The sequence below is a fragment of the Archocentrus centrarchus genome, chromosome 7, assembly GCF_007364275.1.
Source record: "Archocentrus centrarchus isolate MPI-CPG fArcCen1 chromosome 7, fArcCen1, whole genome shotgun sequence".
Taxonomy (NCBI): Eukaryota; Metazoa; Chordata; class Actinopteri; order Cichliformes; family Cichlidae; genus Archocentrus; species Archocentrus centrarchus.
The window spans coordinates 18,704,961-18,993,318 of NC_044352.1; the positions used below are offsets into that span (position 1 = coordinate 18,704,961).

General features: G+C 41.6%; 12 protein-coding genes and 3 non-coding genes across 22 annotated transcripts in view; 9 read left to right on the forward strand and 6 right to left on the reverse strand.

The window, feature by feature from the left end:
• The first annotated feature begins 8,475 nt into the window (after nt 1-8,475).
• On the forward strand, nt 8,476-115,735 carry LOC115782799 (neuron navigator 1). Its single transcript, XM_075074383.1, is given in 34 exon segments — nt 8,476-8,602; nt 12,982-13,117; nt 13,120-13,864; nt 14,519-14,610; nt 30,826-31,650; nt 42,275-42,377; nt 44,081-44,407; nt 79,227-79,365; nt 96,344-96,647; nt 99,757-100,576; nt 100,674-101,195; nt 103,208-103,249; nt 103,546-103,694; nt 104,103-104,285; nt 104,395-104,471; nt 104,651-104,674; nt 104,864-104,941; nt 106,600-106,683; nt 107,642-107,750; nt 107,839-107,960; nt 108,106-108,114; nt 108,943-109,127; nt 109,225-109,387; nt 109,512-109,710; nt 109,793-109,881; nt 109,983-110,081; nt 110,175-110,346; nt 111,074-111,339; nt 111,438-111,589; nt 111,687-111,758; nt 111,874-112,079; nt 112,197-112,315; nt 112,419-112,607; nt 113,151-115,735. Coding segments are annotated over 33 exon segments (6,891 nt in total). The 5' UTR covers nt 8,476-8,602; nt 12,982-12,987; the 3' UTR covers nt 113,247-115,735.
• A 318-nt stretch (nt 115,736-116,053) lies between these two features.
• On the forward strand, nt 116,054-133,560 carry mybpha (myosin binding protein Ha). Of its 3 annotated transcripts, XM_030733254.1 has the most exons (14): nt 116,054-116,269; nt 119,207-119,266; nt 119,554-119,610; nt 119,983-120,117; nt 120,551-120,718; nt 124,463-124,551; nt 124,674-124,869; nt 125,243-125,382; nt 125,894-126,053; nt 126,753-126,889; nt 130,142-130,328; nt 130,488-130,544; nt 133,206-133,237; nt 133,403-133,560. In XM_030733254.1, the coding sequence occupies exons 1-12, from the start codon at nt 116,068-116,070 to the stop codon at nt 130,520-130,522; spliced, it is 1,566 nt and encodes a 521-aa protein (XP_030589114.1). In that variant the 5' UTR covers nt 116,054-116,067; the 3' UTR covers nt 130,523-130,544; nt 133,206-133,237; nt 133,403-133,560. The 3 variants fall into 3 exon arrangements, with proteins under 3 accessions (XP_030589114.1, XP_030589111.1, XP_030589112.1); XM_030733251.1 differs by lacking the exon at nt 119,207-119,266 and having other exon boundaries at nt 119,545-119,610; XM_030733252.1 differs by lacking the exons at nt 119,207-119,266; nt 130,488-130,544 and having other exon boundaries at nt 119,545-119,610; nt 130,142-130,213; nt 133,214-133,237.
• A 6,920-nt stretch (nt 133,561-140,480) lies between these two features.
• LOC115782805 (hemicentin-1) lies at nt 140,481-148,272 on the forward strand. Its single transcript, XM_030733244.1, has 18 exons — nt 140,481-140,513; nt 141,440-141,477; nt 141,605-141,733; nt 141,819-142,085; nt 143,073-143,366; nt 143,519-143,791; nt 144,082-144,354; nt 144,648-144,920; nt 145,063-145,329; nt 145,466-145,747; nt 145,879-146,151; nt 146,235-146,349; nt 146,437-146,594; nt 146,685-146,786; nt 147,248-147,313; nt 147,486-147,545; nt 147,917-147,985; nt 148,130-148,272. Exons 4-18 carry the CDS (start codon nt 141,866-141,868, stop codon nt 148,192-148,194), a joined length of 2,790 nt encoding a protein of 929 aa, XP_030589104.1. The 5' UTR covers nt 140,481-140,513; nt 141,440-141,477; nt 141,605-141,733; nt 141,819-141,865; the 3' UTR covers nt 148,195-148,272.
• A 470-nt stretch (nt 148,273-148,742) lies between these two features.
• On the reverse strand, nt 148,743-150,727 carry apobec2b (apolipoprotein B mRNA editing enzyme, catalytic polypeptide-like 2b). Of its 2 annotated transcripts, none has more exons than XM_030733276.1 (4): nt 150,411-150,727; nt 149,466-149,646; nt 149,040-149,383; nt 148,743-148,913 (listed from the first exon to the last, which is right to left on the reverse strand). In XM_030733276.1, exons 1-3 carry the CDS (start codon nt 150,692-150,694, stop codon nt 149,042-149,044), a joined length of 807 nt encoding a protein of 268 aa, XP_030589136.1. In that variant the 5' UTR covers nt 150,695-150,727; the 3' UTR covers nt 148,743-148,913; nt 149,040-149,041. The 2 variants fall into 2 exon arrangements, with proteins under 2 accessions (XP_030589136.1, XP_030589134.1); XM_030733274.1 differs by having other exon boundaries at nt 149,014-149,383.
• A 2,179-nt stretch (nt 150,728-152,906) lies between these two features.
• Nucleotides 152,907-156,507, reverse strand: LOC115782807 (uncharacterized). Its single transcript, XM_030733247.1, has 5 exons — nt 156,010-156,507; nt 155,464-155,721; nt 155,087-155,346; nt 154,393-154,993; nt 152,907-154,242 (listed from the first exon to the last, which is right to left on the reverse strand). Exons 1-5 carry the CDS (start codon nt 156,157-156,159, stop codon nt 153,400-153,402), a joined length of 2,112 nt encoding a protein of 703 aa, XP_030589107.1. The 5' UTR covers nt 156,160-156,507; the 3' UTR covers nt 152,907-153,399.
• Nucleotides 156,508-157,643: 1,136 nt separating this feature from the next.
• vma22 (vacuolar ATPase assembly factor VMA22) lies at nt 157,644-159,568 on the reverse strand. The gene is made up of 5 exons (XM_030733278.1): nt 159,328-159,568; nt 158,934-159,037; nt 158,729-158,841; nt 158,468-158,647; nt 157,644-158,091 (listed from the first exon to the last, which is right to left on the reverse strand). Exons 1-5 carry the CDS (start codon nt 159,445-159,447, stop codon nt 157,889-157,891), a joined length of 720 nt encoding a protein of 239 aa, XP_030589138.1. The 5' UTR covers nt 159,448-159,568; the 3' UTR covers nt 157,644-157,888.
• Nucleotides 159,569-159,893: 325 nt separating this feature from the next.
• Nucleotides 159,894-159,965, reverse strand: trnae-uuc (transfer RNA glutamic acid (anticodon UUC)). Its single transcript has one exon. It is a non-coding gene; the product is annotated as a tRNA-Glu (tRNA).
• Nucleotides 159,966-160,482: 517 nt separating this feature from the next.
• Nucleotides 160,483-160,554, forward strand: trnah-gug (transfer RNA histidin (anticodon GUG)). The gene has a single exon. It is a non-coding gene; the product is annotated as a tRNA-His (tRNA).
• Nucleotides 160,555-161,148: 594 nt separating this feature from the next.
• Nucleotides 161,149-163,005, forward strand: ebp (EBP cholestenol delta-isomerase). 3 transcript variants are annotated; one of them, XM_030733279.1, is made up of 6 exons: nt 161,149-161,275; nt 161,438-161,749; nt 161,841-161,877; nt 161,951-162,081; nt 162,172-162,471; nt 162,870-163,005. In XM_030733279.1, exons 2-5 carry the CDS (start codon nt 161,446-161,448, stop codon nt 162,390-162,392), a joined length of 693 nt encoding a protein of 230 aa, XP_030589139.1. In that variant the 5' UTR covers nt 161,149-161,275; nt 161,438-161,445; the 3' UTR covers nt 162,393-162,471; nt 162,870-163,005. The 3 variants fall into 3 exon arrangements, with proteins under 3 accessions (XP_030589139.1, XP_030589140.1, XP_030589141.1); XM_030733281.1 differs by having other exon boundaries at nt 161,179-161,275; nt 161,443-161,749; XM_030733280.1 differs by lacking the exon at nt 162,870-163,005 and having other exon boundaries at nt 162,172-162,558.
• Nucleotides 163,006-163,628: 623 nt separating this feature from the next.
• On the forward strand, nt 163,629-163,701 carry trnaf-gaa (transfer RNA phenylalanine (anticodon GAA)). Its single transcript has one exon. It is a non-coding gene; the product is annotated as a tRNA-Phe (tRNA).
• A 1,845-nt stretch (nt 163,702-165,546) lies between these two features.
• On the reverse strand, nt 165,547-169,279 carry fkbpl (FKBP prolyl isomerase like). The gene is made up of 4 exons (XM_030733265.1): nt 169,115-169,279; nt 167,823-167,978; nt 167,397-167,695; nt 165,547-166,363 (listed from the first exon to the last, which is right to left on the reverse strand). The coding sequence occupies exons 2-4, from the start codon at nt 167,974-167,976 to the stop codon at nt 165,701-165,703; spliced, it is 1,116 nt and encodes a 371-aa protein (XP_030589125.1). The 5' UTR covers nt 167,977-167,978; nt 169,115-169,279; the 3' UTR covers nt 165,547-165,700.
• Nucleotides 169,280-194,367: 25,088 nt separating this feature from the next.
• Nucleotides 194,368-204,415, forward strand: LOC115782818 (protein Wnt-2b-A). Of its 2 annotated transcripts, XM_030733264.1 has the most exons (6): nt 194,368-194,619; nt 194,737-194,930; nt 197,464-197,684; nt 200,272-200,549; nt 201,255-201,519; nt 203,713-204,415. In XM_030733264.1, the coding sequence occupies exons 2-6, from the start codon at nt 194,749-194,751 to the stop codon at nt 203,940-203,942; spliced, it is 1,176 nt and encodes a 391-aa protein (XP_030589124.1). In that variant the 5' UTR covers nt 194,368-194,619; nt 194,737-194,748; the 3' UTR covers nt 203,943-204,415. The 2 variants fall into 2 exon arrangements, with proteins under 2 accessions (XP_030589124.1, XP_030589123.1); XM_030733263.1 differs by having other exon boundaries at nt 194,368-194,930.
• A 31,325-nt stretch (nt 204,416-235,740) lies between these two features.
• Nucleotides 235,741-247,596, forward strand: LOC115782802 (putative helicase mov-10-B.1). 2 transcript variants are annotated; one of them, XM_030733240.1, is made up of 23 exons: nt 235,741-236,059; nt 236,130-236,232; nt 238,563-238,744; nt 239,240-239,336; nt 239,418-239,559; nt 239,677-239,923; nt 240,020-240,130; nt 240,699-240,873; nt 241,431-241,573; nt 241,684-241,860; nt 242,295-242,407; nt 242,520-242,716; nt 242,969-243,066; nt 243,156-243,253; nt 243,356-243,454; nt 245,295-245,397; nt 245,493-245,610; nt 245,740-245,931; nt 246,077-246,148; nt 246,234-246,359; nt 246,440-246,528; nt 246,652-246,764; nt 246,868-247,596. In XM_030733240.1, exons 1-23 carry the CDS (start codon nt 235,926-235,928, stop codon nt 246,927-246,929), a joined length of 2,991 nt encoding a protein of 996 aa, XP_030589100.1. In that variant the 5' UTR covers nt 235,741-235,925; the 3' UTR covers nt 246,930-247,596. The 2 variants fall into 2 exon arrangements, with proteins under 2 accessions (XP_030589100.1, XP_030589101.1); XM_030733241.1 differs by lacking the exon at nt 236,130-236,232 and having other exon boundaries at nt 235,960-236,059.
• A 1,691-nt stretch (nt 247,597-249,287) lies between these two features.
• LOC115782832 (rho-related GTP-binding protein RhoA-D) lies at nt 249,288-264,572 on the reverse strand. Its single transcript, XM_030733287.1, has 5 exons — nt 264,415-264,572; nt 253,257-253,412; nt 251,254-251,374; nt 249,944-250,074; nt 249,288-249,554 (listed from the first exon to the last, which is right to left on the reverse strand). The coding sequence occupies exons 2-5, from the start codon at nt 253,410-253,412 to the stop codon at nt 249,381-249,383; spliced, it is 582 nt and encodes a 193-aa protein (XP_030589147.1). The 5' UTR covers nt 264,415-264,572; the 3' UTR covers nt 249,288-249,380.
• A 13,701-nt stretch (nt 264,573-278,273) lies between these two features.
• LOC115783097 (chemokine-like protein TAFA-2) overlaps nt 278,274-288,358 on the forward strand; it is a 91,345-nt gene continuing 81,260 nt past the window's right edge. The window contains exon 1 of the mRNA XM_030733747.1: nt 278,274-278,746. The gene's annotated coding sequence lies outside the window, so the exon portion shown is untranslated. The remainder of the gene's footprint in view (nt 278,747-288,358) is intronic.

The following is a 288,358-nucleotide window of genomic DNA, read 5'->3' on the forward strand; positions in this document are numbered from 1 at the left end:
TGCATGAGGAGCCTTTTAATGAGCCATTTCCTGTTGGTGGCATTTGGTATTGGCATATTCCATGACAGGCAGTGTTAATGAATGGAGTCAAATTCTTTCAGTTCCCCTTCTCCATCAATCTGAAGGAAAATGGAATTTGTTCACGCAGCATGGATAGAATAAATTAGATTGATAAAAGTCCAGAGCATCAAGTGACAGATTAATTAATGTCTTGTGTGTTGACCTCAGTTATACTCAGTACTCACGTTTTCACAGTGCCACCGATGTCGAGTTCAGGGCAGCCTTGTATTGTCACATGAGTAGTATTCAGCAGTCTTCTATATGTTATTAGTTATTGATTTAATCATTTGGTCATTAACATCTAATAAAAATATGGACCACGGTAATCCATTATTGTCCTTGATGTTAAGGTTATTATAACACAAGTAATGGATAAACATCTAATGCCCTCAATATGAGACTGACAATATTTGTACTTGACAAAAAGCTTAAATTGATCAGTTATCAAACTGGTGGTATTTATATTCAGACTTATGACTTTTGAAAATGCACTGCTCAAAAACATTAAAGGAACAGTTTGAAAACACATCAGGCTAGTCAGTTATACTGAAATTTCATTGCAGCAACTCAAAATGGTACTCAGCAGTTTGTATGGTCCCCATGTTCTTGTATGCGTGCTGATGTCGGGACATCTCCTCCCAGATCTGGACCAGGGTATCACTGAGCTTCTGGACAGTCTGAGGTGCAACCTGGTGATGTTGGATGGACTGAAACATAATGTCCCAGAGGTGTTCTGTTGGATTTAGGTCAGACGAGTGTGGGGGCCAGTCAATGGTATCAGGTCCTGAGGTTGGGCATTGTTGTGCACCAGGAGGAACCCAGGAACAACTGCACCAGCGTAGGGTCTGAAAATGGGTCCAGGGATTTCACATCTGTCACATGTGCTCAGGGTGACCCTACTCTCATCTGTGAAGAGCACAGGGTGCCAGTGGTGGATCTGGGAAAATGTCCCAATGGCAAATGCCAATGGAGCTCCATGGTCCCAGGCAGTGAGCACAGGGCTCACTAGAGGACATCGGGCCCTCAGGCCACCCTCATGAAGTCTGTTTCTGATTGTGTGGTCAGAGACACAAGTGGCCCATTAGAGGTCATTTTGTAGGACTCTGGCAGTGCTCATCCTGTTCCTTCTGGCTCAAAGGAGGAAATATTGGTGCTGCTGGTGGGTTAAGGACCTTCTGTCTCCCGTCTGTCTCCCGGAATCTCCTCTATGCTCATGAGACTGTGCTAGGTGACACGGTAAACCCTCTGGCAATGGCATGTATGGATGTGCCATCCTGGAGGAGTGGGACCACCTGTGCAACCTCTGCAGGGTCCAGGTATCACATCAAACAGTCAGAAAAGATGAGGAGGGAAAAAATTGTCAGTGGCCTCCACCTGTAAAACCATTCCTGTTTTGGGTGTTTTTCCATTGTTGCCCCTCTAGTGCACCTGTTGGTTTCTTTGACACCAGAGCAGCTGAAACTGATTAAAAATCCCATCTGCTACTTAACTGATGAGATGAATATCCCAGAAGTTTAATTGACTTGATGCTATACTGTGATTAAAAAGTGGTCCTGTCACTTTTTTTTTTTTTAGCAGTGTAGTTTTAGTCAACCAGAATAGTGTGTATGTTATTGTATCTAAGTTTATATGAGCTTGAAAATTACCCCCCCCCCGTCCTGTTACCATATCATCTGTGGAGATACAATCACCTTTAAATCCTTTATTACAACCTGAACCAGTTAAGTAGTACTGGGTAATTTACTAGTATTCGCTTTGAAGTTTGCAGTAAAATTGTGACATCCACTGATTGTTGTCATTCATATAGTGTGTGATTAAAGAACGGTCTTGAAATTTCACTAAGAATCCACAGTAACATGCACACTAACTATGGTATTTTCTTCAGTTCCTCCATTTATATATATATACTAACCTGATCATAACATCCTGTTATCAATTTTAATTACCTGACTCATTTAATTAAGATTCACCTGGAACAAGAGCATTTCTATGTTACTTTTATCATTATATTTTAATCTTCTGTTAGAGCAAGAGAGAATCCAGCCAGTGAGGAACATGCAGGGCCTGGAAAAAAGTAATGTTCAGGCGATAGTTCCAGCTGTGCTATGTTTCCTTCCTGTCTGTCACTGCTGTCATTTGTTCTGTTTCAGTTATGCTAAATCACATTATCCACCAGATGTATGATAATCAGTGATGTCAGCAACGCGTTACTCTAATCTTTTTTTCGGTAACAAGTAATCTAACGCGTTACTATCTGCAGTCCAGTAATCAGATTAAAGTTACTTATCCAAGTCACTGTGCTTTACTATTTTTGTCATTGTCCTTAGTAAAAAATTATATTTTTGCTTTCTTCTTGTGTCTCCGGGAGTGACGTCTGGCCGATGCGACAATTAAGTCCTGTTTTCAGCACGAGGACAATAACAGCACACAGCGACACAACGTAAACAATGGAGGGATGAGAAAAGATGCGCGTTTTCTAGATGGAAATACAGGTACTAACTAAGAGTTTGTGTCAGCTAAAAATGACAATATCAAGGTTTGTTGCAACAAAGTGCCATCTAGCTTCGCTGCAAAACCCGTAAGTGGGGGAGAGCTGAAGAAGTTGGTCGGACAGTATGTAGCAGAGGAAATGCTGCCCTTAAACACGGTTGACTCGCCCTCGTTTCGTGGTTGTCATTTTTATGTCGAGGCAGCGGGGGTGGGGTGATCGTCTGCCAAAAAGCGACTTTTGGTATTTGCCAAAAATATGTATTTAAATGGCTGTAAATGACTTGTTGACCTATAATCAGTGAAATGTGTCAAACATATCTCTCATGAATGATATCAAGTCATTTGGAGCGAGAAACAGCATTTCTATCACAAGGTAGAAGCTGCAATCAGTTTTTGTCTTTTTTTTTTTTTAAAGGTAAACTGTCATTGACATTAAAAATGTCTTCTTAAGCAGAAATCTGGCTAAGAAGACTGCAAATCACAACAAATATAACATCACAGTGAAAATACCAAAATACCAGCCAAAATAAAAGTGCTGTTTTTATTATCCAGCAGAACAACACATTTGAAAAAAAAAAAAAAAGTCCAGCCCACTTCTTGATCACACTAAAATCAATTTCTGTGAACTTATCAAAAATGCTTGTTTAGGTTATTCATGCAAAGAAAGTAAATACTGGGTAGCGTTACTTAACCCTGTGGCTAGTGAAGTCTCAGTTCCAGCTTGTTGTTCTGAAACTGGACGTGACAATTGAGGGGTGAGCAAACTCAAGATAGATCAAGTGATCAGTAGAGACTTTTTAGCATTGATTTCTATACAATTAAAATTATTTTTGCAACCAGAGAAGTTGCCCCACGCTGGATATAGTCTCTGCTCACTGTGTAATTGCAGTGAGCCTCAAAGCTCATGTATTGATTTAGCTTTAGTTTTTTAAAGCATTCTTTTTATCATATAAATGTTGTAGTGGGTACTAGAAATTGGCAAATGTCTTAATAAATTAAGACTGTCATTGAGTAATTATGTAATTAAATGTAGTTAATACAACATCATATTTAACAGTAATAATACATACCGTAAGTACAAATAACTTAAATATCAGGATATATTGTTATTTACAGATTTTCTGTGACATTTGTTTTAACTTTGCTCATCTCAAACTAGTGTACTGCAGTATAATGATGAGAGTCTCTGCCACCATCTAGTGGCAACTGTACATTCACACAAGCTAGAGTCATATGTGCACTTTTTAATCAGAATATAGTGTGAGGTCAGTTAAACCTCTGGGATATTGATCTGGTCAATTAAGTAGCAGCAGTTGTTAATCAGTTTCAGCTGCTTTGGTTTCATGAAATTAGCAACAGGGGTACTTGAACAGCAGCAATGAGGCAACCCCCCAAAACAGGAATGGTTTTACAGGAGAGGGCCCCTGAAGTTTCTTCTCTCCTCATTTCTGACTGTTTTTTCACTAGTTTTGCATTTGGCTAGGGTCAGTGTCACTACTGGTAGCACAAAGCCATACCTGAACCCTGCAGAGGTTGCACATATAGTCCGACTCCTCCAGGATGGCACATCAATACGTGCCATTGCCAGAAGGTTATCAGCCAGAGTCTCACAAAACGACCTCCAGAAGGCCACTGGTGTGAATGTCTCTGACCCTCTAGTGAGCCCCGTGCTCACTGCCTGGCACAGTGGAGCCCAATTTACATTTGCCATATAGTACCACAATTGGCACCACTGGTGCCTGTGCTTTTCACATATGAGAGCGGGTTCACCCTGAGCATGTGTGACAGATGTGAAAGGGTCTGGAGAAGCCATGGATAACGTTATGCTGCCTATAAAGTCATTCAACACGACCAGTTTGGTGGTGGGTCAGTGGTCTGGGGAAGCATATCCATGGAGAGGTGTACAGACCTGAAATCTTGCTCTGATGTTGGGAGGCACGTGGGGGCCACACAAACTACTGAGTACTACTTTAAGTTGCTGCAGTGAAATTTCAGCAAAATGGACTAGTGTTTTAGGGTGCCTTTGAATTCAGCACTCTGTAGATTGATCATTTTAATTTCCATCAAACGATGTGGCTTCATCTCATTCCTAACACATTGCACAGTCCATATCAATATAGATATCCAGCATGATTTTTTTTCTCCAAATTGAGATCAGATGTGTTTTTAAACTGTTCCTTTAATTTTTATGTACAGTGTAACCTGACGTACACATTTTCACAGAGAACTACGAACTTCCTCTCAGCTGCAATAGCCCTGTTCTTCTGTTTACTTTTGACCAGCGCCTCCTTCCTTCCATCTTTTGTGTTTCTTAATTTTATTTGTCTCAGTCAAGCTGCTCATATGAGGCTCCATGTTCCACATAGTCAACATGTTAGAGCAGCCCCCCCCCCCTTCTACCACTCCATATGGCCCTCAGGGTGACAGTGACACAAGTGTCTCATTGTCATAACAGCGTCTGTCAGTGTCTGTCTCTCAGGGGGGGAATACATGCCTTGGGGCGCATCAGAAGATTAGCTGTGACATTAACCGCCACCCAAATACCCATCTCACTCACGCACACACACACGCACACACACACACACACACACACACACACACACACACACACACACACACACACACACACACGCATCAATGCAGATGGCTTCACACTCCTACCCATAATCCTCAGCCACAAGTCACTTCCCGTTTGATGATGAGACAAAGCCACAGATCATGTGTGTGTTATTTTTTTCTTCTGCTTGTGGCTGACTTTGTTGGAGAAGTTTCACACACTTCAGTGTTCTCTCTGTGAAGCTGGAAAGCAAAGGAGCCAGCCTGGCATTAAAGTGAGTATTTGGAGGTGAGCAGTAAAGTGATTGTGGTCTACAGCGCAAACTGTATGCTGTAGTATGTGCCTGTAATATGGGAAAAGAGGGAGGGGGAAATGTGTACAGTATACATGTGTTGTGTGTGTGTGTTTGGGAAGGTGCTGTGCATTCATTTGACAACATACTGTGTTCTCATAGCATATATTGACTCATATATTGATTTCATTATTTATTCAGCTCTCTAGCAGACCAAGTTAACTCTTGATCAATATGTGATCAGTCAGAGAAGGCTCAGGTTGTACTTTACTGTTTAAACAACCTAACAGACCCCAGAGTCTATTGATGACTCAACACACACATATAATTAGAAATGCATAAGAAATGGCCAACAGCTGGAGCTGTAAAATAGGAGAAACACACAGATATTTTAAGTTTCTGATTTTGTTGTGTATCACATTCTTCATTAAATATGCAGCATTAGCCCTTATAATAGTGTGTTGAGCCGTTAGCCAGCACAGCAGAAATATGAGAGGAGAGAAAATACAGCTGCATGCAGAGAAAGACAGAAATGTGGCCGGGTGGAGAGAACAATGATTAAAAAGAAAACAAACATAACATTATCAAAATAAGCAGGTTCCTTTTCTGTTAAATTCATAAGGCAAACAAACATTGACTACAACCAGAGAGTGATGAAATGACATAAACCAGCAGTGAGGCAGCCTGGCGTTTCATTGTGTGTCATTGTAGTTACAGTTGACCGCATTTGTCTCTCTGTTGAAGTGATCTTTTAATTCAAGTAGACCTCCTATATAGGATGAGATTTTCATAATCCTCGTAGTTTATGAGGATTGGATAGCAAGTTTGGAAGCCAAGCTCAAGGTCAGATATGGGATGAATGTGTAATGTTAGAATTTGTCAGCTGGGAAAGTAGAAGGTTCACTCTGCACATGCTTGTTCCTCCATCGCTCCTGTTCCTCCTCTTTCTTTGCAGCATCTCTCCTCTTTTGCATCCCTTATTTCTCATTCTGTCTCCCCATCTTTTTTCATTAGAAGTGTGGGACAAACTAGAGGAGTGATGGATGAGCTGCCCTCCCTCATGATGCAAGTTCATTGCATACTGATATACAAACAGATACAGACAGCAGATGTGTGTGCGTGTATGTGTCTGTGTGTGTGTGTGTGTGTGTGTGTTTGTGTGCGCGTGTGCATATGTGTGATTATGTGTGTTTATGCAAGTGGCGTGCACATTCTCATTTGTCGTCAAAAGATCTATCATTAACGTAGTACTTTTTTTTTTCTGTCATCCTGCTTTCCATGACCACCAATTAGGTCTAGAAAGCCAGATGATGGGTTTAGGCTTTTCACATTTGTGGCTACATCTGCTTAATTACCATGTATTACTCACACTATAGAGGCAGCCGTGATTGCGCTCACACAGACACACAAACCGCACTCATCCACCTAATGGACCAGCCCGGTCTTTGCTAGCTCGGCTTATATTTCACCCAGTGAGAGGGAGGGAACACAGCCAACAGGTCCATTATTGAGAGAGAGCATCATAGACAGACAGACAGAGAGAGAGAGAGAGAGAGAGGGGGATTGTGATGAGGGAAGAAAAAAGAAGGAGGTGGGGATATGGCTGCAGGCGTACTGCGGCAGCGGCAGAGCGGCATGACGTGATAGGGGAGTAGAATGACGGACACACACACACACACACACACAAATACACATGCTTGCGTCTCAGAGGCCAGCCAGAAAAGTAGAAAGAAGCTAAGGCAGGGATTGAGCCAGCCACACTCAGCAGCATACAGATTGGACTCAAGCTGGAGACTGGAGCGGGTGAGTGACGCTTTGTGTTTACTTTAACTAGTTAATATTTGAGATTCTTTAATTTTTAAGTTTTTTTTTTTCTTGTTTCCTGATGAATCTGTGTTTATATACGTCCTGCTGATTCTAAGAGCACACATTTACTACACTCTCTAATAGGAGGAATGTGTTCATGGTGGTCTCACAATTAGAAAAATGATGTGAGATGATGGGAGTTTAAGTTTGATGAAAAGAGCGGGAGTATCTGGGGGGGGGGGGGGGGGGGGGGGGGGGGTGACATGACTGGGAATTGACCTGAGTCACTACTGGGGCTGTATGACTCAGTACAGCATGTGTAGTATGCATACTGTAGTGTGTGGTACATCTGAGAGAGATGTCATGTTGGATAATGTGGAGAAGAATGGAGGCAAACTGCTTCTCCCACGGTGATATTTATGTTGTTATATTTTGTTGTTTACTTTGTGGGTGCATGTGTTTGTACCACCATCTTAGCTTCTATAATAAGAGCATGTGGAGATGACGTGTGTGTTAGACCAAGAGCCTTTTTTTGTGTGTGTGTGAGTTGTTCAGTAGCCCTCCTCTGTAGAGCCCACTGTATCACACCAGAAATACTTTGTGAAGTTCACAGCAGCGCTCATTTTCTATGTTCCAGTGCAATTTGGAGGTACAAGGTTTGTAGATGGCTTAAACGCTGTGTTGTGGCATTTCTGATGGTGACACATTATGTGTCATTTTGGGGTCACTTCATACCAGATACATTTCCATTTGAGTCAAATGAGTCATGATAACATAAACACTTTCAGCTCATTGTTCCAAGACGTTTGTGTGTATGTGTGTGTGGTCCAGGTGTTACTCACATTGTGTGAGCCTAAATCTCTTTACATGGATAAATAATGGTGATGTGTCTTTTTTTATGGTAACAAAAGCTGTTCCACAGAGTGTAAAATGTTATATTTTAAGGTGAAGGTATGTCTTAAGGACAGGGTAAGGTTTAGAGTACGCAGCATTAGTTATGGTCACGGTTAGAGTAAGTCTCCAAGACATTAATGTAAGTTAGAGTAATGCCCTCTGAGGTCATGGATACATGACTGCGATCTTTGATTGTGCATGACAAAATGACATGGCAAAAGGCTAGAACTGATTTCATCAAAGAAAGTGACTTTGAAAATGAGTCACCTCAGAAGAGGGGTCCCTGATTGGCTGAATGTGTAATTCCTGTTTGCTCCAGCTTCCTGTCTTGGTGAATGGTGAGGAGCTGCGAACCAATGGGAGAGCAGTGGTGAGGATGCAACCGTGATCCAGGAAAAAACAGCCCATTGTTCCTGGGACGTCAGAGAAGTGTGACCTGCTTCTGGCCAGCTCCGGCTGCTTAGCCCAGCGGCACACTGAAGGACTGGGTGACTTACTGACAGGTAAGACACTCGTGTGAGACAGCAGATGCTCCAAGTTTAACCATATGTTCTTTATGAGGTAAAGATATTGTTATGTTTATTCTGTGATGGCTTTCTTCTAGGAAAACTGCCTTTCCAGGAATCTTTTGTACCACTGGGTGTCACTAGTTTACTCTGATCTATTTCAGTACTTTATTACTGTTTTTCTGGCTGCTGTCATAGTGGAGGTGATTAATTTAATTTACTATAGTTTCCAGACTGTGTGACACAGAGGCACTGCTGATGTCCTTCACAGACAGAGAGGCCTGTGTTACCAACTCATGTATTGATTTTGTGATGAGTCAGAGGGTGTTCATCACAAGGGTGAGCGTGCATGACTGTGAGAGAGGGTATACATGTTTTTCTCATAAGATATACAGTAACTGAGTTCAGCCACTGGCTGCCATGTGACAGATGCACTAAAACAGTGTAACATTATTAAATTACACTGTTAGTTAAAAGCTAACATATAGTCTAATGCTGGCTGCCATGCTAGCCTTGTTTTCTGTCCTTCAGGAGAGTACGAGCCTGATATGGCTGACATTTGTGATAGAAGTAAAACATGCTTTTAATCAGCTTGCATAATTTACCTCGTGGCTATGTGGGGAAAAACATAATTATTAAAGGACTGTAATGAATGAGTAGTAGTGTTTCTGCAGTTACACACAGTATCCAGCAGATGTCAGCAACATCCAGGCAGAGTGAGGAAGGGCCAAAATAACAAGAATAAAATAAAATAATCGACAAACTAATCAATAGTGATTAAAAACATCCTTAACTGCTGACCTCACATTTTTACCTTGCACATGGCTCAAATAGTTAAAAAAAAAAAAAAACATTCTTAAACCAAAGCTTAAGCTAAATCCTTTAGACACAGCAGTCACAGTTAGACATACAGTGAAAGGATCAACAAACCAACTACTGTAAAGTTGCTTATATAACGGGGTGATACAGAACAATCTTTGAAGCATATCTGAACACATGAAAAAAGAACGTACCAAAGACATATGAGACGTTTGTGCTTTAATAGATCTTAAAACAACATATCTGTGAACAGAGATAAAGTAGATTAAACATTTTTTTCACTATCTTACAGCTGTTGGTTTCAGTCAGCAGAAATTCACTCTTTTTTTTCTCTTTTCTTTCTTACACACACACAAACATCACCATCAGCAGCTGAGCCCCTTTATGTTCTTATGTAGCCTTAGGAAGTGCTGGTATGACCCTGGTATATCCACAGGGAAAATCCAATTTCCATACAGATAGACATGGAGTCAGTCCACACCTGTGCTCCTGGAAATCTTTGCAGGACCTATAGCAGACAGAGAGAAATTCTAATGCTCGTTTTATGCCTGGACCTCCCAAGAGAAGGAGTATGAGAGAAAGACACATACAGAAACAGAGAATGAGGAGGGGGAGGAACTTTTAGGGAGGAAAAGGAGGATGGATGATCACATCTGTCTCTGTTTACCCACTGCTGCATCACTGCAGCTGTATGCTGCTGTGCGGCCCGATATTAGCATCAATCAAAATATCACACATTTCTCAGTTTCTTGTGTTAGTATGTCTGATTTTATAAGTAGGTGGAAGGAAGGTCTCCTACAGAAATCTGTCCTTTTTCTTTACAAGATTTTTTTTAAGCTGAAGCAGTCACCCTTTCTCCTGCTTTTCTCAGACTGCTGGAAATGTGTGTCTGAGTGATCCACATGACACTGTGTGCAATGCTGTGATTAGATGCACTGTCAAATAATCCAGCACTTTATCCTTGTGACTTTGACAGCTTAATTTGATACATCGCTGCTTCACTAAAGACAGCTTCCCACAAAGTCTTCTGGCAGAAAAAGTTTTGCTATTTAAGATGGGGCAAGTAGGGTAAGCATTAAATCTGTAGTATATTTCTAAGAGTGTGTGTGTGTGTGTGTATTACACTTTTTCAAAGTTTAACTAGAAAGAGAATTTACATCAAATTTGTACCTGTATGAAATTGTCAATATATGCACTCACTGGACATTTTATTAGGTAAACCATGCTAGTATTGAGTTGGACCCCTTCTGGCCTTCAGAACCATCTTAATTCTAACTGGCACAGATTCAACAAGGTGCTGGAAACATTCCTCAGAGATTTTGGTCCATGTTGACATGATAGCATCACACAGTTACTGTAGATTTGTGGGCTTTATTGGCCTATTGATTGTAGAAGCCATTTGAGTTCAGTGAACTCGTGTTCAGTCATATTCAAGAAATCAGTTTGAGATGATCTGAGCTTTATGACATGGCACGCTATGCAGCTGGAAGAGGTCAGAAAGTGGGTACACTGTGGTCACAAAGGGATTGACGTGGTCAGTAGCAATACTCGAGTAGGCTGTGGTATGTTAGTATTAAGGGGTCCAAAGTATGCCAAGAAATTATCCCCACACCGTTACACTGCCATCAATCTGAACAGTTGATACAAAGCAGGATGGAGCCATGCTTACATGTTCTTTATGCCAACTTCTGACAATCTTTTATTGTCCAATCTTGGAGCACCTGTGTGAATTGCAGTCTCAGTTTCCTGTTTTTAACTGACAGGAGTTGGTCTCCTGGTGCTGTTTGACTTGTTGCACATTTAGAGATGCTTTTTTGCATACCTTGGTTGAGTGGTTATTTGAGCTACTTTTGCCTTCCTACCAACTCAAAACACTCTGGCCATTCTCCTCTGACTTCTGGCATCAACAAGGCATTTTTGCCCCGAGAGTTGCTGCTCACTGGATATTTTCTCTTTTTTGGACCAGTCTCTGTGAACCCTAGAGATGGTAGTGTGGGAAAATCCCAGTAAATTAGCAGTTTCTAAAATACTTAGACCAGCCCATATGGTCATATCAACAATTGTGCCACATTCGAAGTCACTTAAATCACATTTCTTCTTCATTCAGTTTGAACTTCAGGTCATCTTGACCATGTCTACATGCTTAAATGAACAAAGTTGCTGCCATGTGATTGGCTAATTAGATATTTGCATTAACGAGCAGTTGATTGGGTGTACCTAAATAAGTAGCTGGCGATTATGTTTACAGAACTGTGAAAATGTTGTACACACTAAAATACATCTTGGATGCTTTCAAAGGTGTTGCCATATATTATCCACTAACATCATGATAAATAACAGTGAACAATAAACAGCATTAATTGTCTTAGATACACTTGTATACAATTATCAAGGTACTAAATTTTTTAAAACTTTTTAAAGATTTTCTTTGTTATCCCAAACTAAGTCCATGAGGTTGAGTTCACAGCTCTCTGGGAGTGGGGGGGGGGGGGGTACCATCTGTTGCATGGCTGAATGTCTTTATGACTGTCTGTATGTTTGGGATCATTGTGATGCTGCAGAATGAACCTTGACAGCATTATTGAATATAAATCCCATCTCAACTTTTGCACAGTATTGTATATGTACAGATTTGATACTTAAAAAGTGTTGATGAGTTATTGAAATTATACTTTAATGCACTCGGTCACAAAAATTCCTAAGTGTAAAAAGCAGGAATAAATGCCCTAAATTAAAAAAAAAAAAAGAAAAATGTTATTCTTCACATTGTATGTGTATTTGTTTTCCCTCTTTTTTTTGCCCTCCCTCCCCGCCCTACTCCCAAACTCACCACCTCTCTTTCCCCTCCCAGCAGAGCAGCACGAAGCAGTAAAATCATATGAAATGTTTCACTTGATCAGCACTTGCTGTGCTTTGCATAAGAGAGCACAAAGGTTCTGAAGCAGACTTTCATAGTTCTTGGAAGGTTTCTGTCATTCTGAGTGACACAGAAGAGGGTAACAAAACCTATGACTATCTCAAGTCAAAGCAGATCAGGTGAGGATTATACTTGACCACCTCTGAAGCTGTTATATGTATGCATTGTGCTGGGGGTAAGTGCGATCTTGTATTTGAGTTAATTTGGTGGACAGTATTTGTTTTGTTTTTTTAACATAATGGTCTATAAGCATATAAAAAGCTGGTAATTATTGCTGTGTGTGCGTGCGTGCGTGCGTGCGTGTGTGTGTGTGTGCGTGCATGTGTAAATAACTGTTTTTGTGTTTTTTAACTCCCAGCAGGCAAACTTGATTTCTTAGAAACTCCGTGCTTTGCTGAAAATAAGTTCACCTCGTGGTTTACCATGACTCATTTTGTCATATGTACTTGATTCACATTACATAACTCTGTGTAAGGAAAAGCAAAGTCTCAACCTGATTAGATTAGTAGAAATTTAACTTCAAGTCTAAAAGCCCTCCCAAAAGGTTTGGTTATACATTATGGTTAATGATCTCATACTATTGCGGATATGCACTCAACTAACCTTTCAACTTTTTGTTGTCTCTCTCTCTTTCGTTTAGGTCAGTATGAGTGGGGGAGTCAATGTGAAGTCAGTTCCCCGTGGGCCTCCCTCGTCAGGAATCCCCCTCCCCCGCAGTCTGCTGCCCTCATCTCCTAAAACAGAACCCCGCCGCCGGGCTAGTGCCCTGCCTAGGCCCTCAAACAGACCCCTAAACACACGCCTACGCACACACCTGCACACTCGCCGTCACTTTGCCTGCGAAACTCCAGCATCCCTGGGCCTTCCTCCACAGACCTCCTGAGAGATGCCTGCCTGAAAAGTCAGTTTTTTCAGCGGACAGGAGCTCTTCCTGTTCCTCAGGTGTCACGCTCTGCCTACAGCAGCCCACTGACACCGCGACGAGTACCTCTCCCACACTCAAAAGACACGCTGGATCTGAGGAGATCCACCCCTGCTCAAATCCCCTTACAACTTCCCCAGGATGGCAACCGCAACAGAAGCACCTTTACAAATAAGAACCAAGCGTATGGAGCCAGCAACCTGCGTCCACCGCTCAATTTTAGCAGAGGGGACAACTCAAACACTCTAACCCAAGCAATGAGTGATGCAATACCAGGGAGGGAAGAGGAGCCTCCAAAAAACCGCACACCCCAGTCCATCATAATGAGCAACTGTAACATTCAGCCCACACTTATTCAGTCAAGCAACAAACATGCCATCAGAGATCCCAGTGACTCTGCCAGCCAATCAGATGAGGAGATGGGGACTCCTGAGGATAGCAGTCCAGCTTCCTCTCCTCTTCCCTTGCCATTGCCATCTATCACATTTACCATGCCACTGACATCCAAGGAGGGTGTTGATATGCAGGATCAGGAGGCTACATCTACAGACACACACACACCCAGAGTCAACATGGTTGCTGTGGCTCCCTTCAGCCATAGGTAAGGGATCTGTCATCACACACAAACACAACTGAAACAGCAGTTTATAAAGCCTTCCATTATGAGCCCCTAATCACTGACCTCCCCTTGTAATTATCATATAATCATTTTCTTGACTTGCCACAGAGGCCTGTTGTGGCCATTTTGGTCTAATTTCTGTACCTGCGGCAGAAACACTCATCCACACACACACACACACACACACACACACACACACACACACACACACACACACACACACACACACACACACCACACACAGATTTTCTGGAGCAGAGCTGATTGTTATAGTGTCTTCTTGTTAGCCCCTGGGCTGACACAGTATACAGTTTTTTTTCTTATGCACACAGTTTTTCACGATTTTGAAATCACATTGTACAGCATCTAATATAAGAAATTAAACATCTAATAAAAATTTGTAAATTTCCTTTTTTTTTCTTTAATAATATAGGATTGTGCACAGTGTTTTGCACCGTGTCTTCATTTTTCTGTTAATATGATTTGCTTTTATGGAAATGATTGAGATAGTCATCTCCCCTTTTCTTCTGCTGTCGTACACGGCAGCTTGTGTATTTGATTGTAATCAATGATATGGGTGTGATTTGCATGTTCAGTAACAGATGTGTGATGACTGTGTTTGTAATGTGTTGACAGGCTGCAGATACAACAGAGTGATTTATCTGTGGATGAACTGAGTGACTGCTCATCTGGATCCATAGAAGTCTGCTGTGATGACCTGACACCAGGTTAGACTCAGTAACACAGGAGTAACACATACCTCCTCTCCTTTCTGCCTTTCCTCAGCTGAACAAAACTTAATCTAGTTTTGTCAGCCGAGTTAAAATCAGGGCGCCAAGATGCCAAGAGCACTTCTGGCAGGTACGAATGATGCGTACTTTCTGGCAGCCAGACGTATTTACTGCCACAGAGTCATAAATGGCGTCAGACAGAACATGCCAGTGGCTGACCTTTGGGTCTCATTGTGGAACCTGAATAGACTCAGTGAATACTAAGGGACAACCATTCTTTGTCCAAATGTATGTCTGTCATGCTGCAAGTCATCAGTCCTCAGGAGCCATGTCTGAATTTAGGTGGTGTAATTTTCTGTGCGTGTCTCAGCCTGGGGCTCTGCTGAGTACCGTGGTTCCTGGATGAAGAGATGGAAAAGAGGGATGGGCTCAGGATGTTAGGATGAAGGACGATGACAGTGGTGATGTGGGTCAGTAATGGGATGAAATGGGGCACTCCTTAACTTGCTGCCAGGCAGCATTATATGCACACTGATTTCATTTTCATCCAAGAGCTGTTGTGGAGTTTCAACCCATTCTTCCCTCTCACAGTTCCTCTTTTCAAACTTCATTGACCTAAAAAGCCACAGTCCCAGCATGACCCCATCCCTGTCCTGATCCTGTGGATTTTGAGTAATGGTTTGCTCTGTACCCACAGCTATAGTCATGCATTGTCGTGGTCAGTCTGAGTCTAAGAATGTGGATGTGCTTCAGAGATATGACTTCTTCAGTGGCTTAGTGAATCATTCTTTTTCATGTGGTGTCAGTCGAATAGAAAGAAAATTGACTGCTTTTTCAGTTATTATATGTAAGTTAAAATATGTGCAGTGTAGTCAGAAATAGCTGTAAGTATTGAAACAGTATTACTGGGTTTAGATATACACACAGTGGGAATTATAACCCTTTCTATATGCAATGTTCAAGTTTAGGGACAATGTAGAAAAATGTAATTTAATTAAGAACTTAAACCTTTAAAGTAAGGCAGCTAAGAGCCTTACGTTTCTTGTTATTTGTGCAAATGGTGATAAAACAATTAGAAACACTGACAATCTATTTTTCCTTTTTCATACTCTAAAATCATATATGCTAGACCACAGACGCCTTAGTTTTAAAGGACTTTGCAGCCAGACTAACAAAATAAAGCTCCTGTTGTTGACTTCTTACTCAAATAATTATGTCACCCAAAGCTCACAGATTGCATTTTAATATAATTTTATAGATGCTGAACTTATTACAGTTCACTGTGATGCATTTAGCTCAGCCTTATTATTTGCTTTATTAAAGTATCTGAAAGACAATTTTGCTCTCTGATCGATGACTTGGAGAAAATAAGTGTCATGGCCGGGGAGGAAATGGACGAGGAATGGCTGACACGAAGGACTCCAGAAGTCAGCGTAACATAAAAGGGATTTATTTCAACGGGGGAAACACAAATACAAAAACCTTGGAAGGGAGGCACAGGGAGACGAAGGGCAGGCACAGGGAACACAGGAACATGCGGGCACAAAACATCAACGACGCGACAAGGAACACATGGAAACTGAGGGCTTAAATACACACTGGGTAATCAGGGCAAGAGGAAACAGCAGGGAACAACAGGTGAGGCAAATGAAACTAATTACACAGGGGAAGCAAAGCTGAACACAAAGCACAGGAAAACCAGACTGTCAAAATAAACAGGAAGTGACAAACCAAGGAACATACTGACTAAACACGGGGAACAGGCACAGACTCAGGACAGAGACGCAGACATATCACAACACTAGGAAATAAACTAACACAAAACGCTGGGCCAACGGCCCAGGACATGACAGTACCCCCCCCCTCAAAGGCCGGCTCCCGACGGCCAAAACCACAAAACAAACCAGACAAGGGCGGGCGGCGGGGGACCAGGAGGGAGGGCCCGAAACAAAAACAAAGACAGGGAGCAAAACAGAAATCACAGGGCGTGAACAAAACAAATCAACCCGTACCGGAAGAAAACAAAAACACAGGACCAGAACAAAAGGCGACGGCACAAGGCCGGAGACAGTCCAAAACAGGGGGTCGAAACAAGGAACAGTCCAGGAGCTATGAAAAAACAAAAAACAGCAGGGGAAAAAACAGTCCACAGTTCAGGGGAGTCAGTGGGAAATCCAAAAACAAAAAACACACAGTTCAGGAGGCCGCAGAGGCCAAGGGGCCACAAAGCAAAATCCCAACGAGGGAGGCCAACCGCGCTCCCAGCGGCGGCGGCGACGAGGACGAGAAGGAATCACTGGAGGCCGACCGCGCTCCCAGCGGCGGCGGCGACGACGAGGGGGAGTCACTGGAGGCCGACCGCGCTCCCAGCGGCGGCGGCGACGACGAGGGGGAGTCACTGGAGGCCGACCGCGCTCCCAGCGGCGGCGGCGACGACGAGGGGGAGTCACTGGAGGCCGACCGCGCTCCCAGCGGCGGCGGCGACGACGAGGAGGAGTCACTGGAGGCCGACCGCGCACCCAGCGGCGGCGGGCGACGACGAGGAGGAGTCACTGGAGGCCGACCACGCGGCATGCGGCGGCGACGAGGAGGGGTCACTGGAGGCCGACCGCGAGGCGTGCGGCGGCGGCGACGGGGAGCAGACACTGGAGGCCGACCGCGGGGCATGCGGCGGCGGAGAAGGGCGACCCCGGGCTCTGGTGGGGAACCCTCGGGTGACGTGGAGCGCTCGGACTGAGCAGAGACCCCCACCGGCTCGGACTGAGCGGGACCCCCTGGCTCGGAGCGCTCGGACTGAGCGGAGACCCCCATCGGCTCGGACTGAGCGGAGACCCCCATCGGCTCGGACTGAGCGGGACCCTCTGGCGCGGAGCGCTCGGACTGAGCGGAGACCCCCATCGGCTCGGACTGAGCGGGACCCTCTGGCGCGGAGCGCTCGGACTGAGCGGAGCCCCCCATCGGCTCGGACTGAGCGGGACCCTCTGGCGCGGAGCGCTCGGCCTGAGCGGGACCCCCTGGCTCGGACTGAGCGGAGACCCCCATCGGCTCGGACTGAGCGGAGACCCCCATCGGCTCGGACTGAGCGGAGACCCCCATCGGCTCGGACTGAGCGGAGACCCCCATCGGCTCGGACTGAGCGGGACCCCCTGGCTCGGACTGAGCGGAGACCCCCATCGGCTCGGACTGAGCGGGGCCCTCTGGCACGGAGCGCTCGGACTGAGCGGAGACCCCCATCGGCTCGGACTGAGCTGAGCCCTTGGGCTGAACGGGGCCTACATGGTGAGGCTCCGGATGCGCAGGCTGGGACTGCGGAACAGGGCACACTGCTGCTTTATTGAGCAGCAGGGGCCGCTCGGGGAATAGCCAAGGTGCAGGGGACTGCATGGGAGCTGACGCTATGGGCTGCGTGGAAGCAGGCCGGGAGACGACTGGCTGCGTGGAAGCAGGCCGGGAGACGACTGGCTGCGTGGAAGCAGGCCGGGAGACGACTGGCTGCGTGGAAGCAGGCCGGGAGACGACTGGCTGCGTGGAAGCAGGCCGGGAGACGACTGGCTGCGTGGAAGCAGGCCGGGAGACGACTGGCTGCGTGGAAGCAGGCCGGGAGACGACTGGCTGCGTGGAAGCAGACTGCGAGCTAGGGAGAGCAGACTGCGAGCTAGGGAGAGCAGACTGCGTGGAGGCAGACTGCGAGCTAGAGCATGCCGACTGCGTGGAACCCGACTGAGAGCTAGGGAGAGCAGACTGCGAGCTAGGGAGAGCAGACTGCAAGCTAGGGAGAGCAGACTGCAAGCTAGGGAGAGCAGACTGCGAGCTAGGGAGAGCAGACTGCGTGGAGGCAGACTGCGAGCTAGAGCATGCCGACTGCGTGGAAACTGACCGAGAGCTAGGGAGATCTGGCTGCGTGGAAACTGACCGAGAGCTAGGGAGATCTGGCTGCGTGGAAACTGACCGAGAGCTAGGGAGATCTGGCTGCGTGGAAACTGACCGAGAGCTAGGGAGATCTGGCTGCGTGGAAACTGACCGAGAGCTAGGGAGATCTGGCTGCGTGGAAGCTGACCGAGAGCTAGGGAGATCTGGCTGCGTGGAAGCTGACTGAACGCTACGGGGAGCAGTCTGCGTGGAGACTGACTGAGAGCTAGGAAGAGCTGACACTGGGCAAGCTGTCATTACTGGAGCTACCGAGGGAGCCGGAGCTGAGGGAACTGCGACTAAAGATGGAAAAACTGCAGATGAAGAGACCAAAACCGAACTGACTGAAGGGTCCAAGGGGATTACGGAGCTAACTGACGTTAAAGCGGAGGGAGCAGACTGAGAGGGCACAGAAACAGCTGACACCGGGGACCGAGGAAGAGCTACTGGGGCTGACTGAGACTGGAGTGGACAGGGAGCGACAGGAGCTGGGGCTGACTGAAGGCGAGGGGAAGCGACTGGAGCTGGGGCTGACTGAAGGCGAGGGGGAGCGACTGGAGCTAGAGCTGACTGAAGGCGAGGGGGAGCGACTGGAGCTAGAGCTGACTGAAGGCGAGAGGGAGCGACTGGAGCTAGAGCTGACTGAAGGCGAGGGGGAGCGACTGGAGCTAGAGCTGACTGAGACCCTGCTGCTGCAGCTAACACAGAAAACCGATGCGAAGGCTTGGACCTGGTTGCCCCCACCCGCGGAACAGGAACGGGTGCAGAGGTCAGCCCGTCCGTGGCTGCCCCCACCCGCGGAACAGGTACGGGTGCAGAGGTCAGCCCGTCCGTGGCTGCCCCCACCCGCGGAACAGGTACGGGTGCAGAGGTCAGCCCGTCCGTGGCTGCCCCCACCCGCGGAACAGGTACGGGTGCAGAGGTCAGCCCGTCCGTGGCTGCCCCCACCCGCGGAACAGGTACGGGTGCAGAGGTCAGCCCGTCCGTGGCTGCCCCCACCCGCGGAACAGGTACGGGTGCAGAGGTCAGCCCGTCCGTGGCTGCCCCCACCCGCGGAACAGGTACGGGTGCAGAGGTCAGCCCGTCCGTGGCTGCCCCCACCCGCGGAACAGGTACGGGTGCAGGGGGAGCTGGAGCCAAGGGAGCGGGAGCAGGGTGAGCAGAGGGAGCTGGAGCTACAGCTGACTGGGAACACTGCGACTGAGGAGGAGCTGGAGCTACAGCTGACTGGGAACACTGCGACTGAGGAGGAGCTGGAGCTACAGCTGACTGGGAACACTGCGACTGAGAGCTAGGGAGAGCTGCGGCTGACTGGGAAGGCTGAGACTGAGCTGGCACGACAGCTGTCTGGGGAAACTGAGAATGAGCTGGCGCTACGGCTAACTGGGGAAACGGAGAATGAGCTGGCGCTACAGCTGACTGAGGCGAGAGTGACCGTCTCCGCGGCGTTATAACCGCTCTGCTCCCGCGGCGATTCTCTCTGATGCTGCCGGGAGCTTGGTCTTCCTCCGTCAGCAGCAGGCAGTGGTGACGCGGAAGTGGTGGGAGGCCAGGGACCCCTGTGACCCAGGAATCGGAAAAATGACTCCTCTGGAGTCATTCCGGGCGCTGGCTCCAGGAAAACGTCTCTCCGCTTCCTCCGGTATCTCGTCCTCCGTGGCTGCGGCGACTGCTGAGGACAGGAGGGGCCAGCGAGCGGAGTGACAGGTGAGGGAGCGGCCGGCGCCAAAAACAGTCCGCCCACGCGGCAGACCTGCGGTTTAGGCGGGGGCGGTGAGCGGCGTCGCCGGGGACCGTTCAAAAAAGCTGGTCCCCCCAGCGCCAGGCGAGTGCCATTGTAGCGGCCGGAGCTTGCAGGGTCTTTAGTATGGTCGCGTCGTTCTGTCATGGCCGGGGAGGAAATGGACGAGGAATGGCTGACACGAAGGACTCCAGAAGTCAGCGTAACATAAAAGGGATTTATTTCAACGGGGGAAACACAAATACAAAAACCTTGGAAGGGAGGCACAGGGAGACGAAGGGCAGGCACAGGGAACACAGGAACATGCGGGCACAAAACATCAACGACGCGACAAGGAACACATGGAAACTGAGGGCTTAAATACACACTGGGTAATCAGGGCAAGAGGAAACAGCAGGGAACAACAGGTGAGGCAAATGAAACTAATTACACAGGGGAAGCAAAGCTGAACACAAAGCACAGGAAAACCAGACTGTCAAAATAAACAGGAAGTGACAAACCAAGGAACATACTGACTAAACACGGGGAACAGGCACAGACTCAGGACAGAGACGCAGACATATCACAACACTCGGAAATAAACTAACACAAACCGCTGGGCCAACGGCCCAGGACATGACAATAAGAGGAGATGAAGACAGAAAAGAGTGAAACTGCCGCCTTTTACTGTAAAAAACTGTAACATTTTCTCTCCTGATCTTCGAAACGCACCAGTGTCCATTGTTATAATTCTAACAAAACTTCCTGCACATAGAAATATTATATCATAATCAGTCGTCTGTTCTTATCATCATTAATGTTAATGTCTCATTTCCAGACACAGCTGTGTGTTGTCTGTCCATAGATGTCTCCATCCTATTCTTGAATCCCTTAAGATAATTATAAAGTGAGCAAACATTGACTTTATAATTTCACTCAAAGATAAAATTATTAGAGGTTGTTGAATTTGATATTATAATGCAAAAAAAAAGCACTTTTACAGTCATTATTCAGCTTTATAACTCAGGGAAGATTATAGTCATATTTCACAGCTAGTCAGATACTGAATTGGTGATCTTTCATTAATTGTCTTCATTACTTGCAGTGTATGAGTCTGGACAGATGGATGTAAAGTACAGCTTGGCTGTTTGGCTGAGAGAGAACTATAAGCTCAAGGCAGCAGTCTCAGTTTGAACATACATCGGATCAGAATAGAGTTGTTTGCAAATGAAACCTTTATAGAACCTTTAACCATCTGGTTTAAGGGGGATGGGAACTGGTGGTGGACCAGCCCTGGTCTTTAAAGGCTTCTGGCTGTCTTGGGGCTAGTTCTGGCCTTTTAATTGGTGCCTAGCAGGCGTTAGCAACAGGACAAAATTATCTTAGTTGCCTCTGAAGCTGCATTTACATGGATGGTGGGCTGGCACTGTAATAACTGTAATTTAGGAAGCGGAGGAAGGGAGGGAAACAGGGTGGAAGGCAAAATTTGTAGGGAAGGAAGAGAGAATGAGGGAGAGGGGTGAGAGATGCAAGGAGAAGACCAATGAGGTCAGTGGGTTAATGAATTTCATTTTATGTAAGGAGGACAGGGAGTAAACAATAAGTGTGTGCACTGAGATGAAAAGACAGATTATTAAATGTTGGTTAAATTTTTACAATCTGTCGGTGGTGAGCGATCATGATAAAGCCCAGTTACTCTCTGGGGTAGTAGTGGATTTCCTTAAATGTAATATTCTCCATATGCATTAGATTGTATCAGGGTAACACGATCAGCTCTTACATCTTTTATCTGAGACCCTAATGAAGACTTGAGCGTTTAATGTGATTGTAGAACCATGTGGTCTTTCAATTAGACCCCAGACCTCCTGACCTTATCACTCTCTAGAGAGGTGTATCTGGGCATGCGTTTTGTTATGTTTGTGTGTGTGCGCGCTGATGTATGGATGCGTGACAGTACACAGATGGCTTTTGAAAGATAAATGTGATGTGGGCTGCGTGTCATTTGTCATCTCCCAGCAAGGCCTGAAATTCCCAACGGACAAAATGTTTCTGTCTTGTGCGTATGCACACACACCGACTCATACTGTACAGACAATTACAAACATCGTGGAGGTAATGAAGGATATGAAACATCACAACATCCCACACATAGACCTCAGTTTATTCCTATACCCTGTATTTTATTATTTTCACCGGGCTGGACAGCCATGACAATAACAGAAACAAGCCACACGTCCTTTCCAATTGTCAAGGCAGGCAGGCAGGCAGAGTTAGGACCCGAATGCAGGACTCGACAGACAGGCATAAACTAAACGTGGCTTTATTGCTGAGTTCACAGACTAAATACAAAATCCTCCATGGAACAGAGTTTAGCAGATAATCTAGAAATCATAAATCTTATGCAAACCAAGGAACAGAGAGAAGCACCACTAAGAGGAGACGATGTGACAAAGAGCAGAGGGAAACTGAGGCGATATATATACACAGGGTAACTAGAGAAGAGTGGAAACAGCTGAGGAAAACAGGTGGACAAAATAACACTAACAAGACAAGAGGAAGCTAAATTGAACACAATTCACATGAAACCAGACACTATTAAAATAAGGAGGAAGTGTGTAAACAGGGAAACAGAAACTCAGACACGGGGCGACAAGCCTGCTGAGGAAAACTCACAAGACACTAACAGAACCTAAAGACACACAAACTGAAACACAAAGTAAAAATACAAAACTGCAACACCTACAATAAGCTCAAAACACTGGATGAAAGGCCCAGGACCAGGACACCAAAAGCATGAACAGAGATGTGTTATATTTTTATTTCACCCTCCTGCAGGTCAGTGTTGTCCATACCTCAGTTTGGGATTATCTCATTTACAGAAGCAGATTTTGCAAACCCCTCAGTGCTTTTCATTTGAGGCTAGCAAAAGGCAGGGAACTCTTTAGTAATGAAGGTATGAAATCAGCTTGCAGTTTATAGATGTCATGCTTGCCATGCCTTTAATGCCCCTGGACAGTCAAGCGAATAGCATTTTGGTAACCCCGACTGCATCTACTAGACAGTGTGTAATCCTCTTTGGCCAATCTAATCAGGGAGGCATATGCCGAGTTGGCGTTGGATAGTGATGAGTGGTTTAGTAGCTTTAGGAAGATGAGCAGACATAAGAATGGACTAGATTATATCCACGCTCATCACCCAGAGTGAGGCAGTAAATCACTATTTATGGTTTAATGTCATGCCTTACTCTATATTTGACCCAAACTTTGACTGGTCAAGATGTGTGTTGTCCAGTGTTGGAGTATAATGACAAAGGCCTTCAATTTAAAAATATTTCCTTAAAATCTCTTGGAATGGTGTTGAATGTTGTCATGCAGCACTCCATAGACCACAAGATATTTGGTTTAAAAAGCTGTGCTGCATGACTAAATGCCACTTCTCCTTGTTTTGATTTTGCTCTAAGCACCACTACCATCCACTTCCCATTGATCTAAGAGGTCTTAAAGGGTTATATTGCTTTAGTATAGCACTAATATATTTAGGGCAAGCTCAGTGTATGGGTTTGTGAGTAAGTAATAAAAAGCTTAAAATCAATTTTGTGGATTATGGTGAACCAATGTAGAGACTTAGGAACTTTGAGATCAAGCAACAAAATTTTAGTATTAAGTATTAAGTGTCCAAAAATAAATCTTTTCAGGAAGTCATCCATTGAATTATTCCATTTTACTAAAGATAAACCTTTTTGTCAAAGTTAAGTCTTGCAGTGATTCTAAGAGGATAAAATGCTGATTTTCCTTTTTTTTTTTTTTTTTTTTTTTTTTGTGCATTTGCATGACTGTAAAATTGTAAGAGTCAGTTAAAACATGATGCAGTGCTGTTTAAAGTGCTTTGACTTTTATGTGATCAACAGCCCAAATGTTTTAAATTTTCTGCCAAAATAAAACTAATTCTGTTTTTTATTTGATTCATTGCAAGAAATCCTGTGACATTGTTATTTACCGTACAGGTCAAGAGTCTTGAGTCACCCCCCAAGTTCTTCATATTTGGCTTCCAAGGAGCCAGACTTTCAAAGTGGTGTTGAGCAATAGTTCTCCAGGCTTTTAGAAGGTCAAAGTGTTTTTCTTTGGACATTGGCTGCTTTTTCGCTCATTTTCAGTCCAGTCTTTGTAACTGACCACTTTAAGAAAAATTTTTTTGTTTGTTTAGCCACTTAACACTCAACTAGGGACAACTCACAAAGGCTTGAGATGAACCAATGTTGTGTCTACACATATCAAACAACTTAGCAAAGAACCAATCTTAAATGGTGCTTTTATGCACTTTGTTACTAGCAGCCAGTCACAAAAGCACATGATTTGTTCCCATTTCTTTAGTTGAATTGTTAAAAAATCTCAAGATAAACTTACAGGTGAACAGGATCTAAAAATCATGTCCTTAAGAAAAAAACAGGGCCTAAGAGATGCACTACTGTTCACTGAAGCCTCATCAGAAAAGGTATGATGGATGCCAAATTACACAAGTACTGGACTGAAAATCAGTGGCAACAAGTCTTATGGAGTGATGAATTCATCTGTAGACTCTGTCAGGATTTGAAGCAGCATTTCAGCTGGTAGTGTTGGGAAAAATACCGTCAAATTTTCATCCACCGTGGAATACCATCTGGAAAGCATCTGATTGGCAATAGCTTCAGCATGAAGATGATCGCAAACACACTGCCAGTGCAATAAAAGCATACCTGAATAGAAAAACAGATAATGGAACACTATTAGTCATAGATTGGCCTCCCCGGAGCCCGGACCTTAACATTATTGAAGCAGTGTGGGATCATCTTGACAGAGAACAGAACAAAAGTCAGCCAACATCCAAAGATGAGCTTTGGGATGTCTTTCAAGAAGCCTGGAGAATTATTCCCGAAGATGACCTAAAGAAAGCTTGCCTGAGAGAGTTCATGCTGTGCTGAAGAATAATGGTGGTCATGACAAATGTTGACTTTCAAGCTTGTTAGAATTGCACAAACTCTCTTTTTACCTTATACACTGTATTCCCGTGTATGTCTGCACACGTTTCAGTAAACCAATGCACTTATTTTATATTTTCCCAGCAAAATATAAAGAAAGGGTGTCTCAAGACTTTTGGCACAGTACTGTATTTGCTTAGTGCGTTTCCATAGGAACACAGGGGAGACTGTAGGCAACAGAGCTGGGTCCATTTGTGTGGTAGGGTCAAAGTTTTTGAATGATAAAAACCAAGCGGACGCATGTACAGGTCAGCATGTAGGGGGCCAAGGACTGAGCCTTGAGGGTCACCGCAGGTGAAGGGCATTTGTTGTGATTTATGCCAATAGCAACATACATTCAGCAAGTAAGATTTCAAATATTTCTGAAGTGCAGAAAAACAACCCAGTTTTAAGTTTATGTCCAAGTAGTCGCCTCCTGCTGTCTGCTTCTTCTTTTGCCCCCCCCCCCCCGGGTCATTTCCTCACAATGCAGGGGAGCACACAGTAAGGGAGGGAGAAGAGGGAATTGAGTAATGGGTGAATGAACGCATACACAAGATGCTTCTTGACCTGTGGGGTGACTCCCAACCCAGGGAGTCAAGTTAAGTCATTCATGTGTGTAACCTCTCTGTGTTGGAGCACACGCCCACGGACACAGGAATGAAGTCACAAGAACATCTAATTAATAACCCATGAGAAATCAAAAGCACACTTACATACCAGCATATAAACACATACTGTAGCTTTTTTTTAATGCAAATAGTACTGTTCATGTTACTTCAGCAACATTACCGATGATCCATAACTGCTGTATGCACGCCACGCTGTAGCCAGGCAACCACTCTCAGCAGAAGAGCATTATGGGATACCCCTGGGAAATGTGCTGAGAATGTCAACATTGAGGCATCTACGAGGGAGTGTCTACAAAGAGTGATACCTTTTAAAACACACAATTTCTCACTTTTCACACACTGCAAATATTCTCTGCAATTCAGGGGATGTTTTTCATATCTCAACTGCCGTGGGAGTCATGACGAATGTCTGGCATTCGCTCTGGGAGAGAACAGTGTTTTTGCTGGATTAACTGACTGATGCACTCAAATTATTGTCACCAGTAGCCAGATTTCCCAAATGTTTAGGCCAGTGACTCATGCTGTGCATCATCAGCGCTCCAGAAGACCACTATAGAGGTGTCATTGTGAAAAGCTCACTCCCTCATTCACACAATTCAGATAGGAAGCCGCACACTGTGTGCATCAGTCAGATTGCGGTCTCACTGTTTTGTGTGTAAACAGGACATTAATAGCCGTGTCATTGTGTTTGTGCGGTATGTGAGTATGAGCTGTCCCTTGTGTAAGAGTGTGTCATGGTCTGGTATTCTTCTTCGTGTCCTGTGGACCCCATGCATTAGCGTGTTAGCGGACATAAGCAAACGTAGCAGGAGTGGCGAGGCAGCGACGCAGGATATCCCCTCTCTGTCTTACAGGCTTCCTTTGCTCCTCTGGCAAACACACAGAGATCCTTCCTCACCCATCCTCTTCCTCCTCTTCTCACTTTCTTCATTGCCTTGCTTTCTGAGTTATAATTTGACTTTTGTTTTTATTATTTTTCCCCACTAATACCATCTACTAGGCTTCTTTCATGTTGTCAGGCCTCTCCTGTTTTGACTTGCTCCTTATATCTGCATCTTCTATTCTCAGTCATGCTCACTCGTCATTTTCTTGTCACTTCTCCCCTCCATTCTTGCGTGCTTCATTTTTCTAGCAACTTTTATTTTTACTCGTACACAGAAACTCAAAACAAGAGGAACCAAAAGGGAGTGCGTGACAACAGGGAGTGGGTGAGAAGTGAGAACACATGCCATCTGTTTAGCCTGAATGGGAACTAGTCCTCTACAAGTTTAAGGATCTGTGTTACATGCAGTTACGTCCAGATTTGCAGAGCTTTCCTCTTTGCTCGCAGTATTTTTCCTTTCAAAGGTGGTGATCTTGTGTAAGCTTGTAAACATGCATATAATGTGGCACACAGTGTCTCTGAGTGTGTGTCCTACTGGCTGCTTCACATGACTCGTCCGTCGGAGTATAGTGGTGGATCTGTTCTAAACTGTTTAGAGATGCTAGGGCAAATATACTCATGCAAAGTACTAAGTTTCCCTCTGTCTGTGTGTCTATCTGTCTCTCTCTGCTTCTGTTTCCCCCTGCTTTCAATCCTTCCTTTCACATGTTGCATCGTACCTGACTCTCTTGCCTTTACTTAGCTTTGCTTAAAAGTCTCTTTATATTGGAGTTGAACTGTTTGCCTGTTATCGTAGGAAATTTCCCAAGGGTTTAGGCACTGTGGTCAGCACCCGCCTGCCCGCGTGCGCACACACACACATGCAAAAGCTGTGAGTCTGCTCCATGCTGAATGTGTAGCCTAGTGCAGAACATTGGCGCTCATCACACTCTGAAACTGCCAGTGTCTTTGATCTTAGGCCAGATAGCTCAGGTCAGTTTGTCAGGCTGCACAGACACAATCCTGTGTGTGTGTGTGTGTGTGTGTGTGTGTGTGTGTGTGTGTGTGTGTGTGTGTGCGGCGTTAGAGAGAGACTAAGTGCATATAAAAGGAGAGAATATACAGTATGTTTACGTCAGCCATAAATTAAGATGATTAGACTTTGGAGCCAGAGAAACCAGTACTGGAACAAACAAGTGGCTGTGTGGTGCCAACACTTTACCTGTGCATATATACGCTTTCAAGAGCAGCGACGCGTATCTCTACCCCACGCACAACAGACCGGCCTTGTATGTGGTCACTCACTTTTGACTATCCTTAATCCCTCATCAGGGAGGTATAAGGGCTGACGTACAGCACCTATTAGCCTTAAATTACATTCCTCAATCCTGCTGCTGCCCTGCTAGCTGCCCCCAGAGCCCCCATAACTGTCACCAGGCACCTCTGGCTTCAGTGTGGAATAACCACCTCAACATTAGCCCTTTATTAAAGCTAGCTGCTTCTAATTAATGGCTTTGGCCTTTTCACAATAAAACACGCATTGCATGTCTGTATTTTTGTATGTTCTCAGCTCCTGTGTTACACAAACTCATTTAAGGCCAAATAATTGTTGGGTTTGGGGCAAGCATACACACTAAGAGCCTGTCATCATCAGTTTTAGGTTCAGTTGGCGCCAGTTTGGTTACTGATGAAAAATGAGCCTTTATTTAAAGCACCGCTCTAATATTGAGCTTGGAAAGTTTGCAAACAGGACGTTGCTTGTTTTCACTCGGGTTTAGTCTCAACTGATTTATGCAAATATAACACAACACGGCCCGCTTGTTTGAATACTACTTCCAGCACTTTGAGGCCTGATAACATCATAGCTGCAGGCACTACTGCCTACATATTACAGAAAATCGAAGTACAGTAATGGTAATACAGCCAGACCCTAAACACTGCACCAGCTACAAAACCAGTTTTCAGACAGGATGCATTACTACGCGAAAACAAATTATGCTTCAAACAGCTATATTGATTGATAATGGGTCGTGATGGACTTGAAGTTCATTTTATAACCTGTTGTCATTATTACCTGTAATGGGAATTAAAACAGATTACATCATCACATTATTTCTCTGGCTCTATTTATGTTCCTGTCTTATCAGAAATCCAGGGAGCCCTCTATGTTACGAGAAATCACAAGAATAGATTCAGTAGGTGTTTGACATGAACAATTGGACATGGCGATGATGCCCGTTAAACAAGAAACTGATAAGGTGGATGAGGAAGAAGAAGCTCTTTTTCCTTCTTTGATTGAGATGCAGTGTCTACTGCGATCAGATGATATAGCTAAACATGCAAGAGCAACCCAGGTCCCAGGACTGGAGCTTTGGCTTCTCTGGGCCTGTCTCATCAATGTGACACGCTCATAGAGAGAGACCCACACACACACACACACACATACACACGCGCACACATACACACGCGCACACATACATACACACGCGCACACATACATACACACGCGCAGGAAGACAGACAAAAACAAAGACACGGACATTCATTCACATCAGCCACACATGCACACGTGTGCTCGCTTTAAACCACTGAGGTATCGTAATTGTTGTGCTGAGGGACGGATTTAGAATGTGATGAATGTATACCCTTAAAACTTGATTGCCTGTGCATCTGATTTAACTGTGTCTGTGTGTGTGTTGGGGGGGGGGTCATACTGGAAAGAAGTAAATGAATAAAGGGAAATGAAAAAAGAGCAGTGGAGTGGTGTGGTAATATGAGGCAGGTTGGGGGTTTACATATGTGATGAGGTCTGTTAGCTGCTAATTGAAGCATGTTTAGTGGCCTGGGTTGTTGCGTATTAGGGACTGACTAATGTGTATTCTCTTATCCTTGACTGATCCTGCAGTCAGCTTTTTTTTTCCCAGAGAATTTAAATCAGCTTAATCACGGGTGGGCCCCTGGTGATGAGGGCACATAAGAAAATCTAAATATGAATGGATGAATAAAACAGTTAATGTGATTATGAATAATGGCTGAGGGTTTGGAGAAGTGTGTGTGTGTGTGTGTGTGTGGGAGGTATTTAATTACCTTGATAATGTTGAGTCGTATGTAGCTTAATACAAATATAAAAACACTGTCTTGCTTTCCATTCTTTCTTTTCAAAAAGAAATAAAAGAATGAGAACAAATGGCTTAAAAAGAAATAGCAAGTGGAAGGGGACAGTAAACGGGAAGAGTGCTTTACAGGGGACATCCCCTCCACACAGAGAAGAGCGTGATTATAAAAAAGAAACCTTTTATTGCAACACAGGGACAGGGACGAGCTGAGTTTATAGGAAATGCTGGTAATTTGCCGTCAAGCCCTTATGTTTGCACTCACTGGTGAGCAGCATAACACAGCGTATGCGGCATGTGTTAGAGAGAGAGAGAGAGAGAGAGAGAGAGAGGCAGTGAATCAGCGAGTGGGAGGAGAGAGAGACAACAAGAAGGAAAGAAGGATGGAAAGAGAAGGAAGAAAGAGAGGGAGGGTGAATGAGCCAGCGGGGGTAGAGTGAGCAAGGCAGTGAGTGAGGGCGAGTTAGAGAGAGGAAAGAAAAAAGGAGGTGGGGGGGGGACGTTGCTGCTGCTGCGACTGTTTCTCTTGTCAGTTGGCTGCTGCTTGCCTGGCGAATAGGAGGGAGCACAGAGCGAGAGCGAGAGAAGCACAGGGGGACACGGAGAATGAGACTGGTCAGTGCTGTGTTTTATTCTGGCAGCACTATTGTCACCAGTGTGGCTCTGGGAGCTGCAGACACACTGTGAGGGAGTGGATTTAGGCGCTGGACACAGATCTGCATATCCATGGATTATCAGCAGTGAGTAAGGCTGGTACACTACTAACCCACTCATCATTTTCAACAGAGGGGTGAAGCCACAGTCTCTCACTGCAGGGAGTCTGGCTGTCTTGACCCTGGAGTGAAGAGGGAAATTTGACCAGACAGTCTTTGTCTGTTTACACCTTTTTTTTTCTTCCCCTTTCTTCCTCCATGTCTTTCAGGGTTTTTTGCTTGTGTCTGTTTCAGAGTGTATCACTGATGCTGTTGCTTGGCTCTCTGCAGGAGGGATGCTGGAGGCTAATGTGGCTAACATTAGCATGACGGCTAAGCCCAAAGAGCTGGACCTCAGGTCTGCTGCTGTCTCCTGCCAGGATACTTCAGCCCAGGCCATGTCGTCTAGGAAACAGCCAGCCAAGCCCTCTGCTCTGCCCCAGGGGCCTCCGCGTCCCTCTGGGTCAGAGCTCAAGGTCTACCGGCCCACCTCCGGATCTATCCCCATTCCAATCCCCAATCCATCTGGGCTTCGCAAGCAGCGTTCACTCAACAACTTGTCTGTGCTCACTGATGCTGAGAAAAAGCTGCACCTGTACCAGTCTACCAAGTGGAATGATGATACAAGCCGGGCTGGGTCTGGGACCAACAAAGCGGGCCAGAGTAAGACAGGTCAAGCTGGTGGTGGGAGACCACCTCTGTCCCGGACACTTTCAAAATCAGAACAGTATCTCTTTCAAGGGAAACCCAAATCATACTGCTCCCCTTCTGTGACTTCTAATATAGGCAAGCCAAGTCGAATCCCTGCACCTGGTAAACCACGGGGACCTTATGCTGAGGTCAAGCCAATTAGCAAAACCTCTGAGGCAGGCCAAACAGCAGATACCAACCCTGCTGATCACCCAACTAAAGCTAACTCCAATGGAGCTGGGACTACTGGAACTAATGGCAAGAAACCAGGGGAGAATGCAAAACCTGCAGCTCTGTCCGTGGAGGAAAAGAAAGAGAGGAAGGGGATACAGGGAGAGGATGACAAGAGCTTTCTAAAGGTGGATCCAGAGTTAGTGGTGACAGTCTTGGGAGACCTGGAGCAACTGCTCTTCAGCCAAATGCTGGGTGAGTCTGTTAGTTCTATCCCAGTTTTTCTATTATTCATGTTATTTGTTCTCACTTACAGTTGGCTGCAATGATGTGAAGGTAATTACTGACTCGGTGGAAACTGAAATACATAAACAAACAGTCAAGCATGTGACCCTACATGCTAAATATCTCTGCTCTTCTCTCCCTTCCACACCCAAACCTTTTCTTCCAGCGCTGGCTCTAGCACCAGCATCAACAGTGAATTTTAAATGAGTTCCGTCTCTATTGCAGCACACCATACTGTGTGTATGTGTGAGTGGGTTTTTTTTTTGTGCTTTTTACTATATAATTGTGACAGCCCTTGGTCCGAAGGTGGTGAATTTCCCCCGTTGACAACACTGTAAAAGGTTACACATGCTTGGTTCGAATGTGCCAAACTGATTTCTGCTGTATGTATTTGTGTATGCATGTGTGTGTGTGTGTATAAGCAGTGTGTGCTCCTCCAAAGCAGCTGAAGTAAGCATTTCCATAGGGCTGACATTGTTGTGTTGTTGATTCATTAGTCAACATGCACTGTAGTGTTTCCTCCTACTCTCATTTGACCCACTGCCACAGTGTGCTAGATTTACATGAACATATCATTATACCCTGAGCTCTGTGTGTTTACGTTTCTACCACAACAACCCTGTTAGCATGGGAACTTCTTCTAAAATTAGCAGCATATTTCAATGCCAGTAAGCACATGTATCACCTACTGCATCACTGTGTGCAGCAGTCTAAACTGCTTCTATCTGCAGGCCTGCCAAAATCAGCCATTCGTTAATAAAGGCCGTGTGAGTGGGACTGGTGGGGAGTGTGTTTTCCAGTCTGTAAATAAAACGGCTGCTTATTGAGCCACGCTCCGGTCACAGTGGGCCACATATTTAGCCTCACACCAACCCCCTCACCCCTTCCCTCCCCCTCTAGTTTCATTGATCTCCGGGCCACTGACAGATGGTCACTATCCACCTCCACCCCCACCCCCCACCTCATCCCCCTGTTACCGGGGGCAACGTGCAGGAGGAGAAAGTGAGTGGGTGGTGGCATGGGCAGGTAGTGTTCACGCGTCCACACAATCACACGTGCATTCAGATTATCCGAGCAATTGTCCTGGGACACACTGTATATACCAAGTTTTAGCTACTGTGGGTGTGCTGTGAGAACGATGACTGAGTTTGGGATTATTAGGTCAACTCAGAGTTTGAATCTGCACCTACCATCCATTATTCATTCATACACGCACACACATAGAGTCTCCAAGAGTGTGTTTCTCTATTGCTCATTCTCTTTCCATCCCTCCCTCTCAGTAGGAGTACCAGATAGCATCAGAGAATGAGTGAGATGAGGAAAGAGGAGTGCAGTAGGTCGTCGTATCTCACTCGATGCACGGAAGTCATTTTCTGCTCATCATCAAACCTTTATTTTTGCTCCACTCTCTTTCACTCCACACTAGCCTGCTTCCTGCAGCACACAGCATGGATGACCTTGCCCCAGCAGCCCTGCGTGTGTACTGCCCATTTTGTGTGTGTGTGTGTGTGTGTGTGTGTGTGTGTGTGTGTGTGTGTGTGTGTGTGTGTGTGTGTGTGTGTGTGTGTGTGTGTGTGTGTGTTATATCATCTGTTTGTGACCTTGTTCCTTGTTGTGATGATGCTGACCACACCTACAGTGAGGCAGCCAGGTAGGGAGGAGGGAGATAAGGATGGAAAGGAAAAAAAAAAGAAGAAAGGAAGCTGATGGGAGAACCTGGTAATGATAGAGATTAGGGACAAAAAAAGAGGAAAGGGTAGAACTTCATTCATAGAGTGAGATAAATGAAAGAAAGAGACACACTGAAGAAAAATAATAGTAATAGGCAATGACCTCTATTTCTATCTGAGATCTAAACGACCAAATACCGTATAGCTTTGGGTCATTACAGTCTCCTACTACCTGCCAGAGGTTTATCACTGAAACTACAGTAAGTATGTAGGGTAGCTGTGTGTGCATACTCATGTAAATTTGTGAGTGTGTTTGTATGTGTGTTAGGGAGAGGTTAATTGTAACTTGCCCTGTAGCTTGCAGCTGTGGGCTCATCCTTTATCGCATCTACTTCTCCATTTCCGATGGGACGCTCGGCTAATTGGTTTCTGCTCCTTGTGCTCTGTCATAGGAAGATAGATTATGGATGTTCAATGGATCATTTCAATCCTCTCCCTATATACAGTCCCACCTCCTGCTTTTCTCCTTCCTAGAGACATGAATGTAATGCGTCCCTGTGGTGTGCTATATTGCAAATTGATAAATTAACCTTAATGTGGTCAAAGGCCTTGTTTTTGTGGAAGCTAGATGCCAGCTTTAAGCTACTGGGAGTGAAATATGTGCTTGTGTCTTATGCATGTTATTTTGTATGACATCTAGCCACACGCACTGAGACACTGTCCTTTTGAGATCAGCCTACAGTAATGGGCAAAGATAATGAAGAATGCCATTGTAGTATAATCAGGATGTGTAACCCAAGACCATCAGCTGTGTGCTTAAAAGGGATAAACCTCGTCCCATACACCAAAATAAACAGGAAAAAAACAATCCTGGATTTTTCAAGGTTTGGCCTTTATGTTTATCTTGTGAGGTGATTTAGGATTAGTGTTTGTATTATCTGTTTTTTTTCTGTAATCGGACGTACATGTTTAACCACTGAGTGATGAAGAGCTTTTCGCTAATTGGATTTAGAGAATTACTTGACTTGCGTGTCCATGGGCAGCAGCTCTGGACTTGAAAAGTTAATTCCCCCCAAATGCAGCTTGTATTATACGATATCTCGTTAACAGCATTAAAATTAAAGTTAGATATGCGAGTTGAGAATTATGAACCTTAGTATTAAAATTTTGCCAGTGAAATATATTGACATAGGTTGTCAGAGTAATCCAGAGCGCTGAACCTCAGATGTCTGCCACTAATGACACCTCCCATCCAGCACCCATAATGAGGTGAGTGTGAGAGGGTAAGCCCCCTAAAGCAGTGGCCTTTACCAGCATGGGGCAGGCACAGTCACAGAGAATCCAGTCTAAGACACCAACCAAGCATCCGGATTAAACCTCACATAAAGATAATGAGAAGTTTCAAGCCCCTTTCCACTAATCACGGATCTATCACCCTGGAAAAGACCAGCCATAAAGACTAAAATGAATTAAAGATTAAAGCCCTCAGAGCATCTGTTTGGTTAGAGATTTGGGCATTTGCGGGAGTTTTGCTTTTCAAAGGATCAGATAAGGGAATATAGATTTAGGTTAGAAGATTGAAAATGCTGTGTGGTCTTGATTTTGGCCGAGCATGAAGACTCAGCAGAAGGGAACTTACTGTGACTCAGTGACACATGGATGCTCATTAATGCAGCCTTAACAACCAGTGTGATTGTAATTTTAGTTTGGCATTGTCTTGTGTGTGTGGGCAAGTTTGTGTGGTTGATGGTTCCTCTTTGTGTCATCATCAGCTGTCTGAGGAACAATAACCCCACAGAGGAGTCGACAAAGCCTGAAATGGAAGACACAAATATGCACAAGCACGCAAATGCACAAACACACACGCACACACAAGCCTTCAAGAGAACTTAAAAGCGCTGCAGGAAATAATGTCAAAGCGAAGCTCACTCATGCTCACACATGCACATTCACTGATACACGCTTCTGTCTAAACGCCGCTGTATTCACCCATTTGGCTGTGGCAGGGTATTTTTCATAATCGGTTCCTCAATTGTGATGGCATTTCTGAGTCTTTAATGTGACGCGGGCGCGGTTGGAGCGGCTGGTTACACCCCGGGCTTTGCTGACTGAAGGATTCAGGGCAGTAGTCCTCCCATTGAGAAGGTGGTGACGAGCCAAATAAACACAAATGCCCAAGGAAAGTGAGGAATAAAGCATCTCTCCAAATCTCTCTCTTCCTCTTCCTCTCTTGCAACTCTGATATGAGTTGACGGGCAGCAGTGTTCTGTCACAAGTCAGACAGCAGAGAGGATATTTCTGGTACCAGTGTTTCAGGAGGAGGACAGAGGACATCTTTTTAGTGTGACAGAGAGTATTCATAGATGAAAGGCCTGTTTCTGCATATAGGTTCTCGTATGATTATGCATTTGCACTCATTTGATTTGTGTTTGTGTATTTGTGTGTGTTTACAGTGCTCTGTGGTCAGTGTCTAAGGACTTAATGCAGGAGCCATTGCATTAGCGCTGTCTGCTTCCTGCCATCCTCTTCCTAAATCATATTAGTACTCTCTTTGGTTTTGTCTCACTTGCTGTTGCACAGTAACACACAGGCACACTGCCTATCACTTAAAAACAAGTAAGTTATTGTACTGATACGATTATATCATTTGTAATCTGCCATGTTGACAGTGGCAGGGCTGTATTTTATTTTATTTGCATTGTGTTTTAAAGATTTAAGTGCTTATTGATGAAACTGGAGCACTCATACTCACCTTTAATTTACCTAATATGAGTGTCATGGAAAATTGTCAAAAATACTGGCTAAAACATCCAAACATAGTCATTTTAACTGATCTTACTTGGTATTATGCAATATAGAATGCTTACATTTGTGTGTGTGAGTGTGTGTGTAAAAGAGAGCAGAAGATGAAGACAGAGGAAGAGTTATGCAGGTCACCTTGTGATGAGGAATACTTAGTACTCATCTATTTTTATTCTGTTTATGTTTTCCTCTTGTCTCACATAAAAGTGCCCATTGTTCCTGTTGCAGCTCCTGGCATGTTCTAGCTGCTTTAAGGATGTAGTCAGTTGCACACATACATCTGAGAGAGAGTTGCAGCAGTGTTGTGCTTTGCTTGCCCCAGTGAGGATGTTAGTGCAGGGTCAGTAGTCCCGGCTGAAGCAAAACTAACGAGGTGCAAACTGAGACGTTAGCTAGGAACAGCGCCACTATATTTGTTAAGCTGACTATATTGAAAGTCTATATCACAAATCAGTAGTTGGTTAGTTTGGCAATAACATTTCTGTCAGCTAGCTACGCTAAAATTCTATAAATCACAGATCTGGATTTATAGAAGGCTGATTCCTCAGAGAGCTTGAAATTGACAGGCTTGAACTGGAAACTGAATTTCATACAGTCTTGGCACAAACCAGCTGTAGTGCTGGGAATACAAAAGAAAAACTGGGTGGGAGAGTGAAGAGAAAAAGCTCGAAGCCCCAAATGTCCTGTAAATAAATGCAGTTAGTGCTGAGGAATACGAAGTTTGTCAGCTGTTGGATATTTTGCAGTATTACACATACTGAGGTCGCTGTCCTGTATCTCTGGATTTATTTGGCCTTCATTTGCTTCACGACACCATTTGATTGATGTCCATGTACTTCATGACCTGCAGACTGGAACATTTTAGCGGAGATACTTACTTACATGTCATCAGTTCTACTGTTTTAGCCATCACCTCATTAACAGTGCGAGGACTGCACACAGAGTGCTGACTGTCTGTGTGACATGTGCTGCAGCTGGCTTTAAGCACACTGTAAAAATACAGTTCCACAGGAAACAACTCTGTCAAACAGAAATCCACCCAAACACTGCCACGCATTATGATCTGCCTTGGCACGCTGCCTAGATTATTTAGCATGCGCATAAATATGTGGATGTATGCTCGCTTGAATATTCGTGACACAAAAGCTAAAAGTGTACACAGGAAACATGAGAGATGCTGCTGAGATTAGTTCTAAATCTGACTTTTTATGCTGCTACACCCACAAATGCACAAGTGCACACATGCATCCATCAAACTAGAGGATTGTACTCATCCTCCAGGTGCAAAATTTTTGACAGTCTCATCTGCATATCGTGTGTTTATATGTGAGGTGCTTGTTTCTACTTTTCTTCACGCTGACAGCATCTCACACACTCAGAGCAACTCAGACACGTTTGCTCCCATCCGGCGCAGCTCAGCACAGAGGAATACACACGTTTACCTCACTCTTTGTGCTTTGAACTTTAATCAGTGGTGAGATGTTCTCTCAGTGCTACCTCGGCCTTCATTTCTGAGAAAGAAAACTTCTCTGAAGTTGCTTAGAATTTTCCTCATCTTCCCCTCTAAGCGGATAGGGTGTTGACTTTTAAGCAGATAGTGCAGTGTTAAGAAGATATGCCAACTGTGTTTATGTGTTTGGGGGTCAACATTTAGAGAGCCAGGTTTTGGTGGAGAGGATAGAAGACAGAAGCTTGTAGACTTTAACTGTGTACTGCTTGCTGAGGCACATAAAATCTGTGGAAGTAATGTTTTCATCCGTCGTGTCCACACTTTTTGCTGTTGCAGTCAGTATTTTAATCGTCCTCTCTGCCCCTCTTATGGACGTATCACCTGCTTGTGGATGTCCAGTTTTTAAATGGATTTCACAGTCAGCTTATTGAACTACTCCTGACTGACTCTCAGGATTTTCCACCGTCTCTTTCCACAAATGCGTATTGACACACTTGTTCTATTGTGGTGCATCATTTACTGCATTTGAGCCAGAAGCTGCATGAATTCGGTACACACAGATACAATATTGAGATCTGATAAGCTCATTAACCATTCATGTCACATATCGGATGCGATCTTCAAGGACTGTAATATCCTGTTGCGACTTCCTGGTGAAGCAGATGAACGCCTGCATGTGTTTATGCGTGTGTGAAAGCATGAAAGCACATTTGCGTGATTTAGCATGTGTTTGTCCGTCCTGTCCAGATGTGCAGGAATGGCTGAATGTTGGAATGCTTCCTGTTTTGCAAACCGTCTAGGGTCAGCCGAGGGCTGTGACGTTAGGCTGAATGGAAATGGGGCTCACAAAAAATATAAGGTGGGAAACTAAACGCAAAATAAATGGTCATCTTACTAGCTCAGAAAGATTTTACCCACCAGTTTCACACATTTTGCAAGCATGCCCTAAATCTTAAAAAAAATAAGAAAAACTTCACAGGTTTTTTAGCATCCTGTTTGTTCGATTCTTGCGTGTCACTTGTCAGGAATGCTGTAATTGCTGATTGTCTTTGCAGCACACAAAGAGACATAAAACAGCCACTGCAAGTACACACATTGCCGGAAATGCAGATATTTTACAGTGTAAAACTGGTGATGCTCAACCACACCAATCTATCATGGGATAAGCGTTCTGTAGCCTGAGGAAGGTTATAGTGGCCATAACATATGTGCACACATGTGGACAGGACAGAGACAGATGAACTCCGGAGGGAAGGAGGAAAGAATAGAAATGGTAGTCATTACTCAAACCTTCATTCCTGTTCCGCAAAAGTGAATCCCCTCACCGCTGAAGACGCGCACTCGTGTACCTGCAGATGCACGCACCCGCATTTTACAGCCTCTACTCAGAACCTTTCAAAGAAGGATGCGATGTTGCCACACAAGCTTATCCACAAACACGCGCGCATATGCAGAAAATGGCAGAGCACTCCTGCAAGGACAGAGCCATTAGTGTATCTTTGGGGAGTTTGTTTGTTTCTAATGGAGAGGGGAGTCAAGTCACTCAAGTGAGAAAACCAAGTGGACAGAGGTTTTTCTCACTCTTCTCGTTCACTGTCTGCTAACCATCAGATGTTTACGTGACGCAGCGTTCTTACCTCCTCCTCGTCATTTCAAACTAGCAATATTTATTTTATATTTCTAATTTTCACAAAATATAATCAAAAAGACCACAGCCTGAAATGGATTTACCATACATAATGCTTATCCCTCATCCTCCACTGTTGATATAAATTTGTGAAAAACATAAATGAGTCACTGTTGAACTGGGTGTCAGTCTCCATCATTATAACTAAAGATAGGCACTGTAATTAATTTGGAGTCAATCCTACACACACTGCTCTGCAGACTCACCGTATATTTGCTTGCAGCTGAAAGCAGTCCCCATCCAAACCACTTGAAGCCTATATAACCATGTAAGCGTCTGGCTTTGCTGTCTTTGAGAGTCAGGAACCTGCTCCTGAACAAATCTGCCAATTCAAAGGGCAGCGATTCATTTTAACAAGCTTGTGACCTGACCACACTCAACAAGACAGAAAAGGGCAGTGTATATTTTGTGTATCCCTTTGTGCTGTCTTGCCATCTGTCCTCTTGTTGTGGTGCAGTAGGCAGAGTATGACTTCCAAAAATAAAATGCCTGCTCACTTTCCTCCTTCATATGCACGCTGCTTTGAAGTCTTTCTGTCAGTTTGTTTTGTCTGCTTTGACTGAGAGCAGAGTCACATTAGGATGCAGATATTGCCCTGTGCATGCACTTACAATAACACTCTCGCTCAAACTTGCTGACTCTCATTTCAAGAGTCTGAGTGGGCCGTTATGAAAGGTGCCTCGGCTGGCTTCGCTGCCTCTTCAGAGGAGGAGCATGTTCACGAGTGTGTCCAGAAGAGGCAGGTGGATCCACGCACACTCCGTTTAAACCAAATCAGTGTAACTCATCTGCACCCCCGGGGAGCAGCCAGCCCTGACAGGGATATTTGCATCCCTAATTCCCTCAACACCATCGCCGCTACTCCCCACCCCCCACACCACATGCCATCTGGGACCACCGGGGCCAGGGCAGAGGCGGGACAGGAAGTCTTTCACAGATACACACACACACACACACACACACACACACACACACACACACACACACGATAGTATCCAGACCGTATCCAATCAATTTGACGCCAGTGTTAAACAAAGCTCCCATTTAGGGTAATTAAAATCACCCAATTAGAGCCTGCAATTGTGTGTATGTGTGTGTGCACACGTGAGCGTACCAGATTTCTGTGTTTGCATGTATTAGGGGTTCTTTGTTCTTGCTAAAACCGCTTTGCCAAAAATGAACATTTTAAAGCTGAAGAGTGTCTCTTTACGGCTTGATTTTCCACACACCTTTCACGAGTGCCTCCCACAGAACAAAGCAGTTCTATTTTTGTGTGTATTCTTTTTTGTTATCAAAAAAATTCTCAGTACACCTGTGCATGTATGTCAGTGTGAGCCGCAAAGGTTTGCATCTCAATGACTTTGTCAACTCCACATTGAGCTGCCTGTCCCCAGGGCTGCCCAATCAATTGCCTATGTGGCCATCTTCTTTAGGGGGAAAAAAAAATCAATCCAGCTTCATAAATCTGGTCTGGGATGAAGTTTTTCTCACTGTGTCTCAGTGTATTTGCACGTAAGGAGACGCACCATGCAAATGTGTGTGTTCATTCTGCAGCTGTTGTTGAGAATGGCAACTTGCCCTCCTCACTCATTAGAATGACCTCTTCCCCCCTTCATGTTCTCACTAGCCAGCTGGACTGATTCCTTGGAGTGTCTGCTGTCTGTCTTTGTATATGTGTGTGGCTATTTTTGACAGCTAGAACCTGTTTACTGTAAATTATTTTGACAAATTTTAATCCAAAAGTCTGGTTGAAAATAAATTACTAATATAAACCAGAACAACTCTGCAACAGTCATGGATGTACTGATGCTGTGCGTGTTTAAGAGCCAGCTGGCCAGTTCTAATTGTCTATTGAATTGACCCTAAGGGGTGAACAGAATGTCCCATATCTTGCCATCATTACACTTTTATTACCATCACCTCATCAAACACAAAAACACATCAAGGAGTTGCAGAGAGCAGGCGTCAAAGCCAATAATGCAGCTTAGGTGTCTTCATTCACATTCTGACTAATTGTGATAGTGTATATAATGTATGTGTGTAGAGTTTTCTTGTTTTTCTGTGTGAAATCAAAGCTATAGCCCTAATGTTTATGTAGGTATGAACTCATAGCTTGGAAGATTGTGTGCTAGTATCAATAAAAGCAGAAGCAATTTGACACGTTTTGAGAAAAATTAGACCAATTAATTAGTAGTGAATTTCTGCACATCACACACACACACACACACACACACACACACACACACACACACACACACACACACACACACACACACACACACACACACACACACACAATACATTTACACACGTATAAAACAGCAGTGTGGTTGCATCTCTCAGCGTGAAGCCACGTAGCCTAATCTGAGCAGATTACAACATATTAGGAAAGGGTGAGACAAATGTCAGCATGGCCCTTGATGGGTTGAAGTGTGAAAAAGCCTTTTGATTTCTCCTGGCAGTGAGGAAGCAGGGGGCAAAATGAGCGCTGTGAAAAAAGCACGCACCAGGGCATTGTGTCAGATCTGTATGGATTTAAAGGCCTCCTTCTGTTGATTTGTCTGTCTGCATCATATTTAATTTATTTTGCTCCACTGCCATCTGGAAAAAAACAGCTGTGTACACTGCCTGTATTACCACTGCAGTGCCTTATTTGTGAGTCTTTCTAGTTTCACCATTTACTTCCATTGTATTAAGTTGTTTTTTTTTCAGTTTTTTTTTATTGTTAATTGCAATCCTAGGTATTGGCTACTGGGTGAATGAATTGAACAGTAAATGATTATTAACCAGTGTGGTCCACTGCCAGCATGGCTAGCATGTAAAACCTCACTGATTGTAATTTAATAATTAATATTTTATCATGCATATTCTTTCATTAAGCCCCTGTTGACCTGCACAGGGACATTTTTTTTTTCTCCATTAAGCTTGTAGCTTGACAATTTTTGTGTGCTTAATGCCAATCAAATGTGTATGTATCCCCTGCAGACCCAGAATCCCAGAGGAAAAGGACTGTGCAGAATGTTCTTGACCTTCGACATAACCTGGAGGAAACAATGACCAGCCTGAGAGGGGTGCAGCTCAGCCACAGGTCAGTGTTAGGGTTGTTTCTCCTCATTTCACGTGAACTGTAAATAGCTGATAGTAGCACCAAAGGAAAAGGCTCATTGTGCAGGTAATTAAAGAAATTGTGTAATGCAAGTAAAAGCATCATGTTTCAGTTAGTGTCTGTGATCTGATTACCAAAGTTACTACAGTAATGTGTTTGGTACTGCATTACAGAAACATGTAACGTGTTACTTTGGAACACATTAAACCCCACACTGCATGTCATGGATCACACACACACACACACACACACACACACACACACACACACACACACACACACACACACACACACACACACACACACACACACACACACACACACACACACACAGGACTCCATCGTTAGAAAGGAAAACAGTGGAAAATAAAATTTAAAAAGCTGATCAGAAACCGTTAGCAAAAACAGCAACAGGCGGATTATTATTGACGTTGTGTTTCGGGGTGTGGTGGTTGCATGAAGCCTCTAAGATCAGTACTGTGAGTAGTTAATGTGTAATTTTCCACCTGCTCTGCTCTCTGTTTGAGTTGGTTAATATGGGACAGAAGCAGGATTAGCTCAAAGCTCAAAGCAAACCCTTCCAATACACGCTCACGACTTACATTTACACACACACACAAAGACAAGCAGTGATGCTCTGATTAATTGCAAGGGAGCTTCCTCTGCTTCCTGGGCTGGGTTTTGGTTGTGTTTGCCATGTCCTCACACTTTGTCCTTGAGAGCTTCCCCGACTGGCTGTCCACGAATCTCCTGCAATGTGTCCTATCGCTGTCCCTCAGTGGGAGTCCCCTACATAAAGAGTAAATCAGCAGATGGTTCCCTGCTGGAATACATTTCCTTTGCCATTCATACTTTTATTTCGCTGTAATAACCTTGAATCACTCCCTGTTATCCCAGAAATGGAAGTTTCGCGGGTGAGCGTGATGTCACATATCCGCTGAATAATGAGTAGTTAGAAGGGAAGATTTGCATGAATTAAACAAATGGATTAGTGAGCAAGCAAATTGTTTTGTTTACACATATTTTACTTGATATACAGTATGAAACATAAAAAAACAGAAAGCCTGCAAAAATCTGTCGCAACCCTCTGTCAGTCTCTCTCCGCTTCCTTTCTGCCTGTTTTACATTAGCGTTTTTATTCAACGCTGTCTTTATTATTGGCTGATTCTGTATCACGCAGAGAAGATTAATTTTAATGTAGCAGGCGAATGCATGTTCTGTCACACAGTTTGAGAGCTAGCAACTTTTAATATGCTAATTCTCATCACTGTCAGTGCAAGCGCTAAGCGGTTATGTGCTGCAATGCTTCGGCACAGGAAATGCACGCATTTGTGATTTTAGTGATGTTGACATTTATACACTTAAACAAATATGTGCCTGCTTAAAGTGATAGTGTTGTGAGGTTTTAAGCTCAATGTGGAGCACAGAGCAGCATAAAGGAACATGAGAACACTTGCACTCACATATTGCATATTGTATGTGTACAAATGTGGAGCACAGATACACAGAGAATAAAGTGTGGGGGGGAGAAAGACGAATTCTTCTGATGGGGGGGGGCGCAAAGGAAATGAAAGACAGACACTCATTTCCTGTTAAAGAGTTTTAGCCTTAAGAGGCATGGAGCTGTGAATAATTATTATTTTCATTACCTGAAAACGCTAAACTGCCTTTTTCTCTTTCCACAGCTGTGCGGAGGGGACCATGTGCTACGACAGCGATGAAGCCGCTGCCTTCTCAGTTTCCAGTCTGTCAAATCGCTCCTCTCCGCTGTCGTGGCGTCAGGGTCAAGCTAGCCCCCGTCTCCAGGCTGGGGATGCCCCGTCCACAGGTAACGCCCACTCAGACATGCCCCTGCGGATCAGCCACACATCTCGTATCCACCTCATCGAATCCCTGGAAGACTCAGACCCAACCCTCCTGAAGGGAGATTACCTCAGTGACAGCGACCTCGTCGGGAAAAGCCCAGTTGAAGATGATGAAGAAGATGATGATATTGATGATCTGGGCAATGGGTGAGTTATTTTTTCCTTTTATTTGGAAAACACAAGCGGGGCGGCTGTGGCTCAGGAGGCAGAGTGGGCCGTCTACTAATTGAAAGGTCGGTGGCTTGATACCAGGCTTCTCCAGCCTGCTGGGCAAGATATTGAACCACAAATTGCCCTTGATGTAACCATCAGAGTGTGAGTGTGCGAACGTTAGGTTAAAAGTGCTCAAGCAAAGAAAAAAAAAGCACTTGTATGAATGTGTGTGAATGAATGAGCCTTGTAGTAAGAAAGCGCTTTGAGCGCTCAAACTGAAGAGAAAAGCACTATTTAAGTACCGGTCTGCAAGGTATCACCCACACTTCATTGGCCTGACTAAGAAAACAGGACACATTAATGATCTCAGCATTTCTTGTGAGGTGAATCCTGCCACCTGCCAACTGTTAGAACCCTAGAGCCACAGACAAGTCAGGACTGCAGTCAGTATTAGTTTGCCAGCACAACAAAGTCTTGATTAGCCCATCTGTAATGAATCACAAGCCCCCTTCATAGTATCTGCCATGACATTGTCAGCTGTAGCCCCCATCGTGCAGTTGGCTCTGCTATAGTCAGAAAGCAGCCCTAAGGCACAATCTGAGAATGATGTCACCATTATGGAGCTCCCCCCCCAGAGATCATCCTGTCTTTCAGCTGCAAGCCCACTGGCTTCACCAGCAGGTTTCCATGTGGAGGACCCTTAACAACGCTGGCTCACCACAACATACTGGCAAAGCTAAAATGCAAATGTGTTTGGAAAACTGGTCACTAAAACTGCCTAGCCAATGAGAAAACAGCCAGAGCTGTCATGGTCAGAATAGTTTTTGTTTTGAAGTAGTCATGGATTTCTTGGAACAAATGATTTAATTTTGTGGTGAGATCACATAGAACAAAACATCAGCTTCAGAACTGTTCATCGGGATGTTTGCTGTGTCGTGTAGCAGTTTCATTACAGGGGGTTGTGCATTTGAAACTTTGTTTCTCTTCTCTAATTGAACTGAACAGAAAACAGTGTTTGTGATGTGAGAAACAGTCCCTGAGAGGATGCGCCAGAGACCACAGCTGGCTTTTCTCCATGTTTCTGTGGCAGCAAAAACTGAGTATTTTACAAGGGGAGGGTTGCTATCTTCATTTGTTATCTGCCAAATAATGGACCAGAGTGAAATAATCCCAGTCAAACTGAGGTTAACAAAAATACATTTGGGATTTTTCACTGATATAATTAATAACGACAGTATTCTGACCTGACTTTGTGACTTGTGTGTTGTGCCTCCATGAAGGGAAGTAGTTTTTCTTTGACAGGTGAATTAGAGGGAACGGCCATTGGCGAGAACATGTTGGCAGCTGTTGTTCATGTCCAAACTTTTGTTGATCATTACCTTACCAGTTGTGCAGAATTACAAGACTCCCCACAATACACCAACAGAAGAAATTAAGTTTAGACGATCTGCTAAAGAATGACCTAAGTTGTGTTCCTTGGACTTTCTTGGTTAGTTTTGGAGCGACTTGCAGCTCTTGCCCCAGTGTGAGGAGATATGACACAATTTTAACTCAGCTGTAGACACAGCGCCGTGTTTCACTGGCCAACTCTAAGCACCGTGAACAAAAACACATTATCTTATTGTAAACCGTGATTCTGGCAGTGTGGGTGTGACCTGTAGAGCTTTAAAAAAAAAAAATTAAAAAAAAGCTTGTCCTGGCCACAGTTTGACATCTCTATAGTAACCACAAAAATGCACCCTCAGTCACCAGAAAATCAGTTGCAACACAGTTCACATCCCTTTTATTGCATTACTGTGGATCTGGTCATGGCTGATTAGTGGTTGTACAGGTTAATGTTATGCTTTGTGTGAAGAGGCTAAAAGGGAAGCAACAATTGTTGGCAGACTAAAAGAAAAAAAGATTGAGAAACAGAGGTGACAGTGATGGCAGAATAGGCTTACAAACACCAAAGGGAAAACAGCCTTTTTGTTTGTGCTTTCTGTTTAACATAGAACTGTGACAGAGTGAAATACGATAGTGATGACTCAGTGTTGTATCAGTTGGCTTCTAACCTCTAAAGCTGTACAAAGGGTGGAAATGTAGTGTTAACACATACAATCTGACTAACTGCTAGTCTAAATGTAGGTTAAGATTATTTTAAAGAGGTTTTGGTTTGAGAGCTGAAACGAATTATTATTTTTTATAACTGACTAATCTGTATAATCCTGAATTGAAATCCTTGGGAGAATTCTGTAACAGCAAAGATGTTGGCAGGAGTGTAACTTTAAGGAGGGAAAAAGCTTCTTAAAACCTTTTTTGTGGCAAAGTTAGTCAGCTTTTTAAGCTGTTTTTAGCTGATTTGACTGCTGATTCTGTACATGCAGTTGTGTCCTGGTGACCATGTTTAAATACAGGCTTTTATCACCACCTAAATAGGTGCCCAGTGGCATCACCAAGAAGCCTTCAGAGTGGTGAAACTTTCTTCTAGATGGACATTGCTGTTTTTATACTGTAACCTAATATGTCTTTACCACTAGAGGGCAGAGCAGCATTACCGTTCCCTCAGTCTGTGCTGTTACCTCCACCCTTCCTACATTAAGTGCCCCAGTGCTCCATTTCTCCATCTTAGCTCATAATTTATTACACATACTTATTCATTATACATGAAGACACTACCCCTGCCATATAGAGGTCACACTACATTGCCATATCTCCTCTTGGCTCATATAATACACAGGATTTTCCCTTATATATTATGCATTGTAAACACATACTTTGTTTGGACTGTGTCTCTCATCTCTTCTTTATAATGAAAGTGAAATAGAAGGAAACTATGTCACAAAATTCTCATTTTGGCTCTAAACATATGACCATGTGACTCATTGCCGGACTCATTATGAATCACTTTAGTTACAGGCATGAGTCATATTCACATACAAAGGTAAGTTTACCGTGACTATACCGTGACCTGGCTGAGCCCAGACCCCATGTACTCAAAAATACACCCTGACTCATGATCCCTTGTCAGTTATCTATTTCCTGTGATTTTCTAGCCTGGGCCTCCACTTACATCTGGAGCCAAACCCCCTCCCCAAATAACCCCCACACACTCACTCACATTCTGACAAGGAAACAGTGAGAGGGCTGACGATGGTGGGGATCATTCTTCATTCTATGTGTGTGTTTGTGTGCTTAGAGAGAATAAAAGTGTAGTCCTATGTAAGTTGTAGAGCTGTACCGTGTATATGTGATAATTTTAATGGCTAGAACTGCAGTTTTCGTTGTTATGTCTATTAATTTCATTATATCCAAAGTCTTTCGGATTTGTCTAACTGTTGCGGTGATTTATTTTACTACAAATTTGCATAACGTGTCCAATTTCCTCATAAAAAATATGAAGGAATTGCTTGTGCTAATGATTGAGAGCCACAGTATGTTTGCATATATGCAGCACATAGAAGAAATGAGCATCAATTCTTTGATTTTAATTCATTTTAGCAAAGGGTGTAGGTATTGCCATTGGGCAATAATATAAGTTTGGAGTTTGTGTAATTTTTTTAATTAAAAAAATAATGATTACAGGTAGTAAATCTAACCATAGATTTTCACTTTTTTCTCCCATATATTCCCTATTCAACGATGGGTTGCTGTATAAAGGCACGCCAAATATCATTGCATATCCAAAACAGTGTGTAGAGAACCACCAACACCATAAAGGGCAATGGGGTAAATTCTATGCTAATTATTTGAAAATATACAAGCTGGAGCAAAGATATTGTGGTCAGAAACTAGTAATAGCTCTTTGTCTGTGCATGTGATTGTGTACAGTGTGAATGAAACAACGAGTGTGAATACAGCCTATGTCTGAACATCATCTTGTTGTGATGGACAGCATTAATTGTGGCGGTAATTGGCTCTACATGCACATACTCCCGTGTTAACAACTGGTTGAGTGTGTGCTGTTTTCTGCCCTGCTGGGTGCAGACACTTTAGCTTCTGGGTGAAAGCGACCTTCCATTAGTAAATGCATAGTCTCTATGGTTACACTGAGAGACAAGCTGGTTCGCTGCACTAAACGCCTGAATTATGAAAACATTTGTCGTGGAGCAGGACAGACGAAAACACACACACACACACACACACACACACACACACACACACACACACACACACACACACACACACACACACACACACACACACACACACACACACACACACAAAGCTCCCTGAAGCGTTTCTGTCTGAGTGTGCTGCTATAGGTGCTTTGATTTAGTGCCGTGTGCTTTCTAGAGCAACAGCAGCAAGCTGGTTTCTCTTACTGTCACTTTAGAACAGTACATGGAAGTGAAACACAAACAAGAATGTTTTAATAGAGAAGTAATGTGTTTTGAAAGCCAATGACGCCTGGAATAGGCTTTGATATCATCAGTGGTTACTTTAGCCTTGTGACAGCAACTAAATGTTTGGCCTTACTCAAGCTTTAGGGGTCAGTATTTGGCCCTGAAACATTTCTAATTAGGTGTAACTCAATAGACCTTGTCATTGCCTCTAAACCTTATCTCCTGTGGTGCTGGGGTGTACAAGGGTAGTTAAGGAAGGCCATACTCTTATACATATGTGTACTTTGAGTGGGTGTGTGTGTTAGTTCAGTATTTATTTATTTTTTTGTTCACTAGGTCAAGCTCAGTTTTGTTGATCACTGACTCCATCTACTGGCCAAAAACAGGAATCTGTCACCTACACACGTGCTTGCCCAAAGATGCACACAGATGCAACCTGAACATTTTGATGAGTTCTTCTTCCTGCATTTGGTCCTCACTTGGGTTACAAGTTACTAATTCACTCTCAACCACACGATATTCATCAGAATCATCCAGATCTTCCCTTTTGCAGAGACCCAGAACTTTTACACTGTGACTCACACCGAGGTCCTGTTACAGACCCCTCCAAAAAAAAATAAAAAATCCGCATAGCATTCTCCCCCCACTCTAAATGTTGTTATGACTTCAGCGTTTTCTGGGCACAAGCAAACTTATGTTCACATCTTTACCGTGTGTTGAAGATGAGATTTATGTATGGGTAGAAAAAAGGAAAGAAAAATGGACTTGAGTAGCTTTTAAGGCATCTTTGGGGTGTTTGGTGTGCTCTCTGGAGTTTTAAAGATGACGTTTGTGCCTCATGAGTTAGATAGTTGTCTCCAGTGTGTGATAAGGTAGAGGGTACAGATGTATATGCATGTATTTGTACTTCTGTAGTTTTTAGTATTCTGCTTTTCATCATGTGGGTTTGGTATTGTAGAGACAGGTTCCCATGAAAAGTTGATGAGAGGCAGATTGAGGTGTGGTTGAGGAGGTTGACGGGGCGTGTGCTGTTCTGAATGACTCTACCCGCTTTTCTCTGGGCCTCTCTGCCCCTGTGCCATGCTCCTTTGGTTCTGTTTGCTCAGTGTGGCGTGTAATCAATTACTTTTTCTGTCATTATGGCAGGGACTTGACCCCGTGGAGTGCGCTCTTTCTTTGTTCCAGCACGTGTGGCCAAAACGCTAGTGAGAACACACACAGAGAGGCACAAAAGCACCATTTATGAATCAATTTATGAGCCATTTTGCCATTATTGCTTGAGTCATATGGAGATTTCTAACCACAAAAGTCACACTTTACTCTACAGGATAATTATAGTTAACTCATATCTAGTAGCTGAATTTGCATTTAGCTGTATTGTGCATCTCCTGGACTGTTTTTCTCTGGGGTGATGTAACCACCTCCAGCTGTAACAGCAGGACATTGCTGACAAACAATAATGACATTAATCTTTTTTGTCTGTTAATATGACACAAATACACATCCACCCGCACATCTAATTATATGCATGCTTAGAAAGAGACAGACACACAAACCCACAAACACATTAAAAGAATTAACAGAGAGTAGCATATGGGGCTTCATGAGGGATTTGCAGGCCTAGACCCCCCCAACACACACACACACACACACACACACACACACACACACACACACACACACACACACACCTCCTATTTCAGTGAGAACAATGCCCTTAACTTTTTTTATTCTCCTGTGTTTGCTGTGGCAGTTTGAGCTTCATGGTTTTATGATTAACCTTTTTATTGCCCTACACTACACCACACTGTTTCCTTTAAGACTAAACAAACAAAGTGCAAACTGAGTAAATGAGACTTTCTCATAGCTGTTGGTTCATCTGCCTGACTTTCACCGGTGCTCAACAAAGTATTTGCTTTGACCTATTTTTCTTTCCGCCGCTCTCCTTTTCTGTTCTCACACATTTACTCGTATCCGACTAAGGTCAATTACACACTCATGCCGGTATTAATGTCCAATAGGCTGCTGTCAGTTGCTGCACAAATGCTGGACTTGGACTCCTGTTGGTCTCTGTGGATGTGTTTAGTTTGACTACTTGCCATTTCATTATTGTGAAACATACTGTTGAGCAACAAACACATGTTCTGGACTGGATCTTGGGAACTACACTTGCATCGCTCAGACAGATTATTCCCACATTCTCCCTGGAAGGAAAGAAAACTTTGGGAAAGTCAATGACTAAAAGAAAAGCAAGGTGTCTCTAGATATTTTTCAGCCATGCTGTGTAACTTCCCTTTTTTCCACCCTCCACCAAAGCAAACTCCAGAACCACTGTCAGGGCTACTGTTGCCTGGACCCCCCACCCCATGCAGACGCCTGGTAAACCCCCTATGTTGATGCGATGGTATAATCCCTCCTAATCCTTGGCTTCCTCTTATGGCAGGTTTCAGGAAAGCATAAGAGAACTGAAGGACTTGGTCAGCAGTCTGCAAGGACAAGGGGGCGTGGAGAAGGGGGTTATGATGGCCCGTGCATGTGTGTGTGTGTGCGTGCTCGTGTGTGTGTGTGTGTGTGTGTGTGTGGGACCCCCACATAGTTCAGAGGGATGTGTTACCATGTCAACAGTACAAGAAAATGATGAGAACAGAGTTTGTGCGTGAGTCATTCAGCTTCTTAACTTACAGAGGTCAAAGTGTCACAGTTTCACCCATTGACCAATTCCAGTTCATTTCCTTTAAGGAAAGAGATGAATCCCGCTCTTCCTGAAGGTGTTTTAAATTCACTTAATTTTTTTTTCTTATGATATAGTTGCACTCGACCTACAGAAGAGATGAATAGGGCCAAGTGACCTGAAAACAGTGACTGATGGTGAACATAATACTAAAACAACAAGCACGGATTTTAAACCACATAATATGGTTCAGCCGGCGAATCATTGCTTTTCAGACTTTTTGGGAACAGTTTTAATAGATTTGTGGAATATGCAAAAAACTTCACTTATTGCTGAGATTTCACTCTCAACTCCAACACAATGGAAATTAATGGTATTATGCTTGTGGTGCTCACAGCATTCAAGTATTGCATTAAATCAGCAGCAGAGATTATTCAGAATCAGTTATTCCATTATTAGAATTATAATAATAACTAGCAGATGTTATTGGAAAGGATTTTCTTGAGTGCCTTTTTGTAGCTCTCTATATGAAGTCTAATCATAGATGCAACAGTAACATGTAAACTGATTTTTAGGATCAGCAGCATGAATTTATGGCCGTGCCAGTTAGTCTGCCACTCTTGTCAGCACTGGAAAATCTTGACAGCTAAGTTTAGACAGAAAGCTTAGAGTTTGTATAGATGTTCATGGTCTTGTAAACTTCCCTGTTTTGTCTGCTGCTGTTTCCATTTTTCCCTCAGCTATTGGTGGTATATTCTGTGGAATATCAAGAGTAAGAGGGACGCTGTTTATGGAAACAGATATAAATGTTGAATTTTGTTTTTGTTTAAAACTCGTTGGTTTTTTATGCTGTGAGCAGCACATGAAAAAAAAAGTCCCTTCACTTCCATTAAATTTGGGATGACAGTAGAAACATGAGACATTTGGAAACCCTGAACATTTGTTATGAAATGTTGGTTTCCTTCATAACTTAAAAGTGAGTGTTTTTTTTATTTAAATAAAAAAAAAAAATAGTTTGAGGAAACTGTCAGATTCATTCCTGAGAAGATTGGTTCCCACAGTAACCCCCCAATCCCCTCCTCCATCCACACACACACACACACACACACACACACACACACACACACACACACACACACACACACACACACACACACACACACACACACACACACACACACACACACTCATGCATGCACACCCTCTTGCTAACCTTTATCTAACTCATTCATACCCTCCCTTTACATTCACAGAGCCTGTAAAGAACATGCTGAGTTAATCTATTGGGGGTAAATGAAAATGCACGGTTAAGCTTATTGAGAGCTTTGCCGTTTCAGACCTACACTACAAGTGCAGTCACACATTCACACACATACATGTGATATACACACCGGGTCTTGGAAGTTAAACAGCAGGGTGTGACGGGGGTTGGTAATGCGCATAAGAATTAGCCTTGCTTCCCTCCTATTGACTCCCACTGTGTTATTTTCTGGGGTTGTTTCGACATTAGTCACACACTTTTATTTTTGCCCTCCTGCCATCATTCTCCCTTCCTGTTCACTACATTAGGCCGTATCTTAATCTCTTTCAAATAAGCACCATTTCTCCCAATACTGAACATACCCTCATTAGCAGACTCAGCCTGAACTGGTTGCAGAAATGTCTTGAGCTGCATTTGAATTCTTTAGGATGTTTTTTTTTTCCTCCCTCGTTCTTTTCTGCCTCTTAAGAGGCATAGCGTCTTTGAAGTCAGTTCCACTTCACATTGTTCCTAGCCAGCCAAAACTCAGGAACAGAGTCCTCTCCAAGCAGGTGCCTAATGAGGTTCTTTTGGTGGCCTTGACATGGAAGGTCCCACAATTAACCACAAGAGTGCCTTTCAGATTGGGAAATGCACTTTGTTGGTTAACCATGAGTGTGTCACAATAAGGTTTTAACCAATTAATGGCTTTTTAAAATAAACTAAACTGACATTGCAGGCTGGTATACAAAGTATTGGTCAGTAATTTGTCAAATATACCTAAATGTGAACAGTTCATAACACACGCTCTGTCACCATGTTGGAAAACAAATGTATTTGTAGCCATTCCACTTTACTGGAAGACAGAGTGAAAAGTCCGCCGAGAGGTGAAGCAGTGTCGATACGCAACAAATTTTCTTATGACTGCAGCACTCTCAACCTACATCCACACACAGTAGCATGCAATCTCACTCCAAACTGAGTGCTTCAGAGAAAAAGTCATTTTTACATATCTCACAGTCAACAGAGTTGTTATATTGTTGTATTGTTGTATAAAAGTGCTATACTTCTGAAATTCTGACCTCTGTATGGTCAAAAGCTCCTGATCTGCATGGACCTTGTGGTGAGATTGTTTTTCAAACTGGAGGTCGTGCACTTCAAACCTTTCAGTCTAACGTCAGTTAAGCGTGTCTCGTCACGTCCCAGTGAACATCCTGGTTACTTTCCAGGAAGAGTTGCGACAGTAGTCTTGCTGGGTCAGACCTTGAAGCATTTCTACATTACTTTTGTCGGAGTAGCAGTTTGCATTACCTTAGCAGCTAGGCATGTACAAGATCACGACTGTACATGTCTGTCTTCAGTCTTTATTTAAACTCTTAACTCTTTCTAATCTGCTATACAATGCATTTTCAGGATATGTGAGCTTATATACAAAGGGTGGTGGCAATTTTCCTATTGCCTTCTATAACCCTGGTCTTAGTAAAAATGGTAAGAGAAAACTAAACCTTCAAATTTGTGGTTAACCTTCTGTAAAGGTAATATTGCCTGTGGCCACACGTGCAGCCAGTGTCTTGTGCACATGCCAAAAATCATGAAGATGTGATGGGCCTCTCCATCACTGTAGTAGGTATGGCTGAGTGACGCCTTAAAAAAACTTTAATGTACAAGTGTCCTACTTCAGAACACTGTCACTTTACAAGACTGATGAAGCCAGGTATGTTATCTGCTGTATGTCATACTTGAAAGGGACTTTAGGCTTCTTAGTTCATTGTAAGAAGCTCATTGAGAAAGCTTCAGTGCTTAGAAATTCCTCAAACCCATGCCAGAGACTATGCTAAGGTACTTAAAATGACACTCATTTGAAAGGCATTGGCATAGTAAAGAAATGTCATTACTAAAGAAAACTGGCCAGACAATAATTATATGTGAGTGTGTGTTTGAGCGTGGACAGGAAGAGGAAAGCAAAGGCAGGTGGGAGCGAGAAAGCTGAAATAAAATAACGGAGAAAACTGTGCAGTACAAGAAAGAAGAGTTCTTCAGTTTGATCAGAGTGTGTGAGGGATTTTTTATGTTTGTTTATATTCACTACTTTGCCTAGCAAGATTTGTATGTTTCCTCTGTGTGTGTCCGTGTGTGTTCCTGGGCTGATAAGGGGGATGAGTTTTCCCAGGTCCGCTGTCTCTTTCATCAGCAGAGGAGTGACCAGTTCCCAGGGTCATATGGATGACCCTGCCTGTATACTGTCATTACATAGTTGCATCACTACCTAATTATGCTGCCCTACTGCACCAACACACACAGGGATCTTGAAAACAAGCGCTGTGTTGTTAGATGGTGGGTGAAAGGGGGGTAGCAGTAAAAAAAAAAAGGGGTAGAAAAAGAGAGACAGTGTTTGATGAGTAAAGGCAAATAAACAGAGGGGGAGACAGAGGGCATGTCTGGACATGAGTCAGTGGCTGAAGTAAAAAACTGGCCAGACGGACACCGAATTCTGTCCAAGTAACCTTTCCAGAAACTCGGATGAGAGTTGACATAAATAAAAGCAAAGGCTGAATGTGGGAGTAGTGTTGTGTTGGGGGGGGGGGGGGGGCGCGTTTATGTTTGGGTGTGCACGCACATAGCAACTGTTTTCCTTTTCTTTAATAGTAACGCTAGGCAACGACGATGGCAGTGACTTCACACACCTGCAGTTCAGCGTGCCAATGTGCCAGTCAGATTCTGCAGCACACATAAGCGCTGTGCGCCCACCTGGCCCTGCGTGGTACGGGTGAGCGGGACCCTGAAGAATCCCGTCATTGTCCCTGCTGCACTTAAAAAGAGCGTGTTAATGATCTCTCTCTCGCGCTCTCTTTTTATCCCTGTGTGTCTGTTTCTAACTCGTGCCTTTCTTTCTCTACCACTCACACATGTTCTGTCTCCTGACTTTACTGAAAAGATACTGTTAATTGTCTCTATTTTCCCTCTCCTCTAACTGTCTCTCTCCTTCTAGCCCTTCATTCACTTATTGAACAGCAGACAGACAGATCTATTCACTGGGGTCCACTCAGTACTTAAAGTGTTTAAACACCACTGGATGTTGTCAGGGGGCAAGGCTCCATGGGGAGTGGATACATGATTCACACTATTCCTCTGAAAGTCTCCAATAGCTGATACACACTGTACTACAATAGAAAGACTAAGGTCATTTACACTCTCTGCTTCATTACATCTTGACTGAAGAATATCTGTGCCACTATTTCTTCTAGACAAGGACCGACTGTTGGGAGATGCTAATCAAAAATGCCTGTTTTTGTTTACATTTCTAAAAATCACCAAGGCCTATAAATATTTGGTGTAATCTCCTGATTATAGATCTTTTGAGTGCTGCTGCAGTGTTTCTCTAACCATTTACTACAGCACTGTGCTGAAGTTTAAGGCAGTACTGCCGTAGATATTCTGCATGTGCAACATAATACTGCTGCTCCACTACATTTCCTAGGAAGTCCTGTACTTTTAAGGATCAAGGATATCTTTATTATACCCAAAGGGGATAATAAAGATATCCAACAGCAGTGGTTGCTGCTTTTAGTGCAGAGTAACAGTTAACAGAAAAAATACACTTTGCCAATGGTTTGGTTGTTTTACAATAAACCATCAGGTCTGTGGTTATAAAAAAAAAAAAAAGTGGATGTAGACACTATCATACTATTGTTGACTATAGCTCTTTCAGTTGTGCACTTTGTTGAAACGAATGTCTTTTGGATTAGGCAAATGTCAGTGCAAATTCTGCTGTTAAAGACATTCATATGCCAGGTAACTGATTATCTCTAAAGCATTAATAAATCGTGTTATAGCCAAGTGGGGAACATGAGATAGTAAGTCAGCTGTACATTCATGCATCAGATATTAAGATACAATATTGAGGTTTACACTGGTGATAGCCTACAAAATCATATCCCAAAAGATAAGACTTCGTCCAATCAGTTGGGCAGAAAACTGCCAAATACATGTAAAGAGTTCAGCAGCCCAGTGCAGTTTAGTGGAAATTTTTATTTTGTGGTACTGAAAGTAAAGACTTTTTCCACTGACATTAGTTATTAAAACGTGAAAATAAATTAAGTGTTCATTGTTGCAGAGACTTGCTGTTAAGACTGGAATCAGGGATTTGAGTATTGTGCGCTAATTAGAGTTTTAAGAGTGTGAAACCGTCTTCAACGTGTCGCTAGAGGGAATTTGATGACTCCGTGCTTATCCTGCGGCTCAATGCGTGTTTAAACCTCTGCTTTTGGAAAAGGCGCAGCTGGTCGCGATCAGCGAAACGGGGGCCGGAGGAGGAGGAATTGGGGTGTTGCCTTGCTATCCGTGCCTTCCTCCCTTGCTCATCGCCTCCCTCGCTCCGAGAGGGGAGGGCGCGTGTGTGTGTGTGTCTGTCTGAGTGGAAGCACTGCGGGAGTGGGTCAGTCAGTCAATGCTGCTGACTCTTACAGGCGGTTCCCCGGTTATCAGCGGCGGAAAGCACCGGGTGGATTCTCGTTCTCTTTTACCTCAGAGCATTGGCAGCGGGATATGTTTATCGGGAACAAAGCGGCGTGAAAGCTGGACGGTAGTAGAATGAGCGGACGCGTGCTAAACGGGAAAATGCTGCAGCTCCCGGCTCCGCAGCGCGCAGGGAGGACAATGCACTTTCTGTCAAGGTAATAAATGAGAGTAGAACCCCAGTAGTGACTGGGGATGCCGGATGAGAAGCTAATTGGCACACACGTGTCTGTGTATGTGTTTATTCGTTAGTGACACAAACTCGTGCTGTTTGATCGTTGTTAACGTATTGCAGAGGCTCCGGCAGAGCCTGTGCGTAAAAATCAGCAGCATGTCTCATTGATAAAACTCCAACAGCTGCATGGTGGCACGTTTCAGTGTGGTGGACAGCGTGCGCTGGTGCTGTTCTGGGATAGTATGTATCAGTCTAGAAGCCATGTAAAGAATGAGCATTCATCATCGTGTAGATGGAACTGCCACTTTACCGGACGGTCTATAGGCATACCTCAATGCGCCAAGCCATATGTTGAATCAGCACTGCCTTTTATCGTAGACCCACAGATTACCAGCGGCAGAATCTAAACTCTGGTTGCTGCTGCAACCTAAATGAAATCCATATCTGTCGAAACTTGCTGCAAATCGTCTAATTATAGTGCTGGAGAGTGGATGTGTATGCAGCATTGTTGTGTTCGCGCGTGAAGTGCGTGTTGGCCTTAAATGTGTATTTTACGGTCTGTTGTTTTATTATGCACGCGATGACACTTGGTTTTTGGTGTTCTGTGGCTCACTCAGCAGTGGCAGGTATACATGTATGTGAGTGGGTGGGTGTGTTCGTATTGATCCGCTGCGGGACTGGACTGGACCGCATTCTACAGAACAGCTGACCTACATTCTGCGCCGACGCTTTCCCAGTATATCTGCTGTGATTGGGTGAAAATCAACAAGCCTCCTCCAAATCATCTTTATGCCCACACCATGTGAGAATTAGCTTTAGAGTATGTCTGAATGTGTGGGCTAATATAGGCCACTTGATATCTGCAGGCTGTTGATGGTGAATAAAGAGATGTAGAGAGACCTGCTTTTATTGAAAAGAAATCATGCAGGTGTGACATATTTAGAAATTATTATTATAATCCTGAAGTTGACTTATGTCACAGACACATTAGGCAAGATGCTCTTTTGGTATTGATTCTATTGGTGTGTGGCTGTGTGTGAAGGTGGGGGGTAATGGAGGTCGACTTTGCTCTTTTTGGTCAGTTGACCCCTAGAGCTTCTATTGAACCTTTATGTAAACCCATTAGAGCATTAGAGTGGCATTATATCAGGGCTTTAGTTGCACACATACACACATAACAGACACAAATACTTTCATCATTCTCACACACACACACACACACACACACACACACACACACACACACACACACACACACACACAGTCCCACCGGACCATCTAGCAGGTTTTTATCTGTGCGTTTGACTTGGGCATGTGTGCTTAAGCAGACTGGTTGTCAAAAGAATGATAAACCTACAAAATACATAGAAACTGACAGGCACACACTTAAAGCTTTCAGGCAGTCACCAAACTATATGATCGAAGCCAGAGGCGGTATTAGTGAGAGTGTGAGTCTATGTATGTATATGCCAGGGTGTGGGTGTCAGCATGTGTGGGTGTGTGTGTGGGTGTGTGTGGACAAACATTAAACATGCACCATTAGCTGATCACTTCCAGCCAACACAAAGATTTGCTCAGCTCTGTTATTCATATTGAAGTCAATCCAACATCAACTTACTGTCACTTTGTGTGTTTTTTGAGTGTGGTGTCATCTGAAAACTATACAAATGGCTTTCTCAGCGTGTCCCACCCCCTGGTTCCCAAACTCAACCAAACAACTTACATTCATTAGTGTGTATCACACTCAAATCCTCCCAGTTTAGTTTAATCAAATAAAAATGGAACATATGTCACTGTGTTACAGGTCAGACTCTTGTCATAGCTGATGTCAGCTAGCTGTAGTGGGGTGGTTTAGTCTCTGGAGAAGCAGTATGCATGATTGGTGAAATGCTTTAAGAGTTTGGTGGCAATTGCTTCATCGAGCCAACGTTACACTTTCCACATCTGCAAGTGCGCAGGGGTCTGAATGACAAAGTTGATCATCAGAGGGTGTACGTTAAGCTATGTGACATAATTGTGAAGACTTGTCATATAGCAACCACATAACAAGGGAACCAATTGCACTTTCTTCCTCAATTTGTAGTCAAAGTAGGCTAAAAAGTAGTGCACTAAGAACAACCATGCATCACTGCTGTCAGCATCTGACTCTTGTGTAATTCAAGTATAATCTACACTTTAGAGGTGCATCATAATAATTAAAAATGAAATCTGTAAGGTTTTCAATTACAGCCACCTGCATGATATAAACTGCAAAGTTACCATACTTATGGGAAATGCTGAATTTGATATTGATAAACTGATATCGATATTTGATGATTTAAGAATCTGATATCACTATATGTTAGCTGATATATATATATATATATATATATATATATATATATATATATATATATATATATATATATATATATATATATATATATTTGTTTCAGCCACATGAAACATAAACAGATTTCCATAACATTTTTTTCTGTGTGTAGTTATTTACTTACATGCTTATGCTCTGCTTGAATTGCGTGGATCAGCTGGTTGCTGTGTTTGTGGTGTTCCAAGTACCTGTTGTCAGCAGGGACATTACATTACATCATTACACCTTTCATGGCTGAAAGATGTTTCTCCCAGCTCTTCTTTACTTTTTCAGTTTTCATTCATCAGCTGTTATAAATGCCAGTAGCGATAGATCTGCAGCTAGCCAATGTCAGCTGATAATATCGGCATGCTGATTTATAAAATATTTTTTCCCACTTATGGAACATGCCAACATCGATGTGTAAAGTTTTAGATTTTTGCTGTCAAACGACTCTGTTTTCATTACATTCACAAACAAATTTTTGTGATTGTGCTGAACTTAAGGACTCTATTATGCAAGTTGGATTAAGTTGTTTTGGAAACACACTTTGCTGACTCAAACACGGGAAAAAGTTAGAAGCAACAGCCTTACACCCTCATGAATCATAACGTATGAACAGAAGTTAATACTCTTAAACTCACAAACAGGTCCATCCATGTAACACTCATTGTTTTTTTTTAGGGTGTTACCATTTGCAGAGAAACTTAAAATATTTCATTCTCTTCTACTGGACACACACAGACCTTCTGATTCAACCGGACAAACCAGTGGCACTTTATACATCTGTAATCTTCAAGAAACCTTAGTTTCTTCACATTCATGGATTTCAACTGTATTCATAAATGGTCTAATTTGCAGTGGTCTAAATTCCTGGGGAATGGATGAAAGAAACACACACACACAGCCTGAGTCTTTACATGCAGCCACTGACTCGTGATGTGTGTTACTTTCCCTGCCTAAGAGGTCATTAGGAAGACCTGTGAGCGAAACAACAGATGCTTATAACCTGTGTTTGTAAGACATCCACATACACTTTTTTTTTTTTTTTTTATTGTACACACAGGAGCCAGTGTTCACAAACAGAGCTTGTATTTTCATGAGGTGGGCCCTCCTGTGGTTTAGTGAGTTTCTCTGTTACTTCAAAGCCAAAGAAGAACCTATTGCCAGACAACATGTGCACCTTAGAGACAAGCTGTATAACCAGCATGGAGAGCATTAACTTTAAGATGTCACTTCTGCTTGATAATGAAGAGTAAAAAAAAAAAATTCAGTGTCTTGTTTTGAAACTGTCGGTTTTTTCTGACTTGAGCGGAAAGTTAGACACTTCCTGTGGTTTGCATTGGGGCTCTGAACATCAGGCTGCAGATTATAGTTTTAATGAAACCTCTGGACCTGTCATTTTATGCCTGCATATGTCTGCGCAATCGTGCAGTGGTATGCATATGGGCGTCTGCATATGGTGGAGGATTAGGGAGTGGGACCTCAGAATACACTCGCTGGAATGTGAAATGTGTGTTTTGAGTGGCCCGTGGGGCAAGGAATGCCTCCCGAGTTCACTGTAACAACTTTAAGTGGCATGACCAGAGTGCATGTGTGTTATAAGTTGACAGCAGGTGATGGGTGCGGGTTCTTGCAGGGTGCGCCCTGAGGCCCATTGGTCACTACCACATGTGTTCGCGTATGCGTGTACACACACACACACACACACAAGATTTCCACGAATACACACATGAGCTAATTCCTAAAGAAGTTGTGACACTTAAAAAAAAAATCTAAGTACAACAAAATGCAGCAATTTGCAGATCATTTAAACACTATATGAAAGTGAAGTTTGTACAGAGACATTAGTTGAAAAGCATGTGTTCACCGCAACCCTGACTTAGGTAAAAGATGGATGGATAATTAATGGAATTTGGAATCCGATGGCAGCAACATTATTCAAATTATTCAGACAGGGAAACAAAAATCTAGAAAATTTGTTTAATGCTTAAAAAAAACATGCACCAAGAAGTTGAACATCTCAACCAATTAGGTTAAAGAGCTGCCTTATCTGGGCCCAAACTCATTTAAGATTAGAGTTGGACACTATCCAAGTGGAATATAGTCCTGTTGCCTAACAAATCCACCCAGAAAACATGCAAACTCCACAGAGAGGCCCCAGCCAGCCGATGGATTCGACCCTGTGACCTTCCTGCTGTGAGGCCACAGTGCTAACCACCGTACCACCATGTCACCCCTAACAAGTCAAAATCTGAAATTGTTTTGTGGGATCACATTTAGCACAGTCCATGACTTACAGAGAACACAGGTCTTCCTTATTTCAGCAAGACCATGCTGAACCACAGTTTCACATATTATAACAGCATGACTTTGGAGTACAAAGGTCCTGGTGCTAAACTGGCCTGCCTGCAATCCAGACCTCTCACCCACTGAAAAAAACATTGTCCCATTATGACATGAACCATAAGACAAAGGAAGACCCCAGCTGTTGAGCGGCTAAAATCTTGTGTCAAGCAATGATGAGAGAGCTCGTTGTTATCCGTATTATAGCATTTATTACTGAAAGAAGAAACATTTCAGCATATTGGTAAACATACTCCTGTCTCAACCTTTTTTTAAAAATTGTTGCTGGTATCAAATTCAAAATGAGCATATATTCTTTAGAAATAATAAAATATTTGGTTTCAATACTAGACATGTAGAATCGGTACTATTTTCAGTAAGCACAGGGTTTGCTAATCATAGTGTTTTGTTTTTATTTACATTTCACACAACATCCCAACTTTTTTTGGAAACAGGCTTGTACAATGACAGGTCTGTCCCCTCAACAGCATGGGAGTAAAGTGTGTGTATATGTGTGTGCGTGCGTGTGTGCGTATGTGTGTGTTTTAATAGCTGTCTGCTTTATCTCAGCCAGCAGAAGTGAAAGAGTATCTCCCCTAGAGTCAATGGGCCTTTCATTCTTTTCTGTTCGGGTAGTGTTTGTACAACCTTTAGCAGGTGCTCTGTGGTGTTCTTGGTTAAGTTGTACTTTCTTTGTGTATCTTGATTTGATTTAAACATAAATTATGTAACCATATTTGATTTACTCTTTGTTCTCTTTCTTTCTCTTTATCTGTTTACCTGTTTTCTGTTAATATTTCAGTTTAAATATATATATATATATATATATATATTTTTTTTTTTTTTTTTTTTTTTTCCTTACTCCAAAACTGAGAAAAGAGATGCTATTCTCTCAAGTACCATGAGCCCATGATCCACTGATCCATAATCAAAAATATGCATTTTATGGAATTAATTGATAGCTTGAAGAGAGCTTCATCCTTTATGTGATAACACAGAACTGGTTGTGACAATGTTGGCAGAGGAGGAAGGATATACTTTAAATATGATAATTTCTTGTGAAGGGGCACTCTGAAATTTTACTTAGGAAGCTATATGAGTTGTTCTGGCTGAGGCAATGGGTAACCATGTTGAGCCACAGCCTGTTTTCACTTGAACACCGACTCATATGACGCTGACATCGTAGTTCCTCCATCTGCTGTATGTGCGTGACTGTGCAAACATCTTGAACCCACTATCATTTCTTTATATTTTTCTTCAAAAAAGCCAGACTTTCTTAGCCTTTTTTTTTTTTTTAAGTAGTCTTGAGCTATAGTTCTTCAGGCTTTTTGCAGTTTTTTCCTTTGGACATTGGCTGCTTTTTCACTCATTTTCAATCCTGACCATTTTCAGAGGAATGTTTTTTTTGTTTGCTAAGCCACTTAAGACTGACCTATGAATTTTTCAAGCATAAAAAATGCACCTAACTCAAGGGATGAACCAGTGTTGTCTCTACACATTACAGACAGCTTAGTAAAGAGCCAATTTTAAATTTATATACATATTTGGGCACTTTGTTACTAGCAGCCTGTAACAAAAACACATAATTTGTTTACATTTCTTTCATTTAATCTACAATAAATACCAAAAATCTTGGCATATCTCGAAATGCTGTGCAGTCTGTCTTTAAAAACTAGACATGTGGAGGACAAAAGAAGAAGTTACAGGTCTAAAAAAACAACCTACAGCAGATAAATAGTATCTCAAAGTCATGTCCTTAAAACAGAGGAAGAAATCCAGCAAAGACCTGACACAGGACCTGATTAATGCATCTGGCCCTTCAGTTGATCGTTAAAGCCTCATCAGAAATGGTCTCAGTAGAAGGGTGTCCATTCTTAAGGAAGGGAGAAAAGGCTGAGGTATGCCAAATAACACAAGAGCTGGACTGAAAATCAGTGACAACAGGTCCTATGGAGCAATGAATCCAAATTTCATGTTTTTAGTTCAGATGCTTTTCAATATGTACAGAGAACAGGAGAGAGGCACAACACAGAGTGTCTATAGCCATCTGTAAAACGTGATGGAGGCTCTGTCACGGTCTGGGGCTGCATTTCAGCCAGTGGTGTTGGGGGTCTTGTCAAAATTGATGGAACTATGAATGCAGAAAAGTATAGTCAGATTTTGATGTGGCATGCAGTACCATCTGGAAAGAGTCTTGATTGGCAACGGCTTCATTTTTCAGCATGACAATGATCCCCAACACGCTGCCAATGCAGTAAAAATATAGCTGGATAGAAAACACTCAGTGGAGCACTATCAGTCATGAATTGGCCTCTCCAGACCTCAACATTATTGAAGCAGTGTGGGATCATCTTGATAGAGAATGGAACAAAAGGCAGTCAACATCCAAAGAAGAGCTTTGAATGTCCTTCAAGAAGGCCGGAGAGTTATTCCTGAGGACTGCTTATAGAAATGACAAGAAAGCTGCCTGAGAGAGTCCAGGTTTTATTGCGGAATAAAAGTGATCGTGCCAAATATTGACTTTAAAGCTTGTTAGAAATGTACAAACTCTGTTTGCATATACTGTATATAAGTTTGCATGTTTCAGTAAATCATTGCAACTTTTTCCTATTTTCCGAGCAAAATATGAAGAAATGAGGGGTGACTCAAGACTTCCCTGCAGTACTGTATATGCACAGTGTTTGTTGTAGCAAGATAGTTTTAACACGTTAGGTAGTGCTTGTCGACATTTGATCTTTTCACCCTTTCTGTAATTGAATATCAATCGTTCATTATGTGGTTTCTCAACCGATGTCAGTGGTTGTTTGTGCAGTGTTGTCCCTTTCCAAGAGCCAACGATTAGCAGTTAACTGTATCATATTTCACTATTTTGTTGTCAATGTTGTCTTTGTTTTGGCAGGTTTGAACTGACTGTATGTTTTCTGCTCAGCCCTCCTCGCTGTCTGTTGCCTGGTTTAAGTTGCTCCATGCTGTGTTACTTGACTATATTCTGTTGATCAGAAGACAGTTGCCAGTGGACATGCTTTTGTATGCGTATGGCACCATCTTTAGCACAGCTGCTTCAAGTTAAGAGTAACCTGTAAGAAGTGTGCTTCATTCAAATGTAGTACCTCCCTCTCCTTCTCTTCCTCCGTTGCCTTCCCTTCCGTCCTCTCACTCGTCTCCCTCTTTCAAACCAAAACATCCTCCGTGCGCGTTATTTCACACAGCCGTTAAGTCAGCTGACATGTCTGGAGGGAGGCCAGAGGTAATTCTACCCCAGGATCCAACCCCTGTCCTGGGCCTCTGCGTGCCGGGGTTCCCCTTGTGAACTCCTCCCTGGTTCTCAGCCATTGAGTCGGGGCTGGGAAGTGCTCCACACTGCACCCCAGACTGAACTACTTATGAAGGTGATTTAAAAGGCCATTCCACCTTATCCCAGGAGTGCTGTCCCTCTTCTGCTTCCTGTTCTCTTGTGAAGAAGAGATGGATTTTGGAGGTCAGAGGTTATTGGGTCATAGGAGAGCTCTGCTGTTCACCTTCAATATTCTTTTATTAAATAGTCTTTGACTCAGTTTGCTCTGCTCTCTACATGAGGAACATAAGAACACTTTGGAGAGAATTTGTTTAAACTTCTCCCATTCTTGCTGAGCAGTTATATAAAACATGTTTCACTTAAGTCAATGCACTGCATTCAAATCCCTAAAGCTGCTTTTTTCTTACACAGGGCCAGCAATGTTAATTTTTTTAACCCTGTGTAGGCAGTCTAAGGAGATGATAAATGGAACAGAGCTGACAAAAAAAGAACATTTTTTGCCTTTCAAGGAATCATCTTCACACTTCTCCTGGCTCCTACTCTTTTCCTTTTTGGGGCTGACAGCACGAGGAGCTCAAGATGACCCTGTCGGTTTCAACATGATCAGCAGTCACACCATTTATTTATTTATTTTTCTTATTTCTGGAGAAATTCTTCACTCAACTTGCCGTATGTGAAGGTTGAAGCCTTCCACTGTCCTGTTTTATTTCACCGGATTGAAATAGTGCAGAGCCAACTCAACTCTCAAATGCAATGTGTTGAACTCTGAGCAAACTTTATCCATTCTGGGGAGGTAATGAGGAGAGAAGAGATACAGAGATAAATTTGCTGTCTGACGAGAATTTTGCTGAAGCAATTCCCCCCTTTTTAAATTGTGTCTGTCCATCTATCTCCACGTCCCCCACACTCAGAAAAAAGAAGGGAAAAAAAATCATGGGCCAGGATTTCTGATGCATCCAATTGCCTTTTCTGAGCCTTTTCCATCCGCAAAGTCCAAGCATTTGTAGAATGTGTCCCTCGTTTTTGCAAGGAAAAACAATAGCAGTCTGAGACTGCCTACCCTCGCCAAGGCTCAAAAATCTCTCCAAATCATTCATGAATTGAGTGTCTGGGGCCAGAAGGATGTCTGGATTTGGATTCATTTGAAAACTGGATTAATTTGCTTTATATCACAATGATAGAGAATCTTTCCAAAAAAAAAAAAAAATGATATATCAAGATTCAGATTCAGAGTTGGATCAAGTCCAAAGGTTACTTTCAAATTGATTCACACCCCATAACTTTCCAGGTCCATAACTTTCTAATCCTTCTAACAAATGACAAAGAAGCATAAACTGAATGAATAACATCCTTGCTGACTGTAAAATATTGATGTACCTCAATAATCTTTTATACACAGACACACCTTGGAGCCAGTAACACACACCCTGGCTGGCTTAGTCCAACCCTCAGAGGATCAGTGACTTTACTAGCTACCACCATGCACATCTGAAAGCTAATTCAAACTCTTTCAGGCAACAGTGCCTGCTTACTGCATCTGATCTGTGTGTGTGTGTGTGTGTGTGTGTGTGTGTGTGTGTGTGTGTGTGTGTGTGTGTGTGTGTGTGTCGGTCTTAACCCCTCAGGCCATTGCTGTCAGCTTTATGCCTGTCAAAGGCATAAAAGGGTTTCTCTTCTGTAATGGCCATTTAGGGATATGACCTCCTATTCCCCTCCATAGTCTCTCACACACCAGTACACACACACACACATATATAGCACCTTTAACTCAGACCTCTGGCCTGCTCTGATCCTGGTGGCACATGGAATTAGCAGTAATTATGAGCTCATTAACTCCAGCCTGTTCTGTAATCCCCTTTAATGCCCAAATACTGCAGTTTCTGCGTCTAATGTGGATGTGTGTGTCCAAGCAGCTATCACACGCTGTTTCACTCCACATCATAAAAAAGAGGAAATAATAAATAATGCCGAAGGGCAGTTCATTTCTCTATTCAGTATTTACACAGAGGCAGCCTGCTTACACGATCTAGTTTTTAATTGGGTCTTGTCAGTGATTTACTGTTAGTGTTTAACAATACAACACAACAGAGAATCTGTACTGGGTCGCTAATTAAAAGCCACTTTTAATGACAGATTTATCGTTAATTACTTTACGAGTGCCTCAAGTACCCAGGCAGCAACATGACATCGTTAAAAAAAAAAGGTAGACTCACTTATTTATAGGTAGGATTTGATGTCAGGACACTGTGTAGTACAGTACGGCTTCTTTTATGAAAACGTATTTTGACTCCAAAATACAGCAGATGGCTTATTATTTCTAAAGGTAACTAGTTCAAAAATCAGACTGCATCTTAAGTCGAATTATAGTTAATGTGTTCCAAAGCTACTGTATGTCTTCAATGAATGGATATTCACACTACGTTAAGTCTGTGTGGCTTTACGTGTCAAAGTATCTTGAAGCTCTCAAGGTATAACAAGAGCCTTGCCTGCAGAGCGAATTCTTTCATGGCCCTATATGGTGCTGCACTGATGGATTATCCAATGGCAAACAGAGCATTTTAAGAACTTTTGTGGCACATAGTGTTTTAATATGTTTAGAATATTCTCCAGCCAAGAATAATATTCTTCTATACACTCAATCTGTCCTTTTTTCAACTCTTTTAACTGGAAAATAATTATTTTACTGCATTGTTATGGCATGCTCCAACAAGGTACTTCACAGATCGGTGTGTATGAGTGTGTGTGTGTGTGTGCACGCATTTGTTTCCTGGTGATAAGCTGCTGAAGTGGTCCAGGGACACATATTGTAGGCCATCTGTGCACAGCAACCACATTCTCCCTTTCTTTTGCTTTTATCAGGTAGATTCCCAACCACACATATTTGATGACAGGTCACACATGCAGGTAGCCTGATTTTTATTTTTATTAGATTCAGAAAATTTCCCACACTTGAACCTGCTATACATCATTTTAGATTCTTTCCCACAGGATCAGAGCTACCATGACTAAACTGGAGATATGAACTGCTGATACACACTGACACTGGGTGTGGCCAGTCATGCTGGTTTTGCTGCAAGTGAGTCATTTTGTCTTGTGGTGTGTGCGCGTGTGTGTTTACACTAGTTTGATTGTGGGTATTTGTGAGAAAACAGTCAGTTGGATTTAAGATGTATTTTTTAACATGTACAGACAAAAACCTGTACAGGATGTTACAGCAGACAGTGAGCTGCTGATGAATATCTTTGTTTCTTTTTGTGGTTGACCTTTTGGATTAATCCTTTTCTTTTTCTCATCAGCCTTTGTTTGTCTAACTTTATGAACATCCACCTGCTGCTCCTGCTGTTCACTTACTCTTCAGGCTGATCTGACGTGTATCTTCCAACTCTGAACTGTACAGACAGACGCAAAAGCAATGCATCGCACCCAACTGCCATCTCTCATCAGTCGTAACCTCACATATTTAGACTTCAGAGGATTTAATGCCTTCAGCAGACCTTTCATGCATGCCCCCTCTGGTTTCTTAGCCGACTGTCCAGTGCCAGTCTGGCACTGCCCCACTTTCCATTTGCCTGAAAATGCATCAGTTTGACCGAGGACAGTTCTGATTTAGCCATTTTGGGTTCTGCCATGTGACTCTGTTCATTTTAATAGGAATGGAAAGTTCCTGTCCACCGTAGGACTGCAGAAACATTTTCCATGCATTCACACAAGTGGTAGAGACTGTGTCCAAATGTCACCCTGGATAAGATGTGTTTAACCCCATGAGGGAACAAGAAGTTGAACTGTTATATTCAAACCGCATCTGTGTTATATTAGTCATAAAACCTGGAGGCCTTTTTGTGTTCTTTTCCCAAACTAACACCTTCCCAACTGACTTCTGTATCCTTATCTTATCTGCTAAAATGTGGTCTGGCAGGTTTGTTAGTCACTTCCCTCCAGTTCCTGAGGGGCCTCGTTGCTTTATGGTTGTTTATAGGTTACATTGACAGTACGAAGCGTTCACAATAATTCCGTATTGCCACGCCGGTGTAGTGTATGCTTTTGCTGCAGTGTAATTAGATAACAAGATTGCTAATGGCATATTGATCTGTTGCTGATCTGCTGATCTGCTGTAGGGCAGTCTCTCTCCTCACCATAACAACTCATCTGCAGACAAGGCAGCAAAGTCAAAAATTACTTGTTTGGTTTCAAGTTTTACTGCTCCCAAGACAGTTTCAACAAATATTTATCTAGATGAAAAGCTTATCAGCCAATAACATTACTGTCTGGGTCTGGTAGGACTTTAACTCCCAGCAAGCACTGCTCCTACAAACAGGCGAAGCTGCTTTGTCTCTACAGGGCATTTTTTCTTCATTGTGGACTTACTGTACTTTTCTCACTGTCTTTTTCCTTTCACTCAACCTCAGAGAGGACAGGTCAGCAGGATAGGAGAGGAGACAGGGGAAAGAGAGGCATAATGAGCAGCAAAAAAAAGACCATTCACATTGAGATGAGAGCAATTAGCTCCATAGTCTGAATAGAGGGGGGGGGTGGGGGGATACAGAAGCCTCTTAATAAAAGCCGGCTATTTAACTCAGCAGCAGCTATTCAGCTATTCTGTTGATAGCTTGTGAGGCTTAGTGCTCGTGTGGGTGTGCCGGTCATCTATGCAGACTATGAGGAACAAAGAAATCATGTTTCTGTGAAAGGAGGATGTTGTTTGTAATGACCACCTCGACCTTTATTTATGCAGTGCATGACAGAGAGATATCGAAACCATTTAAATTACTTCATAAATGCTTGAACAATTTTCACTTTTATGGGAGATGATGAAGTTTCTCTGGACAGACCACAGCCTGTCTCACTGTGGCTTCTCCTGTCAGGCTGCAGTATAGCAGGAAACCACTGTTGGCTTGAGATGACAGTGTGCAGTGCGTCTGCGTGACATATTCTTTACTTAGTGCGATGCTGCGGTTTGCACATGGTGCAAATTGTCAGGTGGAGGTGAAGAATGAGCTTAATCAAGCACATCTCAACTTAATGGACGTTTATTGCAGCCTAAATTGAATCAGCATTGATATTCTTTTTGCTTAGAGAATTACTGTCATGAGATTCCATTTTTCAGTGTCCTAACCACTGTGCTTCCTTCCAGCTGTGTTCTCGAAGCTTGAGATCAGTTTGAAAGTAAAATAAATAATAAATAAATAAATTCAGCAGGGCATAGGCGTGTATGCATTCATTTGATTTTATAAACGCATACTTAGAGTTAGGATTTGTTTCATATTGGTGCCATATTTTTACATTACTGGTCTTACCTTGCTTGTGATAGAGATGTGGCAAGGAAGTAGCTCAACTAAAGGAGGGTTTCCTGTGAGTCACTAATCTGTAAAAGCGTTGATGTAAATGAATGGGGTGCTAATATTATCCCTCAGTCCCTGCAGCTGCCGATGTGAAATGAAAATGATAAGGCGGAGTGAGGAGAGATTATAAGAGTGAGAGATGATCCTCTTCACTGAGTGCATCAATGTCCTGAGAAGCTGAGGAAGTTTTAAGCATTACCATTAACAGCACTTCTCTTTCCGCTATAGCCCTGTCTTTTTTTTACGCTTGTCCTTTCAGTTCATTTTTCTCTCTGCGCACACCACTTTATCCACTTATCTTTGAGTGTCTTTGTATTTCATTGCCTTCTTTTCAAGCCCGGGTTTCATTTTATCTCATCCATTATATTGAACTTTAAAAAAGAGACAGACTCTTACTAGTTGTGGCTTGGAAATTTAAAAATAAATAAATAAATAAAAATGTCTCAACCAAAAACCTGAGTTGGACAGACAAAAATGAACTTCAGTCGGTGAGGTTAAATAAGGTTAGATGCTGGGCGAAGTTTCCTGCTCACAGATCTGAGATTTGTGGGTCATTTAAGACTGAATCAACATGTTTTCTGTGGATCAAGCTGCTGGCACTTCAAATTCTTACCCAAAAGTCACTCACAGACCTGTTTACTGTGCATTAGATTTGTTTCACTTTGAGTCTCATTTTTTTTTTTTTTTCATCTCAAAGAGAAGCTCTATTAATATAACATAGATTTGGGACTTCCATCACATCGAGCTTTTTTCAGAAGAGTCAAACTTTGCAGTTCACAGTTTGTAACCTCTTTCCACTATCAAGATAAAACTTCATTTTTTAAATAAAATCCTCAGATTCAAATTTTATTTCTTGCTACATTGCACACAGTCCATTTAATGGATACTTTTGGTGATGTTTGACCTCTGACCTTATCTCGCTCTTGTGTGGATTCCTATTTTCATATCTGTCAGCTGAGTGACACCAAACCCAGCAGTGGCTGTGTTTGTTCTGTTTTCTATCACATCTGAATTATTCACCACAGGGGTGTGTTATCTTTCAGTGACACACTGGTGGACAGGCAGATAGCTCAGAAGCAAAGAGCAGGATATGAAGAAAAGGATAACCTTTCCAAGAAGTGCTTATGGTAAACCACAGCTGTCTCTCCAAAAAGGAGGTTTGTGTCCCAGCAGTTGTTTTCACAACTCCGATTCCAGAACAGTTGGGGCACAGTACAAAATGTAAAAAAAAACCAGAAATACAATGACTCACAAATCTCATAAACCCATATTGTATCCACAGTAGAATATAGAAAACATATCAAATGTTTAAACTGAGACAGGTTAATGTCAAATATTAGCTCAGTTTAAATTTGATGGGCGCAACACGTCTCAAAGTTGGGACGGCTGTAACAAAAGGTTGGAAAAGTAAGTGGTACTAAAAAGAAACAGCTGGGGGAACATTTTGCAGCTAATTAGGTTAACTGGCAACAGGTCAGCAACATGACTGGGTATAAAAAGAGCATCTTAGAGAGGCAGGGTTTCTCTGATGAGCAGAGGCTCACCAGACTGCAGAAAACTGTGTCTACTGTGGAACAATCTCAGAATAGTCTGCAGTCCAGACCTTTCACCATCTGAAAACATTTGCCACAAATAGAAAAATCAGTCAGGAGAGAGCAATAGTCTGGGGGTTTTGGGGGATTGTCTTGTTGCAGCCTCTTCATTGCACCTGTTACTTCCATTTGCACCAAAGCAGGTGAAATGGATCCACAATGGCTCATGCTTTCTAACTGGATGGTTTGATGTCCCAGAATAACTGACTTTGTGTGACGCTTTGATGATTGTTTCCTCTTTTTTTTGGGGGGGGGGGGGGGGGGGGGGGGGGGGGGTCAGTGCACATCTTACTCATTAAGTTCTCTTATTGGGTGTTGGCTTTTTTAAAATCTAAAACAAAAATTTTCCAGATTGAAAAGATAATATTTTAGGTTTTTAGTGCAAATATTTAATGGTTTGATGGTCCAATGAGTTTAGACTGTTAGTTGAGACTGTATATAGTCTCTGTACAGATTCATCTGAAATGAAATATGAATCAAAATCAGACTTATTGGATGGTACAGTGGTAAAATGGTCGCCTCACAGCAAGAAGATTCTCAAGCCGGCTTTCTGCCTGCGTGGATTTCCTCTGGCTTCCTCCTACGTTCCAAGTTGTTAGGTTATCTGATGATTCTGAACTGTCTGCGGAGGTGGATAAAATATAGATAAAGCACTTAAGTGCATTGAATAAAGTGCTGTATGAATATGTGTGAACAGGTGAAGTAGAATGCTTTGAATAGTCACTAAAATTAGAAATGTGCTGGAAAAGTTCCAGTTCATTCCAGGAATAATTAAAATTAAAACCGCAAGCGGTGATATCGGGCCCTCGCACTCCGCGCGCGTCGACCTGTGGCGCTCCTCGACCCGTGCCGCACTCGGAGGTTTTGTGATCGTGATGGGTCTCTAGAAAGTTGAATTCTTTTATAGGAAAAGGTATCTTTTGCTCTCGGCATAGACGCAATGGAATATTTGGGGGTGTGGTCACGGCTCCAGCATGCAAAATAGGGCATGGGTCTGATTGACTTTTTTGATGGGCTGTTTGTCTAGATGATGTGGAGCCAATTTGGTCTCACTGGGTGAAATGCCCTAGGAGGAGTTCATTCAAATAGCAGGCCTGAAAATGGCAAAAATTGACACTTTCAATTGAAGATGCTGGACTTCCTGTAGGGTTTGGAGTATGGCTCCAAGAGACTTTTTTGTATGTCTTAGGATGTTACATGAGTGTGCAAAATTTCAGAGCTGTAGATAAAATGTAACTCAGGGGCTAGCTAAAAAACATGGTATATTATGATATTTAAAGCTGCCAGTAGGGGGCGCTCTAACGTTTATGGACTTTATGCATATCAATGTGTTCAGGGCAGGAGGCTTATCAAATAGATGAGGATTTTGTAAGGAATGGTGAAAGATATTTCATGTATTTCAGAGCAAAACTAATTCTGTGGACGGTCATACAAATTTTCATTTGCTTCTGTAGGGGGCGCTATTGCGCCTACAGTCTTGAATCTGTAGTTATGGATTCAGCCTGGGTGTGTACATGAGTGATTAAATTTTCAGCCTGATCAGACAAAGCATGTGCGAACAAGTGCACAAACAATTTTGGTGGTGAGGGAGAAAAACGAAGGCCAACTTCAATGGCCTGGTGTGATAAGGCCATTTAATATTTTGTAAAGATTTCCACAATATTTGATGGGCTCCTTGTCTAGATGATGTGGAGCAAATTTGGTCTCACTGGGTCAAATGCCCTAGGACAAGTTCGTTCAAATAGCAGGCGTGGAAATCGCAAAAATTGACACCTTCAATTGAAGATGGCCGACTTCCTGTAGGGTTTGGGGTATGGGTCCAAGAGACTTTTTTGTACGTCTTAGGATGTTACATGAGCCTGTACATTTTCATACATGTAGATAAAACGTAGCTCCGGGGCTACTCAAAAAACTTGCTATTTTAAGATATTCGGAGCTGCCACTAGGCGGCGCTCTACCGTTTATGGACTTTATGCATATGAGTGTGTTCAGGGCAGCATGCTTATCACACCACAGAAGTTTGAGCCAGATTGGGCAAGTTGGCTTGGAGTTACAGCCATTTTTGTGTTCATGGCGAATCATCGAACTTTGCCGTCCCATAAGGGTCACACCCTTTTGTCAAAAAGTCACAGTTTTGAAAACACAGTAAGTCGAACTTCTTAAGGCTTTCCAGGTGAAATTTGAGATGGTTCTGCTAAACCACCTTGGAGCTGGACCTCCAAGTGTAAAATATGACATTTCCTGTTCCCACTAGGTGGCGCTGCGACTGATATTAAATATTGTCATATGTATGTGTTCAGGGGGGCACCCTCATCCTACTGGAGAAGTTTGATGCACATTGGATCATGTAGGTATGAATGAGAGGCAATCAAAATTTCATGGCGAATGATCAAAGTTCAAAGGGGCATAAGGACCCCTCCCCCTTGGCAAAAACTCACCATTTTCGAGATTTAGATTCCCCTGGGGGTGTAGGTTAGACAAACCAAATATGAAGATGATAACGTCTAAAACCTCTGAGTTATTAGAAAAAGTGTGAGGGCTGCAAATCGCCAAATTTGCATAATTAATTCAAAATGGCGGACTTCCTGTTGGGTTTAGGGCATGGCTCCAAGAGGATTTTTTGTGCGCCTGGACATGATATACATGTGTATGAAGTTTCATTCATGTACGTGAAACACAGCGGTGGGGCTCCAGTTTAGGGGGCGCTAGCGAGCCATTTGGGCGCGCCCTTGCCCGAGCCCATTAAAATACTTAAATTTTCAGCAGGTGTGACGCATGTGCAAAGTTTCATGAGTTTTTGAATATGATAAAGCCCCCAAAAAGCCAATTCATTTGCCTGAATAATAAAAAAAAAAAAAATAATAATAATTAAAACCGCAAGCGGTGATATCGGGCCCTCGCACTCCGCGCGCGTCGACCTGTGGCGCTCGTCGACCCGTGCTGCACTCGGAGGTTTTGTGATCGTGATGGGTCTCTAGAAAGTTGAATTCTTTTATAGGAAAAGGTATCTTTTGCTCTCGGCATAGACGCAATGGAATATTTGGGGGTGTGGTCACGGCTCCAGCATGCAAAATAGGGCATGGGTCTGATTGACTTTTTTGATGGGCTGTTTGTCTAGATGATGTGGAGCCAATTTGGTCTCACTGGGTGAAATGCCCTAGGAGGAGTTCATTCAAATAGCAGGCCTGAAAATGGCAAAAATTGACACTTTCAATTGAAGATGCTGGACTTCCTGTAGGGTTTGGAGTATGGCTCCAAGAGACTTTTTTGTATGTCTTAGGATGTTACATGAGTGTGCAAAATTTCAGAGCTGTAGATAAAATGTAACTCAGGGGCTAGCTAAAAAACATGGTATATTATGATATTTAAAGCTGCCAGTAGGGGGCGCTCTAACGTTTATGGACTTTATGCATGTCAATGTGTTCAGGGCAGGAGGCTTATCAAATAGATGAGGATTTTGTAAGGAATGGTGAAAGATATTTCATGTATTTCAGAGCAAAACTAATTCTGTGGACGGTCATACAAATTTTCATTTGCTTCTGTAGGGGGCGCTATTGCGCCTACAGTCTTGAATCTGTAGTTATGGATTCAGCCTGGGTGTGTACATGAGTGATTAAATTTTCAGCCTGATCAGACAAAGCATGTGCGAACAAGTGCACAAAAAATTTTGGTGGTGAGGGAGAAAAACAAAGGCCAAATTTAATGGGCTGGTGTGACAAGGCCGTTTAATATTTTTTAAAGATTTCCACAATAATTGATGGGCTACTTGTGTAGATGATCTGGAGCCAATTTGGTGTCAGTGGGTGAAATGCCCTAGGACGAGTTCGTTCAAATAGCAGGCGTGGAAATCGCAAAAATTGACACCTTCAATTGAAGATGGCCGACTTCCTGTAGGGTTTGGGGTATGGGTCCAAGAGACTTTTTTGTACGTCTTAGGATGTTACATGAGCCTGTACATTTTCATACATGTAGATAAAACGTAGCTCCGGGGCTACTCAAAAAACATGCTATTTTAAGATATTCCGAGCTGCCACTAGGCGGCGCTCTAACGTTTATGGACTTTATGCATATGAATGTGTTCAGGGCAGCATGCTTATCACACCACTGAAGTTTGAGCCAGATTGGGCAAGTTGGCTTTGAGTTACAGCCATTTTTGTGTTCATGGCGAATCATCGAACTTTGCCGTCCCATAAGGGTCACGCCCTTTTGTCAAAAGTCACAGTTTTAAAAACACAGTAAGTCCAAGTTCTTAAGGCTTTCCAGGTGAAATTTGAGATGGTTCTGCTAAACCACCTTGGAGCTGGACCTCCAAGTGTAAAATATGACATTTCCTGTTCCCACTAGGTGGCGCTGCGACTGATATTAAATATTGTCATATGTATGTGTTCAGGGGGGCACCCTCATCCTACTGGAGAAGTTTGATGCACATTGGATCATGTAGGTATGAATGAGAGGCAATCAAATTTTCATGGCGAATGATCAAAGTTCAAAGGGGCATAAGGACCCCTCCCCCTTGGCAAAAACTCACCATTTTCGAGATTTAGATTCCCCTGGGGGTGTAGGTTAGACAAACCAAATATGAAGATGATAACGTCTAAAACCTCTGAGTTATTAGAAAAAGTGTGAGGGCTGCAAATCGCCAAATTTGCATAATTAATTCAAAATGGCGGACTTCCTGTTGGGTTTAGGGCATGGCTCCAAGAGGATTTTTTGTGCGCCTGGACATGATATACATGTGTATGAAGTTTCATTCATGTACGTGAAACACAGCGGTGGGGCTCCAGTTTAGGGGGCGCTAGCGAGCCATTTGGGCGCGCCCTTGCCCGAGCCCATTAAAATACTTAAATTTTCACCAGGTGTGACGCATGTGCAAAGTTTCATGAGTTTTTGAATATGATAAAGCCCCCAAAAAGCCAATTCATTTGCCTGAATAATAATAATAATAATAAAAAAAAAAAAAAAAAAAATAATAATAAACGAAGCAATTACAATAGGGCCTTCGCACAGTTCGTGCTCGGGCCCTAATAAACGAAGCAATTACAATAGGGCCTTCGCACAGTTCGTGCTCGGGCCCTAAAAAAAAAAATGCTGGTGAAAATGCACCAAAATCCACAGAAATTCTTACATCTGACTACATGGTTATTTATTCTTTCCTTTTATTTTTTCTACCAAGAATGACTTTATCGCTGCTGTGTTTCCTATTGAGGCATAAAGTGTAGGTCAGCTCTCTGGACATGTCTGATCCAATCTTAAATTTGCCCTTAATCTTACTTTGGCATATAGACAGAGCAGCATGACAGCCACTCCAAATGTAAAATCTGATCGGCTTTTCTTTGTGTCCAAGATATCCACAGGCTAGATGGGGAGGGCTTTCCCTTTCGCCCCTCTCCCTCTCATCCCCGCCGCCATGTCCCCCAGGGTACACTGTGACCCACACAGGCACCCAACTGGAAGAATCATACAGCTTCCTTTGCCTACACCATCCCCTGTACCCCATTGTATCTGTTTTCATTAGCCCAGCCCTGCCATCTTAGCTTGTTTTACATCATTATATGACATCAATCTAACCTATTGACCGTAATAAGAGAAAAATCCAACAGACTCACTTCCTAAACATGACCTACTTAATGTATACAAGCACATATGAATGGCACTCACAGTGTCAGCATTCTCTAAAGTTGAAATTACTTCAGGATGGATGTTTTTGGATATTATTATTAGACCTAAATAAAGCTAGAAGTGTGCGCAACGTGTCTATGTCACGCATGATTCTCAGAATATTTTTCTCCTGGGACAAAGAGACAGCTAAACAAATTTCTCAGGCGAACAGACTTCATATTTCTGACGTAGGCCTGTATGCACCTGTGGGCGCATGTATGTCCTTCGCTACTATTTCTGCGTGTGTGGGTTGAGATGATGTTGAGAGTGCTCCAGATTTCAATTTGCCAAGTGTTTCAGTGCATGCAGTGTGAAAGTTGGGTATTTAGAGCAGACAGTGTTCTAAACGAGGTCTCCGTCTGTCTGAATATTTAATCAAATGGCAAACTATGAGATGTGGAGCCAAATGAGCCGACCGCAGGTGGTAACCGAGCTGGTGGAGCTTTGATAGTTTATGAAGTGAATGGACTCAAGGAGATATCCAGTGAACTGACGCAGATTGCTTTGTGTTCTGTTGAATTAGATACATGATTGACCTCTGCAGGGGCAGAGAGTAAGCCACTGTACACGCTTGGAGTTAGAATGGGTTTGCTATCTTGATCAAGGACACTTTGATAAAAATGGATGCTTGATGCCGTTGGGACTTAAACTCTGGCTGACCAGTTGAAGGAGACCAGCCCACATTTGTGAACCAAAAATAGCAGTAACACAGCCGCAGTCCTGCACTTAACAAAGAAACACTTTTTTAATGTAGCTCTTCACTGTCACAGCTTTCAGATGTGCTCATTTGGAGGAAAAAATCACCTGAGAATGTCAGTATAACTAGTGGTAAAAGCTGACATCTCAGTCCTATATCATATTTCTCTTTGTTCCAAAAATATTAGGGCTTTAATGTGTTTTGTTTACACACTCTGCATTTGGATATTATAAATCTTTAACAAAAACAAAGCAAGTAAAAGAAAAGCAATGCATATTTAAAATTGTGACTGTGATAATAAACTCAGACTGTTTCGTGTATTTAGAACACGTAGGGTTTATTAATGCTATTACATTTTTACATATTTCATTTATGTTTGGCAAGAAAAAAAAAGCATCACATTAAGTTTGTTTCACTTGAAAACAATCTAATCCCGTAAGTTGAGCTATTACAAAGTATAAATTTTATCTTTGAATAGCTCTGCAACCCTTTATCTGTTACTTACTTTTATGTTTACTATTGCTTCATACTAGAATTTTTTTAATTTAATCATTCATAAATTTTAACCATTTATCGATATACATATTTCCCTTGTCATGATCTTTTTTAGTTGGGATGAGAGCAGTTCCATCAGCAGTGGACTGAGTGACGGTTCAGACAACCTGAGCTCCGAAGAGTTCAACACAAGTCCCACTCTCAACTCCCTCCCTACCACTCCCATTGGCTCCCGCAGAAACTCAGGCATTGTGGTAAGTCACATACATGGACATACAACACATACACAAACACACACACTCTCTCTCTCCCTCTCTCTCTCCCTCTCTCTCTCCCTCTCTCTCTCTCACTTCGGAATGTTCTTTTATTCTTTGATGATGTCACAAGAGAGTTCTTAAGTAGCTGCCACTTTGGTACTTTCTTTCAGTGCATATCAGACCTTCACCTGAGCGCTTCACGACATTTTTGGAAACAATTTTGAAATGGTTCTCCATAATTTTCCAAGATTTACTGTAAGATTTAAAAAAAGTTTCTCAACAATTTCCTGATCAAACACCAGGTGGCATGTCAGGCAACAAACCATCCTTCCTCCCCAATGATCTTGCCATTGGTGAAGGAACCATACTGGGAAAATGCTACAAAGTGGAGGCTTTCCTTGGACAGGGTACCTTTGGTTTTGTAACCAAATGCCTCAATACCCAAACCAACAAAACCATGGCTGTAAAAGTCAACAAGAACCGACCTGAAATTCTGAAACAGGCAAAATTGGAAATCTTCATCCTAGACAAGCTGCGATGCTTGGATCCAGACAGCTGCAACATTGTGAGATGGAATGGATTTTTCCTTGACAGGGAACGGATATGCCTAAATTTTGAACTCCTCGATCAAAGCCTGTTTGATTACATGAAGGACCGCAACTACCAAGGTCTTCCCATTAGTGAGCTCAGGCCAGTTTTACATCAGCTAACCAATGCCCTGTCCCACCTGAGTTCCATGGGAATAATACACGCTGACCTCAAGCCAGGTAATGTGATGGTTGTGGACCGCCATCAGTGTCCCATCAAAGTCAAAGTTATTGATTTTGGTTTGGCGTGTCCCGTGTCTGCAGTGGTTCCAGGTGACTGTGTGCAGAGCCTTTGGTACAGGGCACCAGAGGTAATGCTCCACATACCATTTAATCAGGCCATTGATATGTGGTCCCTTGGCCTCATAGCTGTGGAGCTGGCCACTGGGCTGCCACTCTACCCTGGTAAAACGGAGTTTGATGTTCTCAGATTTATCATAGACGCTCAGGGCCAGCCACCAGACTGTGTCCTGGACTGTGGATTTGTTACTGATTATTACTTTGTACAAGAAAACTGTGGCAATCACCACTGGAGATTTAAGTCTGTAGAACAATTTAAATATGAGACAGGATTCAAACCTCAAGAAACAAGATATATAGAGTTTAATGATCTTGATGATCTTAAACAAGTAATGAAAATGAGAACGGGACACCAGAGTGGTCAGGATTTATTGGTGAGCCTAATTAAACAGATGCTACACTTAGATTCCAACCAGCGCATCACACCCTTGGAGGTTCTCCGGCATCCCTTCTTTGACCCCGGCCTCTCACAGAATTCCAACAGACACATTTGTATTGACATGGAGAACACAGAAGACCAAAGTCTCGTTCTCTCTCAGCAGCCTTCCCATTGCCACTCAAAAAGCCTACACAGCATTGACTGCACTGTCCAAAACCCAGGTGAATTGCCTAAACAAATACCACTCAACATGTCAGGCAACAAACCATCCTTCCTCCCCAATGATCTTGCCATTGGTGAAGGAACCATACTGGGAAAATGCTACAAAGTGGAGACTTTCCTTGGACAGGGTACCTTTGGTTTTGTAACCAAATGTCTCAATACCCAAACCAACAAATCTGTGGCCGTGAAAGTCAACAAGAACGACCCGAAAATTCTGGAACAGGCAAAATTGGAAATCTTCATCCTAGACAAGCTGCGATGCTTGGATCCAGACAGCTGCAACATTGTGAGATGGAATGGATTTTTCATCGACAGGGAACGGATATGCCTAAATTTTGAACTCCTCGATCAAAACCTGTTTGATTACATGAAGGACCGCAACTACCAAGGTCTTCCCATTAGTGAGCTCAGGCCAGTTTTACATCAGCTAACCAATGCCCTGTCCCACCTGAGTTCCATGGGAATAATACACGCTGACCTCAAGCCAGGTAACGTGATGGTTGTGGACCGCCATCAGTGTCCCATCAAAGTCAAAGTTATCGATTTTGGATTGGCGTGTCCCGTGTCTGCAGTGGTTCCAGGTGACTGTTTGCAGAGCCTTTGGTACAGGGCACCAGAGGTAATGCTCCACATTCCATTTAATCAGGCCATTGATATGTGGTCCCTTGGCCTCATAGCTGTGGAGCTGGCCACAGGGCTGCCACTCTACCCTGGTAAAACGGAGTTTGATGTTCTCAGATTTATAATAGACGCTCAGGGCCAGCCACCAGACTGTGTCCTGGACTGTGGATTTGTTACTGATTATTACTTTGTACAAGAAAACTGTGGCAATCACCACTGGAGATTTAAGTCTGTAGAACAATTTCAATATGAGACAGGATTCAAACCTCAAGAAACAAGATATATAGAGTTTAATGATCTTGATGATCTTAAACAAGTAATGAAAATGAGAACGGGACACCAGAGTGGTCAGGATTTATTGGTGAGCCTGATTAAACAGATGCTACACTTAGATTCCAACCAGCGCACCACACCCTTGGAGGTTCTCCGGCATCCCTTCTTTGACCCCGGCCTCTCACAGAATTCCAACAAACACATTTGTATTGACATGGAGAACACAGAAGACCAAAGTCTCATTCTCTCTCAGCAGCTTTCCCATTGCCGATCAAAAAGCCTACACAGCATTGACTGCATTGTCCAAATCCCAGGTGAATTGCCTGAACAAATACCACTCAACATGTCAGGCAACAAACCATCCTTCCTCCCCAATGATCTTAACATTGTTGAAGGAACCATACTGGGAAACTGCTACAAAGTGGAGGCTTTCCTTGGACAGGGCAGCTTTGGTTTTGTAACTAAATGTCTCAATACCCAAACCAACAAAGCCGTAGCTGTCAAAATCAACAAGAACGACCCGAAAATTCTGGAACAGGCAAAATTGGAAATTTTCATCCTCAAGCAGCTGCGATGCTTGGATCCAGACAGCTGCAACATTGTGAGATGGAATGGATTTTTCATCGACAGGGAACGGATATGCCTAAATTTTGAACTCCTCGATCAAAGCCTATTTGATTACATGAAGGACAACAACTTCCAAGGTCTTCCCATTAGTGAGCTCAGGCCAGTTTTATATCAGCTGGCCAATGCCCTGTCCCACCTGAGTTCCATGGGAATAGTGCACACTGACCTCAAAACGGATAACCTGATGGTTGTGGACCGCCATCAGTGTCCCATCAAAGTCAAAATCATTGATTTTGGACTGGCATGTCTTGTGTCTTCATTGGTTCCAGGTGACTGTGTGCAGAGCCTTTGGTACAGGGCACCAGAGGTAATGCTCCGTGCTCCATTTAATCAGGCCATTGATATATGGTCCCTTGGCCTGATAGCTGCGGAGCTGGCCACTGGGCTGCCACTCTACCCTGGTAAAGCGGAGTTTGAGGTTCTCAGATTTATAATAGACGCTCAGGGCCAGCCACCAGACTGTGTCCTGGACTGTGGACTTGGTACAGATTATTACTTTGTACAAGAAAACTGTGGCGATCAAAGATGGAGATTTAAGTCTGTAGAACAATTTCAATATGAGACGGGATATCAAGTGCAAGAAACACGATATTTTAAGCTCAATAGCCTGGATAATCTTGAGGAATTACTGAAAATGAGAAAAGAACACCATAGTGGTCAGGATTTATTGGTGAACCTGATTAAACAGATGCTGCACTTAGATTCCAACCAGCGCATCACACCCTTGGAGGTTCTCCGGCATCCCTTCTTTGACCCCGGCCTCTCACAGAATTCCAACAAATACATTTGTATTGACATGGAGAACACAGAAGACCAAAGTCTCATTCTCTCTCAGCAGCTTTCCCATTGCCGATCAAAAAGCCTACACAGCATTGACTGCATTGTCCAAATCCCAGGTGAATTGCCTGAACAAATACCACTCAACATGTCAGGCAACAAACCATCCTTCCTCCCCAATGATCTTAACATTGTTGAAGGAACCATACTGGGAAACTGCTACAAAGTGGAGGCTTTCCTTGGACAGGGCAGCTTTGGTTTTGTAACTAAATGTCTCAATACCCAAACCAACAAAGCCGTAGCTGTCAAAATCAACAAGAATGACCCGAAAATTCTGGAACAGGCAAAATTGGAAATTTTCATCCTCAAGCAGCTGCGATGCTTGGATCCAGACAGCTGCAACATTGTGAGATGGAATGGATTTTTCATCGACAGGGAACGGATATGCCTAAATTTTGAACTCCTCGATCAAAGCCTATTTGATTACATGAAGGACAACAACTTCCAAGGTCTTCCCATTAGTGAGCTCAGGCCAGTTTTATATCAGCTGGCCAATGCCCTGTCCCACCTGAGTTCCATGGGAATAGTGCACACTGACCTCAAAACGGATAACCTGATGGTTGTGGACCGCCATCAGTGTCCCATCAAAGTCAAAATCAATGATTTTGGACTGGCATGTCTTGTGTCTTCATTGGTTCCAGGTGACTGTGTGCAGAGCCTTTGGTACAGGGCACCAGAGGTAATGCTCCGTGCTCCATTTAATCAGGCCATTGATATATGGTCCCTTGGCCTGATAGCTGCAGAGCTGGCCACTGGGCTGCCACTCTACCCTGGTAAAGCGGAGTTTGAGGTTCTCAGATTTATAATAGACGCTCAGGGCCAGCCACCAGACTGTGTCCTGGACTGTGGACTTGGTACAGATTATTACTTTGTACAAGAAAACTGTGGCGATCAAAGATGGAGATTTAAGTCTGTAGAACAATTTCAATATGAGACGGGATATCAAGTGCAAGAAACACGATATTTTAAGCTCAATAGCCTGGATAATCTTGAGGAATTACTGAAAATGAGAAAAGAACACCATAGTGGTCAGGATTTATTGGTGAACCTGATTAAACAGATGCTGCACTTAGATTCCAACCAGCGCATCACACCCTTGGAGGTTCTTCGACATCCCTTCTTTGACCCTGGCCTCTCACAGAATTCCAACAGATACATTTGTATTGACATGGAGAACATAGAAGTGGAAAACCCAATACTCATTTAGTTATGATACACCAACCCATTATTAAGTTGCTCCAAAAAAATATCATTTTGGCTTTTTTTTTTCTCCTCTCTTTCATTTTCACTTTCCCCTCACCCAACAAGCGGTCGCGGCAGATGGCCGTCCTTGCCTGAGCCCGGTTCTGCCAGAGGTTTCTTCCTGCCAACAGGGAGTTTTTCCTCCCCACTGTTGCCAAGTGCTTGCTCACAGGGAATCATCTGATTCTTGGGGTGGGGGTTCTGGTGGAAATTGAAAGAAGAAAAAAAAAAGCCTATTAAACAACACATATAATCTTGACCTTGAACAAGTAACCATCATATTCAAGTGTCACTGAGGAGCAACAATTCTTTGAAAAAGGAAAATGGGTGAAACTAAAAATTTGACCTTAAATATGGATTTTTCTATCTGGGTGGTCAATACTTAAAATGCTGTTACTGTTTTAACATACTGTTATAACTGTGTTAAGTCAAATTAAATAAATAAAAGCTAAAGATCACCTAACATCAAGTGTTGTTTTGTAATTCTTGTATTATATTGTATAATTACCTTGACAACTGGCCTCAGGAAACTCAGCTGTCACTTCTACAATTAGACAATATTTAGTACACAAAACATCATCCCTACCTATGGGTTTGCATTTGGGTTCCTCATTCACCAGCAAACCTGACACAAGAAGAAACCTGGGGTTCAGTCTGCATGCCCAAGGACACTTGGGCATGTAGACTGGAGGAGCCGGAAATCAATCCACTTCCTGAGCCACAGCCATCCCTAGGAAAAACTTCCCTTAAGAAGCTTATGCTCCCTGCTGTTACTTGCTGTCAGGGTCTGGGGCTGTTGTATAGTATTCATGAGTATGTGTGTGTAAGAATGAGGCAGACAGGAGCAGCTTTAAACTGTGAAACTGCCTACGTACTTGAAATGGTGAGGATTTGCCTTGCAGTGTAATCTCAGATAGAGTTCGATAACTTACTCAAGAATATATCGATTTGTGTTTCCCACACTTGTTCCCTTCGCTCATGTATAAAAACACAGACATGTATGTTGTCATGTTATTCTGCATTATTCTGCACTGTATATAGTGAGATGGCAAAAATGGCTGTTCATAACAACCAAATGAATGATAAAAAAAAAAAATTCTTCTTTGCAAACTGCATACTCCTTGTATAAGACAAAGCAATCAATTGCAGGCACTATTAGCATCACTCTTTGAAGAAAATTAAACATATACACATATTCCTTCTTTAGCACCACACTTTTATAGAATAGATACTTCAAATACTGAAAACAACCTTTGCCGTTTATAGTCTGTACAATACAAGCAAACCAAAGGATATTTTGGGAGAAATCCTGATAACTACAACACATTCCAACCTATCTCCATTAATATCAGTTTATTTGAATGCTTTCTTTAGTGCAGATCATAACCCTGCCTCCCATTTCATGTTCTCCATCAACTCTAAATGCTACAGACTTGCATAGTAAAGGTTTGGTGGAGTTTTCAGAGTAAACAATGTTTTAGAGAGGCACAAACAGATAAGAGTTTAAAAATTCCTCAGATTGTTCAGTCTTTGATTCATCCCTCCTCATTTTTACATTTCAACAAGGGTTCTTCTTTGGCTGTAGTTTTGCGTCCTAGAGTACTGTTCTCTCATTAAACTCAAAGTGCAGACTCGCAGAATGAAGTTCAGAGCATTTATTTACAGCGATGAAACAACAAAAATCTTCTCAATGGAATTATGCAAAGCAGTTACGGAGGTTTGAGGCCTCCAGTGAATAGTATAGACATCCTGTACTTAAGTAGAAATACAGATATTTGTGTTAAAAATTACTCTGGTAAAAGCTTAAGTACTGATTCAACTTCTTTACTCAAGTAAGAGGGAAAAAGTACTCCAAAATGTACTTAAAGTAAGAAAGTAAAAGTAGCTCTTTGAAGGATGTTCATACCAGCTATTTCTGGTACCTTATGCTATATTAATGTAATAATAAAACAATATTATTACATGAGAATACAAAATTTATTTCAATCCATATTCTAATTTTAATTAATGCACTCAGCTTGAACAGTGTCATGTAAGACATGAGCAGAGAAAAAAGAAAAATAATTTAAAATTTTATTTGCTGTTACCTTCACCTAAATGCTTGGATTGGTCCTCCCCTAACATTGTTTGCAGTGGCTCAGTGTGGGGGAAAAGAATCACAACTCACATTAACTTCTACTGTGAGCTTCAGTAGACTTTCTTTGTGTGCAGGCTGTGATCAGCTGCTGCTGCTCTGAGGTTCACTCAGCTTTGTGGATTTACACAAGAAAATTCAGCAAGAACAAGATGTAACCCAGTATTTCACGAGCTATCTTGGCTGATTTCCATCCCCTTCACTGACAGTATACTGTTTATACTGTCTTTACACCAGCCAGTATACAGTTGGTATACTGACTAGTATACCAACTAAGGGGGATTTGAGTGAATGACTCTAAGCTTCATCAGCTTAAATTCAAACTAATCTCTTTTATGCTTGTTGCAACCTAACAATGACCATGAACACCACAGCCATGTGCACCAGTCCAACACAGACCTTTATTGTAAATTCACCACAGTACAGCAAACTGACCTGTTTATCCTGCACTAAACTGCAGTATTTTCATGCAACCTTTGAATAACACAAAGTTAGTTTACCTCAGTTTGTTTTGCAGGATGTTTCCCAATATGAAAAAAAGTCAACTTTACATCATGCACAGATCCAAGACTGGATTTAAAAATATAAGCTTTCATCAGATGGTAAATGGACTAGTTCTCATGTAGCACTTTTCTACTCTATCTGAGCACTCAGAGTGCTTATAATTGGGAACTGGTTCCACAGAAGAAGGACCTGAAAGCTGAAGGCTCTGCCTCCCATTCTACTTCTAGGAACCACAAGTAAGCCAGCAGTTTGAGAGTGAAGTGCTCTATTGGGGTGATATGGTACTCTGAGCTCTTTAAGATAAGATGGGGCCTGATTATTCAAGATGTTGTATGTGAGAAGAAGAATTTTAAATTATATTCTGGATTTAACAGGGAGCCAATGAAGAGAAGCCAATATGGGAGTCCCTGTCAGTACTCTAGCTGCAGTATTTTGGATCAGCTGAATGCTTTTCAGGGAGCTTTTAGGACAGCCGGATAATAATGAATTATAATAATGCAGCCTAGAAATAATAAATGCATGGATTAGCTTTTCAGCATAACTCTGAGACAAGATGTGTCTAATTTTAGAAATACTGCACAAATGCAAAAAAGCAGTCCTTCATATTTGCTTATTGGACATATCATGGTCAAAAATGACTCCAAGATTTCTCAGTGTTATTATAGGCCAAGGTAATGCCATCCAGAGAAAGTACCTGGTTAGACGCTACCAAGATTTGTAGGGCCGAGTACTATCACATCAGTTTGTAGAGACACGACAACTTAGAGTGTTAACACTGTATAATTAACTCATAATTCATATTTTACAGGTGGGAAAACACTGAAGAAAGGAAAGACTGCGACTGTGACTGGTGGTGTTGTATTCGATTAGTTGTTGAGATAGATTCTAGATGCTATGCAGAGCCTGTCAAAACAACACCTAAAAAAAAGGAGTGGCTGAAGCAAAGTTCAAATTGTATTTATCTTAATTAGGCAGCGTGCAGAGATGAGCAAAATCAACAGCAGTGAGCTGCAGGCTGCACCACAACATAGATGTATAACATTATCAAATCGTGTGTTGGCTCTCACTGCGGTATTGTATCACTTCCTGTTCCTGTTTCGGAGCACAGTGTTTTGCTGTCTGTTAGCTGTTAAATCTGTATAACTCGATCTGGATAACAACATATTTTAGTGTAATCTTCACCTACTTTAAATAGCATACTCTTTGCTGAATCACCTGTATTCACATTATTTGTTTTTAGAAATTCGCTAGCTTAGCTCAGCTAGTAGCTTAGCCCTTAGCCGACTCACTACCAGCATGGCTTCTTCTCCTGTCTCTCCTGCACTTTCCTGCTCTGGGTGTCACATGTTTAGTTACTCCTCGGCCTCCTTTACCAGTAACGGTACTTGTAATAAATGTAGTCTGTTTGTAGCTCTGGAGGCCAGGCATTCTGAATTGGAGACTCGGCTCCGCACCCTGGAAAATCCTGTATCTAGCCAGGCCCCTGTAGTGGGTGCGGACCATGGTAGCTTAGCCGCCGTTAGCTCCCCCCAACAGATCCCGAGCAACAGGGAAAACGGGCCGGCTGGGTGACTGTGAGGAGGAAGCGCAGTCCTAAGCAGAAGCCCCGGGTACACCACCAACCTGTTCACGTCTCTAACCGTTTTTCTCCACTCGGCGACACACCCGCCGAGGAACAAACTCTGGTTATTGGTGACTCTGTTTTGAGAAACGTGAAGCTAGAGACACCGGCGACCATAGTCAAATGTCTTCCAGGGGCCAGAGCAGGCGACATTCATGGAAATTTGAAACTGCTGGCTAAGGCTAATCGTAGATTTGGTAAGATCGTTATTCACGTCGGCAGTAATGACACCCGGTTACGCCAATCGGAGGTCACTAAAATTAATATTGACTCGGTGTGTAACTTTGCAAAAACCATGTCGGACTCTGTAGTTTTCTCTGGGCCCCTCCCCAATCAGACCAGGAGCGACATGTTTAGCCGCATGTTCTCCTTGAATCGCTGGCTGTCTGAGTGGTGTCCATAAAACGACGTGGGCTTCATAGATAATTGGCAAAGTTTCTGGGGAAAACCTGGTCTTGTTAGGAGAGACGGCATCCATCCCACTTTGGATGGAGCAGCTCTCATTTCTAGAAATCTGGCCAAATTTATTAACCCTCCTAAAACCTGACTACCCAGGGTTGAGACCAGGAAGCAGAGTTGCAGTCTTACACGCCTCTCTGCAGCTTCTCTCCTCCTGCCATCCCCCCAAAACCCCATCCCCATAGAGTCGGTGCCTGCTCCCAGACCACCAAAAACCAAAGCTAAAATCAGCAAAAAGCTATTTAAGCATAAAAATTCAAAAACAATAAATAATACAGCTTCATCAACTGCACCAAAAAAATAAAACAATTAAATGTGGATTATTAAACATTAGGTCTCTCTAATCCAAGTCCCTATTAGTAAATGATTTAATAATTGATCAACGTATTGATTTATTCTGCCTTACAGAAACCTGGTTACAGCAGGATGAATATGTTAGTTTAAATGAATCAACACCCCCGAGTCACAGTAACTGTCAGAATGCTCGAAGCACAGGTCGAGGAGGAGGATTAGCTGCAATCTTCAATTCCAGCTTATTAATTAATCAGAGACCCAGACAAAGTTTTCATTCTTTTGAAAGCCTGATTCTTAGTCTTGTCCATCCTAATTGGGAAAATCAAAAACCTGTTTTATTTGTTATTATCTATCGTCCACCTGGTCCTTACTCAGAGTTTCTGTCTGATTTCTCAGACTTTTTATCTGATTTAGTGCTCAGTTCAGATAAAATAATTATAGTGGGTGATTTTAACATCCATGTAGATGCTGAGAATGACAGCCTCAACACTGCATTTAATCTATTGTTAGATTCAATTGGCTTCTCTCTAAATGTAAAGGAGCCCACCCACCACTTTAATCATACTCTGGATCTTGTCCTAACATATGGCATAGAAACTGAAGACTTAACAGTATTCCCTGAAAGCCCCCTCCTGTCTGATCATTTCTTAGTAACATTTACGTTTACTTTAATGGATTACACAGCAGTGGGGAATAAGGTTTATTACAGTAGAAGTCTTTCTGAAAGTGCTGTAACTAAGTTTAAGGATCTAATTCCTTCATTGTTATGCTCTTCAGTGCCAACACAGTACAGAGCAGCTACCTAAACTCTGCTCCCAGTGAGGTCGATTATCTCGTCAATAGTTTTACATCCTCACTGCGTACGACTTTGGATACTGTGGCTCCTCTGAAAAGGAAAGCTTCAAATCAGAAGTGCCTGACTCCATGGTATAATTCACAAATGCACAGCTTAAAGCAGATAACCCGAAAGCTGGAGAGGGAATGGCGTCTCACTAAATTAGAAGATGCTCATTTAGCCTGGAAAAAGAGTTTGTTGCTCTATAAAAAAGCGCTCCGTAAAGCTAGGACATCTTACTATTCATCATTGATTGAAGAAAATAAGAACAACCCCAGGTTTCTTTTCAGCACTGTAGCCAGGCTGACAAAGAGTCAGAGCTCTGTAGAGCCAAGTATTCCTTTCACTTTGACTTCATAGATTTCTTTACAAATAAAATTTTAGACATTAGAGAAAAAATTATTCATAACCATCTCAAAGATTATTCTTCATGTTCGGCTGCTTTCAGCACTGCTGGTATTTGTTTAGACTCTTTTGCTCCAGTTCATCTTTCAGAGTAAACTTCAATAGTTACTTCCTCCAAACCAGCAACATGTTTATTAGATCCCATTCCTACTAGACTGTTCAAAGAAGTCTTTCCAATTATTGATGCTTCAATCTTAAAAATTATCAATCAATCTTTATTAGTTGGCTATGTACCACAGACCTTCAAGGTGGCTGTTATTAAACCGCTATTTAAAAAGCCATCACTTGACCCAGCTGTCTTAGCTAATTATAGGCCAATCTCCAACCTTCCTTTTCTCTCAAAGATTCTTGAAAGAGTAGTTGTAAAACAGCTAACTGATCATCTGCAGAGGAACGGTTTATTTGAAGAGTTTCAGTCAGGTTTCAGAATTCATCACAGTATAGAAACAGCATTAGTGAAGGTTACAAATGATCTTCTTACAGCCTCTGAGAGTGGACTCATCTCTGTACTTGTCCTGTTGGACCTCAGTGCAGCCTTCAGCTGATCCAAAATGCTGCAGCTAGAGTACTGACAGGGACTAGAAAGAGAGAGCAGATTTCTCCCATACTGGCTTCTCTTCATTGGCTCCCTGTTAAATCTAGATTAGAATTTAAAATTCTTCTCCTCACATACAAGGTCTTGAATAATCAGGCACCATCTTATCTCAAAGACCTCATAGTACCATATCACCCCAACAGAGCACTTCGCTCTCAGACTGCTGGCTTACTTGTGGTTCCTAGGATACTTAAGAGTAGAATGGGAGGCAGAGCCTTCAGCTTTCAGGCGCGTCTTCTGTGGAACCAGCTTCCAGCTTGGATTCGGGAGACAGACACCCTCTCTATTTTTAAGATTAGGCTTAAAACTTTCCTTTTTGATCAAGCTTTTAGTTAGGTCTGGATCAGGTGACCCTGAACCATCCCTTAGTTATGCTGCTATAGGCCTAGGCTGCTGGGGGGGTTCACATAATGCACTGTTTCTTTTCATTCACCTTATTTACTTTGTTTATACTCCACTCTGCATTTAATCATTTATTGATATTAATCTCTGGCTCTCTTCCACAGCATGTCTTTCTCTCCCCTCAGCCCAACCGGTCGCGGCAGATGACTGCCCCTCCCTGAGCCTGGTTCTGTTGGAGGTTTCTTCCTGTTAAAAGGGAGTTTTTCCTTTCCACTGTCGCCAAGTGCTTGCTCATAGGGGGTCGTTTTGACTGTTGGGTTTTCTCTGTATTATTGTAGGGTCTTTACCCACAATACAAAGCGCCTTGAGGGGACTGTTTGTTGTGATTTGGCGCTATATAAATAAAATTGAATTGAAAAATTGAATTGAATTGAATAACGATGATTTATCTGAAAGAAACTGATGATATTTCTGTGTCCTAGAGTCTGTTTGACTCTAGGTCACTTAAATATAAGTTGGTGAATTTGAATGAATTAAATGGTCCTTTGCAGATCATAACTTAGTCACATCAGTTTTGAAAGATCAAATATTTCTGTGTGATAAAAGATTCAGCCGATGACTTGGCTAATTTCATGTGAATTTCTTTCTTCAGTGTAGAAATCAGAAGGAAAAGGCCAACTGACAACTTGCTGGAGAATCATCAGATTTAAACATTTTTTAACATCATTCAACCGAGTAGCAGCTGCCTGTAAACGAATGGCTGTGTTTCAAAAGAAACTGCTACTAGTGCAATCAGGATAATTTTATGGCCAAAATATAATCAACTCTTTGCCAAAACTGGGGCTCAAACTCTGAAATAACACCAACTGAACTACTGAATGCTGGTCATATTTCACTATTTCAAGATTCATTCATGACCATTGTCTCCATGGGAACCTGGTCAAACACAGTTACCATTTCAAAATCCTTCAAAACCCCCATTTTCCTTTATTTGACCCATAATACACACATAAGGTTCAGTTCAAAACCATGAACAGCCTAATGTATAACATTTAGTGTGAACACACACACACACACACACACACACACACACACACAGCTCTTTGATACAGATGGATAAAAAGTGTGTATGTTGGCTACAGTAGTATTGATTAAGCTGTTAATCCACTGAGGTATTGATGTCACATACTTTGTCAGTGTACAAAGGACACACACACACACACACACAGCAGGCAGCAGGACCCTGGCATCACAGACAAAGCCTGATTAGGTATTCTGCACACACCCATAATATCTGTCACATCTGCAGTGATCAAAGTTTGCCGCAAACACACTGCACACTGGGGAGCTGCATTGCTCCATGTCCTGTCTCCCTTTTCAGTATATAAATGTATATTCAAAAAGCTGAATTTTCAATTATACACTTTTTAAAAGTTTTTATGGATATATTATGAAAATGATCAACTAGTGGAGTGTCAAATTCAGTTTTGCTCATGGGACACTGTAAAAAGAGCAACGCCTGTATTTTTTTTTCTTTTCTTTCTAACTATAGACGTAGCTCGTGGACTTTGTTCTAAACTAATCCGTAATTTTAGACGTTCTGAAAATCTTTTAAGCATTGAACTTTAATTATGTTCAGATATTGTTTGATAGCTAAGTCTTTAACCCACTGGATTGAGCTGATTCTGTAGTTTTGGCTTAGTTCAGTGGTATATTTAGCTTCACAGCATGGAATTAGAAGCAACTCTCCTGAGTGGTTATGGTTGTTCTCACTATGCATCTATATACTGTATGTATGCTGCATACATGCTTCTATGCTATCTGATGTATGCTTCGATGCTATCCCCATTGCTGCTGCAGTGGCATCATTTGGGACCAATGACCTCTGTGATTAAAATCCTGTTTACAGCTCCGCTGAGTTCTTCAAGATCCATCTGTAGCTATATGGGTTCCAGCTCTGTGTGTGTGTGTGTGTGTGTGTGTGTGTGTGTGTGTGTGTGTGTGTGTGTGTGTGTGTGTGTGTGTGTGTGTGTGTGTGTGTGTGTGTGTGTGTGTGTGTGTTTTCCCAGTGTCTGATTTAGGTCACACCTCCGCAATGTGGTTTATGTGTCTGAAGTGGTGGGTTTTTAGAGGGAGAGCACAAGAAGGAGAGACAGAAAGTGAGAGAATCAGTGTTACCATAGCAACCAAAGCACAGGGATGCTGAGAGCACAGGGCTTTGTCTTCACCCATATACTGTAGGACAGTTCTAGAGCATAGCCATCTGCACACACACATGCACACAGGGCCATCTGCAGTCCTGCATCCGGGCCAGCGAGGCGGAAGAACCGGGGCGCCTCCCTCCACGCCTAATTGCAAGAGTCATAGCAACCATTACACCCCATGGCATCATTACCATGGCAACCAGCCATCACCCATCATCATGCACCCCACATTGTATAATGCACATGCTCCCTGCATTCTCAGCTGATGCTTTTCTCTTTGTCTTTGTGTCCCACTCTGCTGCCTCAGCTTCTCCTCTGCATTACTGCATCTTTTCTTTGTTTGTTCCTGTTGATTTTAATTTCCTGAAAGGCAAAGGCAAATCCATCCCTCATCTACCTCCCACTTATTGTATAACATACACAGCAGGGATATGGGGGTGGAGGAGAAAGATAATTTAAGAAAGGGGGCACAAAGACAGGTTTGAGAGAGGACTAGACAGAGTTAGAAGGCAGCATATGTAGGCAGTAGGAAAACCTGGACTTCCTCACATGGAGGTGGAACAAGAACTCAAGTTAATACAGCATTTCCTCGTGTATTTGTGTATGCGCCTGTCTGCCACACTGTCTGCCTGTTTGTCTGTTAATCATTTGGTCACTGCTATCTGGCTAGATCTGTATCTCATCCAGCCCCCCCACCCCCCCATATTTCAATAATCAAGGAATGTGTTTGAGGAAATGGCAGTGTTTTATCAGCGAGGTCTGGTCAAACAGGACACACACGTATATACAATACACACTCAGGCATACCGCCTCCTCGTGTCATGCAAACCTGCCCATGGGGTCTATTGGTTTTAATAAAATATGGAATTCAGCATGTGAGTCCTCATGAGAATCAGGTGCAATGTCCTGAACATTCCCTCTCTCACACACAAACACACTTCCGAATGCATTGTGTAACGGCCAACCTCCTACAGAGGAAGAATAATCTGCCTCCATGCAAAAAGTGCTGTTATCTGTGTGGACTCACAAACCCTCACACACAATAGACTTCCACAACAGCCTGATTGTCACATGTCCTTTTGTTTAATATTTGACTTTCTTCCTTATTGTTTAGGCAGTGTTGTCTATTTTCTTTGTGTAGGTCAAATGTGTGTTTGACACTGTGTGGTAGGCGCGTGGTGTTGTTTTTTAAATTTTGTTTTTTTTTTTATGTTGAGCAGTTTCTCTTCCGGCCGTCTTTGTTCACTTCTCCTTTTGAAGAGTTTAAAGAGAGCATACAGTAGGATTTAGAGTGGGGCGATGACACATCTGTATGTTTTTGGGTTGAGTGCACACGTTCTGCTCAGAGGGCCTTAAGATGAGAAAGTGTGTGTGAATCTGTCTGAATCTACACATCTCCCGTTTTAAACTGCTTTTAAGAGGTAATTCACCCGTCAATTTACCAAGCCTATTGTTCACAGTAGTTGTGAGAGGAAGTATAGTATTGTGTTCAGGTAGAATCTGGACGACTAGGTGAATGGAGTAAAGTTCTTAAAACTGATGTCAAGTTGGATTTAATTTTTATTTACTGTTTAACTTAGAAGTAGCACATAGTTCATTAGTTACCTTTATGATGTTTTATGTGTTGAAGTTGCGATACCCACCAAAACTTCAACCTAAAAACACTAAAATGACTAAAATGTAGTTTGATTAAACAATCCCAACAAAGCAGATTTTCTTCACGGCATTCAAGACTATCAAATTACACTTGCAGGAATGTAGATTGTGGCTAACCTAGTTAATCTGTGTGTGTGTGTGTGAATATACTGTGTTTGGTTTAGGAAAGAGGGCTGCCTGTGTAGAGCATGCAGGAGACAACACACAGGAGACAACGCAGTCGCTTGCTCAGAGGCTCAAATGGACACTACACAGACTTTTAAGTAGGGAGCCAAATAAGTTTAACATCCAGTCTGACTGCAAGAAAGCTGCAGAGCCGCAGAGTATATGTGAAAACTGCTTTATTTTTCCTGTGTCAGAAAACATGGAAAAGTTAGTTCTATGTACGTGTACATGTAAAAAGTGGGACATGGCAGGTATTGGATGCAAATATCCATGCGCAGTTTTATGTCTTCCTCAGTTTTCTCATCAGTTTTTGCTTGTAGGACTCTAACACTGACTCCATTATGTGGGATCTTTTTTTTTATTTTACTGTCTTTACATTTACCATGCACAGCTTTAAGTCTCAATCTCTGATAGTCTCATATTTCAAAGCATTTGTTTGGCATTATTCATGTGCTTATTATTATTATTGTTATTTTTTTATTTCTTTCAGACAGTCAAAAGACTCTCTTAGATGAGCCTCTGAAGAGTAAAATTGGCAGGGCAAATGACTCAAACCTGCTAGATAGAGAAACTAATTGCTGTGTACGTTCTGTTAGTCAGACAGCACGTGCTGGCTTTTCAGACGTTTTTGACGCAGTGTCTCAAAGCATGTGTCTGTCTTTTCTCGCTTTAGATGCGTACAGATGCAGAGAAGAGATCTTTAGTGGAGAGCGGTCTGTCCTGGGATTCTGATGATAACAAACCCAGCCGCAAGAGCCAGGGCAGCAGCATCTATGAGACAGGAAGTCTCAAGTCTGAATCTGCCAATAAATGGAAAAAGACGCGGGCGCAAGGAGAAGGTCCGGAAGGAGGGAGGGGTGAGCTGAAGAAACCTCAAACCCTGGGTCAAGGAAATGTGTTGAAGAAAGGAAGAAACCCACCTGTGGGAGTAACGTCCCCAATCACGCACACCTCTCAGAGCGGGCTGAAAGTGGCAGGTGAGTGGAGAAACACACACACACACACACACACACACACGGTGATGCGCGTAATATATATAGTTTTACTTGAAATGGGTTCTTAACCTGAACAGGCTGACACATTTCTCAGGCCATCTTTTAATAGTCCTTTCTTTCTGGCAGTCTCTCACCCACACAGTCACAGACACACTCTGTGTCTCTGTCACACACTTTCATCCACAGCTGCAGCCCACCCTCTGGGCCTTTAGAAAGTGGTGCCATGTATCAAACGCCCATCACCACCCACACCCTTCCTGCCTGCCAGCCAACGACACACACTGACCAACACTGTTTTTTCTTCCTATAGCCTTTCCTATCCAAGCTTTATTTTTGTGTTGAACAGAGAGAATTTATAGTACTGAAATAAGGGCTTTTATAGAGCGTGTGTGTGTGCTTGTAGTAGTGTGTGTTAAGAGTGCAGACATGCCTGAGATTGTGCCAGCCTTAAAGAGCGTCACCCATCACACTTAACACACTCTCGCTGACACACAAAGAGCACAATGGTGGGGATTGTGCAGCTGCCTTTTAGGCACACCATCTGTGTGTTGTTTACGTACACACACACACACACACACACACACACAGACTTGCATACATACAGTACAGACAACCAAAAAAACAGGATATTAGTTGCAGTGTTATGTGCCAGTCCAGATAGCCAGAGGTCTGAGTAAACAGTCCTGTTTCTGTGGAACTGTCCTGTGTTTGCATTGCCAGCTGTTGAAATGACAGATATGCCAAACAAGTGTGTTGAACTCGCCTGTGATCTGTGTGCCAGGCTGTTATTGTTATTGATGTCAGCATTATGAATCTGCTATCATGGCTGCACAATGCACCACTGAGTTTGAGGCTGTAATAAATCAGGTGATGAAGTCAAGTGAAAACAGATTTGGGAAAAAGTTTTTCCTGCTTATACCAATAAGCAACAAAAACTTGCAGGGAAGCTCAAGGCTTTAGTCCCATGAGGAGGAATCATTCTTAGAGTTACACAGAACTCAGCTGGCAGGAAGCTTTGTGTCGTAGTGTGTGTGTCTCATTTGTTATGTGTCTTGTGGAATTGTAGGAGTCACAGAGTGTGTGACACCTGAAGAATTAACAATATATTGGGATGAACACTGTGATGTTGTATATTCCACATGTTCTACGTGTAGCACAGTAGTGACTTAAACATATTATCCATAAAACTGATTTAATATTACATGATATGTGCTCTGTTTACTTCTGTGTCTTCATATTGTAGGGGCTACATCTCTGAAAATACTGTCTTGAAGTTGTGAAACACTCAAGAGACAAATTTGTGAATTTGGGCTATAAAAGTAAAATTGTCTCCATGTGACTGATATTAAAAATGTAAATGTTTTTCCAAATAGAAATGAAGACTATACTTGGTGATATTATTTGGAGCCTCAATTAGTTCATAGGTGGCTTGTCCTCTGTTATCCTTGTGAGTTATGGTGTGGTACAATAGGCCCTCATAGTAATAACAATGATTTTGTGAACTGGTTTTTGTCAGCTGTCTTAGTCTGAGCACACTGCATATTTTCAAGTGTTCATCATTACTGTATGTTATCGCTGAGCTGTTGACAGGTCATATATCTTTTTCCTCAGTCACAGGAGACAAACTACAGCTAACATTTGCCAGCCTCTTACGCACACACAAATAACCACTGTATCTTAATAACATATACATGGTCACACATGGTCCTGGTGTTACAATTGATGAGAGACAATTTCAGCAGATTTGTCCAGTCTTGCAAAAAGGTGGTCTGTCCCCCTGGGAGAGTGGTAGGAATGATAGATGGGTATAGAAACCCACAATAATACTCCTAACGTGCACAGCATAGATATATCTTTATACTGTCTTTCCACTTCTTTCCCCTCTACCAAAGTGGCATTCAGTAGAAAAAGGGAAGGAGCATTTACATATGAGCCATTTTCCTTTAAGAGGCAGAGATGCCAGTTTTCTAAATTTTATAGAAAAAGATTTCTGTCTGCCAGTCTGCCTGAGTTTGAGCATTGTGCTCACATCTCCATATCTTCAGACGTGTTGGCCTCTTGTGCTGAGAAACGTAGTGATTCAGCGCCTCACCTACACACGTTGCTGTGTCAAGCTCTAAGCTTCACTGTCTGTACAGCCCGTGTGAGTAAATCAGGCTTCGTTTGTGTCAAAGTGAATACATTTGCCTGAGTTTTGTCCTCGTGCCTTACTGCCAGCAGTTTGTGCTTCTTTAGCTTAATGTTCATTGGACAGGCAACATTGTGGTACACAAGGGATCTAGCTTTTGACTTGACATGTAACCCAATTTTCACTTATGCGAACGAACCTCAAGCGTAATGTGCTGTCAGTGCTCCCTTTCTTTAAGATCCAATCACTAAGAACCACGAGTGTGTGTGGCATATATGTGTCTGGTCCTATGTGTGTGTCTTTTGCGGTTTTATAAATACTCTTAAGTGTCTCCAGATGTCCTCAGGCAGCATGCTGGTGGGTCTTATTCAACAGCGGTTCTTTGACTTTGTTAATGCCTTGTATATAAACCTCACATAACAACTCCCATTAGATGCACATTAAGAGAGTGTTGGTTGTGTGGACTTGTGTGGGTGGGTGGTGCATACAGTGCACATGTGTAATAGACTGTTATTCCCTTAATAACTTCCAAACAAGTCCAATTAATTTGCCAACTGGGAAATGTTCAGATGGGGACCTCGTTTCACTAAGTTACCTCTCCAACAACCATGCTGTACATGTTAATTTCACCACTTCATAGCTGTGACTTGCAGAAACGCACTGACTGGAAAGCTAAAAAAAAAAAAAAATACTGGAAAAAGGAAACTATTTCAGTTCTTCAGGATGGAAAAGGGGAGTAACTGCATGATAACAGCACGTATGAGGGTTAAACTTTCTGTGGATCTGGTCTACAAACCGTCTGCATGCTCAGACAGGGATTTCTTTTTATCAGCTGACAGTCAGACATTGTAGGCGTTTCGATAAGATATTGTCTCCTAATGTGGCAGGGTTAGTTTCAGTCATCATTTGACATTACTTCACACTTTTCAAGCTACTCATCAGGTAGTTTTTTTTCCCTTTTAGGTACAGTGAAGTCTGATGGGAAGCCCATGGATAAGTCCCGTTTAGCAGTGAAGACTTCAGGTCTTCAGCGCTCCTCTTCTGATGCTGGTAAAGACCATCGAAATGGCACTGGAGCTGGTGAGCAGCGTAAACCTCCATCTGGCTTAGTCAGGCCCTCAACTGGTGGAAACTTTGGCTTCAAGAAACCAAGCACAGCTACCAGTAATAGCACAAACAATTCCAGTCCACCCAGTGTAACAAGTACAGGTAGCAGTGGCATACCTAGCGGTTCTGCAACTGTGGGGAAAATTCCTAAAACATCGGGTATTCCTGTCAAGCCAGGCACTGGTGGTGGAGGGCGGAAAACAAGTCTTGATGTTTCAAGCAGTGATCAAAGTGGTTTTCTGTCTCCGAATGCCAGAACGTCTCTCCAGTACCGCTCTCTGCCTCGCCCCGCAAAAACAAGCACCCTGACTCTAACACGGCCGAGCTCAGCCCGCCCAGTGAGCAGCACCATGGACACAGGCTCTGGACTCATCAAACCCTCCATCACAGCACCTCAGGGCTCAAGGCTCAAAGAGCCCGCCTCTGGACTTGGAACAGGGTTGAGTAAGGCAGGAGGGCGTGGGATCCCAAGTCCTAGTCCTGTCAATCAAACAGACAGAGAGAAGGAGAAGGAGAGAGCCAAAGCTAAAGCTGTAGTTTCTGACTCTGAGTGTGGGGGTGGGTCTATGAAGGGAAGTCCTGCTCAGACCCCATCAGAGAACGGAGGGAAAGTACATGGGCTGAGACCTCCCAGCAGCGGCAAGGGCATGGATCTCCCATCACCCAACACACACAGGTATCAAAATTCATATGCTATAATTTCCGCACACTTTCAGATGCAAAATTAACTATAAATAAGCATTTACTTCAGCATTGTCTTTCTCTGTCTTTAGGTTGTCTGGGGTACGTAGCCTGGCAAAACCTCCATCGATGGCCCAGCTTGACAAGCTGAACTCAAACAGCCTGGAAGCAGAGGTTCAGGACACTCCATCTTCTAAGATTCCTCCTTACTCTAAGCTTCAAGACCTCTCTATTTCAGCAGGCAACTCCACTAGTTCTTGCCTGACACCCAGCCCTGCCCCTGTACTCAATGTGAACTCTTCAGCCTGCTTTTCCAGCTCCAGCATAGGGTTGGGACCTAGGCAGGTCACTTCCCTTGGGGTAGAAAGCAGGGAAGGGAGCACCTCTCCCCTGCTCTACCCTCGTATGTCTGGGTTGCATCGCAGCTTGGAGTCTCTGCCGCTCCAGATGAGTCTGGCCCCAGAGCCCCAGGAAAGAGAGGAGGATAAGAGGGGAGAGAATTTGATGAGAGGCTACACTTCCATAGAGTCCCGAGACAGAGAGAGACACGAGGACAGGGGCCAGCCCTCTAGCTGGACCTCTGGAAGTAAAGTCTCACTGACTTCCACAGACAGGTCAGTTCAATTCTACTCAGATATGATCTGCGTATGTACATGTACACTATATTGCCAAAAGTATTCACTCATCATTCCAATTATTGTTGAATCCAGGTGTTCCAAGGACTTCCATGGCCACAGGTTTATAAAAACCAAGCACTTAGGCATGCATACTGCTTCTACAAACATTTGTGAAAGAATGAGTCACTCTCAGGAGCTCAGTGAATTCCAAAGTGGTACTCTGATAGGATGCCACCTGTGCAACAAGTCGAGTCATGAAATTTCCTCACTACTAAACATTCCACAGTCAACGGTTAGTGGTATTATGACCAATTGGAAGCAATTGAGAACTATAGCAACTCAGCTAAAAAGTGGTAGGCAACGTAAAATCACAGAGCAGGGTCATCGAATGCTGAGGCGCATAGTGGACAGAGGTTGCCAACTTTCTGTAGAGTCAGTTGCTACAGACTTAATGTGGCCTTCAGATTAGCTCAAGAACAGTGTGTAGAGAACGTCACGGAATGGGTTTCCATGGCTGAGGAGCTGCATCCAAGTCTTATATCACCAAACACAATGCAAAATGATTGATGCAGCGGTGTGAAGCTCACCACCACTGGACTCTAGAGCAGTGGAGACGTGTTCTCTAGAGTGACGAATCATGCTTCTCCATCTGGCAATCTGATGGAAAAGTCTGTGTTTGGCTGTTGCCAGGAGAACGGCACTTTGCCAAGTGTAAAGTTGGGTGGAGGGATTGTTTTTCAGGAGTTGGGCTCAGCCCCTTAGGTCCAGTGAAAGGAACTCTAATGCTTCAGCATACCAAGACATTCTGAACAATTTCAAGCTTCCAACTTTGTGGGAACAGTTTGGGGATGGCCCCTTCCTGTTCCAACATGACTGCGCACCACTGCACAAAACAAGGTCCATAAAGACATGGATGAGCAAGTTTGGTGCAGAAGAACTTGACTGGCCTGCACAGAGTCCTGACTGCAACCCGATAGAACACCTTTGGGATGAATTAGAGAGGAGACTGCAAGCCAGGCCTTCTCGTCCAACATCAGTGTCTGACCTCACAATTGCAATTATGGAAGAATGGCCAAAAATTCCCATAAACACACTCTTAAACCTTGTGGAAAGCCTTCCCAGAAGAGCTGAAGCTGTTATAGCTGCAAAGGGTGGGCTGACATATTAAACCCTGTGGGTTGAGAATGGGATGTCACTCAAGTTCCTGTGCATGTGAAGGCAGATGAGCAAATACTTTTGGCAATATATAGTGTATATTCAGCCAAGTGTATTAAGGGGTTCCCATACAAGGCAGCTGTGTAGCTCCACCTTTTGGTCAGTTGAAGAAGTACACCAACTTCATTGATTGCTTAGTTTTTTCTGCACTGCATTCACACATTTTCCTCCCATTATTAAGCGAGCAGATGCTTTGTAGTGGTCATAGAGAAAAAGGTGTGAAGCATTTATAGAAATAAGGAACAACATGGTGAGGAGATCCTTAAAAAATGTATCACACATTTAAAAATGTTGAGGTTTAAGCTAACCCTATATAAACTAAAAATGTTGAGGTTTAAGCTAACCCTATATAAACTAACCCTGTCTGGATATGATAGTAACAACTCTTTCTGGAACTTAGTTGGTATTTTAAATCTAAAACCAGCAACAAATGAAGCTGAATGTGATGCAGAGCATAACAAATTGTTAGAAATCTAAAGACTGGGTGATAATTTGTTGCATTTATTTTTAATGAGAAGGATAAAAACTGCATTTTTATAAAACTCAGCCAACAAATGAAGTCAACAGTGCGCACACATACACACACACACAGAGGCTGAGGCATTGCTGGACTGTTATTACTACAGGGCTGTTATCAGTGTTATACTGGCCCTACTGACTGAAGTCATAATTACTAGCTGACACCACCCATCTTCCACTCTTACTGTGCTTCTTTGTGCCTGCTGCCTATTCTTGAGAGTATAATAACTCCCTGCACCAGTGGTTAACTAATGACACTGTTTAATCTCCCCCAGTTCTCACAGAGACAGAAACACACTTCCAAAGAAAGGTTTAAGGTAAGTGGGCATACAGCTTCATGCACAGTGTTTTAAATTTTAAACACACACACACACACACACACACACACACACACACACACACACACACACACACACACACACACACACACACACACACACACACAAGATGCTCTTTGGTTGACAGATTATGTGGATCCTGCCCACGGGGCTATAAAGCCTCATTTCTGCCACTCATTTCTCTCTCAATGAGTCTTACCATTTTTTGTGTTTTGGTGTTTGATGTTGAGCTGACTTTTACCATCACTGACACTGACTTAGTCCACTGAATTTAGTTTCAGTGGTGCCTCCCAGATCGAGGAGGAAGGGAAGGAGAAAGGAGAGAGGAGGCACTCTCATACTATTCTTAGTATGACGGACTCACTCACTCTTCCACTGCTGTCTTCACCCACCTCCCTGCCCCGCACCTCTAAGACATGCATGGGTGTGTATCTACACAAGCACACACACACACACTATTCAGTTAAATTCAGTTTTGTTTATATAGCTCCAAATCACAACAAACGGTTGCCTCAAGGCAACTGTTTGTTGTGATTTCCTGTGATTTCCTATGATTTCCTATTCATCAGTTAAATCAGCCTAGGCCTATTGCAGCATAACTAAGGGATGGTTCATGGTCACCTGATCCAGCCCAACTATAAGCTCTATCATAAAGGAAAGTTTTAAGCCTAATCTTAAAACTAAAGAGGGTGTCTGTCTCCTCAATCCAAATTGGGGAGCTGGTTCCACAGAAGAGGGGCCAAATGATATAACAATAAGTGCTGGATATTTACACATATGAATTTCTTTGTTGTATATTGCAGAGCACTGGTAACTCTTTTTCTTATAATAGTACCCAGTCCAGTCGGTGGACCACCGAGGATGACTCGTTCCAACAGCATCCCAACACATGATGCCTCTATGGAGCTGTATGGAGCATCACCTCTGGGCAGCACAGTATCACTGGCTGAACGTCCCCGCAGCATGGGAATGGTTCGCTCCGGATCCTTCAGGGACAGGGAGTCGAATGAAGATGGTGATTTTTCTGAATGTTTTTTATTTTGTTTATTTTTGTTTTTTTTTTTACTTCATCTCAGTGCTTATTGATTTATTGTGTTACTCTTGTTTATTAATTTACTCTCCAGTTCATGGGTCTGTTCTCTCCCTGGCATCCAACTCATCAAGTTACTCTTCGGTGAGTTTGGGCAGCATGCAGACTCAGGTAGCTACAGCTCAGTATATGGTGTGTGTGCATGTGGATGTATGTGGATACTGTGATGCTTTCCTCTTGTTTCACACTTTAAACACCTGAAGCTATGCCCTGTACCTTATTAGGCCCCACTCCTCTTGTCTCTGTGTCTTTCCTAACATCTTTACTTTTTATTCCCTGTGCTATCCAAGGCTGAGGAAAGGATTCAGGGAGAGGTAAGTGTTTTCTTTCCAACTCGTTCTTCCCAGCTGTTTTTTTTTCCTTTCCCATCCACTCTCATCTTTGTTGTCTGTGGGAGAACAAGTCTGGCAATCGTGTCATCTGCACCATCTACTCACTTGTGTAATGTCAGGTTTAGTGACCTTGGCTGTCTTATAGCTGAACATTCCTGCTTTTATTCACAGCAAATCCGCAAGCTGAGAAGAGAGTTGGAGTCATCCCAGGAGAAGGTTTCTAACTTAACCACACAGCTCACAGCAAACGTATGTACCTTCCTGTTCATCAGTTAAATCAGCGGTTTCCCTTTTGCATAAAGCTTAACTTTACAGCATACAGCATACAACAGCAAGGGGCTATTTTGACTTTGGCTGCAGGTTTCTGTGTCCCTGAGCTGACCTACATGGAACATATTTCTACACCATGACTTAATGCTTAATTTATGGTACTGTGTCCATTTGCATATGTATTTGCTGATGAAGAGCCCACAGAGAGGTGTTTTCAGCCAATGCAATACATGCTCCCGTCCAGTCTTCCAAAATCCCAGCTGCATGTTGCTTGATGTGGATAATACTGTGCATCAGTCAGCTGACTGATTGACAAGTGGGCCGGGACAGGGAAGGGAGAGACAGCGGAGTAGGAATGGGAGCACAGACAATAGTTGCAGTGGGAACTTTTCATTGTTTTAACACATGGTTTCACTTCAGCTCTTCTCTGCGGCTGGCTGATGGACCACCAACAGCATAAGTAAGAGTAGTCAACAGACCGTTTGTACCACATATTTTTGACATTGCCCCCATCAACAGACACTCTCTGCAGGTAGACGGACAGTCCGTAGCTCTCAATGGCCGTCCATCGCACTACCACCTCTGAACCATGATTTCCCCTAAAGGCAACTGAAGAATTACGAGTATCCCATCCCTGTAATTTTATACCCCAGCATTTGTCACTCATCCTCTCACGCCTCTATCCAGCTACCTTGAGGCTAAAGTATCTGATAATTGCAGAGGCAAATGGAGTTGCAGATGAACACAGAGTGATAGATGAGGTTTATTTAGCAGTTTCTTGTTACTGTGGCTTGCTATTGGTTGTTGCTAGTTTTTTTTTTTTTTTTGGCTGACACAGTTGCATATCTATTTAAGTAATTTTCCCTTCATAGAAAAGAGAACAGAGAAAGCGCCTGTGCCATGTCAGTCATAGATCATCTCTGTGCACTTTCAGAACATTTCTTACCTTTGCTAAACGTCCTCTCTAAAAAGCCACTTAGCTTCACTACACAGCGTCAGCATTTTCCACTTGTCCAACTGCAACAGTAAAATGCAGAAATTATGCATGGCTTCATGTGGGACACATATATCAATCTGTGTGTGTGTGTGTGTGTGTGTGTGTGTGTGTGTGTGTGTGTGTGTGTGTGTGTCTCCCCCTCTCACCTCCCCAAGATTTTTTTCATATTGTTTGACCTTATTATGTGAGGGCAGCGAATATGCAGAACAGATGCACAAAACACAGCATGATTATGTGCTGGATTAATGACTGGGCCGAATCCATTATTTTACTGTGTTAATACATTCTGTAAAGGAGAATAGAAAGTAATTTTCTCTTCGTCCTCTGGGCTAAATTGGGTGTGTGTGTGAGAAAGAGATTAGGGAGGAGGGGAATTTTGCACAGACGACATCCTGTTCAGCCTTTGTGCTTTATTCAGCTTTTTAGCACTTCTTAAATGGGGATAAAGGGTCAGACAAAATCTATCCAATCTGTCCCTCTGTGAATAATTTCTGCCATATCTGCTTTAAAAGATGTCAAATCAGTTATATAAATAAACACCAGGTTATCTACATTTTTGATACCCTGATATAGACCAACTTTAATGAAAAATTAAGGTTATACTAAACTGTTGTTTTTGCCTTTCATCTTTTCTAAGCAGGCAAACCTCGTGGCCGCCTTTGAGCAAAGTTTGACACTGATGACATCACGGCTGCAGAGTCTGTCACTAAGCCATGAACAGAAGGTAACATCACAGCCCCACTTTTAAGCACAAACAAACAAAAACCTGAACTCCAGCCGCACCATCACAAATTTCTCATGAGCACTCGGCTAAGAGCTAACATGGAGAGAGGTGACTTTGATCAAATCCTGCAGTGGAAGCTGAATGTAGGCTAGACGCCCCGGTGCAGTCCCGCAGGGTGACTCGGTGTGAGAGAAGGACAAAGGATCAATGAGTAAAAAAACTCTAAAGTCTGAATGATAAGCGTAACTCAAACAGTTTGCATGTGCACCTAAAGTAAACATCACATTCCTGCATTCTTTGGCCTTTGTGTGTGTTTTGGTGTAAAAGAATTGATCAGTGCCTGAGGTGTTTAGTGTGAGTGTGCATGTATATGTGAAGAGTCTTTCTCGGTGCTTCATGCCTTGCTGCTCCCTCTGAAAGCCCTGTCTAGACCACTCCAGAAAAGGTCTTTGTTGTTTGTGCCAGCGCACTGACCTGTGCAGCTCAGCCCGGAGCACAGACTCTTTAACCTTGAGGAGATGGGCCGGGCGGCTCCATTTAGAGTGGAGTGGAATCAACTTTAGCAGACAATAAGTAGCACTGTTGTTTTTGTCCTTTTGAACTTTTCACATTGCATTCGTTTGAGTTTAAGTGCATTGCTAAAAGCCCGCCCGCATTAAATATGGGTCTTTTATAAATTGGGGGGAAGAAACTACCTGTTCAAGAGTAATTTCATGAAAGTATTCATGATTTTTAAATTTAAACCTTATTTTGTTCATTTATTACAGTACAAAAACCCCAGTTGCAGTTGAAATGCAGTGAAATGAAAATGCACTATTTATGAATATTAAAAAACTGAAGCCATTGTCCTACTTAATGACTAGTCAGGTGCAAGCTGTCATTCAGCATAATTTTGCAAGCAGATACAAAGAGCTCTTTCCCAGACCAATTTTGTGACATTTATTTAATGTCTGTGCAGGATTCTGAGCTGATTGAGCTCCGGGAGACCATTGAGGCTCTGAAGGCCAAGAATGATGAAGCCCAGACTGTGATACAAGGAGCCTTAAACAACTCAGATAACCTCAAAGGTCTGTAGATTATCTAGGTAATCATTTTCTTTTCTCTCTTTCCACAGCAGTTAGTGTTTTGAATTTTTTTTCTTCTTTCCCCCCCCAGACATGCGTATTAGACGACAGAACTCATGTGAGAGCATCTCCAGTCTGAACAGTTTGACCAGCATGTCAAGCGTGGGTAGCTTGAAGGACCAAGATGCTAAGAAGAAGAAGAAAAAGAGCTGGGTAAGAGCTGTTTGCGAGACCATATTTTGTTCTCGCTGCATGGTTTGTGTCTGTGTTTGTTCTCCTTAATGAAAATGAAAAAGCGGCGTGGATGACGTATGACCAGTCTTTCCCTCCTTTGTGTTGTGTTATTCTGCTCTTTTAGGTCTTTGAGGTGAGTGCAGTCATTGCATTTCTATAAAACCTCTATTAATTTCCTGTCACACAGCATGATGGACCATCTAAAAGTGCAACACAGTCCTCGAGTACCCTCCATCTCTGCTGATTGACCTCCTGCTCTGCTGATTGGCTGCCTCTTCTGTGACCATTTAATTTGAATAGATAACTTTAATTCAGTTAGAGTGGCAAGCAGCAGACATGACGTTCTCTAAGAAGTGAAGTGCACAGCTTCATCATCAAGTTAATTTAATGCATTTTTCAATTATGTGACTCCTCTTTTACACTGTGCTTTATTGTTTTTATATTTATCCCTAAGTAAGAATATATAAGGTTTTTTTTCTTTTCTTTTTTTTTTAAAAACCATGTAACCCTTACTGACCCAGCGGCTAAATCTGGGTACTGAAAATGGACTGTAACTTGGACTAAGTTGCTGAAAATGACTGAAAGCTCAAAGGGATGGTTTGTCATTTTGAGAAAGTTGCTTTTTTTTGTTGTTTTTTGATTAACGCCTGCTGCCAGTTAGCTTAGCTTAAAACAAAGACTGCAGGCTGGAGGAAATGGCTAGCTTGGCTAAAGGTCTGTGTGGCTTACAAATGAGCAGATAATATCTTATTTATTTATTTTACATAAATACTAAAATATATAAATGACAGATTGGGGTTTTGTAGGCTACTATTTGCAACAAAAATATGACAAACTATTTCTTTATATTTAGCATGTGTCTCATTAACAATTCTAACTATTCTGTCGTTTTTCTTTGCCTGTTTCAAATGCAGTAATCAGAAGTCATTGTTTAACTTTCTGTTCTTCTGTTTCTGTGTAGCTGAGGAGCTCCTTCAACAAAGCATTCAGCATTAAGAAAGGCTCCAAAACCTACTCTGACATTGAGGAAATTGCCACCCCAGACTCCTCGGCTCCCAACTCCCCAAAGATGCCTCATGAAGGCGTAGAAGGAGGAGACTGCCAGCTGCCTTCCCTCAAAACCTCAGCTTCAGCCACATCTTCTGTGTAAGTACACAAACACCTACTCCACCACATAGCTCAGCTGTGAGATAGCAAGTTTTCACCTTGAGAACTTCTTATAAGAGCTCCTTGGCCTTTCCAGGATCATGGAAAGTACAGAAGAGGGAGACACTGAGGATAGCGCAGTATCAGAGCTACGCTCAGAGCTCTGGTTGAAAGAAAGGGCACTAACAGATATTCGACTAGAGGCCTTAGACTCTGCACATCAGCTGGAGCAGCTCCGAGAAGCCATGAAAAACATGCAGGTTTGTGTTGCCTGCTGTATGTGTCTTTGCTCAGTAACCTGTCTACCTGTAATCTGCAAAGGTGTGAGTGTTGCCATGGTTGTTTGTTAATACGATTTAAAGCTTTAATCTGCTGATGTTTCAGTCAACGGTGGAGAACCTGAAGGCAGAAAATGACCATTTAAAAACAGGAAGCCAGCTCCATCTCCCTGGCTCTGGCCCCACCTCCTCCACATCCCAACCTTCGGGCCTGGCCTCCCTCCTGGGGCCCTCTCTAAGGCAGCCGATGAGCATGTCCCTCACTAAATCTTTCAGCCTTAGTCTGAATGATTGTAAAGATCCAGGTCAGAGATCAACAGAACCTTACAATAATATTTAACACAATGTGCAGCATGCACCTACTCCTTGTTTCTTCCTCTCTTCCAGAAGTGTCTCAAGGTGACACGCTAAGCACTTCTTCTCAGCGTGAAGAAGTGTGTGCACGTGTGCTGGTCCATAGTGGAGACCAAACAGAGGTAAACACAAGACACTTTTAATAGTCACAATGTCCAATAATGTCAAGAGCTTTAAACTGGACAGCCTGGAAATGGTGCACCTGTGTCCTCTGTCTCTGTAGGACAGTAAACAGCAGCAGGAGTACTACCTGGGTTCAGTACTGATTAATGCGAGGACTGACTGGGCTTGTCTTGACTCCCTCATAGCTAAGACTTTCAAAGTAAGTCGTTTTTTTATAATTAGTGATTTAGTGACCTGGCTGTGATTTGCTTGCTTAATCTTTGTGCAGTTTAACATTTTATCCTTTGTTTAGGATTATTTAAATCAAGTGGACCCGACAGCCAGCTTGGGTCTGTCCTGTGATTCGCTGCACATGTACCAGCTTACCCAGGGCAAGCAGAGGGTAATTGGAGGGGACAAACCTCAAACCTCACCTTATCGATGTCTCGGCAATGGTTCCGCTCGCATCTTAGTCACCTTGAAAGGTTAGTTTTTCTTCCCATTGTCTTCCTCTACTTCCACTCACTCACAACAGGTCACAGTAAATGGCTGCCCCTCCCCAAACCTGCTTCTGCCAGAAGGTTCTTCCTCTTCAAACGTTTTTCTTTCCCATTGTCGTTAGGTGCTTGCTCATAGGAGGTCATCTGTTTGTTGGGGTTTTCTTTGTATTATTGTTGGGTCTTTACAATACAATATAAAGTGCCTTGAGGCGACTGTATATAAAAAACATTGTATATAAAACTAATAATACTAATAACATAATAATACTAATATGTTAACACTATAATAATAATAATTCTATATATTATTAGCAACCATTTTCTGAAGTTAATGAAATGCAACTTTCTACCTTTCAAATGCTGCTAGTCACTAGAACTCTTACAGATATTTTTTATTGTAATCTTAAGTCCTTGTTAGCAAAAATGTCCACGATCAGAAAATCAGATGCAAAAGGTCATTTTGTAAAAGTAAAATGGTTAGCTTTGGGGTCTTGGATGTCATAATGCTAATAAATAACAAGACAAAAATTGGACTTTGGCAATGCGGTGAAGGCATGTGATGGTTTACTTAGACCAACTAAGGTTATTTAAGTACTGGAACTAGTATAGGATAAGCCAATTGTAGATGCCATTTTCATGTGTTTATTGGTATTTTTATAGTAAATGCTACATCTTCTTGCTTGTCCTCTTCTCTGTGTCTGAAACTCTTCAGGTCTTAAAGAAAAATGTGTTGACTCACTGGTGTTTGAGACTCTGATTCCTAAGCCCATGATGCTGCACTACATCAGCCTCCTGATGAAGCACAGGCGTCTTGTTCTGTCTGGGCCCAGTGGGACAGGAAAGACTTACCTAGCTCAGCGTCTGGCCCACTACCTCCTGCAGCGCAGCCGGACTGACTCAGCCGAGGCTGGCCATGAGCTTGGTCTCCTGGGCCGCAGCCCTGCTGTCACCTTCAACATGCATCGTCAGTCACAGAAGGTACAATTTGATTGAGGGTTTTTATTGTCTTTTCTTCCACAGGCAAATATGATTTTATATCTGCAGAAATATGTGTTCACCTTTCTTTGCTTTCACAGGATTTGCAGTTGTATCTGTCAAATCTAGCAAATCAGATTGACAGAGAATGTGGAGGAGAACTTCCCCTGGTTGTTATCATAGATGACATTAGCGATTCAGCGGCCATCACTGAGCTTGTTAACGGAGCACTGACCTGCAAGTATCACAAATGGTGAGTCATCTTTTGAGTAGTTGTTTTATTTCACAAAAGAGTTAAAATATGATTTGATCATCAAAGATCAACGTGACTTCCTCTGCTGATGTTTCAGTCCGTACATAATTGGAACGACCAATCAGCCTGTGAAAATGACATCCAACCACAGTTTGCATCTTAGCTTCAGGTGAGCACAGGGTCAGATGAAGTATACACTGTTACTGTTTAACTCTTAAACACAAAAATTAAAAAAGAAAGTTCTCATATTGAATAAAACAAGTATTTCTTGTATATGGCCACAGGATGGTGATGTTCTCAAACAACGTTGAACCAGCAAATGGGTTTCTGCTGAGGTACTTGCACCGTAAAGCTGTGGAGGCCTACCAGGACGAGGAGCAGGACTTAGCACACCAGCAGGAACTCCTCCGTGTTCTTGACTGGATCCCTCAGCTCTGGTACCACCTGCACACGTTCCTAGAGAAGCACAGCACTTCAGACTTCCTCATAGGTAAGATATTAGTAGAGATAGTCTGCAAAGCCTGACTCTGGGACTTGGGACAGAGTTATCATCATAATGTCATTATGATAAAGATGGGAACTTAACGGGAACCATTACCTCCCCCAGGTCCCTGCTTCTTCCTGTCATGCCCAGTATCAGTGACAGAGTTCAGGCAGTGGTTCATTGACTTGTGGAACCACTCTATCATACCATACTTGCAGGAGGGAGCCAAAGATGGCATAAAGGTGAACACACGTAATCTCCAAAATATAACAGTAGTGAAAACACCAACCAAGAATCATCTCTATAATAATACTGTTTTCCTGTGGAATTGTCTTTTCCTGTTAGGTCCATGGGCATAAAGCAGTATGGGAGGATCCAGTGGAATGGGTCAGAGGCACGCTCCCTTGGCCCAATGCACAGCAGGACCAGTCCAGGCTCTTTCACCTACCTCCTCCCAGCATAGGCCCACTCAGTGAGGAGAAGAAGCCTCCTAAAGACACACCTCCACCCAGCACACTGGAGTCAGACCCACTGGTAAGTGAGCCCTTTTGTCCTGAGATGAAAAATGCATTTCTGTCCAGCTTGAGCTGCTAAGATTGGAGAACACTGGTGGTGATACATACAAAATTGACATTGTTTCAATAAGCACATGAATCAATAATTGCCCCTGGTGCAACAAAGTTTATGTTACGAGGGTTTTGAAGAATGTGGAGTCTGCAACCCACAGAAATATTTAAAACTCCTAATAAATGTAAATATGGCTATCAGTGCTAACTTCTCAATAAATACACTGAATTTCCCGTGATTACCTCAATAAAAGCCACATTTCTTCAACTGAATTCTTTTATTGTGACACATTTCAAGTAAGAATTGTGTTTTTAGCATTAGAAAAATGAGGCTGATCATATGCATGCAGTTTTTTTTCATATGCACACAAAGTTATACAATTATGGCAGTTCTGAACTAGCAGTTATATTTAAATCCATAGAAAACCATAGGGAAAATAAGATGTATAAATAACATGTAGTCATTTTCTGTGTGGTTAACTCTTCTTCTGTGTCTGCTCCTGCTACACAGATGGCCATGCTGCTGAAGCTCCAGGAGTCAGCCAACTGTATAGAGTCTCCAGAGAGGGAAGGCAGTCTTGATCCCACTCTGCAGGCTGCACTCTGAGTAGATTGTCAATAAAGCTAAGAAACTGTTGACTCTAATTAAAGGCTTTCGCAAATGCAGTCCAAATGAGAATTCAAAGACTCCAGAATGAACTTTAATGTGTGCTCAGTGAGCAGTTACAAATCTAATTGTAAAGAATCTACACAGAGAGAGAGAAGGATTTTGGACAATGGACAGTGGGTTTGGGCTTCCCAGCTATCGTAACATTGGAAAGACAGTGAAACTGCTTTGACAGGAAGCTGTGATCATCACGACAGGGAAAGACGGTGTCTCTTCTTCCTTCAGCTCTCTCAGCTGGTATCAGATGGGTTCTTGAATCTGCAAGTGCATGGTGACCGGAATAGTATAAAACAAAATATTATCTATAACCCCGCTGAATATTTGTTCCCTTTATTTTGTTTTTAACTGCAGCAACCTTCATGACAACTATTGGTGCTTATTGGTTTATTTTGGAGGCACATACGACCTTTCAGGAAAACAAACCACAGAGTAACAAGAGTCTGATCACTCCCCAAGAAGTAGGGCCAGCACTTGACAACGGCCAAAATGCACTTTATTTTTTACTTGTAATAATTGGGATTTAGGAGGCCGTGTCAGTGACTGTGTATCAAATGGGGGGGTCAGTTTGGCCAAATCATGCAGTTCATTAGTAAATCCTGCAGATGGCAGCATCTATTGAGTCCTGCCTCCTCTTCATGGTGCGCTTTCAGTCTCACTAAAGGTGCTTGGTAGACTATAACACACACTCAAAACCACAACTATAAAAATGGCCTTGAATGTTTTCTTCTTTTCCGGTTCTGCCATTTTTGTTATTTACTGAATATCAGAACTGTGAAGCTGTAAAGAGCAACATGCATGGGGTAAAAAAAATGAAATGAATAATGAATCGCTTTTAGGTTGAGTCTGTAAAGAAAATGTCATTATCTGTGGACTCAGTAACCGATGTTATACTGATATTATAACCACAGGAAGTCAATGTACTGAATTATAAACACGCAGAGAAGAAAAAAAAACACAACCTGCTTGTTTATTGAGCACCGTTTCTGGCTATGCTTGTGTGTACTCTGTATTTACATATGAGTTTTAAAACACAAACTTCTCTTGTAATAGCTGAGGATACAGCTCTCAAAGTCTTGATTTTGTAGGATTTTTGTACTGATTCATCTGCAGCGATCGCCTGTAAGCGATATTTATCACCTGTGTGTGCCCAACATGCCATGGAGTTTGAGAGGGGCTGAGAGCACGGTGCATTTTCATTCATCATCCCACAAACAGAAGCAGAGAACATTAGCCAAAAAATAAAAAATAGCTGTAACAGTTTCCTTCCTCTTTATTTAACTTACATTTTTGATAAAAAAGATGTTCTTCAAAATTATTATCAGTTTCCTTTTTACACAGTTTGAGTTACAGTAAGACTGGAAGTGAATTTTTAATGCGACTTCCTCCCATTTCTTTTTATCATTGGATTGAGATGTTAGAGGAAGTAGATAACAGTATTTATTGTTCAAATCTTGACTGTTAACTGCTTGAAAGCAAGAAAGTATAAAGAGCGGTGTAAGAGGAGGAAACTGTAGCTTGTAGGGATACTCTTAAACCCCTCAGCTTGACCCTGAAGTACCTCAGACTGCCATATTCTGCCCCGATGTTCCTCTACTGCTGTAAAGTAGAGGCACAATGCCTAAGTCTATCTGTGCCTGAAACACAATTTGGCCTCAAGCTGCTTTGTCCTACCACACAGAGGCCTCGATTTAGAGGAAACATCATGAGTTCCTCTGACCTACTCTGATGTCAATGTCATGTCATCACCTTAATGCCCAAATTTGGGTGTAGAGTGGGTTATCGATCTGGACCTTTGACGGGTAGTCATCGTGACGAGCTGTTAGTTAAGATGACGCATGTCAGTAAACTGCAGTGAATGAGAATGTGTATCATGACTAGGCTGCTTTGCACGATTTTGACACCATTTTAAACTTGTGTGTGAAGGTCTTGTCATCACTGAGGAGTTGCCTGAGAAGTGGAAAGCTGGCTGTGTAATGTTGATGCATGTACCCCTGGTGTGTTCCCAAAGTTTTCTTTCATTGGACCTACCACACTTAAACCTTATCATGGGAGGGATTTTTAAATAACTGGATATCTTCCTGTTTTCACATTGTTTTTAAGAGCAGACATTGTTTTTCTTTCTTATGCAAATATTTGTAAAGATGATTTTTTTTTCCTCTTTTGTACATGACATCCCTATTGTAAACAATGTAAATAGTCACTGCATCTGCGACAACAATCACTTTAAGAGAGATCTAAGAGAGAGAGTTTGGCCCGCATATGCAGAAAATGAGCATCCTCTGTGGTTGTATTGTCTTCCTCCAGTAGGAAGGAGCACTTAGCTTAAAAGTGGGCTCAATAAAGGTTGTATGGCATGTCTCTATAACCACATTAAATTCCATATGTCTAACATTGAGCAATTGTTACAATAAAGTCAGGCCATTCATCACATCACCACCTGTCGTTTACCTGTTGTTTGTTTATAATCCACTGGGGGCGCTAATGGGCCACTGATGTCAATTAAGTTGAATGATGTATTTAGAACGTCTCAATTGTAAGTTTGATTACCAGCAAATGTGTTACTTTCTTTAAAATGAGCCGTTTTTTCTTCAAGTTACTTTGCTTAGTTTATCTGTTCCCATACAAGGAAGATGTGGCTTAAGTGGGTAGGCGGGTGTAGAAGGCATGGAATGGGTGGAGCAGCCCACCAGCTCTTACTATATATATTACCTAAGACTCCTCTAGGCTCCTCGTCCCGAGGACTTGGAAGTGTTTCAGCAAGATGCCGGGAAAGCCTGCGCCTATCAAGAAGTCCCCTGCCAAGAAGGCTGCAGAGAGCGCACCTGAGCGCACCGCAGAGGCTCCACCTGCTGAAGCTGCACCTGCCGAAGCTCCTCCAGCCGAGGCAGCTCCCGCAGCCGAGGTGGAAACAGCGGCAGCCACCCCGGCAGAAGACACCCCCGCTGCTGAAGGAAATGCTCCGGGTACTTTAATGAGCATTAAAACTTTTTTTTTTTTTTTTTGGCAAAAAAGGAATGTCATTCCAAGCTAACCTTACTAACCCTGACTATGCGAGGGTAGCTCTTAGCTTTGATTTAATTAAGATCATACGCAGAAGGCCCATGCATTTTTTCATCAAGGTTATACAGCAGACCTTTTTTGCATTATGCAGATAGCGTTCAAACCCAGTGATTCAACATGAAGCTGAAAAATTCGGTGTAATGCAACAGTATTACAAAGTGCCTCCATAAACTGTTAGAAGTGACGCAGAGCAATTCAGTGTTATTTTTAGTAACGAGTTATCTTGAGCAAGGCTACCATAATTTACAGTATCTAAAATCTAGCAGAGGACCAGACTGAACATTCAAAGTGCAACCTCTTGGGATGATATGTAAAAATTGTGCTTTTGCCCTGACGGATGTTTTCCTGACATTTGATCAGGACATCTTGTTGCATCAACTAATCCCTTTAGGCAACACTTTGTAAGCCACTGGGAGCTGAGGAGACCAGCTGCTGTAGTTTTAATAGGTTTAAAGGCGAAATGGTTTCTCATTCCCATTGCTTGTTGCAGGATTTCAGCTGCTCAGCAAATTAGGATTCCTTTGTCCTATTTTTTGTTTCATATGTTTTAAGTGGGTGACAGGTGTGAACTGCAGGCATGGCCATTTGGAACCCTTTAATACAGACCTATGCTGTTGTAATATGTTCAGAATGTGGTTTGGGATTACCTTGCTGATATAAGCAAGGCTTTCCTCTAAAATGATGTAGTCTGGATGGCAGCATATGTTGCTCCAAACCTGTGTACTTTTAAGATATGTTCATAATTTCCCCCCAAAAAAACCCTCAAATCCCAGTCCAACCGGCCACAGGCTAGATCTTGCACTCTTCTTTGCATGGTAGACTTAGCTTGAATTTTGTGGGTGTGGTGACAAACTGTGTGCTCTGGCAGTGTTTTTTTTTTTTTAAATATATAAATATTTCTTTACTTACCTCTGCAACAGAAGTGTCTATTTTTTAACACTCAAAGATCATGGGCATTAAGCTGTAAACCCCACCGCTTGAAGCCTTTAGCCTTTGTGCAGATTGACACTAAAGCTAATGCATCACAAATTACAGTCTAAAACAGGCATAAAGTGAAGTATGTGCATAATCTTGGTGCTACTCATAAGTGGTTGAAGCTTTGGAGATTAGGTCAGAATGGAATAACAAAGATAACTTCATGACTAAAAAACTTTTTTGTTTGTTTGTTTTTTCCTGGAGCTACTGTGGATCTTCCAGCATGTTTCTAACAGTTAATCATTCGCTTCTACAACAACTGTACTGATATTAATGACCAAGTTATGCCCATTGATTCAATTACCTAACACCCAAGATCCACATGTTGCACGAACTGTAAAAGAACAAAGTGCAAACATGCATGGGACTAATTTGTACAGTCAAAACATTGTTCTTGTCTTCTCTCAATCTGTAAATACACAATAGGAGACATTTCTCTTTTCTGGTGGGAATTTTCTGTTCACCAGACTTTAGTGTGGGGGGAGAGCAGAGGCTTTGGTGGAATTCTTGACGTGATTTTTGGCTTCTAACCTTTGCACGTAGTCCCTAACCTTAGCCAATGGCAAAATGACAGAAAACAGAACAGATTCAACAACTACTGAAGGTAAACTTGCACCACAAGTGGTCCACACATATACACAAGCTGTCATGCAAGATGTGTGTTTGTTTTCCACTGTGCTCTGCATTTTCATCTTTTATCTTTCTTAACCTATGAGGTTTCTCTTTGTGGACATGTATCGCTCACTTGCTCAAGTGTCTCTAAACCTGCCGTTGAGAGATTGTGTTTTTTTTTTTTTTTTTTTGTTTTTTTTTACTCTTAGATCTGTGAATTCACAAAGCTGTCCTCCCACTGGTCCGTCCTGCTGCTTGCTTCAATAGAGTATACAGTCATGTGAAAAAGAAATCTTTCATGGAGCTCTTTGCAGCTCTGTGAAAAGGTACACCATTACTGCTTCTATAGGAATTAAGAGAGCTAATTAAATGCACTTGATTAACTGGTCATCAGCAAGTGTGACGACTTACACAAAAGCATGACCCCAAGGATCCCTCAGATCCAGTAGGCTGCAGTTAATGTATTAAATGTATAATTAGAAAAAGACTAAACAAGCACGGCTTGTTAGGAAGGGCTGCCAGGTGAAAGCCTCTAAAAAGAAGATGGCAGCACGGCTCAGGTTTGCTAGGTTGCATCTTAACAAACCACAAGACCTTTGGACCAGTGTCCTTTGGACAGACGAGACCAAAGTGGAGATGTTTGGACAGCATGTCACCACAAACACCTCATACCAACTGTCAAGCACAGTGGCGAAGGGATGATGATTTTGGTTTGTTTTGTAGCCATGGGACCTGGACACATTGAGGTCAGTGAGTCAACCATGAACTCCTCTGTATACCAAAGTATTCTTGAGTCAACTGTAAGGCCATCTGTGCTTAGCCAAAACTGGGCCATGAAGCAGGACAATGATCCCAAGCACAGCAGCAGAATGGCTCAAAAAGAAAAGATGCAAGGTGCTGCAATGGCCCAGTCAAAGTCTAGACTGCACCCCGAATAAAATGCTGGGGCAGGATCTTAAAGAGAGCTGTACATAACTTAATGGCCACAAACCTCAATGAAGTGAAGCTATGTAAAGAAGAGTGGGACAAAATTCCTAAACAACAGACTAATAGTCATACAGAAAATGATTACTTGCTGCTGAAGGTGGTTCTATATGCTACTGAATCATGAGGTATACTTAGTTTTCACAGAGTCCCGTGAAAACTTTCTTTTTCACGACTGTAAGTCAAAATGCAGAGAAATTGATTACCTGCACGAATAATGTCAAATTGTACATAACTAACTCGCTTCCCTAATGCCATTTTAATGCTAGCTGCTGCTCCCGCTGCTGAAGATGGTGCTGCTGCTCCAGCTGCAGATGCTCCGGCAGACGGTAAACATAAACCATCGCATACTACAAGACTAGTTACAAAGTACTGCAAACAGTGATTATTACATTATTGAAAATAAGTGCTTCCCATCATGATTTTCCCAGGCTGTGAGAAGTTGTGGATTCTTCACAAGACTTTAACCTCCTGATAGCTTTTCCTCTGCAGTTTTTATCAACGTTTTAGACAGTTACATGATTGAATGCCACTATATGGGAATTATGCTTTGGCTATGCTCATGTTTGTTTATGAAAATGTGAATATCCTACTTTTTTAATGCTAGCTGCTCCAGCAGAACCTGCTGTAGTTGAGGAGCCACCCAAGGCCCCCACACCACCACCTCCTGCAGGTAACGCTAACATCTGGTTCTGCTTTGTGTACCCAGTAAGAAAGATTATGACAGGGCCTAATTGAGCATCTGTCTCCTAAAACCAGTAATATTCAGCTCATGTACCTTGTATGGAAAGAAAGAAAGATTCTTATTTGGAAATTTTCAGAATTTTCCTTTAAACTAAATCTTGTATCAAGATAGTGACTGTTTTTCTAAATGCTGATGAATTGAGAAAAATCTTACATAATAATCATCATTGACATGGTAGAATGTAAAGTGCCTGTGTAATTATCCCATTATGTGTGTATTTTTAGTGTTATTTAAGCTCCTCTTTGCGTTGTCTATTTAAAGAATGCTTTATCAATCTGCACTGCACTAAACTTCTCACAGTCCCCACCAGCGCTCCTTTGGATGTATCTGTAGAGGATGTTAATGACTCCAGTCTCACCATTAAGTGGAAGACACCAGAGACTATCGGAGACTTAGGCCTGGACGGATACACCGTCGAGTACTGCAAGGATGGAAGTAAGTCTGCATATGTGTGTGCGTGTATGTATGTGAGAGTGTGTAAAGCTGCACCTGTCCCCAGAGTGTCAGAGGGCAAATATACTCATTGCTAGGTCCGGGCCGTATACGGCAGACATCAGTTCACCGGCTGTCGCTGTATCTCCTGACACCACTTTTAGAAGCGCTCATTTGCTCAGATGACAGCATGCCTTCTGAGATTTCATCGTGTTGGCCAAAGTGTACTTCTTATGGGCAGGTTGTTTGTAAACTTGTGTCGACAGGTGATAAACCACTTAACGTTTCCCAGTAAAGGGTGTTTAAACATTTGGGAAATTAAGAAAAAAAAAAACTCATATCAGGAGGAAACGCTGGATAATTTGAACTCTTTTCAAGCTATGGAAAAGTGACCCTAAAAGCCTCTCTCTAACACAGATTCTGGGTTTCCCAACAGCATCAGACTGGGTTGTAGCTAATGAACAGCTGACCCCAGCTAACCGGTACTGCATCAAGAATCTGAACGCAGGTGACCTGCTGCGTGTGCGTGTGGTGGCTGTAAACCCAGGTGGCCGCAGTGAACCTGGAACACTCGCTGCGCCTGTGCCAATCCGCGAAATTGTCGGTGAGTAGGAACCAATGTCATTATTGCAAGTGCGCAACAGACGACATGTAATAAAGGGTCTTCTCAAAGAAAACCACTGTGTTTAAAGAAAGCTGAAGTAAGCACTCCTAACTTCACTTACAAGCTATTCTTTATAGAAAGTGGCAAACACACCCTAAAAGTGTATGATGTTCTTGTAATTCATACAAATCTTCTTAAAGCCTTTGTTGGTATGTTCCCATCACATTCTTCTTTTTGGAGAAGGAACCAGAGATGCTAATGAAGGATATAATAAGAATTTCTATTTTACAGTGCAAATTTACTAACTGTGCACAAGAAGTCCTATACCAGATCTCTACAGCTAAGCTTTTCACTGCTGTGAAGCCACCTGGTAAAATGACTGTCTCCAACTCTTTATCAGGAGCTCTATCATAGTTGTAACTTATGACCTATCCTTCAAATACTCATGTTACAACCAGTGAGGTAGAGGTGGTATTAACTGCGGGTGCCTCAGACGGATTGCACAGATGCAGGCACATAAATCGCGAAGGTGCTGACAAGGCCTTTCATTAGCTGTAAGTCATGCTTTCATTTGCATGTACGCACATCTTCAGTCAAGACTGCCGGCTGGTACACTGCCAATTTACAAAATGTTCCTGTAATTTTAGACATAGATAAGAATATAGCTAAATTAAAAAAAAAAAAAAAAAAGACTGTAAATGCACTTCCATAAAATGTCATTATTTGTGTGTGTTCACAATAAAAACTGTTAAAATACACTTGGACAATCTAAGGCGATTACATGAAGTGTTAAGTTTGCACTGTTGTACCCCTAGGGCAGGGTTCCTCAAGTCCAGGCCTCAAGGGCCAGTGTCCTGCAACTTTTAGATGTGTCTCTGCTTCAACACACCTGAGTCAAATATAGAAGTCATTAGCAGGACTCATACTGAGGAGGTAATTCAGCCATTTGATTCAGGTGTGTTGGATCAGAGACACATCTAAAACCTGCAGGAGGCCCTTGTGGCCTGGACTTGAGGATCCCTGCCCTAGAGGTATGTACAGTTAAACAAATATTAAATCATTTAGCACAAATAATTTTTTTTAAAAAGGGAACCACCTTGTCAGTGCAGAAATGCTATTTTATGTCTATCAAATTTTTTTTTTTTTTTTTTTTGTTTTGTTTTTTTTACTCTTTTTCATAGATTCAGCTAAAGAAATGGGGCAAATTATGTGTTTTTGCAACAAGCTCCTAGTAACAAAGTGCCTAAAGATACTATATTAAGTCGGTTCTTTGCTAAGTTGTCTGTTGTGTAGACACAACATTGGTTCACTGTTTGATTTAGGTGCCTTTTTAGTACTTGAATGATTTATAGGTCAGTATTAATGCTCCACAGCATGTCTTTTCTCTCCCCTCAGCCCAACCGGTCGCGGCAGATGACTGCCCCTCCCTGAGCCTGGTTCTGCTGGAGGTTTCTTCCTGTTAAAAGGGAGTTTTTCCTTCCCACTGTCGCCAAGTGCTTGCTCATAGGGGGTCGTTTTGACTGTTGGGTTTTCTCTGTATTATTGTAGGGTCTTTACCCACAATACAAAGCGCCTTGAGGTGACAGTTTGTTGTGATTTGGCGCTATATAAATAAAATTGAATTGAATTGAATTATTAAGTGGCTTAACAAACAAAACAAAAAGAAAACATTACTCTGAAAACGGTCAAGTACAGTAACAGCACCTGGACTGAAAATGAGTGAAAAGCATATTAGAACTATCACCATGTGAAAATGCTGAAGTTAGCATTTGACTCAAAACCCTACTGTGCTCAAGCAGAGCACAAAATCAAACAAATACTACAGTAACTGTAGAGGCTGCCTAGTTCTATATAAGTAATAATGAATGCAACATTTTTTGTGCTGTATTTATAATTGCGTCAACAACTATTCTTTCCCCTTAGACCAATGCATTGCTGTTAAAAGCTGCTGGAAAAATCTGGACATTCTGGCTGATGTTTATTATGACCTAACTGTTGCTTGACTGGTATGCTGTGCTGGTGTGCATTAAAAAGTGCAGCTCCAAAGTACACAGGCACTCTCTGTTCACCACACTTTCAAAACACCCACAACACTTGTGTATTTTTGTTTGTTTAAACCACAGTTGGTTTAGTTGCTGTAGTTGTGATTTTCCGTCCTCACACTGACGTAGTGCCCCAGTTATTCACGTTCAGAAAGACAGCTTACTGACTCGAGGCGTATTTCCTGGTTGGCGAAACATGAGCCTAATTGATGGATTCTGGGTGGCTTGTTGGGGTTACATTCAGCTGTGTGTTAGTCACAAGCTCTCCAGGCCAGACACCCATCCACACATTCAAGCTTTAGATGAAGACATGCTGTCCTGCATATGCTGAAAGCCCCCTACAAAGACACTTTATCCAGAGACAATGGCAGATTATAGATTGCTTGCAGGGGGGACTTGCTGGCTGCTGGATGCCATAATGCCAGCAACACTTCTGGACATTGCTAGGAAGTGTGCTGATTAGCAAGGATTAGTATTTGAGCCAAATCTGGAGACAGCCCTGATCTATTTGGGAATTGATTGTTCCAGATGCAAGATCCCATCCTGAGTAGCAGTGATATGGTGACAAATGTAAGGACAGGAGGGCAAGATACCAGGTTAGATTTAGTGCATCAGATGGGACATTGTTATGGCTTGAAGAAGATGGAGGTTGATGGGGTATGAGATGGGAGGACAGTTTGAGCGGATGAGGAGAAACAGGCTGCAGCGGGGTGAATGAGGTGAGGGAGAGCAGAAGCTTGGTGGTTTGATTTATCCTCTAAGCCTAGAGAGCTTTTCAGACATTTGCTGCTTATGCAGAAACATGTGAGAGATGCTGTTCCTGATACTTAGCACTTGCCACGAAGGAAACCATCCGCCAGAGAGCCCGGCTAGATGACACGCAAAGTCCCAGTGACGATGCAAGTTCACCTGTTTGATTTTATATTCACAGCAGGCGTATACAAGCAGTTGTTGCAGTTGTGATGTGATGTTGCAACTCTCAACTCAAAGTGTTGACATGTATTTTGTGGTTTCTTTGGCCATGACATGAGGGGTAATGTGTCAGTTTTCTTGTCACTAAAGCTATTTTAGGAGCTGCTGGTTTCAGGTTAATTTGATGCTGTATCAAGTCTACTTACACAACCGTTGTCTAGTTACATCAGAATAAACAAACATCCATCTAATTTTTTTTGTGTTTTTGAGGAACCATTACATTGAAAAATCAATTCAGTGTTTGATTGTATACCATTCACACACATCACTTTCTTTTGTTTTGTCCAATTAACGCCCCATTTTCAGGGTACTTGAACTGTTGCAACTGTAAATCATACATTACAATAATCGTCTTTTCTAAAGTTAAATACACCTTGATACCATCAGCTCCTCTATTAAAGCTATTAGGATTATTTTTCTCAGTTCTAGGTTTGTATGCTTAGATCTCATAAAATAACTTGTGGGTTAACTTCAGTCACATTCTCTTGTAGTGCTTGTCTTTTTAGGTCTTGTTGACCTGTCATTTTGTGCATATGTGACCCCACTTTGAAGAGTCTAACAGGATGTGTATTCACCATGCAGACTGCATGCTGCATGCTGTTAGGATGCAATGTTAACTTTTAGCAAGGTGAAGTCACCAGTGAAGGTGAAGTTTACCAGTAAATCAGCTCAGTCAGACTGTAGAACTTAGATGAGGAGAAAAATAAACATGCGTGATTTGACTTTCCAGACCGTCCCAAAATCCGCTTGCCCCGGACTCTGAGATCCCGCTATGTCAAGAAAGTTGGAGAGCAGATCAACCTGCTCATCCCATTTCTTGTAAGCTGGCACATACACACATTTGCTGTATTAGTCAGTGAGAAAACATAAACACCGGACAGACCGAACTTTGACCACTTCAGTTTACTTTGCGTTTAGTGCTTCTGCTTTCAACTCCTTAGGGAAAGCCCAAACCTGCAGTGTCCTGGCTTAAGGATGGTCAGCCTGTGGATACCAAGAAGGTCAATATCAGGAACAGTGACAAGGACAGCATCCTGTTCATCCGCAGCGCTCAGAGGGAAGACTCTGGTGTTTATGAGATGACAGTTAAAGTGGACAGCTTTGAAGACAAAACCACAATAACTCTTCAGATTGTTGGTGGGTGACACATGACACACTTCCACATATATGAATATGTGGACAGGTTAAAATATTGACTCACTTGAGGCTTTCCTGGTAAATCTGCTCAGCTGGGTGTGCAGCTGACTTGTTGACTTCTTGGTTTTGAGATTTGTGACTGGCTCAAAGCATTAGGCGACACAAATGGCATCTCTAACAAAGACGACAGTGTTTCAGCATTCCATGGGCCACTGTTGTTACATGTAAGGTCTAAACTGTAAAAGTATTGCAGTTTAAATACATGGTTTTTCTTTTGAGTTTTCACTGATTAGAGAAAATGCTTGACATTCTTAAAGAAACACATTTGTTATGATTGTAATACTGTAATGCTTACAATAATATGTCTCATCAGAGCGCCCTGGTCCTCCTGCTAGTGTAAAACTGGTGGATGCCTGGGGCTTCAATGCTGCTCTGGAGTGGACTCCTCCCAAGGATAATGGCAACACAGACATCACAGGATACACTGTCCAGAAAGCTGACCGGAAGACTGGGGTACAGTAGATGTTTACTCCTAATCTAAACAAAACCAAACCTTACACCAAACCAGTTATGTTGACACGAGTCTCCACCACAGATACACAGGGCATCCATTTGCATTTATAGTTTAAGGTCTGATCTACAAACAGATGTGTATAATCAGGGGGTGTTGTGCATTTAGCTCTGCTTTCAAAGTCAGGAAGAAGAGCGTTGTCTTACTACTACTATGTTCTGTTTACAGTAATGATGTGCTTAGTCAGAGCGTTTTTAGTGAAAATGGTCTTGTTTGAAGTGTGTTACTGAAAAGAAGTAAATAACATGCATTAAAGGAAGATCAAGATATAGAAATGAGTACAAGTCCATAATTGTGGCTATAACGTTTAACTGGAGGCATGACCATTTCATTTCAAACTAATAATGGTTCTATTGATAACTCAATGCTGATATTCAGTCCAGTAAGGACACAGCAGGCTATCATTTCACATGTCTGAGCTGACTAATCTGTTGTGCCTGCTGTCTCACGCAGGAATGGTTCACTGTGCTGGAGCATTACCACAGGCTAACTGCGACCATCTCAGACCTTGTCATGGGAAACACGTATTCCTTTAGAGTGTTTGCTGAGAATCAAGTGGGCATGAGTGAGATGAGCGCTGTCACAAAGCAAGTGGCCACCATCCAGAAGACAGGTGACCTCCTGATTCCACACAGTACTTTAATATGTCTCTCGTCAATTTGTTTATATTACAGAGTTTTAGTGGCTGGACTGCACTATGAATGGATACTCATATTTTAATGAGCTGTGGTTAGTTTGCAGGAGTCTAAAGTGGAGACTTGAGGAGTGGAAATGGCCTTGGCACTGCTTTAAACATAAGTGGATAGCTCTCTTGGCAAGTGCTCTGCTATTACTGAAATAAATTTAAAGAGGCTGCGAAAACATTAAGATGCCTGTCATAGCTGTGTTACCGAGTGTGGTATTGTGTGTGTGTGTGTGTGTGTGTGTGTGTGTGTGTGTGTGCGTGCAAATGTATGTAGAACCTCTTTTAACACATAATGCAGGCCAGTACACCACCACCTACTGTGACCTCAATAACAAACAGCAAAAAAACAAAAATGCCATATCTGCAGCTGCCCTTTCTAATGGAGAGCACACTGTAATGTGGAAAAGTAGTCTGCCAAGTTTTTATTTTATGCAAAGCAAAATTTGCAATGCAAAATTTTATACAAGTTGTCTAGAGGTTTATAGAAAAATGAACTTTAAGCATTTTATTTCAATAATACTTCATGTTTCTGCTCTGTAAGTAATCCCAAACTTTCTCCTTCAGGCTATAGAGAGGCAGGATGTTAAATGGACAGATGCAGCAACCTTAACTTTGCCTCATTTACAGGTATTGTCTATAAACCTCCCGAGTACATTGAGCATGACTTCAATGAGGCTCCCAAGTTCACCACACCCCTCAGTGACCGAGCCGCCACTGTGGGATACACCACCAAGCTGCTGTGTTCTGTTCGTGGATGTCCCAAGGTTAGACTCGTACTCTCACTTTTCACAAAGGTCCATGGATCAGTATACTAAACTAAATAGGCTTTGCAAAAGCTCAAGTATTTTCTCATGTCTGACTAATTCCTCTTTTTTCGTAGTATTTCATTATAGTGTGTCTGAAAACATTTGCCTTTTAGGGAACTGTGATAACAGTGGTTCAGCATTTCCTGACATTGTAGAGATCAAACTTTTAAACCAAGAAAATAATCAAAAGACAAACTTCTTTTTTTTGTATTAAAATTAGTAGTGTCTGTAGTATAGCTTATCAATCTAGTGTTATAGTGGTATTCTAATATGTGATTGGATATCTGGAGCACATGCTCACTCTGAAAGTATAATCAAACCAAAATCCACCTGGTGAGGCTGACTTTCATTGGTTTGGAGGGGAACTAGTATGGTTTGGGTTTTAGACATAACCTGCAAAACAACCGCATAATTTCTTTATGAAGCAAGAATGGAAGGAAACAAACAAACAAACGAAAAAACAAATAAGAGGTCAACGCCACCATCTTTCTCAGACCACCTGAACACATGACTGCATAGGTCAAAGTTCAGTCTCACTGTCTGTTTAAATCAGGGCTCTTCAACTTCAGGCCTCGAGGTCCAGTGTCCTGCAGGGTTTAGATGTCTCTTCTACAACACACCTGAGTCAAATATAGAAGTCGTTAGCAGGACTCTGGAGAACGTGACTGCATACTGAGGAGGTAATTCAGCAATTTGATTCAGGTGTGTTGGATCAGGGACACATCTAAAACCTGCTGGACAGGGGCTCTCGAGGCCTGGAGTTGAAGAGCCCTGGTTTAAATGAAGCAAGCAGGTCCATTTGTGACTGACAGAGACATAAATGGGGAGTGAATTTCAGTCTTATTACAGACCAGGAGAAGATTGGGATGCATCTTCTGATCATAAATAGAATTTCCTGATTATATATAGAACTGGCCTATTGAGATTTGGGAGACTTCCCATATTACACATAACTATTGTTTTTTTTTTTTTTTCTTGAACTGAAACAGTGTTGTTCTTACCAGGAACTCTTACTGTCCTGTTTTAAATAAGATATTAATGTCACAGTTAAAAAAGATCCATGCTAGAGTTCAGGGGCGGCTTCCACTGATATGTTTATGTGGAGTTTCAGAATGCCTCTCAGTTCTTGGCAGCTGCTGCTTGGGTTAAACTTAACTTTACAGTTGTCTGACGGATGCAGGCAGATTAAGTGGCAGTTCAGAATGGAAATGCAGTTGATTATTTGTCTTAGCTGTCCTTGGCTCTTCACCCAGGACGCTCTGCACACGTTAGTGCAGCTGAGACAGATAGAATAAACTGACAGAGCGTGACTTTTTGACCTCATGGTTGACCACAAAAGCTAACAAGACACAATGGAAGAAAACAGGAGTTGATGGTTAATAGATGGCAAAATGTTTGTAGCCTAAGAAATTACTTTTTGCGGCATTTAACATTTGAGTCATTTTAGGCGATAGTATGCCACAGTTCATGGCAGTGAAACTTATCTCTATTTGAGAATAAAGACTAATTCTTCTGCTTATCCAGAGGTTTGCATGGGGGCAAGAAGCAGGGTACACCCTGGTCATCTGCTTAACCAGTGTTTGAGCAATGCTTACTCTTTTAACTTCATGTCTGTGTAACCACTATAAATTGAATTCTGTCATACTCCTGTAAGTAGGCTTGAAGTGTTTTATTACATGTGTTTATGGGGCCTCCTCCTCTTCCCTGGTACAGACTTCATTGTTGAGGAGGTCCAGTAGAAAGGCATGTTCAGTAGTGTGATAGGCTGTCCTGCTGTCTCTGATAAAGAGCTGTCACATATAGAATAGGGACTACGTTACAGGGTGAGAGATGCAAGATAAGATGGGAAGGCAAAAAAAGAGACAGTGATAAGAAGCATAGATTGTTTTCCTTTTGTGGCTGATTGAAGATGCATTTGTATCACAGAGGCCACTATTTTTGCCACCCAACCAGACTGCAGCTGTAGCACAAGTTCAAATGGCTCTTTCTGTAACATACACACAGGAAAGAAAAGGCATGAGAATGTAAGAGTATGAAATGTAAGATTGAAGTTGAAATCCTGGTCAAAGACAGTACCAGGATTCTCATGGGATGATTTTATGTTGCCAACGAGGGGACAGTCTAGTAATAGACTTCCTCAGTGAAGCTACAGAGGCTGACCAGAAGAAAGCCAGTTGTGCCAGGGATGAGTTTGAGGGAATACCAATTAGCAGTGGTAGTGAAACATTCACCGAGTATTGGTGACAGTTTTGAGGTTAGACTTAACAGAAAAATGCATCTGCGTTTTCTCTGCAGAGCAATGGTAAGAGGCACCACTGAAGGTGTTGGCACAGAGGTACCTTATTCAGTGAAAGCATAATTGGTCTGAAAATCAACATTGTCCCTATTTAGCCATTTATCTCTGATGACCAAGTCTATAGCCATGCTAACAGTTCTTTGAGGCTTTGCATAAGGTACAGCTGGCTCTTTAAGCTATGTGTTAATATCCCAATGCTAAAATACACACTTAGTGCTGTAGAAATGAAAAACAAATTGGGGTGCTCACAATCGCGTTGTCTTTAATAAACTGTGTTAATTTAAAAGGTTTACCACAGATCACTGGTGGAATCCTGTTATTGATTAGGGGGGCATACATTTCATGGCAAAAGAAAACCGTGATCAAGACATTTTAGTCCATCCAGCCATCCATTTTCTTCCACTTATCCAGGCCAGTTTGTGGGGGGAGCAGCCTAAGCAGAGAAGCCCAGACTTCCCTCTCCCCAGCCACCTCCACCAGCTCATCCAGAGGAGGAGGAGACATTTTAGTCAGAACCACAAATGTCAGTCTATTGGTGGAGCTACTGAATGGGCCAGTGGAACACAGCGTGATCTTGATACACATGGCAATCTTTAAAACAGTTGAGTATTCACTTTGGAAGTGGTGGACCAACTGACTGCCTGAGCCATGCTGCGTGCATGGCCAAAACTGCATTGTCACACACTTTTTCATATGTTTCTCTGAATCATCATGTCTTTATGGGCTGCTTACTGATTCCATTTGATGCATTTTCCAAAGAATATTCTCATGTTGCAATAGAGCTAAATCCTGTAGGACCCACTGATAGCATTGTGTGTGAAAGATGTTGACTTACAGCCGCAGCACCAGCATCAATCTTTCCTTCCGTTTATGTGGTAAAATTAATTTAGTTTGTAAATGTTTCCTCCTCTCAGCCTAAGATCGAGTGGCTGAAGAATCAGATGATCATTGGTGATGACCCCAAGTATCGTCAGATCTCCAACCAGGGCATTTGTTCACTCGAGATCCGTAAGCCCTGCAGCTTTGATGGTGGTGTGTACACCTGCAGAGCTAAGAACGCCCAGGGAGAGGCCGCTGTCTCCTGCAAGCTCGAGGTCAAACGTATGTATCTACTGTCAGTCAAAGCAGGAAGTATTTTTACACTTATTTTTCAATATTTTCCCCCAAACTGTAATGAATTACTGTAATTGCAGAAATGCCTTTACATCCATTTTAAAAGCATAATTATTAACTGTAACTACATTTTTCTTTCCTAAACAGAGGTCATTCTTCCAGATGCTGAGAAGGGGAAATAAAGTATTATCTAAACATCCAGAGGTAAGTTAATAAAGTAGTTATTTAAGGGAATCAGACAGTCATTGGTTCCAATTTCCTAAATATATAAGAAAACATACAAAATTGGGCGAATATGTTGTCTAAATCCATTTAAAAAGCCTAGCCCTAACCTATTTGTTAAAAAATCAAAATTTTCAACTAGCATAGCAACTCATGAAAACTAATCTCTTTCTGACCATATATATGTCAAACCATTGATTGTTAATGGATCAAAATAGACTGTGCCCAAAGCCTAACTCTGGATACCTCACTAACCTAGGACTGTGAACAGATGAATGTTTAGGATCACAACCTGTAAACAGAGCAGATAACTCCCCCTGCGCTTTGGATCCAGCTGTGCTGTGTGTCAGTTTGTAGTTACTGCTTTGTTCTCCACTGGAGGTCATTTCTCCATAGGTGGCTTGTATAGTAAACTCCTGCGTCCTTTAGGACTGCTATGTCCACCAATTACCCATTAAGAATAAAACTACTGACAGGTAAAGATCAATAACTTTGATCAGCATGTTACAATAGAATATTCTGCTGGGAAATCTTGGTTCCTGGCGTTCATGTTACTTAAACACATACCACCCACCTAAACATTGTTGAAGACCAGGCACACCTTCTCTGTTCAGGCAGTGGCCACTCCCAGCACAACAGCACCCCCAACACATAGCAAAAACATACCAAAGAGCCTCCAGATTCCCCAAATCTTACTCCAATCAAGCATTTGCTGGGTGTGGAATCTGTGGGCCACCTACACATTACCTCACTCTGTAAACTTACATGGTCTGCCACTTCATGACTGAGCTACTGTGGTTCCTAAATGGTTCCACTTTGCAATAATACGGCTAACAGGAGGGAAAAAAATCTCACAAACTGACCCATTACAGTACCACGCTTGGATTCAGTGAACTCCTTGGAATGACCCATTAGTTCACAAATGATTGTAAAGGCAGACTGCATGGCTAGGTGCTTGACAAAGACATGACAAACCATTGGTTACAACGTTGACTAGAAAACCCTGTTTGTGAGTTAATGACATAGCTGAGATAAAATGGGACTGGCTGATAATACCCTCAGAGCCACTGAGCAGCCATGAGTAGAAGTGACAAATGCATCAATTTAAAACCAATACTCCTCTTACACTCTTCTTCCATCCTCATCTCAACTGTCCTCTCAGACGTTATCCTCTGTACATTTTGTACATGGCAAGCCCTGCTTTTAGATGTGGTAATGTGGCAAGAATTAATGCTGGTCAAATAGAAATACCAATTTTGATGTTTTCAGTGCTTTTATTATGCTATTTATATCATCAGTCTGAGGCTGCCATATTCGTGTTTTGGTATTGGTGGTTTAATTACTCCGGTGGTGTAACATTTCAGGGAGTGCCAGGAGGCTTTGCTCAAAGTTTCATTTAAACTATTGACAAGATCTGGCAGGTCAGCAGATTCATATCAACTGATGGTTCACTCATCTATTGCCTATGTACACAAATCTCAAACAGAATGCGCTATTTATGTTGCTTTAGTCTGCCTAAGGTTTCAGCTGCAAGATGCTTTGCAACCCATTCACCAATTAACCTGACATGCAGCTCCTTCCTTTATGCTGCTTTGCTGTTGGTCTTTCTGCTGTGCTTTCCATGTATGAGCATGGAATGGGGGGGGGTCCAAGAACAGTGAATTCAGACAGAAAATCTTGTTAGAGGATACGAATCCTGACTAAATTTATAGCTGACACCTTTGGTCATGATGCATCTGAAACAGCCATTTCTTATTGAATGTTGCTGTTCGGTTTCAATTTAATTTTGTCAATGGAATACAGTGGAAAATACATTGTGCATTTTTTTTTTCTTTCTCACTTTAAACAGTTAGAGGAGGATTAAATTGTCAGTGTCCTTTTTTTAAAATTTAACCTTGAATATAGGGCTCAAATTCTCCGTCTTAGTTGTTTGATGTAAGCAAATAAACTGGATGCGGTTACCGTGATACATGCACACTCAAACGTTGACCTTGAGTGTGGTCAGGGACACAAGTGTGTTCACATTATGCTTTAAATGGGGTCACATATCTTCCTACCCCAAATGCAACCTCAGTGTGTTTGGATTCGTTCACACCTGTATTTACGTACAGCTGTCCTCCTGTGATCAGATTACTGAAAAAGCGCTTTCGGGCTGAGTGTAAACTGCGCCCTGTAAAAGACATGATCCTGCTTATAAGTCTCTACAAGGTGTCAGTATGTGATCCCATACAGCTCAGCCATACATGGGATGGCCCTTCATGGGGGAGAAAGAAGGATTAGGCAGGATTCGTCATTGGGTGAGAGATAGGGGTGATGTCAGTGCGGCACTCGACAGCTTCTATAAATGACTCCAGATGATCTGACACACAGCCAAACTCTTCACATTACCATGAGTCAACAGGCTGAGTGCTGTGAGAAGAGGGGAGAATGGGCTAAGAGAGCAGAAACTGAGGCAGATAATCCCTGATGGAAAATACACAGTGGAGCTATCTCACACATAAGCACACGCAGACATGCAAGACACCAAGATCTTAAACAAACCCACACACTTTCTCTCAGTATATTCCTGATTATCAACACTTCACAATCCCATTTAAGCACCTTTTTTTTCTTTATTATCTTTCCATTTTTCTTTGGCTTCAGAGAACCAGCAGAAGTCCAGGTCTTATGTTAAGGTAAGTGTGTGTGTGTGTGTGTGTGTGTATACTAGAGAAAATCATTAAATGCCATGAATTTTAAATTAATGCACAGGATGTCAATCTTGTGCTCTGTGGAAATGTGGCTGCATATGTGTGTATGTGCCCTCAAAATATAATATATTCCTCTCTTATTACTTCCAGAGTGTTTGAGAAGGTGCAAGTTGGCTGTGCAGCAGTGTGTACGTAATGAAGAAAGGGGCAGAACAACACATCAACATCTCCATATATATTTCTATTTCAACTCACATTCTGACTCTCCCACTGCTTCCAGCATGCATGGAAGACCCAGCCCATCCCAGTTTGCCAATAACTATGTAATAACTATGTTATTTTAGTTGGTGACATGAATGTAAAGCTATATTTACCATGTTTTCTTCTGCCAGTGTCCATTTGCTGTTTGTTACAGTAAGTATATATAAGATACATATATGTACTACTCAATAAAACAGTGAATCCTGGGAGATGCAATGCCTGTAGGGATGTTCAATAAAGGTTGTATTTTATTATATATAATATGATTTTATTTTTTTTTTTGTTTGTTTGTTTACATAAATTTAAAGATGCTTACAATAAAGTGTTCCATGTGCTTTGATATTATATGCAGTTTTGAGGTTCATAGGATTTTAAAGAATGAGAATTAAAGTTTTTCTGCATTATTATTTAAATGAAACAGCCATTTGTAGACTTCTGGCATTTTGATGAAATGGTTGGTTATTCTGTTGGCGCAGTGGTTAGCACTGTTGCTTCCCAGCAAAAAGTTTCTGCCCTTCATGAAGTTTCTGTTCCTGTTCCTTTGCCTTGGTGGGTTTCCAGATGCTCTGACTTCTTACAGTCCAAAGATATACCAATTAGACATACTGTGACATTACGACCACTGACTGGTGAAGTGGCTAACACTTCACACACTCTTCATCATGGCGCCTGTTAGTGGGTGGATATATATTACGGAGCAATTGAACATTTTGTCCTCAAATTTGATGTGTTTGAAGCAGGAAAAATGGGTAAGCATAAGGATCTGAGTGAGTTTAACAAGGGTCAAATTGTGATGGCTAGACAACTGGGTCAGAGCATCTGCAAAACTGCAGCTCTTGTGGGGTGTTCCCAGTCTGCAGTGGTCAGTATATCAAAAGTGATCCAAGGAAGGAACAGTAGTGAACCAGCGACAGGGTCATGGCCGGCCAAGGCTCACTTGGGGAGCGAAGGCTGGCCCGTGTGGTCTGATCCAACAGATGAGCGACTATAGTTCAAATTGCCGAAAATGTTCATGCTGGTTGTGATAGAAACATGCCAGAATACAAAGTGCATTGCAGTAAGGCAATCCGGGGGAGGCAATGTGATGCTTTGGGCAACGTTCTGCTCAGAAATCTTAGGTCCAGCCATCCATGTGGATGTTACAATGACACATACCACCTACCTCAGCATTGTTGCAGACCCCGTACACCCTTTCATTGAAACATCATTCCCTGATGGCTGTGGCCTCTTTGAGCAGGATAATGCACCCTGCTACCAAGTAAAAATGGTTCAGGAATGGTTTGAGGAGCACGAGTTTGAGGTATTGACTTGGCCTCCAAATTTCCCAAATCTAAATCCAATCGAGCATCTGTAGGATGTGCTGGACAAACAGGTCAAATCCATGGCACACCTTTAAGGGGTCTCGTGGAGTCCATACCTCTAAGGGTCAGGGCTGTTTTGGCATCAAAACGGGGACCAACACAATATTAGGAAGGTGGTTATAATGTTACGCCTGATTGATGTATGTATGTCAGGTTAATTCTAAATTGGTTGTGAGTCTCTTTCTCTCTGTTAGCACCTCAACTTGCCCTACTAATGAAAAGATGGTGATTGGCTTCATGCTGCACAGCCTTTATCCGTCTGAAAATAACACCACATGCTGTGAAATAATGTTGCAGTCATATCTATCTACCCGCCTACCTACTTGCTTATTTACTTACTTAGTGTACACTCTTAGAGGAACTTTTTGGAGTTTCCCATCATTGCCATTGTGGAAGAACCATTTCTCTTGAAAAACTTTAATCAAGAAACCCCCAGAAAGAAGAAAGCACCACTTCATGATTCTGTTTTTTTTTTTAGTTTTTTTTTTAACCAGTTATTGGCATTACCAGTATTGGTATTAGTACTATTAGTAATATTATTGAAATTGCACAACTGTTTTATCAGAAATGGTGAGTAACAGTACATCACAAATCATTAATAATCATTAATAACCTGAACAGTACTACAAATAAAATCCTCAAGTACCTGAATGTAAAAAACAAAACAAAACAAAACAAAAAACATCGTAACTATGGAACAATCATTAGAGACGTGGTAGTTATATGCAGTTAATTTGCACCATTTCAGATAAATGCACAATGTTTAAATATTAAGTGAGACAATAAACAGCATAACTAATAAATTTTAGTTATGACAACACAGAAGTGTGGAGTGACAGTGGGTTAGATCATTCCTGGAGGGGCAAGTGAGGATATCTATACAGGATGGAAGCCTTCTAGGAAAGGTTAGCAGTGGGAATGGCAGAGTCCTGCCCTTCGTGCCTTTGCCAAGATCAACTAAAGACTTGTTGGGAGGAAAAATGTAAAGACAAACTGTTCTTATAAATGCTTTGAGATTTATTGGTAGGTATAAATATTATCTCTGTGCAACTCCATTTACATATTTGGCTTCTATTGAGAACAGGGATAGTACAGTTACTCAGCGCTGTTTACGCTCTTGTTTATCATGTTGGAAGAATTAAAGTTTGGGGAAAAACAGAAAACTATGGAAATCCCAGTTAGATAACTACGGCACGGTACGTAAAAAAACATGGGAGAGGGAAAAGATGCAAAATCGACATTTTTTTTTTTTTTGCAAGATTTTTTTCCTCCCATGTTTATTTATTTATTTTCCTCCCGTGTTCCTTGCGGGGTCCCGTAGGAGAGACGTGGATACTGGCATAGATATGTCTATGGATGCTGGTTTGTTTGGGTGGGTACAGAGAAAATTTTCTGCAAGTAAAATCAACCCCAAAGTACGCCTGTGTGTGTGGCAGCAACTTTTATGTTAACAAAATGGTAAGTTTAACTTTATCCAACTTAAGAAAAAAGTAGAAGGATTAATGGTGGCAGAAGCTAACTGTACTGTAGGTTGATGCCTGCTCATCATTGTCAGCTGCTAAGCTGCAGTGTTAAAACCTTGTTGAATCTGTGTGTCATGAAGAAATAAGGCAAAATGGGGTCTAATGAAGCGGCCAATGAGTGTACAGTGCCCTAGTCAGAGGTGGGAAGTAACGAAGTACAAATACTTCGTTACTGTACTTAAGTAGATTTTTCAGGTATCTGTACTTTACTTAAGTATTTATTTTTCTGACTACTTTTTACTTTTACTCCCTACATTTTTACACAAGTATCGGTACTTTCTACTTCTTACATTTTCAAAACAGACTCGTTACTTTTTAACACGTCAGAGAGAAGTTTGCATTTCCGGTCAGTGCGCCGTCAAACATCAAACGATCTGAGCCTAAACGGAGGAATAATAACAGATAAGAGACAATCGTACTGGCGTATCCTCCATCATCGGGGCTTATCTCGTACAAAGGGATTAAATACGCAAACCCATATAATTAATGTATCCTTTATAGCGCTATAATCAGGGGTTACAGCGGGCCGGACCGAGTCCGTAAGTTGCGCTGCGGGACATAAACAGCTTAGCTAGCGCTACTGAAGAGGAGCGAGCACGAAGGGAGTAACGTGTGGCAGATAAATGCAACGTTTCTAAATGCTCAATAAATATCAGCAAACACACAAAGTGTGTGCAGTTTGTCACACAGTGTGTCTGCTAGCTAAAAGAAGAGCTGCTGCATTTCAGGGAGAGCAAAGAGAAGTTCACTCAGAGATGGAGAAAGAGGACAGGAGAGGAAGAAGAGAGGTTAGATTTAAAGGTAAGGACTGGAAAATAAACTGAAGTATGCTGACTTTGTGTAATTCAAAGATTCTATGAAAATACTGCAGTTTAGGTTAGCTTGTTGTACTGTATTTACAGTAAAGCTCTGTGTTGGACTGGAGCACAGTGTTTGTGTTCATGGTCAGAGTTACAGGTTACATCAGTGCAGCAGAGATGAGTTTGAATCAAAGCTGCTGATGCTGAGATTCATTCACTTAATCCAACATTTCTACAGCCTGTATGCTGTCAGTGTAGGGGATGGAGATCAGCTCAGATAGCTGTGAAATACTGGGTTACATCTTTGTGAGTTCAGTTCATCCTCACAGAGCAGTAAACCTCAGAGCAGCAGCAGCAGGTCAGCTGATCACAGCCTGCACACAACATCATTTACTGCAGCTCACAATAGAAAGCTGTGATTCTTCTCCCCATGCAGAGCCACTACAGCTGATCTTAGGGTTCCTCCACCTTCTGAATCCCACTGTAACCCCTGAGTATCCTCATGTTGGTGTTTAGGTGGAGGCACAGTCACCCTCTACTATGGAGGACACAGAGAATAGAGCTGTGTTTAAATTCCCTTTCACAGTTTGTGTCCTACATAACAGATTCAAGCTGAGTGCATTCATTAGGATTAAAATTTAGATTGGAATAACGTTTGTATTCTCATGTAATATTATTTTATATTATTACAATAATATATAATGAGGTTCGGTTTGTTTTACACAAAAATAGCTTGTAGAAACATCCTCCAAAGAACTACTTTTACTTTCTTACTTTGAGTACATTTCAGAGCCTGTACTTTTTTACTTTTACTTAAGTAGAGAAGTTGAACCAGTACTTCGACTTTTACTAAAGTATTTTTTAACATAAGTACTTGTACTTCTACTTAAGTACAGAATGTCAGTACTTTTGCCACCTCTGGCCCTAGTGCAATGTAATCATGTTAGTCAAGCTTTAATAAATTGGAAAAATTAAAAGGCTGTCAGGTTAACTGCTATATAGCAGTTAACCTGACAGCCTTTTAATTAATTAATTAATTTATTTATTTGTATTGTACATATGTACAATACAAATAAATAAATAAATTCGGTTATCACTGTAATTCTCAGCTTTGGTAGGACCTGAGCTGTACCTAAACGTAGCTTGACATAATGTGATTTTCTATGTTAGACAGACACCTTGTGGTGAGTATGGTGAATGAAGCCTTGCCTGACAGAGGAACAGAAACTTGACGCACCTCAGTGCGCAACACACCCAGCCTTACAGGAAGTCATATTTCACCACAGAGAGAGGGAGTAATCGAGTACTCAGTACTCACTTAACAGTATGGCTGTTGAATATTGTATATATAACCATATAAAAATGCACAAAAATCCTTTAGCAAGTGTTTTCAGTCAAAATGAAGCTGTTAAAAAAATGTCTTTCTTTTCTCTAGAGAGCAACTTTCAACTGAAGACAAAAGGAAGTCGCAGTTTGTGGTTAGAGACTGGTTTTACATAAATTTAAAAATTAAATGATTTAAATAGCCTGTAGCTTCTGTTCATGGCCTCAAATCACACCACAGGTACAGCTTGCAAGTGGTCTGCTGTGAAACTGCATCATGATAAAATGATAACTTTGATTTTAAAAATGCTTTTGTTTGGGTTTTATTCCTTTAAGTCTTTCACAACAAAATATGCCATCAGTGTCTTTTTAAAGCATACAGTGGCTAAGTAATAAAATACTTTCCATCTAAAACAGTTGAAGTTGAGCACAATATCCAGACGTGCCAACATTTTAGCAGCTTGCAAGTTCTTTCAATTCCTTAAACCTTCCTTTTTATTTCACACAAATCAGCAGTTCAACTTTGTGTCGACAACAGACATCTGAGTGTGGTTCACTAGCACGTTTCCTGTTGCTTCAACAAAAAAACAAAAAAAAAAGATGTCAGAGAAACAGGAAAGCTGCTGTCCTGAGGTGAGTTTAGAAACGAAGCTGCCGCTCACGCCCATCTGCAGTGCAGTCTGCTTCCTTTACTGAATGTCACTGCAGAGCAGATTTATGACTCAACTGAGAAACACACTCTCTACATGTGCACCTCAATGGAAAATGTGGCTTTTCAAGGTCTTCGGTGTCATGTGTAAGTTTTTAAGCGTTTGGATTCGTTTTTGTAAGTTATAAAGAATATTTTTACATGCATGCCAATCCTAATGCAACTGAACATTTGTTATTATTTGATTCTTTGACAGATATAGCTGCTGTTTGTGCGTCTCAGGATCTTGATGGTAGGGGGAAAAAATTATTCACATCGAGAGCAGAGTTTCACACGTTTGAGCAGATTACACTGTTTGAGAAGTTTAAGATTTTTAAAAAAAAAAACAAAAACCATCAACTGTTTTCATGTGTAAAAGTGTCATATTGAGTACCCAAGTTACAGTACCAGTCAAAAGTTTGGATACACTCAAGTGTGTCCAAACTTTTGATTGGTACTGTAACTTACATGATCGTAAAATATCTTTTAAATTCACATTTATCTACTAAATGTCTACATAGCGAAGTCTGAATCAAACTAGAATAATGTTTAGGAAGTAGTACTTGGTTAAATATAACAAGAGGAACATGAAGTACTTTATTGTCATGTGTCTGAAAGCTCTGACAACTTCACACACACTATTTTAAGCTCATCTGTCAGTATTTTCTTAGACCAGCCTTATATCATTATTCTTCTCTCATCATCTCAGTGATCAAATTTCACCCGAAATTATGCAGAGTGGCTGTAATGTGTACTTGTTATGGATGTGTGATACAGAACAGTTTTCTATGGAAAATGTCTCAGAAATGTTTTCAATTCCGCAAAAGTTGGAGAGCACAGGTTGGGGCAGCGCTGAACTTTTATTTTTAGGGGGGGGGTCCTTTTTTGTATGTTTTATCTATTTTTTTATTTTTCATATTTCAGTGTCTATATGTATGTGCCTCTACTGACTGCTTTGATGGCGATTGGTTGTTTTTTCTAAGTTTACTGAAAATTGTAAAAATGTTCATCATATTTTTCCACTAGAAGATGCAGTTATATTCATATGAGTAAGGATAAAAAACAAAACAAAACAGATTATTACCAAAATAGCTGCTGATCAATTGTGTCTATTAACCAGTCAATTAGACATTGCACCTCTGATCTAATTGTTACCAGTTTTTTTGTTTAAATTTCAATTTTAGACGTGGATAAGGCTCCGGCCTGGGCTGTTTTGTTCTAAACTGTAATCTCCACATCTCTTCTCTAATCCAGCATCCACCTACAGTTATGCAAGAAGTACTCAGCCAACAACAACTTTGTATGGTGAGATTTTGACCTCAGTTTTTTGTATTATATGCTCATTAAACACCACTTACACATGCTGCTAGCTACCACAGCTGGACTCCCTTTTGGCTTCAGAACTTCCTTAACTGACATGACAAGCATCATGCAGAGACTGCACATTTATGGGCAGTACCCTCATGATGCATTTCTCTTATTCCACCACATCTGATAGGTGACGTTTTTCCACTGAGGTCTTGTGGTTATTTGAGTCGAGTGAACATATTGTCATGTTCAAGAGCACAATTTGAATATTTGAATTCTGTTGCATGCCATCCTGCTGAAAGTAGATGGGTGCACTTTAGTTGCAAAGGGATGTGCATTGTCACCAACAATGGGCTACTCAGTCAGGGTTTTTACATGGTGCCTGATTGATGCTTTAAGGCATCTAAATGGCCCCTGCTGCCCCAGGGAATAAAAGTAAAACAGTCCATATTATTACAACTCCACCAGCTTGATTTGTTGCCACAATGCAACAATTCTGAGCTTCTGTCAGAACAAAAATCTAACCAGGAAAAGTCCCTCTGATCTTTAATTTTCACATTTGGGTTGCTTCAGTTTCCTGCTCTTAGATGACAGGAATAGCATCCGGTGTGATTTTGTGGTCCTATTTACTTCAGCTTTCACTGTATACCTTGTTTGTAATGAGCTGTTACTGATATTTTTATATTATGTTAGAGGCCACTGCCATCAATGGGGCATTTTGCTCAGTTTCTTTCTTTCTTTCTTTCTCGCTTGCTTTTTTGCTTGCTTTCTTTCCAGGTTGTTCTGGCACCAAAAACCCCACTATAAGCAGGCATTCTGAATAGATGAATATAATCTAATCATATTTCGTGTTGTTGTTTTATTATTGTTTTTTAGAGTGGGAACCTCTATTTATTCTCATTCTTTGACTTTTTAATTTTCAGTACCTCCTCGGCCAAATCTGCAGCTAACTTCAGCCCAGGTGGTGTTCTTCCCCTCTGAGAAAGTAGAGCTAAGATGTAGTGTCACTGACAGATTAGAGCTGACTTTCACATGGAAGAAAGATGGAAATCCTCTAGTTTCAGGTTCAAATTTGTCTTGGTCTCCAGATAAGTCAGTACTTACAATCACAGCATCATCATCACAGCAAGATTCTGGACGATATTCCTGTGCAGTTAAGGGCACAACGAAGCCTAGTCAAACTACAGAAAGTAATGTCGTCAGTGTTCAGGTTGATGGTAAGTTTTATTGCCATTATTTTGCTGTATTTCTAGAGAAAGTATAGATTACTGATATACCCTCTTCTTTTTTCTTCCTGAACAGAAAGAAAACCTAAGCCCACGCTAACACGAAATTCAAACCTTGGCGAGATGTTCCCCGGAGAATCCATCATTTTCACCTGCAGTGTTAGCGTGTCCTCTGGGTGGGAATACCTGTGGTACCGTGGTGACCAGGACATCAACACACCTAACACTGATACGTATAACATACCTTCTATAAGGCTTGAAGATAAGGGACAGTACCATTGCAAAGCTAGGAGAGGTCAACTTGTAACAGATGCAAGTGATAGTACAACTCTGGAGGTCTCTCGTAAGTATATCTGTCCACTGTGTTACAGTACATAGACTAGTTCATTCATGTTTATCTACATGAGGTTGTGTGTAACTTTTGGATGCCTGTATAGTACTTTGACCAGGTGCTGATGCACATGACACTTTGTGTTTCTTTCTGTAATTTTTAAGTTTTATTTAGAATATTTCATTGTGTTATAGAGCCACCGACACCAGTTCTGATGTTGCAGACTGGCTGTGTGTTTGAAAATGAGGCAGTGGAGTTGCTGCTGTGCTTTCTTTCCCTTGTGTTTGCTTCAACGAAGAGGCCAGCTTATCAGTTATTGCTGATTTGGAGTATACACTTAAACTAGTTTAGGAAATATCATAATTCAGTTTTTAAAATTTGAATGAGATTATTGATGCCACTCTTATATTTTAGCACTAATATGAACATTAAACCAGTAGTCATTAAGCCTAGTTTACTTCAGAGGCCTTGTTATTATCTGGAGAATCTGTAACCTTTGAACAGAGCCAAGTAGGCGATTATCATGAGGTTATTATCAGATTTCTCAAACCTCACCAAGAAAATAAATAACCACAGCAGGTGAAAACAAGTAAAATTATTGGTGTAAATAAACATTTGATTATTGTGAATATGCACAGTGCCTATCTTGTGTTACAGGCTGTTCATATTTTGTGTTGTCCTCTAATTTAAATCTCAAAACTGTTTTATACTCGGTGAGACAGCATTTTGAGATCATCTTCCGTTATTTCGTGCATCGACTGTTGAAACAGGATGCTGTGGTGTAGCACAAAGCACGGAGGAATGGCTCGTAAGCGGCCAGGGTGTTAGTATACAGGTGGAGCTCTGAGGGAAAGAATGAGTTCATTTGTGTTAAAGGAGGCATGCTATTAACAAAGGGAAGCAGCTTTCACATGTTACTGTTTTATATTAAATTGTGAGCTGCAGCTCTAAAAGTGCATTGTGTTAAATGGTTATAGTTAATGTGTCTGTTTTCTTTAGAAATTCCTGTTCCAGCTATGACAGAAAGACCCCGGTGGCAACAAGTGTTCCCCACTGAGAGTGTGTCGTTCAGCTGTGCGATGGAGCGGGACAGCTCTAACTGGATATATACATGGTACAAAGATGGAGAGCAGGTCCAGGCTGATGGTAGTGTGTCTTTTGATGCAAATGGAGCTAAACTTTCCATCAGCTCTGCTTCAGCTAATCATAAAGGACAATATAAGTGTAGTGTGCAACTCCAGAACAGGGCTGTCAGGAGCCAAAGCAGTTCTGAACTTTCTCTCACAGTGCATGGTGAGTTTTAGAAGTGTTCATTTAATATCACAAATGCTTTTTATGTTATGTTTTTATTATTTTAATATATACAAATATTTAAGGCACATCAAAGGCTACACATTAGGTACATCACAATTTTTGATTGCCATGGCATCTTTATATCCCCTCAGGTGAGAAACCTACTCTCACACTGACCAAGGATCCCGACTATCAGGTGATGTTTCCTGGAGAATCAGTGACCTTTAGCTGTGCCATCAGTGTCTCATCTGATTGGCAATACCTGTGGTACAAAGATGGCATTGAAATTTCTGGATCATCAGACAAACTTTTAGTTAAAATTAGTGCAACAGCAGATGGGGGATCATATACATGCAAAGCAAGAAGAGGTCCAAATCCAAGTTTCACCACTGATTCGAGTAAAGCCATACAGCTTCAAGTGAGAGGTGAGTTTCTACTGACTCTTCTTCGAAATATTTATTTTTAGACTAGCAGGTTTGTTTCTGTCTTGCAAAAGCAGTCGTGAACTTTCTCTCAGTGGATAGTGAATTTTAGAAAAATACATAACATTACAAATGCTTATTTTGTGTATTTTAACAAGGAAATTTGAAATTCAGGTATAAAATATATCAAATATTATATTAAAATATAACAATATTTGTTTAAGTCACATCAAAGGCTACACATTAGGTACATCACAATTTTTGATTGCCGTGGCATCTTTATATCCCCTCAGGTGAGAAACCTACTCTCACACTGACCAAGGATCCCGACTATCAGGTGATGTTTCCTGGAGAATCAGTGACCTTTAGCTGTGCCATCAGTGTCTCATCTGAATGGCAATACCTGTGGTACAAAGATGGCAGTGTACTTTCTGAATCATCAGACAAACTTTTAGTTAAAATTAGTGCAACAGCAGATGGGGGATTATATACATGCAAAGCAAGAAGAGGTCCAAGTCCAGGTTTCACCACTGATTCGAGTAAAGCCATACAGCTTCAAGTGAGAGGTGAGTTTCTACTGACTCTTCTTGAAAATATTTATTTGTAGACTAGCAGGTTTGTTTCTGTCTTGCAAAAGCAGTCGTTAACTGTCTCTCACAGTGGATGGTGAGTTTTAGAAATTTATATAACATTACAAATGCTTATTTTGTGTGTTTTCACAAAGAAATGTTTCAAGTTCAGGTATAAAATATATTAGATATTATATTAAAATATAACAACATTAGTTTAAGGCACATCCATAACTACACATTAGATACAGCACCATTTTGAAAGCTGTGGCATCTTTATATCCCCTCAGGTGAGAAACCTACTCTCACACTGACCAAGGATCCAGAGTACCAGGTGATGTTTCCTGGAGAATCAGTGACCTTTAGCTGTGCCATCAGTGTCTCATCTGAATGGCAATACCTGTGGTACAAAGATGGCATTGAAATTCCTGGATCATCAGACAAACATTTAGTTAAAATTAGTGCAACAGCAGATGGGGGATCATATACATGCAAAGCAAAAAGAGGTGCAAATCCAGGTTTCACCACTGATTCGAGTAAAGCCATACAGCTTCAAGTGAGAGGTGAGTTTCTACTGACTCTTCTTGAAAATATTTATTTTTAGACTAGCAGGTTTGTTTCTGTCTTGCATTTCTGATCTTATTCTATGAATATTTCACTTGATGTTATTTAAAAATAAATATGCACGCACTCTTCTTTGTTTAGAGAACAAACCTACGCCCTCAATTACTCGACAGCCAGATGCTAAAAAGCTCTACATGGGAGAGCCCGTGTCCTTTGAATGCAAAGTTGAAATTTCATCTGGTTGGAGCTATGAGTGGTACAAAAATGGAACATCAATTCTTAATAACCAAAGTTTAAATATGAATAACCTCAGTTGGTCGAACAGTGGAACTTATAAGTGCGTTGCCAAAAGGAAGAAAACCAATTTCACCACAAATTTCAGTGAAGAGCGGACCTTACCCCTCTCTGGTGAGCCAAAGAAAGCTACTTTCTATTACTGTGATTTGAGATACTTTGGGTGATTATCATGGTGAGAATCATAAGAGAATATCCCTAAGGATTTGTAAAATGCTTAATGTACCTCTTTTGTTTTCTTTTTAATTAGAAATTCCTGTTCCAACTTTAAAGCCAGTCACCAAATGGATGGATGTGTTCCCCACTGAGAATGCGACTATGACCTGTGGGATGGAGCAGGACAGCACTGACTGGACATATGCGTGGTACCGAGATGGAAACAAGGTCCAGGATTATTATTCTAAAAATGATCGAAATTTTTCTATCACCTCTGCTTCAGCCTCGGACAGGGGACGATACAGCTGCTCGGGAAAACTGAAGAGCAGGAAAGTCTACAGCAAGGAAAGTGCTGAACTAGTACTTGTTGTTTATGGTGAGATTTGTTTCTTCTTCTTCTTCTTAAAGATGTGTACACTAGTTAATGGGTATCTTTAGACTGGGCTATGCAGTTTGACTTATGTTTCAGTGCTGCAACTCTTACTGTTAATTATTTTCAACCCTCAGGTGAAAAACCGAAAGTCACACTGGTGCAGAATCCCAAGCACGATTTGATGCACTCTGAAGATTCAGTCTCCTTTAACTGTCACGTTAATGTGTCCACTGGATGGGAGTATCTGTGGTACAAAGATGATAGACAGCTTGACTCATCTGGAAGTGACCACAACATCAGTTCTGTTGTGACAACCAACTCTGGTTCATATACATGCAAAGTTAAAAGAGGAATGCATATGGTCTTCTATTCAGACCTGAGTAACAATGTAAAGCTCAAAGTCGTAGGTAAGTTTTTTTTTTTAATTTCCTCCTTTCATTCTTCTGATTTTGGATTAGTGTTATTCACGTTTTGGTTGTGTTTATTGCAGAGCGCCCCAAGGCCAGTATAGTCCTGCTTACTGGCTGGTCAGAAGTCTTCTCCACTGATAGCTTGGTCCTAAAGTGTGAAGTAATGGAAAGCACGGACATGTGGAACTACACATGGTAATGCAGTACTAATAAGTGTCCTGTGTAGATTCTGCTCTTTAAGAGAATTAATAATGAAGATGTTCAACCAACTGAATTAAACAGGTCTAAAGAGGGAGAAAAAATTGAATCTGCATACTCTGAGAGACATATAGTAACTCCCCAGAATGACCCAGACCAGAGTATGTACACCTGCCACGGCATTCGCAACGAGAGACCCTTATATTCAAAAACCAGTGATTCTTTCAAGACCAAGAACCTTCGTAAGTATATCTGAGATCTGCCAGTTATGAGTCTTCACTGGAAAAATATCCTGCCTCACTTTGATTCTGTGGTTTTTTTTTTATGTGTAGTTTTAAAGAGGAGGGTGCTTCTTTCCATCTCTGGCTGTATTTTCTTTGGCATCATTGCCGTCTTGATAGGATGCGTGGCCCTCAGAATCTTCCGCAGACCAGGTATTGCTTCTTGTCTTTTTGACTGTCTAAATTCTAAAATCTGTAACAACCAACATCCTAAAAGTTGGAATTAAGGAAAATGTGCAAATAAAGTTGTCTGTCATAATGAAGGAACACAGAAAATTTGCACCTAAATCTGCAGCTGCATTTGGTTTTACAGATGCACAAGATTTTTAACCGTCCTGCCTGCACTATTACCTTTTTGGTTCCTTCTCATTGCTTTCAAAGTGTCTTTCTCAGCTGCAGCAGGCATCTATTTTCAACCCAAAAGTTCTAGAAACAGACAGACAGAGTAGCAATGAGTTGTGAGGCTTTGTGTAGCCAAGGGTCAACTATTTCCTCAAAGAGTTCGTGGTGTCTAAAAGTTAGTGCAGTTTTAATGTGGCACCCTTTTATCTAGATTTAATGTAAAAATGAACAAACGTATACCACAGTGACTTGACCTGTTAATTTTCACACAGCTGCTGCTGATGACAGGGCGGAAGAGGTCAACCTGTTTCCTACAATGGCTCAGCTAAAGATTACCGGTAATTCACACCATGTTGATGACGTGATTTTGGTTGCCAAGCATACTGTAGATACAGCCCACCAGCAATTTATTTCTGACCTATAAAAAACGAGTCTGGGAAACTACCGGCTCACACTTGAACGTTTAAGTGTGACTTCCTGTATTTAAGTTCTTCATTCCTCCCACTGCAGACGCGCCCTGTCCTCTGGTTGACTACATCACTGATGCATCTCTGAATGCTCCAGTTAAAGGTAAAAAAAAAAAAAAAAGAAGCCAGAGATGAGTAAAGCAAACAACTTATTTCTCTAAGAAGGCATTATTATGATGGATTTATCTGTTGGGGTTTTTTTTTTTTTTCCTTCAAATTTCCCTTTTTTTTAATAAAATGTCAGAAAACTGAGAAATGCTTACATCAGTTTCTTAGAGGAACAAAGAAAGCTTCCTTTAAATGTCATATTTTACCCAAAACTCAAATATACTGTCTTTGAAAACTGAGAAAATCAGCAAATGGTCTCACGCGTCAGGCTGTAAGCAGAGAAAGTTTGACTACTTTAATTAAACAAGCACTCAGAACTCATAAAAGATGCTGATCCTTTCCTTTCTTAATCTGTCTGATCTGCAGAAGAGGAGGAGAATGGTACAGTATGCAACGAAACAACACCCTTACCAATAACCAAGCAGGAGGACCAAGGTAATAAAGTTTTAATTACAAATACACTTTCCCAGTGGTCGTTTTTTTTCATCTATGACAGTGATGATGCTGTGTCAGCTTTTCTTTAACAGGGGCATAATATGTTATTTCTCTGTCTTTCCACAAACCTTTTTATGCCTTTAGCTGCAACGAATGACAGCCAGGAGACAACAGAAACCAACGGCGGGCTGCTTTCCTTTCAAAAATGAGTCATAGAAGTAGTCTTTACATAATTTTATCAGATGGCTATTAATGAGTCAGCAGACTTGATTCAGCCGTTTGAGGCTTTAATGGTCAGTGCAGACTGGAAAACAACGTTTTTGCAAAATCCTGTGACGGCCACATCATTGGTTTGTATATTTTCTACACACATTGCTAAAAAGCACAAAGGTGCTGAGGAATTACACGTATTTTAACTCACATTACCGTTCCAATGAATTTGGTTTCGAAGGCACTGTTAAATAGAAAACATTATTTATGAGCTAAGCGTCATTTCTAATCGCTTTTAACTTTGAGTTCCTGTATATATTTGACATATTCGATGATGTTTATCAGAACTCATTCATTCGTTTTTGGGTTAGATTTTCACTTCTATTAACAAACACCGGATGTCAGCAGATATGTCTCCAAATCATATTTTACTGTATGTTGGAAATGTTTTCAACAATGAATGTCACTTTTGCTCTTTGCTGTTTGCTTCGTTCTGTAACCCCCATGGATATGGGTTTTGATATATTTATGTAAAAATTCAAGCATTTAAAGTGTACATTTGAATTATGAAAATAAAAAGTATAAAATGTTGCCATGAGTGCTCAAACTAACAACATTCTGCACCGTTACATGTGACTGCAAGAAACACACATTCAACCAGTGGGAATTTCGCAAGTAGTCCAATTTGTGGATCAGTCAGTGGAGAGGTCCTGTGCATCTGTAACAGTGACAAAATCCACACAGAAAACTGAGTTATCATCTATACAAATCTTAAAAAATATTATTTGTAATGAACCAGAAACAGAATGATGGCCCACCTCATACACAACACTCAGTGACTCACATCTACTTGAGGATGTCTGCAAGTTTCTCCACATAGTAGTTGTAGTTCTCCTGACAATCCTCCCAGGGTGTAAAGCTCTGGTCTTCCTTCTCCACATACGTTTCCCAAACATGCAGGAAATCAGATGGCTTCATCATTCGCAGTTTGCAGCCAGCTCTCACCAGAGCCTTAAGCCCTTCGGCTATCTCTGGCTCTTCCCACTCGAAGAGACGGGAACAGAATATACAAAGGCGAAGTTTTTTGCGCTGCTGGAGGATGGTGGCCAACTTGGCCGCACAAGATACACAGGGACTAGATGAAACATACCATGTGACATCACACTCCTGGGAGGCATTAGGGAGCACCTACAAAGGTGGGAGATGAGATTTATGAAGTTATTAATGAGCAAATCTAGGGTTCGCATGTGTGCAACATAAATGATATTACCTGTTCAAAGAAGGCCTCCTCAGCATGAGCAGTGGCATGTTCATCCTCCATGTAACCTTTTAGAGGCTCTACGCTGCCTCCTGGTGTATCCACTCTGAAGCACAGGAGGGTTTTGTTCCTCCCTGATGAGTACTCAACATTCCTGAACTGAAACTTGAAGTAAAACGGGCTCATCTGTTCCCTGATAGAGTTAAAATGTGAGTTATAACAAGGGTGCCTTTTGTTGTGTCAGTGACTCTAAAAGTAATGGCAAACACTGTTGTCATCATTGGGGTCACAGGAAGCGCCTTCAAACTAATATGTCACCTTTCATCATGGTTCATGACAGTGCAGTATGATTAAAGGTGACAGAAATAACTCTCCAGGTGGAGAGACATCCACAGAATAAGCCTGTGTTGCTCATTTTGCGATAATCCAAACTAAAGTAATCAAAGATGAGTCAGTTACAGCTGAATATTATCGGCTAAAGAAAGTATCCCATCTGTGAATGTGCCAGGCTCTTTTTCTTTATGACTCGGCGAGTAAAGCACAAACTACTCCATCTGCGTGGTGTTAATCATGTACTGCTATACTGCACACGGAGAGCCAGATGGATCACACAAAATAGATCTCATATAACTTTGATGGCTCTGTGCTTTGACAGCACATAGTCAAAGGACAGATCCAGGAAAACAGATGCTAGGCAGAGGGTTATATCAGGGGCCGACATCAGTGTTCACGCTGACTCATTCCTATTCTTACTGCTAGGTTAGTAAGTGCAAGTCACTAGTTTTCCATCTCATTGAAATCAAGTACAGAACATGCACTCTGAACAACATGAATTAAACAATTATGTGAAAGAAAAAAATCAACTTGTCAAAATGTGGTTGTGTTAAAGAATAAAACAAGTTAGAGGGACACACTGATTTTAACGCCTTTGCAGTTTATGTAGTAAATCTTACCCACCCTGTGACAATCTCAAACGGTGGCAGTTCTATAGGCTGAAACTCTCCATTTTCATCACTGTTTTTTGCCTCTGCGCTTGCTGCCCCCTCATTTTCCCCATTCCTCTTCTCTTCATCTTTCTTTTGCTGCTCAGGGACCTTCTCTGGTTTCTTCGTGGGTTTTTCAGGCTTTTTTGCAATCTTCTCATTCACCTTTTCCTTTTCTTTGTCCTTCTCATTATTTGTTTTGCTTTCTACCTTCTTTTCTTTCCTCTTGACACTGAGCCGGCTGTTTCTGTCGGCCATGATTCTGTGTAAGTAGGTGACGGTGTCAGATAAAGAACAGGGGTAAAAAGGAGAGGCAGAGAGGCAGAGGGGGGAGGAGGAGGAGGAGGAGGAGGAGGAGGAGGGATAGAGTATAAGTGGAGTCATGACCCTAGTGCATTACAGAAATAGATACTATTGTGTGCTAAGGTTGGAGTCAAAACATGCGCATATCTGACCGGAGCAGGGGTGGAGGGGGTTGGGGATGGGTGACTCAGTTAACTTACTCCCCCACCTACAATGCTCTGGTTATTAAAAGGCCAGAGGACAACACACAACTGACTGCCAGTATGTTGAAGCATGATGAAGGGGACAGCACCTGACTTAAATTTCTTCCATAATTTAGACAATTTCCAAACTGTAAAAGAGAAATATAATACAGTGCGCACAAATGTGCAGCCTCAAGCACGAATGCTCTTCGGTCCATCAGGCTTTCCAACTGTCAGCAGGCCAGCAACAGGCAGGTTATTAATAACACTGCTTAGCTGAGTGTGTGTCTGTGTGTACGGGGTAACCAGGGCTCTCAAGATACTAAACACCACTTCAGTTTGTGCCAACCCCAATGTCCTGTGGCCCATTAGGCAGTAGGAAGGCCAGCTAAAGGGCACCCCAAATAGGGAAGTATTTGGAGCAGAGCAGGACAAGCAAATGCAAACCCAGTGTGTACGAGAGTGTTTGTCTCTATGTCTATGAATAAGAGTGCAGGAGTGTAGTGTGGCCTTGTGTGCATGTGCCCGTGAACAATCAATCTATGAAATCACCCTGCATCAATATGGTGCCTTGCTGAGGCCAACGTGCGGGGGAGGGGGAGAATTGGTTTTGCAAGGGTGTGTGCATTTTGTGTGTCTGTGTGTGGATGGAAAATATCCTTCTGCACTGCAGATGTAATAACTTGAGGTATAAAGGCGAGGGCGGGAGGGAGGGGGCAGTTCAATTACAATTTCCTCCCCTCCCTCGCTCTCACTGTCTGCCAAGTAATTCATTTCAGAGGCAATTACCAATAGGACTGCATCCCAGCCCGGTCGTCTAACTCAAATGGATGAGCTGTCACAGCCCGGTGGGGGGGGGCTTCAAGCTGCTCCACATATACCCACAAACAACAACACACCCTTGGAACGCGCAGAGAACACACGCTTCAAAGAGGAACACACCGACACGTCCACACAGATATCTAGCTGCATATCTAAATCCACAGAGACATCCCAGGGTGATAATCATTAAGATCACAGCAATCTTTGATAATTATGATCTGTGAGGGGAATCTCTTTGTATCGCCCACAGATTAATACAATGATTTTCAACAACAAAAACAGCTACACTTGGCTTTTTTGTAGGTAGTAATAGTAAATGGATATAAGCCTTGTGATAGCAATTATATCAGGGATTCATCTTCAACTGACTGATGATGCTGTTTACTGTTCCGTATTTATCATGGCTACTTAATTGATGCATTGAAGCACTTCATGCCTTTAATGCAGTATTAAAGAACACATGTACAGTAGCTGCATGCAGTCCCGCCATTTATTTCTCAGTTCTTTATAAGTAAGACTTTGTGAGCCTTGTTGGCTGTGAGAAACGGGGTACTTGGGATGTGACTGCTGCCTGCCTGCTGACTCAAATTTAACTGTAATGGAATTATTGCAATTACCCTGCCTCCCCGCAGACCCAGCCCAGAGTAACAAAGTCCCTGGAAAAAAAGAAAAAAGAAAAAAAAAAGGCTAACACACAGTACTTAATTCACTGTTTTCCTTCAAAGGGATGCCCAGCAAAATTATTTAAAAAATATCTATACGAGGTCAGACAGAGAAAAACCTTCGCCATGCCACAAACACTCATTCTCTGCTAGTCTTCTGTGACAGACACAGGGTCAAACCCATTTCAGTTCCTCAAAGTTCACATGAAATTGAAAAAGGAAAAAAAAAAAAAAGCACTGATAATAAAATGAAATGAAATTGACCTCGCCTGAGAAGGACTGAGAGGATAATATAAATTAGGGTCAAAATGAGACATATGAAGCACAAACCATCTTTTCTTCACTTTGCAAAAAAAGGAAAAAGAATTGTGTCACATGTACATTAACTTACATCTGCAGACTGCACACACCCACAGTGTTAAAGTAAGAGAAACTCATTTATTATAATCTCCCAGTGATGAGGCACACACGCACATAGTTAAAACAAAGAATGAATGGTGCATTAACATACTGTTGAGCAGTTGATGTCTTCCTTTAAAAATAGCATCAAATTAATGAACCACAGCCTAAGGCTAAAAAAACATGAGCTGCTACAGTGTGCAATACTTGACGAGCTGGTTATTGTTGGTTTGTCAGTGTTGGCTGATAGATACATGAGAAAGCAGGAGAATTGTGGTTGTCTGGAAACCTTGATCAGGCAAAATAATGTCAAAGTAAATGCTTTAGTATTGATCTGCTTCCAGCAAACACAGTCCACAGCTGGTGGTACGATAGTCTGTAGGCTGCAACAGCAATCCACACCTACTGTAGCCCGGAAAACCGATCCCAAGGATTAAAATGAGTCGGAGCTCTGAAATTCTTGGTGACTCATTCTATCTGATATCAAATTATGTGCACTATGAGGATTATGTTATTTTTCAAGCTCAGTTTCCTTAGAAGGGTACAGAGGTTAGAATCCAAGCAGTTACTTCACCGCAAGTATAAAGAAAGAGCTTTAAGTCCATAATAATCTGTAGTTGGCTTTGAGGTAGATGAGCGTTTCCAGGTTCTTTGGTAAGACACAGCCTCTCTCTGGCAGCAGGAAGCACCCAGCTGTAGTGAAAATGCTCTGCACCACAGTACCACAAGCAGGTATGGTAAAAGCTCTCTTGGCCACCTGGGCAAGCAGAGGAAAGTCAATAGCTTTACGGCGCCAGTAGTGCAAAGCCTCCTCATCTGTGGGTTCCTCACGTAGGTAGATAGCCAATTCCTGTTCTAGGCTCTTGGCCTGTGTTGTGGGTCTCTGCTTGATGAAAGAGAACAACTTGCAGGGCCGAGAAAGTGAGGAGACCGGTGATGGGGCTGGCGCAGGAGGAGTATGAGACTGTGGATGAAGGTCTGTGTTGAGGTTTACAGGGCTGGAGGCTGTGGAATGTTTGGATAACTCCTCTATGATAACTTGTCTGTGCCAGTCAGGGTTACTGCTCCAAGTAAGCTTGAACTGGGGGTCCAGGGTGGTGGCAGTGATGTAGAGTGGGTTCTCCAGGATAGGGGCCAGCAGACGCTCTACAGCCTGGCTGAGGCCCACTACCAGGGAGGGGCAGTGGGGGGTGGAGGTCTCAGAGAGATGCTTACGAAGGCCGAGAACACAAGGCAGAGCGAGGCTGATAGACACGTGTCTGTCTGTCTGTAAGTCTGCCTGTCTGTCTCCCTGCACCATATCCCAGGCCTCTGTGAAGGGCTCCAAAGTGTCAGTGAGCTCCCTCAGCAGGGCTCGCTCTGTACCTCCCAACCCCAGCTCCCCTGGACCACTCATCTCCTCGAGGAACTCCACAGAGTCCAGCAGCCGCCGAAGGACCTTTATCAAAAAACAAAATAATCTATATAACCACAATCATATGTAAGATATATCGCATACAAAATATGGCTTAATAAAATTGATATCCACTAATATAATGTCCTTATATATATCCTTAAAACCTTAAATATCTCCCTAACCTTAACTCACCTTAAGTTGAGCAGCCCAGTCTCTTGCTGCCTCAGGGAAATTTCCTTGTCCCCCCATCATCAACCCTGGACCATCGAGCACTTGGCTGAGCTTCTCGGGTGGGACGGCAGAGGTAATGTAGCTGTAGAAACAGGCCGCCCTGGCTAGTGTGGACGAGAGCTGTGGACAGGAGCGCAGCCCTTCCCTGACACACTGTTCAAGAGAGCGAGAGAAACAGTCCACCCGAGAAACACCCAAACCCTGCTCCCATGTGTATTCCCAGTCTCCTTCTTCACCATCACCGTGGCCATTCCTGATCCTTTTCTCCACATCGTTGCTGCTGTCCGGCTCTTCTTCATCATTTCCATCTTGACCGTTACCGAGAGGAGGTGAAAGCAGGAAACCGGGAAGGCAGCATGGCTTTGCGTTTTTTCTTGTTGCCAGGAACGGGTCTGCAACAACACGAAACGCTCTACCTGACACGCCATGAGAGTGACATACTTCATCAAACTCTGAAAGTATGTGATTCCCAGAGCTGCCGCCAGTCAGTGGAAGGCATGCCAGGAGAGCTGAGCGCATCTGCCAATCAGATGTAAGAAAATGGCAGGTGACACCAAGATACCTACAGAAAAAGAGAGAGAGAAGTGGAGTCTTTGGTGAAGGGATTCAAACCAAGATTCCATTTTGCAGTTTCTGGCTTGTTTTACCTCCTTACCCTGAAGTGGCTCCAGATAATCCTCTCCAGAGATCCAGGCTGAGGCTAAGGGCGTGTGCTGAGGCCAAAGCCTGACGGGTGGCCAGCTGGGCCTGGTAGGCGTAGGCTGGAAGTAGTTGACTTTGGATGTAATTCTGGGGCTCAGGGGTGTAACGTGGCTCCAGGAGCTGAAGCAACTCTCTGAAGCCATGATTTTCCACTATGGACACTGGCTGGAGATCACGCACAATCATCTTAGCTATAGCCTCAGAAATCAGAACCTGTAGTAAAAAAAAAGAGACACAAATTAGACTTTCTATAACTGATTATTTCATTGCAATGTCACAATAAATGATGTGTAAGATTACAAGCTCTGGTGAAAATGGGCTAAGACACACCTGACGTGGATCATGTCTGTCAAACTTGGTCACCCCTCCTCCAGAGCCTCCTCCTACTCCTCCCTCAAGAGTTCCCATTCCTCCAACAACTCCTCCAGTTACCCCTCCTCCTCCTCCCCCCACTCCAGCACTAATAGGGATTGTGTAGCGGGTATTCCCTCCATTGGCGGTGAAACTGTGCAGGGAAGCAGAGGAGTAACCCTCTCTCTTCATATCCTTCCTTTTGACAAAGTCATCATACATAGCCTGGTGCTTACGCTGAATGGAGAGAGAGACAGAGGAGCATGGAGATGTTATACTTAGTTCACTTCTACATCTCTGGACAGCACGATGAGTACATTTTTGTGGAAGATGACACAGTATAGGTAACCCACCCCTCCCCTACTTTCCCCCTTGCAGAGAAGCAACAGACTGTCTGTATAGTCAGGTTTTTACAGCTAATCCTCCAGAGATATTGTAGAGCCAGCTGTTTCTGCTGATCCTGACAGGAACAAGATGAGACAGATTTTAACAGCCACATGTAACATTTTATTCTGAAACCATTACCTTGAGATGCGTTACGAAGTTGGACGTGACGCTCCGCTTCGCCTGGATTCTGGTGCCACAAGCCTTACAGTTAGACTCGATTTTCCCATTTTCACCTTCAAACACAATGTTAAAGTAATCCAGAATAGAGACCTTCGAAACTGACGCCATTGGAGCAGCCAGTTCCTCCGCTCCGGAGTAAAATCAACTTGCAATCAAGGGCAATCTGAGTCTGAGGTATCAATCTCACCTCGCCTCTGATCATGAGCGCAGGCCAGAGTGTTTACTTCCCAATCCCTTATCAGACATCACAAATGTTGCTCTCAGCTGCGCAGACAAAAGAAAATTGGATTTCAAGCAGGAGTTGCGTCGCTCGCACGTCCAAAAATCGGCCACGATCAGGCTGCACAGTCTGCTGCGGATGTCTGGACACATCAATAATAACACTGAGGCCACATCCGTTGTTTCTGCGCTCCCATCTGTCGTTCGGACGCAGAGCGCTGCGTTTCATGGAGGCACATTATAATTGGACCAGGAAGTACACACAATAAACGGGACTTTCGTTTCCCAATTCGGTAGTTCCCGGTAACGTTCGGGTGTCCCCAGTAAAACTGCTGGAATCGGAGGGTGGTGGCGCTCAGTCAAATGTTTTCAATTATGCTCATGTCGTTATGATAAGAGGGAGATTTTCTCCGGATAAAGCAGCATTTCCTAAAGGACTTGAAATTAGGTCTGGATCTGTGTTTTAACGGTAGTATAAAACACTTATTACTGACTTGCAGACAGTCAAAATTCAGCGTTTTTCCTCGTATTATTTCTCTCTAAAAAAATGCACTAGAGATGAAATAGACTGCCTACAAAGACAGCAAGCAAAGAAAGTACAACAATTTTTCTAACGCTAAGAGGACGTTTGTAATCAAATGGTTTCATTAATGGTTTGTAAGTAATTTACTGCTGGTTGACAATTCTGGTATAAGGCAATAATGTGGCGACTGTTGTTTTTGAGGTTGTCTTACATAACGCATATATTAAAGCAATAACTAAAAAAAAAAAAAGAAGCCAGGAACCAGTAATAAGACATAAGATAAAAATAAGAAATCTGCAGACATAGAAATTAGCATGCAATGTTTTATTAAAAAAAAAAAAACGTTCAGACTTTAAATTTGGCATTGTGAATTGAAATCTTTAGACTTACAGTGCTTAAATTAAAAAATACCAAACCAAATTCACCTTTTTATACCCAAATTTGAGCTGGCACACTGGACTTCTCTGAGAAGTTCGAAATTAACCAAGCATAATATTCAACATTGTTCAGGAATCCATAATGTGCTTTATTTTTTCTGTTTTTTTTTTTAAACGGTATATTTGAAAATTCATGGATAACCACATGAAAAACAAAATTTCTATTAAAGAGCTTGCATGCTGGTGGATTAACCATTACAGAAACATAAGGTTGGTTCATTTTTATATTTTATGTATATAATTACTTCTTAAGAGAATATGGAGTGAAATCGATTTAATTAAAATTCAAACAACCGTGATAAAAATATTTCCACAAGGTGCCAACCCTAAATTATTTTTTATTATTGGACCATAACTGATGTTGAACTTTTATTAGCAATTAATTAGTTAGAGCTTATAAATAACAGGCAGCCTTATGAGAAAGCAGTGCTGGCCATTTATTCAAAACATTTAAACAGGTTCTGTTAACATTCAAGATTTTACAACATGTGTAATAAGACCATTTTCACAAACACATCCATTGCAATTAAAAGGAAAAGAAGATCAAACATAATAAATTACCAATAATTTCTGCAGAAGGAACTTGAACTGCTGTGATCTGCTCTTCTAGTTCTACCAGGAGGATCTCTTTTTAGTTCATGAGCCCCTGAAGCATAATCTACTGACTGTCTGTGGCTGGAAGCTCTTTCTCAGCCCCCTCTTGCTTTGACTCAGCAGATGCATCAAGTCTGCTACCCTGTCCAGCTGAGCTGCTGAGCCTTTCGCCTGGAATGTGTTTGTTTTGCAAGCTGTGCTTCAGCTCCTGTCTGGCGCTCAAAACTGCAGTCTGGAGTGCTGCGATCTGAGCAGACAGTTCTATTACTGCAATGACAAAAAAACAAACAAAAAAATTCAATTGCGTTTGAGCACCATGGTGATTGTTGGAGCAGCAGGACAGTAAGAGCTCTCTCACACCTTCAAAAAAATAGCTTTAGTCATGTCCAAGTTTACTTATGTATACAGCAATATCTGCAGCCATCTGCAGGCTATAACGCAGAACTACTCTTCAAATCTAAATAACAAGCTGCACAAAGCAAACCTTAACTGATTGCAAAAATACAGAATGTATGCTGCTTACATATCCAAATCATTGCATTTTATAATAATAGACCTGAGCAGACCCTAGCGGCTTTAGTTGAGGCATAGTAACTTATACCCAAAACCATAACAATAATACTTCCTTGTGAATGTAGCATACCTTGCTTGAAAGATGACTGTGCATGTTTTAAAGACTGTGGCACCAAAACTCCAAACCACTTCAGTGGATCTTGATGAGGATTCTGGTCACGTTTTGCAGCTGGAGGTTTCTCGCTGCTGGTGCTCTCACTTTCCTCTTTTTCTGCGATACCTTTTTTTGGTCTGTTTCTTCTCCTGACACCTGGCAAATCAAACACTGTCATCAATAACAGAGTGAGTTAATGGTAGATATTAACAACACGCATCTTGGATGCTGCATCACCTTCTTCTTGAGGTCCTATATCCTCTATAGCTTTCTGATCTTTCCCAGACTCTTTACTACATGTTTGTGTAAATCTTTCAGTGCTGAAATCCACCTCACCATTGTCCAGCATCCTGTAACACACAAATACAAGTTAGAACATTTTTTAAAAACTGAAAGAGAACAAAACGTGAAAGCATTAATCTAAACATGTCTAATTCCTCACCTGGTATGAACACAGACCAGGGGCTTAAGCTCACTTGCATACTGGAGTGCAGAGACTTGTTTATTTCCCATCGTATATCGTGCCTTGCTCATGGAAAACCACCCCTGAGAAGAAAAGGGTACTGTGACATTATATAATGACAGATTTAAAAAAAAAAAAAAACACTTTTCTTATAATAAACTAGTTTGTTGATAAAACAATATTTGTTATTGAAGCACATTATCCCAAAGGTTGATAACTGCGGTTTAAGTTAAAACAAATATTGCTGTTGTTGTTATTGAGCACGCTTATTTTGAAAATCCTTTAAAGACTTTTTTTTTTTTTTTTTTAATAAAGTGGAATAGAGTCAGAATAACCTATTGGCTATTTATCTACAAGGACTATTTACAAGTACCTGCTCTATCAGAGAGTTGAAAGTGGCTCGCTTCTCCTCCAATAACTCCAGCTGCTCCATGAACCGAAGCAGCTTTTCGTCCAGTAACAGAAAAGATTCCTCCACTTCTGACACACCCATATCGACTCTTTGTACCAACTGAAGTCAGCTTCTCAGGAAATTTTTACCGCTATTTAACTGTACAACCTTTTAATAAACCCGAGAACGACAGAACCTGGCTAGTGCTTCCGTGTAGCGTCATGTGACACCTACTCACGTGGTTTACACCACGTGTTCATAAATCGCACCAAAGGAAAAATACTAATACTAAACATGTTGCTATTACAGTTTTAAAGTGTGACGTTGAATGGTTTCCTGAATCTTTTCTATATACAAGTATGGCAACCGACCCGAACAACGCTGTATGCAACCAAAAACAGACATACCGTCGAGATCATTAATATTTTTTTGCTGTCTTTTAGTTTCTGACTTTCAAGTAAATCATGAGTAAATTATCAACTCTCAATAAAGTATGCCTATAAAACATTTGCCTATGACAACAAATTGTGAAAACACAAAAGTAGTAGTTCCCATACCGGGAGTCGAACCCGGGCCGCCTGGGTGAAAACCAGGAATCCTAACCGCTAGACCATATGGGACTGATATACAGCAAGCTCCCATGTTTCTAAAAAATTATTTACACTCCCAGTTCTTTTTGTGGTTCTGGAGATCATAACGGCTAAGTTAAGATACAGAATGTAACTTTAAATTGAACCGGACATGTGTGCAACACGGTAAAACTGTAAAAAGTTAAGCGACTTTCCTACTACTTTAAGAGTATGCTATGTTTTGATGCAATTTAGGAAATGTATTGCAGCTTAACATTGGCGTTATTTACATTTTTGAAACTATCGCGGCTCACTGTACAAATTAATCGCGAATGAAGGACTCGCATTAGATTACTACTGAGCTACACTAACTTATTTTTTTAATGCTCTGGCCGGTCGAGGACGGGGATACAATTTCTGACCGGGGTAAGTACTTTGGCACAGCGTCGACATGTCTGTGTAAGCAGCAGTAATGTCAGCTGGTTGACGTCAGCTCGCACTTCGATGAGCGCTCACGCGATTACATAAAGGCTTCTGCAACGATGTGTAGCATGTCTCCCAGTAGCGCGCCGTGATCGTATAGTGGTTAGTACTCTGCGTTGTGGCCGCAGCAACCCCGGTTCGAATCCGGGTCACGGCAGGGGTAAAACCCTGGCACGGCTTGGGATGACTCTTTTCTCAATCTTATGTTTGCTCAGAAAGGGATACAGCACAATATTTTGGACACTCAGTGATGTTAGTTGTAGGTTTTGGGTGGGTTTGTATGTGTATTCACTTTTAGGGTAATTTCATTGATTCAGATCTTAAATGAAGTGTTCGGAAATCACAGGGGCATGCTCCACGTTATGTTTTCAGATACACGAAGAGATTACTTCAGTTAAATTTTGTTTCTAGTCATTTTCAGTCTTACACAGCCAGTGACAGAGTACAGTGAAAAAGTAACTGTAAATACTTAATTACTGAAACATCAGATGCAGCGTCTTCAGTTGAAAGGCCATGATTTACCCTTTATCAAATGCTGAACTCTTTTCTCCATGAAAAGAGGGGCGTGTCCCTTTGCAGGAAGAGACACATCCTCATTGGCGAATGCGCTGAACAACGGCCATGTTCCGAGAGGAAGAGCCAATCAGGGAGCCAGTAGATCGCATGTGCTAATAGCTCTATGCGTAGAGATGTTTGATTGGCTCTTGTGATTCAAAAGTAACCGCCCCCAGGTAGGGAGTTCTTGGTTTGAGTTTATGTCAACGCCTTTTATTAGATAGCCATCAGTCTTTGACCTGCTGTACATTAAAAGCTTTGCAAGTTGCAGAGTCACAAATTACCTGTGCAGCTGGACACCCATTTGGTGGCAACTCTCTCCGGTAAGGACAAAAGACACACTGATGAGCTTCTCAAATAAAACTTTACCTCCATTAACTTTGTAAATTTGTGTCAAATAACTGACAGAGAATACAATGGAATGCAATACAAGAACACTTAACTCCTCACTTTTAAGCCTCCTGCTGATCATGTTTCTGTCTTAGAACAGAAAATGGACTCCTCTTCAGCATCTGGAGCTCATCACCCCTACTGGCCACGGGACCTTTCAATTCCCACCTATGTGGCCAATAATCGATCAATGTCAGAGATTCTGGTATTTCTGTTTTCTGTGTCTGGACTGTTTATGCTGGTGACCTGGCTGATCACCGGACAGGCCACCAGCAGGCTGAGGACATGGAGGCGTCTGGCTGTGTGCTGGTTTGCTGTTTGTGGCTTCATCCACAGTGTCATCGAGGGCTGGTTTTCGCTCTATTATGATATAATTCCAGGAGATCAGAGCTTCCTGTCACAACTGTGTGAGTTCTAATCCAGAAATGTATTTAGCCTGTGTTGGCACATACTGAATACACATTTTTGGTCAGTTTGTTTTATCTTTTTCTCTCACAGGGAAAGAGTACTCCAAGGGAGACAGTCGATATGTGATGTGAGTTTTTGCTCTCAATTTTGAGCATTCAACTTTAGAAACAAAGCTGTGATTAATATTTCTTTCCCCCTAGTGCCGATAACTTCACTGTTTGTATGGAGACTGTGACTGCTTGCTTGTGGGGGCCATTCAGCTTTTGGGCCGTGTATGCCTTTTTATGTAATAAGCCCTACAGGTTTCTCCTGCAGCTCATCATTTCATTAGGTAAGGAGTTACTGAAGCTATCTTCATATCAGCCTCAGAAAGCAATAAACCGTTGCTTAATTGTGCCTTTCTCACATAATCTGACTCCAGGTCAGATGTATGGAGCGGTACTCTACTTCTTCACAGAGCACAGAGACGGCTACGCCCACAGCGAGCTGGGACATCCAATTTACTTCTGGTTCTACTTTGTGTTTATGAATACGCTGTGGATCGTCATACCGCTGGTGCTCATTGTGGATTCATGGAGACAGCTGGCAGCAGCCCAGAGTCGCACAGACAACACAAGGTCACACAAGAGTAAGAAGAAGTGAGGGGAAAAACCAAAACAGACTGGGGCTGCCTGCAGAGGATGTAAGACAGCTGGAGAGAGGAAGAAATACATCATTAAATCAGAATCAGAATCAGAATCAGAATCAGAAGGTTTTTATTGCCATATGGGTGAACAGGTTCACAGCATTAGGAAATTGCTGCGGTACTTCGTGCTTACAGAAAAAAACAAATAAGTATAAAAACTATAAGACAATATACAAGTATACAAATTGCAAATATACAGAGATATTAGAGCTATAACTATAGCACAATATTACAAAATTACAAAATATACAGTGCAGAGACTAATTAAAAGATAAAAGAATGTAGACTATATTCCACTAATATGTACATCAGTGCAGTCAGACAGGTGCATAGACATAGGGTCATCAGCGTTTGTGGAGGGTGGTGGTAACAGTCTTAGGGTAATTGTTCATGAGTCCAACAGCAGAGGGGAAGAAACTGTTCTTATGGCGGGAGGTGCAACACTGTATCTGTTGCAATGAGTCTTAAAATTATGAATGTCTTTTTTTTTTCACTTTATGTTTTTTCTCATGCTTCGGAGGAGCGGAGCAAAATAAACTGTATGTGACCACAATGATTTTTAGTCTTTATTTTTGATCACCCTGATTGTTCAGTGTGATCATGATCAGACTGAACATGTCATTAGGATATAGAAAAGCCTTTCATCCCATTGACTTGGATTATAGACTTTGGTTTAGGTATAATAAAGGTCCAAGCTGCCTCATTTGTTGATTTTTTTATGTGCATTTCCTGTTATTTCTAGCCATTGTGAAATATGTTTACAGAGTGCTGGTGATTTGTCTTAGACTCTGCTAAAATATGTTTTGTGGGGGTGGAATAAAAACTGTTCAATAATCTCTCTTAGGGCGCTTAGGTTATGCATATTTGAACCATTTGTTACAAAACCGACACAACATGAAAACACAGCGTTTGAAGGTATTTGCCTTAAAGGATCATTTAAATCTATATAACTGAAGCACACATTTTACACAATAGGAATAGCTAGTACAAGGACAAGTACATTCACGTGGGTGAAACGGAACCGCAGACTGTGAAACACTTAATGCTACATCAGATATAGCTACAGATCCAAATTCGAGCTCGTCGAGTTACGACACGAGTTACGTTAAAACAAACCGTATCATTACAATTTTTTTCTGACCTGTAGCCAATATTACGATTTCTATGTCCTGACATCTGGGGGTACATCGTGCGCCGAAATAGCTCAGTTGGGAGAGCGTTAGACTGAAGATCTAAAGGTCCCTGGTTCGATCCCGGGTTTCGGCATTTTGACACAACAGATGCTATTCAAGGGTGGAGGTCTGCCACCTGGTGGCTGGTTACGGAAACTGCAGACTTTATACTGTCTTAAAACTTAAATACTGTTCATGTCAAACTGGACCCGTTTTGACTTTAGTAAAAAATACCATACACGTCATTACTTAATCCTGAAATTTGACAACTTCCTAAAGTGACCCAAAAATGAAAATATTTTAGCATTTTTTAACTGTTGGACAGGTGCTACACATTGTTGTACACTGAGGCTGTGCTTGGGTCAGATTTGACCCACATCTGTTCAGATGGATTTTAGATCCACCAGTGTGGATCAAATCAGGGAAAATTGTGGTTTTAGGGTATCTCGAAAAAGTGCTTGTAAGGTAATGTAAGGTTTATGCCACAGCTACCTCAAACCAACAGCAATGGTAATTACCAAAATCATTTTTTATGTTTCTGTAATGGTAAATTCACTAGTATGCACAAGCTTTTTTTTTTTTTAATCAAAATGATAGTTTTAATCCTAAAATATAATTATTGTTATCCATGACTTTTCAAATTTACTGTTTTACAAAGAAACAGAAAAAAACAACAATAAAGCACATTATTACCTCTGCCAAGGAGGTTATGTTTTTGGCCGCATTGGTTTGTTTGTCTGTTTGTCAGCAGGATTACTCCAAAAGTTATGAATGGATTTCGATGAAATTTGGTGGAGTGGTTGGAAATGACAAGAGGAAGAAGTGATTAAATTTACAACACCGGGCGGAAAGTGTTCCCTCTAAGGCAGAAGGGAAACAAAAGGAACACACACACATTAAGAAAGCCCTCAAAACATGCGGTTACCCCAACTGGGCTTTCATGAAATCAGCTAAGATGGACAGGAATGTAGGCCAAACACAAACTACAGAGAATAAGAAGGACAAGAGGAACAACATTTTCATCCCATATGTGTCAGGCTTGTCAGAGAAACTCAGAAGAATTTTCTCCAAGCATGACATCTCAGTATACTTCAAAGCAAGTCACACCCTAAGACAAAAACTGGTTCATCCCAAGGACAAACCCCCCCAAACACAAGATCAGCAATGTAGTGTATGCTGTCCAGTGCAGTGAAGAGTACTCGGACCTCTACATTGGTGAAACCAAACAGCCTCTTCACAAACGAATGGCACAACATAGAAGAGCCACCTCGACAGGACAAGACTCATCTGAAGGAGAAAGGGCACTCTTTTGAGGATGCCAATGTTCACATTTTGGACAGGGAAGGCAGATGGTTTGAAAGAAGTCCAGTCGCCTTTTTTCAAGCTCCAGAGACTACTATGACCTGGATGACTGAGAATCTACACAGACACACAGGAACTGTGTGTTTCCACCACATTTGCCCAGGTTCCCACAGAGACAGGAACCTGTCCTTCTGCTTGGGTTCAAACTAGGTGTATTCTCACCATAATAGCACAGCGCTAACCACTGCACCACCCATCAGCTCACAAAGGACTGTCCCAGATGATTTCAGTGAGTTTCCCACACACATGCAAAGATTCGTATCACTGCTTTGAATTCAAAGACTGGTTTGCAGTTTGTGCTGTTAATCAACGTTGAATTAGTCCTGATAATCATAACAGCTACAAGGATGTTATGATACAGCAGCGCCGACAGTTTTTAATGGTTGTAATGATTATATATGGTTTTATAATGAATCCCAACAGTTACACAATGTTCTTGCCATTTTCAATAAAACATATTGTGGCTGTTATGTTTTTATGATAGTAGTTATCGCCCCAAAAATGAGTTTTGTAAAACCTAAAAAAACAAAAAAAAAAACACTCTCTGTGCTCTGTGAAATATTCATTAAGGGTCCATTTATTAATGTCAGGTCAAGTTACATTCAGGTCTCTCTCACACAGGAAGAACAGGAATCTGCAGCACAGTGGCTTTATGTTTGGACTGAGGCAGTGGCTGTTAATTTAGCAGTGAATCATGAGAAGAAACATTTCCATCTACTGATATTTCATCTTCAGCTGAACATTTTGCTGAGTCTCAGTCCCAGCTGTGCGTTTGTCTCTTTCTCTCTGCTTGCAATCTCTTTAAGCGCTTTCAGAGCAGCAGGCATTTCTGGCTGTAGCTCCAGCAGTTTCCTATATGCCCGTTTGGCCTCCTCCAATTCATTCACAATCTGGCATGCTTTGCCCAGCCGGTACCAGGCTTTGGCGCAGCCAGGCTCCAGCTGAGTGGCTTTAGCAGCGTTGGCCTTAGCCCACTCTGGTTGGTTAAGTTTTAGCTGGCACAGGGACAAGTTTGAGTGGAGTTCTGCCTTCATCGTGCTGAGTTCCTCAGCTGAAGGATGTAGTTTTTCGACAGTTGCGTTTGGGTCTCTCTGCTCCTCCGCTTCATACTCGCATCTTTTTTTCTGTACATCTCTAATGTGGTTATAGAGAGTGATGACTAGTTTGATGGCCTTGCTGTAGCTGTCTGCGGCTCCCCACAGGTCCTCGCTCCTGAATCTCACTCCGCCCGTCTCCTTGTGTGACTTCACCCGTTCCCATTTTTCACTGGGAGACATCTCCCAAGATTCCTTGCCTGGTGTGAAAGCCTGTAGTTCAACTGTGGCACATAAGGGAAGGCCTTCATCTGATGGGTGGGGAACATCTGGTCCAGTTTCCATTGGAGACAGTTGTATCTGGGAAGCAGAAAGCAATGATAGTATGACACCAAGCATAGTTCCAAAGCTTGTTCATTTATTCATTCTGATGTGATAAAGAAGTATTAACATGAAGGGAATGATAATTAGACTGTAACAGTACTTATACTGTTATACAGCTATCCAAAAGATACTCACTCAGAATTTGGAAAATTATAGATCGTTATTTATATTACCTATGATTGTGCCAGAGTTTGAGAAACACAATGGAGAGCCAAGAGAAATAAAATTAAATACATAAATATGTCATTAAATAATTGCCATTAATTAAAAATTGAAGCACATAATTAAATATATAAATCAATATCTATCAATAATCGGGTAAATGTGTCATGAATTAATTAAAATTAATTAAATACATAATTGATTGTGTCATTAATTTAAAAAATTCCTTTCATTTAAAAAGATATTGAATTATTTCACAATATAATTAAAAATTTAGTGGTTCCAGTGCTGCAGGGCATCAAGAAATAATTCTAAATTGTGATTGCGGCTCCTTGACCTTCCTTAATGCTTAAGTGCATCATATTTGATACATGCGTCTTTGAGACTTCTACATCATGGATGTAACTGATCGACGGAGGCAGATAATCCAGAAAGTGTTTCAAACAAAATCATAAGCAGCAAAAATGAAGGAAAGCTCCCCAAACTGTTCGGAAAGTTTTAATATGTTACTGTTCTGTGTGTCACCAAATACCTAAAAAAACAAACTTAAGAGTAAGAATGTAGTGGTGTAATCTTCAAATATCTAATTGACTTTTTCAAGACCGTCTATTTGCAAGTGCTCCAGCGTTTCTGGAGATGTGATCTTGCTGGCGTAACAGCCAGCTCGCCTCACCAGCTATCAGCTGACCGGGCGGCCAGTGCTCACAATACCCGCTAAGAACAACCTGCTCACAGTGCATGATTTTCAACCCCCCCACGCTCGTCTTTACGTCCTGATGTTCAGATGTCCATCCATTAATTTCAACTTCACTCATCAAAGTCAAAGAATTACCCGGTTAAATCTTACCTCACACATCTCCCCGGCTCTCATTCCCTCCAAACATGCCTCTGTGATATCACACTGACCATCCCCTAGCCTCAGCGTTGTCCAGTCACCCAGTGGGACCTGCAGCACAGAGTCTTTACACCTCACAAAGGGTGTGGCACCTGATTCAATAACATCAGCGACTGACAGAGAAGGCTGGGCTGCCAGCTTCTCACCTCTTGTTTCACATGCTAAACTCTCTGCTTCGTCAGCGTTAGATTTGAGATGCACTCGAACTCGACACAGTGACCCCAGCCTTGGACAGTTAATGGATGAAAACGCTACAAGATACAAAGAAACATCTTGTTAGATTGATAAAAAGACAATTCAGCCATTCCTGCTCTAAAAAGGTATCAAAATTTATAATAAGGAATAAATGTTAGAGGAGTATCATACATGTTACATTACCTGAATCAGAGGCAGTCTGTTGAACTCCACTGTGTATTCGCTTTCGTTGGACCTTCCAGAGGCCTCTGGGACACACGGAGACCCAGGATGTGACACAGACGCCATCGTGATCAGCTTCACCATGTAGAGTTTCTAGAGGGTGACCAGGCTCCATCACTGGATAAAATATTCAGAAATAAATCAAACTCACATGCTGAAATACAGCCTCAAGCCACCCCTCATTTCTTTGTATTGTGATTGGAAAATGGGGAAAGAGGTGCAGTGATTTATTGAAATTTGTGTAAACATACATGGAAATATAGTGTATAAGGTAAAAACAGAGTTTGTACAATTCAAACAAGCTTGAAAGTCAATATTTGGTGTGACCACCTTTATTCTCCAACACAGCCTGAGCTTTCTGAGGCAGCTTTCTTTTCACTTCTTTAAGCAGCCTTCAGGAATAATTCTCCAGGCTTATTGAAGGACATTCAAAGCTCTTCTTTGGATGTTGGCTGTCTTTTGTTCTAGTCTCTGTGATGCTTCAATAATGTGGGAGGTCAATCCATGACTGATATATGCAAATTAATATTTTTATTTTTTTCATTTATCACAAGGTTCAACACTCATTTTTGTTTATTTTTTAGGCCTGCTACTTCTTTTTGTACTGCTCCAGTTTTGTCAAACTTTTTTAGGGACACACTGCACACCATGCAGAGATATCTGAAGTTCTTGGACAACAAAACTTTGGGAATCACCTTGTTGGTGCAAAAAATACCGTTTCATGTCTGTCAAACTTTTATCTTTGGCATTATTCATAGATTTTTTTTCCAACTTGAAAAATCTGAATTATGTGTTTTTGCATCAGGTTGCCAGAAGCAAAGTGAATAAAGATATAATTTACAAACTGGTTCTTTGCTCTTTTCCTTGCCTGTTAACTAACTAAAACAGCATAAATGCTCATTGATTAAACCGATTTAGAGAGGGCGCTGTTCTCCTGTTATTATCTCCAGTTGTGTTATGTGAAGTTCAGCATTATTACCAACATGTCTTTAAACCCTCCACGATTCCCACAAGGAACTGGATTAATAATCAATATGTAGAAGTAAAGTGAGGAAAGTGAGGATCTCAGAAACCATTTTGTTCTTACTCTAAGCTGACTAAACTGTGTGCAGCAACATCAACAGGACAGCGTCACCAACGCTATCACTGATACACGGCTACAGATAGCACCGCTTTTAGCATTGAACTTCACTATTCTACATCATATAAGCAACAGTTAACTAGTGCCCGTAGCTCACAAACGCCCATCTTACCTTATATAAATGCATAAAATGAGGTATTCGCTATTCCATTAATCAGAAAGTAATAAAACTGGCAGATTATCAGAGAAGAAACGAATAAAAACATCAGGATGTGCTCGATTTCTTCTTCGCTTTTTGTTGTTGCTTCTTCTTTGTGTGGAGTGACGGATGGAAGGGAGTTGGTATGCACCGCCCCCTACCGGTTACACTGAAGTGTAACCGGTACAGAAGTTATGCTGGCTGTACAAGTGATTTCCAAAGTGTAGGCTGCCCTCTTGTGGACCGCAAAGGTACTGCAGCTGGGTTAAACGATTTTAAGGAAAGCAGTCCGGAAAAGTTTGCCATTTTCAATTACGTAACTGAACTTCATAGAACTATAAAATGTACACATTTAAATATATGTTATTTCAAACTAATAATCATATATAAAAGATAGCCACGTGATTTGCATCGTGTGTTATTCTTTTGTTAGAAACAGACGAAGTAGTCGTTATAGATAGAATATTCATATCTCTGATGGAAATTCACAGTTTGCATCCTCCTTGACAAATCATTTAAAACCTAATAAACAGTACAAAGAAAACATATAAAAAGGAACTCTAATCTGTGAAATCTAATCTGAGCTTCTTTAATATTTGCCCTTGACAAATGCCACACACATTATAATGATAAAAAAAACTAAAACAAATGTTAACCAACATTAGCATAAATTAAACAGAAACATTTTCAAACAACAAAAAAGAAGAACCCCACTTTGTAAAGTAAATGAGATTAAATTCATTTAAAAAACAAAAATTCAAAAGAAAAGGAAAGAAAAGTAAGCAAAAAATAAAACTAATACAAAAAAAAAACCATCTAAAAGTAAAATAACTGTGGTCCCATCTTTTCTGGAAGTTTAAACCAAATGGTTTTATAACCAGCTAAAACGTCTTTAAAAAAAAGAAAAAAGACAGATGCACAGAAACACACGCCAATTTAAATCTCTGTTTGCGTATTGACCTTTGACTTATAACACTCATGGTTAAGGCCTGTGTGTTCATCTGTCCTGCCAGTGTGAGTCAGGGGTCTTTGAACAGTAGAAGCCATTAAGTCCATCAGAGGAATACCACAATGGGCAGCCAACATGTTCTGTGTGAGGGTGACCGTGACAGAGAGGAAGACAGCTTTCAGACCCTCTCTCTTATATGGGGGCTTGTTTGGACCTTGATGATGTGGAGAGGCTGTAGTAAACTTTATGCACCAATGACATTGCTGAAAGGCTTCAGGAAGATAAGCAAGACTTTTGCTTTTATTCAGTTCAGTAAGAACAGACCAGCGTAAGAATGATTAACCACAGCTGCATTTTCTCAGCACTCTAGACTAAATCCAAACTTCCGATCATCTCAAATTGAGCTTTATGAAAGAGCTCTTATAACATGTTGAATGCAAATATATTAACTGGTTCAGGCTCAGGTCAAGTCACCAGTTCATTTCAAGGGAGCTCATAATGGCTACAACTGCAGAAGGTTCTACACAGTAAATGAAACAAGCTTCACTCACTCACAGCATTAAATAAAAGGAACACAGACAGTGGAAACAACTACCCACCCAAACCTAACTTCATATTACTCTGTTAGGAGACAGTCACTGTCTTGTGGGTGACAGCCTTATAGTAAGCCCATTAGATTTCTCCTAATGAGGTTTTTTTTTCTTTATGTAAATGTATCTTAAATACAGTGCTGGGAAAAAAAGTATTTAAAAAAAAATTTTTTTTTACGTGTTTGTCACATCAAACACATTTTAATATTTGACAAAGATAACTTGAGTAATTACAAAATACAGTTTTTAAATGATAATTTCATTTATTGAGGGAAAAAAAAGGTATCCAAACCTACCTGGACCTGTGTGGAAAAGTAATTGCCTCCTAAACTTAAAAAATGGTGGTGTTGCTTTTGGTAGCAAGCACTGCAATCAAGCGTTTGTGATAACTGGCAATAAGCCTGATAAATTAAAGAAAAAAAAAGTCATGTAGGGGCAAATGCTTTTTCACAGCACTTTAGGTCTGGCACTTTTCTGAAGTCTACATCTCTGAAGACACATTTCCCAAAATAGCCTACAAACATACCAAAACCTGTAACTTGCTCAAAATATTTATTTATTTATTGGTAAATGAACAATTCATTCCTTTGACACTGTGTAAGTCTTGTCCCACATATTTGCACTGTTAATGAATGTGATGCACTGGACTCTCTGCACTACACGCTCTGTTAAGCTCAAGCTCTATAAATAGGCTTTCCAATACTCATATTCACGATTTACACCTGTGGCAGATTTTGACAATCTGATTGGCTACTCAGTATGTGATAAATAGAAAACAATGATGTGAGATCATTAAGGAACAAACTGGCAAAATCATAAAAAACTGATGATAAAAAATGATTAAAAAAAAGAAAAAAAAAAAACCCCACCTGTGATATTTGACAATGCGTGGACCCCATTCTGAATTTGGGAATTACACCAAAGCAGCTGAAAGCATTTGAAAAATTGTGAAGGCATAACTTTTCAGTAGGGGTCTCTCTCTCACTAGCAATATGACATAACAGGGACAGACACAGTATAGTCCACAGTGTAGAACCACGTGCAGTTTATTCACTGGCTGATTGACGTCTTTTGGCTGCAAGTTTGTTGCAGTGCGATGTTTTTGAAATGTGCATAAACTCTGAGTTCATGTCCACATGCGCTCAGAGTCAGATATGGATGCAAAGAAAAGGAAAAAGAAAATGCTTTACTGGATTGCGTGAGGGGCAAACAAAGATTATTTAATTGTGCTTATGACATTTATTTATTTTAAAGGGAAGAGTGATGGTGAAACATGGCAGTTTTGACTTTGTGTGTATTGAGAAATGTGAGGAACAGACATGCATAATAACAGAGAATTTAAAGTTTTGGCTCTTACTTGAAAGCCATGATTGCAGTTGTTAAACAGTGCAGTGGATAACCAACATGCAAAAGTGAATGCATGATATGTTTTTGCCATGCAATAAAAAAAGATAGATGCAATAATCACACGGCACATTGCCTGTCAAGGAGAGCGCAGCATTTCACTGTTAATATGTCAGGATGGAGTTACTTTTTCTTTCCGCTATTCGCCATTCATCAAATCTGTAAATTCATTATTTTTTTCACACGGAGGTCTGGATGAGACTGCCAAGGATGGATTGGGCAGGCAAAAAGATTCTTTCCTAGCACTCACTGGAGAGAGGAAGGCTAATCATTAATGAGAGCTTGTGGTTAAATAAGCAGAATACATCTGTAGCTGCTGCATATTCTTTTTGCAAACATGGCAAAAAAAAAAAAAAAAAAAAATTATATTAAAATAGTCCAGAATGTCTGATTCATTTCTGTGGGAGCCTTTTTTGTACTCGTGATTCTAGTTGTGTGGTTCCTGAAGAAAACAGGTGAAAAATATAAAGAGAAACTAAGGTAATGAATATCATTCTTTAGGGAAAATAAGCAATCATTGTTTTCTGACCATATCAAGCTGATGTTTAAGTAAAATTCAGCTTGGATCCTATTGTTGTTTTTATTTTTTATTGTTAATTATTGACAAAAATTGAGGAGTGTTGGGTGCAAACTTTGTTTCAGTTTCTTAGGTGGAGCATGCCAGTAAAGGTTTGAGTGCCACTGTTTTAGTTTATGTCAAATAAAAATACAAATAAAACATACTTTTATTAGTTACTTAGATACTTAGTTTTATTATTGGTAAAATTTGGTGTTCTCGTAGTAAAGCTGAGATGAGACTCATCCATCCATTTTCTTCTGCTTATCCAGTTCAGGGTTGTGGTTGAGCTGGTGCCTATCCGAGCCCCACACAGAAGGGCCAAAGCCAGCAGGTGGATTCAAACCCAGGACCGTCTTGCTGAGAGGCAGCACCGTCCCAGAGAGGAGAGGACACATCTATGAAAGGATTTTGGTTGCATTCTGGATTTGAGCTGGAACGTTGTGCTGAGTTTTGCTGTCAGTTACAAAATCTGACTGTTGCATGTTTGTAAAAAGACTTCAAAAATCTTTTTTTTTTTTAAAAAAAAAAAGAAAAGCTGTCATTATACATTTATGACAACAAAGTCAAGAGTGTGTCTGTATTCACCACCTCTAACTCTCCATTGTTCTGGTTTTCTCACACACAAACCAGAAGCAGAACCTCTTTAATCTTTCTCCATGCGTTACCCATTTCAGTTCTTTCTCCTCAGTCTCTTTGGATTCTGCTATCGACCCTCTCCTTCAACCCCCTCACCTTCCTATTGGCTCCCACTGACTTCCCAGCTGGCCTCTTGTGAAAGATCCCTGTGGGTAAGTTCAGAACCACGTATCCCAGACCGCTCGACGTTCCCTAGAAGGGCGGTAAAACCTGCTTGGAGTTGGGTCCAGGGAACAGCTGCAACATCGGGAGCCAGAGCTGAGTGCTGCCAGGAGGGCTGGTACGATTTCGGCTCATCTCTCTGAGGGGTTCAACATGCGTCATTCAGGGAAACGGTGGACTATGACAGGTGAACACAAAAGATAAATTTGCCAGAAAAGAAGAGATAAAAGAGAAAAATTGAACAAATGAAACAGAGGATTGATATTTATGCAGCTACAATATAGACTGTGAAACTAATTATAACTGGGTGAAGCCAGTGGAAGGTGATTTTCCAAGAGCTGCATCAAGATTGTCTCCAGTTTTCACACTTGGAGAGAAAAAAAGAGAAGAAATTATTTTAAGAAAGCTATACATAACCCATCAACATTGTTCACTGTCTGAGAGAGAGAAGGTGATAAACTGATAAAAAAAAAGCCTCCAAACATAATTTCCCAGCCATCAACGCTAAGCACTGAGCTTGTCTAGCATTCTGCTTGTGCTTGTTTTTTTCCTCATGAAAGAAATGGGTAGCTTGACTGTAATCCCTCTATCACACATTCCCCAACACTCTCAGACACTAACACACACATGTACACACACACACACGAGTGCACACACGAGTGCACACACACACACACACACACACACACACACACACACACACACACACACAAAACCCCCGCGACCCTGGCCGGCCAGAGGCTAACTCGTAAACAGATCGGGCCACACGACAGAGTGTTTATCCCTCATAGGGAGAGGGACTGCTGCATATACTGCCATCAATATGAGTGTTTAACTGGAGCTAGTTTTTTGAGAAACACTAACAATGTTACAATGTTAACTCAGTGCAAAGACAGAACCTCACGCTAAGTGGTTCCCACACTTGTCCACAGACCGGAAAATCTAGATAAACTAAAGGACTCGTCCACATAGACTGTGAGCAAAAATGATAAGTCACAAACTTATTATCACAGGCCTAAAAGGCCACTGGGAAAAGAAATGTGGTGCCAGTCAGAGGAGTGTGATATATTCAGGTTTCCAGGTCAAGTGGAGTGCAAGGCTGATCCTATAGGGTGATGAGCGCCATTGAAACTATAGGCTCAAGAGAGACTGCGAAAGAGTGAAAGCCATTGTTTTACTACTAAAATGATGTATATTTGGGATGCTGTTTCTCTCACTCTTAGATGTGCTGCTTTGAGACAGATCAATACAAAGCACAGGCATTCTTGGTCCACGGCCTTGTAATTCAGACTGACTGCCAGCAGAATTGCACAAGAAGTAAAATATTGCTTTTCTCTTCCATTAGCAGTTATGGAGCATAGTCTGCCAGGTCAGAGCCATCTATCTACATTATAATGTCATGATGAGATTGCTTCAACTGCAAGGGAAAAGACAGACTCTCAGCTGAAATCCCATGCCAGACATAGTATTGCTCGTGTGGCAGATGCAGTGAGGCTGCTCATTAAAGTGATGTTCCTCTGAAAATGTTACCTTTACTGCTTACTAATAATTTTGACACTGGCATGAAGTGCTGTCAAGAAGTGTATGATTTAGTCCTGTTTTTGTGGGCATAGAGGAAATGGTAAGAATGATTTAACACTTTGTTCTGCTCACAATGCTTTCTGGCTGAACACAGAAGTAATTTTAGCAACTGACTGATACCACCAAAGCTTCTTTTCTGACAGCCTTCCAGCAGGAATCAGCCTGTCTGTGTTTTCAAGTGTGTTTTCCTGTATGACCAGTCAACTTACACTTTATCTTCTTGTGAGAACTATGGCTTGAATGCACAGAATTTTCTCTTCTGCCATCCTTTTTCACCAAGTGAAATTAATTAATGTGCTCCTCCCACATACACACAAGCACACAAAGCGTGCCACTGTGCTGCCATTACTAAACACATTTAAAACATAACATGCTAATGTGTATGTGCCCACAAGCAACATGGGGAATCTGGCATTAAGTATGGGTAAATTAGCTTTATCTGGACCATAAAGAGGTTCCGTAACTCCATTATAGTGTTTCCCTTGGGGGGTGGGGGTGGGGGGTGGGGGGGCAGTTACAGACTTGAAGCTGCCCAGCTTGCAGCTTGAGCACAAACCCACTGAGGGGAGAAGATGCCTATCGGGAGCCAGAGGGCAGATGGGGGACCTTTTTTTTTTTTTTTTTTTGCACATGCTATAATGGGGTCTTCCTGTGAGGGGGCCTGAGGAGATTCTTTTGACAGTACTTTCATGTGTTTGTTTGCTGAGCTGTGTGTGTGTGTGTGGGGGGGGGGGGGGGGGGGGGGGGGGGGGGGGGGGGGGGGGGGGTTGCTAATCAGAAAGAGTCACTAAGGGCCATTAGCATGCACACCAGCCCACATCTGGATACAGTTCTTCTCAAACAGTTATGCCTTCATAATGTCTGGCAGACAGTGTGGCCTTTCAGTACCGTCTAAAATAAAGCCGGTTAAGCCTCGTAGCCCACCACCAGCGACTACCATATCTGACCACACACACAAAGACACATACACCTGCCACCTGCTCCTGTCTTGCCACAGTTCTTATTCACGATATGTCCACCATTGCCTGTAGATAAAAGCATCACGTAGTCAGAGCAATCAGTGGAAACAGTCTGTAAAAGATACTTTTATCCACCTTTCCAGACTATTTTTTTAATGAGCTATATTAGAGATTAGAGTAGCTTTGAATGATTCAAGGTTCAAAGGGATCACTATTTATCTTAAACTGGGCCTTGGTGCTGCCCCTCACAAACAGAAGGTTTACACAGCAGGTGGATGTGGCACTTTTGCTCACAGGCAGAGTCTTAGATGAAATATTAGTGATATCCACTCTCAGTGACATCATATAGAGCCCAAAGTAGAAAAACTTTCTTTATCTACTGTAGGTCTAAAGCTATGATTAAGATGAGCATCCATCAATTTTTAGTTCAATTCAATTCAATTCAATTCAATTCAATTCAATTCAATTCAATTCAATTCAATTCAATTCAATTCAATGAATATAGCACCAAATCACAACAACAGTCACCTCAAGGCACTTTATATTGTAAGGTAATGACCCTCCAATAATACATAGAAAACCCCATCAATCAGATGACCCCCTATGAGCAAGCACTTGGCAACAGTGGGAAGGAAAAATTCCCTTTTAACAGGAAGCAACCTCCATCAGAACCAGGCTCAGGGAGGGGCAGTCATCTGTTCTGACTAGTTGGGGCTGAGGGGAGGGAGACAGGACAAACTACACACTGTGGAAGAGAGCAACAGTGCTTATCAGTCCATGTCAGCACTCTCACTGCAGCATTTTGGATCAACTGAAGGCTTTTCAGGGAGCTTTTAGGACAACCTGATAAAAATGATTTACAATAGTCCAGCCTAGAAGTAATAAATGCATGAACTAGTTTTTCAGCATCACTCTGAGACAGGATGTTTCTAATTTCAGAGATTTTGTGCAAATGCAAGAAAGCAGTTGTCTGATATGTGCCTTGAAGGACATATCTTGGTCAAAAATGACTCCAAGATTCCTCACAGTGTCACAGGTAATGCCATCCAGAGCAAGCATCTGGTTAGACATTATATTTCTAAGGTTTGTATGGCCGAGTACAATAACCTCAGGTTTATCTGAATTTAGAGGGAGGAAATTAAAAGTCATCCAGGTCTTTATGTCTTTAAAACATTCCAGCAATTGAATCTGGCTTCATGGCTAGATAAAGCTGGGTATCATCTGCATAGCAATAAAAATGTATGCTATGCCTTCTAGTAATACTGCCTGTAGGAAGCATACATAATGTAAATAGAATTGGTACCAGCACAGAACCCTGTGGAACTCCATAATTACCCTTAGTGTGTGAAGAAGACTCCCAATTTGTAAGAACAAATTGGGAGTCTGTTAAATTATTAGATATACATGATTCAAACCACTGAGGAGCAGTACCTTTAATACCAACAGCATGCTCTAATCTCTGTAACAAAATATTAACAGTATCCAGTGCTACACTGAGGTCTAACAGGACAAGCGCCGAGATGAGTCCACAGTCAGAGGCCATAAGAAGATCATTTGTAACTTTCACTAATGTGGTTACTGTGATGAATTCTGAAACATTGTAACAGTACACACATTTGACAGAAAATGAGGAGAAGCATTGTAGATTCACTTTCATGATGTGGCCTTTAAGTGGGTTTAATGTTAAATTAATTCAACACATTCATAAAGATTTTACAACTGTGTTCAGGAGGGCTGTAGTCTATGAGGTCTTGAGAGTTAACTCTGTGCAGGTGGGATATGCCTATTTGCATCTCTTCCTTAAAAAGTAACTTAACTTAATGAATAAAAGAGAGTGCAGATAAGATAAAGAGCAGAGACAAGCTGACCAACAGGCCAATAAAAAACCACCAAACTTGGGATTGTGATTTGTGATTTATACAGGTGTTAGGGTTAAATCAGGGTATGTGGTCTGCAGAAGGAATGAGGGGATCTAATTCAGACCAGACTTGAGTCAAAGTATCAGTTAGCAGCTCCGCAGTCTATTAACTGGTGGACTGAGCATGTTCTGTCATCTGTGTCTGTCAGTTACACTTGGTGGTTTCATATAATGCTGTCCACAAGCTGCCTGTGGTGGGACAAACCACATTAATCAGACCAGAGCTTTAAGTCTTCAACCTGGAGAGGTGTGATGTGCCCACTGACAAATGGCATTATGAAATAACATAAAAGCAGCAGAATATGTTGTTTATATTAAGCATGGCCACAACAATGTAAAGAAGCGATGGGAAGGATAAAGAGATATGGGATATTATTGTGTACAGTTTATACACTTTTTTTTTTACATCAGTTTATTTCTTTCTATATATTTATGATTAATTGACGTACTCCTACATTTATTGTGTTTCACAGAGTACAATGATAGTATAAAGGGTCTCTAGAGACCCAATCCAAAACTAAGTAGTTTAACATGTTTATATGTTTTTGTGGTGCTCAAAAGATCTGGTGGATCTTCTCTAGTTAGGCAATCCAAATATTTGCCCTGTTCAGCATTATTACTCTGAAAATGTTAAATGTTAAAATTTTGCCTCACTTTTTTATTTTTTGCTGAGTTCTCCCCCAGTGACTCAGTATTTCTTTTTTAATGTGAGCTGTGAAGGAAACTAAGTTGCAGATTTAAGGGAAAATGAGCTTGTTGCACATGCTGCATAACTTGCATCCAACTGATGTTCAGAATCAGTCCCAAGATCCTATAACCTTAATGTCTTCCTCTTACTAGCCAAAGTCTTAATATTATCTTTTTTTCCCCACATTCTGTTTTTATTTCAAGATATAATTCATAAGGGAGTCATCCTTAACTGATTTAGGTCATCTTTAAATCAGAAATTATTAAATAAATATCGTCCTTGAAAAGAGACTATTGGCAGTGTGAGCAGAGGGCAGAAAAAGTGAAACAGGGCAGCCCACCCAGTGCAGTCCAACATGCGGAGGGCAGATGCACAGGCGGGCGCACAGGGCTCCAGAGTACAAAAGGTTGATCTAAATAAGACCCAGCTGAAGTTGCTGCTTTTGCCTTAGAGCCAGCCCTCCCATTCTCTGGGTTCGCCATCTCTTACTCATCTTTGTAGGCATCTATTACTAATCCTATCACACTGTTTGACCTATGACTCTGTGCACATACTTTTTCACATCTCTCTCCCCCCTCTTTTGTTCTGTTCTGACCAGGTGTATGTGTGGCAGATCTCAGGGTAGCAGGTAAAGTATAAATCTATAGCAGCGCTGACAACTCACAGTCTCTGGTTCCCATTTGGTTAGATGCCCTGCAATCAGTCACTCCTCTGCTCTTCTCCTTCCATTTCTTTCCTGTTCATTCTTCTCATAGCAGAGATGGTCCCAGCACACAAGTTTTTTCTCTTGAAAACCAAAGAAATGCAAAAATTAAAATTAAAATCATCTGTTTCAAAAACATACACATCCCAACAAATTATATGTTGTCTGATCTTTACTCGTTACTTTCTTCAGATCATGAAAGCGGCAGTATAAATTGATAGTTTTAATGATAACAAGAGCAGACCGAGTAAGTATAGTTGCTGACAGGTTGCAGCCGCAGCTCTAGGAGGGGATGAGTTCCAGCTCGGTTTTCATAGCTTATATCAGCTTGATCAGTGAAACTGCTTAATGTGGACATGTGGTTCTCACTGCATCTGTATAAAATCAGCGTCTGTTTTAAATCCCATGCAGAGCAGACTGATAAGGTAGTCTGTTGGATTTAAAAGACCTTTAATTTAATGTTCATGCTACGTCATGCAAATTCTGTTGGAGCCTATCTCTATCAGCCTGCAAAAAATTATCTTGATGCTCGATTTTACTAGATGAAGCAACACTCCTTTTAACTGTTTATCTGGTAATTTCAGAACTGATATTCCAAGAAACACCTGTGTCCATAATTTGCACAGGCGTTTTTACAGATGATCTCCTGTAAATGCTGGGGTGAATCAGGTCTGGACATTGTTCAAAGTTGTCCTTTCTCACATGTAGCACAGAAAAGGAGACAGGCCATATCAGCCTCATTCTAACTACAGGAAACGTTAGGTTTAGGTGAGGGAGGTGCCGGAGAAAAACGTACAGGAGTTGATGACCCCCCACCATAGACACTGTGAAAAAGAATGGAACTCTTCTGGTTGTATAGAATTCTATAGAAAAAGAACTGTCAGCTCCAGCCTCCTTTGTAGAGGAGGTGGAGTCTTGAGACGAGGGGGAATGACTCACCCATCACTGCGGCTGAGGTCACTGCAGTAGTTAAAAAACTCTCCTGTGACTGGACCCCTCGGGTGGATAAGATTAGCCCCAAGTCCTCTTAAGGCTCTGGATGTTGTTGGGCTGTCCTGGTTGACATGCATAAAAGATGGAGACGGTGGCCTAAAACTGCTGTGATTTTTATAAGGAGATTTTGGAGGGTGTGTTCCAAGTTCAGGGGTATTTTACTCCTCAGTCTCCCTAGCAAGGTCAGTGTGCAGCATACTGGAGAGTCAAACCTCAGATTCAGGAGGAACACTGTGGTTTCCATCCTGGCTGTCGAGCATTTTCTTGAGTTTGCCCAAGCACTCTACATGTGTTTTGTGGACTTGAAGAAGGCATCCTGTGGGGGATGCTTTGGGGGTTTGGGGTACTGGGCAATAAATTAGACTCATTCCCAGTGGGTGTTGGACTTCACCAGGACTTCCCTTTGTCAATGATTTTATTCATAATTTTTTTTGGACAGAATAGGTGCAATCAAGGGGTGGAAGGGGTTGGGTTCCTTGGTCTGAGGATTTTGTCTTTGCTTTTTTTAGACGATGTGGGTCTTCATTGAGAGATGACCTCCAGCTTGTACTGGGGCAGTCTGCAGCCAAATGTGAAGCAGCTGGAATAAGAATTAGTACTTTCAAGTCTGAGGTCATAGTTCACAGTCGGAAAAGGGTTGAGTGCCCACTCCAGATTAGAAATGATTTGCTGCCCCAAGTAGAGTAGTTCAAGTATATCAGAAGTGAAGGAAGAAGGGGACAGAGGATTGGCAGACAAACTGGTGCCCCATTTACAGTAATGTGGATGCGGTAGTGGTCTGATGAAGATAGAGCTGAATGTGAAAGCAAAGCTGTTGATTTACTTGTCAATCTACATTCCTACCCTTACCTACAACTACGAGCAGTGGATAGTGACCTAAATAATGAGATTATGGATACAAGTGGTGGAAACATGCTTCTGCCAAATGGTGTTTGGGCTCTCCAGTAGTGTGAGGAACCCAATCATTTTGAAGGGACTCAGAGTAGAGTTGCTACTCTTCCATATGATCAGGATGACTCCTGGACTCCTCCTAACTGGGCATGTCCCAGGACACTCTTGAGAAAATATGTCTCCCAACTGGCTTGAGAACACCTCAATGTCTGTCCAGAAGTGCTGGAAGAGGTGGCTGGCAAGAGAGAGGTCTGGACATCTGCGCTTAGACTGCTGCTCATGTAACCCAGACCCAGATAAGCAGCAGAAAATGAATGGATGGCTCTGGGATCCTTTGCTCTGTGACCTAAGTAGACACTTTCCCGATGTCCCTCTTTTCAGGTCATAATGAATGACATCAAATTAATTTTGTAAATTATGATGTCATTCTAAGAGTCAGAAAGGAAGATTATCCCAGGATACAGGCTTGTGATTGACAAGCGCTCTTTGCCCTTTGCCCATCACATCCAGCAAAAAGCACTAAGATGGGAATGGAAAAAATGCTTAGCATGAGGTTTCATAACAGGGCTACTTCAACTAGTGGGTGACATCACTTTTCACTCTTATTCATCTGTTGAAAATGAAGCTACAACCAGGTGCCAGTTATTTTAGCCTTATGTAACAGTTTAAATCAGTACTAGAAATGGGGAAACTGGCTCTGGTTCCAAAAATGTGGTTTCAAATATTTCAAGATTAAGCCTTATAGCTGGGCATTGTGGAAAATGTAAATTTGTGTCACGCACAGGTTGCATAGCCAAGTGAGGAATTTAGGGTGAAAACAAAAATGTTAAGGTGAAGAAGACCGATTAACAGAGCTCACTGACGAAGCATAGAGTGACAGATAACCAACAAAGAGGACCATGGAGTTGGCTAAGAAACACAACGTTAGACATTCATGCATTGAAACATCTGTGTATGATGACCAGGGTTAGTAGTGGAGGTCAGATGTCCATTGGAAGACTCCCAGCAGATGGTGGGCTTAGATATCTAAGCAGTTTATACAAGGCTAAAGGCCTGCACTAAATTGACACACAAGGCTGCACTTGTGGCAGTATGCTGTATCAAGGAGACAATAAAAAAAAAAATTAAATTCACAGAATCATACACAGGCAGCTTTCTTTATTTATCTTTCTCTATAGCAATCATGAAGTTAGTGTTAGAAATCCACATTGTATTACTCTATTAAAATGACAAAATCATCCACTAGGAATTATTGTGCATGTGATTGGCCAGCATTAGTCTCAGTTTGTTGAGGTTGTGTTGCATTGAAGCAAAAGTTGAGTCAGGTCCCACTTATTTTGTAAGATGACCTTTGTTTATTTGTTGGAACTTTCTGAACTCACACACCCGCAGCACGGATGGACCGACAGCATTCAAAGGAACAAGAGCGTGGGACACAAGCCCGTCTGAATTCAGTCTAAACGTTTCTTGATTCCAAAATTTAAGTAAGCCAGATACAAAAGAAACCAGCTACTTTCCAGCCTTCAGCGATGGAAAGTTTATTTCCATAAGCGCTGCTATTTGTATTTTCACTTCGTTTGTTTCTCAGTTTGAGTTTTGACTTTTTGGCCAGTTGGAGAAAAAAACAAAAATCATTGTAACCCCACGTCATGTATCAGGCATAAAAGCTGCTAGTAATTCATTCCATTGTTTAAAATGAAAAATTTCGATTGGGAATCTCTGATAAAACAGTAAACAATAGCTATATCTTTACCACTCAGAAGCATAAAAAGGCCTTTTTTCTCCAGTAATCCATGAGTGTTAAAGCTAACCTAACACTGTCACATTTCTCTTCATAATGAGTGTCCTTGCTTAAGCAGTAGACCAAATAGGTAGTTTATGTAAAGTGCTTTGCAACGAGACATCAAACTCTCTGAACTTCACCATCAACTGAAACCTGGCAGCAAGAAGCCACGAGATGCTTCCAGGATTTTAAAGCACTCCAGAAGCTGATCTAAGCCTCAGTGTATCTTACTGTGTGTTAGATCTCAGTAGACCACAAGAGGGCCCGTCCATCACAGTCAGAGAGTTTACTGAAAGCTGACATAAGGGCAACATTTCACTTTGACAGTCCAGGACAAATGCCAGTTTTTACTGGACTGCTTCAGGTAGCCACAACACAGCTTTTGTTAAAATACGGCATGAAGGCCAGTTTACCAAGAAAAAAACTTTTCATTTTGACGCCGGTGGTCTCCTGCAGTTTGTTTACATCAGCTTGGTGCGCAAAGGCTAATTTATGGTGCTAGTAAACTGTTGTTGCTATTTCATGCAGGGCAGTGTGAGTAGCAAAATCTTCAGATATTGCCAGCATGTCAAGACCCAAAGATGTGCATGCTTCTGATGACGACTAGTTCTCTAATCTAAAAGCTTTGAATGGGTTTGTTTGCATCATACAATCATTTGTTTGCCTACAGATGGCATTACTCTGGCATCAAATTTTAATATAAACAGTGCAAAGGTTATTAGTAGCTGTCCACCCCACCTAATCTGAAATTAAATCAAAACAGCTGTTTTATCCAGGATTTAAAGTGGCAGGAGACTGAAGAAAAGAGATCGACTCCCACGGCTTCTGAGTCATTCCGATATGCCTGCTGGCCATAAAAAAAGGCTCAAGATTAGCTGGCTTTGACGTTAGTAACATTTGGAGATAACCAGAATACTGAAATTGCATTATACATAGAAATCAAAGTTCAGTCTCTAATGAGGTGAAAAGATGTAAAACCTTGTAAACATCTCAATTCTCCAGCTGCTTCTGAGTTTGAATTGTCAAGTGATAAGCATTTTTTTCCAATGATGTTGTCAACATTACACTCATTATATACCACAACACATGCTTCAAGTCTGTGCCAGTACGTTCACTATCAGCAGCCGTGATAATGATGACTGTTCGATCAGTGAGTCACAATTTTAGTGAAGCTCCACACGGCCGTGTGTCACCAAGTGTACACAGATTTGTTTGGACTTCTGGGATGTAGAGGTTCACTTGCTTGTCCATGAGTGTATGTTTACATCTGTTACATCCTGTTGATGATCTTAGCGTTCTTCTTTTGAACAGTGGCATGCTATCATATTTATTCATTTTGAGTCACGAGCTTGTAATCCAGCAGACAATACATCATGTCACTAGGTGTGGGCGACTTGACAAGAATTATTCTTATATTTCAGTCCAAGGTGATAAATTTGAGTTTTGTTTTTTTTTAATCTGACCAACACTCCAAAATAAAAACATCAGCTCTCACTCTCAAATATGAAAACATCCTCACAGTGCAGAACCTGGAACAGAAAAATGGCATACGAGTCATTTGCTTGTATGAGACTGCAAACATAATGGTGTCAAATCTAATAATCTGCAGAGTGTGTGGGGAAAACGTAAGCCTTACAAGACCTCTGTCATCTGCTCCTCATCTCTGCCTGAGGGTGCATTAGCTACCACAAGCACACCACAAACTGAGAGTGGACTGTTGGTGGTCAAGTTGCATTGTGGGTAGATGCTTGAGTTTTGGGAACACACACACAAAAAAAACCCCACCCCAAACAAACACAGCATACAGCATGACTGTTCTTTCCCACACAACCACTTTTGCATACAAAATACTTTGTGGTGGTTTTGCCCGTTATTGCTTCTGCAGACAGAGCTGCATTTTTCACTTATTGACATCCCCCACTCTTATTCAGACATATCAGCAGAAGCCCGGCAGGTACATATATGTGGGGGTTTAGGGTCTAATATTTTGTAAAGAGGCTGTATATGGGTTGTTGTTACTGTTTGTGCCAGGAATACTAGTCTCTGTCTGAGCCCCTTTATGTCTGCTGGGTTTGCACAGACTGGGACTACTGGGGGTGACCACCATGTTGGAGTCCTACCTCCCAGCGTGTGTGTCTGTAATACAGAATGCCTGGGACTAAACCGCATTTAATTTTTTATACGCTTGTGACTAACAGGAGCCAGATGTAGCTGCCTATAGGGAGCTTACCATTGAAACAGCCATTTATTTCTCTTTTTCACTCTTTGTAATGAGAGGTGCATGCATGTAAGCATGCACACTTGTTTGTGAAGACAGATAACATTATTTGCAATACATTTATTCTTTAGTAGCAGAAAAGATCTAGCTTTTCCTGTTTCGCAGCAGCACTAAATATGGGATACATTTCATTTAGAAGACAGGGTGTGAGCGTGATCAGAGAAACATGATTTCATCATGTAAAGATGAATGAGGGTTTCAGGGTGTCAGAGGACTCGCAGTCCTCTGGACACTCAATCTGGCCCTGAGCTTCATGAAGATTCATAAAACCCAAAAGAGAGGTTAAGCAAGAACTGCACACACACACACACACACACACACACACACACACACACACACACACACACACACACACACACACACACACACACAGGCAAATTACCATGCATTTTAACTGCCATCTTTTTTTTTTTTTTTATAAAATATTCAGCATTCATCAACTCAGTAGAAACAGGCATTCACTTGGATCATGAATAGGAAATTCAAAGTATACACCACAGCTTTCATACTCTTGTTTTTTGAACATATACTTAGATTAGTACAAATAAAAAAAAAAAGAGTGCACAAAGCAAAAGAGTAGGGATTGGGAAAGAAGGGAGAGTGTTAATTGAAAGCGAATGTGTCTGTTCTGGCTGCTGGTCAGAGATGGGCTGGGGTCCCAGTTGGCTTCCACTTCAAAGGCCCAACCCGCCTGTCTCGAGCGCACCTGCAGCCGGTTAAACCTTGCTCTCATCACTCAGGGCGTGGAGGGACCTCTCCTACAACTCAAAGCCCTCGCCACTTATCTTTTTGCCAAAGGGCCATAATGGCCCATACTCAAGAATTCAACCTAAAATACCAGGTAACCCATACCAAAACCAATCACACATTGAGTTTTATCATAGAAAACTCACAAAGACTCCATGCTGCCATCACAGTATCACAGGTTACACGGTGCTCATTTAAAGCTTTTATGGTCTCACAAATATATACAAGTTAGTCACAGAAAGAGCCATTAAGGCATTTTGTTCTGTTCTTCTTCTATGCCGAATTAACAATTTTAAAGCCATATATCTATATCTATATACAGGGAATTTACAGTTGAAATATGTATTTATTTATTGTCAGAATATCCATATTGTGACTTTTTTCAATATGAATATAAGAGTTTCTGACCTTCAAGAATAATAAAAAGAAGAAAAAACTCACACTAGCTTGCATGTAATTATTAAAATATTCTGAATTAAATGAATTCACAGTGGCCTCTGTTATTGCAAAGCTCAGGGTGGCTCACAGATGGGAAAAATGTTCACAAATATTACAGATTACATGCACTTATTATGTACACTTTCTTACTTACTTTTCTTAGAATGTTGAAGTGTGATTGATTACTGTATATACTGTGTGTGATTTGGGGGCTGAAATTCTTGGATACAACCAATCAAGATTTTTTTTTTAAAATCTACCCCAATTCCAGGTCTAAGCAGAATAAACTGTTACTAATTCATCGTGGAATCTGCTGGAATGCCCTCAAAAAGTACAACTCCCCTCAGCTTACAGCTTTCTACGTGTAAAAGAAGTTTTTAAGGTAAGATTTATGAGACTAAAACGCCAAGGTAGCTTAGCAAACCTAATCCAGATCAGAGCTACTTGGATGTACTACTGTATATACAGTAATCAAGGCAGAAACATGCACATGATTATTAAACCTCCATTCATATTTCCCCCCCATTCCCAGATGGAACAACAAGCTTTAAACATGGCAGGCATGAACTATATGGCAAGATTATTATAGTTAACTAAAACTAAACTTAAAACTAAAACTAGATGTGAAAAAACATTTTAATTAGCTAAAAAAAATAATAAAATAAACTTTTGAAAGAAATAACTAACAAATGATTTTGTGAACTTGGAAAATGAACTAAAAAAATTAATTTAAAATGTAGAGGAAATATCCTTAGTTTTAGTATATATATAAAATTTTATCAAAGCTTGCCTGATGAGGTACTGATGGCCATGTCTAATGAAATTTTCAGTGTTTGCCAGTCTACAAGACTGTGAGTCAATTGCTTTCAAAAAGTTCTGTGTTGCAATTGTAATGCCTGCATTGATTTTCCTAAATCATGCCCCTGACATATACCCTCCATACAATAATCATATCGCGGAATATCTAGGAAGGAAGAAATTTCATGAACTGACTTGTTGCACTGGTGGCCTCCTATTACAGCACCAAACTCGAATTCAGTGAGCTCTTTAGAATGACTCATTCTTTCACAAATGTTTGTAAAGGCAAACTGCATGATTTTATACACCTGTGGCAATGAGACTGAAAACGTCTGAATTTAGGGATTAAGTGGTGTGGTCCAATAATTTTGTCCATACAGTGTATCATTACTTTATGAAGTTCTTAAGGTAAATGGCAGACACAGAACGATAATAAAATTTATTTTCAGTTGTTTTCTCATACCTTTCAAATTTACTGTGGATCTAATCTAACCCTCCTTTTAGCTCTGTTTTTACTTTACATCAAAGTTTGAGGGAAGAATCTGGCATCTTAGTCACTATTAACCAGTGAATGTTTTTTTTTTTTTTTAGTCTTAACCAGAACTCAAAATGACATACACTTCAATCCATTTAGACAAATCATGCACAATCACACACCGATGGATCTACTGAAGACAGTTCCTGGGGTACAAGATCTCATCCAGTATCTTGCCCAATGACATTTCCACGTGCAGATTGGAGGGGCCAGGGATTAACAGCCTAGTGGATGACTCCAAGCCTTTATGTTTACTCATGCTGCTGGATACCGGTTGATGAGAGGTTTGAGTGATTTCTTTAAACACCATCCTTTGCCATTCAGCGACATAGATATAAATATTAAGGCTGTAATGATAATCATGATATCATGACTTTGTTTACTGTATATTTTAGGCAATATAATAAAAATATAAGTATATGAAGGTGGTGAGAATCTGTTATTATAACTATACAAAATAAACAATTACAGATTATTTTTTACCCCACCCCTGGAGGGACAGGGTATTGTTTTTGGTATGTCTGTCTGTTTACATTTACATTACAGCAAAACTATCAGTCCAATTCATACCAATTTTGCACCAAAAATGGCCAGTGACCCCTAGATCACCTGATGAAACTTTTGCCATAATTGGGTCAGAGGTTAAGTTTTTCTGAAACTCTTGTGAATGTGATAACTCAAGAATGATGTGAGGCAGGATGTCCAAATTCACACCATAGATGCATCTCTTAAAAATCTCAGACAAATTCAGCTCTCAGTGACCTTGACCTGAAGATAAAGGTCCTCATCCCCAGTGAAGGGCGAGTGATCACCCTCGTCCCCAGACTTACTCCGCTTCCTTTACAGAAGATGTGTCAGTTTCAAAGAGGTCCTTGAAATATTCCTTCCACTGCCCAACTACAGCCTCAGTGGAAGTCAGCACTAAATACCGTGTGAGAAGAGCACCGCTTTCCCCTCTGGAGTCTCCTGACGGTTTGCCAGAATAGCGTTGAGGCAGTCCAAAAGTCTTTTTCCATGGCTCAACGAACTCCTCCCATACCTCAGTTTTTGCATCAGCCACTGCCTGAGCCGCGTTCCGCATGGCCTGCTGGTACCTGCCAGCTGCTTCTGAAGTCCCACAGGCTAACCAAGCCTGATAGGGCTCCTTCTTCAGCTTGATGGCTTCCTTCACCTTCAGTGTCCACCATCTAGTTCAGGGATTACCACCACAATAGGCACCAACCACCTTGTAGCCGCAGCTCCGTACAGCGGCTTCAACAATCAAGGAGCAGAACATGGTCTGTTTAGACTCAGCCTCCCTTTGAATGCTGTCAAAGTTCTGTCGGAGATGGGATTTGAAGATCTCATGGACTGAAGCCTCTATCAGGCATGTTTCAGTGCGCAAAGTCTGTCCAGCCGCCCCCCACCTGATCTGACTCACCACCAGGTGGTAATCAGTTGACAACTCAGCACCTCTCATCACCTGAGTGTCCAAAACATACAGCCGAGGATCAGATGATACAATTACAAGATTGATTATCAACCTGTTACCTGGGGTGTCCTGGTGCCACGAGCACTTTTGGACATCCCTATGTTCAAACATGTTTGTTATGAACAAACTGTTGTTTTCACGTCCAATAACAGAACACCACTCAGGTTCACATCAGGCAGAATATTTCTCCCAATCACGCCCTTCTGAGGCCTCACTGTCGTCGCCTACTTGAGCATGGAAGTCTGCCAGTAGGACAATGGAATCACCAGATGGAGCACCCTCAAGCACCCTGCCCAGTGACTCCAAGAAGGCTAGCTCAGGCTCCTGAGTCAGTAGTCACCAGAGTTGATAACCAAGGATCAGTCCACCGGGCCCCTGCCCTTGGCCACCACTGAACACACACTGCACCTGACCCCTATAGCGCCTCCTGTGGGTGGTGGGCCTACAGGAGTGTGGGGACATGCCCCCCCCCCCCCCCCAATTTTAGCTGTCAACAGGTACAGGTACTGTGCACAGGTACACAATTGTGCATAAGCCTTATTCTAGAAAGTAGTTCTTCATTCCCTGGGTTTTTTTAAAACCCAATATAGGAGATTTCTTAACTTTCTGCTGAAACTTCCAAAAAATTAAAGGAAAAACACAAGCTGCTACCATTCTCATTTCAGTAAGCATATTTAATGCATCAGTGTTCAATTCACTGGTTCACTGTTCATTATGCTACCTCAGCTAGCTACCATGTGACCAGCTGCCCATGACCTGCAGTGTACGTCACACAGACAGCTTCTCACTCAAACAGGAAACTACTCAGCACAAAGTCAGAGTCAGTCAGATGGAACAAGGACTGTGTGCGTACTGTAAAACCAGCCAACATTTATTAAGGTAATTTTCAAATTAGACTATTTTAAAACATCTGATTATTTAAAATGTAAATGTTGTGAATAGAAACGTGGTGTCCAAGCAGCAAGTTGATCACCGTGTGCCTTTCTGTGCATATCAGTCTTTGCATTGCCCGGGGCATGCCTGTTTTCCAAAGACGTGCCTGAGATGTGTTAAATATCAAAGAGGGCAGGCAGACCTGGGTATCCCTTTGATGTCATTTGTGTCACCTGCTTTCTTATTTGTACATGTTTATGTGAGTGCATGCTTCAGACCTGTGCAGCATGACGGCATCCTCCAGCGACCCAGTAAACGTTCTATTATAGTTATCACAATCACATCTAAGGATACTTATCGTGTTCATGGTAGCTATAAAATCTATTAATGACAGGCTATCCTGAGGATAAAGAAGGAAAGCTCACAAGTACACAAGTATGTAGAGCTTTATTGCCTTGTAGCGGCCAACCAGATGTAACATGAGGGCACGCAGAGTAGCAGTTATGAATGTGTGTACATGCGCGGGTGCGTGAGTGCATTTTTTTTTTCATCTGTGCAAACACAAACTTTCTCTTAATGGACACATCTTATATTTCACCAAAGTGGTTCAAAGCAGGTTCTGATACCTTCTTTGAGCTGTGGCCAAACATTTCAGAAGCTTCTGGAGTTCCAGTTAAGCTGTGTTTGTTCAAGGCAGTTCATCTTTGTCCACAGATCTATATTTACAAGACAATAAATTATCACAGATCTAGTTCTCTGGGTGACTTGTACGCATGTGTGCCAACATGCACACACACTTTGTGGCTCGTCTGTCCCTGTAGGACTGTATATTTTTAGGGTCTGGGTAGTATTCTGACCTTTCATTAGGACTATACATAATGCTAAAGGATTTTAGGATGATTGTTATTTATTCAGGCAATTGGGCTAGGTCATCTTATCGCCATGGCCACTTTACATGCAGAAATTAAGACAAGTTTAATTAAAATGATTAAAATGATCAGTATTATGATCTGTGCATATATACATTACTTTTATAATCACAACAGTCAGTGTAGTAAACGCAGAAGTTGCATGCCATGTGAGCTAGACATATGGTCCTGCATGGGTGTCCATTTGATTAGTTTTCAGCCTATAGCAAGAAAAGGATAATTCAGCCAATGCAGAGGCTATGATGTCCCATGGACAGTTCCCCTAAAATCACACAGGGCGATGACGCAATGTGCAGGTAAAATGGTGATTATTCAGAAAGTTTGCTTGAACAGGAAAGAGGATAACCTTATTAGAATTCACCATGAAGAGAAAAAAAGTGCAAAAACCCCAACAAGTACTAAAGAGGGTGGATGGCGAGGTTTGGAAAGGTTTATTCTCATCTTCCACCAGCAGTCAATTCTGGTTTTCTTTGACCATAAACACTGATGTCCACTTACCTGTATTACATTAAACAAAAGAAGTAAATGATGAGGTCCCAAAACGTCTGGAGTGTTTTTTTTTTCCTAACTATTTTGGGAAGCAGCTCTCTGGCTGATTGGGCCACCAGATTAGAAAATACTCAAAGTGCTTTATGGGAAGACAATGACAAACAAGAATCTTGTGTCCAAATCAGGAGACAAATGAATGAAAATGTTTGAGCGAATCATTGAGCATCTATAGAAATTATAATGGGAGCAAAGGAGGAAGTGAGGTGGCGTCCTTATGGAGTGCCAAAGTTCGTGCAGAGAGGAGGTTGGTGTGAATGAATGGATCAACAGCGCACTGCTGTTTGTTCCTCATTTCAAACTGACAGTCAACATGACGATGGTTAATCCCTAACTTTAACAAAGCATTTATTATTGTAATAATGACGATAACGACGCCCTAAATCTTAATAAAGGAGTTATTTTAACTTGAATCAGACATTTTTCTAACCTTAATGAGCTACTTTTAAATCAAACTATGGTCTTATGCAAAACTTGACTCAATTGTTTTTGAGGCAAAACCCAACCAGACCCTGAACATCATAAAACAGATTCATTTCAAATACCACCACCACCATTCTTTGTCTCTCTTCCACCTGTCCCATCAGAATGGGAACTCTGCCAAGTCTGACGACAGGCTGTCCTCCCTGCTGCAGCCTGCCAGGGATGGGAATACATGCTGAGCTCATCCCTGGACTGCCCGACTGGTGGCATCCAACAACATAATCCCCACAGGGAACACATTTCTGGGCCATTAGGCCAACTCTTCCACCTTGACTGCGCGCCTCTAGGTTGCCCATTCAACTCAGTCCTTTTCTAGCTGCAACTCTTCCATAAGAAATAATCCTGAGTAATTATAATGTATCAACACAGAAATCAATTGGATTAGTCCAAAACCTCTGCCTCTGTAAATCTCACCTTTATCCCTCCTTCACCCCAGTGTTTAAACATAACAACCTCCCTTCAGTACTTTTCTTCTGAGAAGATGGTTGCCAGATTGGACCCCGTACATCAGGGTGAACTTTTCTTCCAACTGACAAGGAGGCACTTGACTCTGTTATTGTTTATGAAGAGAAAGATGGGGTCAAGTTCACAGGCTGGGAGAGAGAGAAAGAGAGGGAGAAAGTCTGTTCCAGCTCCAGCCCCAGGAGAGAAAGCATAACTCAGCCGTGTTTGTGCTTCCCTAATTCCTTTTGATTTAGCAGAAAATTGTGAGCTAAACTGCAGCGCACAAATATTCGCCAGAGCTTAGGGTCTTTGCCTCACCTCGCGGCCTCTCACAAACCTGTACCCGCTCTACTTTGTCTGGCTGTGCATGTGCTTCTCTCTGAAAACAAAGACAGTAGCTGCCTGTCTGACCAGCTCTAAGCAGAAATACAAATGTCTACAAAAGTAGCTTAGCTTTAACACCAGCTTTGGCATAAACACGGGAACTGTTTTCCCAAGCTGTTGAAGAAGTAGCAATTTCCAACAGCTATTGCTAATTCTAATAGTTTCAATTCCGACAGGGATTTTCCTGATTTGTTTACATGTTTGCTAGAACTAATGGGGTCAGTTGAAGCAGCTGTGGTATTGGTAATTTTCAACATCACAGGCCCACAAATGTTCAGCTCCGGGCTGATGAAAACTGCATTTGTGAGGGTCAAAAAGTCCAGAAGTGGTTCTTGAGCTTGTGGAAGGTCTCTGGATGCTTCTGAGGTCTTTTTATCTGTCAGGAGCAATTTGACAAGATGACAACACACAGCCAAACCCGGAGACAACACGAATGTACAAACAAACGTGGGAATGAAGGTGAGGGTGGTAAACTCCAGACACAATGTGTGTGTGTGTGTGTGTGTGTGTGTGTGTGTGTGTGTTTCCAGCGCTGTTTCAGCACTCTCTGACTTACACATGTGGTTCATATTTAAGCCATAGTGCTGTTCCACTGGACGATTTGGCTCTGTTCTTCTAGTCGCACATTCCCCGTTTTTTCTCTTTTGGTTCTGCTGTGCTTTAAGTAGATTGTGCAGATTTCATAAATACTTAAGCAGAATATAATAATGTGTAATATATATAATGACTTCTCTCACTGAGCTACTTGATTTATTTATTAGGCACAACTCATGGTCATTAATAATAATACGATAAACGTTTTCATCTGGGAGAGAGGTTTATTAAGTTTATTTTATGATTTATGGTTTAAAATGAAAAGGGCAGGCACAACAAAAGGAGCAACAATATGCAATATAAATAGCAGACAAATAGTCTTAATATACTGGTTCAATAAAATTTATTAATGGCTGGTATAGACAATATGTTTTTATAGATATTAGAAATGATTAAAAATAGCTTTTATAGTCGGAAATGCCTTTCAAAAAACAAAACAAAAAAATCAAATATTTTTGTGATTGAATTATCTGGTTTTACAGGGCTGTAAAACAAAGGCGCCATCATTAGTTATAATAATTTCTGTCTATGGTCACGGATGAAATGCGCACAATAGGACCGTCTCCACTTCAGCATCATCACCACGCCTCAGCCCAACACTTATGCGCACACGCTCGCACCTTTCTCCATCCATCCTTTTTAATATCTCCTTCCTAGTCAAACTCTGTAACCCCTGCTTCTGCCCAATGAGCGAGAGCAGCTATCAGCAGCGAGCCCTCCCTCATATCTCTCTCCCTCTTTCTCTCTCTCTCTCTCTCTCTCTCTCTCTCTCTCTCACAGCTCGGACATTGTCCACCGTGCACTAATAAAGGAGAGGTGCGGCGCAAGCATCCGACCCAGCACACAGCCGACGGAACCGCAGGCAGTCTCTCGTCTGAAAACACTTGGCTCCAGCTGTGATTCGGACCTTACTTTTGAACCAAGTAAACCAACCTGAACCAAGTAAAAAAGAAAGAAGAAAAAAGGATAAGGGGAACGAACTGCCGACACTTGTTGCTCGCCTTTCCAGGTAAACATCCAGTTGGCAGCCAGAAGCACTCAGTGGAGAGTCTGGTGCGCACATGGCACCGACAACGCGCTCCTCACTTTGCTGACAGCCGCGTAACATGGAGCCACACACTGGATAACGAGGCCTACCTGCTGTACGGCTGCTTTCGCATCTAACAACATAGAGTGAAGTTTGGAGTTTTTTCTGACATTTGATTTTTTTTTTCTTTCTTTTTTCTTCTTTTCTTTTTGGTACATTTTGGGGCAAAAAGGGAGGAAAAGTCATGTTGGGGTTAAACAGGATTCTCAGTCTCCGGGCAGCTCAGATTCAGCGCTGCGGTTCGCCGGGAACCAGACTCTCATCCCGATCTTATTCGTGCCAGAACGCCGGTACCAGTTCGAGGATTTATTGTGCGTGTCTGTTGCTGCTGCTGCTTGTGACGCCTCGGGTGGACTCTTCATGGTGGTGAGTCTGCATCCATCACACAAACAGGCCCACCTGCCTGCTACACTGATTTATTTGCTGGAGCAGTATATAACAATTAGGTTATAATAATAATGATAATAATACAATTTAAAATGCCACAAAAATTTGGACGTTGCTGTAATGAAGCTGGGACTGTTACCCAGCTTTATTTTCTTTCCTTAGAAAACTCTTCAGGGTTCCAAAGTGAGCTCAAATGTAACTTATGATGACTATTTTAATAACCCTTTTCCAAACGCAAGAGAAAACTCCATTCCAACTAATTTTCCAACATCGGACAGACAAGGCGGTTATGAGGGCTGAGGCTTTGCATCAGTTAATTTATTATCGGGGAAATACTGTACAGCTGACAGTGCTTTTCTCATCAGAATTGATGGCAACCTTTTAACATTTTCACCCCCCCCCCCCTTTTTTTTAGTACATTTTGTACACAATCTAAATGCGCTGGCTTACAATATTCATATAAGATATTATCCGGCATTACGAGGTAATGACTGCAAATTCTAAGTGTGTTTTTCTGTCATCATTCAATTTAAATCCAGCTGATTGAGCACAGAGCACGATAGGACGTTAAAGTGAAAAACAAAAAACGAGTTCGTTAATAAGATTCAAACTTCTTTAGGATTCTGTGTCTAAGATGCATTTTCTTCATGCCGGTGTGCTGGCCTGCCAAGCTGAGTAATAATAATAGAGCGATAAACGTAATTTATGTCGTCGCTGTTGGCTGAGCGCGTGTTCAGCTCAGCTGGAGACCGCATTGGACGAGGCACAGGAGTCATTAATCCACCAGGTACCACTCACAAACACAAATGACTTCACTAAAACACCACCCAAAGCAGCCGCGTGGAGCGTAGGTGGAGGGTTAAAAAATATCTCACTGCCTGCGCACTAGCATAAGTGAAAATGTCCATGCGTGTGAGTGTGTTTACAGGAGAGGTGTCTGTGTGTGGGCAGGCGTAGGGATGATGGTATGCCTAATAGTTTGTGTAGATTAAAAACAGTTATAGACTGGGGATTATTGACTTTTTTTTGGGGGGGGGGGGGGGGGGGGGGCATACTGCTTCCCCTAACTGTTTCTTATATTTTTTGTGGATGGCCACCGAGTGATGACAGGGACAGATTAGGGGGTTTAGTGCCTTAGGGTGGTAGCAGAAATAGTTATGGGATGTTGCACTGAAGAAATTAAAAAAAAAAAGTCCTATTTAATAAAATATCTATAAATGTTCATCTGAAATGCAGAACACATATAGCCATTTTGTATTAATTGGGGGTAATATAGTAAGTGATGCTGACATTCATTCTTTATGTGTGCATGTCTCTACCACCAAGTTTGACTTATTTTTGTGATGGGCAAGTTCTTTATGTGTAACAAAAAAGAAAACTAAGGACATACTCATTAGTTCTATCTTTAGATTTTTTATTTTTTTAAAAAAAAGATTTCTTCCTAAAATGACCAGATACACGTTTCCTTTCTCCCCCCCCCCCTTTTGCATTAGCAACAGCTGTGTCATTTAAAGTCAGCAGAGTTCAGTATTACTGTGTCTCCTGCTTGTCTTTCTCTTGTGAGCCACAGTACGGCAAGTTGTTTTAGACCTGTGGATAATGATTTACTATCCTATAAAATCCACAAGTCCTCCTTAGCTCTCAGAGAGCGCAAGAGAGAAGAGAGAAAATTAAGTGTGAATTGCTGCTCTGGCACTTTCCTTTGATGAGCACTCTGTTCTTTTTTCCTCCCCTCTAATCCCTCTCTGGGGAGTATAGAGTCTCCAGTCTCCATCCTCTTGCCCGGCCTCATAAAACATGACCACACAGCTACAGGCTCCCTGGCCTCTCCTCACTGACCCGCCAAAGCCTTGTGGCCACCAAGCTGCAAGAAGTCTCATGCACACACACTGAGAGGCGCATCACAATTAGAGTTTATTCTGGGCAATCTCAATGCACCATTTATCTTGATAGGACACTGTAAAAGTCTGTTTTATTATGGCAGGGAGAAAGACCACAAGAGGCATGCAGGAGAACAGTGAGCAAGATGAGAGCAATCAGGCAAAGGACAGAGGGGAATAAAGTGAGTAAATGGGTTCTTAGTTTGACAGGGTTATTGGAGGCCCCAGACTTCGTGCTCTGATTTGTGACAGCATGATTTCAACTATCCCTTTGGGAAACATTTAAACACACATACACACACAGGTCTTGTGGGGAGAGGTTAAGTGCTTATTTATTTGGAGAGTGGAGTAAATGGTTTCCACTCCCCTCCTACTCGCAAACCTTAAACTGTTAAGTGTAGTGAACTCTGACTCACAGAAGACTGTAACTGCAGCTCTCCTTCATGCCACTCACCACCTATGGGTGTGCATTTCCACTTGTGTGTACAAGGGCACCAGTGCTTAGTAATCAATTGCAATATATAATCAATCACCTCTGCCTGCTGTCTTTTGAATATGAATGGCCGGGGGATTGTGGATTCAGTTTAAAATGAGTTTAAATGTTTTTGTTTGTTTGTTTATGGCACCCTCAGGTACATCGGTGCACTAGGCGCACGTGTCATATGCGATAACATCCCAGGCCTGGTGAACAAGCAGCGGCAACTTTGCCAGCGCCACCCTGACATCATGCAGGCGATTGGTGAGGGGACCAAAGAGTGGATCAAAGAGTGCCAGCACCAGTTCAGACACCATCGATGGAATTGCAGCACACTGGATCGTGACCACACTGTCTTTGGACGCGTCCTGCTGAGGAGTAAGTCTGTGCGCGTCTTCATGTACATCTGTGTGAAAACTAAATGTGATGCCAGAGAGCACCGATCCACTTGTTACTACATGAAGCCTCATTCTCATTTTTCTTCTTCATTTTTTCTTTCTTATCTTTCACTCCTCTTTGTTCTTCTGCCTTCACTTCATTCTTTCTCCTAATTTACGTATGCTAGTACTCCATGTTTACAGTCACTAATGGACTGTTGTAATGCCTTACACCTCATCAATAAACACACATGTATCTAGACGTGGGATTGTCGTCATTTTGTTTTTCAGCCCCTGCCAGAAACCTCTAGTTTGCAGCATAGTCATGCATACACACATACATATTTTCCCTCAGTCTTTATATATGTATAATTCATCCTCTTGAAGGGCTTTAGAAGTGACGACAGTCTGAATCATGAACAATTTTTGAAATAAGTGGCATACTGGCCACGCAAAACACTCACTTGGTAATTTAGCATTAAAGATAAAATGATGTTTTATTTATAATGATATTCTTTTGCAACGATCCAACAGCACTTGGCAGTAAATCAATATTGTTGCATTCTGAATGCACAACACGGATGCAGCATTGTGCCTGCAAATCACTTAGGAAAGAGTGTGACCTAAACCTTCAGGATTATATGCACGGATAATACTTTGTGTACTTTGTCACATTTTTGAAAGGCATAGAAGGAAATGCTTCACTTGTAGCAGTTCATTCTTGTATCAGGGTGCAGGTTGCGTGAAAAGATGTTTGTTTCCGCAAACTTAGTTTCTGACTTAGTTGCTGACTTTCCATGGCTTGTTACTATGCTGCTTCCAGCTATCCCAAGCATGTGTGGGGGCTGATGATGCATGGAAAAAAGTAGCAGATATGGAGATAAAGGCTGCCTGTGTGTGTATGGCGTGGAGAGGAATAAACAGTAATGTAGATGTAAATATTTAGAGAGATATTCTCACTGTCAGACAAACATCGCAGGTTTGAAAGATGACCAGCAGTGCCCTCCTCAGCCCTCTCCCACATGCACCCCCTCAGCACCCACTGCCCCCATCTCCTCACAGACGAAATGGGACACTCCAGTGAATACGGAGCATGCAGGTTGGATCACACAAACTCTTGCGGAGCAGAGTGAATGTGAAACTTGTGTCCCACCCTTAGTTAGCTAAAGTGCTGGTATTTTCATTTCATGAAACTTAATCCTTCACCACATTTCAGAAGAAAGTGTAGCTTCACTAATGCAACTAGGTGCTAAAAGCTTTAAATGCAAAAATGCAACTGATTCAGCACTACTGTATCCTAGCCTGCAGGTTATCAGACAGAAGCAAACATCTTTATAAGGAGGGCACACACAGTGGTTCAGCTCAAAATATGAAGCGCACATCAAACATGGACATGAGAGTTCAACAACGTTGGATGACTTTGAGGTGGATGAGCAAGACGTGTTGAGGGGGTTAAAAGAAACTTTATACTTTTAGGAGATGAAAGTTCTTAGAAATTAAAACCAAAATCTGCCTGTTACATATCTATATGTGTTTAGATGATATGTCAATCTGAGGCTGGTACTGAATTAAATAGGGTTGAGCAGGGTTCTACAATAGAAAGACTTCATCTAAAGAGCATGAAGATGTTTCTCAGCAATCTAGATTTATAATTTTACCTAAACGATTATTTACTCAATAAACTATGAAGTGCTGATGTTCATCAAGTCCATCCAACGAATTAAATCATTAGGGGACTTAAATGTCTTCATAAAATTTCATGGCTAATTTCTGTTCAAAAATCTTGATCTGGGCAGACTGACAACTAAATAACCAAGTGACTGAGCCACATGAAAATGGAGATGCTGGGTTGAAATTCACAGGCAGCCAATTTTAAAAATACAGAGTAACAATTTTATTTGGGGTTCCTTATTTTCTTCTGCTTGTTGAAAACAAGCAGAAGAAAATAAGACGCCAAGACGCCAAGTAAAAATCGTTTTTATTACATCGATAAAGTGTCTAAAAATGAAGAAGCTCCCATGCTTCTCGCTGCCATGTTTTCTGGATTATTCATTCCCAAATGTGCTGCAAAAAGCAACTGTGACCAAACACTATATCTAATTCTCTCTGCATCTTTGGCCAAACAAAAGATGAGTCATATTCTAAAGAATGAAAGAGACCAGAAAAGAACAGATGAACACAGGAATGGTAGATAATGCTGTCATGACATCACCCTGGCGCTGATTAATGGGGTATCACTGTGTCTGTATTCAAACAATTTATGTGAGCAGAGAAGAGCCCCGCAGCTAGGATTATTTCCATGATAATATTTAAACAGAGCTGGTCTATACTCCACTTCAGGCCTGATATGCCCCGTCAGCTGCACCTTCTTGTCCTAATGGCTCATACCTAGGCCCTGTCATGGCATTTTGTGTATTTGTGTATGCATGATAACATGTGGGCTGCAAAGTCTTTGGCACTCAGAGAATCTGTTGTATGGCACTATACGAGTAACTGCAGTTTCCGTATTCAGAAACAGATTGTATTATTCTGACCTCTACCCCCAACTAACCCCTATTTCTCTTTTGGTTTTCTGCTTTCACTCTCAGGCAGCCGTGAAGCGGCATTCGTCTATGCCATTTCCTCAGCAGGAGTAGTGTACGCGCTCACTCGAGCCTGCAGCCAGGGGGAGCTGAAGACGTGTAACTGCGACCCCCACAAACGTGGACGAGATAAGGATGAGAGAGGGGAGTTTGACTGGGGTGGCTGCAGCGATAACATCAACTATGGGATAAAATTTGCCAAAGCCTTCATAGACGCCAAAGAGAGAACGGTCCGAGATGCTCGGGCACTCATGAACCTCCACAACAACCGTTGTGGCAGAACAGTAAGTGTGTGATTGCTGTGCATTAAAACATTTGCACAGACAACCCATGATGCTGACGTTTCAAGCGTTGATTTAACACATTTTAAAAGAAAACAGACTGTGTTTGCTCACTGTCTTCTAGTGGGATATATACCCACACAGACACTTTTAGTTTAATATTCCCAATGATCACTGCCTTTCACATTTACACCTTATTTTAATGAAAAATGTTCTCTTCATCCTGATCCCAACTCTGCATCCCACCTCTACTGTTATTGTTATATATAGGAAAACCATCTAGGCGGAGCTGGAAAGAGTCTTGCCTTCATATGTTAATTCTAAGTGTAAATGTGAATCGGATTCAGCTTGTGGTGCTTACAGCAATAAGAAATACATTACAAAATATCAGGAATATCTTTTTCCAGAAATGATATCCTGTTTAATTTGCTGGCATCACTGGCATGAAAGGCTTTGTCTTCAGCTGGAAGTAGAGCCAGTGAAAAATCCAAACATCACAAGCTAATTAAAACCTGAGCCAATAAAGCTAAAACCACCTGCGAGACAACGTATCACAAGAGGTGCACTCAATGAGAAAATATGCCATAATTTGTGTAAAAGAACCCTTAAAAACATTCCTGCAATGGTGCTGCATTCTGAATATGCAATATATGCAAAACCAAATTTAATGATGTCTAAAACATTGACAGTTCACTCTCCTTCACTTAGGCGGTGAAGCGCTTCATGAAGCTGGAGTGTAAATGCCACGGAGTGAGCGGCTCTTGCACACTACGGACGTGTTGGAATGCCATGTCAGACTTCAGGAAGACGGGTGACTACCTGAGGAGAAAATACAATGGGGCTATCGAGGTGATGATGAATCAAGATGGGACAGGTTTCACTGTAGCTAACAAGGCCTTCAGGAAGCCCACCAAAAATGACCTGGTCTACTTTGAGAACTCTCCGGATTACTGCCTGCAAGACAAAGCAGCAGGTACGACAGCAGAACTGAAAGATGGAGAAGCATTTTCTCATGGATGTTGATGGATGGCCCCGACTGTGTCATGTTTTAGGGGTCTTATGTGTATGTTGTGTGTATACTCATGCATGACTAGTGTGTTTGTGTGTGTGTGTGTGTGTGTGTGTGTGTGTGTGTGTGTGTGTGTGTGTGTGTGTGTGTGTGTGTGTGCGAATGCCCATGTGTGTGTGTGTGTGTGTGTGTGTGTGTGTGTGTGTAAAGGTAGTCAGATAACACAGCAGGCCTCCCGTGTGATGTCTGTGGAAGCTAATATCCTTGTACCCTGAGGAAATGGTCGTTGACGGCCGTGACCACCTGACCTCTGTCAGTCTCTGTCAACACACACACACATACACACACAACCTCATGGTCAGGGGATGTCTTCATTAACCTTTATGCAATGCACCTGATCATTTATGGCTGATTCTGATAGTAATTCATTCATCAAAGAGCCTATCAGACAATTTTCTGGGGGTTGGAGACTGACATCAACACCTACATCACTGAGAAGCGCTGCCCAGTTCTCCCTCACCCTTGCTCCCTTTGTCTGCCTTTTCCTTTACCCCTCATCCAGCCCCCCACCCCCCTTTTCTCACCTTCCCAGTGGAATCCACAGCCTAAGGACACAAGCAGCTAATTTAATTTCTGTCTGTCACAGTCTCTCTCCCTCTCTGTCTGTCTGAACTAAGCATAGCTGGAGGGCAAGTGGGCCTCAGAGTGTGAGAGCCTGTCTGTCTGTCACGCTCCACTGTCCATTTAACCCTCACACACACACCCGTACACACACATAGAGTGGCTTCAAAGGGAGCAGTGGCTTGGGAAAGGCAGTGTAACTATAGGCCACTCTACCAACACCGCATAGTTGTGTGTGTGGGTTTGTTGTTCTATGGGCAGCTTGTTGTGATAGGTAGCAGTTCAAACAGGGAGCTTCTCACACCAAACATGAGCGCTAATCTCTTTTGGGATGACATTCACATAAGACACAGACAATATGCAATGGCAATTGCCACATTGAACACTATGATGCATTCACTATTGGTGGTTAACATGTTGTGCTGGTCTAAGATCAGACAACACAGAACATGAATAAAATTGAAACTTCGAAAAACATAAAACATATTTTGAAAAGATTCACATTTGCATTACAGTGACAGCAAAGTCAAAGATAAACTTGCTACACCACATACTCAGAGATGATAAATTAAATTTAAAAAATTAAATTGTGTTACTTAGTGCAAACACAGTTCTAATAAAAAGTTTGGATGCTATAAAAAGAGAATGCACTGATTCATTAAACCCTATGACAATATATCAAATGTTCAAATGGAGAAACCTGAACACATCGGATCCCCGTGCACTCCTGCAGGGTTGATGTTCCCTGCTTGCCTCCTTCATCATTTGTTTCCTGTTTTGGATTGGACTTGTGCCAGTCATTGCCAATTTGGAATCGCTTCAGATCTTCTTTGGCCCAATTTTTCACAGTCTCCCTCTTTCAGCTGCCACTGACCAGCTCCCCAAACAGAATTTGCTTTGACAGGTGATGGTTAGCCATCAGGAGATGTGACCTAACCAGTGCAACCTGCTCTTCCTAATGGTTTAACGCTTTTGGATCTCAGAGTTGTCTCTGGGTCTTGCCACTAGATGCCAAAAATCTGGTAAAGGGAGTGCTGCTGGGTTTGCTCATCCTTCCCGAGATGTGGTGTGTGTGTGTGTGTGTGTGTGTGTGTGTGTGTGTGTGTGTGTGTGTGTGTGTGTGTGTGTGTGTGTGTGTGGGTTCTATTTTTTTTTTTGAAAAATAGGTGCTCAAGCTATAATTTGATGCTAGCAACACATAAAAAAAAAAAAAAAGCTGGATCAGGGCTATGTTTACCACTGTTATTTCACATCTTGGTCTAACAAAACTGTAAATGTTTGGGAATATAACCAGACCAACTACTGTAGATCTGAAATGTTTTCCCATTCTTGTTAGATATATATATATATATATATATATATATATATATATATATATATATATATATATATATATGGTTAGCTGAAAAAAATAACTACACAGCTGAGAATAGCCTCGTGTATAGAGCTGCTTTTTGAGTAATTGGCAGAGAACTGAAACATAATGGAGTTGATCTTTTTTTGTCATTACTAGCTAACTCTTGCACTCTTTTGCAGGTTCCCTGGGCACAGCTGGACGGGTCTGCAATAAGACATCACGTGGCACAGATGGCTGTGAGGTCATGTGCTGTGGGCGAGGCTACGACACCACGAGAGTCAAGCAAATCACCAAGTGCGAGTGCAAGTTCAAGTGGTGCTGCTCTGTGGAGTGTAAGGACTGTGAGGAAGCTGTAGACATCCACACATGCAAGGCCCCCAAACGAGCTGAATGGTTGGACCAGACCTGAGGACACGCCCCCTATGCTCCCCGTAATGCAACCCCGCCCCTTTCCCCTGTGCAGGATATCCTGTGGAACATGGCATTCTGGGAAAGTTTGTCCAAAAGTGCTCTGCGTCTCCGCCTTCCGCTTCCCCCACCTCGACTCAATGCATGGCTTTTCTACCTGTCTCTGTGAAAGCACTAGAATTCAGTACCCGTCAATATGAATTAATACCCATTAGCCCCTGTTTGTGAATGGCCCTGTGAATGAACTGCTGGGATCAGACGAACAGTGATTCCAGTGATACCACTTTGGGGTTCAGGTGGATTAGGCTCTCACTGAAGATTCAGTCGAGACAGCCTTTTTTTTCTAGTGCGTGGTTCTGGGTAAAAAATGGTTTGCTGCTTTCATGATGCTTTAAAGACAAATTTTTACATTAACTGAGCCTTCAAACATATCCAGTATTATTACCACAACATCATATACTCTCATAATTTTGCTTCATTTTGGGGGGAAATACACATTTACCTAACAAAAAAAAAAAAAAAAAAAAAAAATTAAAAAAGAATAATAGGTTGGGATTTGGGAAGTAGATTCGTAAGTGCAATTTGAGAAGTGGACATCTAAGCGTAAGTTTGGCTGTGTGTGGCCAAACAGTCCAGGCAGAAGACTACCAGAGGACAGAGAGATGGACATTGTGTCATTGGAACTTTGAATGTGACTGTAAAAACAAAAACAAAGCAAAAAAAAAAAAAAAAAAAAAAAAGAAAAAAGAAAAGAAGAAAGCTGTTTAAAGTGATTTATTTAAATTGTAAAGTGTTGTTTCATTTCTCATCTGTGGATGAGACTGCACTACATTGGCTGACGAAAGGACAGAGAAGAGCACTCCCATTACTGTGATTATCAGGTGTACTCTAGTTTTCAGCGTGGAAGAGAAACTGCTGCTGAGAAGAAGACAAAGAAAACCAAGGCCTTGATGGCCATTCAGTCACACCAAACCACAACTTCAGACAGATTTCACTTCTCTGCTCTTCAGCTTGCTTGTATAACATTGTGTATATTGCCTTATCTAAGCAGATGTTCATATGAAATATATGGTGCATTAGTCTGACACTGGAATCATTGTTTTTTGTTCAGATGAGCATTTATATTGAGGCTGTAGGAAATAATATAGAGAAAGCAGGGCTGATCTGTGTGACCGAGATTGACAATGAGTAAATATTGCACTGCTGTCATAATCGGCCACGTTATTGCCATCACCCATATACACATCATTGTGACCGCCATGAGCTGAGAGACACTGGTACACTAATAATATAATACATGTCAGTACAAAGGCTGATTCTGTGTGGGTTGGGGTGGGTGTGTGATATCCGTCAAGGGGAGGGAAGTGTTTGATTAAAGGCCCAGGTTAAACCCCAACCCCTGCTGGCCCTTCGCTATGTGGAATTCCAGGTGGGTCCCAGGCTAATGACTAGATGGCTGTAATTACCCGGGGCTGTTGATAGCTGGTGATTGGACATGGTTGTGCCACAGAGGACCCAGTGTGGGCTCCTGCTGGGACCACATTTAATCAAAGGCTTCTTGGCCGGCTTATCAAAGGGAATACTTTTCCAGCAATCTTCTTTGCCTCGGCCCCCTTAGCTCCCCAGACTCTCTGTCCAGTTCAGTCTCTGTTATATTAGAGTCCAGAGACTCCTGATAAGATGTACGGGATATCACACACAAGAACAAAATGTAGTGTGCATGTGTATGCTTTTGGAAGATCTCACAGATAAAGCTTTAAACCGCTGCTTCTTCACTAACCAGTAAATTTGTCTTATTACAATTTGTTGCAAGGTTATAATACTTCATACTGTTTTAGAGACCATCCTTTCTTGACCTCAGCCCGGAGAGATCGTCTTCAGGCTCTCCGCATCTTAAGGCTGTCGTCTGGAGACCACAGTTGTGTTTTAATAGCCATGGGAGGCCAATATCATTAGATAAGATAAGCTTTATTGTCCCTTAGGCTAATATTATCAAGCTGTTCCAGTCACTGAGACTATTCTAGTGCCAGCGTCCGGTGGCAGAGTCTGTGTCCTAGATGCCAGGCTGAGAGCATTCCATTTGCAGAGTATGACAGGCAAACCATTACTCTTTGCAGCTGGCAGGCAGCAGTGAGAGAAGAGGGAGGCTATACTGATGGCACGAACATGGCATCAAACAACACAGAATTTTTAAAGGATACATCAGTTTTTTTGGCAGCTTAGATCTTATCCTGTTTTGTTATTGGCACAATAGGTAATAGAATTACTCACTGAATTAATTGCTGAGATGTAGAAATTTTTCTGACGTGGGTAGGGTAGGTAACAACCCCAAAGTAAATACACAAGTTTGTAAAGATCCATCACATATTAGAGACTACTTTGCTAATCTAAACCTAAGCTTCTTGAAGTGCAGGCACATGGCTTTCCAGCACGGAGAGAGATTATTTCATGAGTACTGACATTAAAGGTTTGCCAATGTGTTCTGACTTCCAAATAAAGTAGTTTAGTTTTTTCTCACTTTGTAGTGGTATTGCCATGTTTCCAGTTCTCAGCAATTAACTTAGTGGGTTATTATCAAAATCAATACAAACAATGGCCAAAGCTGCAACATAAAATCTAGGCTGTAGTAAATCAGAGTTATCCTTTAATTCCACAAGGCCAAGTAGCCTGACTTGGATCATTGCTTTAAGAGGAGCTTTGTGGTAAAGTCACAAGGTATAAGCTCTGTTCAGATGCAGCTAAATTTTCTGGATTTTGTCTTAAAAAAATAGTGTTCAAACTGGTATACTGACACACATTGCTGAAGTATCTTTAGATTATTACAGGTTTTACAAGTTTCCTCTATTCTTTAAGCATTTTTTAAAAAACACTATATTCTCTATTTGTCTAAACTTCCTCTGTGTCTTACTACTGACAGAAAGATTTATAAACCTTATATCCTGGCTATAATACATGTCAGTCTGAGGTCTGGTAGCCAAATGACAACAACTCTGAGAATAGAGGTTGAATGATTGCATATATATCTGTGAATGTAGGCACACACACACACACACTAGAGGTACGTAGACAGAACCAGGCTTAGACTCGAAGGAAGACACTGAATTAAATGGGTAGATGCAGGAAAGAAAGAAATGTATAAGGTTACTCTGAGACCTGGCGGGCATGTTTACCAGCAGATCCTAATCTGAGCAAAACTACGTTCCCCGCAATTCATCATCATTACCCACCCCGTGTGGCACATCCCTCTGACCACCGTCCCTCCTCCTCCCCACCTCTGATATAGGTGCCTGTTGGTGGGAATCTTCCCAGAGATCCACCTTGGGGGTGGTCCAGGTGTCAGCCATGTGATCTGTTTTGCACACATATTCACATGTACATACCTGCAGGCTGGTATAGCACCCCATCAGTGCTCCTTGAACTAGCCTATCAACTGTCTGGTAAAACCTTCAGTATGTTAGCAGCCCTTCCTGCTCTGTCACTCACCGATCATGACAAATGCATCCCAATACACGTGTTTGTGTATGTGTGCAACAGGATGAGTTTACCCCTCAGGGTGAGAAGAACCTGTTTTTTTTTTTTTTTCTGTAGGTTTAATGGGAGTCTGTTAAGGTCAGGGATCATAAAGTTTAGGTGTATTAACAGAAAAGCTTCGACATTATGACCAACAATGATCTGGCGCCTGTTGACACCTCCTAAACATTAACAGCTTGCTCATGTTGCTAAGCTCTTCTCAGGTTGGCCAGCAATGAGGTAAACCCTTTCAGAAGCACACCTGCTTTGCTGGATTTAAATCTGGTCTGCAGTGAGTTGTTCACTGGTGTCAACTCTTCCATTCATCTTTTATTCTTTGGCTCTGCCTCTATTTGATGTGGTGGGTGTCAGCCATTAGGCATTACATGGCGTAGCTTTGCAGGAACATGGGTTGAAGGGCTTTGAGAGCATCAGGAGGTGCAGATTTGTTAGGGAGCTCAAACTAATATTTACATGACCTCCCAAGACCTGCCTCAGGGGTGTGAAGGCAGAAAGAGAGAAAAAAGCATGAGTATGAATTTGAGCATGTGCTTTAAGTGGAAAAAGGGGATTATGACATTAAAAATTCATCTGTTGAGAGCCACTGTGACCCCCTCCATCTTTCACTAACTGCTCCCTTTGCTCTGCCATTCATTGTAATGGTTGAGAGCAATGCATTTTTGTACAGTAGTACAACTCAAACACTATAGTGACAACTGCAGTTTTAGCAACATATTGGTCTAGCGGGCTTGCCAAATTTATTTTGCCAAGAAAAACTTGAATTTTCCCAGCAGTTTTTCTAAATTATTTCAGTACTCACACACTGTTGCAGGTACAACATTTGCCTTGTTTTAGCGATTGCTTCAAAAACTTACACATACAACCATATGCCGGTGGACCTAAAGGAATTTCCCAGAGTAGAAAGCTTGTTTGACCTGGTCCATCACTAATTTGTCATCACTAATATATTTGTGATTTAACTCCTGACTGCTGGGCCAAAAGTCAAGCTTAGTGCTGGCTTGAAGAATGTACAGGCGAGAGTCAGTACTGAGCCAGAGTCAGACAGACAGTTAGCTGCAGGGAATTCTTCACCGTACAAGGTGTAGGTCGCAGTGTGACAAGGTCTGTATATGTGTGTGACGGTGCGAGTGTGTTTATCTCCCTCCCTGTGTGGGAATTTACAGACACACCTCGCAAGGCACAAACAACAGTGACCTGGAAAAATAGTCGAAATTCCACCAACATACCAGGGAATCTGGGGGTTTGGGCTGACAATACACACGCAAGACAGAGGTGTGGGAAGCGGGAGAGATACAGGGTCAGGGTTAAACTATGTAGGCCTCACAGATACAGATACCAATGAGTGATACCAGCTGACACGCAGTGATGCTGACACTAACAGTGATACCATGGCTACCTTAGTGGCATTGATAGATAGTGCTGAGCCATCCTGGAGTGCACACACGATCAAGCCAAAACTCTGTTCATTTTTGTGACTTCTAATCAGCATATGCTGTTCCAAAAAGATACTTTCTTGTTCCTCAAACATCTACAAGTGAGAACAAATATCTAGTGTACCAGGTGTAATTTTAAAGGGTCTGAATGTTGAATGTTAAGAGGCAAAAAGTAAAAGCACCTACTGGAGTGTCTACCTGTACTCAAACATGTTCACAACTGTGTGTTTGTTGATGCTTAGAGTGGTGTAGATGTGTTTATCAAATCACTGCAGTCAACATCTCTGTCTCAGACTCCTACACTCCTCACCTTGAAAAACACAAACCACTGAAGATACTCACAAATTCAGCCATGTTACAGATCCTGAACTCACACCACACAAACAAACACTCTCTACGTGGAATGTGTTGTTTGTGTTTTGAGGTGCATTTTTCTCCAGTGTTCATTTCCCCGAACACGCTGTAGATCTGCGCTGGCACTGAAGTCGGCCCAGACACAGTATTACAGAAACCTGGCATTATCTTTATCTTCGTGGTTTTTTGTTTTTTTTTTTCCAGTTGTTCTCCTGACATCTACAGCCATTTGGAGAAGCGACAATCCCCCCCCCTCATCTAGGTGTCACCTTGTAGACAGTTGATCAGGAGCAAGGACACGGTACAGTAGCTCCAGTCGCTCAGTAAACAGTGGTAAACAGAGCAAGCGCTCGGCATGAAATGGAGGAATACTGTGCACAAAACATTTACACAGAGCTGCCACGGGAACAATATCATTTCAGTTTTACAATAAAGTGCTGGTCTAACAAAAACAACAGACGGAAACTCATCTGTCCCTCTCCCTGTTCAGACTGACTTGTTTATGCTCAGGCCTCCCACTCTGAGTAAGGAGATAATTCAATCAAGTATAATAGAGCTTTCACACAAGCTTAACCCAGCTTTAATCCTAATGCTGCCAGACCAAATCTGGAGCCTGATCTCATATATCTAGAATTTTATTCTATTCCGCGCCAACAGATGAGAGGTTTAGTTACTGTTAATAATTTGACTTTTTAATATGAAAATCTGAGGTACTACTAAACACATAAATTATTACAGATGAATCAGATCTTAAAATTTTACAGTTTACTTGGAAATTAATTTTTAATACAAACAAAACAGAAAGACACCGAAGTAGTGCGGAGTAGATGACATAATAATGCAGTACAACACCCTGTATTATTACAGATAAAGGTTTAGGTGGAAAATAGAAGCTACATATTGTGAATGGTGTCCCAATTCCTGAAAGAGGGGTGGTATTTTAATTATACCCAGTCTGCCAGAAAGGCAGGGGCACACCTCACCTTTTTTTTTTGGCAATGCCCCACTGTGTCTACATCTCCCTCCAGTAACTACAGCCAACTGCTGACATTGTTTTGATCCATCTCAGAATGGAAAACTGTTCCTCTTGTGCAGAGACTGTAGGGCAGCCAGCAGCACTATAGTTAGTGTACATTATACATCACACATGGAACTCATGAGCCTATTGTATATATACTGTTCATGCACAGATCCACGCCCATAGTGTAGATGCAACAGATGAAGAATAATTCTTCATATCCTTCATATATGTTTCACAGTTGCAAAGCGAGTGCAGCAGCATGCAAGTTTACTAAATGACCAGCTCCTCTAGTCAACCATATGTGCAACATATATGCAAACCCTAAAACTGAGTCATAAAATTGCATTTAAAGGATCTGCTCTGATATTACTGTAAAGAAAGGCGCAAGCTGAAAAATTATTTGATTTGAGACATATCACAAATGTTTTCCATTCTGGGAATCTAGATGTCAAATGTACATGACTTTTTATGCATGCACGTGTTAAATACGACTGAGTAGCGTGATTTTGTACAATGCTAAGATAAAGTGCACTCACATCTTCATTACTGGCTAAGAGATCCAAATCTACCAAGTGTCTGAACTGGGATAGTTTAGAGGACAGTAAACAACAGTCTAATGTGTTTATCAGACACTAAAGCACACACCAACAGCTGTTTACCACACAGAGAGCCAAAATGCATACAACAACAGCACCGGGAACATGTAGTCTGACGGAGCTGCACACTGTAAGGGAAGGTGATGTAGAAGGACGTTTGTCTGTTGTTTGTGTAATCACCCTGCATGGGAATATCCAGCTGCTACAATATACATTCTAGCGCAATAGTTTAAACAGAGAAAGAGAGAGTGAGACAGTGAAAGGTTTAAAACTTCCTACTCTATAGGATCAGTCAATCAAGAAACTGAATTTCAATAAATAAATGCAATGCCTGACAAACCTACATGCATCGGTGCATAAAACTGAAACGTTAACCATGTACAGAGTAAATGCTACTTAGACATAGGTGTTGGCATGAAAGGACTGTCATGTCTGTCATTATGAATGGCAGACAAGACCTACAGTTTTTTCAAATTTTACATATGGATGAAAATGACATAAAAGAATAACTGCAAGCAGCTGTGAATTTTCAAAATAGCCTACATATGTGTATGATAAAAACAAAAAAAAACCCAATTATGACATATGTATTCATGTTCATCCATTCTGAATAATGACATGCTTCAACACATGATCTGAGCATTATTTAAAAAAACAAAACAAACAAACAAACAAAAAAACAGTGAAGAGTTTTGTGAAATATACGAATTTGCCCTCGTGCTGTGAGCAGGATGAAAAAATGCCTCCTGTCCATATAATAAACATGTTTTTTCTGCAGGTAGCCTCTTAGACTAGCTGAGTTTAGTGTAAAGACTCAAAACAGCTTGCATGGCTTAGTTCAAAAGTAACAAAATTAATCAACCAGCCTCTTTAAAGTTACTTATCTTAACATTACACCTTGTTTTAAGACAGCAATTATGAAAATTTGCATTCACTTGTGGAAAAAAAAAGCAGCACTACCAGCCACTGTTTGTCTCCCCATGCAGCACAGAATGCAAAGCTTGGTTTCCACCTGCAAAACTGTGCAGCAAAGTTAGAACAGGTGTGTGGCACACGTGCAGCTCTCCCTGCTTCAGACTTTAGTGCTACTGCTGGTGCCAAGAGAAAGACAGCACTGAACTTACAATAAGTAATGAGAGAATGTACACACTTTATTATTAGGTACACCTCTTTAACTGCTTGTTAATGCAAATATGCAGCAGCTCAGTGCATTTAGCCATGAAGACATAGACAAATTGGGCTGCTGAAGTTCAAAACCAGAATCAGAAAGGGGAAGAAAAAAGATTTAAGTGACTCTGAATGTGGCATGGTTGTTGGCCTCAAACGGGCTGGTCTGAGTATTTCAGAAACTGCTGATCTAATGGGATTTTCCTGCACAAACATCTCTAGGGTTTATAGAGAATGGTCCCAAAAAGAGAAAATATCTAGAGAGCAGCAGTTCTCTGTGTGAAAATGCCTAGTTGATGCCAGAGGTTAGAGGAGAATGGCTAGACTGCTTTGCTCTAATTGGAAGGCAGCAGTAATTCAAACAGCAACTGGTTAGAAGCAAGTTATCCAGAAGAGCACCTCTGAATGCACAGCACATTGAACCTGGCAGTAGATGGGCTACAGCAGCAGAAGACCACACAGGATACCACTCCTGTAGTAATCAAATATTATTTTCGTGTCAGTTTTGACAGCGTTATCTTGTTTGTCTACACTGTACACGTACAACCCGTTTTGGTTACAACTCACAACCTAACTGCTCCAGAGAAAATGATAATCACTCTGAACCCCTTAGAAAAAAAAAACATTTTGATCAGCATATGGCGAAATTGTGGAATTTTACTTGTGTTGAATGAATAATGAACATGCTAGTGTCATGGTCCTGGGTCAGCTACCCAATATTTTGAGTTTGTTGAACCTTTTCAACAAACTCCATTGTGTTTTTTTTTTCCTAGCCTTATATTTCAGTCTGTACATTTCCTCTGTTTTAGGTTTCAGTAGTTACAGTTTTCAGTTACTCCCTTTCTCACTGTGCGTTTTTGCCTTTTTGGATTTCAACAGCCTGTCAATAACCAGCTCGCTTTCAGTTTAACCTTGCTGCCTCCAAAAGTCCCGCATTTGGGTCCTCACTATTTCCACGTTCCACACTGTTAGTAGTCTACTGAACGTGACAGCTAGTGGGAAAAGCTTAGTTTACAGCTTTGATAGCGCTATCTTGTTTACAATGTACACGTGTTTTGGTTGTTTTGGTTACATGGAATCATGCTATATTTTGACTGGGCTCAGTAACTTCCTGACTCCCTTTAACCCCTTAACTGGCAGCAAATAAAATCACCTGAAACAACTACATAACACCCTCTGGTTATTATTGGCTCTGAACAACCCATTTCATAGCCTATTAATCGGCTGCGTCTGGTCCGCGGGCCGAATGAAGTGCATTTATATGGCAGGCTAGACCCGCCCATTTTGACTGACACCTCATTCGGCCAATCATGTTAAGAAATGGGTTTCCCAGAGCCAATAATACTCAGAGGGTGTTATGTAGTTGTTTCAGGTGATTTTTTTGCTGCCAGTTACATGATTGGCCGAATGACGTGTCAATAAAAATGGGAGGGTCTAGCCTGCCATATAAAAGGGACTACAAACGGCCCGTCACCGGGCCCTTGCCAGTTAAGGGGCTACAACCATGTTAGCATTTTTATACCTGGCGTTTTATACAAATAAGTAATGAGATTAAATAACATTTGTTATTAAATTTAGTTATTTTTATCTTGTTTGTTTAATTTGACATAGAAGGTTTAGTGTTTGTATATACTGTTGTGTGTTTTTGTGCGTGTGTGTCTGTGTGTATGTGTGTGGTAAGTGAAGGTGGACAGTTGTAGTATTTCAAACAGCTATTTTTGCCTCTCCCTTGAGCAAGGACCTCCCGCACTGCTGTTTGCAGGAATATTTTTCATGCTTAGATTAAATAACCAGATTGTTTAACACAACTTTAGAGTGAGAGAAGGAATGGAGAGGAAGTGTAATGGTACGAATTTCAAGAACAAGGATGATGTGCAGAGCTGTAGTAACTACAGAATGAAGCTGATGAGCCATAACATGAAACTATGGAAAAGAGTTGTTGAAGTGTTGAAGCTAGGTTAAGTTCAGCAAGCAGCAGTATGGCTTCATGCCGAGAAAGAGCGCTACAAATGTGATGTTTGCTTTGAGAGTGCTGATGGAGAAGTACAGAAAAGGTCAGAAGGAATTGCACTGTGTCTTTGAGAATGTGGAGAAATCATATGACAGGGTGCCACGAGAGGATCTGTGGTACTGCATGAGGAAGTCAAGAGTGGCAGAGAAGTATATGAGGGTGGTGTAGGACATGTATGAGGACAGCGAAACAGTGGGGAGGTGTGCAGTAGGATTGACACATGGGTTCAAGGTGGAGGTGGGATTACATCAGGGATCTGCTCTGAGCCCCTTCTTGTTTGCCATGGTGATGGACAGGTGAGGTCAGGCAGGAATCTCCGTTGACTATGATATTTGAAGACAACGTTGTGAACAGTAGTGAGAGCAGGGAGCAGGTGGAAGAGAGTCTGGAGAGGTGGAGATATGCTCTGCAGAAAAGAGGAATGAAAGTCAGTAGAAGAAAGACTGAATACAGGTGCAACAGTGAGACAGTTGTAACTGTGAAGATGGAAGAAGCAGATGTAGTGAAGGTGGACAAGTTTCAATACCAGGGTTCAACCATCCAAAGCAACAGACAGAGCACAAGAGAGGTGAAGAAGAGAGTGCAAGCAGGGTGGAGTGGGTGGAGACAAGTGTCAGGGGTGATTTGTGACAGGACAGCAACAAGAGTGAAAGGGAAGATTTACAAGATGGTAGTGAGACCTGCTATGATGTATGGATTGGAGATGGTGTCACTAACAAAAAGACAGGTGGCAGAGCTGCCAATGTTAAGATTTTCATTGGGAGTGACCAGAATGGGCAAGATTAGAAATGAGTACATCAGAGGGACAGCTCAGGTTTGGAGACAAAGTTAGAGAGGCAAGGCTGAGAAGGTGTGGATATGTGCAGAGGACAGATAGTGGATACATTAGACAAAGGATGTTAAATATGGAGCTGCCGGGCAGGAGGGAAAAAGGAAGACCTCAGTGAACATTCATGGATGTAGTGAAGGAGGCCATGCAGAAGGGCTGGTGTGACAGAAGAAGAAGCTAAGGATAGGATGAGATAGAGGCAGATGATCAGGTGTGGTGACCCGTAAAGGCAGAGCTGAACTAAGGTGTTATGAGGCCCTAAGCAGAATTTGATTTGGGGACCCCACTCACAGCCAACCACCCATCTCTGCACCGCCAATATTAGCTATATATATTGATTGTTTGTGCATTGTACATCTAAGGCACCTAATACTACCAGCAGACAATGCATTTACAAAACAAGTTAACTATTTGAATTGCTTTTGAAATGTGCAAAATGGCAGAACAAAGAACTTGACTGGCCTGCACAGTCCTGACCTCGACTCTGTAGAACACCTTTGGGATGGATTAGAGCAGAGACTGCGAGCCAGCCCTTCTCGTCCAACATTAGTGTATGAACTTACAAATGTGCTTCTGGAAAAATGGTCAAATATTCCCATAAAAACACTCCTAATCCTTGTGAAAAGCCTGCCCAGAAGGGTTGAAGCTGTTATAGGTGAATGAGGTGGGCCAACATCATCCATCCATCCATCCATCCATTCGCTTCCGCACATCCTGTTAAGGGTCGCGGGGGGGCTGGAGCCTATCCCAGCTGTCATAGGGCGAGAGGCAGGGTACACCCTGAACAGGTCGCCAGCCTGTTGCAGGGCCAACACAGAGGGACAGACGACCTTTCACACTCACATTCATGCTCTCATTCACACCTATGGGCAATTTAGATTAGCCAATTAACCTAACCCCAGTAAGTGCATGTCTTTGGAATGTGGGAGGAAACCGGAGTACCCGGAGGAAACCCACGCAAGCACGGGGAGAACATGCAAACTCCACACAGAGAGAGGGCCAACATCATATTAAACCTTATTCATTAAGAATGGGAAGTCACTCAAGTTCATATGCATGAGAAGGCAGACAAGTCAATACTTTTGGCAATATAGTGCATAAGCTTATATAGTAAATCCCAATAAATAAATATAATATAAAAAACTATTAATTAAGGTTAATTAGGTCATGTTAAATGCTATAGTATCTGTCAATAATAAAAATATCTCACATTGATCTGAGGGGAAAAAAGTCACATGTAATCAGCTTAAGAAGCAGTGTGGAAAGCTCATGTTGTTCCAAAATATTTCAACAGTGCTCCTGGGAAATAGTTGATGGAATGGGATGAGTTTATTTTACCAACTTATACCAAATTCTAAAACCCCAGAGGAAATAAAGAAAACAACAACACCCAAAGCAGGTCTTACTAAATAAAAGAAGTAGCTAATTGAGATGTAACAATGTTGGAATATAACTGCAAATACACCAACATGATAATCTGTATGATGTAGCACTGTTATCAGAGAGAGCCATGAACCTGACCCCAGCTCTGACACAGGCAGTAGAAATGATTAAACCAGTAGTGTTAAGTTGTCAGATTGTCAACATATTTATACTGAAACATCACACACAAACAAATATGCTTTCATCAGCCTGTATGTGACTTCCAAGCACTCTTGGGGGCCCCCTGCTGGCGTGGCCCTAAACAGCTGCTTAGTCTGCTTATGCCTTGGGCTGGTGTTGTGTCAAAAAGTGATTGTCTGCCAAAAAGTGATTTTAAAACAGTGTTTAAACTGTTTTAAATTACTTGTTGACCTTTAGTCTCTAAAACAGTCACTTATATATATCCTTTATTTATTTAGGTAAAAACTGCCACTGACAAAATGTGTTTTTCAAGACAGACCTGGCCAAGGGGGTAGCAGAAATTGCAACAAATATAGTAATAATCTAATATAATCTAGACCAGGGTCTTTCTGTGTGGAGCTTGCATGCTCTCCTGCGTGGGTTTTCTCCAGGTTTCCTCCCACAGTCTAAAGACATGCAGTTAGTGGGGTCAGGTTAATTAGTGATTCTAACGGTGTGAATGTGAGTGCAAATGGTTGTCTGTCTCTCTGCGCTAGCCCTGTGACAGGTATTTATATTATCAGATCTGTTTCAGTCACATATTTTCTGATGGATATGATGATTATTTGGATTTTTTTTTGTAATAGAATAGTGCAGAAAGAGATTAAGGGACAATATGTAAGAAAAAAGGGACCAATAACATCAAAACAGCATCCAAGATGTAAATCTGAATACAAATATCATTATAATACTATCATAATTGTCACAGGTGATATAACTGTGATACACGCGCGCACGCACACATGCACACACACACACACACACACACACACACACACACACACGCACACACACACACACACACACACTATTTAGCAAACAGGAGCGGATTCCTCATGCCATGTGTGTGACTAGCCAAAAAGCAAGGTACAAATGTCAAGTGATGGGAACTCATTAAATCAGAAGCAGCATTACAAAGACTGATGTGGTACATCACCCTTGACTAGAAAAGTTAGATTTACATTAAGTCTGCAAAGTAATTACCCAACCACTTTAAGACATGAAGTAGTACTGAATAGCAGTTCTCAGCAAACTTGTCTTTAAACTATGCCCATAAAACTATCAGGAAGAAGAGTACCTCTAAAACACCACCACCATCCATTGTGTTCCAAATCTGAACACCTAATTTGATTTTAAACTGGGAGGTGCTAAAATGAAACACAAGTATATACAGTATGTGTATTAGTTTTTTTTTTTTTTGGCAACAAAATCACCTTCATGCAAGTCTTTTTTTTAATGCCCTAAGTAATAATATCTGAGTTAATTCACTGGTTGGGAATCTCCACAGCAGAGCATGTTCAGGTACTCTGATGATTGCCGTCTGCTAAAGTGTGTATCATTTGTTTAGGCTGGTTTCTGTAGCAACAAGGATTCTTATTTCATGCCACTTTTTCTGGCCTTGTATGTATGCTGTTAAGTTGGAAAAAAAGCAGTATCATCTGGCATTTGCAGACATCATTATCATGACCATCAACTATCAAATCCTCACACACACGATCATTACCTTTAGTGACATGCAGCACTCTGACAACTGTAAGGACGGTGGTTGGTTGATGGGGTCTGAGTGTGGGACCAAGCCCAGAAGAAAGAGGCCTCTCTAGTTTGAGGAGGGCAGGATCAGTGTGGCACTCAGCCCTGTCTAGATCCAGGAGTGAGTGTGATGCGAGAGGGGATGGTAGGAGATAAGTCCACTTCACCAAACTCAATGGGACACTTCAGTAGAGGCACAGCTCTCACCCTGAGCACCGTCTGTCTGAGAGAATGAAGGACAGAAACTTTAATTTCATTACAACAAAATTCAAATGAAAAACTACTCACTTGTGTTAGTTTGCATAGTCATTTATGGTCTGAGTAGCACCATATAGTCCAGAGATGAGGCATCTAATGAAGGTAGCATCACTAAGGGAGGATATTTCATTTATATAGGTAAGTATGAGCATGTTAGTGTGTGTGTGTGCGCACAGTGACAGAGACAGATTAAGTGTCTGAGAGGGACAGATGGCCTTACAACCAACCTCCACTCACTCATTGAGTGAGATAAAGAGCCACATTCTCACAGACACACACTCCACTGCTGGCATCCAACCAATTGTGCAGAGAAATAACTCAACCCTTAACATGAACAAATAAGTGTGGATATAAGGCCTGCGTTGGGTCTGCTAAAAATTGTAGATTAATCACAAGCTTCAAACAAGCAGATTAGAAGAAGACCATTGTGGTCTTCAAATGGATTTATAGGATTTGCCCGTGTATATACTCAGCCGTGCTATGTGAGATTTGGGAGAACACACAAGTATGAGAGAGTGTGCGTGCATGTGTGTGTGTGTGTGTGTGTGTGTGTATGCCAAAACAGTGACAGGACATTCTTCTACAAACAGGTTTTCAACAAGCTCTTATCTCTCTTCTGCTCTCTCCTCATCCATCCCCTTGTTTCGTCCTCTCCTCTGCTGGAAGAAACGCCCTTTGATTACATTTCCATCACAAATACGCTTGCAAAATGCAGCCTATATGTCAGGAAGGCAAGCGTCATAATAGATAGACCATTTACCCAGATATAGAACAAATGACCAAGCGGACACAGTTAAGCAGCATTTTTGGTTTGTGAGCGTTTGGGAAGGTCTCTGTTTCCGGGTGACCCCAGTGGCCCAGTCTGCCTGTCTATTAGAGCAGGGGCTATTAGACCATCAGAAAGTGGGAGCATCCCCTCTTGCCATGGTGATAAGATCAAGGCATTCCGACAGGGAAAGCAGTCATTACCCTGCACTCTAGCCCATAATGTCCCTCTATTAAAACACCCTGTTGCCATGGAAATGCAGCTGTGGCCATTTAAGTCACTTCTTAGCCCTGCTGTCTCTCTGGGTCATTGACACACACACACACAAACACACAATGCACCGACATGTCAACTGATAAACATTTACACATGCACACTGCTATCTGGGGCACTGTTTTCCTCCAACACACACAACAGAAACACACGTCTGGCTGTCTGGGTGTCTGGCTCATGTGGGGTCGCGGCTGATTGGACAGGAAGATGGTGAACATGGATGTCAGAAGTACAGTAAGAAAACGTGGAAGGCTGAATCATCATTACAGAATTTAGATTCAAATACAGTTACAGGCACAGTCAAGTAGATGGATAGGAGGCTGACAGAGACATACATGACAGATGCATGCACAACACAAACACTGATCAGAATAAACAAACACCTCTGGATGTTCAGAAGATTTTGTGTCAAACAAAGCCGACCCCCTGTTTCACTAATCCTCGTGTGGTCACTTCCAGACGTTCTTGTGTCATCAGTAGACACCTCCTACGCTCGGGCACACACAGACTCACACAAGCACCAACAAACTCTTACAAACCAATGAAACCCCACAACTTCCAGAAAGGCTTACCAAACCCTACGTAATGAGCATACTCTAAAGCATTCAGTTTTACAGTCTGTCTCTGTTGGACTTTGTTAAAATTATCCATCTTCTTCTTCCAATTTTATTCTGCCATCAATTAATTGATGATTAGGGAATAGTTGGTATGCACACTTGCGGGCGTAGACTAATGAACTTGAGTTGAAACTCACCTTGTGTTTAGCACCGAAAAATATTTGAATGCAGCAAATTTCAGAGTTTGCACTTACTTTGATTGTTCTTCCATCTCAAATCTATAGTACATTTTATTTAAATAGCAGCAAAACACAACAACATCATCGTCTCAAGGTGCTTTATATTGTAAAGACCCTACAATAAATAGAGAGAAATTGATAATCAGATCATCCCTCTGCTCATTAACATCACAGCATAAAAGACATTTAAATGGATTTGGCAGGTTGCACATGTTCTCATTTATGTGATATTTTTTGTTGCTGCCATGTGATTGATTTTAATACAATACTATGCAAAAAGTCTTGAGCCACCCCTCATTTCTTTATATTTTGCTTCCGTGGAGCCTGGAGCTCAGGAAGTAGTTGGTCATCTAGCAATAGGAAGGTCAGTGGTTTGATCCCTGGCTACTCCAGTCTGCATATCCTTTGGCCTCAAGTTGGAGTGTGTGTGTAAATGTTAGACAAGGTGCTTAGTTTCACTTTAGTTTAAAATGTAAACATTTAACAGCATAGAAATGAATGTGTGTGTGACTGGGTGAATGAGGCTTGTAGTAAAAAGCACTTTGAGTGCTCAGAGTAGAAAAGCACTATATAAGCACCAGACCTTTTACCAAAGTGGTCTTGAGCAGTAGTTCTCCAGGCTTTCTGAAGGTCTTTCAAAGTACAGCATTTTCACTTGTTTTTAGTCCAGTCCTTGTACCTGGCTATTTCCATATGAATGTTTTTGTTTGTTAAGCCACTTAACACTGACCTATGAATCATTCAAGCATAAAAAAGGCACTTATCTCTATTGTGTCTACACATAACAGAACCAATTTTAAATTGTGTCCTTAGATACTTTGTTACTAGCAGCCTATTGCATAAACACATCATTTGTCCCTATTTCTTGAGCTGAATTTTGGAAAAATGTCAAAGATAACACAGTTTGACAGGCATAAAAGAATAATCTTGCACCAACAAGGTGATAGCTCTAATATCTCTGTATATTTGCAATTTGTATACAATTTGTATACTTGTATATTGTCTTATAGTTTTTATACTTATTTGTTTTTTTCTGTAAGCACGAAGTACCGCAGCAATTTCCTAATGCTGTGAACCTGTTCACCCATATGGCAATAAAAACCTTCTGATTCTTATTCTGATTCTGATTCTGATTCCCAAAGATGAATTAGCCAAAAAAAATTAGCAAGGTGTGCAGTGTGTGTGCTGCACGTGGAAGACAAAAAAATAGAGTAGGGGGCCTACAAAAAAAATATCTACAGCAGATGACCAGTGTCTGAAATTTATGTCCTTAAGAAACGGCTGTTTGCTGAAGCCTGATCAGAAATGGTCACAGTGGAGGGTGGCTGTCCAGATGCCATTCTTAAGGAAGGGAAACTGGAAGAAAAGCCTGAAGCATGCCAAAGTGCAAAAGAGCTGGACTGAAAATCAGTGACAGCAGGACTTTGGACTAATGAATCCAAGTTGTAAATTTTTGGTTCAAATTGGTGTCATTATGTACAGAGCAGGTCAGGAGTCAGGTGTCTGTAAAACATGGTATAGTAAAAGTCAGCCAGTACCCAAAGAAGAGCTTTGAATCTCCTTGAAGACGTCTGGAGAACTGATGACTGCTTAAAGAAGAAATAAGAAAGAAAGAAGAAAGCTTACCTAAGAGAGTTCAAGCTGTGTTGAAGAATAAAAGCAGTCACACCAAATATTGACTTTCAAGCTCATCAGAATTGTATAAACTCTGATTTTGTCATACAAAGTACATAAGTACAAGCAAGTTAGTGTGCAAATCACTAATTTTTAAAATATATACTTATTGTTATCAGAAATATAAATGCTGAATATTCAAGACAGCCAACAATGTTTCCTTATACAGAGCAAAAATTAGTCTGTGTTTCCTCCTAGTGGCCAAAGTTTGAATGTATGAAACTTGAATATGAGTCAAACATGACCCTGCCTTTTCAAAGTCATTCACTGTACAGTGATAACTAGTTGTTTTTTTTTAAAGTAAAAGTCGAAACAAGATATAGTGCTCATGATAGCAAAATGCCTTTTAATTGACTTTAATCTCAAGCAAAATACTATATATAAGCTCATCATATATTTCCTATGTCATACCAAGCCTGAAAGTACTATTGCTGTCCAGAATGTCAGTATGCTGTATTATTTCCTTCTAAATGTAGTACAGCAGAAGTTTGAAGTGATTCATAAGCTGATTCAGCAACTGAAAATAAATAAAAGAGTTGTACCTCAAGTACCTCAGAACACGACTTTAGTATAAACATCAGTTAAACAGATACTTTCCAAAAGCTGTGCTATTGTGTTTGAAACTGTCTGGGACTATTGATTTGTGTCTCTCCTGAACCCTCACTACACTTATCTCAACCCTTCCCTAACCAAACTATAATTTTATTCTTCATGCCAATCAGAGAGGGAAAATGTGGAGGAAACTGCAAGTAAATGAAATACTGGCGGCCGCCTCCTGGCAGCAGAATTTTTAGGTGGCACAAATCTGCTGGAAGCACAAGTTCTGGAGCTCATAATTACCAGGTCTCAGTAGATCTTAATGGGGTGCACATGAGCCTTAGTGACTTCTCAATAATGGCTTCACCATTCACCATATCAACTCAAAAGCAAATTGCTAAGTAAGAACCAGGAATAAGAAATGCTAAAGTCATAAAAAATATAAACCACCGAGAATACTGTCACTTTCTGTGATAGGCATTATTATGGTAAGAGCTATAGTTGGACATTCTTTTATGACCATAGAGGTTTCTGACTAATTATTCTACTCAACTCAATAACAAGTTAGATTTAATATGCTATACATGTGGAAATAACATTTAAAGTTGAGTTACTTGGGTGACTAATCAGATACATATCCAGCAAAGTCTTAGACCCTTTTTATAAATCCCAAAAGAGTGAAACACCTTTTAAGAAAATAGAAACTACTAGTATATTAGCTCTGTGATATTTTACCTCAAACGTGCATGCATTGCCTTTTTCATCTCAAAAGGATACTTTAGACATGTTTTCAGTTTGAAAAACAATGCAGGTTCTTGGCATATTGCAACCTTATACAGCTGTAGAAAATACAAACATACAAAATACTGTATTAAGTGGATACGGTAGACGACTTCATCTGACATCCAGGCAGCTTGGCCTGCTCTTTAATATTAATTACTAGCTCTATAAGCTAAACATTGTAGCTTCCCCATGTTACAGCTAAGTGGCTAACAATAGCTAGCACCATCCATTTTCTTCCAGTTTTCTAATTCAGGGGTCACGGGCAGATAGGCTGGGGAGTGCGAACTTGATAATACACTTGCCAGATACAAGACGGAACCCACTCTTACCTCAAGTTATTATTCTATCAAGAATATCTGCCACTTACTGTATTAACTTCCAACCAGCCATCCTTCTTCTTAACTGCAAATCACAGGGTTACAGGGACTGCAGCCTAACCCCAGCTGCCATAGGGCATGAGGCAGGGTACCCTGGACACACTGCCAGGTCGCAGGTCTAGAATTTTGAAAATTTATATCAAGTGGAAATTAGCCTAACCAGAACAATACCCACACCATTATAAGGTATAGTGTTCATTACCCAAATATCTAATCAGCCAATCATATAACAAGACCTCAGGGCATTTAAGGTATGCAGACATAGTCAAGACAGCCTAAATGTGTCATGATAAGGAAGATAGGTGATTTAAGTGACTTTGTATGTGGCATGATTGTTGGTGTCAGAAGGGCTGGTCCCAGTAGTTCAGAAACCGCTGATCTACCTTCCTGCACAACCATCTCTAGGGTTTGCAGAGAATGTTCCTAAATAGAGAAAATATCCAAAGAGTGGCAGTATTCTGGGTGAAAACGAGGACAGAGGAGAATGGCCAGACTGCTTTGAGCTGATAGGGAGGAGAGAGTGACTGAAATAACCACTCTTTACAATCAAGGTGTGCAGAACAGCATTTCTGAATGCACACCATGTCGAATCTTGAAGTTGGAGCAGCAGAAGATCACGGTGGGTGCCACTCCTGTCGTCTAAGAACAGATCAGTGGTTCAGGCTGGCAGTGGTGGTGTAATGATGTGGGGGACCCTCTGCATGAGATCGTGGGTGCATTGAGCAGCTCCTTCAGTCAGAGACTGAAGCATCCTCACTGCAGGAAGGAGCTCTTTCGCAGGTCATTCATCCCAACAGAAACTGTATAACACATCATGATGTCATGAGTCACTTGGACACTTTACCTCCACTGCCATCACTTTATGCACACAGTGTATCTTTACATAGAGTACATATACATTTTATTCATTGCACTCCCACCCATAATGCATACTGTGTATGCACACACACACACACACACACACACACACACACACACACACACACACACACACACACACACACACACACACACACACACACACACACACACACACACACACACACTCTAATAATGTCAGTTAATTACGGGTTTGCACTTCTGTGTGTCAATAAGACCAACCACATGTTGACCTAAGTGTTCCTGTGGGACCTTTGTGCACATATACTGTATTTTTAGGGTGCAAATTGCACCACTGTGTGAACATACAGCAGCACTGCAGCTGAAGGAACTACTAGCTGTTGCAAATTGGTCATCTTTTTCAAAGACTAATTATGTGTCATTACATAAAAAAAAAAGAAAAATCACATTACATGAACGCATCTGTCAGCGTGGAATTTAATTGGTTCATTGAAACTGATTGATTGAAATTCATATTTAAATTGAATTAAAATGCAAATCCATTGCCTGAAGAACAGAGAAGAAGGTACTGATTTTCAACACCAAGGGTGATGTGAAGAGCTGTAGTAACCACACAGGGATAAAGTTGATGAGCAATACCATGAAACTGTGGGAAAGTGTTGAAGCTGGGTTAAGAAAAGTGGTGACAAGCAGTGAGCAGCAGTATGGCTTCATGCCAGAAAGATGCAATGTTTGCTTTGAGAGTGTTGATGGAGAAGTACAGAGAAGGTCTGGAGTTGCAGTGTGTCTTTGTGGATCTAGAGAAAGCATATTACAGGATGCCAACAGAGGAACTATGGCACTGCATGAGGCAGAGAAGTATGTGAGGGTGGTGCAGGACATGTATGAGGACAGTGAGATAGTGGTGAGGTGTGCAGTAGGAGTGACAGATGAGTTCAAGTTGGGGATGGGATTTTATCTGGGTCCACCTCTGAGCCTGTTCTTGCTTGCAGTGGTGATAGACAGTTTGGCTCATGAGGTCAGGCAGGAGTCTCCATGGACTGTGATATTTGCCAATTTGGGAGTTGTAGTGAGAGCAGAGAGCAGGTGGAAAAGAGCCTGGAGAGGTCGAAGTATGCTCTGGACAGAAGATGGTTGTCCCTCTGATGAGTACGTCAGAGGGACAGCTCAGGTTTGAGTGGTTTGGAGACAAAGTTAGTGAGGCAAGGTTGAGATGATTTGGGCATGTGCAGAGAACAGTGGATATATTGGACAAAGGATGCTGAATATGGAGCTGCCAGGCAGGAGGAAAAGAGAAAAACCACAGAAAATATTCCTGCATGTAGTGAAGGAGGACATGCAGAGGGTTAGTGTGACACAAGAGGATGTTAGAGATAGGGTGAGATGGTGGCAGTTGATCTGCCTTGGCACACCAAAGGGAGCAGCCAAAAGAAGAAGAAGCAGAACCCTTATGCTTTGCATTTGAATTCCTGTAAAATACATTTCAGTTTCTAATTTGATGTATTTTTGGATGCCCAGTTTCTGCTTAATTTGTTGGATATTTTGGTCTTCACTAGAAAAGATGAAATCATAGAGCATGTTTTATTCCGCTGGCTGGGAAAAGGAGACTGATTCAAAACCTCAGTAAAATGGAAGTTAAACGGGACATTATTGATATACTGCAAAAGGACTGAAAGTTATCAGGCCATATTCCACTTTCTATAACACTAACTTGTTTTCATAGGATTCTTTTTAAGCAAGTGGCTTCATAGAGTAGTGGTTTGCATATTTAACTAACAAGTGAAAGATCCCAAGGGCCTCTGGTGCAAGGCCCCGTTTACACGATGCTGTTTCCACTGGAAACGGTGTCGTTTTGATGCGTTTCAGCCTTCCGTTTACACGATAGCGTTTCAGAAACAATCTGTGTTTACACGATGACACGTGAAACGATGAAAACAATGTAGTTCCCATGCCAGGCCACAAGTTGGCGTTGGTTTTCTCTTTGCAAAGCTTGTTTACGCAAGACGCGCATGCGTGGAGTGACAGTAAGTAGTGCGGCAAATTGTTCATTACTTACAAAACGGCCAATGTGAGAGGTTTTGTGTGGACTGACGATGAGGTTGGATCGCTGGTGCACACAACGCTGAATTACAAAACGGTAAAAACACAAGAAAAGCATAAGAAGCACTCGTGAATCCGCGAGTACTGTTTATCAATTTGCGCATGTGTGGAAAACTGTGGCCGTCGCAACAATAGTGCGCATGTGCAAGTCACCCGTTCTCAAATCACCCCGGTTTCAAGCGTTTACACGAGAACGCAAGCCGGTGCATTTCTGAAACGCTCCACTCTGGACCCTGTTTCCAAAACACATTGTTTTCACTCCTTTGTCGTGTAACCGGAAGGGTGAAACGCATCAAAACGACGCTGTATTCATTTTGAAATGGTGTCGTGTAAACGGGGCCTAAGACTCAAATGTGTGGTGCTACCTGCTGTGGAGACCCATTGTGAAAGAGCAGCTGACCCCCCCCCCCCCCCCCCCCCCCCTTTTTTTTGAGCAACATTCTGTGAAATTTGAGCAACACTATATACCAGTTGGTGTCAAAAACGTACCATAGGGCACATGCGGGCCCTGCACCTTGGGGCCCAGGTGGGCAGGTCACCATAAGCCTCAGTACCGGTATAAAATGTAGGGCCCAGGTGGGGCAACCCAAATTTGCAGTGTAGGCATATTGTGGGTATGCTGTGGGAATACAGTGGGCCCCACTGTGGGCCCCTCTCTGCTTAGTATGGGCAGCCCACAGTTAGCACCCATCATGGACGGACCCACTGGGGCCCATCTGGGACCTACATTTCACACCCTTACTATGTGAAATATCGGTCTGTCCACAGTGTTATCACACGGGGACCCATGGGGACATGTTTGTTGGCATCTCTTTTTTTGTGATCTACTGATCACTAAATGACTTTGTGACTTAATAAAAGTCTTATTTCTTGTGTCATGAATCAGCTTCAAAGCCACACAAGCGAGCATAATGGAAAAACTATTGAATTTTAAGACTATTGAATCAAAGATTTCATACTGTCATTCTGTGCCAGTGCAATCTTTCAGAAATTCCACATGTTGAGATACAAGTTATCTTTTGTTAAACAATGTTCTGACTCTGTTGTGTGACCATGACAGATAGATAACTCGTCTGTATAAATAGTCGACATTTACAATCCCAGACTGCTGCCATGCTGTCTGTACTGTTTGACCCTTTTGCAAAGGTAAATAAAACTCAAAGAAACTTGGTCATGTGAACCTCAATTTATAACGAATTTTGACAACAGGAGTTCACGCAGACAAAGGAACTTTGAAGAACATTAAATGAGTTAACAAAATTAAACTTAAATGAAATCTCCTATAACCCCCCCCCAACACACACACACACACACACACACACACACACACACACACACACACCCACTACACATCACTCACACATGCAGGGTCTTGTGTGGAGCTGCGGGACCACTTGCCTCTCCTTTTTAATTGCATTATAGTCATTATAACTATAATGCTATAATAGGGGGGGTAAACCTACACCACTATTCCCTACACCTTGCCCAGGATGGCGGATTGGGTGGGGCTTCGTGGGCCTGGCTGGCAATGTCCTGGGGCTGCTGTTGGCCCTGGCGGGAGGGGTGTCCGCTCGCCCCCGCTTCAGAGGGTGGGTGGATGTGGATGAATGTGTTTCTTTGTTTATTTGTCAGTCTGTCTTTGTTTGTGGGTGTATATGGGTGGGTGAATACATGTAGGTGTGTGTGTGTGTGTGTGTACATGCGTGCATATGAACACGTGTGTGTTTGTGTGTGCGTGTATGGTTTGTGTAGCCATGCTTTGTTTCTGGCTTGTTTTGGGTTTTTTTCTTTCCTCATAAATGTATTTTTCCAGGTATTGTTTGCTCTTTTTTGTATGCTGTTTTCTGGGGTATCCCCATTTTCTATTTTCTCCTTTTTCTCGTCTCTCTCTCTTTTCTCTCTCAGCCTTTCAACTCTGGCATCACAAGGACACTTGTATTTGTATAAATAACACAAATAAATAAAATAATAGGACAACATTAACAAGAGGAGCCTATAGAGCTCATCTTGGAAGAGTAAATACGTCTGGCACAAGAGTGCATTCAGATTGCAATTCTGGTTGCAATATCTGCCATATGACAGGCTTAAAAAAAAAAAAAAAAAAAGAAGTCTCTAGAGCAGGGATCCTCACAGAGAGCCCCTGTCCTGCAGGTTTTAGATGTCTCTGCTTCGACACACCTGAGTCAAATAGAGAAGTCATTAGCAGGACTCTGCAAAACTTGACTGCATACTGAGAAGGTAATTCAGCCATTTGATTCAGGTGTGTTGAATCAGGAACACATCTAAAACCTGCAGGACACCAGCTCTTGAGGCCTGGGTGTGAGGATCCCTGCTCTAGAGGCTAGATCTGTAAAAGAAAGAAACTTAAATGAAGCCTGAACAAACCACAAGCTGCCTTTAGCTTCCAAGCCTTTTAAAGCAGTGAGTTAAATGCCAACAGGTGTGCTTCCTCTGAGGCCCTACATCAAACCCTGCCTGCCTTCTAGACAAAATCAGAAGGGGGGGGGGGGGGGCAGAGCAGGCAGAGGCGGAGGGGTCATGTAATTTGTTTTAGTGCAGTTGTCTGTTTTGTCTCATTGTCCAAGGTTTCATGAATCTCTAGTTCAGAGATCCATCGTAAATTATTTAGGAGCTGATGCACTTTGGCCTCCAAGGCAGGCAGTGGAGGGCGCTATCTTTTCTCTTGCTAACCGATTGCACTCATATAAAAATATATATACATATTTTTTATGATTTTCTATTTTCAGACCTTACATTTACTGTGAGTTAACTGTGAGTGTAGCTATCATATTTGTCATACCACAAATACCACACACATCTGTTCAATATACTGTACAAATATGTATTAATAGTCAAAGTTATCTAAGTTTACATTTTATTCTTCCCTCTGATGTTCCTCAAAGATCAGCAGACATTCATTGCTGATACAAACAATACCCCTTTAAATATCAGACTTTTTGTTTTTAGTAGTTCGTTGTTCATCTTTAGAAATGGCAGATCGGTGAGACTGCTCACATAGAATATATTATAAAGTAACTATTAATTTTATTAGTTCAATGCATCATACATGCTATTTTTAAAAATTATTTATGATTTCCAAATTAAAACAGTCAGCCCTGCCATGGACTGGTGACCTGTCCAGGGTGTATCCTACCTTTTAACCTTTGTCACCTGGGTTAGGCTGCAGTCCCTGTAACCCTGTGATGTGCACTTAAAAAGAATGATGGATAGAAGTTAATACAGTAAGTAGTTTGTATTCTTGGTAGAATAATAACTTGAGGTAACGGTGGCTTCCATCTTGCACCTGGCAAGAGTATTATCAAGTGTAAACTGAGTTTTAATGTTTTTGTGTGACTGAAGGACATCGGAAGGAGAGAAGCCATGGGACCAGCACTGCTATTTTATAGCGCTGTACTTGGGTTGATATCCACTCAAAGGCATTTGATAAAATAAAATTAAGTTTTTATTTTTCAGAGTAATGATTGGAACACAAAATTTGTTTTGTAAGCTCATTGACCCTTGACCTACATACACAGGCGTATCCAATTATGAGAAAGGGTTAAGGTGGCCAAGTGCAAGTATTTCTCCTCTTTGCATCTTCTCTGAAGAGTGGCAACATGGGAGCCTCAAAACAACTCTCAAATGACCTGAAAACAAAGATTGTTCAACATCATGGTTTAGGGAAAGGATACAGAAAACTATCTCAGAGATTTCAGCTGTCAGTTTCCACTGTGAGGAACATAGTGAGGAAACGGAAGACCACAGGCACAGTTCCAGTTAAGGCCCGAAGTGGCAGGCCAAGAAAAATCTCAGATAGGCAGAGGCGAAGGATAGTGAGAACAGTCATAGTCAACCCACAGAGGAGTTCCAAAGCCCTACAACATCATCTTGCTGCATATGTGTCACTGTGTATCGTTCAACTATTCAGCACACTTTGCACAAGGAGAGGCTGTATGGGAGAGTAATGCAGAAGAAGCCTTTTTCTGCACACACGCCACAAACAGAGTCACTTGAGGTCTGCTAAAGCACATTTGGACAAGCCAGCTTCATTTTGGAATAAGGTGCTGTGGAATGATGAAACTAAAATTGTGTTATTTGGACATAACAAGGGGCAGCATGGCAGAAAAAGAACACAGAATTCCAGGACAAACACTTGCTACCCACAGTAACATTTGGTGGCGCTTACATCATGCTGTGGGGCTGTGTGGCCAGTGCAGGTACTGGGAATCTTGTTAAAGTTGAGGGTCTCATGGATTCCAGTCAGTATCAGCAGATTCTTGAGAACAATGTTCAAGAATCAGTGACAAAGTTGAAGTTGCTGGATACTTCAACAAGACAACGACCCTAAACACTGCTCTAAATCTACTGAGGCATTCATGCAGAGAAACAAGTACAACGTTCGGGAATGGCCATCTCAGTCCCCAGACCTTAATATTATTGGAAATCTGTGGTGTGATTTAAAGCGGGCTGTCCATGCTCGGAAACCATCAAACCTGACTGAACTGGAGATGTTTATTAAAGAAGAATGGTCCAAAATGCCTTCAACCAGAATCCAGACTCTCATTGGAAGCTATAGGAAGAGTTTAGAGGCTGTTATTTCTGCAAAAGGAGGATCTACTAAATATTGATGTCATTTTTCTGTTGGGGTGCCCAAACTTATGCACCTGCCTAATTTTGTTTAAATAATTATTGCACACTTTCTGTAAATCCAGTGAACTTCATTTCACTTCTCAAATATCACTGTGTTCCTCTGCTATATGATATATTCAGCTGAAATTGCTGTTCTGAACAACCAATGATTTATGAAGGAAAATTATGAAAATTATCAGGGGTGCCTAAAATTTTTCATCCCACTGCATTAGGAGCAAATGAACATTTTTCCTCAGAGTTGATGTGTTAGAAACAGGAAAATTGAACAAGCATAAGGATTTGAGTGAGTTTGACAAATTGTGATGGCTAGATGACTGGATCAGAGCATGTTTAAAACTGCAGCTCATGTGGGGTGTTCCCGGTCTTCAGTGGCCAGTATCTGTCAAAAGTGGTCCAAGGATGAAACAGTGGTGAACCAGTGACAGGGTCATGAGGTTGCCAAGGCTCACTGATGCATGTGAGGTCTGATCCGACACACGAGCTACTGTAGCTCAAATTGCCAAAAAAGTTCATGCCCTGACCCCTGTCACCTGCTGAAAACACCAGCAATGGGCATGTGAGCATCAGAACTGGACCACAGAACATTGGGAAAAAGGCACTGGTCTGATGAATGTTTTCTTTCACATCACATGGACAGCTAGGTGCATATGCATTGCTTACCTGGGGAACACCTAGCACCAGGATGCACTATGGGAAGAAGGCAAGCTGGCAGATGTAGTGTGATGCTTCTGGCAGTGTTCTGCTCAGAAACCTTGTGGATCGTCTCAAGAGCTTGAAAAAGGTGACTGGACTTCTTTCAGTTTCTTCTTTGAAATTCTTTGAAGTCGTTTCACCTCTTATCCACCACTTTGGTGAAACATCTTCAAAGAAATTGAAAGAAGTCCAGTCGTGTTTTTCAAGCTCTTGAGACTATCATGACCTGGACAGAGAATCTACATGTGGATGTTACTTTGACACATACCACCTATCTCAGCATTGTTCCAGACCATGTAGACCCTTTAACAGGGCCTAAAGGATCTGTTGCTAACATCTTGGAGCCCGATATCACAGCACACCTTCAGGGGTCTAATGGAGTCCATGCCTCGACAGGTGAGGGCTGTTTTGGCAGCAAAAGGGGGACCAACACAATATTAGGCAGGTGGTCATAATATTGTGCCTGATTGGTGTAAGGACATTATTCTTTTTTGTTTGTTCTGTTTTAGTTGGATTCAAAACTGAACCCATGGCACATAACCTTTGAAGTTTTATCTTTTTCATTAGGGATGTGAATTTACAAAGCATGCTCTGACTGCAGAAAGGTGGTTGAGTTTTGTGTGTCTTTGTGTGTATGGATATAAAGGTTCCTATGGCTGTTGTAAAAGCTACTGTACTCTAAGCTACTCCCTTATTCACAAGGAGTTGCCACAGCAGGTATAGCTCTGCATGATTGATTTAGCAGAATTTTATTTATTTATTTATTTTCCTGGAGATCTTTTGCTTGTTATGCAAATGCATAAACCACTTAAAACAAAAGGTTGTGCTTCTCACTGTGATGAAATCTGGGGTCAAAAAGAAAGGAAATACGTGTTAATGACTCATGTTTGAAATAGTTTCACTCCACCCTGAGCTATTTGCCAGGCTAAACAGACATAAGACACTAAAAGGAGATATCAGAGCAGCGGTTGGCTTAATGAGTTTTTATTCCACACAAATGTGTATTGGATCATTCAACTCATTCTCTTCTGTTTTACAGAAAGGGGTCTCTGTGTCAAGTGTATGCAAGGTCAAATTAAACCATGTCAAAAAAAAAATAGGGAGAAAAAGATAAGTAGCTTCTGCTGACAGCACAGATTGAGAAATATAACCAGTGTGGTTCTTTGTTTAGGCTCATAAAAAGCAGCAGGGAACATCGTGTTCTGCATGTGATGCGACTCACACAGAGTCTGGGGCATAAAAGCTGAAAATTGTGGTTTATCCCCCCCCCCCAAAAAAAAGTCATGCTACATTAAATGTGAAAGAAGCAACATCATTTCAACACTGTTTGAAAATACTATAAAGAACATGTCAAATGCTCAGCATTTCAAGTTTCATGTTGTGACTTCTTTTTTTTTCAGTGAATGATATTATTGCAGTTTAGCACCTGAAGTATTTTATTATTGAGAAATGCTGCTGTAATATATGCAGCATGTGCTTTGGCATTGTCTTGCTGAAATATGCAAGGCTTTCTCTGAAAGGAGATATGTACAGTTGCTCCAAAACCTGCATATAAAATGTACATATTGTTCAGCATTAATGGTGCCTTCACAGATTTACAAATTTTCCATTCCATGTACACAAAGCCCCCACCCCCTACAGATGCTGGATTGTGCACTATGCAGAGATAAGAAGCCAGATTGTCCTTCTCCTCTTTAGCATTTTCCATTTTTGCATAATAAAGTGGATTTAAAAAAAAAATGTAAACATGACAAATGACAGCAGAGAGAAACAACTTTCCTGTTTACAACCTTGCATTAGTCTGAAGAGGCCTGCAAGACATAACACAAACACAGTTTGAAACCTATACCCTTCACCCACTCCAGCCCTCGTTGCTTCTGTTCTGCTGTGAGTGTGGTGGAGAAACTCGTAGACAGAGCCTTTATGAATAATACGGTTTATTACAAAAGGAACAACGTTCATACGTTCGTCATCCGGTTGACGAACAGGAGAGGAAAAAAAAAAACAATCCTCCTGCTCCCAGAAAAAAGGGATTACAAGAGATTTACACCTTCATATTGAAGGAAGGAGTGTGCATAAGCTGCACAGTAGACATACCATAAATATAACAATTTAAATAGAAATATAATATCAGCATTAATCTTCAGAACAAGGTGAAGGTGTTGAAATAACAGTGCACAGGAGACAGAAATAAGACTGCACAGTACAGAGGCAGGAAAATCATGCTGGATGAATTACTGGAAAAGAACGCGTGTTTTGGTCTGATGTTTTGTGTCTACAGGACCCAGCTGAGGCCGTTAACTGGCGACAGCGAAGGGCACAGGAGAAGGAACTGATAAGCACGTCCCCCACCGCACAAGGTAACATCTTGCATATTTCAATAACTGTGTAACAGGGTTGTCGAACCTTGTGTATAAAAAGTGGACTAAGATAGAGAGCGGTGTCAGACTCATGTGAAGCTGCACCGACTGATTGTATTAGGCAGCTTTGACAATTCTGAACCAGAGTGCTGTGTAACACTTCGTGTGACTTGTGTGTGTATTAAACATCTCCTTGATTGTGATTCAGCATCTGACTAGTGAATTTTTCCCAATCAACGAACATCAACTCAGGGCGATTCAGGAAGTACGTTTTGTCCCTTCAATATCCACACCCACATCTTGGTTTCATGTGAGAGACTTGGTATGTAAACCTTTCCGTATTTGGCTAATGTCCCGTAAGGGGGCCTGAGTGTCTAAGCTTCTTTACTGATGGAAGCATACGTGGATCGTAAACATACACATCCTTATTCAGACAAGAAGTGAGGGGAGAAAGAAGGAGAGACAGGGCCTCACAACTCAGGAAAAAGGAGGCCTCGCATGTAATGTGTCTTTAGAATAGTAAAAAACCCCTATATGAAATATCAGACATATAAAACATCAGCTTTTTCAAGCTCCAGAGAAAACATCAGCTACTACACCCTCATCTCAACTCTCTCCCAGATTCTCTGGTTACACTCAAGCTATGTGAAGAAGATGTGCGCATGCTCAATAAAAAAAGCACCATCTTCAGATCATGTCTCGCCATCCTGTCATAAAACTTGTACTGAGGCACTGGTTTAGAGCTATATTAACCCTATAGCAATAACGTGCATTTTTGTAACACATTGCCCTCGATTATAAGGTTTTTGCTGTTGCTCTGATTTTTGGGGGGTTTTTATGCCTAATGATGGCCTCATCCACTTGCATCTCTCTGCAAGACAGAACACAATAAGGGTTCCAGTGAACAGCTACCAAATCCAAGTTCTAGATCTTTAATCCGCTTAAACTGTCAACTAATGAGAGAGCAGACCCCATGTGACCGTGAAACTGCTAATGCAGTAGTTTTGTTGACTCATATGACTCATAGCTAGAACCTGATTTTTGAATTCTGTTTATATCCAGCCCCATTGTCTGTGACGAATCAACTTCGTCATGGCAATCTTTTGCATAACATTTTAAGCGAACTTAAGCATGAAATATTGTTCTCACCTTGATTATTTGTTTTCCTTTGCATGTCGTAATTTCACTGCAGGAGTGGGCTGAAAGGCGAGTAGTGTCTGCGTCCTGCTTAAAAACGCAAAGCTCTATGCATGTCAGTCATAGTTTTTGAAAATGTTTAGGCAATAATGAAACTAAAGCAATTAAGACTAATTTAATTATGCGCACTCTTCGTGTTGATACCAGGAACGAAGTTCAAAGAAGATAATGAATCAGCACAGTCTATTAAAATTAGTATGTATTTATAACATTTATTATAGGGCTAACAGTCACGCAGTTATTGCTGACGTGTCAGGGACTGTCTCATCCTAATCATATGTTTTACTGCCCTTCCCTGTTTTGTTGCAGATGCTCACAGGTGATTTTGCATGTTAGTGCCTTTTCACGGGTTAAGTTTCATTTCTCCGCCCGGAATGGCTCTCTGGGTGCGCCTGCTTTAACCTCCGAGCTTGACCGTCTCAGAACTCCGGGGTTTGTTTCAGAGGAAGCAGTGGGACTCCGCCCACGCGGGCTGTGAAGGACAAGAAACCCGCAAGCCGTCTCATGGTTTTCTTCACGAAACAAACACAATTTCTGTGTTGCCATCCGTATTCAGAGATCGGCACGGACGATTTAGGATAACGCTCATCATATGAACTATTAATCATGGTTAATACGAAGTTATCTATTCGCTGCCAAATTGGACTCGATTTCTTCGAGTTCTTGAAGGAGTCTGACCGGACATCCATCACGGACAGAATTCAACTGAGAGACATTTACAACAATGAGTTCAGGAGAAGGTGGGTCCTTGATCACTTTTATTTCACACGCTTGTGTTATAAATGTAACATGCTTCTGTAATTATTTTAGGAATCAAGAGACGAAAGACCCAAACTTTGGCTCAGTCCTCTATGCCCTCAAAGTGTCCAACAAAATAACAAGACGAAGAGACACTATTCACTTCAACTCCAAGGTATGCACTGCTACTGCCTATTTTAGGCATAAAGTTAGTGCAAACTAATTAACGTTTATTAACTTTCTCATCAGAATCTATAACTTATTTTAACTTATTCTAACACTACTATTTTTAATCATAAAAGCGTAAATTTTCACATTTTATTTAAGCACATCCCCCAGCCTTGTGGTTGTTTGTATTAAGATGAAATAACAAGGAATTTCTGATAGTTGATGCGGTGAAACATTATTATATAGTGTATACAATATTTCAGTAGAATTTTAAAGTCAGTTACTTAGTTAAATAATGTGAATCGGATGAAACAAACAAAAAATACTGCAGGGTGATTATAACCCAAACTTGTCTATACTTAAAGCTGTTATATGTATTAATTGTTATTATTGTTCAAAGTTGTTGGTTAAAGTCCAAATGGCATCTCATGGACTGAGGTAGGTGTGGTCTGAGTGTTGATTTGATTACATGCCCCACTGACGTTCCCTTTGCACCATAGTACAGTCAGTGCTGCCATACAAAGAGGAACAGCTTTATTTGGAATGTTGACTCCTAAATTGTGTTTCAGCATCAGAACACAGCTTCCAGTATCCCATTTACATTATCAGATGATTTTGTTATAATGATCAGATTCTAGATATGACATTGCTGCTGTCTCTAATATCACACTAAATCCTGAGTGGCAGAAAGAGGACTTAAATGCAGGACTCTCAAGGCAGAATTAAAAAAAACAAACTAAAAACACTTTTATTTAGGTGATGCATAGAAGTTTATCAAAAATCCAAAAGCAGAATGTAAACAGCAGAATCAAAAAAGTCTTCTTGAGCACACAAGGCACAACAAACAGACAGGAAACATGACCCACAACGTTTCCATTTCCACTGGAAACGTTGTTGTGTTTTCTTTGCCCTATCCGGTCGCGGGGAAACGTTGTTGTGTAAACGGAGCCATAGACAATCTAACAGAAGACAAAAGCATACTAACTGCATACGCACAGAAAGGTAATCAGGGCAGAGTGGAGACACCTGGGGAGCAAGACACAGCTGAACCAAATGAGTCAGGAAGTAAAACTAAAAACAAGTCACAAGTACCATAAGAGAGAAGCACTAACACAGAGATGTAAAGCCAGATAGCAAAATACCAGAAAATACTGAGGGAAGAAAAACACAAAAACTCAAATAGTACTCTAAACACTAACAGAAACTAGAATGTAAAAGTAGCAAGAAGTAAATACTAAGAACCCTAAAGCCCAAGCGCAGAATGATAATAAATCTGAGACAAACTACACAAAAGTAGAAACAATAAAATAAACAGAGGCAGAATTCAATTCAGTTTTATTTATATAGCGCCAAATCACAATAAACAGTCGTCTCAAGGGGCTTTATATTGTAAGGTAAAGACCCTACAATAATTACAGTGTAAACCCAACAGTCAAAATGACCCCCTATGAGCAAGCATTTGGTGACAGTGGGAAGGAAAAAATCCCGTTTAACAGGAAGAAACCTCCAGCAGAACCAGGCTCAGGGAGGGGCAGTCATCTGCTGCAACCGGATGGGGCAAAGAAAACATCAACCTAAAACCAAATGAGACTCATAATTAAAGAAATAATGAAAACCTGAACTAAAACTATAAACTAAGGACTCCAGACTCCAGACTGTTTCCTTGTTACCTTATTTCCTTGTTTTCAGTACAGTTTCATGAGCCACGTGGGGGATGGTATTGTTATCCAAATGCCATTCTGTTTTTGGTGTGTGGAATCTGCTTCCTCAACCAAGAGAAACTGAAGATAAAGGAAACAGAGTAGCTGGAGTGTTAAAGTTTTATTAGAGCATGTGTAACATTATTTTACCCAGAACGAGTAAAAAGCCAGACAGGTTCTAAAAGACATGTAAAGTGTTGTTATTGTTGAAACAAAACTGTTTTAACATTATTATTATTATTGCATTTGTTAATAGGAGGATCAATAGTTGTGCTTTTAATGGTTAAAATAAAAGAGAAGCTTAAAATAGTTAAAATAGAAGAGAAGCTAAAAGCACCAACAATTTTACGGGATGTCAAATTTGAAACTATTTTACAGCCACGTGTTTAAAATGAAGGCCATTCGCACAAGTCCAAGTGAGTTAAGGCATCAGAGTTCATGTAAGGACAGGAAGCTGTCACTTCCTCATAAATGAAACCTGTGGCGTGAAGAAAGCACTTCAGAATATCTTAAGACGAAGTTCATTCTTTTCCTGTACTTATGCAACTTTGCACAGCTAAAGAAAGGCACAAATGTGACAGTGATTTATTTATTTTTATCTAAAAATAAAGCTGACACGAAGTGATGATCTTCACAGGTCAAAGCTCTTTATCAGGACCAGTGGCAAACACAGAGAGTCCGTCAGCCAAAGCCTGTCCAGAATGGAGCAGCCTACACGGGGACAGGACCGACGCTCACCTCTGCAGATGAGGCGGAGACGGGAGTAAGATACCGAAGGAAAACGGCCAGTCTCCTGATGAACAAACTCAAGACAGAAAGGTAACAGGGCGGACTCCTCTTTTGTTTACTCTTCTATGAGCCACTTAACTACCTATGCTTGGTGCAGTTAGTCTACTAAATGTGCATAGCACACACAAAGATTTTCTTCTGCTCCTTTCTACACCATAGTCCTCACAGTTTGAACATGTTTCAAATTTTTTTAGGCAAACCATTAAGAGTGTTTTATGAGTAAAAGCAATGTGAAAGTCAAAATCAAACAAAGGTAATCTGAAAGAACAAAGGAAAACTTAAATTTACTCACGAGCCGCTGCAAATGCCAAAAAGATCAAGAAAGAGTGCATTTATAACATGCAGGAGTGAGCGAGGCTCCAGCAGTCCATTAACCTCTGTCACTGCACTCACACAGAGCATCCGCCTCTGCTGCCTGTATTATTTCTCCATGCAGCTAGAAAAGAAGAGCATACTTGAAAGAATTTACTTGAACCCCTGCTGTAAAAGAGTGAATCGATACCTTTGATCTTTTCCCACCCACAGAGCTTTCTTCATTTCTGACAAACATGGGATCAGCATCACATCCGACCATTCGTTTGAGAACGGAAAACTGTGCTTGTATATGGAAAACACATTAGAGGTATTTGTGCCATCAGATTGGGATGTTCCTTATATATCTATATCTATATTTGTGTAATTCTGTGTTCATTATTTTCAACAGAGTGAGATAACTCTGAATGTAAAAAACACTGGAACGGAAACCGTGCATTTCACCTACTACACACCACTGCACTGGCTCAAGTGCCTGTCGCTCGTGGATGAGCAGAGAGTGACCAAAACGAACCCTCTGTCACTAAAACCAGGTGATGCAAATATCACAAACAAGCTGTCTCGCTCGACTCCATGATTACAGATTTGAGAAATGATTACAGGCAGAATTCCACCGTTAATGCTCTCAACACATTCTGTCCGGTTTTCAGGTGACAGCTATAACGTCCAGGCCCACTTCCGCTGCAGCTGCGTTGGTTTCTATCCGACTACGCTTGCCTTTGAATTCAAACCAGACCTGTCTTCTGCTGCATTTTACATTGTGCGCTTTATTGAAGCTGAGTTTGTAACTTCCTTGGGACTGGAGCTCGCAGCTATAGCTCCCTACAAACCTCGCTCCATCCCTGCCTGGACTCCTGAGGTTCCGTACACGATTGTGGATGGCTTGCAACCTGAAGGGTACTGCTGTTTATGCAGCAGTTAAACACACACTGTAAATATATATAAAAAATTCTGTCTTTTGATATTCAACCTTTTCCATTTTGTCTCCCTAAGGCAGTCAGTGATGCATCTACAAAATGAGGTTGAGCTGAAACAGTATCGAGTACCATCATACATGAACAAGCTCCTCGTGTCACTGCAGCAGTCTTGGATCAATGACAAAAGGTAAATACACTTCAGATTGTGGTAAATGTTAAACGGTAGTTCTCCTCCTTTTATGTTTAGTTTATCACAGTATTTGTTTGTTTTCATGCACTGCAGTGCTGAACTTTTGTAAGACTTAGTGCAGGCAAGAATGCAAATGTCCTAAGCAGCTGAATTGGATATTAGTTGGTCTTTAACTTCGCAGCTCCCTAGTACAAATTCTGTGTGATGTTGGATTGTACTGATGAGGGAATAGAGCAGGTGCTTTTACAGCTAGTGAGCGGGTGTCATCCCTGCTGTGCCCTGCACATCCAGTATTTCCAGTAGCGCAAATGCCTCTAAAGGAGGCTGCTGTATGCTACATGTGAGAAAGGACGACTGTGGAAAGCACCACCACCAGATTTTCCCAAAGTTCATGTGTGAAAATGGCTAAAGTCTCACAAAAATCAAGCTTGGAAGTTTCTGTGTAATCTTGCTGACAGCAATGAAGAAATTATATAAAGCAAGCTTCTGTGCTACAGTATGGATTATATAGTGTAGTAAATACAGTATATGGTATCAAATGCTTTTCATGTGGTGTGTCTCAAAGAACCATGCTGGAGAGTCCCTTGAGCTGGGAGAACTACACAGAGAAGTTCCAGGTGCTGCTGTACCTGGAGGAGCTTCAGATGGCGGTGGACATCAAGAGATACAACATCCCTAATGCTGAAAAAGAATGCGCTACCATGACCAAAGACAAAAACAAGAAGCTTCTTGTTCTGGAGGTAAATATGTGGCACTCACATTCACCCATTCCTATCACATTTAGTTGTCATGGTTGAGTCATATCATTTAAAATAACACCAACAAACAACTCAGCCTGCCCAACTACCATATGTAATATCTGAAAGAAAGTACACCACTTGAAAAATTGATGAAATATGGCAGTTATTAGAGAGCATATGATTGTAGGTTTAATTTTAAAGCACTGCTGGTTCTGGTTTCACAGTCCATCAATATGAACAGAAGAGAGTTATCCAAGTTAACACTGCAAAATGCCCCCCAGTTATGAAAGTCATGCATTTAACCCATAGCATACTCATTATCCTAAACATTATATCACCTTCACCTTTGTTGCCATGTGTATTTCAAGCAATCGTTTCCCCAAATCAGAGCAAAGGGCGACAGTGTTCTGAGCAGAGGCGCGGTCCATCATGTCTACACAACCTTGATTACTTGTGGTAACAAAGGGGGAAACATTCAGCTGGTCTCTGTCTGTGCCATCACAGCTATCCTTGTCACCAATAATTCTTGCCTCTTTTCATTCTTATTCACGTCACAGGTTCCTGGAGTGTCTGAGAACCGTCCCTCTGTGCTCCGAGGAGATAACTTGCTTGTGTATCCCGAAGGAGAACCAGGGGTCAAGTACCGTGGCTACGTCCACAGCGTGGAACTGGACAGCGTTAAACTGGGTTTCAGCTCTGAGTAAGCTCGAGACTGTTTATCATAAAAATACAAGTCAAAGATTGATTTCTGCTGTCTCACAAATAAAATTGAAATTTTTGATGTCTTACATTTTGTGAATTTCTTTGCAGGTTGCTTGATCGCTTTATAGAGGGCATGAAGTTCAGTGTTGAGTTCACTATAAACCGCTTGACTCTGCGGCTTCAGCACAGAGCAGCAGAACTGGCAGCTTCAAACAGACTGGAAAAGGTGTTGTTTCCTGCTGAAACCAACGTCACCTATCAGCAAAGTGACCTTCCCAAACTCAGGTTACTGATCATATACTTTTTTATACACAGTGCTTGTGTTATCTGGTATTTCTATATTATCCCCGTCTGTCTGTGTGAATAAATAATGTAATTATAGTGCTGCACATACAAACACTTAATCAGCTAAGGCTGGAATTTTAGTTCTTTGTAGACTTAAATGTCTCTGCGCTGCTGAGCAGACAAAGGTGTTGTGGTTAATTATAGGCTGCAGAGCTGATGTCCATAAATCCCAAATCAAGTTACTCAGGCAGGTTCATTGGCTGTTCACTAGCTTCAACTCACATCTGGAGAAAGTGCTGAAAAATATTTGTGCACACCAGATGAAACTGCTTTTTGATAGACTAATATTAAGTTCCCAGTATTTTTCTTCAGTTAAAGACATTTTCCCAACAACACTGGTCAAAAAAAAGCTTCTTTTATATTTCTATCAACAGCCTGTTTGATTGGCAGCTGGAGAGAAATCCAGAGCAATATCAAGCAGTACAACACATTGTAGCTGGCTCATCCAAACCTGCCCCTTACCTGGTTTTTGGTCCACCTGGAACAGGTACAGAGTCCAATATAATGCTATCTCATGGCTTTTTCCTGCTGTCCTAGCAACTTCTCATAACTCTAGAAATGCAAATCAGCTGATGTCAATATTATCTCGGTGTGTTCAGGCAAAACAGTGACCGTGGTGGAGGCCATCAAGCAGATAGAGAAGACCCAGGTGAACTGCCACATTCTGGCCTGCGCTCCATCCAACAGTGCTGCTGATCTGCTTTGCAAGAGGATTTTGGATCATGTGGACAAACATAAAGTGTACCGCATGTACGCCACCAGCCGGGACCCAAAACTTGTCCCTGATGAAATAAAGGTCAGTGCTGGGAGTTTTTTTTACTTCAAATGATAATAAAATCCAGTAGTTTAATGATTCCATTCACCTACTATGACATTAAATGACACTTTGATTCAGTAGGTCACATTTAAAATATCTACTCTGTATGTGAAATGTATGATTCACACATCACTTCCTAACTGTAGTGATTCTGTACTTCCTGGTGCTTTACACACTTGCTACTACTTTATTAAATCTCAGTGAGGTTTATAACATCATTGCACTTTGCAGGCATGGTCTAACCTGGTAGGGGAGTGTTATGTTTATCCTGCTAAAGAAGAGCTGATGAAGTATAAGATCATTGTCACCACCCTGTTAACTGCTGGAAGGTAGTGCATGACTCACATTAACACAACATTTAACAGGACAGATGAGGAATATGAGTTTGTGAAATGTAAACACTGTCTTATCTGTGCAGATTGGTCACAGGTGGCATTCCAGCAGGACATTTCACTCACGTGTTTGTGGATGAGGCTGGACACGCTGTGGAGACTGAATGTTTAGTTCCACTGGCAGGTAAAGACAACAAACAGCTGTCCATTCTATTGTCATACTAAATTTACTTTATATAATGTTCTATTTTTATTTTTATTTATTTATTTATTTTTTGGCACAAAGGGTTGCTTGATGCAACGTCTGGTCAGGTGGTTCTGGCTGGAGACCCCAAGCAGCTCGGCCCCATTCTCAGGTCTCCTTTTGCTCTGAAATATGGCATGGGTAAGTACCGATGTGCAAACACACTTATGTTACACAAATGCACTATTGTTTTTTTTTTTTTTTGCATTTTTGGCCACAGCAGCTAGCAGTGGAGAGAGGCAGGAAATGGGGGAAAGATACTGGGGAAGACACGCGGGCAAATTGGCGACAGGCCGGGACGCGAACCCGTGCCGCCCGTGCCGCCCGTGCCGCCCGCACCGCAACGCGGCATATGTATGTGGTCGCCAGCTTCACCACTAAGCCACCCAGGCGCCCACAAATGCATTGTTATAGGGGAAATAAGGGTACATAGTCCTTAGATTACAGACTTCAGCTTAAAGTGGCAATCCTGCCTTACATACAGTGTCAGGATGGTTACTTTTGAAAGCAGTAAGTTACAGATAGTAGTAGTTACCCTTTTATAAATGTAATTTGTAACGTAACTATTACTATTGAATGACTTGAAAATGATGTTACTTGTTACATTTGACAGCTTTTTAAACTTTTTTTTAACTGGGTAATAAAGCAGCAAATATTAATTATTTTGAAGGTAGAATCATTAAGCGTTTAAAAAAATACACACATACATACATACATACATTTTGAAAGTTGAATTTCAAATAATTGTTGCTGGTTTTGTACTTAAATTTAACCCACAAACTTTGCTGGCCAATGTTGTCCAGATCTATAGCACAAGGAGGCATTCATGGATGGTAAAAAGATGCAATGAGATTATATATGGAGGTCCATGTGTCAGCATTAGATTTCTCTTCATCCTCCAACAGTTCAAACACATGCACATTAAGTTAATTGGTGATTCTTAATTGGTCGTAGAGTGCTGAGAGAGCATTACAGATGCGATGTGTGCGTTGATGGAAAAGTATACAGAAGGCGGGGAGGAACTGTATGTGTCTTTGTGGTTATGATGTGTGCAGACAACATTGTGATCTGTAGTAAGAGTAAGGAGCAGGTGGAAGAGAGTCTGCAGAGGTGGTGGTGTGCTCTGGAGAGGAGAGAAATTAAAGTCAATAGAAGCAAGAATACATGAATGAGACCAAGACAAGTGTAACAGTGATGGTGCATGGTCTAGAGGTAGTGAAGGTGAATGAGTTTCAATACCTGAAATTCAAACCATTCAAAGCAAGGGACAATGCACAAGAGAGGTGAAGAAGAGAGTGCAGGCACGGTGGAGAAGCTGGAGATGAGAGTCAGGGGTGATTTGTGACACAACAACAGCAGCAAGAGTGAAAGGGAGGGTTTAGAAATGGTAGTGAGACTTGCTGTGATGGATGGTCTGCACTAACAAAAAGACGGGAGGACGAGCTGGAGGTGAGGTGTTAAGATTTTCATTGGGAGTGACCAGGATGGACAAGATCAGAGGCACAGCTCAGGTTGAGCAGTTTGGAGACAAAGTTAAGGAGGCAAGGTTAAGATGGTTTGGACATGTGCAGAGGAGGGAACAGTGGATACATTGGACAAAGGATGTTAAATATGGAGCTGTCAGGCAGGAGGAATAATGGATGTAGTGAAGGAGGACATGCAGAGGGTTGGTTTGACATGATGCTAGAGATAGATGGAGACAGATGATCTACTGTGGTGACCCCTATAGAAGAGAAGAAAGAGAAGCAGAAGAATTATTGGCTGTAGGTATGAATGGTTGTCTCTGACCTGTAAAGGGTGTATCCTGCCTTTTGCCCTATGACAGCTGGGATAGACTCCAGCCCCTCCCCACGATCCTGATTTGGACAAACTGGATGGGTGGTTACTCTCCAACACTGTTTACGCGCGCCTGTGTGTGTGTGCGCCGCACTCGTAGCAAACTGATATTTGATTGGTTAATAGATTTCTGTGCTGTCTACAGGAGTGTCCCTCTTAGAACGGATGATGAAGGACTTCTCTGTGTACCAGAAGCGTGATGGTGTGTTCAGCAACTGCTTTGTCACCAAACTTCTGCGCAACTACAGGTCTGGTAGAAACGATGGTTAAAGGACTCTTGCTGACAAAAACTGGGAAATTAGTGCTTGATTTCCAACAATGTGCCTTTCATTTCTTCTTTCAGGTCTCATCCTGCTATTCTAAAGATTCCCAATGAGCTCTTCTATGACGAGGAGCTGCAGGCTTGTGCAGATGAGTATGCACGAAACTTCTATTGTGGATGGGAATACCTACCACAGAGGGTAATTAAGTGGCTTTGATCAAGAAATCAAAGCATAAAAAGTTCCACTTCACAGCAACACAAAGACAGTTAAAAAGTACACAATGCAAAATAGAGACAATGCAAAATTGTGTACAAAATGTTCTTCTAGAACTTCCCAGTGATCTTCCACGGGGTGACTGGTAAAGACGATCGTGAGGCCAGCAGTCCTTCTTTCTTCAATGTAGCAGAAGTGGAGGTGCTGATGGACTATGTGCGGAAACTGCTGCGGAGTCAAGGCAAGAAGGGTGTGGCTAAGATTGCACCCCGAGATATAGGCATCATCGCCCCCTACAGGAAGCAGGTCTGAATTAATTTCCAACATACTGAATGTAGTGGTTCCACCTACTGTTGCAGAAACCTTTGATATAACTACAAATAAACACACGTGGAGAGCGAAACATGCAGATTTAATTAAAGCTGTGGTTATTTTTCTTCATGTCACATAGGTGCAGAAAATCCGCAAGGCCCTGGTAAAAGTTGGTAAAGAATTTGAATTTAAGAATATGGAAACCCTTAAGGTAAGTAAATATTTGGCATTGTAAAAATATGAAACACAGAGTAGTAAGTGTGTCAGAAATGCATACACATGTGTATGTGTGTCAGGTTGGTTCGGTGGAGGAATTCCAGGGCCAGGAGAGGAGAGTGATCTTGGTGTCTGCAGTTCGAAGCAGCCACAATTATTTAGAGATAGACAAGGAGTTCAACCTGGGATTTGTCAGAAATGAGAAGGTAAACAACACAAACACACGCACAGACACACACAAAGCGCACATTTAGAGATTTTTCTGACCCATTCTTTTCTTGTCCAGAGATTCAATGTGGCTGTGACTCGAGCTAAAGCCCTGCTGATTGTGGTGGGAAACCCCAGAGTTTTGCAAACTGATTCTACCTGGGGCCGGCACGTGACATGATGGCTACTTTTGCTTTCAGCACACATAAAATTTTAAACTCAACTTTAAATTCGAAAGAGTGATCCATGCTGACTTTCTCATTGTTTGCTTCCTTCCCTGTTGGTCTGCAGCTTCATCCAGTACTGCAGAGATGAAGGGGGTTACACCGGTGTCGTTCAGGCAGAGGAAGAGAAGGACGTGATAACTCGGTTTGAATTACTTTACATCTCAATTGAGAACAAAGGTAACAGAGACAAATTACAATAACTGTCACATCATATCAACATTTTGAATGAATGTTCAAATTCTCCACCTTGAATTTTTTTTTCCTGTTGCTTTTTCACCAGTTGAGACTGCAGAGAGTGTCATTCAGCAGCAACTGGACCCCGAGTGGAGGAATGACATGTGAGCCAAAGGAGAGCCCCAGATTCCCTGTTGGCATTCATATGAATTCGTTTTAGCATCAGCCACTGTCAAAGGGCTTACTGGCACCTTTTTATATTTATTGTACAAAACAAGACAAAATAACCAAAGTATATTTTACTATATGAACTTGACCAAAGAATATGAAGACCAGAGAGCCGATTCCTGTTTAGATCAACCATTTTGTCTCAGGGAGCTGCACCACTAACACCAGCACCAAGAGTTTCACTTGAAAACAGTGCTTCTATCTTGTCACAATCACATGGTGACAGCAGATAAATCTTAAGACTGAAGAGTTCCTCTATACAATTAGAACAGCTGATGAAGCAGTCGATTCTGCACATAGGACTGACTGTGCTTCATAGGTTTCTGGGTTATAAGCAGAGATTCATCGGTGTCATCTGATCAAAGTACTCAATCAATAGAATCTAAAAAGAATAGTTAGTGAACCATGTTTGACTTTGTGGAGCAGCAGATTTAAACCAATCTATACTTCAATACAAATTGTTTGTGTAAATGACTGAAATGCAGCCTGTCCATGTATGAGGCTTCCAATGTATGTAATTACTATTACTAAACACATTTTATTCATATTTACCAGTGGAAAAATTGTATATTTTGGAGCAAATTAATAAAGAAATCGTCTATGACAACACACGAGGTCACTTAATGTTTAAACCTACCAAATCCTTTTCTTTTACTTTTTAGTGTAAAGTCTAATTCTCATATTTAAATGTATTAAAACCATCTCCAAAACTTGGAATTCAGTGACTACAAAACCAAACCAAAGTAGTATTTCAAAAATACTTTATTAACATGTTTGTCATTTTTCAGACATTCAAAACATCCCACTCCTGTTTGGAAAGCAGCGTCAATCAACATTTTCTCAAATTATGTTGTAACATTTCAGACAGAGGCACTGACCAGATATAAACCCACTACATTCTGATCTTAGAGGATCTGAACATATTGGATGGAAGAACATCTTGCTTTTGTGATTGTGGCAAGATGAATATTGATAAGATGTAATACACCAACAGTGTGTTCAGGACTTTTTCTGGCTAAGAGTGAATACAGACTTCACACTGTACTACTTTACTTTTAGTCATGATGGAGAAGCACATGCTTAACCTGTGGTTCCCCCCTCCTCAATATGCTTTTTATTCCAATTCAGTTGTATACTTGTGTCACATTGGCATAAAATCTTTTTAACCAAAAGACATCAGTGTTATTCTCAATCACTGCCTCTGTCTACACTACGTGGCGCCATTTATACCATCTTTAGGGGCTGCTCAAGAGAAACATTTTAATCAGACACTGGTTATTTGCCAAATCACAACTCAAAGAAGATCCCTACAGTGTCAAATAAAGGGCTATTAAACACCATGTAATGACAATGCTTGAGCTGATATTCTAGTTGTCAGCTACTTTATTCAAACCTTTATGCACAGAACGGGCCAGTGTTATATAATATTAATATGACTGTATACTGTGTGCATTCATCCTCAGTAAGTCCAGTACACAGTGATGTGAGATGACTGTATACTGGACCTGAAACAGTGCAGGCACGACTCATCGGGGGGAAAAGCATTGGTGACGTCTGCCAGAGCCAGAGTGAGCACGACTGCGCATATTGTGTCCAAGACAATAGACCACTGTCTGCAGTGCCAGTTTAAGCCATCGCCATGGAGAGACAGCAAGAGAGAGAGTGTGAGACAGACCAAGGTGCAGTCCAAAACCTCTCCATAGAGTCACTCCTGCATCACTTTATGTAGGTTTCAGTGGATTAATGCAGTGTGAATAGGCTCTAAATTTAGTCCTTTGTGTCAGAAGTGAAAGCTGTGGAAAACAGAGTTCCGCTGACACAGCACTTGGTGAAATAGAATTTTCGGGGTCTAAAATAAATTGTTGTCTGACAAAAAGATTAAGGAGCAGGTCTGAAGCTGATGTATAAAAGGAGACTAAGTGGTATACACACATGTTCAAGAGAAGCAGAGGAAACAGCAAATGTAAAACTGTCTGCAGCTCATAGCTATGAGAGAAAATCCACAAGCGCCTTCTCTGTAAACAAAAATAACACAGTGGCCATAAAGTATATGCACATATAAATACAAACATACATTCATACATATAAAAGTAAAGTATAGGGCTGGTCCTTCAAACAAATAGGCTTGTGTACTGGTGGAGAAAAATAAAGAAAAGAAGCAATAACTGAGCTTGAGCTGCAGAGGAAATGGCTTTTAAAAAAAGGCTGATTTGTTTTGCTTTTAAACAGGCGTGTCAGTCTCTCATATTTGCCAGTGGCATATCTGCATCTGCGAAGTCCATGGAAGCCATTGATTTAAGGTTTCTCTAGGTTTGCTCTGTGTGTTTTTTTTTTTTTTTTTGGGGGGGGGTCCTCCCTCAGGTGCTGAGTGGCCAACACACTTATGGCCTTTCACAGAATCTGGCAGCCACCCCTCTTCTTACGCTTGCGGACCTGCAGAGCTGCTCTGGTCGCCATCTCAAACACATCCCGCACACCATCCTTGGTTTTGGCTGAGCACTCCAGGTAGCCAAAGGCACTGATGCGGTTGGCCATGTCTCTTCCCTCCTCAGGTTTTACTGGTTCCTGCGGTTTCATATACAGAAAGGGAGTTAAAATTTCAGTGGTCGTGTGTGAACATTTATCCAGTGAGAGTAAATTTGAGAGATTATGTTGCCTTTAACACAGCTGATCACTGATGGAGATATCCTCCCACCATTAATGAAAATATTAAATTTTATTAGTCTGGATAACATTTCATAACAGAAAACCCTTCAGCATAACTATTTTTCCCAAATGAACAGACAAATACTGCTTTGCACATCTTTGAAGAGTAAAGAGTACACATCCCAAATTTCATGGCTCAAATCCTTGTGGTTTTGGAGTCTCTGGACTGGAAAGGTAAAACTTCACAGAGACAGTATGATGACATGTCCTCCAGCTTTATACCGGGCAGGAGGATAAAAATCACAGACCTGTTTCATCTTGGCCAGCTCTCTGCGTGTGTGTTCATCATTCCTAAGGTCCTTCTTGTTGCCCACGAGGATGATTGGGACATTTGGACAAAAGTGTTTCACTTCAGGTGTCCATTTCTCAGGAATGTTCTCTGAAAGAATAAAGAAAAAAAAAATATAGATTTCATGGAATAGTCCATCACCAACCTTTTCCTCATGTACTAGGACAGTTGTTAGGCTCCCTTGTGACTGTACAAAAAAAAAAGAAGAATCACTGATAGCCGGTGACACATACTTGCTCTACAAAACAAGCAATTTTCTCTGAATGTAGATGAAATTTTGAGAGAGTAGGACTTTCATCCATGACAACAATTATTAAAGCAACATGGATGAGAAGCACAAACAATGGCTTTCATGGACAGTTACAACCTTTTCTACAAAAAAATGTACAGTATTTTATGATGCTTGTCTTCTCTGAGGCCGGGGCAAAGTTAAAGGACTGACAACACCACTAAAGTAAACAAGAGTAGTCCACATTATCAGTTGTTCCACATATTTAAACAAGCCCACAGACAGTGACGCTCTGCCAAGCTTTGCACAGCACTTAAGTACTATCAAAGAAGTACCCTGCTGAGACCTTGAGGAGATGCTGTGGTGGTAGAAGTAGCTGTATAAAAAGAGACATCTGGCTCAGAACCTTTCTGAAGAAATATGTCTAAGTCTCCTTTTCCTCATCCACCGTTCCCGATGCACTGTGAACCCACTGCAGTCTGCACATCCCCTCTGTCCATGTCTACCAAAGCATGTGCAGTTACACAGAGGTCTGCTGATGTCTCTACTTCTTTCCTCAAAATCTTTGGCAGAGAGTTTGTAATCTTGTGTGTGTGTGTGTGTGTGTGTGTGTGTGTGTGTGTGTGTGTGTGTGTGTGTGTGTGTGTGTGTGTGTGTACGTACATATTAATGCAACGTAGTGCATTTCAAACTGTCATGTCATGGCTTCATTACAGTGGAAGTTGGAAATGCACCAGTATGTTATGATACCAACAACTTATCTAGTTTACACACATGAAGAACAAAAGAAAAAAAAAAAAAAGAAGAAGAATTGTTATGGGGAAAGAAACAGTAATTGGCAAGGGGGAAAAAAACCTATGTAGGACAATTAGCCCTATGAACAGGTAAAATCTGGAACATTTCCCAGCCAGGGGACCTTTGTTGCAAAACAATCTTACAAAAATAATACATCAATCTCTTACGGATTGTGCGACTTTGCTTCTTGATTTCAGAAAAAATTTCTTAACTGGGGAGAAGTGATGAATTCACTGAAACCTTACCTAAACTGTCGGGGCTGTCGATGGAGAAGCACATGAGGATTACATCTGTGTCAGGGTAGGAGAGAGGCCTCAGTCTGTCATAGTCTTCCTGACCTGCTGTATCCCACAATGCCAACTCGACCTGAGAGAGGAAGACAGAACAAAACAAGTGTTGCAAGCGACCTCAGCCACATAAACTCAGAAGCAATAAAATACAAAAACAGAGTATAAACAACAAAAACAGAAGCAATCTCATTGGACTGAGGAAGGAAAATGATGAGATGAGAACAATTCATTCCTCCGCTATTGGGCCTAAATAGCAAGTCTGCAGAGGTGGAGGTGGTTCCCACAGGATTTCAGCTGTTAATCAAAGTGTTAGAAGTCCCTCAGTGCCTGGCTTGCTCTAGATAAAAGAAAAGCCCTGCAAAAATAATTTGCTACAGGTCAGCAGGGGTTGCAACCACAAAGCACCATATAGGAATGTTTAATGCACAGTAGCTTAGAAGTGTCACTTCATAGGGAAATGATTACTTTTTGTAAGTACAAACTAAAACTGTCTGTGGATTAAACGGTAATCTTGATCCATTTTATCCTTCTGCTGATTTCATTTGCAGTATTCTTACCACAGCTGGAACAACTGAGTACAACCTGATTTGACTACAGAGTGCAACGACAGGATCTCAGCAATCCACCTGGACTTTTCTTACATCTGACATATTTCTTGTTGGCTCACAAGCTTCTCAGCCTGCCAAGACTGCATAGACACAGCACTTACAGTTTACCACAGGAAAGATATTTTCAATATTTAATGAGCTATAATGCATAATCTGCTGTAAGATAAACAACTTCAAGCCAGGATAAATCTCAATCAGCTGCCTTTAGATTCTTTTACCAGTAGATGTCTCTCAGGAGTCAGCTTCCCAAGAGAAACCTTTTTTCTTATTAACTTTAACCACAACTCAGTATGATGAAAGATTAATAAGTAGGCAGCAGCTGTAAGTCAAACAGTTGCTCAAATTTATACAACATTTCAATGCATCAAATAGTTCATTTAAAAATCTTTGTGCAACAGCTGAGAGAACTACAGTGGAGTCAACATATTAAGGCCAAACCTCAACCGGTTGATCCCTGAGTTTGCGGCACAGGAAAAGGGAACAGGAAACGGGACATTAGTCATGATGTATTGGGAGAGGGGTCCTGACCTTGCACAGGAAGGTGGCACTGATCCATTTCCTGTTGTTGGTTGGAGATCTGTGGCTTTATAACAATGAAACGGCCCCAATTTTTTCTCAGAGCAGGCACTGTCGTCAACTTTAATGGGATGTGGTCCACAACCAACACGGTCAAAGAGTGTCACACAAACCTGGCTGTTCTGAGGAATAGCTCTAGCACTTACGTTTTTTACTTAAGTAAAAGAGGCACATCACTGTACTCATTGTCCATAACAAGCAAAAACCCACAGTTTAAAATAAGATTTAAGAAAGAGTAAGGTAAAACAGCTGCTATGATTGGTAATATTATCAATTTATACACACTAATATATTCAATCTTCACTCCATTATTACAAACTTGTATCCCTCCATACACTTTCAGTCAATAAATGAGAACAATAGGCCTCAAACCACAGGACTTTTCTCTTCTTTATCCTGATTTTCAGTAATAATGGCAACCTAACTACTTTTCAAATGGCACCACATGAGAAGCTTAGATGGGAAATGTCTCTATGCTAAGAACTTCTGAATGTCTAAAAACAAACAGCAACAAGGAGCTCCAACTAGACACTGACATTTTTTAAGAATCACATGCCAAATGGTGGAGAGCCACCTTTAAAAAAAAAAATGCTCTGTGTTAACTTTCTAAACAAATAAATACAATAAAATCAGTAATAAATGTCAAAAGGAAACTAATCTGTAGTGAAGGAAAGTTATTACAAGTACAAGAACATCAAACTTATTGTATTGTTTCAATACTTTAAATTATTCATAGTTTTCAAACCAAAAGCAGATATTTTAAATACAGCATACCTGTTTGCCATCAACTTCAATGTCAGCGATGTAGTTCTCAAACACAGTGGGAACGTAGACCTCAGGGAACTGGTCCTTACTGAAGACAATCAGCAGACAGGTTTTCCCACAAGCACCATCTCCAACTATCACCAGTTTCTTTCTGATTGCAGCCATCTACAAAACAGAACACACTTTGAACATTCCTATACAAGTTAAAGTTTGAGACAGGTATTGAACTGGGGAGGGAGGTGAAAAAATAACTAGAAATTAAGAGTGAGGAGAAAAAAGAAATAAATGGTCAAATTCTGTTTTAGAGCTGCACTTTAGGTAAGCCTATAAAGGGAGAGCAAGGCTTCCCACTTTGGGGAAAAGATTGATGACAATTTGATGAAAAACATTTTGCTGTTAGGTGAGGAAAAAAAAAAAGTTGACAGAGGTTTAAGTTGGACACAAGATCGTTCAAACACCCAACCTTAAATACCTACCCAGCAAACTAATAGCCAGATATTTAGGTTCAGCTCTAGTTGCAGCACTGGTGGTCTACATGGTGCTGTACACTCATGACCTCTGTGCTACAATCACATTTATGATGACCTTTCACATGTCATGTCTGCATCCCTGTGGCCAAGTGACATACAGCTCTCACTGGTTGGGTCTGACACTGCTATACTGCACAGATTTCTCTTTCATCCCTGAAAAAATGTATACATGTGAGTGAAATGCAGCTAGTCAGAGAGAGAGAGAGAAAAAGCGATGGCCACACACAAACACTTACACACACACACACACACACAGATCAATAGCCATCTCCCACGAGCTGACAATAATGGAGGGAAGGCGGCCGGAGATGAGACAACATAATGGCTGCTTGCCAGCAGCATCAGCTTCCACCAGCCTCAAACTACCTGGACCATGATTAGGATCAAAACCTCTGCAATCACTCGCTCACTCTCTCTCACACACACACACACACACACACACACACACACACACACACACACACACACACACACACACACACACACACACACACACACACACTTTAAGCAATAACTGATGAGGGTAACTGATTAAACTAGTCACCTGAGGTGATGAACCAATGAAGAATTATCACCACACTCTGCTGTTCCCCTCAGCAATGCCAGTTGTTTTGGTTTTATGACCTGCAGCATTAATTTTCCACTCGCTCTTACATGGTCATCTTTGATGGTAAAAACTGAATGAATTCTTCCTGCTCAACACCAAATAGAATCTACAGTACCTGGTGAACACAGTAGTTAGAGTTTAGCTCCTAAAGAATCAGACATTTCCCTCAGGAGGTCAAACCAACACACGAGAATGACCTTTTGGACTTGTTGGAAGTTGTGTTAAATAACTGTTTTGTTACTTAAAAGGTGATAATATCTCTGTGCTCTGGGCTTATTTCCCCTGCTCCCAAATGACCAAACAAGAGAAAAGGTCCACATAAATAGTAATGACAATTCCAGTTGAATAATAAGCAGAAAGGCACCTCAGAATGCAAGAAATCGGAGCACATGTTTAAGTAAACATTAGACTCTTTCAGACAGAAATGATGGTCTATGCAGCAAAGAAGACCTGTCTTTATGTTGCCTTTGCTAGTTCATACTGAGCCAAACAAAAATGGCATAATGCCACCACAGTGTGTTTTCACACGGCATGCCAGCATCCCAGCATCAGAGGCATGATGTCTAGCTCCTTTCAGAAACAAGTCTGGGTGCTTGGCAGTCATCTTGAAACATCGCTGGGTTTTTAAATCTTAACATGTGAAACAGAAAACTGTTAATACTTTGCTGATGTTACAATTTTTTTCCATGGAAGTTCTACTTCTACTTCTGGGTGGGAAGTGGAACAACATACATTAAAAAAAAGTTTCTTTAAAATAAAAAAGGGCTGTGGATGGACTGCCATGTCATTGTGGACACAAAACCTTGATAAAAACTGAAGCCAATTAAATTGTTACAGCAGTTAACTGTAATAATATTTTCTAATAGCTTCAGAAAGCCTACTTAAATTAACCACTGACCCCTAAAGAGCCTTCATTTTAGTCCTCCATGTTGTGGACCTCAGTCATTCACCCTCCCTCACAGCAACAACAGCTACCTTTTTTTTTTTTTTCTTAAACAAGAGAATAAAAAGACGATTGTTCCATTTTCTTTTTTCTTCTGCACATTAAATCAGGACAGTGTGTTGTCAGTTTGTCTCTGGAGAGAGCCACCTGTTCTCTGTGATAGCAGGCTGCTGCTCCTCCATACATCATACTGTCACTGCCAGAGGGAAGACACACACAAACTCATAAAGAAACACATGCCCACGTGACTAGGAGCTACAGCGTAGCCCCAGAAAGCTTCAGAAAAATGGGGCTAGTCCTGCAGATTTTGTGCTGTGATAAAATAATGCGGCATATTGATGAACGCGGCACTCACAGAAGGCTCCCCACTGTGACAGTGGCAGCAAATGGCGCTTAGTGGGGATAATGGCCCCTTTACTTTGCATTAATGTGTCTGTGTGTGCATACTGTGCCAGGACAAGGACAGGAGCAGGCACTCCAAGGACTTGTTCCCTAAATAAGAGTTACATATCAGGTGTGTTCCATTACCCTTAGAAAGTGGGTAGAAACAATTCACTTAAACCCTCATACAATATTCATACCATACACTGTTATAAAATATTCATAGATATAACATCTGCATTTTTTCTCATGTATTATGCAAAATCAAAAACAAATCAATGAATACAATAGTAAGTAAAGATAACCACACTGACCACAAGGGGAGTCTTCTCGGAGATGAGTAGTGAAGTGAGGTGTGTTTCAGAAGGTAAGACAAGGGGAAATTTGATCAGTTTTCATCACACCCAAAAGTTATTTATGTACTCCTACATTTTTCAACTTAGGAGCACATGCCATCCTTAGGCATGGGTGGTGTCAAGGCCTGCCAGTGTTATTGTCACTCACCTTTCTCGCTTATCTTTTAGATTCCTTAAAGAGACTTTCTGGTAAGAAACAAAATGGTAGTGATTGAAGGAGCAAAGACTGCAGACTTGACCACGATTCTTCCTCACTGAGTTTCTCCCACTGGGTCAGTTCAAATAAGCTTTACTTACCAGTACCACCTCTTATTTTTCCTGAAGTCAGAAAGCTCTGTTTTTGTGGTACAGTAGTTAACATTGTCCATGCTAACCACTGCACTAAGGCCATTCTCCCTGCTCCTGTATGGGTTTCCTCCCACAGTTATGCATGTTAGGTTAATTGATGACTCTAAACTGGCTGTAGGTTTGGAAGTAAATGTAGCTGCATCTAAGACTCTTAAATTATAATTAAACTACAACATTAACCTCATAAAAAGCAAAAGAAAATGCTGCAAGAAATCTCACCTTCAGACCACTATAGTCTTATTATGACACTATGTTATGATATTTTCAACAATCAGCAAGTGTGCTTTGAATGTATCACATTTACAAGAATGGGATGGATGTGATGTCACAGTGGCCTAGCTCTTTAACAGTTTTGATTTTGGTGCTTAATCTCTGAGTCCAAGTAAACTTTACTGCTCACAAAATTCTGGATGTATGATGAAAAGTACTCTGAAATGTAGAAAACTGGCTGTGGTACTGAAATCACCATTGAATAAAATGAACAGAGCCAAACGCCAAGCTCAAGAAGAATCGGACGGCAACATATATTGAGTGATGAGACACAGTACACATGTAGAGACTGTCTGAGCACACCAGCCTCAAACAGGTCATATCAATGTGCATGTTCACACGTGTCTTAGGATGAATGATCCTGTCTTGCATAATATTTGCCCTGTGTGGAGTAGCAAAGGACAAAGTTCTCATTTCCTGCACATGCAGCACAGATGGCTCTTTCTCCCTCATTTCTCCTTCCTGGCAGGTTGTGACTCACACCTGCAGGGGTAACACATTAGCCAGTCTTGTTCATTACAGGTGGTGGGGGGTAAAAACCCCACAAAACTTGTCAGTAAACACCGGAGAGGGACTAAGATGAAAAATCTTTTTCTTCTTTTAGTATCAGCTGACCTTTAATCACATGGATCCACAAATTCAACGCATTCACATCAACCCTGCACATACTGCACCATTTAATTTATTAGCATGCACAGCAGCAGACAGTGAACTGGTTTTATATTGTGAAAAAAAACTTCATTTTGGCTTATGATCTGCTTTATTTAATGAGCTGGATAAATCTCATCAATACATCTATTTCAACAATGTCCAAACTACCCCAGCCCAAATGAACTAAGCAAAATTATTGGTTGTGAAACAGTAAGGCCAACGCTTAATGTAACGCAATCTTGAAGTTGAAAGTTATTGAACTGAAGAGCTTGGTAGGGAAAGAATAACAGAGCAGACAAACATTCTGAAAGACACAGTCACAGCAGCGATATGATGGCCATTTCTGATGAGCGTTTTCAGTCTAAAATCAGAGCAAAAACAGTGCACACAACTAATCGTGTGATTAGAAATTCAAAAAAAGCTTGAGAAGAAATGTGATTTAGTTCTTTATTCTTCCCCAAAAGATAGTCATCATCTGACCAGCTCATGCCTAATCTTAAAGACTATCAAAATCCCTACTTTTAATCACATAGATCTCTACATGCCACAGTGGATTTCCATTCCCTTTTCTTGATGTCTCGAGTGTGCCAGCTGCTGTGCATCACCCTGCTGTGCTCTGCTGAAAAACACAGCACTGCGAGTGGGTGAAGCAACTGTGAAGCTGCATTTTGATTTTTGGTAATAGGCAGCTGTTTCACTTAACTGATACTGCAGAACTCAACACCATCGGAGCTGAAATGGGTTCCCCTTTAAATGATGATTTGAACTTCAATATTTTATTCTTAAAATATCAAAATATCATCATAAACCAGGTTTTGTCTCTCATAACCATATAATGAACATTACCTGTGTATATTATGCAGCCCCTCATTTATTTGAACAAATTCATTCACTAATGTAATTTTTAATTTTGACAATGATTAGGGCTGGGTGGTCTATCAGTCTCTTAAAGTATGTATTCTTACAATTGAGTTTCAAAAAGGGAAAGTCTAAGACAATATCATTTATAATGACACAGTCTGATGTTGTTACATAAAGTGCTTCCTCCGAAAAACTGTGGCAGTGTTTGCATCTCCCCTTGAATAAACTCTTCGACTTATGCAACCCCACCCCCACTCTCCATCTGCATCTTCTGTCCGTCCCACTCTCAAAGTTCTCCTCTAGAGACACGCAATGTGGGTGCAACAAAAAACAACAACAACAAAAAAAAAATCATTATGTTAACTTAATGATACAATAGCATGTGTGGCAAAAGTTGACAAAGTTTGTAGAGACAACATACTGAGAAAGAAATCACTCTCATTAAAACCAACACTCTGCTGCCAGAGACAGTAATTCTACCTCTTTCAAGTTTAGTACTTTGAAGTTTAGAGCTATGGGCTGTATATATCAAGCTATATAACAGTTAGCTTGATAGTTAAATCGTTAAACATAAAATATATTAATCACATTTAATGTGTCACCAGTACCTCAAGCAGAGAGCTTGAGGAATGTGCATGTTTACCTCCCCTATGCAGAAACATGCCACAGGCATTATCATGCTTTGTACATTCCTGTTAGTCATGTCACCTGCTGGATGTCCTCCAAAATACCAGCGCACAATCTCAGACTGAAGACCTGAGAGAACACTGGCCTACACAGGCAATCCAACACTGGGGTGACTCAGGACAAATCTGTGAATATGACTGAAGATCTGTAAAAACAACCCCACTTTCCATCAACTCTGACTCAAACACACAGGAAAGGGGCAGAAACGTATTTAATCTGAGTGCGAAGAGAAAAATCTAAATTATGTGAGTTCCTGTACTTCCTGTATACCACACCTCTGATCTTCACTAAAAGAGACTACCAGGAGGATCTGAACAAAGGCAGAAAATAAATACAGAATTAGTTGATGACAGGTTTTCACCACTCAGCAGGTCCTCCGTGTGACCAAATACATCTCCCGTGTTTTCCTTTTCCTTGGAAAGCAGCACAGCATAGCCCTGTTAACTGTAAACTGTCTGTACACTTCCAGGTGATGCATGAACAAACAGTTGTTGAAGAAAAATATTAGCTGGGTATTAGCGGTTCAGATACTGACACAGTGGTTCGTTAAAGCAAAAATGTGCATTCCATGTGATGATTAATGACGGGTCACTAAGTGCTCACACACAGCCCTGTCTGACTGTGTAAAAATGTGGGAGGACATAAGCCATGAGGAATCTCTCACCTACTTTCAACACCCCTCACACTTTTCTTCTAAACGCACAACATCCGTCTAACTTTCTGCCTACCAGGCTCCACCCCCCAAAAAACCCCACTAAATTTTCTATGATCATTCTTCTTTTTAAGAGTCGATCAATGTGAAAATTAGTTTATTGATTAACTGTGTGATGTCTAAAATGTAAATTTGAAATAAATGAGAACTGAACTAAACATGACAGCCAGGAAGAAATGTTGTAAAGCTACTATTAACCCCCTTGAATTTGGGTTACAGCAATTCTAGCAAGGAAATTAAAGTTGAGGTAAATTTTCAAGGTTGAATCAACCTTAAGACCAGAAGTGGCTGCTCAAGATCCAGGCCAGGGAAGCAGCTGAAGTCAGAGAACCTAGCTGGAGCCCAAAATAGGACAGAGCCATTGAGACTCACCCAACCCAATTTATCACAGTGCACACAACTCAGTGGAGAGCAGAGGACGAAAGAGAGAAATATCACACAGAATTATCCTTTCAACTGCCTCCTGGTTGCAGTACAACCAAAAAAGTCAGAAAGCTGGAGGGAGGGAAGGAAAGAGAGGCGCTATGGTCAAAACTAGAACATGAGTTGCAGCAATAGCAAAAGATATGGCGAAACTTAAAAGCATTAAAGCGTAATAACTAGGTCTTTGATTAATATTCCACTAGTATAAAATAAACAAATCTTTGAATCAGTCATGAGCTGACTTGGGAACGTAGCTAATCAGGACTTGGATAGAAATGAGAACTGTGTTTCTGCTTTCCAGGCTTATAAAGTGTGCATATGCACAGACACGCACTACCTCAGCTCGCCATGGCGAAGGAACTGACAAGATTGCACCCTGTTCCTAACTCTGTTTGCTCTGTTAGCTCCTCCATTCTACCCATCCTCCTCCAGGCTCTTGTTCTCAATCGGCCCTCATCTCATCCCATCCCTCGCGCTCTCCCTCTCTGTGTTGCAGTGTGATGTCACCATCAGGGAGCTAATGTTGCACATCCTTAGGGCGCTGCATCCCTGCTTCTTTCTGACACACACACACACACACACACACACACACACACACACACACACACACACACACACACACACACACACACACACACACACACACACACACACACACACGAAATCTGAAAATGAGAGCTGACACATGCACGCAGCCTCTAAAGAGTCAACCCTTCAACGGTGTCTCTCATCTGTCCTGTCAGTCTGTGAAGCTGTGTGAGAAACGAGGGCGTTTTACCAAATCTAGTATTGACTCTGAATCCTTTGAAATAGCTCATCAGCTCTTATTAGGTTTGGCCATCAACATTTGGAAGTAACTAAAGGCAAAAACAACTACAAGCCAAAGATGTCTTATGATCTGTAGCTGACAAGAATGAATCACAAAATTTTTTTTTCTGCCGGCAGCCAAACTTTTTCTGAAAAGATACATCCAGTTAATAGCTGCAGTCTAATTACACTAAAAACTGAAGCTCCTATTGCACAGCTATTAGGATTCAATTAAAATATTAACTGAGGGTTGCAAATAACTATTATGCTCATTATTGATTTTCTAGATTAATTTATCATTTTTGGCCATACAGTGTAAAGGTGACTTATTTAAAATGACTTATTTATGCTGGGAAGACAGTCCAAACATATGCAGTTGTTATTACATAAGACAGACAAAAGCAGGAGAAATCATTAACTGATAACCACTGACACCAGCTGAAAGCACATTGACCAGAGAGCAGCCAAACCTTATGCTGTAACAAAAATACAGAATCAATCTGAGCAATTTGCCAAAGGGGAACAATTCAACATGGAGCAGACTATGAGAGTCTGACAGGGCAGTGCTTCTGAAGTACCTCAGAAAAAAAAAAAAAAATGTTTACATTACCCTTTTAAGGCTTCCTGAAACCACAAACCCCAAAATCTAAACAGGAAACACTCCCAGATTTTTTTTTTATTTTTTTAACCCAGTGGATTTGTTTTGTCTACATGCTGCCAGTGTGTGGTACACCCCACATCCAACACATGCAATCTTCCATGTAGCTATGTTTGTCAGTCAAATGACTAGAAAACAGAAAAACGTATGCACCTAAAGTGATGTTTTTTGACATTAATGTGTAAAACAAACTGCAGTCTGATTAGTTTCCAGAAGGACTGGCCTTCTTGGAGATTACTGCTGATGGAAAGTTGCCCACACTAATACTTTGAAGCACTGACAGATAAGTACCCATAGTTTAACAACAACAACAAAAAATCCTTAAACTCTCCACTGAAAGTTAAAGCAGAGAAGAACAGATGGAAGAACTGAATTGCTAACAAACAAACCTCCTCTTTTTCAGCACCAACCTCCTAAGTTTTTGTTTGTTAGGTTTTTATTGAGACCTAGTAGTGTGCTCCCTAAAGGTCAGGCTGCCGCAATCAATCGTTGAAAAGTAAAATATAGCAGAGCAGGTCAGTCAAATGCCAAGAGGAACAAAACGAGGTGAAACACCAGGGTGAAAGGACCTCTGGCTATAAAGGCATAGATGCAGCTTTTGATCCACATTAGTCTTTCATGAAAGCTTTCATGACCTACAAAGCTATTCAGCTGTCTGCCTGACCTCAATACTGGAAAAAGAAGGCAAAAGGTCACATACTAAAAAAATAAAATAAAAAACAAAAAACAAACAAACATCAAACATGCACCTTTGTCAGTTTCATCAATTGAAAATTTAAGAAATTTTGGTTATTTTTCAAGGATCCTACGACATCTTAAATACTATTCAACAAGGCCTGTTCCACTAATGGTTAATGCCTAATAAAAGTGTAGTCCCTTGAGATGTCACCCCTTTTTTGGTGTAGTCCCCCTAAAGTCGAGCATTTTACCGTCACCAAAACTGATGAGTGACAGGAGGATGCAACTGTGAAGCTAAATGGTTACCAGGGTTCTAGCCAGCAGTTGATTCAGCAGAGGTATTACCATGCCGGGCTGAAAATTTCACCAGTTCGTGATCGGAATTGTTCACCATGACATTAACATACCGCCGGATTGTGAATTTTTTCTGGTTAGATCCCTTCTCACTAGCTAACGACTGAAACTAGCGACTGAGCCCATAAAGACATCAGAAAAGTATTTACTGAGCTCACAGAGGAAGGAAGCTGAGGGCTGATATCTCATAGACGTCTATACAACCAAAAGTCTTTTTGCAACCAGAGGAGTCGCCCCCTGCTGGCCACAAAAAAAGCTCAAGGCACTTTTCAGATCCAGAAGCTACACGGGTCCTTTATACTGTCTATGCTTCTGATTAATAAGTGGATTGGGTAACCAGTCGATTGACAGAAAGTTAATTAGAAACTAAGTTTGATTTATCATCCTCTTTCAAGCAGAGACAATAAGCATCACCACCTCTTTGCATGCCACATTTTACAGACCAAACAATTAATCAAGGAAATAACTCTCAGCTTGATCAGCAATTAAAAAACCACCAAGGCTGAAGACTTTACTGCCCTTGCCTTTCTAGTCGATTATTATATTTACACTGCTTAAGCTCTTGTAATTTTGGTTATGATTAACAGTGCAATACAAACAGTAATAAATGTCTAATCTGGGTTACATGGTTTATCCTAGTGCATTATAAGAAAACCTTGAAAAACTTTAACTAATAACCATGTTTGAACTTCATAATCTCTCATGGATTCCTGTGTGTGGGTACTCTTTCCTGCCTGCCTATCAATATATCCCCACCACCATCTACAACAACATCACTACTTTTTCAGCCTGAACTACATCACTTCACACAGTCATATCATTTAATATGTACCTCAGATTGGGGATTTCCATTGCATTTCCCTACACTGCCTGTCACACTGGACAACACTTTCACTTCTGTCCACTACCTGCTGGGTCAGCAGTTCTGTTAAAAATTGAGGTCATTCTTGCACAAACATATTTTCACGCTGCAACCACAAACACGCACTGGACTGGCCGTTTTCGAGGATTCTTATGTGCAACATCCGGAGTGTGCCTGTCAGTCTCGAAAGATGGGAGCAGCTGAGTTGAAGCATAGCAGAGTTTTCGCAGGTTTGACTCTGGCGCAATCCCAAAATACCGGCAGTGCAGTTTTGTTATGGTGAACATGCCAAGACAAGGGAACAAGTCGCTGTTGAGATGTGAGGGTCTGCGCTACAGAAGCCGAGCAGCACAACAAGGGTGTGGTGACTAACAGAGAGGAATTTCCTCGGGTCAGACTAATGTATTCTTTTTTAAAATCAGTCTTTTTTTAGCGCAGGAGGAAAAGGGCACACTTCTCTCACCACATAACAAAAATTTTAAAAAAGGCCACTCCCTCGGTATTATAAAAGTATTTGGATAATTTAGCTTTCCAGGAATTCCTGCTTAAAAGAAAGAAGAGGAGAAAAAAAAGCAGCCGATACCATCTTGTATCCACTTAGTGGTCAAACAGGTTCCCAAAGAGAAAGAAGTTTTTACAGCAATTAAAGACTGGCTCCGAGGCTCCACAGTTAAAGTCCATTTAGTTAAATTGCGCAATGAAGTATATTATGGGTAGATAGGCAACAGTAATGTACAATATCTTCCCCAGGATATAGCTGGAGGAAACAAACAGGTGTGTCCTCCATTTGTCCTTTTCCTTTCCTTTTTTATATAAAAAATAACCGAAACCCTCAAACACCGCCGGAAAACTTCTAAACAAGTAACAGGTTTCAACTCGCCGAGGTGCTGCTTTTAAATCACTCTTAAATCAACCTTAGCGCGAAGCGGCGCTGCTTCTTAACTACTTTTCCTTTAAGTCTCAAACGCTTTTTTAACTGTAGAAGCCACTCGGAGCTCCAGCAGAATAAGTGTAATTACAGAAACATTTATTTCCTTACCTCTCTCAGAAGTAGGGTCTCAAAGTAGCGAGTTTCCCTCCCGTGGTCTCCCTTTTTCCGAAGGACCCGTAATCAGGTCGAACGGCCGAGAAGCAGCCTGCTGATACTGACAAGGTCCTCCCTCCCTGGTGCGTTCAAAGGCCCCTCGGACACTTGCAATTCAACGTTCCTTTCGGTATGAAGTCCAGAAGTATTTCGTCAATCTGTTTTTTCCCCTTCATTCCAATTCATCCATTTAATATGGAAGCCTGTTTTAGCCACAAAAAAAAAAAAAAAAAAAAAAAAAAAATGCAATCCACAAGTCAAAATTTCGTGTTATCACAAAATTTCGCCGTACTAACTCAAACTTCTGAGAAAATAACTCGAAATTGAGAAAACAACTTGAAATTTAGAGTTAAGTTGAGTCATCATTATTTTGTTTGTTTGATTATTTGTTTATTTTCCATAGTTAAACGCTTTGTGTGCAAGGCAGTAGAAATGGCATATCTACCTGTTTCTTCTTTTGTTTAGTAGTTGTCAAAGAACAGCACAAACTTCTCATCAGTAAAACCAGTTTATTCTTCAGACTTTTCTGAATATCAAGAAATCTCTCCAGTTTCTTTAGGATTTGTGCTTGTTTCAAATACACACACAATGTTTTTCTATCACATTCCTTTGATGAGAGGATTACATTTTCCCCTGATATCAAGCCAAATCTTCTACATTGTGTTAAGGATCAAATGACTGAAACTGCACGCAATAAATTACCTTAACACTTTATATACTCAATCAGCCTCTTAATGTGGCTCCCCCATTTTCAAATGTGAACAAACAATTGCAGGCTGGATTTTAAAATAAATAAATCATTTTTATTAGCTGTTCCAATCAATTTGCTTCTTCGTCTGTTAAAAGCTCTTACACCCCTGTGGTGACTTCAAGTGGCTTTCATGCGTTTTACAAGTGACACAACATATACATAAGTGGCGAAAATCCAACTACACCTGAACATAGCACAGTGTCCCGAACGTTTGAGGTGCCAGCGCCTGCACGCTATTGGCTGAAAGGATTTAACCGTTGAATGCGCCCTCCCCTTTACGGTTAAAGAATAATGACATCATTTATTTAAAGAATTTGTTTTGTTGTTTATTTATATAGATATATTCGTCTTAATTCTAATCTTCTACCATTATTATTCTCTCCCCTGTGGTGTATTCTAAGAAAATGGACTTTGACCCAAGTTCTTTTCTCCCACAGTACAACAGGAAATCACACAAGAGGGACTTAAGCTTTTTAACATGCCATTCCCTCTGAGGTCGCAAGTTCATTCACCCCAGGGTGCAGTACGCTGTAAAAACACAGCACGAGCTCCGGGGCAGGATGAAATTTTCACCTACAGTACAAGCATTATTAACCCACAATAGCTTATTATGAACACTCGCAATCATATCATAACAGTTCTTTAAAAGTCACATTAGGATGTTTAATGGTACCCAAAGAAAAAAAAATAGCTTGAAGCGCATTTCTGGCGCATTAGTGTCAAAAACAAAGACTTGTTGATGCGTTGGAACCACAAGCCTCAACAACATGCAGTATGTAATCTGGACAGCTCTCTGCAGTTTCCATGGTAATACCCACATACTGTAGTTTCAAATATAACGGTATACACAGTGGCACCTCCCAGTGCCACAGAGTACTGATGCTATTTCTGTAGGTTGTCCGGAAGGGGAGCTGCTGCTGGCTGATGTGTGATTACTGGAGAAAGATGAAGATTTGAGATGGAGCCACAGTTTTGCAACGGAAAGCTGCACACAGATTTACATGTTTGCCTCCAGCTGCATAAACTGCTATTATGACCCATGCTAAATGGTTCATCTTGTAATGTAATGTTTCTTGAGATGATGGTCTTTTGGAGGCAGCAGTCTAAGTGCTGAATGGGCACACCCAAAGCCTGGCGGGACCAAAACGAATCAAACAGTCAAGTTTTTTCTGAAGCTTAAAGAGAGGTGAACTAAATTTGCTCAGATCTTTTATTTAGTGTGAGTTCACGTTGTTAATTCTCTTTTACAGGGCTGAGTTTTAACATTTCAGATACATTTATACTGCTGCCAGACTGTAAACTGCAACATAAAAGACAAAAAAAAAATGTTTTATAGTTTCTAGTGAATCATGAGGCAGGAATAGATCGGTAAACATATTTCTTTGGATTAATTGTGATAACTGTCCCTCCTTTTAACAACCAAGAGCCAAGGTCACTACATCAACAAGCTTCAGCGGTGTGACTGAATTTCAGCCTCTGCATCTAATAAAACTCCTTTATTTGTTTAAATAATGAGTGTAAAAACTCTGTTCTCTGAACACAGGCAGGACCTACTGGCTGCAAAAAAAATAAAAATTGAACATGAGTTGTTGTTGTGGACCTGAAATAATCAATGAATTCCTGGTATGGATTATAAGTGGTATTTCCACGATTTAACACCCCTGCTGAGCATGACTGACTGTCAGAAGGGGTCAAATCAAGTCCAAGTTCAATTTTATTGGAGCCCAATATACAGAACAAAACACATGAGGATAAAAATAAAGAATTTTCACATATGACCAATGATCCCAGAAGCCATGAGACGAATTCTGCAGTGAAAGAAAAGCTATAGCACAACTTCTGGTTTTGTGTGTGTGTGTGTGTGTTAAGAAGTCATTCTCAGTAACAGTCGTACACCAACTGGGCAGTCTAGATAGACATCCTATGTCAATCAATAGAACAATAAACCTGAACTGAGGTTCATCTGCAGTGTTCAGTCTGGTTGTTACTCAGTTTAATATCAGCAGCTATAAACAGCACTATCATTTGTTGGTGTCCACCCGGTGAATGTAAATCTGGTGGCTGCTGCTTCTCTTGCTCTAGCAGCTCGCGAGGGCAGCATCTGCTTGTGATAATAATTTAATGACATTGTGATATTTTGTTCAGTCATAATTCACAGGCATAAATGCTCATGAAAATCAATATATGACAGCAAAGATTTTAATTAAATGGAAAGAATACACGTGATCGGCAGTAGGCTGAAGCTTTTGCAAGAAACAAAGACCAAAGAAAAAGCAAAAATAACAAAAAAAGACAATTTTTTTTTTTTGGAAGCACATTGTTTTGTGTTCAGTACATCAACAAAGCAGCCCTGACACAAATTAAATCATAGTTTAATAAACAGTCCATTGGTTGGTTCCTAATAATTCCATCCATTTATTATTCTCATAGCTTTCTTCTGCAGGATATAAACTGGATTAGTGTTTGGTTTTTATACATTTCCCCAAACCTCCACACAGCAGGTAATGTAAGGGGGACAACTTTACATTATGGTTCTTTTGTTGCTGTGGCTCCACAATATTCAGCAGCTAGCTAAAAACTATGAAAATCTGTGGTTATGTGCATGCTAAGTAGGTGGTGTTTAGTGGGTTTTCAAGCTGCCTGCACACCTGAAAATAACAAAAGAAAACATTAACAAAGAAGACAGGATAGCCAAACAATGATGACGATTCTTTTAATATTTCTCATGTGGTCACATTGTCTCTGTGACACACAACGCTGGACAGTTTATCCTGTAACTTTGTTCAAATTTTGATATCAAAACTAAATCACGGTACAGTGCAGCATCCTGTGTGTGTGGCATACACACCTTAACCTTTGGAACTGATTTCTTCTCATATCTTTTAGTTTCTACTTGTAAGTGTCTGATTCTCTTAACTTGTGTGTTATTGTTTAAAATAAAATAAGTTTTAGAGGACTTTATTAGAAGTCAAATATACACTGCGTCTTTCATCCATTGCTCAAAGCTTATATAATCCAGTACTGTGGTTTTACAGTACCTTCACCTCAGGACACAACATCAAAAGTCAATAAAACCTCTGCAAAGCCAAAAACTTGGCATTTCTCATCTTTTCCCCACACCGGGCAGCACGGATCAGTGAACACAGAAAACAAGAGGAACAAGCTTGAGGCTGCTGTGAACTACTGAGTCACCCAACACGTCCCTGAGGAAGTTTACTCATGAGAGTAGAGCTGGACTGAATGTCCTGGCTTCACCCTTACAGCGCTAACACTGCTGAAATGTGAGGACGCAGTGACGCTCAGTGGTGTTACGCACACAGTGCAACAGGCATGGATGACACTGTTTGTGTGAGATCTTGAAGAAGCAGTGAGCCATGCTGATGACACAAAACAGAAAGGAATTTCATCAGCTCCGGTTTGATGCAGCTTTTATGGTTTTGTCGGCTGTTACTGCTCTCATACGACAGCCACCTGGCATGGTGAGAGCGGAAAAATGGAGCATATATCTTGGCCTGTTTTTATCAGAAATGCTGTGAGGAATAGGGCCCTGCACACCGTCAGCGCATCACAACTTGAAACACAGACTGTGGCTTGTGATAGTCAACCAAGCATCTTTGTGTTTCCGAATTCTGTAAAAACTATGGGTGCACGACTCACTATGAAATTGAAATAGGCATAGTTCACAATTAAACTGACTGGTGTAGTTAGAAAATAATCATTTGATTTATCAATAATCAAATAAAATGTTGGGTGCAGCTCCCAGATTTATGAAAAGTTTAAAAAAGGAAATAGGAGGATGACATATATCTGAGAACAATAAGTTAAAGTCTCATATTTAAAGATATCACCCTGCAAAAAGTTAAAATTCCCAGTGGAAACTCTGCAGGACAAGCATGAAAAAACAAATTTGCAACTCGTAGAACTGACTCTTTTTTATGACTGGCAATTTTTGAAAGTTTCATACTGTTATTATGTTGCCTGAAGTGTTTTGTGTCTATTAACTGGCTGCGTGGGAATTCAGGCCTTTACATATTTATTTTTTCGTCTGTATCTGGCAGGCGTGCTTTCCCAGACTCTCAGTGCAACAAAAACTTTGAAATAACCTTAGCATTTATCTCTGTGGCATCAACATTGAATAATCTTTGCTGGAAAATCAAAGTGTGCGAAGGTCTGACCACCAGAGGGCCTTCAAATCCCACAGATAGACATCCAACGCTGCTCTTCTGTATGGGGGTTCTTCCTTTGTGATTGCATAACAATTTCTTTTTTAAAATATAAAGGTTAGAACTAATTTTAACAGCAATGACGTCCTGTGAACCACCACTGCCTACTGTTCCTGTTCAGTCGAGCCCTCAGAAGATAAGTTTAGGATTTTTTAAACTAGGACAAATTCGAGCAAACGGAATTGTATTTCTCTGTGAGATGACATTTTTAACCACCGATCTCGTCTGCCTCCACCTACTCATGTTTAGAGCTGACTTTTCTTCAAAATACTGCTATTAGTAGCAGTGAATGTGGGCTCGCTGGTTCTTTCCTCTCTAAAGTGTCTTTTATCTTGGCTCCCTCTGGTGTCTTTTCCTCAGTAAACTGGAGTCAGTTGAGTAAAAGACACTACTGGGAACCAAGAAAGAGCTGGTAAAAATTCCCTCTGCTGCCTCTCATATAAAATGGATCCAAATTGCAAGTAAAGGCCACTACAGCTTATCATCAATCATTAGCAGATCTTGTCATCAGGGGAAAATGAGGAAGTCAGAGAAAAGACGGGTGAGCAGGTGGAAGAGCAAGAGTTGGGGGCAGGGTGGAGGGGGTCTGGGGGTGTGGGACGGATGAATGAGTTCAGTGTTGCCCCACTGGAAGCGTACACAAACAGACTAAATTGTTTCAGTGGTCGTGCTTCGCACAGTGATGGCCCTGCAGAAGCACATCTGTATGAATGGGCTGTTGTGTGAATATCAGGCAATTTAAACTTGTATGGATGTGCATCCAGGACGGACAGTCTCCAGTTTAGCAGGCCGTGTTCAAGGGGAGTTTAAAAAAAAAAAGATTGCCACCCTCTTGTAAGGATTTACAGGGATGAAAGAACAACGCCACATAGAAACGAGAAATTGAGGAGACAATAAATGCTTTATCCTATTTCACTTGGGCCAGATATCCAGCTGTGCTGCTCAAATATGTAAAGCCAAAGTAAAGCCAAAGGGGCGCCGCCCTGCTTGTGTTTGTGTCAGACCCTCTAATCCAGCTTATATACACTGGGCCACAGTGTACCAGGGTGGTAAATCCAGAGATGAGTTATGGGCATAATATTCTTTAATACTTTTCAATGCAAGTGGAAGAACAAGTGGAAGAACTCTCTCTCTCTCTCTCTCTCTCTCTCTCTCTCTCTCTCTCTCTCTCTCTCTCTCTCTCTCTCTATATATATATATATATATATATAGTCTTCCCTAATTGTACTGCAGACCACCTGACAAATGCATCTGCAGAAAACTTTTCCCTTCAAACTCCAGATTGAGCCCTTTCTGTCTGATCCCTTCCTGATAAGAACTAAAGCTGTTTATGAGATTTAGAGGAGGAAAGAGCAAGGCTGCGAGAGAGAAAGACCAAAAAAAATTAAAAAAACAAAACAAAAAAACAAAGGAAAACAAAAACAACAACTGAGAACTAGAGAGGATTAAAAAAGATTGAGTGAAGGAGCATGAGATATTCTTGTCCCTGAACCAGTAGCACGAAAACAACATAATCCCAGATTTTTATGGAAGTTATTTTTACTGGAAAGCCTTTGGATTATGATTGGCTGTTGCTTTACTACGCCTGTATGTCATTGTGTGAACATGACCCCACGGCCCTGCGGCTCAGACGAGTGAAGCTAAAAGGCCGAAACACAAGAAAGTGTAAATTGGGCAAAAGAATAGCAGGAGAGGGAAAGATACATTGTGAGTTTTCCTAAGGTTTTCTGTCCGAGAATGACGGTAGGACGTCTGTTAGATATAGTTTCTGTTTTACAGTTTATTGGTCCCTGGTAATTTTATAAGCCATCGCTCTTCATGTTGCTGTATACGAATGGGATTTTACTAGCGCTGTGCAGCCAGAATGGCTCACAAAGTTGTGTCATATTCTCCACCTTGACCACTGAATATTTTAAAAAGTCATGGAAACGAGGCTCGTTTCACCCTCTCTTGTTGCACTGCTGGAGCTTTCCAGCTGGTGTGCATATCATCATGCATGTATGGGATAACTGACTCCCATCCACACATGGGTATCTGATAAATTAAAGGCTCATCACTGCGAGTCCTGTTCTTGTTCCAGAGGAACCCATGGGTGACAAAATAGGTGTCACATCATTTCTAATTGCTCGCAGCATGCTTCTGTGGTTGATGTGAGGCAACAATAATCTACAGTTTTATATTAACAATGTACCAAATGTCGATCCAGAAATAATTATGCACCTACAGAGAAGTATTACACAATTGCACAGTTCTCCTGCAGAGTTTTAGAGTGAGCTGGAGCCAGTTGTTCACTCTCATCACTCTAATAGCATTGTTTTCAGACACAGCAGGCAGCTGCAACTGCAACATACTTGCTCAGAAATAAATGGAAGACACACAGATAATAACCAGCTGATAAAGATACTGAAGCATTTGCTGCAGCAACAAAAGAGCCGAGTATTTTCCTTAGGAGTTGGTAGAGATCAAACACAATGCCAAAGGGTAAATACATTAGATTCACCAGGTAGCCAGAAACACAGCTCCAGATGAATGTTTCTCAGTAACAGACTTACTGTAATTAATAAACATTTTGCTTACTAGTTCACCATGTTGAAACGTGTTTTATCATGTTGTAGTCATGACTTGGTTTTACTTGCCTTACTGTATATATCCAAAAATATAAACTATCTGATTAAGACTAAGAGAGATCCGTTAAATTACAGAAATACAGTGTTGAAGATACAATGTGAACCCATGTTTTATATTCTCTCAAATTCTTGGAAAACATCAAACTGCTCCAGATTTGGCGTCATTATAAATATCAGTCAAAGAGCCTTCTGTTTAAGGACACAGAAATAAATGTTTTATTTCCACGAAGGACAGACTGTCCCTGCTACAAGTGCCATTTTAAGAACAGAAGCAAAAACAACATCAAGTGGTGTCACAGCTCTTTTTGTTCCCTCCTTAGAAATACAATGTGTGATCCATTTCTTGTGCTTATCAGAGTCATCTGGATGTTAGAAAGCTGCAGTCTGGAATATCTTAGAGCCTACGTGTTTACGGAAAGATTGCAGTATATATGAAAACTGGATTTCTTAGTCTCTTTGACATTATAGGAAGAGATAACAGGATGGGAAGAGAGTAATATAATATAAATAATAGAAGGCAGGGTTTGGTTTTCTGAAGCAGTTTCACTGGCTCCAGGCTGCAACAGAAAGAGTGTGTCCAGAGTGCATTAAAGCTTCACCGGCTATGAAATGCAAATAACCTAATGGTGGCTTGAATTGACAGGTAGTGACAACACCGTGAAAAATTATCAAAAGGATTCTGCAGCATCTTCGTGTCTTTGGTGCATAGTTTAGGTTTCAGAGCTTAAGCATCACCGCATCCTGTAATTTCTCTTAAGGTTTTCAGAAACAGTGGATAGTTGTTTGTAGCAAGACGTTTAATGAGCTGCTGGACTTTTCAGTGTTAAGTAGAGGGCTGTTGTTCTCTAGGACTTGGTGGAGACCAAAACTTGAGCTAAAAGTAGCCGGTGTGTTAGATGTGTATTCAACAGGCAACAGAAACAAAGCTCAAAATTAATGATTAAGATGGCGTGCCAGTTTGGGAAGAGTGTAACTAATGTTTTTGTAACAGAAAATTCACAAATACAGGCAATCATGAAGTTACTATTTTAAAAGGAGACAGCTATAGGGACACACTCGCTGAATTAATGTGTGTGATTGTGCCCATTCAAAGCTTGGCTGTACAGAATAGGCATATTGTGGGTTGAAATTTGTGGGTTCAGTTCCCAATGTAAATTCAAATTTCAGTCGTGAATCATATTTAGCCACTACTAGGAGCTCATTCATTGATGGAGAGTTTTAAAAACAGAGAGGGGATAACTGTCTGTTTTCTTTTTGTCTTTTGTAGATTTCTGCCAACTGCAGCAAGAACTGCAGTGGAAAGAGCACAGGCATCACAGGTGTCCTTTTCTGAAGCAGCATCCTGCAGCTCTCCCGGGAGGATCTCCAGGTGCTGCCATAACATCAGTGAAACGTTGTCACTCATAATGTCATGTTGCTCTAAAAGCTGGGGTTCAGCAACCGCCTAAGGTCACATGCTAGTGTTTACTGGCGTTCCCAAGAGAAAAGCACAATATAAAAAAAGAAGCACCGTGATTCTGTTTTAATGGTCAGCGAATGTAAGTTGAAGCAAATGGCTGCTGGAAATGAGCATGCGTGAAGGAGAGCTCGAGGTGATAATAAAATGTGAATATCACACAGTGATTTCATAGCTTTTTTTTTTTTTTAATTAACCCCCCAAACCCCACATCATCTAAGGACATTTACTCTAGGAAGTCGATTGCATATTCATAAAGACAAACGACTGGAAGTAGAAAACTCTTGTTTTTATTTATAACATTTAAACTGTATATATTACAGAAAAATATTGTAGAACTATGAATAACAATGAGGGTATCCTTCTGCTCTTAGTGAAATGAGCTCATTCCGCTCACTCGAGTGTACTGTAAATGACATTTTAAGTGAATGAAGGAGAATGAAAGGGGATCAGAATAAGGTGTGTCTAGAATGTCTGTAATGTAATTTTAATGGAGCTAACTGTAGTGTAGTTACCGCTAATGAGAGTCTCGAGCAAGACTTATCCAGCATTCACGCTGCGATGCGAGGCCATCAATTAGGAATGAGGGCGGAGACCAGTCTTTCATGCTCTTCATAGCTTTGAAGGAATTAGTCTGTTTGAACATTTACATCTTTGAGTGAAAGAGTGTAACAGACAAGAGGAGAAAGGGTTCAGTTAGTATGATGCACCCTGCTGCTATCTGAGATAAAGGCTTCTCTGCTGAGGGCAGCTTTGTCTGTGATAAGTGATTGGCTGTAACTTTTTTACACTGCAACTCTTAGCTTTCTGAGATCTAAGAAGCACTGCTCAAGGTAAAAAAAAAAAAAAAAAAAAAAAAAAAAAGCTTCTTCAGCATTTTCAGTTTAATAAATGAATGCACAGATTTCTAGATTTGAGGAACTTTTAGGGAAATACTAGGATTTCCTGAAAGTCAGCATAACTTTTCATCCCACACTTTTTTTTTTTTTTGGTTCAGACAAAACTGCAAAAAGTGACTTGACTGCATATTTGCCCCATGCAAGGAGTGTCCAGTAATAATGCAAACATACTCTATGCCAATCTAAAATCCAGGAGGGGATGTGCCAAGTCATCTATGGGTGAAAGGAAGAGTTTGACTGATGGACAGAAGGAGGGACAGCAACAGCAAGAAGGGCAGCGGGAACACAGAAAAACAGCCATCAAAATGGATACCACAGCACGTAAGAACGACTGTGACAGCTACACCTTCCAGCTGCTGTCTTTCATATGCTAATGCCGGTATAACCGCCTGCCAGTGCAACCCAGAAGACAATGTGTGTTTTTGTGTATCTGCATGAGTGTTTATGCCATACGAACGGATGCACTCAGCACTCAGTGCCACACGGTATTGGTAATGAGAGTCATCTGGCAGGGCTTTGAATCTTGTGCACAAGTGCAAACATAATAAAGCTTTAACCTTCACTTTTATGTTCAAAAAGAAATGAACTTAAATGTATGTGTTATAATGTACTTTGTGACAAAAGAAAATATTTTAACAGATGTTGTCAGCACTGATCTGATTCTACTAAACAAAATTCTTGACATAGATCGATACACTGCAGCTGTTTCCTTTCATAAGCCTTCGCTGATGTCCAATAACGGTTGAACTTAAATGAGCCTCAGCATTGCACACATTTTATATTAACAGCATCATTTCAGGTACTTTTAACTTGACAGGGTTAACCCTCTAATTGCTTATTTTCCCACCCAGCAATGAGGGTGCCAGTCATTCATTTGGGGTTGTGTTTGCATCAACATGGAAAGTGTCACACTTTTATTCTGTCTATCTATAATGATCTGTAGGCAGAAAACAGGACAACGGAGGAGAGTTCAAAAAGGCAGACTTTACTTGAGCAAAAATGTAAGCTACACAGGTGATCTGTTCAACAAAGCAAACAAAACCAGCAAAACAGGCAGCGTCAGGCGCACAGGAAGACTTACAGTAATAGACGAGTGTAATGACCCGTGATACAAAGTCAATGTGGCAGACAGAGGGAAAGACACAGACTGAAAACAGTAAGAGGGAAGTCAGCTTGAGACAGGTGGAATACACAAAAGCAGGGGGAGCCATCAGAATAACAGGAAACACACAGGCAAAGAAAAACGATCAAAATAAGGAAAGGAAAGGTTAGAGCACACATAAAAATGGGGATAAAAAAAGGATAACATTGGTTGCTCTTATGATTTGGATCCTTAGCAAATAAAAGCTACGCTATGTTCACCAGATAGTTGCTCCTTTATCTTTCTGCAGTTTGGTGCTGAGCTGCCTGATATGAGAGCAGTGAAAGGGAACCAAAGTAGGCCAGGCAGGTGAATGTAAAGCTGTTCAGCAGGGCAAACTATGCCTTCAGGAAATAATTCTCTCTCGGTTTATCACTTTAAATGACCATTTGTTGAACTATACATTTCTGAATTGTACACTTTTATGAATTATAAATACTTTAAAAATTCTCTTCTTCTGTAGGACCCAATGGGCTGAAGGCTGCAAGCCACAGACATGCTGAGGGAGTTGTGAAGGAGAGAGTCAAACAAATCCATAGAGGGCTTTTTCCAGAGATTTATGGACTATAAAACCATCTTTAAAATCATCTGAAAAAATAACTTTTTTTTAATATGAGGTTTTGAAAGTGACAGCTGCCAAATGGTACACTGTCTACTATAATTATTGCTCTGATGATTATGAGTAGTACAGAGCCATGTGGCAAACGCCTCATGTCTGTGAGGATTATCTCTTGGTCCTGCTGGATTTGTCTTCTTTTCAGCTGTTTTAGTGAGCTGATAGAAGGAAATGAATGACAAATGAATATGATTAGACTATTTTGAGCTGTTCTAATATCATGTCCACGTGACTGTGCATGTGGTCAAATGTTCCATGCCATGTACGCACAACATGCAACTCCAAGGCAGTCAGGTGATATGCAAAGGAAAGCAAGCTCTGAGTGGCACATTTTACATCCCTTTGTGTGTGTGCAAGTGTGTGCTCAAGTGTGGGTGAGCATGTATGTGCATAAATGCCAAAGATCCCAAAGGAATTAGGCTGATTTTTGAGGGCTTCCAAGCAGGCCCTGGGATCTTGCATTGCATGCATGTCACTGTTATCTTGCAGTCCACATGCTGAGTTTAACTATGCTGCCAGAATGCAGGACAGAAGACAAATCCCATGGTTAGGCTTTCCAGGTTATCCATGATTCACCCGTGTTACTTTAGTGAGAAAGAGAGAGAGAGAGAGAGAGAGAGAGAGAGAGAGAGAGAGAGAGAGAGAGAGAGAGAGAGAGAGAGAGAGAGGAAGAAAAAGAGAGAGGGAGAATGTTTTGATATATTAAGAAGATAGCATACCGGGGGATCAAAGAATGAGTCACAAAAACACAAGTTACAAAGGAAAGAGGAGAGGAGAGGAGAGGAGAGGAGAGGAGAGGAGAGGAGAGGAGAGGAGAGGAGAGGAGAGGAGAGGAGAGGAGAGGAGAGGAGAGGAGAGGAGAGGAGAGGAGAGGAGAGGAGAGTGTTGAAGGTTCAAGAGGGTGACCAGAAAGGAGAGGAGATCAGTAATCTGAACTCTTTGTCAGAGTAACAGATTAGCTCACAGGGTGAAATGATATATGACTGGCAGCAGGCCTCCCCACATGCACACGTGCACAATCACACCCCCACTATGGATCAATTACCCTGTCATCCATGTGTGCAGCCATACATCATCACCTCGATTACATCTCACACACACACACACACACACACACACACACACACACACACACACACACACACACACACACACACTTCAGAACTTCAGTTGTACATCGTCTTACTTAGTGTTTGTGTGTGTGTGTGTGTGTGTGTAGATGTTTATGACCAGGTTCTCTACTGCCTGATTCCTGCGTCCTTAATACCTATTACTGTCTATCTGTTTCTCCTGACACCATAGGGGAAACTGCACATTTTGTGACACACACATACAGTACACATCCACAGCCACACTTAGAGGGCCAGTGGGAACTACTTCCTCAAATGAACTGCACCGGTCAGAGTGACTGAGTCTGGACAAAGTCATTTATTGTGAGTAAACTTCTTTGGGCAGTTTGGGTCATTTCGGGCAGCAGAACACACATACAGACGCACACGGACACACACTCACTCAGGCAGAGAGGCCGGTCAATTTGGATGGCATGGTGTCGATCACCCCTTCGCTCCTTTTGGTGTAGTCTACTGGGAAATGCCCGTAGCTCAGCTAAAGTGAGTTCAATTTAATTTGAACTTCTCACCGCTGAGAGAGGGGCACACAAAGGCATACACACACAGGCACACACAGACACATACAAACACACAGACACACACAAACACACTGAGACAATATTATTGTTTTGTCCTTCATGAAGTGACACAAACATTTTTACTGATACATCTGATGCTGTGTGACTGCATGTGTGCTTGTATTTTGCGTTTTGTGCCGATACCCTGGCCTTTGCTTCTTTCTGTTTCACTGCCAGTCTACATTGGCAATAAACCACTAATATCATATATCCAACATGGTTTGGCGCAGCCCATATGGCCTTCTTCACATTACTGTACGGTATCATTTACATTTATTGCTCGCGCCGCTGTAAGCAGGTCTTCCCAAATTATACCGCTAGGGGGTGCTGCTCCACTTCAGAGTTTACAGTCAGGCAATCCTCTCCATCTTCCAGGCGGACAAGCAGGAGCGCAGTAACAGTCTGCGTGACTCCCCGACCGCAGCGCATCTCTGTCCCACCACTGAGCTACTTTCATACTACATCTTTTAAAGAGGATAAAAAAGGAGATTATTGCTTCAAAAACAAAAAGCCAGATTTCAAACTGGGTGCTTCCTCCCTCGTGATATGGCTTAATAACTAAGTTTCTGTGCAAAAGCGGAGGGCAGGAGCGGAACTTTCAGGAGACCTTTCCTTGCACAGGAGTAGTCGCAGGAGCAGCACGCCGTTTTATCCCAGGAGGTCACGTCTGCTACCGGCTCCTTTTTTCTGCTCCCCGGATTCGGAGGTGGATGGTATGATATAACTTTTCCGCTCCAGTCGAACTGAGCGGCCAGTGTCACAGAGGAGCTGTTTTCCGCTAGTGGAGTGGGGATGCGAGTCTCTTCTCTGTCTCGGATAGCGGAGCGGCTATGAGGAGAGAGGTTCACCTGCTGGGCTAACAGAACAAGACCACACCGCACCAACAGGTATGGGTCACAGGATAGCCTTTACGCCTGGGCAGAGCTGCTCAGTGTACCTCACGGTGTTAATGCGTGTTTAGTTAACAGCAGAAGTGAGCGTGATTAAAAAAAAAGAAAAAAGAAAAGAAAAGTAAATTACTAACCCACCGGACGTGCATGGGCGCAGCTGTCACAGTCTACTGGTTAGCTCGCCTTGGAAAGCCATTTACGCACAAAATGGATTACACTTCATCCGCTCCATTTGTAAGGAAATAGAAAGGGATTGGGTTTTAGGAAGACATTAGAGTTGTGGAAATGATTTCTAGTGGTGACGTCCATCAGCTTGGTCTGGCTTGGTATCAGTTTTATTTACACGGTTGTGATTTTATAGCAAAGACAAATGATTGCGGTTCTTTCAGATGTTACCCAGCCTATAGCCTCCCTCTCTCTCTACCTCTACCTCCAGCTCTCTTTCGCCTTCTCCCTCTCTCTCTAACACACACACACACACACACACACACACACACACACACACACACACACACACACACACACACACACACGCACGCACATCAGCGCTCAGGTAGCTGTGCGTACGTGGGCACTTGCGGATTCTGTGCGCTATTTTAGGCAGAACTGCTGTGTAGTTGTCATTTCATGTTGATTTTTACTGATTGATCCTATTAGCTGGATCCAGATGCGCTGAATCCAGATGTGTCTAATAACTGATAAATTAAAGTAAGAGGCTGTTTTCTTTAAAGAAAGAGCTGATAAGGGACCTTTATGCTTCCCTTCTCCTTAATGCCCCATTCCTTCTGTTTTCAAACAGTTGCACTCAGTGGAGTGTTCGCAGTTCTTCACATGGCTGAAATGTAGGCTACTGCTTTTGCATGTTAAAAATGGGAGGCCGTGTACCCTGTATCAAGCGGTGGGTGTCTTCTGTGCAGCTCCATGAATCACCTGAAGTGTGAATATGAAAACCTTATATTGACCATGGCAGCATAGATCATCAGTCTAACAGAGGCAAGGCCGTGAGTTGTTGAATATGTTGCAGGAGCTACTTTTATTTCTTTCACTGTTAAAAGGAACAAGGGAATGCCTATTTCTAGCCTATTTCTTCATGACCTAGACCTCTTTATAAAGTGTTGTGTGCACACAAGCGTCTTTAATTTAAGCAAAGGTGGCCACCTCAACTGTGAATATTTCTGACACCGTACTGCTCCATCTGTCTCTGTCTCTTCCTCTCCTTCCGTTTTCACAAGCCTCTGTGAAGAACACAGGGGAGGTGAGCACACAGAGGTGAACTGAGAGGGAGTTACAAAACAAGAAGGAAGAGAACTGCCAGCAAGACTTGATGGCAGGAGGAGAACGATGCACAGAGGTGGCGAGTAGAGCAACAAGGGAAATTGGTCGGGTTGTTGGGGTTTATGGAGTGATACGAGAAGAAACTATTATTTGTGGTCACTGATTGGTCACTCAAAGGATGGGCCTTAAATATATATTTTTAATATGGCCACAGGTGCTATCCACATACTTTCAATTTTGTTGGCCAGTGTCAGATTTAGCAGACTTGGCTTTCTTTTGGTTGCAAGCCTTCCTCAAAGGCTTGCATCCTGGAATTGCCTCTTCACTGTTGCCTATCAGACCAGTTTTTTTGTGGGTTAGTGGAGCTCCCAGTTGAGGAATGATGAGATTCCTTTTTCTCAAACTGAAGACTTTGATGTACTTGTCCTCTGGCTCAGCTGAGCACTCTTGCATTTCAGTGAGTGCTCTTCGGTGAAGGGAGTAGTACACACTGTTGTATGACACCTTTTTTAGAGACTATAATTAAACTCACAAAGGCTCCAAACACTCAGCTAGATTTATTGCTTCTTTGAAATCAGCCCAACTATTTCAGCTATGCTTACATCCTGGAAAAAAAGGTTTTTCTAATGATTAGTTAGACTTGTATTAGATAACACAACGTACCAGTGGAACACAGGTGTGATGGTTGCTCCCTACAGCTAATTTCCTTCTCCATATAAACTCACTTAAGGCTTAAAGTGAGACGTATGGCAGCTTTGACTGACAGGAGTATGCAGACACAGGCAGCTATAGCTGATAGCTGTCTGCTAGGTCTCATTTTAGATCATTTGACTCACGGAACTGCACCTCTTGACCAATTTTCTAGTGTTGGTGCACTGTTGAGCATTTTTTATGCAACTGAAATATTTCTGTGTGGTAAAAAAAAGTATGTGCTTCAGTTTTGGTAAGTTTAGAGTTTAGCATCCTTACTAATTAGCAGATGCCTGTCTGATGCAGCTATGCAATCCATGGATTTACATTGCTAACCAAGTTTGCTAGTGCAAGCTTAGATAGATAGATAGATAGATAGATAGATAGATAGATAGATAGATAGATAGATAGATAGATAGATAGATAGATAGATAGATAGATAGATAGATAGATAGATAGATAGATAGATAGATAGATAGATAGATAGATAGATAGATAGATATCTAGATAGATAGATAGATAGTACTTTATTGATCCCACAAGGGAAATTATTGAAATCTGCACAGCTGCTCAATTGACTTAATATGAATTTCCATCTTGGACAAATCACAATATAGCCCATTTAATATGAGGCAAAAAAAAAGAGCAAGAGAGACAAGCCTATGAGAAATAGCAATCTCTCATAGGATTCTGTTGATGATATGGCAAAAAAAAGCAGAAGTTTGTGTGAGTGTACAGTTGTACAAAGAATATCGTTGGCAGTGACTTAAATGGGTTGGTTCTGGTTCAAGGTTATATTAAGTTTAGTCTGCGTGCACTTGATTATTCATTTGGTGGGAAAACAAATCTGTTTTCACAGTCACACTATTTGGACTGACCTCTCTTGTTTGTCTATGCATATGCAAATATAAAATGTGTATGTTTGCTTGTTTTACATTTTATATCTTAATTAGTGGAAAGAGAAGAGAAAGCCAGAGATGCAACAAAGGTCATAGTTGCCATCTTAACTCCTACACCACAACGGAAACCCAGCGTACATGTGCTTTAGGAAAATGAATGGCTCTGTATGAAGATTAATGTAGGGAATAATGCACTGCTTTGCTAAATAAATAAATAAGTATGCAGCCTGTTTTTACCCCTTTCTTAATGGTTTATAAATTCATATAACTGAATATTATTCCCTCCATTGTAGGATTTGATTGATGATATCAGGCGTACACACAGTACCCTGGCAGACTCCTGTCTTGGACATGCCTGAGGTGACTCTGGACTGCAGGACTTGGTCAGATTGAACCATTTTTATCCCAACTCCCCACTGCAACATGACCAAAAGTAGATGCATTTGGAGAGGCATGAAAACGCACCAAGCTTTCATGTTTCTACATCCCACAATTTTATGTCTCCCTATGCACTTTTAACACACCCTCTACCCTTTCCTGTATTTTCTGACTCACTTTCTTTATCCATCTCTTCTACCAATAAGTCCTCTGGGCCATGGGAATAATGTCAGAGCTGCTATCCAGAGAGAGAGAAAGAGAGATACAGACAGATGGAAAGATAGGAAAAGAGAGATAGTTGTAATAAAGACAAAGAGATCAACCAGAAGAAACAAAAAATGCAGTATGTTTCCTATAAAAGGTGATCTCTTTTTCATTTGCACCTCCTGTACCTTCGCATGATGAGAAGAGAAGAGAAAAGAAGGGGAGAAAAAAGAGAAAAGTACAAGATTGAGAAACAGGAATGAGTGACACAGAGACCTAGACAGAACGAGAGAAGGAGAGGAAAAAGGAAGCTACAGGGGATAAATAAAAATAAATAAAAAGCATGTGTCCTATAAAAGAGTGTTCTGTATTTCATTGGCCATCTCCAGTAGCTGTGTGTGGTGAGCTGAGGCCCAGGGGGGACGAGTAGCCACTCTAAATGTGTGTAACCCACATAAAGAAATTGTTTCTGGGAGATCGAGCCCCGTAAATTCATTCCTAGCCGTCAGCCCTGTTCTTATCCCACCTCCCAAAGGTGAACTATAACATCCAAACACATATATTTTTTAGATTCTTCCTCGCTCTTGCAGCACACAGACACACGCACTTATTTCTCGCGACAGATCCAGACACACATATCAGTCAGCAGAACCTCATTTTATCTTTGTGCATTTTTTTTTGCTCAGAATGCACACAGATATACTACACACATTCATTTTTTGATAAACATACTTTTTTTTTTTTTTTTAGGAGAAAATACACATTCATAGAAATGCAGACACACATTGCTTTACTCCCGAATGGCTTGTGTGGGACAGTTATGGTGACAGCTACAGCAACATCAGTACCTGCTGTGGAACAAAACAGCGTCAGAGAGAAACAGCAGCAGATGCTGAGCTCACAGCTCCAGGATTACCTTAGCCTGAACAAACTCCATTACTGCCTCTATTACCCAGGTATACACAGCCCGGGAAAAAGCACTTTGCAGAACCACTGTTTACCTACCACCTCTCGGCCCCACACTGCTTCCCTTGACTACAGAGCAAGGAAAGGGGTGAAGAGCAGGGGAAAGGGGGGTGCGCTTCATGGGGGGAAAGCATGAGGAGCGTCTTTCCCTGGCTGTGTGTGTCTAATTCAGGTTAATGTAGAGGGCGGATTGAGTATCCACAAGAGAGAAAATCATTATTAATCCTTTTGCTAGTCAATCAAACAAAAATTCAGTGTCAGCATATTTTAGAACTCAGCTGTTTGGAACAGTTATCAGGCAAAAAAAGATGTCACAAATTATTACTATTTGTATTTAATATCACTGTTAATCAACTGTGTTTAGATTTTTGGCCCAGTTGTTGGACAGTTATTATTATTTTCTTAAATAAAGAATTATGAAATGCTGAATTAAAACTTCAGCTTCCAGCTTTGCAAATGTGCTGTTTTATTCACATTACTGTAAACTCAGCTTCTTTGGGATTTGAAAAGAAAGCACTTTTAAGACAATTTGTCAAAATATCCAACTTCTGCCACTTCTTATTTTTCATCTGCATCTGTTTGGGAAAACTTTCAACTCTTGGTTAAACAAAATCATTAATTTTAAGACAGCATGTTGAGTTCTGCCTTTCAGGAACTGCCATTTCTCATCATTTGTTACATTTTATACGCTAGAAGATTGATGAATTTACTGAAAACAATAAGCAATAGATAATGATAACCATTTATTGCAGAGACAGACAGACAAGACAGAGATGATGAGGGAATATGGTGGCAGTGATTGGGGTATGTGATCAGGGTGAGGCGGCGTGTTGTGTGCGTACACGAGAGCTTTTCCAAGGCTGTTTATGTGATTGCAGAGCCAGCAATACAAAGCCGAATGGCTTTTGCAAAACAGCATAAGTGGATGAGCAGAAGGTTAATAAGGGAGAAAAGCAAGTGTGTGATTCCGTGTGAAAATACACTATAAGTACGCGTGCATGCCTGAGGTGAGTGATGAACTGCCATGTATTTGAGCTGAAAGCCATCCATCACCCTCATCAGTGGCTCTTGGGTCCTGTCATTACACGTTTCCCTTCATTTACACTGTTAATAGCCATCTCTCTTGACCAAACCCTGCTGTCTCACTGTCAGCCTCTCAAACATTTCTCTTTTTTCCAACACGACGCAGTGGCGTAAACAGATGCAGTACATCAGCAAGTGAATGCATCACTGTTTATAATGCTATGACAATATTTGAGGCATGTTCTGCAAAACATTTGCTGCTTTGAAGTTTCAAATTGTTTCAGAGTAGGTTTCAGATTACAAGGTCAGTAACTTGGGAAGCTAACACCTAGATCCAAACTGTTATTTAATGAATGTCTCTGTTGCTTTTGAAAGATAATGAGCTTTTAACAGGGAAGTAATGTTGATGCTCTCAGTCACCAGCGAGGGGAGCTCCACTCAATCAAGATTTTGTGTAAAAGACTTGATAGGTCACCAAACACTTGTACTTTAAATGTGCTTGATTTAAAAGAAAAGTATTGTCAGAACAGGTTATGCAATGCAATGTAATGATAATAATAGCCATAAAAATATGGAGCCTTTTTATAATCTGTCTATCATAACTGGTTTTCAACAACACATTCTTGGTACAACTCCAATTTCCCCCATTGTGAGATCAATAAAGTATCATCATCATCATCATCATCATCATCATCATCATCATCATCATCATCATCATCTTCTGTCTTGGCAGCTTTTAAAAGCCAGACAACCCTTGAGAGGTTTAAAAACTGCATGCTACGCAGCATTATTTAGCAAAAGTTGGAGACAAAAATATTGGCAGACAAAATCTACAGACTGCACCTGTGAGTTATCTTTGGGCTCAGCTATTTCGTGGTGGTAACAGCTCTTCTTGACAGCACCGGTCTTTCTTTAGTGGAAAACATGGTCATTTCTAATTGGGCTCTAAAACACAGCTACATATTAGTCTGGTATCTCAGGACAATAGATGACTGAAAACCATAGAAAACAGTAATGACATACAGACTCAGTGAGTCAGAATGCAGAACAAAAGATGACAGGATATGTTTCCAACCTGTTAAAGCAGAAACTTCCCTACATGCTGATAGAAAGATGCTGGCTTGTCTCCGAAGCATGTTGTATGTGCTTTGCTGAACCTCAGAGGACAACACAAAGCGCTCCTCATTCAGTGATTTCACATTTGCACATATAGAAGTTCTAATGGTGTGTTACTAAGTAAAGACATGTTTTTACTTCAATTCCAAGGCTCATTTACAGATAATTGGCATTAATCAAAATATGCTAGAATACAGTAGATGTTCCTGCACCATGGTAGGTAAATTCAAAGAGTGCAAGTGAACCATTGTTAATATTGTGGTAGCCAACTTGCTGTGACATCTTACATCTTATTAAGGAAGCAGTTTGATTTGTTGATTTTGGCGCCACTATAGCTTCTGTTAATGAGTTTGCAGTGACAGAACTCCCAGCCAGTGTGTGGGCTGGGAGGTGGTATTACTTTCAGCAGCCATTATAAACGAACCGACACAGACACTCTAGCTTTGGCGGTGTCAGAGCTGACTCATTATGGCTGATGGCAAAGAGGAGCTGTTAGCCAGAAGTCTGAACTACACCACACATGCAGCCCTCTGGCAGCTTTCTTCATCAACAACTAGACAGCAATCACTGTGGTCATTAGGCCAGCAAATTAGGCCTTACCTTGTGTGCCTGTTTGTGTGTGTGTGTGTGTGTGTGTGGGATTGCTGTCTCTGTTATCTAGAGGTATGTTTGTGAGAGTCTTGTCTTGGTCAGTCCTACGCCAATGATGAGGTGCAAGGTAGGTGGAAAATCAAGTCCCCAAGGCTGAGAAATGGAAACCACAGAGACACTTAGAGCCACTGATGAACTGAGCCACTGTTGATAGATTATAACGAGAGTTGTAAACTCACTCACTCCCTCACTTTGTCTTCTTTCCTTTAATAATTTCAGGATTTTTTTTTTTTCCTGGGTGTAGCTCTGGGCTTGTCCTACTGTCTGTCCGTGTTTATCTGTGTATGCCCTTTTATCTCGTAGTCTTTGATTATGTTCTTATAAGTGGAACCACTAGCTATTTTACAGCTGCCTCATTAGGTTGTCAGGCAGGCCCACAGCACATGCAATTATATCTAATTATGCAATTATGAATTCAGAATGAAGCTTTATATACTGTAGACTGGTATGTTTGAGCTGGAGCACATGCACAGCAGTAATTAGTGCAGTTTTGTGGGTACTTGTGCACTGTACGAGTGTGTGTGTAGCTCACTAATAAAGGAGATAATGAAGAAATAGACATGGATGAACGTGCACATTTAAATAATTTTGTGTTACCTTTGAGGACTTCTTTTTTACACACTGTGCGATTAGTCTCAGTGTATTTATTAGTGTAGAGGACTGTAACAAAACAACACTCTGTTCCACAGTTCAGCTCTGTCTCATTATACTTATAAAGCAGAAGGATTTGGTAGAAAGCAAAAACGTAACTTAAAGTTGAAAAAAAGTTTGAATCTAAACATTAATATTAACTTCAGCTTCTTATCCTGCTTAGTGCTTAAAAGCCAAAAGAGTGCCTACATGTTTAAATCTCTGGAGCTCGAAAAAGGCCTTTTTTCAAGCTCCAGAGACTATTATTACCTGGATGACTGAGAACCTACACAGACATGCATGTTTTAATAAAAACAACGTTTAAGGAACGTGGTCGATATATTGCAAGAAAAATGACATATTGATATAGGGATGTTTTGTGCTAAACAAAGTTAAAGGAAAGCCATGATGCAACAGTACACTTTTAAAGTGACAAATAAGAGCAGCCTACAGTTTAGCATACTGGCCATTCTGCTTGTTGCAGTTCTTTCTACTGACTGGACCAGTCAAGCTACTAATGGCTAATGCAGCAGTGGATAGGTTAGTCCTATGCAGACTGCCACCCAAACATAAACAGGAAGAAGCTGAGTAAAGATGGTGCTCTAAATACTGTAATTAGTCTTTGTTTATTAGTAACACAGATATTAGACTTGAGTTAGGCCTCAGTCACATAGACCTAGAGACTGGTCGCTAACCAGCTGGCAGAAATGTGGATCCCCTGACCAGTTAGCAAGTGGTTGCTGGAAGTTGCTCGCAGTTGCCAGGTGACATCAGTCCTAAAAAGGGTGCTGCACTAAAAACCTCTGCAATTACTTTGGCCACTAGAAGATTGGTGGGGTCGCCTCCAGTTTGCATGGATGATGATGACAGAGTGGTTTGAGTGTGTCTGCAGACAAGTTGGCATCTTACATGCAAAGTACTGACAACTGCACCAACCTGCTAGTGACCAATCACAAGGAGTTTTTCAGTTTCAGTTTTTCAGTGCAGCACCGTATACAGTACCTGTATACCTCTTTGTGACAACTGCCATCAACCTTCACTCGCTGACCAGTCATGGAATACACACTTTTCCGTAGCAGCCAGTGGTTACTGGGGGTCATTGTCTGGTCTTTTGGCCTGCATGAATGCGGCTTTAACAGTCTACCTGGAGATTTATGTTTCAGAATTCTATGCCATAGGTTCAATGTAACCACAAAGCCCTCTGAAACCCTACGACGTACAGACTGGCTTAATGCGCAGCTGCATGGTGGCATGATGGTTAGCAGTGCTGCCTCACAGTTAGAATGCCATCTAGAAGGTCTGGGTTCAATTCCGGCTGGGCCCAGGCCTCTTGCTGTTTGGAATAGTAGACATTTGGTGTTTTTGTTTGGTTTTTGTTCACAACCCTCTCTCATGTAGTTTTTTATTGTTCCATGGACAAATGTTATTTGTAAATGTTAATATACCAGCATTCAGCAGGGCTGAGTTTTATCATGTTTATTTACCAAATTTAAACAGACACAGTTCAACACTGTAAAAAATATTTGTGTTACTGTGCAGCATGGTGGCGTGGTGGTTAGCACTGCTGCCGCACAGCTAGAATAGCTATCTGATAGTCTAGGTTCAATTCCGCCTTAGCCTGGGACTCTTGCTGTGTGGAGTTTATATGTTCTCCCTGTGTCTGTATGGGTTTCCTCCCACAATCTGAAGACATGTAGTTACTGGAGTTAGGTTAATTGGTCTCTCTAAATTGCCCACAGGTGTGAATGGTTGTCTGTGTCAGGCTGGTGACCTGTAC

Excerpts from the sequence above, each read along its gene's own strand:
- mybpha (XM_030733254.1), top strand. The coding sequence starts at position 116,068 with ATGCCGGGAAAGCCTGCGCCTATCAAGAAGTCCCCTGCCAAGAAGGCT. Across the intron at positions 119,611-119,982 it reads CACACCACCACCTCCTGCAG|TCCCCACCAGCGCTCCTTTG; the intron begins GTAACGCTAACA and ends AACTTCTCACAG. Across the intron at positions 125,383-125,893 it reads AAGCTGACCGGAAGACTGGG|GAATGGTTCACTGTGCTGGA; the intron begins GTACAGTAGATG and ends TGTCTCACGCAG.
- LOC115782805 (XM_030733244.1), top strand. The coding sequence starts at position 141,866 with ATGTTCCCCGGAGAATCCATCATTTTCACCTGCAGTGTTAGCGTGTCC. Across the intron at positions 144,355-144,647 it reads CATACAGCTTCAAGTGAGAG|GTGAGAAACCTACTCTCACA; the intron begins GTGAGTTTCTAC and ends ATATCCCCTCAG. Across the intron at positions 144,921-145,062 it reads CATACAGCTTCAAGTGAGAG|AGAACAAACCTACGCCCTCA; the intron begins GTGAGTTTCTAC and ends TTCTTTGTTTAG.
- apobec2b (XM_030733276.1), bottom strand. The coding sequence starts at position 150,694 with ATGGCCGACAGAAACAGCCGGCTCAGTGTCAAGAGGAAAGAAAAGAAG. Across the intron at positions 149,647-150,410 it reads CCGTTTGAGATTGTCACAGG|GGAACAGATGAGCCCGTTTT; the intron begins GTGGGTAAGATT and ends TAACTCTATCAG. Across the intron at positions 149,384-149,465 it reads AGGAGGCCTTCTTTGAACAG|GTGCTCCCTAATGCCTCCCA; the intron begins GTAATATCATTT and ends CCACCTTTGTAG.
- LOC115782807 (XM_030733247.1), bottom strand. The coding sequence starts at position 156,159 with ATGGCGTCAGTTTCGAAGGTCTCTATTCTGGATTACTTTAACATTGTG. Across the intron at positions 155,347-155,463 it reads ACAGACATGATCCACGTCAG|GTTCTGATTTCTGAGGCTAT; the intron begins GTGTGTCTTAGC and ends TTTTTACTACAG. Across the intron at positions 154,994-155,086 it reads TTATCTGGAGCCACTTCAGG|GTATCTTGGTGTCACCTGCC; the intron begins GTAAGGAGGTAA and ends CTTTTTCTGTAG.
- vma22 (XM_030733278.1), bottom strand. The coding sequence starts at position 159,447 with ATGGGTGTGTCAGAAGTGGAGGAATCTTTTCTGTTACTGGACGAAAAG. Across the intron at positions 159,038-159,327 it reads TCAACTCTCTGATAGAGCAG|GGGTGGTTTTCCATGAGCAA; the intron begins GTACTTGTAAAT and ends TTTTCTTCTCAG. Across the intron at positions 158,092-158,467 it reads ACAGTCATCTTTCAAGCAAG|TAATAGAACTGTCTGCTCAG; the intron begins GTATGCTACATT and ends TTGTCATTGCAG.
- ebp (XM_030733279.1), top strand. The coding sequence starts at position 161,446 with ATGGACTCCTCTTCAGCATCTGGAGCTCATCACCCCTACTGGCCACGG. Across the intron at positions 161,750-161,840 it reads GAGCTTCCTGTCACAACTGT|GGAAAGAGTACTCCAAGGGA; the intron begins GTGAGTTCTAAT and ends TTTCTCTCACAG. Across the intron at positions 161,878-161,950 it reads GGAGACAGTCGATATGTGAT|TGCCGATAACTTCACTGTTT; the intron begins GTGAGTTTTTGC and ends CTTTCCCCCTAG.
- fkbpl (XM_030733265.1), bottom strand. The coding sequence starts at position 167,976 with ATGGAGCCTGGTCACCCTCTAGAAACTCTACATGGTGAAGCTGATCAC. Across the intron at positions 167,696-167,822 it reads ACAGACTGCCTCTGATTCAG|CGTTTTCATCCATTAACTGT; the intron begins GTAATGTAACAT and ends TGTATCTTGTAG. Across the intron at positions 166,364-167,396 it reads GAGCCGGGGAGATGTGTGAG|ATACAACTGTCTCCAATGGA; the intron begins GTAAGATTTAAC and ends TCTGCTTCCCAG.
- LOC115782818 (XM_030733263.1), top strand. The coding sequence starts at position 194,749 with ATGTTGGGGTTAAACAGGATTCTCAGTCTCCGGGCAGCTCAGATTCAG. Across the intron at positions 200,550-201,254 it reads ACAACCGTTGTGGCAGAACA|GCGGTGAAGCGCTTCATGAA; the intron begins GTAAGTGTGTGA and ends TCCTTCACTTAG. Across the intron at positions 201,520-203,712 it reads CCTGCAAGACAAAGCAGCAG|GTTCCCTGGGCACAGCTGGA; the intron begins GTACGACAGCAG and ends ACTCTTTTGCAG.
- LOC115782802 (XM_030733240.1), top strand. The coding sequence starts at position 235,926 with ATGGTTAATACGAAGTTATCTATTCGCTGCCAAATTGGACTCGATTTC. Across the intron at positions 243,455-245,294 it reads TGCTCTGAAATATGGCATGG|GAGTGTCCCTCTTAGAACGG; the intron begins GTAAGTACCGAT and ends TGCTGTCTACAG. Across the intron at positions 246,360-246,439 it reads GATTTGTCAGAAATGAGAAG|AGATTCAATGTGGCTGTGAC; the intron begins GTAAACAACACA and ends TTTCTTGTCCAG.
- LOC115782832 (XM_030733287.1), bottom strand. The coding sequence starts at position 253,412 with ATGGCTGCAATCAGAAAGAAACTGGTGATAGTTGGAGATGGTGCTTGT. Across the intron at positions 250,075-251,253 it reads CGACAGCCCCGACAGTTTAG|AGAACATTCCTGAGAAATGG; the intron begins GTAAGGTTTCAG and ends TTATTCTTTCAG. Across the intron at positions 249,555-249,943 it reads AGCTGGCCAAGATGAAACAG|GAACCAGTAAAACCTGAGGA; the intron begins GTCTGTGATTTT and ends ATGAAACCGCAG.